Source organism: Lepisosteus platostomus, chromosome 14 (genome assembly GCF_059453375.1).
Source record: "Lepisosteus platostomus isolate fLepPlt1 chromosome 14, fLepPlt1.hap1, whole genome shotgun sequence".
Lineage (NCBI taxonomy): Eukaryota > Metazoa > Chordata > Actinopteri > Semionotiformes > Lepisosteidae > Lepisosteus > Lepisosteus platostomus.
The window spans coordinates 30,289,272-30,533,064 of NC_142624.1; the positions used below are offsets into that span (position 1 = coordinate 30,289,272).

General features: G+C 36.3%; 4 protein-coding genes across 7 annotated transcripts; 2 read left to right on the forward strand and 2 right to left on the reverse strand.

Moving 5' to 3' along the window:
• The first annotated feature begins 3,154 nt into the window (after positions 1-3,154).
• LOC148649199 (CD63 antigen-like) lies at positions 3,155-6,908 on the forward strand. Of its 2 annotated transcripts, XM_088606897.1 has the most exons (8): positions 3,155-3,274; positions 3,997-4,106; positions 4,289-4,477; positions 4,737-4,811; positions 5,012-5,107; positions 5,759-5,896; positions 6,058-6,141; positions 6,780-6,908. In XM_088606897.1, the coding sequence occupies exons 2-8, from the start codon at positions 4,020-4,022 to the stop codon at positions 6,843-6,845; spliced, it is 735 nt and encodes a 244-aa protein (XP_088463023.1). In that variant the 5' UTR covers positions 3,155-3,274; positions 3,997-4,019; the 3' UTR covers positions 6,846-6,908. The 2 variants fall into 2 exon arrangements, with proteins under 2 accessions (XP_088463023.1, XP_088463024.1); XM_088606898.1 differs by lacking the exon at positions 3,155-3,274 and having other exon boundaries at positions 3,823-4,106.
• A 1,735-nt stretch (positions 6,909-8,643) lies between these two features.
• Positions 8,644-16,739, reverse strand: ccdc14 (coiled-coil domain containing 14). The gene is made up of 14 exons (XM_088605575.1): positions 15,878-16,739; positions 15,466-15,521; positions 15,035-15,110; positions 14,867-14,939; positions 14,624-14,774; positions 13,891-14,114; positions 13,684-13,778; positions 12,962-13,517; positions 11,270-11,411; positions 10,866-10,948; positions 10,463-10,681; positions 10,246-10,378; positions 9,670-9,787; positions 8,644-9,585 (listed from the first exon to the last, which is right to left on the reverse strand). Exons 1-14 carry the CDS (start codon positions 15,965-15,967, stop codon positions 8,845-8,847), a joined length of 2,757 nt encoding a protein of 918 aa, XP_088461701.1. The 5' UTR covers positions 15,968-16,739; the 3' UTR covers positions 8,644-8,844.
• Positions 16,740-18,959: 2,220 nt separating this feature from the next.
• Positions 18,960-25,055, reverse strand: LOC148649201 (ropporin-1-like). The gene is made up of 6 exons (XM_088605576.1): positions 24,911-25,055; positions 24,061-24,189; positions 22,210-22,327; positions 20,906-21,067; positions 20,236-20,417; positions 18,960-19,866 (listed from the first exon to the last, which is right to left on the reverse strand). Exons 2-6 carry the CDS (start codon positions 24,174-24,176, stop codon positions 19,800-19,802), a joined length of 645 nt encoding a protein of 214 aa, XP_088461702.1. The 5' UTR covers positions 24,177-24,189; positions 24,911-25,055; the 3' UTR covers positions 18,960-19,799.
• Positions 25,056-27,678: 2,623 nt separating this feature from the next.
• On the forward strand, positions 27,679-243,145 carry kalrna (kalirin RhoGEF kinase a). 3 transcript variants are annotated; one of them, XM_088605585.1, is made up of 60 exons: positions 27,679-28,465; positions 98,122-98,196; positions 100,843-100,957; positions 105,478-105,670; positions 106,404-106,916; positions 110,221-110,343; positions 111,206-111,397; positions 112,390-112,521; positions 114,353-114,583; positions 124,666-124,788; positions 128,324-128,515; positions 135,207-135,376; positions 137,722-137,896; positions 139,278-139,473; positions 141,940-142,106; positions 147,288-147,407; positions 149,076-149,294; positions 150,894-151,043; positions 152,011-152,125; positions 153,084-153,199; positions 153,464-153,586; positions 154,418-154,600; positions 156,793-156,911; positions 157,638-157,704; positions 157,894-158,003; positions 158,891-158,960; positions 159,501-159,590; positions 160,161-160,253; positions 161,003-161,114; positions 161,218-161,408; positions 162,931-163,032; positions 163,697-163,839; positions 165,051-165,153; positions 187,160-187,406; positions 209,972-210,270; positions 212,604-212,762; positions 214,025-214,120; positions 215,451-215,572; positions 216,591-216,657; positions 217,403-217,506; positions 217,755-217,824; positions 218,076-218,162; positions 218,470-218,562; positions 219,127-219,177; positions 219,696-219,773; positions 220,900-221,085; positions 222,038-222,209; positions 224,083-224,324; positions 225,075-225,325; positions 226,999-227,131; positions 228,576-228,635; positions 231,326-231,353; positions 231,656-231,818; positions 234,687-234,808; positions 235,682-235,813; positions 236,639-236,803; positions 237,162-237,240; positions 238,444-238,644; positions 239,015-239,153; positions 239,370-243,145. In XM_088605585.1, the coding sequence occupies exons 1-60, from the start codon at positions 28,399-28,401 to the stop codon at positions 239,913-239,915; spliced, it is 8,982 nt and encodes a 2,993-aa protein (XP_088461711.1). In that variant the 5' UTR covers positions 27,679-28,398; the 3' UTR covers positions 239,916-243,145. The 3 variants fall into 3 exon arrangements, with proteins under 3 accessions (XP_088461711.1, XP_088461709.1, XP_088461710.1); XM_088605583.1 differs by lacking the exons at positions 226,999-227,131; positions 228,576-228,635; positions 231,326-231,353; ... (6 more) ...; positions 239,015-239,153; positions 239,370-243,145 and having other exon boundaries at positions 27,692-28,465; positions 149,103-149,294; positions 225,075-226,449; XM_088605584.1 differs by lacking the exons at positions 27,679-28,465; positions 226,999-227,131; positions 228,576-228,635; ... (7 more) ...; positions 239,015-239,153; positions 239,370-243,145 and adding an exon at positions 86,001-86,052 and having other exon boundaries at positions 225,075-226,449.
• The last annotated feature ends 648 nt before the right edge of the window (positions 243,146-243,793 follow it).

The window sequence follows — 243,793 nt, forward strand, 5'->3', positions numbered from 1 at the left end:
TTTCTATGGAAATGTTGCAATTGAAGATATTGAACTCTAAAGTCATAATTCACAGACTTAGAGAAAGGAATAATAATTATAATGAAACCTTTCTTCCCTTTCATCAGAACTTTGTTTCTTAAACCACAATTTAAACATACAAATTTCGTTCACAATACCAAGATTCAAGCTCTCCTCATGTTTATGTACTGTACATCATGAGCAAAGCCTTCCTATCCTTCATGCTTTCCACAAGGAAGATTACTGAACCTAATATTGATAATTATATCACATAAGACTGCAAGACATAAGTGAAATATAAAAATTAACCATTTCAAGTGAAACAGTGGAATAATATGCACACTGTAAAAAGGCAAGCTCAAAAGAAGATATGGGTGATAGTCTAAGTATTGATAAAGTGTTAATAATACTGCTCCCAATGACAAGCGATGTGGAAGAATGATTGTGTACAAGAGATATGTTTTTCTTCAGAGTTAAAAAAAGAACATATACTGTAAGATCATATATAATAACACATTTGGTCTCCAGCTAGCACCCGCATTTTTGGTGGTGAAATTCTCAGTCTGGTACCGTGCGGTACATCATCGTTGCAGTGCTATAAATTTAAACTCACAGCAACAGCGACCTCTTTTGGTTATAGAAATATCTGTACGGGAAAAAATAAAAGGGTGCAATAATAAATGATTTGATGAGCGAAGGGCTCAATCTGCCGGTCGCATCTATATATTTGATGTTCAGAGGAGACATTTCATTGTAATAGATTTCTACATCTTGTCTTTACGATGTCTTGTGCTGTGGACTCACAGTTTTCAATTCTGAAGTTAGGGAAGGAATACCATAATACTCAGTAGGATGAATGGATAGAAGATGGATGGATGGAAGGAGCTGGACTTTATAATAAACAAATGTACCTTAATTCTTTTATATAATTTCCCCTGCTCCTACTGCTCAAATGTGAGGGGAAGGCACAATATGTAGCTAAAAGTATAAAAGTTGCTAATCTTTTTTCCATTTTTTTCCTCTTTTCTCCAAATAAATACAAATATTTCAAAATAAATAAAATACTCCCCTTAGGGTGTGGTGGGTCCTGGATTTTGCAAGTGGCTGTGTCAAATTCAGGCTGTGCCTGTAGCTGGCTTTGGACAGTTACGAGACTCAGAGCCTAGCTTCTAGAGATTTCTCACCTTGGATGGCACTGTGAACAAACAGCTAAAGGGTGCCAGGCTACAGCACAGTGGAATTATCTAGAACATTCACCATTCAGCAGGACACTCTGTCCGTGGTTTGTCACCTGTGAGTGACTTCCCTCTAGTGAATGTTAAAAGCCCTAATATTCATGTAAAAGAATCTCCAATTGCAAAAAAAGGGCTTCCGAAAGTATGTTTCACAAGACAAATGTGTTTATCTTCAGGGCTGATGCAGGAGTGTAACGGGGAGCTGTGTTTAATGGTATTTAACTATTCCAAAATGGAGGAGTCAAAAGAGTAAAAAACAAATGGTGGTTCTGAATGTCTTAATATTAAAAGTCTGCTTAGTCTGGTCAAATATAAAAGAAATGTAAAAGAGTCTCCTACTGAAAGAAACTGCCAAATGTGTTTCTTGGAAACACTATAAATTATCCCACTTCCACTCCCTAGCCACATTTTTTCAGTTCCTGGCAGAAAAGCTGAACATTTGACAATGTTGTTTTGAGCTTTAGCCCATATTCACGTTCAATTAAGACGCCCTCATTCAAACCACACTAATTTTTTGAATGACCAGGTTGGCCTTAAACAGGCTGCTGCAGGAATCCTTACCCACAAACACTGGGCTTGATTTTCTGACATTGGGAAAAAAAAAAACACTCTCATAAATTTACTGCGGTCCTGGTAATTTGCCATTAAAGGAAATATTTCCAGTGCTTTTTCTCATGGCTTATCTATATTGCTGGTTAAAACGTTTCCATTAAGCCTGCAATGTCATGCATTGTAATCAAACAGATGTCCAGGCAGAAGAGCTCAGCATAGCCTGTGTTTCCTGAGATAGCTGCAGCATGCAGATAGAGGTGGTGCTCAGTGTTAATTTTGTTTCAACAAAAAACCAAATGAAAACATGAAAACACATCAGCAGCTTTTCAGCTTGATTATGTAGCACTACTGATAATTGTATCATATGTGCATACCATGTGTGCAAAACTTTTTTTTTCCAAATCACATTTTTTTTCTAACTTTAGACTTTATTATTATGCTGTCATCCTGCACTCTTCGACGCATAAATTGTACACTTGCATTAATGCTGCAAATCAGAGGTGCAAGAAAGCATCTTTCTGGAGTAAAGCCACAAATTAAGCTCACAATTCATCCACCTCTGGAGTGTAGCACACACTGCAGATGATGCATGGCAGCCATTGTACCAGTAGCCCCAGCAGATTAGGTGCAGCAGTGAGAAATATTTTTACCAGCAGAATTTAGGGATACTTTAGGGAGATCAAAGTGAGCAGGCCCTAAGAGGAACACAAGTAGGAAACCGGAGTAGGTACTGTACATCTACTCTTTCAAAAGTACCATGGAAGCTTTAAGTACTTTAAGGTAATTAGAATTACACTCCTACAGCAGTCACAATACCAGAGAATCCATTTAGACATTGATCCACAGGGAAGAGCGACACCTACTGGGCTACTAACACCTCCTTCAGCAGCAACCTGGATTTTCTTGGATGCCTCCCATCCTAATACTGACCAGGCCCAGCTCTGTGTGATTTGATGAGATCAGGCCATAAGATGGTACAATATGTGTAACAAATAATTAAACATATAAACTTAAAAGACTGATACTGCCATGTGCTTTTTAGGACCTTAAAAGCTGGACAGCTCCTTTATAAAGCAGGTTTATAAAGCAGATATGCTTATAACACATTTAATTTCTTCAGTGAAGTTCTATGATACCACCTAATATAACATGAATAGTAACAGTCCATCATTCCATAGTCCAATCTGGTTGCTTAAGTGCCATCAGGTGCTTGGAATGTGAACTATGTTGTTGAAACAATGTTTTTCACCCCCAAAATAGTTGAACTTTGAATCATTAAACAGATAAGAATGTTTTATGAATTGTTCTTTTTCCCCATTTGCTGTAGATAGAGTTAATTAGCCTTACATGACTGTTATTGTTAACCTCTAGGTCACACCTTCATTGAACTCCCCCCAGGGCCCATCATATCTAAATACCCTGAGTGATAACAAGTTGATTTCTTTACCACAGCTGCAACACCGTGTTCTGCACATTGTAGTTGCCAGGTATAGTTTTAGTACTTGCAAAAACGTTTACAAGCCATAGCGTTTCTTGACGAGGGTAAAAAACAAAGTAGTGATGACACATTTTACAGAACATAGTTTACGAATGTCGCATGTTATTTCTTGGTGCTAATTGTTCCATCTGAAATGTAATCCCTAGAAAAGTCAATTAATAAAACGGACGATGACAGAGAAACATCTTTAAAAATCGTCTTTTCAAATCTTATTTTTCCTGTACCTTGAATGAATCGTGTAAAGTTATAGACCGCGTTTATTTCCTAGTTAGGTAATACAATGTATAGTCTTTCAATGTATTAAAAAATAAAGAGAATCTCGGTTCTAAAGCATGGTCAATCATGGTAGTCAGTATAAGAGACTTAAAAAATAAATCGCGTGGACGCATGAAGATGTTGCTTTTGTATCACTTTTTGTCAAAAAGATTTGCAAACGGCTATTTTGCGCATTAAGATATTTGTTAAAGCCAAAAATACGAACTGGAAATCGCCTTTTGAAACAAGGCCAATTAAAGGAGATTCGTATGTGTTCAGAAAAAATACCAGAAAGTTATTCTTGAAACTATAAATGATTATATGTACTGTATATGCTTTGGCAGTTTCGCTTCAGTTATACTGTACCTGTATATAAAGTAGAAGATCAAATGGGCATGTATTGACCATATACGTAGAATTTTTTTCACAACATAAAATACTTCGTGTTCCCTTTAGGTTAGTTAGCCCCACTGCCCGTCATGTCCGGGATATGTGCAAAAATATATAGGATGTCCAAACTGAAGTGGATAAAAATGTCACTTCTCTTTCTAAACTTCTTTTTCTGGGTAAGTAACATAACATTTTCCAAAAGAAAAGTGTAATACCTTATGCAAAACATACCGTATATAAAATGTTTATCCCCGTTTTGACTAATTCATTTTTGTTTGAGGTAAATAAAGATGTCATTTATTTATAATCACAAATTGCATTGTTAAATTAAATGAACTGAACAATAATTTCCCTGTAGGTTGCAGGCCTTACCTTAATCTGTGCTGGTGCCTCAGTGGAGCTTAACCTCTATGATGTCTCTGTGGTGGTATCAGAAGTCACTTCTAGTGTTGCTGTTGTTCTTATTATCGTTGGGATAATCATTTTTGTTCTGTCCCTTATTGGCTGTGTTTCAGTAATCAGGGAGAACAGTAAATTGATTAAAGTGGTATGTATTTTTTTTTTACTATTATACATCTCTTTAACATACTTAATAGCTTCCTATTAGATATGTTTTTAGCAAGCTGTAATAAATGATAAATCTTGTTTATCTTTTCACATTAAGGGGAAGGTATAATATTTTCAAGGAAAAAACAGTTCCTTTGAACAGCTGGGAAACCAAATAAGTGCAACGTATTACACAGTATAGGGACAAACAGCGTTTTTTTGTTTTAGCAGTTGTAATTGTTATGTTCTTTATCTTACAGTTTTCCATTGTGTTGTTCATCATGTTTATTGTGGAAATAGGAGCTGGAGTGTCAGCGTATCTTTACAGGAAAGGAGTAGGTTGCCTTTTGTTCTTTCAAACCCACTCCCACAAAAAAGTGTTTTTTTTTCTAATTAATAAAGCTATAAAACAACTTGGGATGCTAATCTCAGAACTCTTCATAAATATAAGAAAAGTATTTCTCCATCAGTTAAACATGCCACATGGTTTAAAGTCATTACAAATTAAGCATTTTATTATAACTTTGTTCTGCAGATCCACAAAAGCATATTGGATTTGTACTTGAAGACTCTTCATAGTTACCCTACTGAACCTAATCTCAAGGTACCCGTGGATAGATTGCAGAAACAGGTGAGATTTTTCTGCAGTTTCGTGTATCCATCCATCTACAGTACAAGTAGTTTCTAAACAGTACAGGGTGACAGGGCAAGTCGGAACCTAATCTGGCAAGCAACAGGAAACCATGTTAGAGCATGCTTAGTCTACACACATACTGTAATAACCCAGGAACTGAACTCAGGGTACAGTATCCTGTAGATACGGTTTTTCAGAAATATTGAGTTTGACATTTTAAGATCTTACAATGTATTTTGTTTTTCTAGCCATTTTATATGCAATTATGAATACATTGACTGTGGGACATGCTGACATATTGGTTAGCGTTTAACTGAACTCTATGGTTAGTTGTGTACTGGGGTGCTGTCTGTGTGGAGTTTGCATGTTCCCCTGTGTTTGCATGGGTTTTCTCTGGGTGCTTTGGTATCCTCCCACCTCGCAAAGATATGCTGGTGGGTTGACTAGGTATGATAAAATTACGGGCTAACATGAGGACCTGTCTGGAATAGCTCTGCTTCACTGCTGGTTCCAGTACAGTTGGATAAAGGGTGTGGTGAAGAGAAATAACAAATGAAAATATTGAGTAAAAAATGGATATTTGGCGACTATGAAGCCTCAGTTCAGGAGTATAATTCATATATGTTTTGTTTCTTCCACTTCCCTCAGTTTCACTGCTGCGGTGCTGTGATATATTCGGACTGGTTCAACACCACCCTGAGAAATGCTGTCCCAGACAGCTGCTGTATGAAAGAGACACCACACTGTGGGACCTCCATCAACGAGACAACTAATATTTATACACAGGCAAGCCTTTCTGTATTTAAAATTTTCTTCCTTTTTAAAAATTGCTGTTAACCTCAGTTGTCTGCTCCTGTAAATCTACCGATTCTCTGCTCGTTTAGAAATGAGGGAAGTTCCCAACCCAGGAACCAATTGCCAGGTGTGGTGCTGTTTGTTGTTCACAGGGATGCATTGATAAGATTGGATCATGGATTCATGAGCACAGCATCCTTATTGGAGGGATAGGAGTTGGCTTTGGTGTTGCACAGGTAATGAACATCTAGAAATAGATTCCTGGCTGACTGAATTCAGATGGTGAAATATATAACACCTATTGTTCTATTAAGGTCTACAAGTAGTGCTGTTTTAAAATTGGAATTGCTTCACTCAAATACCTATATTGATCCATCCATCCATTTTCTAATGGCTTCATCCAATTCAGGGTCACAGGGGAGAGCCAGAGCATGCAATGGGCGTAAGACAGGCTACACCCTGGATGGGACGGCAGTCCATCATGGGGTAGACACGCACAGACTCACATCAGGACCAATTTGATGATTAACCTACTGTACCAGCATGTCTTTAGCCTATGGGAGGTAACTGGAGCATCCTGCAGAAAACCCATGCAAGCAAGGGGAGAACATACAGTACAAACTCCACGCAGATAGCACCCCATGGCTCCGCACTCTGAGGCGGCAATGCTAAATACTATGCCCAGTGCCTCCCCCTCAAATATTTATCTACCACTCAAATACACTATCAGTCTACATTGTTCAATCACATTTGATGTAGATAAAATATGATGATAAAATGTGCTCCTCACCTACATGAAAACTTGTCTTTTAAAATGTATTTTGTTCAGTGCTTTCAGTGTTGTAAAACATTTTTCCTTTCTTTTTTATTTTAGGTTGCCGGAGTAGTTTTTTGTTTCCTCTTGGTGAAACATCTTGAAGCAGAATATGAAGTAATGTAATTGTGGATGACCTGTGAGGTATTACAATAAAACTGAATGTTAACATTTCTTTCAAACCTAAAAGGTTAAATGTTTGACATTGTTCATTTTGAAACGCCTAGCAAAGAAATCCTAAAAATGAAATCCATGTGCCTGTCACTTGTAGTTCTTGGATGCATTTCAATTATTCTACATACGGTTACATTCCTGGTTTAGACTTGAATTAATATTAACATTGATAACCCTCATTCATGTAGGAGGATGAATAAAGCATTCTTATTTCAAGGCATACATTTGTGGCCAAAACGGGGAAAAAAGAAATCTGTGGAAGACATGACAGGTTGAGAAGATTTGCAGGAACACCCTGTTGTAATTTGTAGCATTTCTCGACTTCCTGTATACCCTAGACATTTCCCATATTTTTTAACAGTAGCATGCAATTTGGTTTATTTATACACTTCTCTAACACTTTTGTAAGTGTCTTTGGTTAAGGCCCTATTGAAGTTGAACAAGTACATTTTCACATCCAATGGACCAAATACCAGACATCTGGCAACTAGTAGTTCACACCAAATTTGGAAATGTGGAGTTTCAGAAAACAGCAGGAAAACAAAGCTACTGAATTCTTATGTCAGAATTCTTGAAACAGCCAGTGAATTGTTTTGACAAAGAACTGAACCTGGCCATATTCAGTAAAAAATAATAAAAAGGGCAAGCCAGACAAGACCTCTAGAAAAAAATCTGGTGATTTAATTTTGTTCTCAGTCCCACAGTCCTAGACATTTGATTTATCTTTCTAAGGGTTGTATATTAGAATTGTATTTCTTTAGAAACAGATCATAGTTATATTTTCTATAATGGATGCTGTACTGGACTATTTTTTTTCTGAATTTATAATGAAGATGAATCCCCTTACAAAAGTTGTAGGAAGAAGGTGAGAACATTTGCAAGTACTTAGAAATTCCATGGTGCACTTGGTAAAGCACACATCTGGATTAATACAAGTAGTGAAAGTGACAATGTTTAAGACAATTATGGACTTATGCTTTCTAAACAGCATGAAGATTAAGTTTTCAGATTCAGAGGCTGGAAAACACTTTTAATTGTAACCTCCCTTTTGAACCTACCATATGACAGATGATTTCTAAAATAAATGCAGTACTTCTGGATAACATGTTTGATAACCATGTTTGAAACATTTACATGAATGATAGGTGTCTGGTTAACAAAGCTTAAAGTATGCCCTGGCCTGTTGCTTTGCAAACTTGCCTTGTATTAAAGAAGGCATACAGACCAACCATGAAAAACTGAGGCTTGTATCCCAGCCATGTTTTTGGAACTTCACCTTAAAGCATGTTCTATTGTAATAGTAACAGCCCACTGCATATTTTATACAGCTTAATGTGCCTCTGGGTTATGGTTTTGTGATAAATGATCTGAAGAACATTTAAAGCATTAACTTTTATTTCTTGAAGTTAAACAAAAATGAGTTATGTCGCAAGAGAGTTGCAGTAACTCAGGAAAAAATGTTTCTCACTTAATTCCTTTTTTTAAGTGCTGAATTTTAAATGTCACTCTCTACCTTTTAACATTAAGAATAGGACTTCATTATCATTTGATTTTGCTTAATAAGGATTTCTGGCATACCTTGAAAGCTACAGAGTTCAGCACTGTACACTTTAAGTGTTCTTAATTAGTATTAAGTGAACTTCATTCACAGAGTTCCAGTTTGGCATTAGTTGTAATCTGACAATACTGGTGTCTGATTATTTCACCTGAAGCATCCCTTTCCAATTGAGATTACACAAGAAAAAAAATGTTAAAACAAGCTTTCCACTTTATTTTAAATATATTAAATATAAAATCATTTAAATTAATGATTAGAGGACATTGTTCGAATTTGCATCAACATCAAAAAAAGTCATGTCTCATTTTGTGGTTTTAAAAACAGCTTTTTTGTACACATCAGATTTACACAACTACAAATAAAGAAAATGATGGTGATACACTAGTAACAGTTTCATCTCTTCAGGTCAGACTGGATTGTTTTCTGTAGGCTAGCTATACTGGCATCAAGCGCAGCAAGTCCATTCCTGAACTCCTGTTCATCCCGGGTGTTGAATGTGGAAACTGAACTCATACTCCAGTCTGAAGCAACAGATCTAATGTCAAATGATGAAAATGTGGAATTAAAAGCTGACGATCTTCTATTAAATACCTGTCCTCTGTTTTCATCACATGGAACAAAGTGCTGGAAATGATTATTATTACCACCTGAAACAGTGTCTGTTCTACCCAAAGGTCTTAGTAATGCTCCATCAGTGTCACTTGAAGGAGTATTTGAAGATTTTCCTGGACTTTGTAGGGAATCTCCCCTATATGACAATGGACCTTTTGAGATGTGCAGTTTTTCAAAGGCACACTCTAGGTGTTTTGGCTTAACACATTGTACTATGTCATCACTAGGGTTTCTTTTAGAATCGTATGGTTTTTTGTTGCTGCTGCAGTGAGCAGAAGGCATCTTTGGTGCATCACTTGAGTACTGCTGCTTCCTTACGGTCTCCTTGAGCGGAATATATGTGGTCTTGTCCAGCTCTGCTTCCCTGTTTGAACCTAAACTAACACCATTCTCAGTTAAAGGAGTTGTCATACAAGCTTTCACCGGAGAAGAGTTTTCCTCTGGATTGCCAAAGCTGTCTCCAATCCTCCAAGTAGACAGTCCACCATTTTCTTTAGATTCACAAAAAGTAGGCATGCCTTCCTGAAGGAAACAATGTTGATTAGCTTCTAAAGTCTTAAGATACATGTTTATTGCGTTTGAGACAGAATCAGATGCAGAGCTTGCCTTTTGCTGATAATCATAACAATCTAAAAGAGTTTTAGTCAGATGTGTGCTGGTTTTAGGGACATTCTTTTCCAGATTAAGTTCCGATACAAGTCTGGCCATACGTCCTTGAAGACTTCTGTCAAAAGAAAACAACCATGAAACAGATAAGTGCAAATAAAAATAACTAAATGAAAAAAATTAAAGCCACACATTTACACAGCCCTTTTAAATAAACTGCAAATGTCATTAATTTGAACATAAAACTATTATGAATCTCATATTAGAAATCAAAATGAAATAATGCCACCTAGTGACCACATCAATGTCCTGCAAAAAGCAATAAATGTAAAATATCAAACCCGGAAAATTCAAAATGGCTTTGAAAATCACATTTGCAATACATACATGATTCATGCATCATGCAAATCTTTAGAACTCATCATTGCATAATTTATCACTCAGACTGCAAAAACCCACAATCTTCTAAAATTGGATGAAAGTACAAGACAAAAAATACAAATACAGAAAGTACACACCATAAATCAGACTCTTTCAGAGCGTGCAATATCTTTACCATGCTAAAACTGCTCTCACCTGGTTAGTTCACGCAGTCTGCTGATTTCTGCATCTCGCTGCTGAAGACTTACAGCCAAGACATGGTTTTCCTTCTCTGATGCCTCTAGCTTAAATTGAAAACTCTTCATCTGTGACAAGGCTTCATCTACATCTGAAGAAAAAAAACAGTGCCTGTTTTAACAGCTTTAGCAAAAAAAGACCAAAAGAAATAACACGTACTGTAAACGCAAATTACCCATTTTAACTCTGGCTGTGTCCACCTCACATGTTTGCCTCCTTTGTTGTAATTCTTTATCTTTATCCTCGATGGTCTTCAGTAGTAGGCTTTTTTCCTGACGCTGGTCTTCAATTATTTGTACGAGTTCTTCATTTCTTTTCTGTAGTGCTTCAAAACCCTTCTGGGACTCCTGTAGTTTGCTCTGTAGTGCCATATTCATAGACTGCAGAGAGATTACTGCATAGACCAGAAAAGAGAAACCTTGTTAGGTCACCACATCGAAGGAGGAATTCTTCCTTTGGAAAAGATGGACACCTTGATGGGATTAGCATTAAAAATCTAAAGCACCCTGAATATTGTTTTTTTGCAGTGTTAAATCCTATCAGATGGACATTTCGAGATTCAGAAAATTCAGACATACTCTCAAAATTGCAGTCGGAAGATCTTGATTCCTTTTCTGCTCTTTCACGCTCCTTCAGCTGTTGATTCACTATTCTCAGGCGCCTACAAGACGTGGAAAAACTGCATTAGTCTGTGCATCCCTCTGCTGCTTCAAAATGCTCTTCCTGTAACAGTGTTAACATTTAATTTGCATAAGCAAAACTGTACTTGTAGAAAAGATGTGCTACTTTAGTAAATTGTGTAAAAACAATCAAATTCAGATACTGGTACGTGGTTAGTAACATTACTCATTTTTTTATAATTGCCTTTTACAGTTTAAGAAAAGATCATGCATAGCATGGAAGCATTAGTTTCCATGTTGCAACTCTGACTCAAATAAATGCTAGAACTACAAAGATCTGTTTGAATATCTCTTCTTCTGACCTCCGCAGCTGTGCATTCTCACTTCTCAGGGGCTGCAGAGTCAGAGCGATTTCAGCCTGGATGTTTGTACTTCCAACCATGACAGGAAGCAAGGAGATGCTCTCTTCAACTTCACTTATTAGCCGAAGAACCTCCGAGTCATCTGGTAAAAAGGAACAGTAAAATGCCTAAGACACAAATTAGGTTTTGTGTTTTTAATCAATCTTCAACATTGTAAAACACAAAAGGAAAAAGATTCAGGTAGTAATGTTGTTCTTAAAGACTAAGGTGTTCATTATCACCACAAAGATGGAAGATGCAGGAACAGTGGGAACGGTTAGAGAATAGGCCCAGACCAAAATTACAATAATGATATTCTGCTTTAATGTATTCACTACACCAGTTGTATTCTTGTATGGATGCAGTATCTAATGTGTTTAATAATGTTTCTTTATTAGCCCTATACAATTTCTTGCATTAGGAATTCGTCTTTTCGCATACCCCAGCTTTTCTCCATGGAGACACAGACAGGGAGAGAAGCTTGGGGTCAGAGCGCAGGGTCTGCCATTGTACGGCGCCCCTGGAGCAGTTAGGGTTAAGGGCCTTGCTCAGGGGCCCAATGGAGCAGGATTCCTCTGCTGGCCGCGGGATTTGAACCGGCAACCTTCCAGTCACAGGCGCAGATCCTTAGCCACAGAGCCACCGCTCCGCCCTGATCTGCATGTTTTGGTTTAATCTATAGTCATTAGCTTAACTGCACCTATTTACACTTTTGCAAAGATTCTCAGGTCCTGCTAATTTAAAGAACTTGGTGGAATCTGATCCCCCGGGAGTGAAGATGTGCACCTGCGCATGACATTCCTGGAGTACTCAAATCCAGTTACTCTTGAAGGTTACATATTTCTATGTTACACAGCTAAGCAGGTGATCTATTCAATGACAAGAGGACTGAAGGGTACTATGAATTTACTCCTGAATGATCTGTAAATTGCTTTGCAAACCCATTAATTGATCATTAAATTGTTATATGTCTTTTACAAATTGGTAACTGAATGCTAATCTATAAAAACTGTAACAGTTGGAAACTGATGTAAAATTAAAGGATGGTTGTATGATTAGAAATAATTTTAAGTTTTATACGCAGGACCCATTCAAAAGGAACCATACAGTATGAAGTAGTAGTTTAACCACTGTTTAACCATATAGTAGTAATTTAGCACAAGGGTTCCCAATTCTGTGCCTTGAGGTCCAGAATTTATCAGGCTTTGTAGATCAGTCCTCGTCAGGGAGGCCCACATATCTGCTGGATTTTGTTCAGAATTCATAGGGACATAACTGAACCTTTAATTGGTTTCAGAATAGGATTAGTTTGAACGATCAAAGAGATGCAAAAAGGGAAACGTTGATGATTTCTATACTTATTTTTCATATGCAAAATAACAATCCCAAACAATAGGAAAGGTAATAGAAAAAAAAAACTTTTCTAATTAAACAGCTTGTCAGATTAATTAAGGCTTTGGAGAAGGCATAAATTGGTGCAGTTAAATCTTGACAGTTCAATCAGGGAAAGGATACAGACAACTTGATGTATTTCTAAGAGAACCACAGCTGGAAGCCCAAATTTAAAAAACAGAATTTTAGAGAGTAATCACTTAAATTACAATTTTAAAAGGTACTTCTGAAGGAACAATCACCGATTTACTTTTCTTTTACCTTGATCGGCAACAAGGGCCTTTAGTTCTCCTAGAAGATACTTCACAGTCTTCACTTTTTTGGCTGTCTGTTCTGGACTCATCTTTTTTGTTCGACTTGACAGCTTCGGCTTCTCAAAGCTAGTCTGACAGCTGGTGTCCTTCACTGGAGTAATGTCTACACAGTCTAGTCCGTCTTCATCACTTGTGGTTCCTTCGCTGTCTTCTGATGTTTCACTGGACAGAAGATTCTGCCCTTGATGTGGGGCTTGCGATGCTACATGTTGAGTAGTGGGTTCTTGCTGCCGGTGCTCAAGGTGCATGTGGATCTGCCTCAGCAAGGCCTGATCCTTTAGTGACTCGTGTGGTGACCGCCCCACACCAGCTGTTTCACTGTTGCACGGAGGCTGGGGTATACTCTGTGCTACAGTCTCAGCGGGTGCAGTTAATGGCTGCACTAATAGAGGTAGACTGACAGGCTGCACTGTGGAAACTGCAGTGACAGGCCTCATTGGTTGGAGAAAGTGAGCGACCCCTCCTTGTGAAGTTACTTGACAATTCATATCATTGGACAGGTTCTACAAATCAAAAACAAACATTTATCAAGTTACGACTAAATCTTGGAAAGCTGCGAGACAGGGTACTCAGAAAGTTAGATTCCCTCTCTTTATCTGTTAAAACATTAAGAAAGGTTATTGAGTACAGAATAAGCGAGTAAAGTATAACATTTCTTGGAATACTTACAGTTTGAATGTAAAACGGATTACCAGAATGAGGAGGGGACAAAGTAGGAGTGGAGGTAGTCAAGCGACTGTTAAATACTGTTGCAGTCTGTGGTCCTAGAAAACAAAAAAGAGTAGAAAACAATTACACCTTTTAAAACTGCTCAAATGTGGGAAACAGGACAACAGAATAGGAAATAAATCTGGTCAGCTGTGTCTGACTCCACACCTTTGTGCGCCGGTTGAGTGGGGATTGGGTTTCCTGGCACGGGGCAGCTGAGCAGAGACATTTGTGTTTGGACGTCTTCGGACAGACCTAGCTGAGCCTCGAGTGAACCCTGGGCAATTGGGACCAGCACAGGCTGAGCAACAGGTGCTTGCACTGCATTATTACAGATGCTTAGACATCTGTTATCTTCTAATCCGGGGTATAAAGAGGACTTCACCACAGTAGCTGTGGAAAAAGAAAATGTCCAGGTGAGGAATTCTAAAATGAACGCTGTCATGCAACACAATAATGCAAGACAAAAAGGCAAAGAAAAGGCTGCTGCAATAATTCGTAAAACACCTAAATAAAATGACAGGGACACTATACTGTAAAAAGGCACCATGCTTCGGATACGACATACTGTAAAACTGTACTGTAAAAATTCCAGGGTGTTTCTTGAAAAGAGTAGTAATCCATTCTGTTACCCTGGCATTCCCGGTCAAATCTCCCATTGTCCTTTACCAATCATGGCCTCCTAATAATCCCCATTCATGAACTGGCTTCATCACTCTGTTCGCCTCCCCACTGATAGCTGATGTGTGATGAGCATTCTGGCACACTATGGCTGCCATCACATCATCCAGGTGGATGTTGCATACTGGTGGTGGTGGAGAGGAGTCCCCATTACCTGTAAAGTGCTTGGAGTGGAAGTGTAAGCAATTATTATTATTATTTTCATTATCTACCTGCTGCTGCTGCTGCTGCTGCTGCTTTCTGGACTTGAGGGATTGGCACAGTCTTTCTCTGCTGCTTTCTTTTCCCATTCACTCCCTTCCCAAACGTTACTTTTGACTGGGGTTTTGAAGCAGCTGCTTTTCCTGGCTTTGAGTTTGCAGGCTTAACATCTGGAATTTATACAAAAGTATGGGATTACCAAAGCTATATTGAAAAAAATAATAATTACAAAAAAACTTAAAAACCATGAAGACACTCCTACCTGCTTTTTCCTTTTGAAGAATACCTTGTAATAATGCAGCACACCGGTCTAAGCCCTTATGTATGGTCGTAACCTTGAATGGGAGATATTTTAAGATTTTATTTTGCACAAAATTGACACCGTCTTCTCAGATGAAATGGACGCCTGCACTGTTAGAATAAGTATTACCTGATCTTCAGAGTCTGTGGAATAAAGTGAATAACCAGAATCGACAGAAGCTTCTGATTCACGTCTTCCAGGCACTCTGAAAAGCACCACACATGGACATGTATTTAATATTGGCTCTGGGCAGAAGATTTGATGGCCAGTGGCTTTAGGCATTATTTTTGTTGTCGACTATATAAAATTGGTACAGAATACAAAATGTTCTTGAGAGTAAATGTGCATGCATTCTATGGACTATTGCTACTATCTACTTTAAATATATGAACATAAGAATAATCAAGACTGATCAATTATAATGATCTCAGTCCTCTTTTAAGTCAGTGGGAAGCAGAAAGAGTTCCTCTTCAGTCAAAATATTATCAACTTTAAATACTGTTTTCACAGTTTACAATTAACAGTGCGGTTAAAACACCAGTCAAAAAAGATCTGCTTACCTCCTTTTCCCCACTGGCCCCTTCACAGAGCCAGCCAGCCTCCCTGAAGAGATTACCTGGCAGTAAAACAGCAGCAGCCATGAGAGCAAGCTTTTCCCGTTTTAGTGATCAGCCCACCATTTACTAGGTAATACAAAACAACCTTTTCTGTGAGATTTTGCAGAACAAAATCCTTGTTACGGATACGAGTAAACCAAACACGAGAAGGCGCTCATTTACAAACATCGTAAGAATTAACGAACTGGGGCGTCTCTCTAAATTAAAGTTAGAACCGAGATTTACGTATTTCATTTAGGGAAAAGCAATTTTGTACAAGAGCACTTAAAACGTATTTACGGTCAGATAATAGCTTAACGAAGTCAAATTTCACACCTAGGTGAGAAAGGTTTAACGTCACAGGACTGACCCTTACCTTGTGAGGTTTATTAAGCCCTTGTCTTGCCATTTCAGGACACCAGCATCCTCGCCTTAATCGTAATTGAAGACTTCTTCTTGTTCTCATTAAGTGTAAAACTATACGTTAATTATCACTGGAGTTGACTCGACTATTTCTTAATCTTCGTATGTCAAACAATAGAAATTCAAACATCGCCACCACAACACATTAAAAACACCCTTTAGCTTCGCATTTCTGTAACTTGTTGAACCATAGTTCCACATGTAGTAGACTTAACCAGAGACACAGCTTTACACTGAACTATATGTAAAAAACGGGGGCATGGAACCTAAAGTCTTAAGTTAATTGTAGTTCTTTACCCGTAACGTTTTCAAAACGGAAGCGCTGGTGAGTCTTCTAAACCAATTAAAACTAAGCAGTGTCACTCAGTGTCTCACGTCATTGGTTAAAAATACAGAGGCCTGCCTACACTCTCAAGGCCACACTAGCTGTGGGATTGAAGAAACTCTGTATCCGTCAAGACACCATGCCCGCCTCTTTCAACGGATTGGCGCTGGAAGACCGAGTTTTTATGTTTGATTGGTTAGATGATCTCCAGAGGTTATGGCTCTCTGGAAGTAACGTAAGTAAATGGCTGTTATGGTGCCGTGGGTTGTGGCTTGGTGGGGCGTAGCGTGAAGTTTGGGGTGGTTGTGACCCTACTCTAACCCGCAGAATAGGAGGTAACCATGGAGACTGATTGTCGTTACGCTTGTATCTGAAGAGGGTCCCGCTGTTTTGTTTAGAATACCCGCGATTAAAAAGACTGATTTGATTTATTAGGAATACGTATAGAAAATAATGTTTATTTTTAATCTCTAAAATAAAATACACCATAACGTCCATAACGTGAACGACATTCAATTCACAGGATAAATGTGGTGGTGCTGTTTCTTTTGTTGCTGTATAATCACACGTTACTTGTGGCCATTTTACAATAGATTTACTGTATAACATTTACAGATTTTATTTTTTTTTACAAATAAATGTATTACAGGCATGGTGACATGTATGAGTTAGAGGTTTACTTTTTTGAAGAAAAAAATGTATATCGGGAAATAATGTAATGAATACATCGCAGTTTATTAATTAAAAACTGAGTATATTGAATTCGGTTTTAACTCCTGTCGAGAAGGTGACAGGGACCACTCCCTTGTGCTTCTGTGTCATGATTTTGTTTTCTCGTTCCATTAGGTTATTCGTTGTTCAGTCTGTGTCTGCCATTAAACAGGTACAGTTAGTACAGGTATCCTGGCGCTTTCCTGGAAGAGCAGTACACTGTGATTGCATACCATATTATACAGTCCTTAATGCATAATCCCCCCACCCTAAACTCGAACCACAGAGTCAGTATCACGTTACCTTTACCGATGTACTGCTGTCAATGGCTGCTGACAAAACGGCAGTGAAACACGGATGAAAATGTTTCTGTACGAAAGATTTCAATGTAAAACCATGTTTCGAGTGTCTCTGAGCACTGCGACGCCGTCATTAACTAATAATTAAAAACTGGAACTGAATGCTAACCTCCTAATTTGTGCGGCCATTTAATTTCAATGTACTGTGTTCATAATGTAATTAAATGATCTCAAACATGTGATTTGGATTCTTACCACAAATCAAAGTTTTATTTTTCAGGACTTTATATTATTTTAGCTTTAAAACAGCAATAATGGATTTTAATCAATATTTGTATTAATTCAGGTGGGTAGCTGCGTCAGCATGCGTAGGTTGCAAAGGAACAAGTAATAGGTTTAGTCCATGCTGAAAAAAAGAAGAAAGAGAACACAACGTTTCGGCGTGGACCTGAAAAAGGCTCCACGCCGAAACGTTGTGTTCTGTTTCTTCTTTTTTTTCAGCATGGACTTAACCTATTACTTGTTCCAAAATTTGACAATGATAGGAATTAAATTAACCTTGAGAACAATATGAAGGACTACGCAATAAACGTTATGACTAAGGACTATGAAAGCCTTAATACATTGAAATAATATAATCTTACTTAAATTAAGAATTTGTATTTTCATGGCAAGTAAGAAACGAGAGTTTTAGAATGTAATCGCTTTTTATCTTGGATCACAGCCATCAGAATGTTGTACTGTGATGGGTTTTACAGTAGCTCTCTCTGGTGGTCAGACGTCTTACAACACTTAAAAATTAAAGGCTGGACAGAGCAACTTGTATAGGCTAATTTACAATTTTACTAGCAACTGTTTTTACATTTTATTTTATTCAGATATTCTTTTTCCTTTAAGCATTTGATTGATAGATTTAGAGAAGAGCTGCCAGATACATCTGTGGGCATAAAGGGAATGTCCTGCACTGACACTAGAGAAGATTATGTGGGTATCAGATTCAAGCATCGTAGAAGGCATGGACAAAGTAAATCTTATGTATTTGAAATATTTTTTATGTTCTTTACCCTTAGTTTAGCTGACTAATGCATCTCCCAGTTGTTTGCATTTTTATGCATTTAAAGGTATAATTTGATTAAAGAAGATAAAGAAACTTGCAAGGATTTGAACCCACAACTTTTCAATTATGAGTCTAGATATCTCATTACTCCACACTGCTGTCTCAAAACAGTGTTCTAGAATGTATTAAATGGTAAGTGGTGGTCCAACCATTTGTGCAATGTGTTACTACTAACATAAAGATAATAAAATGGTAACAATCCTACAAAAAAGAAACTTTAGTTATGTGATACCGTAGTTTTGATTTATGGACCATAAAGACATCTTCAATTAAATACAATATAAAAAAATTCAGTCTCTGGATTTCAGCTTTCATTTTTATACAACTTTGGACCAGAAAGCATGTTTTGGTTGGTTCTTTGTCTGCCATATTAATCTCCTATAAATTACCACAAATGTCCCATTTTTCAATTTAAAGTACAGTTGGGTCCATTTGTTTTTTTATACAATCATTGAGATTAATGTCCTTAAGAACATAGGATTAAAAGATGAATTAAGTGAACTGACAGTGGAACTTCATAAGTTCTGTATATTGGGTGTGGCACACCTGGGGACAGATATCTTTTATAGATGGTAAACAGACACACAACAACATTGTTTATTTTTACAATGCAAGGAATCAAAATCCTAGCTCTTGTGTGAGATCTAACTTCTTCAATGCCCCTTTGTATAAATTACAGTTGGATAACTAAGTATTTTTTTCAAAATTCTTCTCCAAAACGTAGCAATTCTCCACAGGCCAGCCCACCAGACTGTAGAATGGTGGCTGCTCTGTACCTGTCACCCTCTGCACAGTGCATCTTGGAGGGTGTGCTCTCCTCCTGGACAGGAGAGATGGATGGACAACACCAAACCTCTATTTCTTGGTTTTTAAATGTTATCTGACCAATTGCCTTCCATTAGTTTATTAGGTGACAAAGGACTTTAGGTCATTCCCCATTGCCTTCTAGGGATTAATCTGTTATAGTTCAAAACTAAATACGTATTCACACAGTGTTAGTACTGTGTAATACTAGGTATAGTTTGACAGACATAAACTGTCAGCATATAAAGAATTAACAGTTTAGCAATACTGTAACAGTTTCAATACGGAAAACAAAGCAAAGGTAGATTAATCTTATTTACCAATAAGCACATTACTGTCAAGCATAGCCTTAAAGTGCTGGCATTTTAAGAAATCTTCATTGGTAGACAAGAAGCAACCCAAGTGCTATCAAATAAAAAAAAAACGAGAAATACACTTTCCACATAAAGAACTCCCAGTAGTCTCCCATGCTGATACATTTCTTTTGTACACATTCCTTTTTTTGATGCATTTATTGGAATACAGAGAGCCTGCCTGTGTTTATCAATGCAGTATGGCACGAGACAGAACAGCATCTCCTTTGGATTCATGGAGCTTCCACAGGAGAACAGCAGGGAAGTTATCCTAGACGGAGTTTCCGATTGTTCATGAAATCAGACACTTTGACCACTCCCTCTGAGGACACACTGTGTGAAGCAGAAAACTGATTTGGAGAATATGCTAATACAGTAGAACTAGCACCATAATACAACACACGTTAAAGCATTAAAACATAAACAGAAAAAATATAAAAAACATTGTCTTGTTATCTTTTAAATTGTTTTACAAAAAATAATTGTAACAATTAACAATTGTTAAACAATACCAATTCATTTTAATATATACATATCTAGACATAATATTTTTGTAGTGTTAACCTAGTAACATGTTCTAAAATGCTTTAACATGAACACTTTTCTTCCAAAACTGTAAGGAGGCTGCAGGATGTAACTCTGAGATGTTTAGCTCAATAAAAGATTAGATGTGTGTTTTAATTACAGAATGTGTTTACTTACACTTGAGTCTCCAGATGTTTTAACACTTGATTAACCTGGTCTTGAGAAACCTCTCTATCAACATCTGCTAAGTAGGTATAAAGAAACTTGAACATGTCATAGGGAACACAGGCGTCTGGGGGAGTAGAGTTAGGGTCTGAGTTCAATATGTAACAGGCGTGAATCATTGCATTTTTTATAGTCTGTTGAGAAAGCAAAAAGATAGTTGTCACTAAATGAAGTAATTTTTTTTTCCTAATGGTTTTGTTATAAAACATTGAGAAACAGCTCATTTATATAAAATCTGAGATATTTTAGAGCACTCTATAGAGTAGTTTTTTTCTGCTTATATTCTTGTAGCTGGATTAAGTATACATTTTTTATCAGTGTACATGTATTTCCCATAGAACAATGAAGGCAGGGCACTACATTAGTATTTCATCTAAAATACTGTGCAGCCTGTGACCATACATACTGTAATGGGTACAGGTAAAGGCGGGAACTGAAAGGGGGTCAGAACACGGAGCAGGAACGGGCGATGTGTGGAAAACAAGGAAGGGCTGGAGCATCCTTAAGAGGAGGGGTCTACGAACGTGACAGAAATAGGTTTTCTTTTTAGGTTTTCTATTGGTAGTTTTTGTCAGAGGTTAAATCAATGTCTATTTATTTTTCTTGACAAAACTTTACTTACCCCTCCAAGATAACTGCACCCGAGAGCTAAAAATTTCATCCACTCAAGTTCCTCATCAAAGTGCCCCACGACAATAATATGTTTTAAAAGGTCAACCGGAAGACCAAATTCATTCCATTTGAGCTTGACTTCTTCTTGGTGCACTGTCTCTCTCTCTCCAAACTTCAAAGGTATGGAAAGGGGGAAAAAAACATAATAAAACCATTAATTTTAAAACATATTCTTGTTTATTTCCTATGATAATTTGAAATACAGTATTTATATTGTTAACATAACTGGATATTATTATCTGATATACTGTATAGACATTTTGATCATTTGAGTCCAGTCAGTTATGCTAAAAGTTTCACAGCACGAACTGGAATTGCAATTTCAGTAAAAGTTTTCATTTTGAAATGTAAACTAATTAAACTTAATTTTCCCAGTTATGCAGGGTTTTATTTTAAGTATGGGGATGCACCCAACATACATATTGGTGACATTTGACACCAAACTAGTTTCCTGAACATTATGAAGTGGATGTTTTATACTATATACAGCATGGTGACAAAGTGAAATTAACAAGAAAAGGCTAAGCTACTCAATTAAGGGATATTAATCAGATTGTCAAGGAGAAGTGTTATTTACAGTTATATTGCCATCGTTTATTGAGATAATTATGAAATTTGACAATTTGTTTCAGAGGTGCTGATTTTTATGACGATACAATACTCTTTTTATTCCCCCAGATGAGATTAGTTATTTATGATGCTGGCACTGATAATGGGGTACCCCCTGTACAGCAATACACTCTCATTATGATTGTCCCACTGAGAAAGTTCTGATTAAGGCAGATATTGTAACCAAAGAGGAAAAAACAATGGTATCAATTATTTTAACATTCTAAGTATTGATTAATTATTGCTGGCATGAAGCAAATAAAGGATCTTTTTTATTTCAATTTCATACAGTATTTTAATTTTAATGTATTGCATTGTGAATGTCCATGGAATAATAATAAATGTGTACAATGAAAAATCTGGTGTTGTTTACATCAGCTGTTGTGGGTGTCTGAAACAAGATGGTTCCCTGGGCACTTTCAGCAAAACACTAGATAAAATCTTCAGATTAATAAACTACTAGTAATCAGAACTGAGCAAGCATGGATGCCTCCTTTTCATTGTATCCTTTCTGATATTATCTTCTAATTTATTTGGTATTTATTAATTCAGAAACACCAGCTGGATAATTATAAGGAGCAGTGTGTAGTAGTGGGTCTGTTAGGTAAATCCATTAAACCGAAAACCCCACCCCATCCCCACCACCTCTGTGTGTAGGGCCTTCAGAAGCTCTGGTGTGAGATCCATTTGACTTGCTGCAGCATTCTGATCAGATCTTGCTCTCACAGGAAGGGGCTGACCATTAGCTAAAGCAGTGAAATATCTGCACAGTTAGAAAATAGATGATAAATAAAACAGGACTGGAAAAACAGTTTGATTACAATTGCAGAAAGTGACACAACCACTGTTTTTTAACAGACTAAAACAGATCAATACAACATCAATCAGATCAGGTAAACCTTTTTTAGTCTTGAACAGATTAGGGGGAGACCTCATACAAGTGTTAAAAATCCTCAAGGCCATAGATAAAGTCAATCCACCTGTCATCCTCAGAATTAACATTTAAACATGACCCAGAGGACACATGTAGAAACTACACTGCAACATATTTAAAACTGAGAACAGTAGACACTTATATACGCATTTTGTGGGAGTGTGGAACAAGCTACTCAGCCATGTTGTTGAAGGCCAAACCCTTGGCTTCGTTCATGAAATGGCTGGGTCATTGGATCAATTAGCTACTAACCACCAAACAGGCTAGATAGGCTTAATGGCCAGCTCTAGTTTGTACCTTTTATTATATCCAATAAGGATTTGTTTTAGTACAATTAAAGGATCAACTGTGTTGTACTGTATGTATATAATTTGCTAATAATGATGGATCCACTGCAAGGCTGTTCTTCCATTGAACACATTTTGCACATTTATCTTTTTAACATAAATTTGTTTAAGTGGAACAACTATTTTCAGCCTCCTCTAAGACTTCTCTAAGGGAGGATGTCTATTTTCAGTAATGTGATACTTGCCATAAAGTGGAGCAATTCTGGCAGGAGAAATTCTGGCATACTTGCATGTAGCCTGATAGAAACTAGCCCTAACACTACTACAGTCATGTAGTTATAAGGGGAAGTCAAAATGAACATACTGTATGCTTATAATGTCTGTTAAAAGACATACTGTAAAATCTTTATTTCACTTTTTTGTGGAAATAATATACTGTACAGCTTATGGAAAGTACTAATTTCAGTTCAGCATTTGCCTAAAGCGTAGTACATGGCCTTCAAAATATAAATATTATGTCCTGAGCATGAACCAAATACTGTAATTCCACTACTGAAATTAGAAAATTAACTTTGAAGGAACCACGACTATTTGCTGGGCCAAATCTCAGCACTGCTGCTACCAGGTTTTCTGTTATTAATGTTGCATCTTCTGTCAACTAATCAGTAGTGTCAGTTCCTCTCTTTGTTTTCCTTTTCATTTGATTAAATATCCCCTACATAAAGCAGCACCTGTGTAAATATCATTTTCCTTCTCACACAGCTATTTGATAAACTGATCATAAGAGCACATTCACTGTGCCATTAATAAAATCAGGTTTATCCCAGAAGAGGAGATTTCAGAAACACATAAACATCATTAGTGAAAAATTCTTCTAACAACTATTTAATCTGCCATTTTTAAGATAAGACTGGGTATAATCTCACACAACAGTTAATAAAAGTTATATATTCTTGGTTCCTAAATACTGTGTTTACAATAATAGAATTTAAATGTAAAAGTCTAATAAGCATACTACAAAGGAAAAACACCTCTCTATAAAGCAGATATGCTCCTCTTGGAGTAAGTTAATAAAACCTAATGCTTGTACAGCTATGGAGTATTTTTTGAGAGAAAAATATTGAAGAAACACTTAAGCTATCACTGCTACCTACTGTAAGTTGCAGGCTTTTCATTAGACCTATGAGATCCCCACTTCACAAGAGGAGAATCTATACTGCAATATTTGATTCCAAGCTGTTTTGAGTGCAGTATTTCAATAATGGAAGAACTTACATAGAAGACCACTCTAGCAAATCGTCTGGCTGTGTTCTGATAGCAGCTTTAGTAAACTGCTTCAGAATGTCTGGTAGCTCTGGTGGGATGATGACTTGCTTTCCAGACAGAGGCATTTCAGTGCCCAATCTTAAAAGATCAAGATGCAATGCATATTCATCAGAAGAAAAATAACGTAACAAAAACAGATGCCAAGAGTCTACAATTGCTACAAACAGTGGAAGATGTCAGACCAGCCTTTTCAAGGCAATACAAAGTAGATAATCGCGAAATCAAAACTATCAATCTTTCACCAAGAAACATTTTTTTAAATTAATGAATTGCCATGCATTTTAGAACAAACCAGAAATAGTCAAATTAATATACATGTTCCAATATCTCTTTCTGCATCTCGTTCCTTTCCACTTAATATATAGAAAATGCGCCAATACAAATAATAATGTACTTTATACAGACTACACTGTACATAAAACTATCACAGCGCGATTTCTTAATCAGGTCTATAGACATCTCATCAAGAGTTAAATGAACTGCGTGTCTTGTTCTTTTCAAACCTGTTTTTCTGTCCGTTTTCTAAACAGTAAGTGCAGCACGGACTGGGCTACATTTTCATCATTCCGATTACAGTGTGTTTAGTGCTCTAAAGACATTTTTCAGTTTAAAAAATCAAAACATCGCCTGTTATCGTGAATCCGCACAAGTTTACCGGTATGTACAGGCGACAGAGTCTATCATATGAATAAGTCCTTAAATCGATGTAGACCACCTTCACCATAAAAAAAGTACTTAAATAATGCATTTACAGTATATCAGTCTGTAAAAGTTAAAATAAATACAATCGTCTCCAGACCTCTAGACCTTGACTTTTCTGAACAATGCCCAGTCGCTCTAGTTGATAATTGGTGTCGTCAAAAATTAGAAACTTGAGAAGCAGGCTATCGCCTTGAGTGTTCAGGTGTGCAGCTGTCAGATGATTTGACCTGATGTTTAACAAGGAGATTTTATTCGGTACTGTGTGTATTATGATGTAGCTGTGACGAGATGGGAGATAGGATTTCTTAAGAAAGCTGTGAATACTGTACATACCGTACCGTTTCATCATGGCAAAGTAATTTAAAACATTATTTTACATTGTAACGTTCCTAATTATTCCATTCTTATCTCCGCGTTAATCGGTAGCAACGCACTATTCTCCAGAAAACCGGAAAACCGCTTTTTCTACTGTAAGAGAATTGTAGACTATCTAGGCTTCAAGAGGGTGACGTCACCTTCTGCAATAGGTTCAGTTCTACTGAGCCTTTCTAGGATAACATGAATCTGTTGGCTAACAAGCTCTTTGCTACTCCTTTTCCTTTTGTTACAAACAAAACGGACAGAAGTTCTCTTTGCTCTTACAAATAGTATTCAAAGTATAGCTTTAAAAATAATATGAATTGGTAGAGACCAAACATAATTAACTGTGTACGATATGACCGTTCCAAAAATGTAATATTGTTAATGTCTAAGTCTACAACACCAATGAAAGCCTTTTTTCAAAACCGTTACTATTCTTTTAATAAATTTGGTGTTTCTATGTGTAATGTGTTTGCTTATAAAGAATGTTTCCAAATTTTATATTTTTATCAACTTTTTATGGCAGGGAGCCGTTATATCTTACAACTCATACAGTATGTGGTAATCTTGGAGTAACGAGAAATCTTCTGCAATACTAGTCGTGTATAAAATATACCACTAGGGGGCAAATTATCTCTATTTTTAAAACGACAATGGACTCGATTTTCCTGTAATTTATGGCCCTACAAATTTTGAGACACCACAAAATCTTTATAACCTGCTATTTTCTTCGCTTTATGTTTTTTTCTCCTTGTCCATACTTGTTTCACTTATTCTATTCAGTGGCTTAGCTTTACAGAACTTCTCATGTTTTATCCTTGTATGAGTCACAGCTGTTACCTTGTGCAATTAAAATACGGTTGGAACCACAACTATTGGCATATAGTCTTTATACTAAATATTTCGTATAATAGACGTTTTAAATAGAAGAGGTTCTTTACTGACGTTTGGCGGGGATAATGACAAGCAAGCCAATTTCACCCAGTTGTTCTAAATCATAATCATGATCTGTATCACAAGCAAACACCTCTTTTTCGCATTTTGTCTCAGGCCTCCTCTATCCATTTTTACAACCTACCCCTTGGTAAACTCCAATCCTCATCCTATGGGCAGGGGGCTATCTCAAAACCGAGCAGTTTAATGCCGAAACGTATTATACTACAAAATACTTAATATTCACAAATGAAATCATTATTGGATGTCGTTATTCCTCGTGAATTCTTACCACTTCAACGTTTATTCAAACCCTACATTTTTCAGTGCTAGTTGACACATGTAGGCACATTATTGTAAGATACATGCTGACAATAGTTAAGCCTGCCACTGCTCGGTGAAGCCGCATACATACCTGTGAGATGAGCTCATTTACTATAAATTATAACTATTCCACCACTATTGTTTTTCCCAGATGCCTACCTTTAAAAGAATCCTTCACATTACAATTGAGAGTTTAAATCTGTAGAAAAAAAATGAATGTTGGACACAGTAAGAGCTTGGCACCCTATATCCCAACTGCGTTGTCTGTTAACCAATTGACTTATTTGTTACTACAGTATACAGTATGTGTAACAGTTTAAGGCCTCCACGATTTTAAAAACTTATTTTTAGATTGCAAGTACGTTACTGAAACAAAATTAAAGAATTGTGCATCCGTTAAGGTCAGTGATGCTCAGTAATGTTAGCTTATTCTATGACATTTCATTCTTTCAACGAAGAATGGAGTAAATAACGGGTCTATGGACAATGTTGTACTGTAGGTCTTTTCCCCCCCAAATTTACAATGTTCTTGACAATTTGTTGTCGCTTGGAGGCGGTAGATGACCAGAACTCTGGTTGAAGATAGCAAAATTGCCTTCGTTTCTGATAAAAAAGGAGCTTCGATTTTCAGATACAGCGTGCCTTTCCCATGGCAGATGGTTAGGGCTGTAACTAGTATAACGTCGCTATATCTGGATTCTGGGAATATACAGAATTGCACAGCCTGTAATCATTTTTACCACCCAAGTCAGTTGTCTGTAAACACCCAGACATTTAATGACATTTGGGGGATATGAACTGGCCGCTCATTGATGAATGAATCGGGTGACTCACCCTGCACACACAAAATGAAAAAAATATGTGTGCCAAACATGGTATCTTCTATGACTCATCTGCATGGCTATTAAAATAACTGTACACATACCGTGCATTCCTGAGGGCATGATGAGGTCAAAACAGGAGTGCAACACAAAGAGCCCCGAACCGAAGCTGGCAGGAGCAAGTTCTTTAGGCAAAAATATCGCGTGAAATTCAGGTACTGCAACTCTGGTTGTCGAAGTAATTGGACTTTCTGTGACTATACACTAGATGGTCAAATATTTCTAGTTGCAGTTAAACTGGGAGCTGTATGCTGCTAGACCTGCCTACGAATATATTGGTTATTAATACGGGAAAAAGGAGGAGACGGGGTAGTGAGAAGGAGGGGTGAAAAAGGGTGCGGAAAGTCACTCATTGTCAGAAACGTACACTTTCTCCACAGTCGCTTTCTCCACACACGAACAGACGTACTGCCTTTGAGAACAAATGAGGTTTGTTTAGATAAGGTTGCTTTCGGAATTAGCAAAATGTAGGTACATGTTTATTTACATATATTTGGACACAGGGTGATATGTTATTTCTACCTACTCAGGCTGTGTCTCAGCACCAGAAACAGCATATTGAAAAACAGAAATCCGACGTTGTAACTACTGTATTTCAAGATCAAAACCCCTTGCTCTGCACCAGTCACTTACATTATGCAGATTTGTATGACATCACTACAATATACTGCCAAGGTACAGTTCTAAAGCAACCATACGCTGATTCCTTACTCTGTGCAGCTAATTGTAAGGATATATACAAAATATAATCTCAAAAATGTGCAAACGCATACACTAAACACTGCACATAGCTGCAACATAATTTGCAGAACAATTTATTGCATCCTCGTTATGTGTCACATGTGCAGTGGATTGCTTTTGTGGCGCCGGAGCTGCTAGAAAGAGGAGGGTGAATTCTGAACAATAGAGAGAAATGCAGCGCTGTTCTTTGTAATAACACGGACGGAAACCCACGATTGGAAAGCGAACAGCTGCGACCAGGAACACAAGAATATGGAGGGGATCGTGCACTGATTCTGTGAGACACATCACTGGATATACTTCGAGTTACATTTTCCTTTCTGAAATCCACGGGAGAAAGAAGAAGATGAATTCAGCCGAAGCACCCGATGAAGGACTGAATGATTCGGATGCAGACGCGTTTTTCAAAATAGGTAATGGGTTTTTTTTTCTGTTATCACACATAACTGAAAGGAAATGATTCTGCAGCATCCTGTGAAGGCGAAATGTTAATTATACATTGTGTACGCCTGAGCATGTATTGACCCCGGTATTGACACTGAGTAAAGGAAATCAGAAAACACACGAACGATCATCACTTCGGCCTCAATAGCTCACGTTATGTATTGTACCGGGTTGAAGGAACTGGGTTCCCAACACTCCTGGGAGAGAAAGATTATTTCGTTTTGTGAGAGAGATGGATTAAACAGGAATAGGATCTCGGAATATATAGTTATACTAGCTGGTATAGGTGCGTTTTAACGTATGTTTTCTTTCGTGTCGGTGTGCACAATCTTGGCTGATCTTAGATTTTTATAGCCTATAAACAGGGAGTGACTGAATGAGAAAAACATGCCACATACACGCAAACAAGCATGTTGCTGCCGAATACTTACATGTAGTCTATCCCCGTTCATTCTGTATATTGTGCATGTACGTATGTATGCAGCCATTTCTGTCTTTATTTGCCTTTCTGTACACACGTACACATTGGATCAGTGTACACATACATAAGCAAGTGATGTGTAGGTATAAGTATGGTAATTTAAAAGTTAAACTGTTAAACGGTTCATTCAGGGAGTGATACATTTAAATATAGAGGATTAGTATCAACCCATGCTTTTGCACATTGTAAAACCGTAACGAAACTGTCACCTTAAAATTTATAATCGTGTAGCAGTCCAGTTCTTTATACTTATTAAATATATTATTTAAGTTTATCCATCCTGTTGCGTTTTATTAGTATAATTCAATATGAATACATCGATAATTTATTATTGAGAGTGAGCACATGAATGTAACCATATACAGTATCTATATTTTCCACCCTAATCTTCTCTTGTCTCTTGTTATTGTAGTTCCTAAAATGTTTTGGTAGATATAGTTAAATAATTTAGATTTCCTGTTGACAAAGTGACTGTAGGTCCTGGAGAGAATTAAACAGAAAAAGGGAGTGTCTTCAAATTACCCATCACCCTCATCAAATATGTTTGTATCCTTTCCTAGCATAAACCTTCCTTTTGAGGGTGTTTTTTATTCTGCACATGCAATGGAGATGTTAAAACATTAAAATCTGGATTAATCATTAAATCCATTAGACATCTGCTCTTTGGAGTGACATCTAAACCATGAAGTCAAATAATCTGTCTGAAACCACCAGACAATTGAACACCATTTGCACTTTGGGCTGTTCCTTGGCTGAGAGATTCTGGTTTCACTATGGTGACTGTATACCTTCTAACCCCCCAAGCTGAAACTTAGACACAAGCCACAGGATAGCCTTTATAAACCTTAGCTAACCCTATTTGTATTATGCAGGTAAAAATGGCACTTTTTTAAAACTAAATTAGTACTGTAGCATTTGTGTGCTGTTGTTTTTAATTCAGTTCGGATACATGGTGCTGATGTTGTCAGTCTCTCTGATAGCTAGTGATGTAATACTGGCCAAGTCAGGGTTTTTCAATAAAGAGCTTACGTTTTGCTGTACCATAGAACCTATTGTATACCCGTTTAAGTTCAAAGGTGTGTTTTCATTCTCGTGGCAATTTCTTACAGAGTAACTAAGAACAGAAAAGTAGAGCCAGCTGGAAAAAACAAACAAACAAACAAACAAATTATTTATATGAGAAAACGCCAAACTGACTTTAATCAAATAAATCCTCTAATAACGCTGTTTTTGCAGAAAAGGAGGGCAGTGTTATATCAGTGTGTTACAGCTTTGTCAAAGTAGGCCAAAGTTGGCGCAAAGGTGTGGTTTTCCAACATATAAAAGTTTTAGACCAAGTAAGAAGAAGGTCTCTTTTATTCTTTATTTGGTCCACTTATATGAAACCTACCAATTTCTGTTTAACATGCTCTATCAATGGGAGTATTGTGTTGCTTTTAATTTTAGTTTGAATTCTACTTACTGTACATGACATGACAGAGTGAAGAATTCAGACAGGTTAGTCAAGTTATTGATTCATGACAGCTTTTACACACCAACATATTTTAGTTATGTAGTAAGTAGTTTTTTTTTATGGGTGCAATAGAATTAATACAACTGTATAAATATGGTAGCATGGTAGGATGTCTTGAAAAGTATTGTAATATTTGCTACAATAATCTCTAGTATGATCAGTTGCTTACATTTGTGTAGTGCTTTTTATTCCAGAGAATCCCATAGTTCCATAGGAGGACGCCCACTTAAAGTGAAGTAACCAAACGTATTTTGCACAAGAGGGTTGCTGGCACACAATGGCTCTTGTGCAAAATACATTTGGTTCATGGGGAAGGAGTGAGACATTGGTTTACCAATTGAATTTAGGAGAAAATTACAGAGTCCAGATTACGGAATCCTGAAATTTAGCTGGGCCTTTGGAGTCAATATGCCTGCTCTTTCAAACAATGTCAGGGATCTTTATGACCAAGTACACAGAACCTCAGTTTAATGTTTTATCTTAAAGATGGCATGTCCACAGAATTGTGTCTCTTCTCAACATACTGGTGCATTGGTTTAGGAAATTCTGTTTCAGAAAGAGAGAGGAGTGCCACCTACTGATCTGCCAACATCTCACACAGCAGCAGTCTGATGTTTCTTAGGTTTCTCCCATTCTAGTACTGACCACACTCAACCTTGATCAGCTTCTGAGCTGTGACGAGATCAGGCTGTAAGGTGATAATGCACAAATACCATTCTTATGAAGTATGTACAGTACAGTACCACACGACGGTTTAATCCATCTTTAGCTATGGAGGATAAGGGGAGGGTTGTTGAGCAGGTTGAGACATCTGCTATTAAACTGTCTCTCTGAACACGTATGATTTTATTGTAGGATCAGTTTGTTGGGGAATTACGGTACTTGTACAAATTAATCTTTGTTGTTAAGTGGGGCATATGTCTGTGCCCCAAAAAAGCTTACTCAGTGCTTTCAGAACAGATGTATACCAGAAAGTAAGATCTAAACTAAAAAAATGTGCAGAGAAGAAACATTTTCTTTAGTGTCAAGATATAAAGAAGTACAGGGCTGTGTTCGTTCAGAGACTTTTGAGTTCAGATGAACATGAAATGACTCACAGATGGTGAAGGCTGTAAATGCTGCTTGTGAGAATTTGATTCGGTTATTGCTTTATAGACATAGCATGGACATCTGGTCTCCTTTCAAAGAGAAGCATCATCAATACTTAATATTGATACATTAGGACATTCTATGTCCTGGAGCTACAGGGATAACAAGAAGGCATGTTGTCGACTCTACACTGAACTCAATGTTTGCATTGTAAAGAAAGATATTATAGAGCTGAAAAGACCAGTAAAGTAGATTTATGTTTTGTGTTTAGAGTATTTTTCACTTGGGATCCTAGAGGTGACAGGATATGAGGATATGATTTTAATATACCTGTAAAATGTGCTTTTAATTGTATCATGTAAGAAATATACAGTGAAGAATTTCAAATGTTTGTTAGTTTTATTAACTGATAATTAGATAGATAGATAGATAGATAGATACTTTATTGATCCCGTGAGGGAAATTGCAGTGCAACAGCAGCTTAACACACACAACACAGCCACAGTGTAACGAATTATATACTAATAGTACAATACATACAATACAATACAAGAGTTACTCACAGTCCGGACACACAAGAGGAAACTAGAACAGAACAGTACACAGAAAATCGTATCACACGTATGAATATAAATATAGATGTAACCATAGATATAAATATAAATATAAATGTATTGCACAGGTCCCTGGCATATATTGCACAAAAGTGGTTGTAAACGGGAAAAAGAAAAAGAAAAAGAAAAAGAAAGAGAACAGATGTAGCAGTATATGTGTATATGCGTTTAGTCCAGAAACAGGTCACTGTCGCTGTTGCCTCTGCCAAGACGCAAGGTGGATGCGTTGTACAGTCTTATGGCAGACGGCAAGAATGACCTCCTGTAGCGCTCCCTGTCGCACCGTGGGTGAATCAGTCTATTGCTGAACGTGCTCTTCATTCCTGCAAGCCTGTCATAGAGGGGATGGGAGAAGTTGTCCATGATGGCCTCCAGTTTGGACATCATTCTCCTCTCAGCCACTACCTCCAAGGGGTCCAGGTCAGACCCAATGACAGAGCTCGCTCTCCTGATGAGCTTGTTCAGCCTTTTGGAATCTACTGCTCTAATCCCAGAGCCCCAGCACACCACTGCGTAGAAAATGGCACTCGCTACCACCGACTGATAAAACATGTGTAGCATCTTACTACACACATTGAAGGACCTGAGCCTCCTCAAGAAGTAAAGTCGGCTCTGTCCGTTCTTATAGATGGCCTCGATGTTCTTAGACCATTCCAGTCTATCGTCGATGTGCACTCCCAGGTACTTGTACGAGTCCACCATCTCCACGCCACTCCCATGGATGTAGACAGGAGTAGGTTTGACCTTTTTCCTCCTGAAATCTACCACCAGTTCCTTTGTCTTTGTAACATTCAGTTCCAAGTGGTTCACCCCACACCACTCCACAAAGCTGCTGACCAGTCCTCTGTACTCCTCCTCCTGCTCACCCTTGATACATCCCACAATCGCAGAGTCATCTGAGAACTTTTGCAGGTGGCATGACTTTGAGTTGTACTTAAAGTCCGAAGTATAGAGGGTGAAGAGGAATGGAGAAAGAACTGTCCCTTGAGGTGCCCCTGTGTTACTCACTACCAGTTCAGACACGCAGTTCTGAAGTCTCACAGACTGTGGTCTGCCCGTCAGGTAGTCAGTGATCCACGAGGTCATGGAGGCATCGACTTGCATCTCCTCCAGCTTCCTCCTTAGAAGTAAGGGCTGGATGGTATTGAAGGCACTGGAGAAGTCGAAAAACATGATCCTTACAGTGTTGCCAGCCCTGTCCAGGTGTGAGTAGGCCCTTTGCAGCATGTAGATGATCGCATCCTCCACACCAACACTGGGCTGGTAGGCAAACTGTAGGGTGTCCAGTGATGAACTTAAACTATCAATTAAGTTGATAGTTTGTTGCAAGACACATCAGCTTGTTGCTTTGAATTCCTTTTCTGAATTGTATGCCTCAGCAATCTATTGACTTTCATTAATCGAGCTAATAAGTGCAAAAGATTGGCAGCAGCAAGTTTTGCAGATCAATATTTGGATTACTTGAGTCTAGCTGTCTGCTAGAAATAGTTTATATTAAGTGCAATACTGTGGAGTACAGAAGCTGGCAATACAACTACTTCATTCCGTTGAGTCTGTCAAACAGAGTCTGTAGTAGACTTTTTAGCTTAATTAGTTAATTATATCATTAGGCTCTAGGCTGCAAACACAATGGGAAACTGGAGTAAAGTTTATTTTTGAAGCCCGAGTTTAGGTATTGGTTTGTCAGAATGTGTTAGGCAGACATATTTTAATGGTGGCCTCATTCAGAATTAAGGAAGGGGTCCTATCATACAATCACTGCCGTGGGTGGTGTCTATCTTAATATCACAGATGTGGGTAGTGTCAATGTGAGACGCACAAGCTACACAAATTTATTTGCTCAGCTGTTTTGACCCCGGTGCCCTGAGGAGCTATAATATTTGAGGGTGGTCCTGGTATTCTGTCCAAGTACTGTACACGATCCAGAGTGCTGACTTCATGTGTCAACCAAGTTAATGTCTGCTGTGAGAATACATTTGTTTTATACTGGATTTCTTGGTAACTGGTAGCAGAATCTAGGTGTTAAGAATATTCTAGTTTGTGGCGCTTTTTTAAATTTAAAACCACTTTAGTTTACAATCGTTTATTCTGGCAAAACATCAGGATTTTTCAGCTTTTGCTGCCTCTGTGGCCACATGACCAGTCTCAGCACACAAGGAGGCACTTAAAACACTGAGGGAACACTGAGTGGTTCACTGATGTGTAGAATATTTTTAAAAAAATGCTGGTGCTAAATTCAGCAGAACGAGGGGTTAGGATAAACTCAGGCGTGCCATTTCATGGTTTTCTATGCTTATTTGGTATGATAGCATAATAGGAGTTGCATTGTTCTTGCAGAAAACGAATCCAGAGTTTTATTTGGGATGCTGATGTAAATATTGTTTAATTCATTCATTTTCATTCAGCCTGAGAAGCCTCCTCTAAAATGTGTCTTGGCTTCCTTCCCATCTCATAAGGGACCCCTGATACCCTGCTGGCTAATCACAAATGGTGGCTCTACTCTGTGTATTTTCATGACTCGTGAACAATGAGGTTTGATTCTTGACTGTCAGATGGAACAATAGTCCTGCTGATGGGATGTCTCGGTCTCCACTGATGGGAGTGCGCTCCATTTATAGAGCAATAAAAGCATGGCAGATGGCTAATTGGACAAGATAAACCACTAGGGTAATAGGGAGAGTAAAAGACGATTTGCAGGGATTATTGAGTCATGATCTGACGTGGAAATTGGAGGAAGCTCCCCCAAAGGCTGCAGGTTCTAACTTTTTTTTTTCTGTCTCTGACCATATGCCACTTCCAGTGGAAAAGTGAGCCTGGGCAGATAATGTAGATTGGATCTCATTAGTGAAACAGCTCTTCCATAGCTAACCAAAAAATGTTATTTAGATAATTAATTAGGTCTGCTCCCCCAGGACATGTTCAGGGTTTGAGGGCATCATTCTTGAATAGAACAATTGCTTATTTTGAAAATGGTTTAAGCTCACATTTGAATTTTCCATTTATCAAATGTGAGCATTTGTTCAGAGAACACATTTTACATACAGTTGTTTCTTTTAGTGTAATATTTTAGCTTGTGAGCTAGGGTTACCCAATGGACTTAACCAGCACTTTGTTTTTGTATGCTTTATTTCCTTGTCTGACAACCAGGTTGAAGAAAAAGTCTTGTAAAGGCTGAAATGGGCTCAGTCAAATGGTTTTAAACATAAGATTACTAATGTGTAGTACAGTACATCATGGCACTACACTTTGCTGATCTTGCTAAACAACATTTTACATTTTCATCAATGTTTATGATTTAATTAATATTAGTTCACATACATTATCTGCTGTTACATTTTCCACAAAGTTAATCTTTCATTTGGTCATTAGAAGCATTCAACTGAAACTGAGTAACTGAAAAATATATTTTAAATGCAAAAAACAACCAGAATACCAGGATGACACGGTCATCTGGCAAATTAGACTTAAAAGTCAGTAAATCAAAGCATGCCTGGTGGCGATGTTGGATTTAACTTTCTGTCTTGTTTTTTAATCTCTAAATACAGTTAAAATCAACCAGATTAGCCTGTGTGCTTAGCCTTTTGTATTCCTTGAGTGTTTTAAGTGGATATTAGTCTGCTCCTTAAGGAAATAAATAGGAGCACATCGGTCAGCTTGAACACTGTGGTACAGAAATGTTAAACCCACCAGCTCATACAGGTGGAGAGAGATGAAGTATACACAGAGCTCAAGTACAGAGGTAAACAAGGCTATTGAAGTACAAGAAGTCTTAAAAAGGAGTTACGTTCTTTTGTAAATCTGGTGCTGCTGCTTTACACTTGTAAAAGCAGACTTTGGAGTATTAGCATTTGCTAATCATTAGCCTCTTGGCAGAGCTGTCCTTGATAACAGGAATGTGCTATGAAGTAGGCCAATTTTTGCAATAAATAGAGAATTGAAATCAATTGTGGCTATAGTGTCTTTATGTGCACAGTAGGTATGTACTGTATACATGTACAAAGAGAACATTTTCATTCCTGCTCTAACACAAAACTGGTTGAATTAAGGAAAGCTGTTGATACGGTGGCCCATATGAATGGATATTGTTGGGCTTTATGTGTCTGCCTTTTCATGACATTCTTTGGCCTTACCATATTTTCTATATGAAAATAGGTCACGGACTACAGTCCCTTTTTAAAACTCCGATTACCCCATCTGTGCTTATATGATTACAGGAACATTTAAGCCTTTTTTTGGCTAAAGCCTCTGTTCAGAGTGCAGAATGTGTAGCCTTCTGGGTTTGATATTGTCAGTCTGACTCTGGAACACTACCCCACATTGATCACATTGAGCTAGACTTCTAACATCTAACCAGCATCTGGCAGCGTATCACTCCTACACTTACATCTCTACGTTGGTTGCCACGTATTCAATATACTGTAAGATCTTGTTATTGACTTTAAAGTCTTTAAATAATCTCATTCCATCATACAGCTCCGAACTCCTCCATATTTACACTCTCTCCTGTAGGCCCCGTTCAGTTTGAGGCTAGTCTATTGCTCTCCATATCTAGGACTAAATCTTGGACTACTGGTGATTGTGCTTTTTCTCTTGCCGCTCCATTATTATGGAATGCCCTTCCTCTGACTGACTCTTTGAGATACAAATTCCTGAACTCTCTTCAGATCTAAACTTAAAACTCACCTTTTTACTAAGAACGATGTCTGAGTACCCTACAGTTTATCCTGTATGTTCTTTTCATTGTATTTCTTGTCTTTTACTTTCTTTATGACTATGTAGAGCATCCTTGCGTTTACAAAGTCACTTTATAAATAAAAGGTGTTGTTATTATTATTATTATTATTATTATTATTATTATTATTATTATTATTATTATTATTATTATTATTATAGGCTCTCTGATTCCAGCACTCAGCTAGTCAGTTACCACTAGGGTTGGGTAGGGTTAACCATGTACCAGAAACTGGTTTGGAATTTGCAAGCTTGTGACGTTATCATTCTGAAATGTGGCAGTCTTCTGCTCTGCTGCTCTGCCTTTGGGAATCAAATGGTATGACAGTGTGTCTGTATTGTTCTGTTCTCTCTTCTTTTCTGGTCTGTGCAGTACGGGAGAGCCCGAGTTAATGAGCACTGGCTTTCGAAAATTTGTTGAGCATAACAGTTAGAAGATGATGGATGATTCCATATTCACCACAAATGGTGACACAAATTATTTACGGAAAGACACAAAATGAGAAATTTAAGATGTTGTAGGTTAATAAAAACAACCAGAAAAAATGAAGGCAAGACAACTCCTCCATTGCTTTAGATATTGTGGCTCTGGATGTCTGTTAGTTGACTTGCTTGCTAAAAAAAACATACCGCCTCTGGGCCAGAATTCTGTGGTTATTCATGATGGAGTGACAGCCACAAGATCACTCAGGATAGGACGTCTAGGAATTTTTCATTTCTTTTTCAATGTATGTTTGTTAGTAAGTTCCTACTGTCAAAAGTTTTACACTTTGTTTTGGTCCATTTGAAACCAATTAGCACTGTATTGCGTCAGATGTCAGGTGGTTTTGTTGTGCTGATTTGAATTTGCATGCACTAAAAGGAATTTTTACAGAGAGTTCTGTACTAGAATGGCCAGGAACAGTCATTATAACAGTGTTTGTTAATTTATTTTATGTTACCACTTCCTTTCCTGGATAAATTCCTTTTGCTTTGCAAGGTTTTAAAGACTTATAAATACTATTCTTTTGGAATGTGCATAACTTTCCTTATTTAACTAATTTGGTTGATATTTTAGTCTCATGAGAGTCAACATACTTAAATGTGTTGCTGTGTATTTTGGCTTGACTAGAGAATGTTTTATTGATTAATCCTCAAAAAATGCAGTCTAAAACATTATTAGGATTAAAGCTTAACTGACGTCAGACATTACTAATAGCTTAATTTTAACTAATGAAGCCAGCATTTTATTTAATATAAAATACTATAAAAATACATGTCTGCTGAGGTGTATAATACACGTTTTCCACATTTGACCTGCTATACTGGTTCGTGGGTGATAAAAAGAAAGATAAAATCAGAAAGGTGATCTACCTCATCAATTTAAATGGTTAATATAATATTTTTTGGGGAGTCAGTAGTAAATCTGTTTTGCCAGATGAGTATAACTGTTAAATTTAATTTGTGTAACTAGATTCAAGTGATGTGAAGAAGGTTTATACAAATAAATTGCAGTAACCCAGTAGTTATCTGGTTTCCAGTTATCTGGCTATGCCTAAATAAGCAACTGTAATGAAGCAACTGTAAATGATGATGACCTGTCTTAAAATGTATTGTAAATTAGATGCAAAAACTACTCTAAAATAAAAAATAATCCATCCATATTTTAACTGCTTTATCTGATGGAGGATTCAGAGGGAGCTGGGCCTATCCCAGCAAACAATTGTTACATAGCGGGATACACTCTGTATGGGATGCCACTCTATTGCAAAGCATGTGCAGACACGCATGCACTCACACCAGGGCCAGTTTTCACAGACGCTAAAAAATCTACCAGTATGTCTTTGGACTGTGGGAGGAAACTGGAGTACCCTGTGAAAACAGGCAATCACAGGGAGAACTTATAGAAAACAATTGAACCCAGGGCTCCATCCTTGTGAGGCAGCAGAGCTAACCGGATGCTAACCAGATACAGCGCATATTTTGGTGTAATGTGACTTGTAACTGGATAAGCAATTCCTTAAATAGTGAAGTTAAAAAAAATGGTTAATGGCACAATGATAGTAGACAGAAGAGATACCTTGTGGCTGTAGTACTAAATTACCAGCAAACTGAAAGCGAGTGAAACTCTGTGACCCTTTTCATAACACATCATAATATATACAGTGATTAAAGAAGTAAACAAGCAGAAAAAGCAGTTGGTTTGTCTTCCTTAAATAGGGTTGTTATACCCGATTATTGAAGATACCCAAAATAACAATAACAATAAAAACAATAATAAATAGCATACCATAAATGGAGTTCAAATTATTGTAGATACTGCAAGTGTTTGTTTTCCAGCAACTCACCTTGTAATCTTTTCCTCAAAATCCATTCCTTTTTGATAGAAAATCAGACATGGGAAAAATGAGTCCAGTGTTCAAAACCATACAGGAATCAGGATAAGCATTTAGAGCAGTGGTCAAGCTTTCCTGCTGGATTTTCCGAGCACACGTATCTGTAATATGCAGCCAGAGTAGCTCAGCAGGCACAGAACCCAGGATATAATGATCACATTTTTAAAAAATGTGAAATGTGTGCATTTTATTTACTAGTGGTGGTTTCTCAGCTGTGCTGGTGTAATTCAGAAAAGACGTGTTTAGACTTTTAATCTCTCTGGGTATTGCATGCAGTGGTTAGGCAGCTCCACCGAGCTGGCGTGTATAGCTCAAATGGTTGGAAAACACTACGTTGCCACTATATAGCTTTACATTTTTTCTTTGCCTCTTCATGGATATGTGATGCAAAGAGATACAATTTACTGTACCACAAGATATGCATGCCAACATAGTGATGCCTTAGTGGTATTAGTTTCCCAGTGCTGATTAATTGTTAGAAACCTCATGTGGCCAGTAAGCTTCATGAGAATTTCGCCATGATTACTTCTCTTTTACAAAAAAGGACAAGTTGTTAAAGACAGTTACTGTACACCTAAATCTTGCATTTCTTACAGAGCTGCTGGCACTATTGGTGCTTATGAATCCTTTTGAAGCATGCTTTGCTTAAAAGATTCCTTCTTTAAAAAATTAGAATCTAAATAAAATAAATGTATTTAAAAACAAACGCCAGTTGCAGTTACACTAGTTCTTCTCATTTGGTGGATTTTTAATTTAGCCTTCTTGCATTGTCACTACAGATGCCGGCATGCTTTATGAGAGGAAATGGCTTGAAGCCTGTAACCACGACTGACTAAACAGATTTAGAAAATCACGTCTTTGCAGTCCTTTTTTCAATACAGTATGGCAAGCAGTTCTGTGTCTCTTTACAAGTATATGACATTATTGCTTCTCCAGATCAGGTCTTGTTTTCATTTACCTAGTGATAGGAAGTGCAATTTAAAAAAAAAAAAAGCTTGAGTGAAAGGTTGTTCAGGAGCAGCTGGTCAAAGGAGAAGGAGTGAATGTGATTGACAGCATGTTCTGTGACTGGTAAGTCAAGTGCCTTGGCTCAGTAGCAGGGCTGTTCTATTCCAGTTTATTACAGCATGCTTAATTTTAGAGTATTTGTGTTTCCTAATCAGATTAGGGTGATTGGCAAAGACAATAAGCATAATTGCTGCAGTCAGGGCCTTCCCATCGTTGATTAACAGTTACTAATTCCAAACCACTATGTGGTGAAAGCTGATAAAAATCCCTAGATACCGTAATTACTTAAATGTATGCATAGCTGAAAGTTAAGACCACACTTTCTTACACACTTCGCATTGAATGTAATTTATTAGAAGAATAAGCTTTTAATGCCCAAAACAAAGAAGAGTGATACGATATTTGAATGGCAAAAATATTTAGGGTATTTCCTGCTTAAGGGCACAAATTAATATATTTTGCATAGGATTGGTTCACAGAAATATGCGCTTCCCTTTGCATGTGGTCTAATTCCCAGTGATGTCTTAATAAAACGTAAAGAGGAAGCCTTTACACAGCGGTAACTTTATTGAAAAATGCTTGTGTTATGTTCTTTCCTGCTGGTACATTGGAAGGTTGGTATTTCATGTGGCTATTCTCTACTTTTACTGCTCCCTTGTATTATCTCCTTTGGAGCTGAGCATATTAAAATCAAACGACATTTAATACTCAGCTTATACAACGGATTAGTCAGTTCATAGTGGGACTTAACAGTAGTAGCATAAGGGAGCCCTGCTGTGATTGAAAAGGTTCTTGATTCCCCTTCTGTGGCTAATACCAGGTAGGATTTGGCATTGCAAATCAATTATATCCATTAAGTGCTAATTTAAAATGTCCTTATTTAAGTTTACTTTTTATGCTTTTTCACTACTATTTTTGCAGCTTGCTTTGTTGTGGTCCAGCAACAAGATGTTTTCATTCTAGCACCCTAAAAGCAATCATTCTTAATATAATGTACTGCATACAGTGTAAGCAGTCTATCATATAAGCCAAAACCTCAGTGGCCATAATCTTTTAAGCAACCTGATGTTTTTGCACATTCATGCTTTACCTTTTGAACTATGAATGTATTCAGAATACTAATTTACAATACTGTGTACAATTATGGTCACCACATGCCAAAAATGATATTGCTGCTCTGGAGCCAGTCCAGAGAAGAGCAATCAGATACATTCTGGGGCTGAAAGGAATGTCCTACATTGGTGGACTGAAGAGCTGTTTTTTTTAACAAAGAATACTACTTGTCTGCAAACTCATCAAAGGTACGGACGAAGTAAACTCAGTGGTCTTCTTCAGGATCAGCAGTGAAACACAAAAAAAAGAACTCAAGTGAAAACAACAGGGAAGTCCCTTTAAAACCGCGTACAGGAGCCACTTCTTGACTCAAAAAGCATTGTGGGAGTGTGGGACAAGCTAGCCAGCCATGTTGCTGAAGCGGATACCCTGGTTTTCAAATGTGATGGATGGACCAAATGGCCTCCTCTGGTTTGTAACCTTGCTTATTTACTCAACAGGATATCGCATTTTCAGTAGGCTTTCGGTTGCCTGTCACCATTATTTGAGAAACTGCTGCATGGGTGCAGCGTTCAGAATTAAACATGACAACACGAGGCTCTTGCTCATTAAGCAGAAACCAATGTCTAGCCTACTATTTTACCTCAGCCTAATGATTTTTCCTTTAAGCCTTTAGTGGGTTTGCTCAGTGTAACCACAACTTTGCTAAAAGAAGCTAAAAGCTTCTTATTTTGTGAAAAGAAGAAAGTCAAGACGTCTCTAAATAATAGGGCAACATCTGTGCCAGATGTTTTGGGGTATATTTAGCATGCAGATTTGTTTTAAATTGAATTGTTGTGAGTAAACAATGATGTGGAGTTCTTTCTGCTTTGGTCCTTCTGGTCTTAGGATAATCAGAATGAGAGCAATTTTAAAACAAAACATGTGCTGTTCATCTTCTTATGATACTGCAATCAGATTTCACCAAACATTTTTAAAGCTGGTAATATTTTGGGCTTTGACTCTTAGTACCTTCCGCAATTAGGAGAGCAAATGCAGTGTTCACTGCCAAATAAGTACAGTAACCAAACAGATTTTTTTGTATTTACTGAAGAAACATAAAACAACATTACTCATCTTCACCATCTTGCTTTTGTGCTTAGTTCTTAAGTACCAGCAGTCATTTTTTGCATAACTGGTCTGGTGCAGTATGTACAGCATTAGGTACTGTGCAAGCTGTGTGTCTGAGACCAGAGCTAAACATGAATATATCTTCTGCTGCCTTCTGCCTCACTTTTCTGTAATTTATCTAATTCAACATTAGTCTTATTCTTCAAACTCAACTTCTTCTTCATCAGTGTGCTCGGCTTTTGACTCTTTGTCTCTCTACCAGACGTTGCGTAAGTGGATGAGTGAGTCAGCTCTGAGGAAGCCAAGGTAAAGAAAGCTCTTATACAGTACCTCTGAAGTTCAGTGGTGGGAATGTGGGAGAGATTTAATATCTGTGAATTTAGCTTGGATGTAAACTGTAAAAACAAATTGATAGGTTTTGACCTAGTACTCATCCTCTTTTCTAAGAGCCTAAGAATGTTTTCAAGGCATTTCAGCTCTTCTTGCTTGTTTGATAGCTGGTAACTCTTCAGGTCTTGAAAGATGCAACTGAATGAGCAAAAATGGCCATCTCTCATGTTTAAGTTTTCGTGTGTTATCAACTTGGCCGGACATTCTTTTTAGGAACCCCGTAACTCTTAATGTAAAGAAGTACCTTCAGTCCTCATGGAGCTAATATAATCTAAAAGTTTAAGTATAAGATGTTAATAAGGAAAACAGTTAAAATTGTGTTGATCTGGGATGGTTACTTACAGTAGCTAATGATGTCCACATGATTTCTGATCATGTTGTGCCCTACTGAATAGTTAAGAAACGTAAACAATAATGCACTTATTCTCGTAAGTCCTAGTGTAGGAAGCCAGTTGAATCTAGGATCTCTGGTTTCTTTATAAATGTTTTTGCATCCTTTTAATAAACCTGTGGTCTTTTAGATCTTAAGTTCTTATAGCATATTTTCTTTACAGAGATGAGTTCTTGCTTACAATAAATGCATAAAAGTCAAGGCAGACAGCGAATTTCTGTTTTATCTTTAAAGTGGATATAAATGGTGTGGAAGTGGAAGACTCCTGAATTGTGGACACATTAAGAATGTAATTCAGCTGTTTTGTGTTATTGCATGAAGCCATAAGTTAAATATAATTGTAAAATGTGTTTTTATTTCAGAAAAGCTTGGATGAAATGGCTGTTTTTAAATCGGTTATCCAAATGTGTTATATGTGATTCTTCGCCCTGTGAAAAGAAGTAAGCTGACAGTACATTGTTCCTTAACACTGAAACAGGAACATAATGACTAGTGTATAGATAATGAGATGTCTGCTCTTACTTCAGCTGTTTGTTGTTCTTTTTGATGTTCTTGGAAAGTCTAAATATGCACCTAATTACAAAGCAGTTAAAGTATATTTTTGTTTTAATTGCCTTTTGCTTTTTTATTACATGGTCTGCAAGGTGCAAAGTAGCTGGTACATCCACAGACCTTCAATTTATATGTTTTGCTCTGAACTATTTACACTGAGAGAGTCATTTTCACAATGGAGACTGGTAGCATGAAAATGCTAGAACATATACAGTACCAAAGAGTGTTCAAAACTGTAAAATATAAAAATGGGCACCCCTGATGCCCTGTGATGGATTGGCATTCCTCCCAGGGTGTATCCTGCCTTGCCCCCGTTGTTTGCCAGGATAGGCTCCAGGTACCCCACGACCCTGTATTGGATAAAGCTGTTAGAAAATGAATGGCTGGATGGGCACCCCTGAAAGAAAGATAGCAGAAGTTTTTAAATGTCCAGCTTCTTCAGAGAATTATTCTTTCATCTGCAGTCATGCTACAGGAGTGTAATGGGCCCTCTGTCTCAGAGAGTGTATGACTTTTGACCTTGCTGTCATTTTTAGCAGTGGCAATAAAAATGTGATATTAAGATTTTTGCTGTAGTAGTTATGTCCTTGTTTTTGACCATCTCAATTGGACATGTGTAGGCGTGGATCTAAGACAAAAGGAGAAGGTGAAAATGATACAAGGTTTCTAACTGAAAACGCCTGCCCCATTGTGGAGCGAGGATTGTAGTCTTACATGAAATGACTCTTGACAACAGCTGTGTAATCTCATGGGAGACCTATAATGAAAATTGTTCAGCATCTCAGATTGTGAGTTTGGTGTGGTAGATGGAATTTCCAAACACTCCTTTTGGGAGAGATCTAGCACAGCAGCAGGCTTCTGTATAGAAGCAACATGCCAGACCTAACAGAATGTCTGTTTTGTACTCGAGCCTGCAACTGCTTAAGCCGTTTTTAGAAAGAGGACATCTTTTTTAGTAATACTGCAAGTGGAGACTCCCTGGGGTTGTACTGATGTTTGATGTGGTGGATATTTATGCTTGTCTTATAAACTGTTCCTTTTTTTAAGGCTTCATCCAGAGAAAGAGTCTGAAGTGAACCTTGGCTGGGTGATGTACTTTATTGAATATCACAGCTGATATACCCAGTGTCTCTTAATATGAAACTGGATGTTTAGATTAGTTTTAAAAGCCATGCTTTTAGCCTTTCTGTTGAACCTGCTTGGTGGAGATCTCAAATCCCCAGTGCTGATAGCAGGAGTTTCTTGAGGTCTGGCAGGAGCAGAATACAGTACATGTCTTTTTTGACAGCAGTGCCTATTAAAGGCCTCTTGTCTCTTGCCAATACTCCATGTATTTTTAGTCTTTTGCCCACTTTTGTGCTTCAACATACGTACAGCTCTGCATCCTTTAGAATTATTTAAAAGCAATGTTAGTTACCATGGCTAAGAAGAAGGCATTGAATTCACAGTGAGACTTGTTATTAAAATTAGTCTGTGTGGTACAGAAAAGTGCAGTAATTCCTAAGGCCTTACAACTGGCATTTTATTTTCTCCTTAGAGGCACACTTTGGATTTGCTCTGACTTTGTGAGCCATAATTGCGAATCTGTTCCAGTCTTCACTTTATTTCTGGTAAATTAATATTTGCCAGTTACAGGAGCAGTGATGTGTGCATGGCATTCTCCACAGAACGTGGGTGCATTATGGATTCCAAACCCACATTAAGGTGGAGGTACGTAGATAATGAGGTGTGAAGATTTGATAATTATGTAATCAGTAGGGAGCAAGATCTTATGTGCACACTCTGGCACTGTTAGTCATATAAGCTATCTTTGGTTTGAACATGGCACTTGATGTTTTACTGGGTTGTAAACTTTCTTCCATTCACAAATGTTGATATTGAGTCAAGCATTGCCATTCCATAAGATTTAAATGTGGAATTTTAGGTCTTCTGAGCAAAACCTTCTCAAGTTTTTATTCGACACTACAGCTTGGATAGACACTCATGGACATAAAAAAGTATCAAAATTTGACATATGTGAATACTATGACACAAAAATCGTCTCTCAGTCTGTTTTCATCTCTGGCTTTCCTTCTGATACCCACAACTCCTTATTCGATGGGTTGGCAACTCAAAATCCAATTTACTAATGTCTTGCTAGGGAGCCACAGGCACTGTTGGCACTGTTATGATTGTAACACCCGCCCACTGAACAATTTTATCACGGTGGAGTCTCTTGCGGAAACACACAAGGGACAAAATCTTGTTTCTTTTTGTCAGAACAGCTGTAGACTGTCACCTGCTGATTCAATATCATAATGAAAGTGCAGACCTAGTCTCTTTAGGTAAAAGCCTAAAGAGCACATGTGAGGTTTTCAAAATTGCAATACAGCGCTTTCACTTTTTATCATCGGGAACTGTGGTACTACACGCAGGGGGCGTGTTCAGTGTGGAGGCGGAGCCCTGGAGGAAGGGCGACGACTCACCTTTGGAATCACAGCTGCCGCCCAACTTTGATTAGTGCGTATATATGCATATGAGAATATTTCTTATTTCTTATTTCTTATTATTATACAGGTACTGTATTTGCTACAATAATATTGTGTAAATGAGAATTAGTTAATTGTGCAGATAATGTATGTTTTTATAGAATACATATCCATGTCTTCCAGTACTTGATGCTTACAACATGATGTGATTATTCTGGAGTAGAGGTTCATATCTGTTAAACAAAGGCATTACAAATTCAGGACTTGGCACGGACTTCAGCAACAGGCCAGTGTTAAAAAACTGCAACACAATGGCTTTGTCCTACACAACAGCTGACAAGTGAGAGAACTGTGACGTCAGACTGTTCTTGGCATTTGTTTAGCAAAATCTTAAACGGATCCTTTACAATTGGATATTGAACCTTAATAAATAAATTTGTGCAGTTTGGTTGCACATGATGGCCCACTTCAGTTTTGTTTTTCTTTGAAATGTAGATGTTTTGCCTTCTGCTTGCTATGGAATTGGAAACAAAGGTCATAGTGATGTCAGGAAAAACAAATTGATGGCTTCATTGACTTACTGTATTGTTTGAATAGATGTGATCTTTGGGATTCTTGATGAAAAACAAATGGTGTGCGAAGCCAGCATAATGGCACCAGAGCTGCGTTTATTGTGGCTGATTTACGATTTGAGTATCATACAGTGGCCACCAAAGAGCTGTAAGATCGTTTTTTTAACTCTTTTGAAGTCTTTTGTATATGCAAAATGATGGCCTTTCATTAACATATAATTTCTGTTGATTACAGGGAAACCAATAGTTTCTTTTGAGTACATTTCCTGGTCTTATGGACCTATTAGGATGTAAAATAGTACTACTGGAAGTAATCACACATTATTCAACTTCAAGGAACTGATCTTTGTCTTGATTTTTGAAAAGATGAATAAAAAAGTTATCAGCATAATCTGCTTAATCCAGGATTTGCTCCAACTGCACTAAACATCTTAGGTTTTCATCAGCTATTGCTCAGCTATTGTTTTAATGCAGGCAAACTACATGGTTAAGTATTACGGTCTGCTACTGTAGTAGTGTTTTCTTTAAACGTGTGCTTTTGATCATGGTAGTTTAAGTACAGCAGGGAATTTGTAGCAGTGGCAATATGCAGATTTGATGCCTTTGAAAACCTGATTAAAAACTAAATCGTTACTTTACCATAGCTACTGTAGAATTTTAGGTGGTTGTTCTATTATGTTAACAAAGCAGTTACATTTCATTCCAGGAGGGGAAGTATAAACTCTGTTTGGCCATAATTCAAACACTTTGTGCATAAAGCATGCATATTAACTTCAGTAATAATATGCATTTCCATATTTACTCCAAAAATTAATCGCAATGGATTTTAGATTACCTTATTAAAGAGCTCTGTTTTCAGGCTTTCCCTCTTATTTATCAGTGTTGTCTGCTGGGATTACTGGCAGGTAGCAGATGTTAGGAATTTTGTGCAGTGGAGCAAATAGAACAGTATTTTGTGACTTTGTTTTAAATCCGCTTATTAATGCGATGTTCACTGGAACATGCTGGGTGCCTGGATTTTAAATGGGCCCTGTACAGCTGAATAAGCATGGGTAAAGTATACGGTTTCAGAGGACACATTCAGGCAAAAAAATGATGTTGCTGTCTCAATGTACATTTTGAGATATACAATCAGTATTGGTATTCTGGGTTTATAAATACATATTGAACCCATTGTATGTTAAATGTTGATTTATTCTGGACACAGGTCCAAGGCTGAACATCTTATCTCAGATGGTATAAAAAGGATGAGTTGATATACTGCTAATAAACGTCAGCATTTGAAAAGAGACATGAACAGTCTAGGCCGGGCAACAGGGAACTTTTGCCAGCCTGACAGCGTGTATGGTGTTAAATATAACCCGATAGAAAACTAGATAAGTACTTCGAGCAACATGAGTGTGAATAGGCAAAAACTATTAAAAATGAAAATCATAACTCATAAATATATTTCTGCACACACCTACAAATCTGACAGGCTATGCCAGAGATAGAATCTTGCTTCATGTGCTGTTGTTAAAATGGTTTTAGTACTTCTGTAATGTCTTGTCAGTGGCTATATACTTGGCTGAAGAACCTGAAGTGGATACTCATCAAGTAGACACAAGTCTTTGTTTTCCACAGATCCACAAAGACTAGAAGAGTTAGTGTTGTCATTTTAAACGGAATCTTTACCTATGGTCATTTACAAGAAGAAACATTATCTGCAGGGCTTAATCAGGGTCAAAAGGTTACAGGGGCAGCTGTTGCCAAGAATGTACTTTAGAGACTACTTGTCATACATTGAACACTGAGAATAATGTAATTGCTTTTATCTCTCTTGACACTATGTAAGAAAGGTGCAGGAATATCCCCTTCGTGATTTTGAAAGAGATCCATGAAGGATTAGTGGGCCAACACAAATACTCAGCGTCTATACTAAGCTGAAGCTTTAGTAATTCACTCATTTATTATTTCAGAGACTGGTGTCATCTTTCTCTAAATATAATTCTGGCACAGGTGAGAAGAAAGATAAAGAAGGAACATCCTCTACTATAATCAAGTTTGTATTGCAGCTTTCCAGACACAGAAGAGCCAAGCACATCCCCATAAATGAGATGCAAATCAGAAACTGCTATGCAAATTGAAATAACAAGGAGCGAGTGAAAGCCATTTTGATTTGGGAATTGCTGAATTGTACCAGGTATTCTTAGCTCCATGGTCATTAAACTGTTCTCATTTACCTTTTAGCAAGGATCATTAAGACATAGCCAATACATCATTTAGATATTACTTGTGTGCTGTATACTCTCAGGAAAGCTCATTGGCTTTCACTTGAGCCATACAGTACCTCTCTTCAGAGATTTTAGAAGATGTGTGTAGATAGCATATTTGATTTTTGTACACCATTTTGTACACCATGTCAAATTTGAGAAAATGTCTGAATTAGCATTTTTCAGTTTGTTTTATATGTGTTACGATAAACATTTCACAGGAGGAAGGAAGCCCTTTTCTTGAGCATTCATGGGTGTTCCAGCCAAATGTGGGTAATAGTGACTGACTCCCAGCATTGGAACAGGTCACAGCTCCCTGATCCAAGTGAACGTTCTAAACATACTGTTGCCATTATTTAGAACCTCAGGAAGAATTCCGTCATAATCCTGGAACGCTCTAGAAGAATGCAAGATATGTGATTTCAGTATTATGGTTGAAAGAACCAGGCTAGATATTTAGACCAAAACACGGCGTTATATTATTGTGTGTTTCCTATTTCATTGAATAAAAAATAAAGTGTTTTTATAAGACTTTTATTTTATCATGCTACCTGTATTATTGACAGACAGAAAGTATTTAAAATTAAACATTCATTTACTCTGTTAAAAAAGCTCGCATTTACCTATCAGAAATGTTACTGACGTTGTGAATACATCTGTGGCTAGATACTATATGTGGGGTGTACAATTCAGTAGAAACATGCAGTGGTTCCATTTCGCTCCATGGTATTGGAGTGACAGCTCAGGAGGCAGACAGCCCTGTGTATTGCTCATGTCAGTTTACCTAAGCTTTGGTATCGCATCTTCCCCAGTGTGCGTGGCTTCACAGTGCTGCTCTCCATCAGTGCCCTTGTTCATCATGATTCCTTGGCTCATTACCACCTCATGTGGGAGTTCCAGGCCCTCCTCCTTACAACTGGGCTGTCGTCCCTGAAAATCTGTTTCATTAAATGGGGTCGTCTAAGGTACTGAACTGATATAGGGGATTGGCAGTCATACAGTGCCTTGCGAAAGTATTCGGCCCCCTTGTACTTTTCAACCTTTTGCCACATTTCAGGCTTCAAACATAAAGATATAAATTTTTTATTTTATGTGAAGAATCACCAACAAGTGGGACACAATTGTGAAGTGGAACGAAATCTATTGGATTTTTGAAACTTTTTTAACTAATAAAAAAATGAAAAGTGGGGCGTGCAAAATTATTCGGCCCCCTTGCGTTAATACTTTGTAGAGCCACCTTTTGCTGCGATTACAGCTGCAAGTCGCTTGGGGTATGTCTCTATCAGTTTTGCACATCGAGAGACTGAAATTCTTGCCCATTCTTCCTTGCAAAACAGCTCGAGCTCAGTGAGGTTGGATGGAGAGCGTTTGTGAACAGCAGTTTTCAGCTCTTTCCACAGATTCTCGATTGGATTCAGGTCTGGACTTTGACTTGGCCATTCAAACACCTGGATACGTTTATTTGTGAACCATTCCTTTGTAGATTTTACTGTATGTTTGGGATCATTGTCTTGTTGGAAGATAAATCTCCGTCCCAGTTTCAGGTCTTTTGCAGACTCCAACAGGTTTTCATCCAGAATGGTCCTGTATTTGGCTGCATCCATCTTCCCCTCAATTTTAACCGTCTTCCCTGTCCCTGCTGAAGAAAAGCAGGCCCAAACCATGATGCTGCCACCACCATGTTTGACAGTGGGGATGGTGTGTTGAGGGTGATGAGCTGTGTTGCTTTTACGCCAAACATATCGTTTTGCATTGTGGGCAAAAAGTTCGATTTTGGTTTCATCTGACCAGAGCACCTTCTTCCACATGTTTGGGGTGTCTCCCAGGTGGCTTGTGGCAAACTTTAGACGAGACTTTTTATGGATATCTTTGAGAAATGGCTTTCTTCTTGCCACTCTTCCATAAAGGGCAGATTTGTGCAGTGTAAGACTGATTGTTGTCCTATGGACAGACTCTCCCACCTCAGCTGTAGTTCTCTGCAGTTCATCCAGAGTGATCATGGGCCTCTTGGCTGCATCTCTGATCAGTCTTCTCCTTGTCTGAGCTGAAAGTTTAGAGGGACGGCCAGGTCTTGGTAGATTTGCAGTGGTCTGATACTCCTTCCATTTCAAGATGATCGCTTGCACAGTGCTCCTTGGGATGTTTGAAGCTTGGGAAATCTTTTTGTATCCAAATCCGGCTTTAAACTTCTCCACAACAGTATTACGGACCTGCCTGGTGTGTTCCTTGGTCTTCATGATGCTCTCTGCGCTTTCAACAGAACCTTGAGACTATCACAGAGCAGGTGCATTTATACAGAGACTTGATTACACACAGGTGGATTCTATTTATCACCATCAGTCATTTAGGACAACATTGGATCATTCAGAGATCCTCGCTGAACTTCTGGAGTGAGTTTGCTGCACTGAAAGTAAAGGGGCCGAATAATTTTGCACGCCCCACTTTTCATTTTTTTATTAGTTAAAAAAGTTTCAAAAATCCAATAGATTTCGTTCCACTTCACAATTGTGTCCCACTTGTTGGTGATTCTTCACATAAAATAAAAAATTTATATCTTTATGTTTGAAGCCTGAAATGTGGCAAAAGGTTGAAAAGTTCAAGGGGGCCGAATACTTTCGCAAGGCACTGTATATACACAGTATATGTTCTGGACAACAAAAGCTAGAAGGTACCTATTTGAATGTTATTGGCTTTTCACCTGAGGAGTACCATGTCTTCAGGCCATTGTAGTGTTGTATTGGGTTTGAAATATTTTTTTTCTGAAGTCCTTCCCACTTATTCAGATTATACTTTATGTGGATTTTTTGTTTTTGAATTAAATGAGGCAGTGTGTTTATTAGTGTTACGTCCCAGTTTGTGTTCTGTGTGTGTTTTTTCTATGTTCCACACTGCTGACCCTTGATTGTTCTCCCTTCCCCATTGGCCCCCAATAATGTGTGTGTGTATTTTCGTATAGCTTCGGCTTTGTTGTTTTGTTGGTTTTACGTTAGTTTTGGGTCGTCAGTGCAGGTTAGCTAGGGTGTTGAAGACGCCGAAGACCGTGTGTTTCGGGTTTTCTTCTGTAGTTAGGTTAGCTTTCCCTCACTGTCCTAGCCAGCTCCATTTTGTTTGTTATTTTCTTTTTTTTGGCACCACTCTAGTTCCTTACCCTTATCACGCTTCCTAGTCCCTCACCAAAACCCACCTGCTTCCAAAAGAACTATCCTAAATGTTACACCCCTTTACCCCTAGACACTTGGGGTCGTAACAATTAGATATATACAGATTTGAAACGTAGAGATTTTCATATAGCAATATCTGTCTTTTGTTTTAATGTCTTAATTACAAATAACAACAAATCTATACAAATTGCATGTACTACAGTATATGTATAATCATTAAATAAAATTAAAAAGCATTTGTTATTTTTCATTCATGTTTCAACATGTTTCAACAACTGTGATCATGTGGCATTCTTCTTGACACCATTTTGTATTATTTCTTGGTGAAAATGCATTCGTATTTGTGTTACGCAATTACACTTTCCAGAATTGTAAACAGCAATGGGCAAATGACAGAATTTGACTTTTTGTTCATTGCGCCATGTAAAAGTCCCTTGATTTAAACTAAAAAGACACTAACTGTGAAGCCAACATTTTATCTAGCTCTTAAATAATTAAGGTTGTTGCTCACTCCAGATGACTATGACAGAGAAGGCAAACAAGTTAGCCTCTGAATTTAATTTAATAGTATACATTAAAAATAAACTGTGTATATGTCATCTGATTTTCTGCTTTTATACTCAACATTTTTTTAGCCTCTAATATTTCTGTTAATACCTGAGTAAACTGTTCTTATATCTCAATTTCTGAAATTGCTCATAGAAAATGTAGATGTGTGAGCATCATCAACGTGATTATAGAAGTTATACTCCGAGTCTCCTGCACACAATCAGAGACAGAGAAATGTAAGCAGTTCATGTGTATTTTATAACAGAATACTCTGTAGTGATTTTCAATTCCTGGAACACTCTAGAGTTCTTGTGCAATGAGTGGACATCTTTGCAAGGGAAATCAGAAATACAAATGTGAGTGTATTAAATGAGGTTGGTCTGGAAACCTGAAGCACACTTTTTAAAAGATGTTATTAGAAATACAAGCTTTATTTATGCTTCCTGAGACTAAGATTTCCATAGGTAAAATCTTTCATTTAGGGAAAATGGTGTTAAAGCACACATATACAGTATGTTATTATGTAGCATTGCTTTTTACATTGCAAGGCAAACATTTCAATACAATGATTCTTTTTTGAGCAGCCCTGATACTGTGATTGCAGTTTTTCTATCTGGGAAAAGTGGAGTAATCTGTCTACTCTACCAAAAAGAATACAGGATCTGTACAGTGAGGTCATAACCAGTAAAATTATATGAGTTTGCTACAAGGCTTCTTAAAAACTGTTTTCTTAAAAGGAGATGATTTATGTGCTGTTTGTATATTAGTATTATGTCTAGTTCCTATGCAGTTTATGTTTGAAGTGCATGTTCTTTTTGAAGAGCTCTTTGGTTTTCACTTTGCTGTTCTTCCCTGCAGACAGTGTCCGTGCCAACACATGTGTCATCGATGTATGGCATTTCTATCAAATGAAGACATAAGAAGGTAGCTTGCATTGGTTTTCAAGTGCAGAATTGCACTTACAAACAGAATTTTCTCAGGCAGTGGAAGGGCTCAGCGTAACATCAAAGTCCTCATGATTATTACAGAGCAAATGGTCTGAGTGACAGTTCTCACTCCCTCTTGAAAAATTCAGAATTGGAAGCAAAAGCAATGTCTTAGGCTCGCTAGCACTTTTATTTAAAAACTGAAATTATAAGATGGAAGAAACGGGAATAGATTTAATTTGCCACTTCAACACAGTGCAACTTCTGAGGACAAAATGCAAGAGACAAAATACAGCAAAGTGACTACAATGCAATAATATAACATCTTTGCTGTCACACTAATGAATGAACAGTAAATGTATCCCTAGTTACAAACTAACTAATGAGTTAGTCTGTAACTTATTAAAGTCTAAATCTGTAAAAAGGGGTAATTTTAGTTAATGTAATGGCCTAGAATCGATAAATATTTTTTGTGAGTGAGTTACTCCAAAACATGTAATGCTTTTCTCAGGTTGTAAATCATTGAAGCAGGTTCTCTTTAACAAAGCCACTATTTAATTTTCATGCTGTTCTTTGTGTTAGAAAGCAAACATGAGCCTTGAAGAGATATATATTCTTAGCAGCTTCACCACAGAGAGCAGGAGAATTAGCCTATCTTGGGAATCTGGGAGCAAGTATGCTCAGTGTTTAAATACATCTTCATTTCCATTTTTTTAAAGGTATTCACATTCACAAAGTATGAAATGTCTTTGTTGTTTGTAGTAAAACAAAAGTGCCTTTTACTGAAGCAGTAACTATTGACAACTGCCATTTTTGGGGTTAATAACTTTGAGCCATTTTGAAAATCTATAATAACGTGTCACTGTGATTGTTTGTTGATAAAATACAAGGGCTTACAAAATATTGATTCCTTTTCCTTTATATTTCTTTCCAGAAAAGGATTTGTTTACCTTAACTAATTAAAATATTATTTAAGGATGGATTTTACCATTTTTTTTCTTATGTTGGTATTTTACACTATTTGCTATCGAGCAATAATATAGTTCTGGATTATGCTTTGTACTGATCTCTACAGACTAAATTTACTAATAAATGCTGCTTATTATGAGTATAGACATTTATTTTTGGTACAGTACAAGTATAACATAACAAAACATTCTTGCACCTTACTACACCTGGATATGTGTGTATTGAGTGGAAATTAGACTGATTAGGGATGTTTACATTGTTAGCACTGTGGTACTATTACAGGACTGCTCAGAACCAGAATACTTGTGCTGCTGTTCTCTCACTCTAACAGTATTTGTAATCCTTTCAATCCATAAAAAGCCAAATTCATAAAATGTTACATTATAGTGAAATTGAACATGACTGACAAAAGCTTCTCTCACAATTGAAGCCACGGTATATAAGCAGCTTAGAAATCATGTCATCTTTAAATATTTCCATTATAATGTGAAATTGCAGTGAACTTTGAGACATCATAAAGATTTTTTATACCCTTAGCGTGATATGTCTTGTGAATTTGAAAAGTTCAGAATGTCATTCAGGTCATTTGCTATCAAAATGTTTTAAGGTTGATAAGCCATAATCTCCAAATTCCAGTCAGAAATGCAGCTTGAAATCCTTCTTCAACTTGACAGTAGTTCTAGTGATTTCAAGATGTGGTACAGGGAAAAATATTTTGCTGAAAAAAAGTGTCTTGTGTAGGTGGTGCATTAGCTTTCTTTTGCAAGATGATGTGTCAGTGAATCTCAGTTGCAGCTGAACATCTCTGCCTCAGATACAATTCAAATTAATCATTCCTTCATCAACCATGAATGCACTTTCTGCTTCTTACAGTTCACTGGACAGTAAGTCATTATTTTGCACTCTGCAGATTAAATAAGATGATAACCAGAAAGAATGATTGCCGAGTCTTTTATTTTAAGCAGTAACATTTAAAAAAAAAATGAAACATAATAATTTGTGGAACTAGAATGGTTAAAAGAGACTTTGGTAGTGAGGGAGTTTTACGATGGGTGATGCACAATGCTTGCACAGTTCAAAGAATACATATAACTTTGCTCTTGTTAGGTTTATATTCAGCATTTGCTAGGTGGTGGTTTCTCTCTTTATGTGTGCAATCTAATTAATATCTTTTTTTTTTTTACCCCGAGTGGAACATAACATGCAAGAGCTTGGGCTGTTATAGGTTTCTGTTAGACAAATGTTGAGAAGAGGAAACTTAATTACTTTTAGCAATATTTATACGTTCGTGAAGCACTTATTTTAAAGAACAGTTTGCTATTACCAGTATTGGCAAGGAAAAGAAATGATGCCAACTGTTTAACAGAAGGCCGCATTTAAAATTCAGCGCATGTACAGTATTTGTTGCAGGATCTTGTGTGGGTGGACTGGGTTTAGCTTTTTATTCACTCTGTAAAATCAAGACTTAAAGATGAGATCAAATGCAAAGGTTCTAAGCTGTCTTGCCCATTAAGGAGTTAATTTCTGTTTATCGTGCTTACCTATTTTTCTGCTGTTGCATACGGTATTACTAAATTTAGAAATGAATTATGTAGCTGAGACGAGCAAGGGAAGCATTTTTATTTTCAGAAGCAAACAGAAACAGCAGATACAGCTGCAAATGAAATGTAATTATCGTTAGGAAGAGGTAACTATAACCTCAAATCATAGTGCGGATTTTATTAAAGAGCATGTTACATAAATTAAAAAGCACAAAGCTATTTGACTGTGATGAACCTGTGGGTTATGTTAGAGTGTGTTCAGAAACCCATAGTTAGTTCTAATTTGTTTTGTACCATCCTTTGGAAAACATTCAGCAGCTGATCACTTACATTTGTAGCTGTGCTACAGTGGATGTGTGAAATAAGCAGTCTTAAGTTTATTGAATTCCAAGTATGTAAAACAAATGTAGCCATGTAGGGTGCCTATAGTCATTAGTAATTCCTTCTCAGGATGTTTGAACATGTTTCACTTGAGGTTTGTGTGATACATGTGTAAATAAAATACATTCTGATTTAATATATCTCTTTTTCAGGCCACAAAATATGTGACTTTGGAAAGGGTGTATAGACTCCACTGTTTATGGTGATGTAAAAATAACTCCATGGGTTAAAACATTAAAAATAAAAACATTATTACCTGATTTTTACAATATTATTCTAACATTATCATATAAATCCAAAGAACTACGTGGTGAGTCTTGGTAATAGCACAGACAAAAAAGCAACATGTAGCAGAACCTATTAAACCAGGGAATAAGCATAAGAAATTGTAAACATTACTTTAGTGTGTCAGACCTTGAATATGGCATTAAAGATTTTGTAAAATTGTCACTCTCTAGAACATTGAAGCATTTATTTTGGAAAATGTACTGTATGTAAAAAATGTTTATACGTGTCCATAGATGCCAGTACATGTATGTACTGTATACAGTGAGCAAATGCTGGGCTAGCACTGAAAAGCACCGATAAAGATGCGGAGTGGTTCTTTCCCATTGGCTTTTGGATGCAGGCGGTATTGAAAATCTTACTGATGGTGGGCAAGAGTTAAGGAAGTAAACAAGGAGGCCAGCCTGATTAGTTGTTTACAAGCCTGTTAAACTGCAACATTCAATTAACTGTAGGTGGAGTTTTATTATTCTGGAATACAAATGCATATACCTTCTTTAAGTCTTGCGATTAAAATCGGACTCAGCAGCAATTTGCTTCTTTGGTTTCGTTCTTGGGCGCTGCTCCCCGTGAAATGGACAGAGCTCGCCGCCCGCTGCTTCCTTTTCAGATCCGCAGAATGGAGGAATGTTCTTTAGCACATGTAAGAGCTGTAGTGTAAAAAAGGATATGGAGCATAAGACTGCATTTCTCAAGGAAGCAGTGAAAAAGTATTCAAAGTGTATTTTATTATAAATGAGCTGTTTGAGACCTTTTACACGATCTTGGGAGTTCACATAAACTGATACATCTGTGCTTTCTGCTGTTTTTAGTGTTATGCATAAGGTCACAGAACAGTAGCTCTTTGTAAAACCTTCGATAGTGATTGTTCATTAGGCCTACAGCTGAAGAGGTGAATGCCTAAGAATCTCCTTTCCCCTTCATGAAACCAGATTTTGAAGGAGGTGAAGGATATCCTTTGTGCTGCTAAGGAACACAAATGCTTTGTGTTTCAGTATGTTACTCTTGTAAGATAACAAATGCCAGGAGTTTTGGATCAGACTTGAAGGCAAATTGCATATTAGTTTAATATGTACATGAAGCATTGGGTAATGCACCAGATGTTCAGTAAACAAGGGATGTTTCTTTTAAGCTGACTGATAACAATAATGTGCCAATTTAGACTGTTTTTTATCATGTTTGAGTGATGAGTGCATTACTGCTGCCCCTTCCGGCAACAAAAATAAATATTTGTTATTATTCATTTGTCACTGCCAGTTTAATTTTGCTAATATATTTAGAATCAAACTTTGATTGATGTCTTGAGTTTGTCTCTTTCGTTTTGTTTATTGTATCCGAATGGTGCATGCTCATGCTTTGTCCATGAGAGATCTCATTAGATTATTTACCAGTGAGACAGTGAGAAACATAACATACCAAAAAATGAATTTGAATGGAAGAAAAACCTGTTTCTCTGAGAACTGTGAATGCAATAATGAGTTTGCCATTCCAGCTCATTGTTTATACTGTACTGCCTGGTTTCACAGTGTAAAGAATGAGCAGAATCTGGCACGCAGTGAGTTTCGATAGCTGACAGGAGAGAATTCTCTCCGCTGGCATGGCGAGCTGTGCCGATGGCTGCCGTCTCATTAAAGCGGCACATGAAGTCTTTGTCACTGACGTTTACGTGTACTGTATCCCTGGGGAAGAGCAGTCTTCATTATCACCACACTCGGGCTTTTCGTTTTTCACTGCTGATCGTGCTTTCTCCTGTCTGCTCCTGCCCTTCGCCAAGTTATCCCCAGCTCTCTTTTCCCCCTTTTGGTTTGTTACCATCCATCAATGCCTCGGGACTGTACTGGTTCCAAAACATTTTCTGTCGCTGGCTCTGCCACGGCACCCGTTCTGTTCTCATCTTCCTTAATATGCTGCAATCAAATGTGTTAAATCTGTCTGCTAATACTGAGAGATCTGCAACACCAAACACATGAATAGATTATTTTGTTCCTGGAGAACTCTGTGCTGTTAAATGTGCTGAAGAAAAATGGAAATGATCACCTGTTACTTAGCAACAAATCAGAGCTCCTTCTCTCTGAATTTTCTCAAAGGCAGGGCTTGGGTCTTTCTCTCAACATTGATCATAACATGAAAATTAACCTGTTATGTATCTGCCCATCCATTTTCTAACAGCCTTGTCCAGTACAGGGTTATGGAACGAGGCGGAATGGGACTCCAGTCCATCACAGGGCACTCTCAGACACAGACAAACACACTCACGCCAGGGACAATTTTCCCAGAAGCCAATTAGCCTATTTTACATGTTTCTGGACAGCGGGAAGAAACCATAGCTCCCAGAGGAAAACCTACTCAAACACGGGGAGAACTCTTATTTAAATGATATCTAAATTGAAATGAAATGATATCTACTGTATACGTAAGTGAAACTGCAAGTTTAGGTGCAGATCATTTGTGCAGCTATGTTTTAAAACAATGCAAAATCAACAATCTTTCAGCTTCTGTTCTTCAATAAAATGTATTTTCCTGTTATCTGTTACAATGTAGGTAACTGTGCTCCACTCACATCATATCAAATCATATTTTAATCCAAAATGGAAAGAATGCATGACAAAGGTAGTGTTTGTAAAACAGTGACATTTTAATAATCCTTTTTATTGTAATTTTGGGTCATTTGTTAACAAATTCATCTAAACTAAATTCCTTCACTTTTTGCTTATGGTTTTTGAGTATTGAACTTTTGAGTATTTATAAATATTCAGCTAAATAGTTTAGTTGTTTGCTAGAATAGTTTACAAATAAAGCTTCATTGTATTGTCTGACAGATGTTACTGCAGTAATTCCTTTTGTAATTGTTTTTCTTTTACACAGTGTCACTTTTTAGATCACTTTGATGAAAGTTTCAGTTGGCTTACAGCATGAGAAGAAGTGAGTTCATGTTGTTTCCATGCAGCGTTTGTCCTTGAATTCTCACTTACCCCAGCTTGGGTTACGGCTAAATTCAGAGGTAGTGATCTGAGGGCGGTGGAATGTTAATTAAGGGTGAGTTACTCTATTTTAGCAGAGACTTCTTCATTGTATCCATTTTAAAAACTTGATATCTTATGTTACAGTGCTTTATAAGGGAAGCTTGAGACTTTTTATCCTCATTTAGGATTCAGTATTGTCAAAGTACCTGTAATACAAAGAAGAATGACAGCTGGCACTACACTGGCATCAAGGAAACAGCTATTTATCATGTGCCTTGAATGCCATTGTATATAAAATGATATTAGTGAATATACATTGCTCTGTTTGCAGTGGCTAATACACAGTACTGCAGGTTTAGTACATCGTTTGCACAAGATAAGAACTCAGTTACTAAGTAAAACAGCACATTTTAGTGCACAGCCAAGCAATGACCTAAATCTAATGATGTGTTGTAGTTCATCTGCAAGTACTACATGCTTATTTCCCAACAACATGACAGTAGCTTGTTATCATCATCACAGTACAAAATTTAAATTGCTCTCCTTTGCTTAGACATCGTTTCTTGACATCGTATTATGCTTTATCAAAGCTGATCTGCTACACTCTACTGTTTTGTTATAGTGGAAAGCCATTTTCCACTATTACAAGTTGACAGTTTCTTTTTAATGGAAAGAATAAAAGGAAAACAACGAGACTTTGTTAATATATTATACTTATTCAATGTACTGTAACTACTGCTTTAGGTGATGTGAGCATACAGTGGAAAACACTATCTAACACAAAACTCTAAACTCTAATGATAGCAGAGGTAATGATATTGGAAACTCTCAATTGTCTGTGACACAAGTCCTAGTTTTCTCAGTCCTACTGAGGTACAGGTGGCAGAATGCAGTCATGTGTGAGCCAGTTGCTGTTCCATTTTTCTTATCCTGAAGCCTTGTGGGATAATACCCTAACATTGATTAAAACACCTATAGGAGATAATAAGGTCAGAAATTTCCTAAACAGGAAGTGGGAATTGTTTTGTCCTTTGAGCTCAAGTGGTTTTTAAATAACATCTGTAAAGAAAGTATACTTATTTTTAAAATGACAGTATACTTTGCACTAGCTGTATGCTACTGGTTTATATAGTTTGCATCGGTATACATCACAAGAATATTGTTTTATAGTGCTTATGGGTTATAATATTAATTTAGCAAAATCAGGAGTCATTCCTTTGCTTGTGAATTCTAGGTGTTTGAAAGAGGCTTTTTAATGTATTGATTTATATTTCTATGTAGGCCAGTGAGAATACCAAACTGTATGCAAATGAAAGGTTTCCTTGGCAATCCCTGACAGTGATCTCCAATGTTCTCTAGCAAGTGTTGCAGGGTGGAATAAAATGGCATACAGTGTAGGAGGGTTTATTCATTTAACCTGCAGCTATTCTTTTGTTGTTGATGTATTTTTTCTTTTCAATTACAGGCCTGAAATGGTTTACATTATTTTGTGAAGGTTGCAGTGCAGAGATATAATCTTGAAATCCTTAGGATTACTATTGTGGAAGGTACAGGATAGTACAATGGATTCTAATGTGATTTGTTAAAAAATGTAATTTACCTAAGTAATAATACGTCGTTTTTCTTTAAATGTTTTATGAGCATTTTTGCCTTTTCTGTTACTGTGTATAATAATAGGATTTTCATAGTCTAATAGACATAAATAGATGTATTAGTTAGAAGCGTTCTTGTTATATTAGAAGCAGGATCTTCCTAGTTAAATCTTTAGTGCACAAAGGTTTAAACTGAAGAAGCTGTTTTTGTAAGTTCAGTTTTCTGAGTGTTCACATTTAATGGTGAAGGCCAGAGGAAATTTTTACAGCTGCCTTTCATGTTTTGCTACCTGTACCCTGCTATTGTTCTTCTGTGATGGTAAATGTACACTACTGTTTTAGGTTACTTATCATCAGGGAGAAGCTACAATGGAGAAAGCACACTTCTATGCCTGACTTTGCTTTAAATATGAAATTATTCTATACACTTAATATAGCTCACAGTTATATATTATTTGATACAGCCCTGCTTAATTTTTCTCACTTTTTTCTAATTCCTTAACTACCTTATACTCAGGTTCTTATTATTTGTATAAGAAATACTACTTCTGTGTTGTATTTAGAGGTATGAAACAATTTATTTTTAATACTACATAAAATCTTTGTTTTTTTTTTATTCTTTTCCACAACCTGGTTCAATAGGTATGAGCTGTACATTAAGCATATCAGTTTCCATAGTCATTAATATTTTCACATTGCTAAATAATTAAGTGCATTACAGCTTTACCCTCAGAGCATTCGTTAGTGATGTCAGAACCATGAAAACCCATTTAAACTGTCACATGTACTAAGTAGGTTTTCAGAATTTCATTCAGTTGATTTTTAAAATGTGACTAGCATACAGACAATTTATTCTTTTCTATTTGTGTGGGGCAGTAACAATTGGTTTAGGGCACATTCATTTATTTTTATGGTTCATGAAAACTCATTATGTAGTTCATGTGATTCATCCTGTCATTTCATTCCTGAAAACTGCATTTGTTCCTTTGTTTTATGATGGTAATCCCATATTTTATCACATTCTGACATTATCAAGGATGAAAATGTATCTTTTCTCTTGACAGTAACCATAACCTTCTCCTGGAACCTTAGACTATTAAAGTCAGTGCCAGGGAGTCAATGACTTCCTTGTGGTTATGTCAGTTTTTTTTTCCTTCAGGTACTTGTTGCACTTATCATCACCTTAATGTTTTACTTCTTACAAAGACATGAATTGGTAATACATTTTGACCCTTCCTGTAACCTGTAGGTAATTATCCAGGAAGGTATTCCAGGAAAAAGGAGAAATACTTCTTCACATCTCCTCACTTGCAGGTGCTACTGAAGCATTTATTAATTATTTCTGGAAAGTTTCTACGGTACAGCTGCTTAGCAGCCTGAGGATGTCAATGTTAATGGTTAGTGTGGAATGACCCTGATGTGGCCAAGAATATATTTTTTTTCTGTGCTGAGGACATAGACTATCATTATAGATCTTTTTAGTCTTTTAAAAGAGTAGATTAACATTAACATTGATTTTTCTGCCCTAAAGCGTTAATGGAGTCCGGTTCTTCCTGCTTTCATCAAAGGTCATTTTAATTACAGGGAAAGAGAACTTTGCATATTTAATCCTGCATTCACACCTTAGGTCTCAGTTACATGTGAATACTTATTAAGAAATGAAGGAACTACAGTACACCTGGCAATAGATTTAGAGTGATACAATAGGTGAATGTTTTACATTTGATTTAATTGGGATAATCTATGGATTTTATACTGGTCCATTTTTGTTTGTGGGCATACAAATATCAACAGTAAATGATTGATTGTTGATTGTTGAAAGATTGAATATTTTCAATGTTACAGTATAGGCTTAGAAGGTCTTACTGTTTTTTTTCCCTGCTAATCAGCTTGAATAAGACATGGATTGAATCTTTATCTGGAATTCCAGAAGTTGTATTCTCAGATTTTATCCAAAACAGCATATAGACACAATTTCAAAACCACAACACATTGTCACTTTTGCTAACATTCTGGTAGAGAATCAATCTTCAAGAATCAATCTTGCAATCTTCAACTGCCAAAAAAAAAAGTCCTTGACAAGAGTATTTCTCTCACAGGGCTCTCTTGAGAGAGTCTCACACATTACCTTAATACTAATAAAGAAAAGAACTCTATAGCAAACCAAACACGAAATTCAGAAGGATTTGAATAGCTTTCACTGTGTCTTTTATAGAGTGGACCTTTTTTTCTGTTAAAAGCCAAATGTATTTTGTGGCAAGGAAACAACAAAATTCAGCTGTTTTCACAAAGGTGCATTAAAAACTCTGTTGTCTATTTTTGCCTTTTTTCGTCTTTGACTTGTCCTTGATATATATACTGTATTCTGGCTCCGTACTCTGATAATAGATGCTCCATTTACAGTATTACCCTGTAGTGCTGTGTCTGTGCTTCAGAAATATCATATGGTTTCATGTCTCCACTGAAGTAGGTTCTAAAAAAAAAGTCAATGACAGAAAGTGATGCTGGATTACTCAATAGATGTTCGCCCTTGCCGTAGAGTGTCAGAGTGCTACGATTCCTACTGACTTTTGCTAACTTGTGAAAAAAAAAGTCATTCAAAGTCACAGTAAATGAGTTGGTATGATTTACAGTACCTGTGAGAACTAATTCCCGAGGTACAGTGATGTGCTCAGTCTCTCACTCCAGTGTAGGTGTGAATCCAACAAGCGAACAATTTAGGCTCATTATATTTTCAACGTGAAGTGTTTACTTCCTTTTGTTTTCAGCTGTGACTATATTAATCAGCCAAAAAAAGGAGCAACGGCATTTCTTGTTGTGTTCATGGTTTTCCTAGGAAAAGGAAGGTTCTTTGTTTCATGTACGCATGAAAAATCTACTGTACATCTGAACTGAATGTGTTTACCTACTTTTGGATTAGCGATTTACCAGCTGTTTAGAAGGGGAAGCCTTTACCGATATTATGAGCTTTCTCTTCAGATAAACACAGAAAGGCTTGCAAACCACTGGCTCGCAAAGCTTTAAAAACACAAATTAATTTAACTACTATTGACTTAAAGATGATGATATTGTGAATGGGCTGGACCTTTCATCAATTAAAAATGAAATAAATGAAAATAAATTGTGTTAAGGGAGACAATGTTGGGGTATTTCTAGTACCTTACTTAATGCACCATTAGTTTTAGTTCAACTTTAATTGAAAGTAAAAAGGCAAATTTAAAAATGAAATTAATGTATGCCAAGCAAAGAAAAGTTTTACCGTATTTTCTAATAAAAACAAGGCACAAAACCACATTTAGAAATCATTTTCAAAGTATGCTTTATCATGAGAAACAAGATGACAAATTGATGTAAATTTTGCCCAGTGAGTGATGGAGAAAGACCCACTTAAGTATATGTCTTATACATATACTTATACTGTATATACATTTTTCACCCTCCCCCCTCTTTGTGCAAAACAAAATGATACAGCACCACAGTATTTGTGATGTTTTTAAGCATTATCTCTTATGAGATTGATAATCTTCTGTCCTGCTCTCAGAACTATAAATAAATGACCAGCTGTTTTCAGTGGGATCTTTTTTCTCATAGAAAGGAAATATTCTAAAAATAACGTCCTAATTTTTTATCAATCAGCTCTCAGTTATAAACCATTCCAATAGGATGGAACTATCACCTTAATATGACATTTGCGTTTCCATTTTGTTTTTTTAATTTGAGTATGTACAGTACTTCATATTATGGGTTGCTTTTAATACCCAATTAAATATTTTAGTGCAATCTGATGCACTATTCATATGTCTCTTCCTGGTCTTTGGATGAACTATTTACAATGTTACAATTTTGTTAACATATTTTCAAAGTACTAAGCACAATAGTATGTGAAATATTTCTGTGTGTTTAGAGTAGGTGACAGTCCCAGACTGCTTGTAAAGACTGTGAAAAATGAATCTGATCTGATACAATTTTATTGAAATAGTGAAGAGAATCACGTCTTATCATGTGGGGAGACATTTCACCTGGAATGAATTGTAACAGATTATCTGCAATGAGACTATCCTTATAACCTGATCTGTACCAGAACTGTCATATTATTGGTTGTTATAACCCCTTCTGATATAACAATGCATAAGGAATTGTCAAATTCAACTCACACTGTGTCAAGCTTTTAACTGAGGGTAAGCAGAGGTGTTTCCCTCTCGTGAATGACTTTTTAGCTCACACATTTGTTTTTGTTGTAACTGTTCAATGTAACGTAATTACAGGTAATTGTTTTTATTTTTAAACCCAATGAATATTACTCAGAACACCCCTTTTTTATTCTAACAAAAATGTTTCAAGGAAGTTCTCTTCCTTTATCTAAAACTACTGTCTCTCTCAGTATTCAATTTCATTTTTTTGGCAGACGCTGAAAAGTGTTCTCTGTTGCCGATCTCCCGATATCCCTCAACTTCCCAGGCTAAACCCTGCTCATCTTGCAAGATGAATCTTCTCCTGTCTTGTACTAAAATTAAAAAATATGTTTTCAATATCAGGGAAAAACAGATTACATTTCTGTAGTACAAGCTCTGCAGGAAATTCAGCGCTCGGTAATAATAAAACATGACTTAGCAGCTGCCCATGGAAGTGAGTTCAAAACAAGGACAAAATTGTGATCTATGGCCACATGAATTCTACCTGAGTGATGGAGGAAGTGCAGTTCAGGAGAACCTGGTAAAAAACCTAATCACGGAGAATGTTTTCTTTATGCTGTAGAAGAAACGAAATGACCATCAGCTGTTTGAGGTTTAAAACCCTCAAACTAGTGACAAAAGATTATGACTTGAGATAGCTCTTGTACTTGAAAGAACTGTATTGTGCTAAAGTTGAGTTTTTTCTTGGTAGTTATCAGAATACACTTTATAATTTCTTATAAAACAAACAGCTTAACCAATAATCTTGCAATGAAAGTAGATTTCTAGTGTGGCATTACGCGGGGCCGTGCCCAGCGTGGAGGCGGAGCCCTGGTAGAAGGGCGGAGCCTCGCCTTTGTAGTCCCAGCTGTCCCAGCTTCTAGATGATGAGCCCCAGCTGGGCAGGTCCTATAAAAGCACACTGGACACCCCCTGAGGGGACAAGCAGGGACATCCCCAGAAGGGGGAGTTTTACACCGGCAGTCACGGAAAGGATGGCACTCCATAAGGCGTTCTTTTTCTTTTCTTTTTGCCTGTCACATCACATATTTTCACTGGGGCAGGCACACCTTTTTCACACACTAAATTTTTATTTTGTTTTTGCCTTACGCCCCAGACTGGACCCCGCTAAATAGGGTAAATCCAGCCTGGAGGTCACGAGGGACAGTGGTACACCTTTATTAATCCCTTTTGTTTATTTTTCACCCTTTTTTGTGTCATTTGTGGTCCCTGCTAACCTCACACCAGTGCTTCTGTCCCCGCACCAGGGGCGGTGGCTTTTTACTGGTGCTCGCCACGTTGCCTCCCACTCTGCACTGTCACACTAGTTTCACTATAGTAATGGGCTGTGATTTCTATTTACACTATCCATAGCTATCTTCTGTGCAAACTAGCAGTCATCGTAACATACAGATTTCTTCTGTATTTGTCTTCGTTTTGTTTTGTTTTTTTTAAACTATACTGCAACAAATAACTGGGTTTTGACATTGAAGGTGCAGTGCTGCAGAATATTCTTTGCTCAGTTTTTTGTTTTCCATCTCTCTCTTTTTTAGATGTGTGTTATTTATGCCGCTGCATGAAACAGATGTATTTAATGTTCCTGTAGAGGATATTCCTCTCTGCTGAAATATGAGGTTACATCAGCTACAGCAGCCATATCACCCTGCAACTCACAACTGGCAACCCACTGAAGCTAAGCAGGTGTGAGCCTGGTCAGTACCTGGATGGGAGACCTCCTGGGAAAAACTAAGGTTGCTGCTGGAAGAGGTGTTAGTGGGGCCAGCAGGGGGTGCTCACCCTGTGGTCCATGTGGGTCCTAATGCCCCAGTATAGTGATGGGGACACTATACTGTAAACAGGCGCCGTCCTTCGGATGAGACGTAAAACCGAGGTCCTGACTCTCTGTGGTCATTAAAAATCCCAGGGCGCTTCTCGAAAAGAGTAGGGGTGTAACCCCGGTGTCCTGGCCAAATTTCCAATTGGCCCTTACCAATCATGGCCTCCTAATACTCCCCCTCTATGAATTGGCTACATTACTCTGCTCTCCTCCCCACTGATAGCTGATGTGTGGTGAGCGTTCTGGCGCACTATGGCTGCCGTCGCATCATCCAGGTGGATGCTACACATTGGTGGTGGTGGAGGGGAGTCCCCATTACCTGTAAAGCGCTTTGAGTGGAGTGTCCAGAAAAGCGCTATATAAGTGTAAGCAATTATTATTATTATAATTACTGCTATTCAAGGCTACTAGAATAAATAAAAATGGAGAGGATCCTAACATGCAACATGTGTTGCTTTTGTAATCCTGCTTCTTCTTTATCAGGTGTATACAGAGTGAGCCAGGGGTATAGCTATGAATTTTAGTGCCCCTTTTTTAATACTGTGCCACGCATCAGTAACAGAATGGTATACAGTAGCTCAGTGCTTTGATCACCTAGGGGATAAACGAGAGAGAAAAACCTTTCTTGTAGGCTGTTGGCATTTACCAGGAAGTGGTTCTCATCTTGTCGTTTCAAATTACTTAATAGAAACGTCCAGCTTTGTTTATCGCAATTGTCGTTTGTACGTGGGATGCTGATTTCAGTGCCGAGATCTCCCTTTTTTTGTGCAGTGCCTTCATTTTGTTGTACTTGGGTGGGTGTGTTTTGCATGTTTTATATGTGTAGCATAGCTTGACGCCTACAGAAAAAAGGGTTGTCATTGTACAAGCACAAGGATGAGCTGGAGCGCAGTGCAATCTTTTTTTTAGTCAGAGGTAGAGTAGAGGTTATTCTAAGATTCTTTTAGATGTTTTTTACTTTCCTGCTGCTCAATTGGACCAATGCCTGAGTAGCCTGTTTGATTTGTTGCATTTTACACCAAAAAAAAAAACAGTTCTTCAACAGGTGTACCATTGTGTTTCCGGTAACAAGCAGATGAGATATTCAGTGCTTGGTGACAGTGAATGAATGCAATTTGATTCCTGTACTGTACTCATTTTTAATTTATTCTGCACTATTTCTATTTTAACCCACCTTAGGTAAACTCATATATGATGTTGCTCTTTTTTTAGCTGAGAAAGAAATTGTTCTTTTGAAAGTAAAAAAAAACGTTAATTCCAAGGAAGAATGGACCAGTAAAAAAGCTCTTGCTTTAATTAGTGAGACAGGATGGAAACACTGTTATAACAATAAAGGAAAAACAAATTGTTGTGTTTGTGAAAACACTTAGTAATTGGAACAGTAGTTTCATTATGCTTATACTAGCAAGAAATCCTTACAGTTCAATTACTTTTGATGAGTGTAAGTTATGTTCAGCGCTTTAAAAACTAATGTCTCCCACAGTTCAGCCTTGTGTTTTCTGGAAATTCATATGGTAGAACAAAAATGTAGCACATATTTAATTTCTTGCTGTATGAAGTACAGTACCTCTATATTTAAAACAGTCTTAAGTCGTTTAATTTTTTTTTAGATTGCCAAATTTAATTTGCTTGTTATTTACAGCTCACTGTATATTTTATAGTTATTTGGTACTAAAAGATGCTTTAATAACACTGGAAGATCTCTTGCAACACAATTTTCCTGAAAATTGTATCTCTGGGATGGAAAAAAATGTTTGTTACTACAAAGTGGGCTGACCTTCTTAACTGTCTCAATGTGACACTGTTGACTTTAATTGAAAAATCATGCTTTTGGCCAGGTCTGCAGCCACTTTTGAAATGAAATGTCCCTGCTGAGAACTCTTGGCCACACTTACACATGGCAGAAAGGTGCAAAAAGCTGATGAATTTAATTTTGATGTATTTCATGATCTCCTTGGTGACCGGACAACAAGCTGTTTATTGATGTGATGGCTCCATTGAGGAGGGATGAGCACAATCAGATAAGTTCCCAGTGGGGAGCCATTACAGATACACTACTAATGCCAGTTAGGACTAACTGACCAGTATAATTTCTCCAATGAACCATGTAGCCCAGTTTCTAGAGTCAAAGGACTCAAACTACAATGAGAATGATATTGACAGAGACAAATTTAATATCTGTAGGCTGCTTTTACAAAAGTACCAAAGAAAGTACACTGTATTTCTGTCTAGTTGTTATGTACTATAATATCCTTTTTTGCCTCTGAAGAAGGTGTGCAGAGCGCCCATTAAAATTTGTCCCCAACACTGCAATATTTCTAATGTATTTGACGTGACTTTAGCTAACCAGTATTCAATTACTTTGCAGAAATAATACAATCTGCATGAATCGCTCATATCACTTTTTTGTTGAGGATCTGAAACCTAAGTCTAGGTTTAGAATATCTTGCTATCCTTTTCCCGTAAAACTGAATTGTGGATATTAGATGAACTAGAGTCTTCATGCAGAAGAAATGTGAAACAGGTGGAATCCTTTGCTACAAATTATTTTAACTATAAAAAGGTTTATTGATCTTCAGACAGCAAGATCATATAAACGTGAGATAAAGAGCCAAGGACAGCCCAGGTCGTACATGAGTCTGTAGTCTTGAGGGTTTCAAAATGTGATTTCCTTGGCTTAAAGTAGTGAACTCTCAAGTTCTGAAATACTTTGATGATCAAGGCTTCTTGTGGAAAGGAAATAATTATTTTATTTTGTGAAAACAAATCTGATTCATTATTTCTGCACACTCTTACGATGGCTGAAAAGATGAGCGTGTGATGCTGAAACAATCTTTCTTGTGTAGGTATCTGGTTAACAGCCGTCAATAACATTTGAATGAAAGCGTTAATGGCTATGTTGATTGAAAGACAGAGTCAAAGGCTTAATTTTTAAGGAACAGTTACACAAAGAAGGTAAACAATCACACACTCAAATGCATACCAATACAAGTCATGTGGGGGTTTACTGCTACAATATGTACGTGCATTGCCTTCAAAGCCTATAGAGCACAATGCTACCATCATAGGAAACAACAATAATAAATAAAAGAACATGGGCCATTAAATGTTTATCAGTAACCCAACGCTGCCTTAAAATTTTCTTTGTCCAAACTCACTCAAAGCAATATAGTCTTAGCACTGTAAAGTGTTATGCTTAATTTAGTACTAAGCAGAAGTAATTTTAATGGACTGTAATTTCATAAAGTTGCGTGCTTGTATAGTATGTATACTGTACATAGGGGAATATTTAAGAGTTTTGTTCTTTGTAGGCTCTCAAATCTACCATATAAAAATATATTATATGTCTGACGATAATTACTCAGCCACACTGAGACTCATATATACTTTTATATGATATATACTGTACTGTATATAGCATACTTAAATATTTTCCTGTGCTTTAAGCCTGAAAAATGTCACACATATTTCCAACAAATGAGTACAATAAAACGTGCATCGGAAAACTCATAATTTTTTTACACGAGTTTCTCAGAAATATTTATGGATCTAGCCTTTCCTACAATTTGATGTGTTTACAAGTGTGGAAAAAATTTCAAATTGCTTTTCACTCAGTGACATGCTCTATATTTCAGTCACACTGTTCAGCTGTGGAGAAATGTATGCATTAATGCTTCATCTCATTTATATTCAGATATTCTGATAACTCCGTAGAGAGCCTTCTTTTCTTTCCTGGAGTACACCTTTAACAATGCTAGAAGATGAGCTCTGAAGAGAATGTTATTGAGCAAGCGTTCTTGAGGAAGTAGCCATTTTGTTTTGGCAGTAAATTCCTATTGCATACATGCGTGTTTTTCACCTGGAGAGTGGGAATACAATGTGATGGATTTCCGAATAAGTGTTGCTGAATCGCTTACTTGAATACTGTCATACCCAACAGTGTATTTAAACACCCGGAATGCATGAGATTCTAACCATAAACCAGGGGTTAGAGCTCTTTAAGATAGACAGATAAATGATGGGTTTTCCAGTGTGTGATTTAAAACACTCCTAGGTAATGGATCATCATTATGTTTATAGTTGTAATCAATTTTAAATTGAAAATGGTGGTAACTTTTTTTTTCCAGCCTGGGAAACATCTGCTAATAATTGTCGTGAATGCAAGTAAGGAATGATTTTGTTGAAGGGGCCAGCTTGATTTCCAAGCTCATATGATGAATACATTTGGTAGTACAGAATACACAACCACATCATACAATTAGTCTTTATTCCAATTACAGTTAATGTCAGTGGAAGTTGTTTGATTGGAGGCAGTGCAGATGTTTTTCTTTACATTTTCTTTTACTTATGAACAGCTTTGTTTAAGGCTTTTTGGCTGATTATGCATTTGAGCTCTAATTGTTTTGTTGACATGACAAAAAGTCTTTATTGAGATTTAAAAACAGTTTAGACTCTCAAATTCTGTTGAAGTAGAAAAGTATAGCAAAACTAATGGCTGATGCATGGAATGTAAATCATGTCTTGAATTAAACAAGTTATATATAGACAAGCCGTAGTTTAAACAAATATTTCTGTTTATACAGAATGTTCAGTGGGTTTATCCAGCAACATTGCAAAGGAAAGGGTGTTCAAAAAGTCTATATCATAATCATATACTGTATAGTATTTATGTGACTTCTGTGATGTACTGTATGTTGATGATTATTGGAGAAAAGTATTGCTGTAAAAACTGGCGAGGATATGGAGCTGCTGGAAGATATTCCCTTATATATATATGGAGTGCAGCAAACAACTGTATACTGTATGTGCAAACATAATGTCTCAATTGACATTGTGACTAATATAGGAATTGCTGCTTATGTAAAATATGGAGCAGATGCACATTCTAGTGAAATGTTATAAATAGAAATAGGACTTCATTGTACACTGTACATTATATTTTGGCTTGTTATTAGCTTTTTTAGCTTTTTAAGCTTGCTAGATTTTTCTTAATGATTCTTTATTTTTGCCATCTTACCATTTATGAAAAGCAAAATAGGCTGAATGCAAGTGCAGCTTTCTTATTTATTATCATACATAAAATTGAATACAGTAAAAGTAAAAATGTTTTCTTGACATCATAATAATAATAATAATAATAATAAACTATTTTATATAGCGCCTTTAAAGGTGGCTTCTCAAAGCGCTTTACAGTATGACAATAACAATAAATAAGAAGAATACAACAATAAATAAGGAGAATACACAAGACAGGACACAATTACAATATATAGAAGAGAGCGTGGATGCTGGTACTAAGAAGAGCAGAGGGGTAAAGAATGGAAACAGTTAAGTAAAGGCTTTTCTGAAGAAGTCTGGATTTGAAGGAGTTTAGAGAAGGTGACTCTCTGATATCCTTGGGCAAAGAGTTCCAGAGCTTGGGGGCATAACAGGAGAAGGCCCTATCAATCATACAATGTAGACGGGCTTGGGGGACAGTAAGGAGGGCAGAATTTGAAGAGCAGAGGTTGCGAGGTGGGGAGTAGGGCGATAATAGTTCAGACAGGTACTGGGGTGCCAAGCCATGCAGAGACTTATAGGTGAGCATGAGGATTTTAAAGTCTACATGGAATTTGACCAGAAGCCAGTGCAAGGACACCAGGACAGGAGTAATGTGAACACTTGCACTAGACCTGGTCAGGATTCTGGCTGCTGAATTTTGGACATACTGCAGTTTGTTCAGAGTAGATTTAGATACCCCAGGGAGAAGAGCATTACAGTAGTCAATTCGAGAGAATACAAATTTGTTGATCAGCTTTTCAGCCACAGTTAATGATAGCATAGGGCGTAGTCTAGCGATATTTCTAAGGTGAAAAAAATATGTTTTGAGAGTATGCTGCACATGTGGGTGGAATGTTAAGCCAGAATCGATTATAACCCCAAGGTTTTTCAAATTTGATTTAAGATCAAGTATAGAGCCATCTAAAGATAGGGTTACAGGACTGGCTTTATGAAGTTGATGGGGGGTGCCAATAAGCATGAGTTCAGTCTTGTCGCTGTTAAGATGAAGGAAGTACAAATGTACAAAATTCAGATGTACAGTATATCCTCAAGCTTGACCTGAATTTACACATTTCTAGGAGATACAAGTTTCTGAATTCAAGGGCTTGTATCTGAACTATAAGTGATGAAAGCAGATTTTATTGTAGCAATGTTTCCAATCATTATGGGAAAAAAAGAACCAACATTTCTAAAATATGATTGTTGTAAACTTCTTAAAATAACCCTGTCTTAAATTCATGTTCTTATTGTGTTTAGTGCATCTGTCTGTTGTACTACAAAGCTACTGTACTACAAAACAAACAAGACTGTGCTGTTACTAATTTTACTACCCCTTTCATCTTTAGTGGACAGCTAGTTTACAATGATTACACTACAAAAGGTTGGGGGTAAAATAATCAAAGTAATCATTTACAGTACAAATACTATGTAAATTAACACATTACCTTTTTAAAAAGTAATTTCTCCCAACTTCTTATTCATTTTAAAATGTAATCCCTTGCATGAGTAACTTGTGTAATGTAATAATGGGTTACTTTTTAAAAATAGCTTTTTCTAACACTGTCTTTATTCAAGGGGATCAAAACCAAGAACAAAGACAATCAAATCTGAAATTTAAAGTGATATACTGTATAATCAGGTACAGTATGTGTTTGTAATATTGCTCCAGAAAGTCCTGTGTTTCTTACCTACAGTATTACTTCTAGAGTAACAGTACGTTGATTACTTCTGGCTTCTGCAAGCACCATGAAGGTACATACTGTATTTCCTGGGAGATGCATAGTCATAATATAAAGATAAAGTGATAAAAACAATGAGATTGCTAGAGTCAAACTGCTTGCTCAAGTTGAATTCTATACCAAAATGCTTCCATAAGATCGTGTGGCAGGTTGTTTGTAGACATCATCTGAGTTATTTGTTTCCTTTTATTATAGAATTCATTGCACATGGATTCAATCACAGAGTCAGAAAATTCCCAAACAGCCATTTAAATGGCTTTTTCGCACAGCATTTCATTGTTTTGTTTTTCATCATTTTCAGTCTGCTTTGCATCACTTCCTTATGGCATCTCAACTGAATTAAAAATCTGCCCATTGTGTTTTTACTTCTCTCCATGCAATTGCATGGCATCTCTGAAATACATTTTTATTGTTGGAAAAGCCTAGAATCCCTGCCAGTATTTTTTCAAATTCCAATTGACAAAAGACAACAACTGCAATTTTTAAGTCCTCAAGTTCAAGTCCATTATACATAATACAACCCTGGAAAATGGCACATTTTGAACATGCAATGTCATTTAAAAATGAAAAACTGTTTGGGGAAAAAAGGTGCAACTGTTGGATTTTCATCATGTTTGACCATTTTTTATTCTGTTGGTTTCTCTGAAACACACTGAAGCACAAGCTGTTGTTGGACCAAGCTCTCCTGATGCCCAAAGAACATGTCAGCACTTTTTTTTTTGTTTCTTTGCTTTACTAGGTAGGCCTGCTTAGAATAATTTCTCATTCGCAGTGTGGTACCTTACTCAGTGGTACAACAGCAGTAGCCCTCCAAAGAATTTGAGCCTATAGCCCACATGTACACTAACCTACCAACCACCCACTCCATGCTAATCCCTCTACTGTGTCCCATTTTGGTTCGAAACACTTAACATTGACAAAACAACCTGTTTTCAGGTCCTTAACATTCAAAATCAACATTAAGTTTAAATTACTTTAAGTACTCTTTTCTATCTCTTGGTCGGCCTTCCTTCTGCAAAAAGAGCTTCAAACACTTCATGCATTATTGTTACTGTTTCTTGCTGCTAGACAAAACATAACAACAGGTTATGTGGTTTGACTGGACCTATCACCTTCAAAAAGAATGCAGTTGGGTAGAAAAATAATTGGTTTGTTCATGTGGAAGACTGAGCATGTAGTCAAATCATTGATAATTATCTCATACTTCTGACTTTAACATGCATGTAATCATTTTTTTTGTATAATGTGGAATGGTAACAATAGGGAATTATTATTAATGTTGATTAGAGTAGTGCTCTGGTGCGTTACCATTTTAATATAGTGTGATTCTGATGAAAGATTTTACTCGGGTCTTGTATTGTTTGACTGTTCCTGTTACTGTTACAGCAGAAGCATGAGGTTTTTAAATTATCACAATTTAAGTTACATTATGTAACCCACATCATTAAAATTACAGAAGGCAGTTTTAATACACTGAATACTAGAAGCATGTAAGAAAACACTTAATCTTTCACAGAGCAATTGTGGGAACACAGAAGAAGCAGACTGGAGTCTTAAAAGAAAGGGAGCGTATCCACAGAGGCAAAAAGCATGTGGCATGGGAAAAGGAGAAGAGCTATGAGCTGATTCACTGGGCATGTGTACCAGCCAGTCAAGACACATTTGCATTGTTAATGGTTTTCTCTTACTTTTCAGAGCTGCTTGTCTAAACAGATTGCACTCCAGAGTAGGAAGACTTTTTTGACTGCTTTCCACAACTCTCATAAACTGGCATCGATACTTGCCAGATGGTTAGAAGTTTGATCACTTCAGAGAGGAATTTACTTGCCAAATTCCTCCTTCTTCAGAGAGTGATATTGTATAGGAGAAAGGACATGGTCAGGCTCATAGGTCATTGAGAGAGATAGAAATATCCATCGTGTGAAGAAAGATGGGCTTTATACAGCTGAACACCTCCACATGTCTCAGTAAAATGCATTTTACTTTAAAGAGCAAGAAATGTTTTAAATGGGTTCCATTTTATATTGCCAATTGCCAACAAGTTTATATTGTTGTGTTCACTAAATGTGTAAATAAGAGTGAGCACAAACGTCTAAGGTTTACAATATTCATTGTGTGGTGTGGGGTCCTAACTTTTACTGCGCTAATCGAAGTAGTTTAACACTTTTAGAAGACAGTCACATACAAATTTATGCCTTTAAGTTTAATTACATTATTCTATGAAATATGATATTATAAATATTTTAAAAACTGCTGCCATGGAGCTTTACAAGAACTATTTCCAGGGCTCCATAAAACTTGTCCCTATGATTTGGACCATAAAGCTGCAGGTCCCGTGTGCCTCTCTGTCCTGAAACAGGAGGGCAGTGCTGCCTGCCGCACAGCAGGAGTCCAAAGGGAAGCACTTGACCTGTCCAGGCTTCAGGTGCAGCTGAGGCCAATAGCACAGGTTAACTGTGGAAATCTGCTGTGCCTCTTCACTTTTGAAAGGATGCTATTGGTTTTAAAGTGGATCTTCACATTTGCACTGGAGCAGGTCTATAGGCTTAAATTACTGTGTGTGCGGTTTACGTTTTTCATATATATACATTGTTGTATTTTAAATTATTAAGAATTTTATGTGAGATGTATATGAGATGGAGATCGGTAAATTGGGTTATGGCTACAATAGCTTCAGCTGTTCCTGCATTTTTGGCATTTGCACCTTTGTAGATCAGAAAATGAGAAATTGCACATAATGGAGGGTTGCCTAGTTCTGAGAAACAATTTAATTTACTGGGTTTGTGATGTTCAGAAGGACTAATTTGGTTGTCATGGAAACGTTTTGAAAGAGGGAGAGTAAGAAAGATTGGCATACCAGCATGCTTGAATGCATCAAGGTTAGATCACGACAGAGGCTGATAGACAGCTAAGGTGATAGAAGAGAGCTGTGGAGACGAAAAGCGATTTTAGAATATTTTTAAATTACAAAATTTCTTATTTTATTTTCACCCCTAGTGAGGAAATAGACGTCTGACCCGAGATTAATGTTAAAGCAATCATATCTTTTCTAAAGCAGAAAAATCACAACAGAAAATTTATATTAACTCCTTGTTTTTGCTAGTTAAATTAAATTATTTTTTATTACTTTATATTAGCTTACATAAAATTTCCTCCGTATATCATACTGTGTGTAGCCCAGAAGAATTTTTCTGTACTCGGAATTCACAGACTTCACTTTTTTCAAGCATTTTTCTGTAAGATGTCTGTATGTTTATGACAAAAGCTTGCATCGTGACACTTTGAGTACTGGATTTTTGATATCTCAAGATTAACATTAGCTAGCAACTCAAAGTTTCTTTATTTTTAGGATTGATTGCCCCCTTGAGTATATCCTGTGTAAATATCAATGATATTAAGAGAAAGCTGAATGTGATATCATATTTGCACTATACTGTATCTTTGTTCCTAGCTTCTGTTAGACCTTGCTCTGCGGTTTTAAACTTGAAGGTTTTCACTTGTACAGCATAGATCGTGCCCATTTTGTTGTGTATAAAACTATTGAATTATTGATTGCAATCAAATGTGATTTAGAGTTTCATGTAATCCTTTTCAAGCCACATCGCCAAAGGCTTGCTGAATATAATATTTAACTGGAAACTCAAATAGATGTTGTGAGTCAGATAATGAATGGGATGTATGTAGCATGTAGAACAAGCCAATGGTTGGAAATATTCATTAGTGAATTAGGAAGAGTTTTTTTTTAATTTTCAATTACAAGAATTATTGATTCCTTTCCCAAGCTATTGAAATTCCAAATACAACGAAGTCTGTTGCTATCTGATTGTTGCCACAGTAACAGAATAAGCTACTTATATCATACCTCCACAGATGTTTCGCTCATGGCTTTTTCTACCGAGTGGATGGCGTTCTGTGTAACGGCAGGCCTTGGCAAATCATAATTAAGATGACACGTTTTTTTGGATTGAATGGTCATTAGGGAGCTACTAAAGAGAATAGCAGAGTTCTTGTCTGGACACAGTAGATCACAAGGGGATTACAGGTTTCTTTTCATTACATTTAAATAAGAACCTGTTTGAGGTTTTTCCGATTACAGTAGAGCAGACGTTAACACTATACTCAATACATCCATCCATTATCGGCAGACTGTCAATATCCTGGAAGCTTAGGGTACAAGGCAGGACTGACAGCACACGATTGCTCTAGCCCTGGATGGGACACCAGTCCATTGCAGGACCAAGGAAAAAGGCAAATGTTAGAATAAACCTTTAAACCTTTCCAGTGTGTCTTTTGTAAGTGGGAGGGCATTGGAGCACCCACAGAAAACCCAAATGAACATAGAGATGAATATGCGAGCTCTGCACAGAAGAATCAAAGACCCTAGCACCTACCACTATGCCATCCGATATAAATGTATACAGTATTTATACATAAGAAATTATTTCTTAAGAGTTGTATTTCAGCATTTTTATATTTGCTTTGGAAAATAAAGCTTTATCAATCTACTCTAGGAATTTAGACTTAAGCATGATTAGTAAACTGCATTTTAAATTATAAATTTACTGTTAACTTTGTAAATTTATACAGAAATTAAAGAACACATGTAGTAGTCCCAGTAATCATTTGGATTGCATTTTAAATTAAGAATAGGTGTAATTAGTTTACTGTTTGCTGGTGATCATGCTAATACACTTTCACCACCATTGACCTCTTGGTTAATGGGGGGATTTCTTTGTCCATGTGGTCAGGATTTTGTCCTTTAACTACAGTAAATAGGTTACAGCCAAAACATCAGTAAAGACTCCTTTCACATTTGCCTGGGGTTTGTATTTTCTGAACTGACATTGGTTTAGAAGTGAAATGTTTGTCTTGCAAATACTGCCTTCAATAGATTGTTATGCTATTGTAGGAAAAAACCTTAAGAGGGCTATTAATATGTATTTCTTTATGAAAACCTTAGAATATATTCAATCAAGTTAATAAAATGATATGTAAATATGAAACAAAATGTTTGTTTATAAAAATATGTTTTACAGTGAAGAATGTATTTATAATAAGGTTGAATGGACAGACAATTGTAACCACACATCAGTCTTCTAAACATATCTTCAGGTTTTTATTCAAACCTCCTAACTATAATACACAACTGAGTACTCCTCCTGGTAAAAGTTGATACAATAGTGGTGATGGATTAAGCCTTCTGCAAATGAAATATATTCAGGAAGTGGAAGTGATATATTTACTAATCATCTGCCCTTTTGGGATAATGTAACAGCTTTTCAGAAGAGGCTGCACAGATATGTCTCCCTTTTGATTGATCAAAATTGATGGAAAACTGTAGTTGGTTGAGGATGAGTCTTGAAGATGATGAGTCGAGAAAAAAACCCAGATAATTTTCCACTGAGCACCATTAATATTGCAATTGACAAATGTAGGCAACAAAATAAAAAATCTTAAAAGATCATTTATGTGCACCTACAAAAACTAAAAAAAGGCAAAAGGGCGCAGTCCTAAATCACTGTTAAAACGATATGGTTCACTACTATGTAAAATGACATTTAGCTGTGAAAGTGCTTTTTTGTTTAGGAGTGATCTGTGTTGGTGCATGGTGGTGTGAGATTTAACTACAGTTCTGACATACAGTAATTTGAAAGCCCACGGCTGGTAAAGTTGAGTTTCCCACACCTAATTATAATGCCTCTTTTGAGCTCGATGCTGAGACACGTCTTCACCCTAATTTGATAACAGAACTTGACAGAGAAACAAGCCATGGATATTTGTCTGCAGGAAGAAAAGAAAAAGAAACAAAAACAAAGTCTAGAAAGTTCTTGGCAAACAATTATTTTTCACTGTGGATATACAGTACAAGATGTTTTAATTGGTTTATGACTGTAGAGAGATGAGATGGAAGACATAGCCAGTACTAGGATTTTCATACACGTATGTTGCGCAGTGCAAAAAATATTCTTTATTGTGATTAATTAACCTACATAACATAAAACCTGTGTTTTTTTAACATTTTTGAGAGAGCAGTTAAACTGTTGTGCTATGTAGGTGTGGAAACAGAAAATGTATTTTAATTTGACTGCCTGATATTATTATTACTGTACAGTATATTATTATTATTGCTATGATATAAAAATGTCTACTTGATTAGTTGTACAGTACAAGCTTCTTCATCCCTTAAAAGATAGCCATTATTTAAATATATTTGTCTGCTCAATGGTGTAAAATTACAATATAAGAGTTTCCATTATATCATTGCCTTGTTACTGTGGATCAATGAAGACTACAGTGGCCACTCTTCCCCTAGAATTTAGGACTTTTCTGGCATGATTTGGAAAGATAATATGTTTTAAAGGCAGTAATTCCTTTTAGGATGTCATAGAGGCCTATATGAGCTCCCCATTTTAATGGAGGAGGATGTGGAGGATAAAATGTAATGAATGATGACAGATTTAACTTATTCTTGGCTGTGTTTCTGAAACTAATCTGAGTTCTCCAGGACTTTGATTCTCTTTGGGAGGTTCAGGTTTGTGTAGGTAGTCTGGCATTTCATTAACTCTGAAAACTAAACTAGTCGTGATGTAGATATGCACCTTTTCACTTTATTAAAGGATTCCCCTTTTAAATGTCTTTTGTAGAGATTTAACGTACACATTCAGCATTTTGTAGTGAACAGCATGGGACCAGGGTAGTGTCAGTAGTGTGGATTAATTAGTGGAAGTGAAAAAGGTTGAAAAAAAATTACTGCCTTTCTGGAGCTCCCAGACACAGGGAACATCACAGCTTTTATCTTTATGAGAAATTTTGATATAACATGTTAGCATCTGTGCTATTTTTTTTTCTTTTTTCAGCTTCTTCGTTTCTGAGCCAGTTAAAAGTTACACATACAGTCTATGTGCACACTGACAGCATGAATCTTACAGTCGTGCCTGGATGCCCATGTTAGACGTTAGTCCTTTACAGATTTTGCTCTGAAAACCCAATGGAGGAAAATAAATAGCATATTTATTCACAGTGATCATGTGCGCAATGAGGCCAGGAAGACATTATCTGAAATGAGCATGAAAATCCAAGTTAAATGGCTTGGCAGAATCCACTTAAACCAGCAGAAAAGAGGGAATGGCTAAACAGTGAGTTTTGAGCAGTCACACTGCTGTACCCATTGGCATATTTGTAAAGCAGCAGGGGAAGAAGGCATTGTACACTATCAGCTGAAAACAAAAAATAATCTACTGGAATATAACTGTGTTTTTGTAATACATATTAGGGCACTATGAAACTGCAGAATGCACTATGCACTGCATATAATGATATTAGCATTACATTGGTTAATTCATTTTGTATCATTATAGGTTAGGATAACATACTGAAATATTGTAATGTACTGTGATTTCATAAAACTCCAGGTACTTGGTGTTTACTGAGTCAAATTAAAATTGCCAAAGTGTGTTTAGGCATAAAAGGCATAATGTTAATATAAAAACAGCAAAAGATCACACTATCCCTTCATGCAGTAGTGAAGATTGCTTTGTGGATATAGTGACTGAAGGTGGTAGGTACACTATGTGTGTGAGAGAGGTTGCTCTGAGAATGAGATGTTCTGCTTCAGAACTTAGAGGACTAGTCCAGAGAAACAACTAAACCAGCTCTATGAGTGACAGGTCCTGTAAGAGGGTCACCACACTGGCCCCTGACCATCACATCTGTGTGATCAGCCATTTTCAAATTGCATGAGTTACAACTTCCAGGAAACAATAACCTTTGCATCAGCAGAATGATTACAGCTCACTCTCTGACTGAATATGATCTGCATGCATGGAGTGTATTTCGATTTCCAGAAGGCCTTTGGTGAACGTTCCTTATAAAAGTTTAATACTCATATTCCAGGTTGGTAGGCATTCAGGGAGATGTGAGTGTTTGGATTGTGAATTGATTAATATAAAACAAAGATTGTACTTTAGTTAGGGGGTGAATACTCAAACAGGAGCTCACATTCCAGCCTGCCAATTTTAAAGTGTTGATTTTCCAGGAGGGAAGAGTGGAGAACATCCCATAGCAGTCTGTCCAGAGGCTGAACAAGTTCCATAGGGAATTGAGGAGTTCCTCAAGTTTCTCCTCAGGGAATACCAATAGTAACTTTGTTACATTTTCACAGTGATTTTGGCAGTTTCATGTTCAAAAACTGTCATGGTTCTTTGATCTGAATGAAGTCTAAAATATTTGATCAAATCCATAAATCCATTATACTCGAGTGTTGTGTTTCTTTTCTGTATTAGTATGCAGTACATTATGTTTTACATGTTTTATATGTGTAATGTTATGTATGTACTAAAATTAAAAAGGAAAAAAAGTACAAAAGAAGAGCAGCAGAAGAAGAGCATTGTATCTTGTTGTTGAGATATGTTTTTCTATGAAGGTGTTTTCTATGAAATACAAATAAATGCTTTATCATCTGGTACCCTTGCAAAGGAAACTCAGACAAATCTAATTTTCACACAATTCCCATGATCAATTTTTTGTCTTTCACAAAAACAATTAGAAAGGTTATTTTTGTACCAAGAAATTAATATTGCACTGGGAATATCTTATAATGATATTCCCAGTGCAAAGTAACACATTTCTTTTTGGAGATTGAGTTAGCTTTTTGAGATTGACTTAAAAACCCTACGGTACCATTTTTGTTCTTCATTATCATGTACTGTATATATGAAGTTCATGCTTAATGTCATTTCCTTGACTATTTACTATAATTATACCATGACATAACTATTAAGAATACCACTACTAAAATTTACTAGTTGTAAACAGAAGTGTGATGGGCACATGTGGGTTATGAGGAGAGTTCTCCTCCCATAATTTCTATTCTAACTGCTTGGATAAAAACAAAAACCAGTTGCTTCCCTGAAGTAAGAAGTTTGAAGACTGTTCGCATAGCAGCTCCAATATTGAGGTTCCTAGCTATCTGTAACTGTACATCTAGATCAACAGCCATACAGTATAGTCTAAACAATGTTTTTTACCTTGTATTTCAGGGAAAAAAAGTAAAGTGACAGGAGAGCTATGGATTTGAACGGTATTTCTGAATATAAGCTGCTCTGCTTTGTTCTCTCCTTGCAACACGACGAAGTTTACAAAAGCAAGCTCAGGATAATATATTGATTTTCAAAACAGTCTTATTAAATTCATCCTTATTATTTACGCAGCAGGTAGGCTACAGGGAAAGTCTTTGATTACAAGGGTTTTATGTGGCAGCATACCAGTGTCATTTGTAAATCGTGGTGTGTAGATACTGTGGCATTGTCAAATGTTTCATTGCTAGAATAACACTGATCACATGAATCTGGAGCACATAACAAGTGGCAGAACTAACATGCCTTGCCTTACATCTGGGAATTTATTAAGAAGTAGCAATGAAGAGGAAAGTCCTCTTACACTACACTGTGTTTAGATGAGTAGACAACATGTGGTATCCTTTTGCTGATTTGATTTTAGAGAAGAAAAGCACTGTAACACAAATTACTTACAGACTCTGAAACTGCTCGCAGGCTTTCATGTGGTTTTATTAGGTAATTTTATATAGTTGTTTTTAATGTGCAATTCTGGATTTCTCCTGCCTTTCCTACACAGGGCTGCCCTAGTGTACTGCAAAAACAATACATATAAAAGAGACAACTTTTTTTTTTACTAATCTTGTAGTAAAAGCTGTATTAGTGCTGGCTGCTTTTAATACAGTTATAGCTGTATTAATGTGGGAAAGTTGCATAACAAGAAGATCTGTCTCTATATACAAAGGCAGCTGCCACAGTTATCTAACAAGCCATCCCTCTGTGTGTGCTGATTCTGAGGTACTGATCGCAAACTGTAGAAACCTCAGTTCAATTGTGGCATTGTGTGCTCTACACAAGGAATAGCACAACACATGTTCACTGTGTTTCCCATCCGATAATCTAGTCAGTTCAAATCTATCTAATCTGTGTTCTTCTACTGGGCAGGTGTCCAATCCTAGTCAACAACAGTAACAGATAAAGGCAACAACTGTAATGGATACACAAAGCACATGATGCATTTAGATTTTCAGAAGGTTTTCCTCATAAACTATTAATTCTCAAATTGCAGGTGGTAGGCATTCCGAGAAAAACGAGTGTTTGAATTGAGAAATGGTTAATAAGTACAGATAAGGGATGAATACTCAAATCTGGGTAATTAGTGGGGTAGCACAGTCATCTGCACTGAGATCACTGCTCTTCATAAAATCAATTATCTGGATTCTAATATTGTTAGTAAACCAGTCAAGTTTGTAGATCATCCCGAAATTGGAGGATAAGCAAACAACGCTGAAGCAACAAATTAAATTAAAATAAATTTAGATAAAATTATAAAAACTAGGATCTTATACTGAAAAAGACTGGGCTAACAATGTCATTTAATGTAAACAAGTGTGGGGAAAAACATACTTATGAAAAAGACTTGTTTACGTTTACATAATTTATATCTTGTAGATAATGTGGGGAAACAAAAAGGCAAGCAAAGAATATATAGTTAAAAGCATAGAATTTAAATTAAGATGTTACGATAACATGATCTAATCTTCTAGTAAAGGCTTGTTTAGAATTTTTGTGTAGTTATGGTCACAATTTTTATAGAAAATATATTACTACTCTGGAATCAGTCCAATCAAGAGCAACCAAATAATATTCTGTGGCTCAATGGAATATCCTACAGGACTTTTTTAGTTTTGAATATTGAAGAATATTCAATGGCACTGACAAAGTCCACTCAGGGGATCTCCAGAAGGAACTGTGAAACACAAATGAGAGGACACCAGTGACTACACTGAAGTTCATTTAAAACCGAGATCGAGTAGCAATTCTTTACTCAGCAGGTTATGGGATTATCTACCCATCCAATGTTGCTGATGCTAATATACTGGCTTCTTTCAAAAAATGGTTGGAAGGATTAATTGAATCAATTAGTATAAACTACCAAATAAACTCATTTGTCACCTTTCGAGTATTCTTACACTATTCCTTTTGGGCAGGTGTGTCTGCAGGTTTTCTACGTGTCTTTAAAGATCTTTAGAGTAGCATTTGTAAAGCTGGGAAAAGGTATTACGTTGCTTCAGTAAGTTGAATTTGCTCACTAAGTGACTTGAGTTGGAATGAAAACCTACACCGACCCTCTAGGACCAGGATTAGACATTCCTGTGTTCGGACAGCTAGCTTTGTCTGAATGTACTATATTTCAACGAGTTTACTCCTTAGAGAGATGTCTGCTGTTAAGGGAAGAATTTCAGTCATTATGTTTGGACTACATGTACAGTAAGTGTATGTTTACATATTCTTGTTCCGTTTTATATTATATATTTTTTAATCTATAGATTTCCAAGGCTTTTTCATTGGACTTGAGGAAGGAGGTCTAGAATCCAGTATAGAAAGGATCATCATTAAAGAAATCCTCTCATTTCTTAAGCAGTCTGTATTTTTCCAATTGATATTTGATAGCTGCCGCATATGAGCCAAATGCTGCCTATTGAAGTAACATCCCTGAACTTCAGTTCAACAGTTAATTGGATGTTAAATTGCTGTTTCTCAAACAACCCCATTTTTTGGTGTCTGTATGCGTGAGCCAGTGCAATGAAAATTATCTGCCGCCTGATTGGATGAGGATAATTGCTCATCAGTGCGCTTGGCATACTTGTAGCAGAGTTGTGAAGTGGGAACTCACAATTGAACATCTGTTTATGGAGACATTAAAGTGGCATGCTGGCAAGCTTTATCATCACAGCGAGAAAGACAGGTATTTATTGCATTAAACTGTGTAGATCAAAGTTTCTGTGGTCTTGTGTGCATGTGCGAGCCTGTGTAAAATTTGGGGCCATGTTGACTTTTAAAGACCATAAAACTTTACTATAACGAAAAACACAAAAGCGATTCTCGAAATAAACTTTCATTTTGTTCATTTCAAATTCTTTTTTCCCTGATGTTTTAGCAGAGTGACTGTATTTTCATCATATGTTGTACAGATTAGAATAAATGCTTTTCTACAATCGAAAGTACAGTATTGCTTATAGCATTTTTCTCTGTTCTGATGAGATGCTTCTGATTAAATGTCAAGCATATTAAAATAAAAGAAATTGTAATCATTGTTTAATCTTAACCGCTGAATGAAATATGCCTAGCTTGAAATCTCTTCCATACATTTTGATATGCTTGAAATATTAAGCATTATGGAGAGTCATTGGTTATATCTGGAGTAACTTAATGTGTATCAGTATATTTATACCTGTTCTTGAGTTTAACAGATTGTTAATTGAGATTAAACAAACCATAGTTTTCAATTTCAGTAAAGTGACTCACTGTGTGTTTCCAAAATGTGCACAGAAAAAAAACATTTAAGAAAACATACAGATTTCTGTTTTAACATGAAGTGCTTGACAATATTGTTCTAAAAGATTACATGAATGTAATGTTGTTTATAATGCTTTAAATTACTTTGTTACTACGCAGAAGGGTTGCAAGAATTTATCAATTTAAACATATGGAACATATATTAATGCATGACACAAAATAATTTAAAAAATTAAGGTTATATTGCAGATATTGTTTAATGTGTAGAATTTAGTTGTGTATTAAAATGTATAAAGAACTTTTTGATATAGGAAAGTGAACAAATTATATTTGTGTGATGGAGATTTTAATTTGGAGCTTGAAATAAAAACTGGTATTCCTTTTTTATGTTTTTGGTAAGGCAGTAGGACTTATTTCTCCTATAGTCATTTCTGGGAATGTAAGAGAATCATTTTGATTAATTAAAATCAGATGAAAGAATCAGGTTTATCCGAAGAATTCTTAGGTTTATCCATTATCTAAGACAAATGCTAAAATAGTAATGATGCTGTAGAATGGAGAGGTACTGTGTGCTATGATGGAAAACTTATATAGCCAGATAAGAGTCAATGTTATTAAGATTCTGTTTGCATAGAGATTGTATGCTCTTGCCCAGTAGCATGAAAAATGACGAGAAGTACAGGAATGAAATGGCAGTCCTGTTTCCAGTAGGTCTGCTCTATTGATCAAAACCATATTCATGTCTAATCGGCAGTGGTCTTCTGAGCAGCAGATATACAGTAGTACGGAGGTGGATTTTCACAGGCTTTGTCTCCTGGCTTCTTTGTTACAGCAGTGGGTTTTTAGCTAGTTCAATAAAACAAGTTGTAGAAAAAGATTGTTTTTTTTCCCCTCTCATTATTTTTGAAGAGGGAGGATCTCCAGTCGAACATGAACGCAAAGAGGGAACCGATTTCTTTTCAGAAATGCTGTCTGATGTTTTTCAAATTCTAAATGCAGTTCCACTGCAAGGGTAGTTTTTCATGCTTCAGGTCGCAGTCTATATAGCTAATTTATTCTACCCAGTGAGCCAACCCCACAGTTGCTAGGGTTTCGTCTACTAAGCACGATAAACTCGATGTTGGATGCAGCTTTGCAGTGGTGTTATGCAACTAGAGAGAGAGGCAACTTCCTTTTGCCCCTCATCCGTTGGTAAAATAACATACAATACAGTTTACGACCAGTTTCACTTAAATATTCATAGTAATTCCTAGCAATTTATATATAAAGCTGTTACACACAATGTATGTTAAGCAAGAATATTATAAATTGTTAGGCATTATTTTGGTTATAATAATGTCTGGGCAGATGTTTATTAAAATGCAGTTCTTGTGTTATATTGCATTATATTAAAGGAGGTTTTAAGGGGGCAATATGGTCAGTACTACATTGAATTAGAAAAATAAGATGCAGTCTTAATATAAATGGAATGAAACTATAAAGATGGACTTCCTGTCTAAACAATATTATTTGTTTAGAATATTTCTCTTTTCATCACTCAGTGATAGATTGACACAAAGAGGTAATACAGTAGCTATTAATAGATTTATGCAAGTCAATTAATTTTTAATAATAAAATAATAAAATAAATTGATACATTTAATACATTTAAAAATAAAATTGACACAACCTTTTCAACTTTAAAGAACTGGATACTCGATTGATACTCAGCATTGATAACAACTATTCAATGTTGATCAATATAGTATGTTCATTCTCAATATTTATTTAATCCCTCATTTTTGGTAAGCTTAATAGTTTGACATTCCCTGCAATGTTTTCATGCTTACATATTGCATATTTATTAGCCCTAATTTCCAACAGTATGTTGTACCATTTTCCAAACCAATGAATGCTTTTTCCTGATTTCATATTTTTTTATTTAGTGCAATATACTTCTGCCAAAATATGCTAAAGAAGGGGCACAGATACACATTGCTGTGCGAGAAATCCTTTACATTTCAAGCATTGTACGGTACTTGACAGGAGCTTCACTCTACAACATCTACAACATAGTGTCTAAAAAATATTGAAAATTGTGAATGGAAATTAAGTAGAGGAGGATGTTGCAGATATTCTTCCTTTTCTGGTTTCATTTGTCTAGTCTACAATTGGTCACATTTGTGCAGCAGAAGTGCCACAAAACCCAGTAGCCCTAGGGAACTGATGGCCTTTCTAATGGTGAGAATTGATTGTTGCTTGAGCTTTTTTGGTGGTTGTTTTCGATTGTTGTAAGTCACATGTTGATCCAGGTGACTGGTCATTGATGTTTTCAGATATGGCTCCAGAACTCCAAGACAGCTGTTTGGTACTTTGTAGTGTAATTTGAGTGGATTTGTCTGCATTGAAGGAAAAGAATTGAGAACTGAAAGACAAACAAGGGTTGTCTCCCGGGATATTGCTGTATGACTTCTTGGGAATCTAATCATCCCTTTAATGTGTTTTGACCTTCCATTTGCATGCATTATCATATCGGAGCTGGAGTGTTTTCTGTACCAGATGCTTCTTTTTGTCATTGTTTCAATGCCATCAAGCTGCATTGTTCCATTTCTTACAACAGGAAATATTCTGACAGTTAACAGTATTAACAATTAGCATAGCCTCCTACCTCTGCCTGCATTTGTGCCTTTCTTATTTTTATGGATATGGTCTCGGCATGCAAGAACAATTTTAAGGTCAAATTTGGCAGAATTCGCAAATCTGAAATTGAGAATTCAGATGGACCTGATTTTCAGAGAGTAGTTCTGATTGGGTGCTTTTCACCCTTACATTAAGTGACAGAAACATGTTCCAAATTCACAGGCTTCTGGGTTGTGTTTAGAAAATCCCTGTGAGAATTCTAATTCCGTATTTCACGGAGAATCTTTTACTCCACCAATTACCTGTAGCTGTGGCCTAGCCTGAGAGGAAACCTTCAGAGGCAGTTATTAGGTATGGTGCTAAAATTTATAAGGCTAGTTGAGCATGGAAACTGATGTAAGTGGGTGTTTTTGAGTGCAAAAGGAGTTGTTATTGCTTCTCAAGAACTTCACGTTAATGAGTGCTATTTAAAGTAATTCAAAAGGCTTTGATTTTTAAGTCCATCTTTTTTCCTTTCTGGCTTGGCAGCATTTCAGAGCTTTCCCACTTCCCTGATTCTCAAACAGACCATAAACACAGGCAGTAAGAGCCCAGTATATTCTGAGCTGTAGCCTAGAGCACTTGCAGGCTGAATCAGATTTGGCATTAGTGACATCTATCCCTGTATGTATTGAGAGTGTAAGAGAGCATTTCTCGGATAGAATTCTCAGAAGAGTAGTAGGTAATGGCTTACTGGATCAATGCTGGCTATATTGTGCTAGACTTGAAAATGTCACATAGGCAATGTTTCTGTCACCTTTTCTTTGTACAGGGAAATTTGAGCAAGCGTTGGGATTCTATGGTAGTATCCTTCTGTTTATTGCGGGAAAAGCAAAGTACCAAACTCTTTCACGACTGCATTTGTTTAAAGTATGTTTTGTGGTTTAGATTGTGTGTTAAGTTTGAATGCATGGGACAAAAATCCAAATCCAAAATAAAATGGGACTCCTTTTTGTAACAGACAAAAGTATTTCTTTCCATGACTGAAAACATCATAGTAAAAATTTGTGGAAAGGTTATAATTAAAATGAAACAACATTTGCATCTTTAATCCCTTAGGTTTTGGTAAGATTAATAGTTTAACATTCCCTGCAATTTTTGCATCTGAGCTACGTAGCTAGAAGTATTGAAAGTCTTTGCCAATGGCCAGTAAAAATGATGGGTTCATACCGTATGTTAACCAAGTGGTGAAGTGATTTACCAAGTAAAAATATAGTAAAAGTATTTCCCATAACAAATGGACATTGTAAAATTGAAGGTATCGTCTGTTTAACTATTGTGTTTTTACTTCCAGTAATGTATTGCACACTGAGGAAGAGAGGCTCCAAAAGATATCTTAGTTACACCTTTCAAAAAGAAATAACTTTTACAGAGCACACTCCCTAACATAAGGATCTTCGAATCTTAAATGTAAATCTTAAACATACAGTGTTAGATGTATATGATTAGGTCTGGTTTAAGAAAAAGGGTGGAAATATTGTAGCATCAAGACTCCTCTTTCAGTGATATACTGTACTGAAAAGAAGAGAATTAAAGCACATATGCTAACAGTGACCTCAAGCACATGTTTTTAATGAAGACATATTTAGTAGAATGGAGACATGGACTACACTTTAATAGAGCAAAGGAAGTACTGATATTTAATTCTTTGATTTATGTAGAATCCTTTGGGATGCATTCTGTAATTTCCCAAACTGAGTTCCTGACTTTATGGACAATTGGTAACATGGACTTCTCGGTATTACTGTATATAGCAAGAAATTGGTCCATACTATTTTTTCTTATTATTTATTATTCAGTAGTTCAGCTCGGAGAATATGTGTGTATACAGTAATTGTCTGTACTGTCTTCCTAAAATTATGCTTTTTTTGTGAGCAAAGACAATACAGAATTTTTCAGAAATAAAAACTCACTTGAATATTAGGCTGTTTGTAAGAATAGCAGGTCTGTATAAAGGTGTTGTTGACCTGGTTTTCTGTGTGGGATATTATAAGTTGCCATAGGTAACTCTGTTATGCTGTTGTTGTTTTTTTTCTGGGGGGGGGTCTTGCTGGTTCAGTGCTGAGCTTTTAAAGTCTCACGAGAAGGAGTCACTTCAATTTAAAAATTGTACCAGCAAGTACAGTAGCTTAGAGCAATACTTGAACTGGACATAAGAAGAGTCTTCTTTACAAAGGTATAATTTGTATGTTAATTGACATCAAACAGATAGGCCTGCTTTATTTCTCTTTCCCTGTCTTGAAGAAATAGCATGCTTGAAAAAGCTTGTTAGTGAACAATATTCAGGTGTTTTTACCCATGAAAAATACTGTGCTCTGTCCTTTTGAGATAGTAATTAACTTGTAAAGCTTAGGCAATGTATTTGTGTGTCAACAAAATGTGGCAAAAAATCTTACAAGAATTTCATTAGTACAACTAGTGGCCAACACAATCATTAGTAGAATGTAAGGTACACAAGCGTGTATCTTCTTCAGTCTTGACTGTATCCTGTAATTTGTGAGTGGACATTATTAGTAAGGTTCAGCAAAAGAATGTGGGTTAATGCTATTTTTTAGTGCACCAAATCTCTCTCTCTCACACACACACACACACACACACATACTGTAGGGGATTTCAGAGGTCTTCAGCTGCTTATTGGAGATTCCTCATCTTAAAACTGCCCACATGTCCTTCACTTAAGGAAGAGAATGATGAATGCAAAGTGCTTTTCCCCATATACGTCATGCTGGTCTCTGCCCTGCCTTTTTTATTCTCTGCCCACTCACTTTGGCATCAACAGTTGTTTGCTGTTGTACAACTGTGCCGGGTGAGTGAGGACTCGCAGACGTGCTTCTCTGACATGATCACCTGCTCAGAGCCATTCACCTTTCAATGCATTGCAAGCTCAGCAGTGTCTTATGGGAACATTGGCACAAATTGGAAGAGTGCCACAATATCTTACTGAAGTCACTGCAAGCTCACAGGCTGCCAGTAAATTTGGAGGCGTCACTATTTCACTGGAAACTCAGAGGATGCTGACTAACCAACACTTTACCTCATCATGTAGAGGTTCAAGTGATCAGTGCCATCAGTGTGTGAGCTGCAAGGGAACAAGTAGAGTTAAATTCCATGCTGACAATTAGAAAGGAAGGAAAAACATAGCATTTCAACTGTTATGTTTGAGAAGGCTCAATTTGTTCCATACAGTACTGTATAGTACAAACTGTATATATACAAAAACATGTATACAGTACCACAGCCTTTGATTTTGCTAATCTTTTTCATTTGGTTTTCTAGTAGAGGTTTGCTTTTTTGTGCTTTTTTTTAACTTCCTTCGCTGATGCGAAGTATAGTTTTCTGGGGACCCGTTTTGTTTTTGACTGGCGAATGTAGAATTTCTTTCATCTGTTTTAAAAGAAAGGTAACAAGTGACAGAAAAGAAACGACTGGCAATACTTGTGAATGTTAATGAGTAGTATAAATGGACAATGATATTTTACAAAGAAAAAGTAGGCCTTTCACGTGACAAAGAAAAGAAAAGCTGATGTGAATATCAAAAAATGGTTTGCAAAAAGTATTTTTTATACTTTATAGCGTACCTTTAAGTTTACTAAAATGAACAAAAGCTGTTGTATGTTTCTTTGGGTTTGTGGATATATGATTCACATTTGATTTCAGAGGTGCCATCAGTGTTTTCAGTGTAACCGAGCTGGAGTGCTTTCGCCTGGGTACATTTTCACTTTCCAAATAAATAGAAACTAATACCCATCTGTAGTCTGAGTTGGCTTTGTAGCATACGGAGTAAATATACTTACACATGTCAACAGCACCACCTCAGCTTTGATTGCTTTCCTGGAATGGAGAATGTTATTATTTTTTTATGCCTGGTGGTATCAAAAACAGCGCCTGGCTGAAATCTAACTTTTGGGCAGCATTTCTTAGTCCTCCAGAAAACGTGGTTTCAGCTGTTCTTTTCAGAGATGGAATAGATTATACTGTATGTAAAAAACAAAATATTATTGAGAAATCTAAAATGTCATCAAAATGTAAAAATCTGATTATTTTCTAATATGTAAAACACTATTTGTGAATTTGTAAAATTAATAAACTTTCTTTAAATGTTGAATATGAATGGTACACAGAAAGTATCTTAGAAGAGCCTGTCTAGTCTAGTATGTTTTAGGAATGAAAAACACAGCCTAAATGCAGCTGAAACATTTTTATAATATAGTACTACAGTACTGTAATACAGTTTTTGTTCAACCTATGTACTGTATATATAATCTAATGTATTTATGTAAAGTATGTATTAATAAAGTATAAAGTATGTACAGTATGTATCCTTATAGCTCCTTAAAATAAAGCTGAGGGGCTTCTGAGATGTTTTGAGATCTTCTGAGATGTTCAACCAACAAAGCGGCACAGGTTCAACTCCCTAAGCCAGTCTTTGCTGGTCTGTCATCAGACACTGTGGCTTGGATGCCTTTCCTACATGGTGGTACACAGTCTAGCAATCACCACTGAGCTCAGGTAGGCCTGAAATGGCCATGGTAACCTTGGGTTGCCATGCAGCAGTGACCCCTATGACATACTGTACAGTACCAGGCTCCGGTACTTGCATTGCTGTTTGAGCTGCAGCACTTCTCCAGTCAATTCTACCTCTGCTCTGGGCCCTTTGGAAGGCTCTGTCACTATAAGCACTGTACTGTACCTTCAGTGCATGATTTAGGCTCATAATGGAAAAGCCAATTTGATTATGTACTTTTCAGAGAGGAGAACTATAAAAGGAAACATAATAATGTGCAATGGCATTTACTTAGATAAAGAAACACAAATAAAAAACAGCCTTTTTTTACTGATTGAGCCACCATTTTCTTTCAGGTACATGTAAAGGCATTTCTCCAGAAATTAAATTCAAAGAATTTGGTTAAAATATTGAGGAACAGTAAATACTTCAGTCTGTCTGCATTAGGGCCAAAATGATATTGAATGCTTTTAAAATGTATTAAAAGCATATTTAGAGAATTAAGGTTTCCTTTTGAACTGAGCTTTCGGATTCTGTGACTCACTTGCTGAGATACAGTACAGCTCATTACAGACATATTAACAGGGCTCATATGATGTAGGAGTAAACTCTCACTTTTTAATACCATCAGCTGATGAGCATGCTAGTCTTTCAGTCTTTACATCCCAGCTGTTAAACGAGGGATTGTAAAAGTAACAGATTGTGCCACTAATGAATAACTGCCATCATAATTGGGCCAAATGGCAAAAGTTTTGATCTTTGGAAGAGTGTAATCTACATTATTTGTTTGGATGATTCCTTTCAGGGGTTTACACAGTGGACACATTTCTACCTTTGACAGTATTCTGCACTTTACTGCTGACATTTTTCACCAAACTCAACATTTGTTTCTTAATTTCCTCCTTCAGATTTCATTTCTGAACAATATGTGATGGCATAATAGGGCATCAGAGTTTTTAAATATGGAAATCTGAGCTATCCCCTGTGCATTCATATTCCATTTTCCCAGAAGCTGAAACACAAAGCTTGTGAGTTTGTTTTGTACTGGAGACATAATTGCAATTCTGTCAAAGCAGACTGTGCAGTGTCTTGCAAAATGTTAAAACAGCCACATAGCATGTGTATATGCAGTTTGCTTGTATCTGTTAGTCACGAAAATAAGACATTTTAATACTTTGAGGAACATACAGTATTTCTTCGATAAACAACAAGCAGCATAATTCTTGGCTGTTTAATACGGTATATACATTTCACAATTCAGAAAATCAAATTTGACAATCCAGAACATCTGTATTTGGTACATTCAGTCATAGTGGCTGTAAATGTCCCAGCAAATTCCTGTCTGCCATCTAAATGGAGTTTGACAGTGATGTGAAAGGGTGTCTTTAAAAATATATCCTGATGCTTTCATTAGTTGTTACACTGTAGATACATATAATATATAATATCTTTAGAAATGCTTTCATTGACTTCAAAGAGTTTCTGGGCATGAATAAAAAAATACGTGTTTTCTTTAGCATTATACATTTAGATCTCAGGGGAAAGAAAAAAAACTGATATGACATCAAGAGCTTGAGAATTTGTTTTATGTGTGGATTTCATGAAACAAATATTTATACAGCTCTGTGTGATATTTGGGCCTACAGGTTTTATAATTTGTGGCTAGACAGCAAACTACAGACTCATGTTCTGTGTACTCCATACAGTTTGACAGCAAATGACGTGGAAACCTCTTTGTCAGGTTAAAAAAATGGAAACAGTTACAGTAAGTATCTTCACTTGTAATATCCATTAGAAGTAATATGAGGTATTCTGGATGCAATGTAAAGCATTCTTGATGCCAGACATCTTGGTACGGAAAAGCACAGGCCTATGCAGTTGCTTATGCAAGAAATACACTTGGACAGAAAAACACGTGTACTGGGTTATCTATCTACTGCACTGACAGTTTTGTTGTCACTTAAACAGTAGTTGTAGTAATGTAAATACATTGTTGACTTACAGATAGGTGTGTGCATGTAATAAAAATTATTGTGTTTTAAGTAACAGAATGAATGTACTCATCAAAGTTGATCTTTTGTTCCATGCACAGTAGGCCATTCATTTCTAAAATAAAGAATAAAATAGTGACATGAGACTGCAGAACATCAAGTATAATGTAATTATTGGGTTGACACTGGGAATCCCAAAACACACATACTCTGATTTCATTATTTAACTTGAGGCAGTAAACCAAAACTCTTTAACCTCTCTCTCATACAAATAAAAGAAAACACACAAACTTCCACAACATAACAATGTTCTCTTTTTTTGTTGATCTTTATATGTAGTATCATTTAAGATATTATCCAGAGATGTTGCTGTGTACCTGCTGTGTTGATGTACCATTGTGTGCTATTATTTACAACATCTTCTGGAAACAACACTTCTTTAGTTACAGTATGTGGAGATTTACACATTTTCTCTGTGCAAGAAAATGTCTTGAAAGAATTCTGTCCTGCTTGATATTAATAGTAACAGTGGTTTGTGTCCTTTGCAGTTTCGTCTATGGTATTGAAATGCTTGAAATGCATACTTTGTTCGGAAAAAAAAAAACACTGAATGCTTCTTCATTTTAAAACATAAAGTGGTTTAGCTAGACCTGCCAAAACGGATACTGCAGTTTCAGTTCATTCGATATGTTTAAACAAGCCAATTGTTAGGCAGTGCAGCTGCAGTTGAGATTGCCAAAGCAGACTGCTCAGAGGAAGAGCTTTTACCCTGCCTAGATGTTTGATGTCCAGATACAAGCTGATTACATGTTCTGAAGAGTCAAATACTCCATTACGTTGGGCGCCCACATTCTCTTCTTTCCAGGAATAGTGGAGAAATTATGGATTTCATCGTTCGTGGATTAATGTGGAATGAAAACAAATACCATTTATGATTCTGTGTGAAATGAAGATGAAATGTAAAAGAGCAGCACAATTTTGCTTTTGCGTTCCATGCAAAACAGTGAAGTACAGTATAAAGGAGCTTTTTTGTTGTCTTTGGAGGCAGATAATGAAAGTATAATTTAAAGCCTATAGAATGGTTAACAATCCTTGTACTGTACACATGCCATATTGATATCTACACTTATGATCTAGAAGTCTGTTAATGCATGTTTATACATCTGAAATTATATAGTTATTCTATATTTCATGAATATCTATTTTTTTGCAGAAATCAATTAACAGATGTTTCATTCTAAGGATGCATTAAGGAGTCCAGAAAGTCCATAGTATGCACACTGACCAGTTTTATAGCTGAGTGAAAGTATGGTTTAGTATCCTAAAAGAGATTATGTGCTTATTGTATTCTATTCTTCTATTCATGTATTTTGGAATGAAGCAGCAAGAGCTTGACCTATTCATTCACATCATATAAAAATTAATAAAAAATTGCATAATTCATAGCATGCTCTTAAAGGAACACCATAATCCTGAAAGGTGCCCATTGTAAAACACACAAATTATATTGTTTGGATTTAAGTCTATGGGGAATGGCTATATCAATATTAAAAAAACAACTGTTGAGTATTGTGTTAAAAGGAGATGAAAGGGCAAAGTGGAAAATAAATGGGGCTAAATCAACAATTGTCCTTCAACAAAACTATGAAGTTTAAACTACTATACTTAATTTTCAGTCCGTTCATGTATACTGTTTTCTACAGTGCTTTGTACTTTTACAAAGGAGAAATTACATATTCTTTTTTCTTAAGTGGTGTGTGACCCCTTTATTCTGTTCTGGATGAGCAATGTTGTACAGTAATCATTTTTTATCTTAATGACTTGCTTATAGTAATGCCAGTTATCTAACCTAAACCAATTACTACATGCAGGTAAAGTTTTTTGATTATTTAAGTATATATTATGTAAATAGGCAGACATATTTACAGTATTGAAAGAAGTTGAAAACAACTCTCAGATGTGTAGGTAATTACTTTAATTGATTAATTAATTATTAAAATTACTTTTTTTCAAACATTTAATTACTCTTCTGCATCATGAAAATAAATCCTCTTAGAAGCTTTCCAAAGCTAATTATTCTACTTATTTTTAATATGCAAGTGGTACATAGTGTCTGTTTTAGACAGGTATGATTGTAAGGCAATTTGTGAAGGTGGAGGGTGCATTATTTTAACAATTTTGCAAACCTCTTGTGGTTTGTGTATTTATAAATACAATTACAAATGTAAAAATGAGTTTACTGAGTGCAGTTATTTATTTCTGTTTTTTTTCCATTGAAATTTGCGTGTGTGTCCAGGAATTTTAATCTTGTTATGAGATTAAATGTTAAATCAGATTATTAAATACTTTCTGTATTTTTTTTCAGGGTCTTTCAGAAATGATGGAATTAAAGCATCTGATGTCTTGCCTGTACTAAAAGAAAAAGTGGCCTTTGTATCAGGTGAGTTAATTGTGCAAACTCAACTTAAATTTAAATATGATAAATGGTAATAGTGTTACTGAATGCTTTGTGCTCGGAACATTCAAACCATAGATTTTTTTTTTAGAAAGACAAAAAGTGGCAACATACTAAACAAATGGGTTACAAGGGCTGTTGAAGGGTGGAGGCATCTGACAGCACAGTACAGGATGAGTTGAGCAGGATTGTTGTGAGAATCATCAGCTGCAGATTTCTACACATTTGAAAGAAAGTAACAGATACTGTACATACAACAGATTTATTTTTTGTTTTTGCTTTGAATGCCATGTCTTTCTATATTGGTGAAAACTTATTTATAAGGGACGTGCAACTGTCAAATGAAATGGTGATCGATCTGAAGTTTAAGAGCAAAGGACTAGCCCTGTTCCACACCAGATACAATGTAATGTATATACAGTATATACAGTATATGGGTTCCTGGCTTCCATTCTTCCACCTCAAGTGATCTGGGATGGAGGTGAGGTTCCAATTGCCTTATCCTTACAGCTCCTCTGTAATTCTTTCACTCAAGACAGTTACAGACAAATCTACATTTCAGATTGCCCCTGTACTGAACTGCTCAATGCCGGTCCAAAGCTACTGAATTTAAAATGAATATCTTACTTAGCTGCATGCTTCTTTTTGCTTGAAGTTCTCTTTGCATTCTTTTTGTAAATAAGGGACACTGATATGTGAGTTTAGATGTAAAATACTCATTGTCTGATTCTCATGGGGTGTTTATGTTTTGCTCGTTAATGTGTACTTAAAACAGAGGGATTAACTTTACTGCAGATAAAACATAACTTCTGTGTAAACAATTGTTGATCCACACTAGGGCAAGATTACCCTAAAAAAACTTAAAAAGAGAGAACTTTTTTGTCCTGAGAAGGTAAAAGACCGCATGTGTTCTTAATTAAAATGATGCCTTGGTATTGTTTAGCCAATAGGGGATGGACGTCTTTTTGTAGCTTAAATGTAGGAGGACAATCAGAAACCTACTGTAGATGTGAATACTTTTTTTGGATGTTTTTATTCTCACTCCATCCCCACCACAGAGGCCTGTTCTTTGTTTTATTTTTCCTGTTCTCTGTGTCTGGTAATCATTACCTCCACCTCCCAAATGGGAATGGGACTGAGGTGAACTACAGATCCAGATACTCAAGTCTAAGGCTGGGTTTAAATCAGAGCCCATCCTCCAAATGCTCTTTATAACTCCTCCACTTAGAACTGGCCCTTTGTTTTTCCCGGATTTGCTTGTTGTTTTCACAGAGTCTTGTTTCTTTTACCCTGTAGAAACCCACCATACAGGTTTACGTTTGGACTTGAACTTGACGTTTTGATTCAGTCCAGTTTCTAGTTTTGATGCTGATTAGCTGAATAATTCAAAAAGTCAGTGATCTGGGGAAAAACACTTTCCTTTCATTTGAGTAATTTAGTTATTAGGGAACTCTTCCCGGGTATTTGCACACAGCAATTTCCACATGTGAGACACAGTATAAGGCCTTGGTCATTGAAGGAAAAAAAAACATATCTTCCCTGTATCAAAGGAAGGTGGAAGTCGCTATGATAAAAGCCACCGAAAGCCCCTGGAAATCCCTGAATTCTGGGAAACCAGCCTGCTTTGAACTACTTTTGTATAATGGAAGGCAGATAAACTAGAAAAAAAAATAATTGCATTTTTTTTCTTTATATAAAAATATACTGAGATAAATTTTTAAAAGCCACAAGTGTTACTGGTTCTAATGCTCATTTGTTGCATTTTAATGCCTCTCAGTATATTAAGACTTTTACTGTGTGTCATCAATGGCAAACTATACCCCTTAGTGAAGGAACAGAATTGGCTTGGATTTAATGAAGAGTTAGCCCAAATAGAATCTCATGCTTTTTCATCCATTTTTTCTTTATCTTTTGATACTGGGCAATGTGTAGCACTGGTTTGGCAATTGTATAAATAAAAAAAACACAACCTGTAGATGTTGATTAATGTTGGATAGCAGAAAAGAGCTGCCGAGTTCATTTAAGTAGAATATGGACCTATTCTAAAGATAAAGTGTTCCCAAAAAGTGTCAGCATGAATCTGTCACTGTGATCATACAGAGATTATTTTAATTCTTTCCTTCCTTGTCTCATGACTTCTGGTGTGTGCGCTGAGGGACTTCTAAGTATCAGAACGGACAAATATGTACTGCACTTCCTCCACAATCAGATGAGCTTTCCCTCTTCACATGTGAATAATGGTGAAAAGCCTCTGTTTTAAATGAACTTTGAGAGCTGCATAACTCTCGTGCTTCTCGCGGTCAAATACCGCAGGTCAAAAAGTGGTAACATTTCTATGTTTCTTGAATACAAAAAACAGCCTATTCACCATTTTTATCTCCATCAGATCAGCTTTTCCTATTTTATATTACCATCCTAAGGCCATATTCTCTGGAGTGAACAGTGGCCTAATATGTCTCATTGTATCATTTTAATGTGCTGATGTCTTATTGTTTTATAATGCTTATAAGGTTTACACTAATGAGGGCAATCCCTTGAGTGATTTTGAGATTTTGCTAGAACACCTGGCAGGTATGGTATAATTGAATGTTGGCCACCACAGACTTTCACAGTGCAGTGTATCGTCTACAGGAGGCCGTGACAAAAGAGGTGGCCCAATCTTGACCTTCCCAGCAAGAAGTAACCATGACAGAATAAAGCAGGAAGACCTCCGAAGACTGGTACAATATTTGTCTACTGTACCAAGGTAAACACAAACACGCTAGCCCATGCAGTGAATAAGGTAGCTTTCAACCTTCTGTTGATTGCTGATTGGTTCTACTAAATTGGTCTTATTAATTTATTTATATATGTGCATAAATCCGTGCAGTATGTATTCTTTTTTTTTCTTGAGATATTCTATATAATATACAGATGAGATGGAGAGAAATATAATAAATGAAAAAATCCTTCTTCAGATTGAGATTAGATTATTTGTATTACATTGATTTCTGATGACAAAAAAAAAAAAATTGGCATGGATTTTTTTCTCAAATATCAGCTTTGGAAAGGATTCTTTTTTTCCGGAGTGTATTTTTATTTTTGTTGGAATACCAGAAGGCGTGGTTCTGTCATATACTATAGTAACTGCTGGCAGCAGTTTCTGTGGCTTGATTACTCTGCTTCAAGCACACTTTTTCCTGGTGTTGGTATTGAGTTGTTTGCAAGGTTCCTGTCACAGCTTTAATTCTATAAGTCAAAATTCCACTAATGAAGAATCTGATACACCAGTCAACTACATGCCACCGATCTTACCTCATTATAGAACCCAAAACAGTTTCTCAAGCTAAAAACGTTCACCTAACCTTTTATGTATCTGATTATTCATCTAATGTACAGTACATGTGAGGCTTTTATTGTAGGGGACTCCGTAATTTGTATCTTAAACATTACACTGGGTGCACATAATACACACTGTGGGTGCCTCTAACTTGGCTTAGACAAAAGTAAAAATGTAATAACATGAAATTAAATGGAATTTGTCTATAAATAATTTCAGTTTTGATAATACACCATGTAAAGTATCAGTTAAATAAATAACCCATGAGGGACCTGATTGTTATGTATTGTCCATACAACAAAGTCCATTCACTCTTCATTGTTAGAAAGTGCTTCATCATTCTGTCAGAAGTGAAGTAATTGGGACTATTCTTCCTAGCAGGATCTATAAAATGTGATATATAGGTTTAGCACTGGTGCATTACTGTCAAATAAGTACTTCTGAGTTTAGAAAGTTGTGCAGAGAAGATGGCAGGGTGATTCATGAAGGAGAAGCTCATAAAACATACAGGTAGGAATAAAGAGATGTGTTGAGTAATAGACGAATGACTTAGGTTGTGTAGTTATATTTATATACAATATGGTGAAAGCACTGGTGTCATGTTTTTTGGAGTTACTTTACAGGTGCTGTCTTTTTCCAACATCATTTTTGGAGGCGTCACATTCATAATCAGAAATTATAATTTATTTGCGAATTATGTAATATTTACAATATTGTTTAATATGTACTGTAGCTGCTTATTTTCAAGAAGCACAACAGCTTGACTATTTTAAATTAAATAGATAAATATTGTATAAACATACAGTATTTATTTATGTGAACAAAGAAAGCATAAATTGGTTTTTGAGATATCAGTCTCTGTCAGACTGTAATATCAGGTAACATGACAGTAGTAATAGTTTAATAGTTACAGTACATTTACTACATACTGTAATTCAGTATTTAACCTATTATTCAAACAGATGTTTGTTACAATGCTTTAAATTAAATGTATGCTTTTATTATTTCAACTTTTTAAATTAAGATCCTTTGGCTTACTAAAACGAAACAAATTTAATTATTTTTTAAAATGTACTTCACACCTTCTTGATGTATCGTGTAAATCTAGGCACAGCATCCTGTCTGTTTCTAAGTCAACCTCCTAGAAAGACTTAATATTATTCTTAAATAAGAGCTTAAACTAGACAAATATATTTTTTATTCCTTAATAATTGTGTGAAACTTCCCACAGCTGTTTTCTTTGCCTGTTTTATTTTTATATTAGAACTACAGAGGGAGTTCTGGTCTGTTATAGATACAGAACTGTAGGTAGCTTTAATGACAACTTTATCTTTCCAGAAGGGCACCAAATTAAATTCTGTCTGTTAAGGAGATGATTCAAGTTGCTTCACTTAGAAGAAATATGAGTTTATGTTTAATGTTTAATTTGTGGAAGCAATATATTATTTTCCTGCCCATGCAATCTGTATCCTAACCTTTTGCTTTCCGCTAATTGATTATTCATCATGTGTTTTACCTGTTGGGATTGATGTTGAATCCAATTGACAGTCATGTGTATTTTGAATTTAGCAAATGAATGAACTGGTTTACCTTCTAAGGTATTTTTGAATCCTTTGTGAGGTACTGATATACAGTACAGTAGATATGCAGTCTAGCCCTGGTGCATTTTAAAAATGTAGGAAATCTCTGCACGCTGGTGCTTAATCCGTTCAGGAACAATGTCAGGACAGTACTGCTCTGTCACGCATTGATCAGTCTTGGCACAGTGCCTATGAAGTAAACTTCAAAGCTCTCTGTAATATAGGACAAAGGCTTGTTAATTAGACTTTAAACAGCCTGATACCTTAGGGGAAAGTAGTATAAATAGAAGATACTTTTTTCACCTAACCTTACTTTATTAATACACTCTGAGCACTGAAAATAAGAAACCTCCTTCCATGTTGTGATGATTTGCCTCTTTCATTCTAGTAACCTTCTTGAACTGAAAGCTTGTGTATTCATGAAAACTGTTATTTGACTGTTCTTATCTATATTTCACTTAACCATAGTGTTTGCATCATTTTTAAATTCAAGGCTTCCTCTCCTGTTTTTAAAACATAAGAAAACATTTAAATTATTTAGCAACATGTAACGAGGAGCAGTTGCTGTACTTTAAGTACTGTAGGTTTAGAACTGAGTATTGCACGTTACTATCCAAATTTTGTACAATAAGGTTATACTGTAAGAGACAGTTTTTCCTATCTCTAACATTTGTTCTAAATTAGTCAGAATATATTTTATATTGTAAATATACAATATTTTGTAATTGCCAAAATGTAGTGTTTTAACATAAACATTAAAATAAAAGCTTTTTTTGTTTTAGGACACATCTCTGCTCTATTACCGTATATCAAATGGTTGATGGAAGTAAAGAAGAGGGAAACAGGGAAATAGAATTATTGATCTACTTTTTTTCAAACTACTACTTGTTTTATAGATAATGTATACATTCGGGCTGCACATTTTAAAGGTGTATACAGACATTGAAATATATGAAAATAGAGGTAACAGTTTTACTTCAGTTTTACTTCATCAGTAGTTTTCTTTTCTTAATCTAACAAGAGGGAATCAAATGCACTGTAATATTGTACTGTTTTCCATGAGTTTGTTTTTAACTAAGATAGTACAACACTACAAGGCATTTTTAATTTCCAGCTCCTGTAATATTTTCTTAATTTTTTTTTAAAGAAGACTGCCATTAGGACAGTACATATTGCAACATAATGTCTGTCTGGAATGTTTCCAGTTTCAGTTTCTTTCAGTGTTTTTAGTGTTACCCTGCTCACTATGTTTGCTTGTACTTATTATTTTCAAAAGATAAGAGGTAAAAATTGTGGATACTTATTTTTTAAAACTTTCACCTTTCATAAAGTCATTTTCAGGTTTGTCCTTTTAACATGTATTTCCTAACTTAACGGTACACTATTTTTATATTTAATGCATGAGTAAATATATTGTTGCATTTAATAAGCCAATTGTTGTAAGTGGTATGGTTTCATAGTAACTGTGGCTTGATTCTTGGCGAGAGTAATTTTCCCTGTGGATCCAGTATTACTTAAAAACAGCTTCTGTCCTGGAGCATCTTAGATGTTCTTTTCTTGTCTTTTCACTGCTGTGATTTGTTTTGTGCTCAAACGCATCCTTTTTGCTACTGCTGTCAAGTGACCCATTTATAATTGAATATAGAGGAAATTAAATGGATAATAACGCTGCTTTTATTGTTAGAATAACTACACACTTGTGTGGAAATAACAAACATTGTGTTCAGTGGATTTGTAGCCTTAAAGCAAAAAAGAGATTAGTATCACATTAATTCCAGCCGTTTTAAAAGGTTCAGAAGGGCAGGAAAAGGAGTAGAGCAATTATTACTTGTTTTATCTAAGCATCATCATTAATATGTGTTTTCAAAATAAAGGTGCACAGGATTTTAATAGCAGTGTAAGCCATGAGAAAATAATATATATTTTCATTTTCATTAAAGGTTTTAATTAAAATGACCTAATCTCCTAACTAAAACTGTAAAATGTTTCAGAGGACATTGCTAAACAATTGGATATTGGATATGGTTTATTTACCCATTTGTAGAGAAAAGAATTGCTGCATGGGTAAAAAAGACTTTCAGACCCATAATATTAAAACTTTGCTGGATTTGCCATTCAGAAATGCAACTGGTATATGATTGTAATCCACTTAATTTCACTTAATCAGAGCAGTGAACAGTTTGTGATATTTTTAAGGTTCCTTTTGGGAAGCAAAGCCTGACTCAGTATAAATGGACTTGAAAGATGTTCACTTTCAGATCATCTGCAGAGTCTCTTTTGACCCAATTGCATGTTTAAAGTGTGTGACTGATGTTGTAGAATGCCATGTTGGCTGTGCTCTAATAGCAATGTTTTTCCACTTCACAGCGATGATGTCTGTAAGCGGGGTTTCACTGTAATTATTGACATGCGAGGCTCTAAGTGGGACTTGATCAAACCTCTTCTGAAAACCCTGCAAGAAGCTTTTCCTGCTGAGATCTGTGTTGCACTTATTATCAAACCGGACAATTTTTGGCAGAAGCAGAAAACTAATTTTGGCAGCTCAAAGTTTACATTCGAGGTGAGGATTTGGTATACATATGAAAAAAGAACTTCTTATTTTTGAATCCCATGCATGTGCATTTTATCTTCAAAAATAATTAACAGTGGTTTGTGTGCCTGTGCTACATGAACAGGTATTATAAAGTTAGTTATGAGATAATAATCGCTTCAGAGACAATGCATGGGGCATTTCATGGTGTAAAGAGATTTATAATGGTATTTAAAAGATAATAAACAGTATGACCATTTGAATAAATCATATCTGAATGTCAAAATCAAAATATTTAGTCCATGGGAATTATTCTTTTGAATACTTTTTTTTCCACAGCTTAATTTTGTTGGAAGTACATGTAAATGATATAAATCATAAAAATCATATTGTACGTTTGGTGTTTTTTCAAAGTTGGGATGCAGTGTTAAGGATTTAATGTTTGCTGCCTGAAAAACCATGTTTAATACTTAAGTAATATCAACAGTGCACGTCCATCTCTCCCAGACATGTTACTGAATTGATTTTTGACTTTATTTGACCTTTTGGCTCATTAGCTCTTTATTTACGGGTTTAAAAGAAAACGTACTTGGCCCTGACTTCACAAAACAAGCATTTAAATCACTTTTTGGGATTATGGCACAGTGCTCTTAAATAAAAAATAATCTGCATATTCTCTGTGGTTTACTAATATTCTCTGATAAGTTACATTATGTACAAATACATGCATAAATGATATAATGATTCCTCTATTTTTTTCCAGACCAGTATGGTGTCAGTGGAAGGCCTTTCAAAGCTAGTTGACCCATCCCAGCTGACTGATGACTTTGAAGGCTCTTTGGAGTACAACCATGATGAGTGGATTGAACTCCGTGTGTCTTTGGAAGAGTTCATTGGCAGTGCTGTGCACTTGTTATCCCGTCTAGAAGAACTACAAGAGATACTGGCCAAAAAGGAGTTTCCTGTGGATGTGGAGGGGTCCAGGAGATTGATAGATGAGCATACTCAGCTGAAGAAGAAGGTGCTTAAGGCTCCAGTGGAGGAGCTAGACCGTGAAGGCCAGAGGTTGCTGCAGTGTATTCGCTGTAGTGATGGCTTTTCAGGGAGAAACTGCATCCCTGGCAGTGCAGACTTCCAGAGTGTTGTGCCAAAGATCGCCAGTCTTCTTGACAAACTGCATTCCACCAGACAGCACTTGCACCAGATGTGGCACATGAGAAAACTGAAGTTAGATCAGTGTTTTCAGCTTCGACTCTTTGAGCAGGATGCAGAGAAGGTAAAGTTGATTCCCAATAGGACTTAGCCTGACTCTTTGAGTCACAAATTCCCAGTGACTAAGAAATTTTATTTGTAAAGTTCAGGGTCTGTTTCTAGTTTGAAATTGCTTTGTCTTATTGCTTAGTTTTACGTAGAGTTACTATAAATCTGAACACTGTATTTCCCTACAAAATACATTGTATTTAGTACCAAGTCTTTTGGAAAAACAGGATTTTGACCTGCTAGTATCTACATCACTGATTGTCACTTATGGCATGTGTCTATCTGTGCAGGGGAATTCAAATAGCAATTAGAAATGACCAAATTCAATGTTTGTGAGATGTTAACAGGGTATTTGCAGGTTACATGCAGTACAATAGCACCAATCAGAATTGTTTGCATTCCTGGTGTATGTATACTGGGAGGTGTTATAATGTTTCATATTTTAAAAGATTATTATTGTCTTTTAGAGGCTTTGTATCGCACGGATATCTTCAAATACAGTACATGTTACAAATGTAATATACTGTATTAATATTGTGCTCGAGAATAAGAATTCTGTAAAGGTTTTATAAATTTGTGACTCAGAAACATGACATCAAGAAACCTAAACAATTCTTCATCTGGAACCAGTTTAAAAACTGGATATGGAGGATAAAAGCAAAACACAGCAACTTATGATATGTAACTTTCCATAAAGCAACAAGCATTTGTAAATTTAAGTAGTTGCAAGCAATGTATAGTACAGTCTTTCATCTTCATAAATATTTTTAAAGCACTTCGTGTGCTTTCCAGATGTAAAAGTGTTCATATGGTATAGAGGCAATTTAAGCCTTCTCTGTCTGCAAACACTTTCCAAGCAATTTGAAAATAGTGTAGGAAAAATAAAACCACATACCTTCAGATGTAATGGGAAAGCCCAAGCTACAGTAGGATATTGTACATATGTCAACCCACAGAAGTTTGAAATATCAGATGATTTATTTTAGCAGTTCAGGGCTGCAAGTTGTAGGGTGAAAGCTGTTTTGAAAGTTGAGGATATGTTGGTCTTTGGAAGTTTCAAAGCAAAGGTTAACACTTAAAGAAAAGGCTGCTGCCTGGACAAAAGAACGTTCAAATCTATTTTCCAGCTTCTAAGTAAATCACTTCTTTTTCTTACCCTGTGCAATTTACTTAACCTTAGTCTGCTCTGTTCTTTCTATATTTATACTATACTGTCATATAGTATAAAAAAATACAGGAAAGGGTCCCGTTTTCAATTACCCTAGTTTACTCTGTATGTAACAGTACTCCATCCTTTTGTCTTTCTTAAGTTACTCTGGATAAATTAATTTTGCAAGTGACATAAATTTTTATCAAGATAGTGTAGTAATAATTGTATCCCATAATCATTACTCCCACATTTCATGTGCTATACGTATAAAAGAGGATGCAATTCATCCACAAATGAAGTGCAGCTACTTAATTGACCTAGTGAATCCAAATATTTATCTAGCACTTATAATCCCTCAGACTAGCAAAATTATTTTGATCAAAAGTCGGTTCAGCAACAATGTGACTGCGCTGAATATTGATATTTTTCCTTCAGTCTCCTGGGTTTGAGAGACCCCTGTACTGCTTGGCCATATGTGTGAGGAAGGCGGAACCCCCCTGATCATGCAGGAGGTTATTACTCTGGGGGTGGAGCTGGGGATGGCAGTGGGGTGTTAGTGCAACATATGCTAGTTTAGAGTCCCATATTTATACCCTGGGGCCAGTGATCAATAGAAACTTGTCCTCCTCCTGAACCCCTTCTTCTCTTTCTGTTAGGAACTCCATTTAAATTCAAGTTAAAAAAAAAACATTGGTCGCAGCATAAACAGAAATAAAATAGGTTACATGTGAAATTAATGAGTTACAATGCATACTGTACCTGTGCTTCTATTATAGAATAATAGAACTACCATTATATAACTCACCATGAGCCTGTTCTTTTTTGCCTTTATAGTGTATGTCCCAGAATGACAGCCTAGTAGGACAATAGCTCCCAAATTATATGTTCAAGACCTAATTAGGATAAGTGCAGATACTTCCCTAATTAGTGTCTGCCCCCATGGTGCCTGTTCTTAGAATGGGCAAAGTTAGCTTTTAATTTCCCTTGTGAGGCAGTGCTGATTTAGGACAGAGCCATGTTTGTTTCTGATCTTACAAGTTGTTAATTCTTATGGTGCCATATGCCGTCTTTATGTTTTTAAACATCAATGGAAGGCCATTGTTTTTGCTATCAAAGTGCATGATTGATTTTCAGCTTTTTCTTTACTGCTCCTTTACAATTTACATTTTTATAGCATACTTCTCAAAATGTTGTGAAAAAAGTTATTTTTTAAAGCCCTGTGATACTGTATCTGGGAAATAGTGGGTTCACTGATTAATTTCTTTAAGGGCATAACTTGGACGTTATGTCCTGCTTACTCCTGATTTTTACTAACTCGTTCTGAAGTAGAAGCAGTAATTTGTGAACAGCAAAGCTTGTTACGCATATAAGGAAATCATAAGACATGCATTTTACAGTTTACAGTACTTTTCTGCAAAGACACACACAAACCCATTAAGCAGTCAGAAGCACCAAAAATGCATGATTTTTAAAAATTAATAGAAATTGGAAAAAGGAGGCATACCAGAGAGAAATACAGTAGCAGAAAGATTGATTTTTGTGTTTTTTTTCCCATGGCAATTTTTGTTAAGGAACTGACATTGGTAGAAGCATGCTTCTTATTTATTACTTCTTAATGGAATGAACTTAATTAAATTAATTAAATCACTTTAAATGAAAGCCACTTTTAGGCAATTTCATTGGTATATATTACAGTTTGTAATGTTTGTGAAAATTGTAATTGTAATTTACAATTAAACATTATTGACTCTCCACTTCTATACTGTATGTACTTTAATTTGACAGTCACTGATCACTTTGTTTTATGTGAAATGTTGAAGTTCTGTCTTGTCCTGACTAATTTTTTTTTTCTTTAAACCATTAATGGTTTATTTTCCCACTTTTTAAAGTGTAGTTTTTTTTTTGTTGCAACTGGGTAGATGGATGACTACATGTTTTGTCATGTTGAGTTTGAATTTGCTAGAGTTCACCACATTTTTTCCTTATGAATGTGCTTACATTTTGGTAAATACAATTAAAATCAAGTTGAAAAACTCATGACAAACCATTTCTGGTATAAATATTTGTAACTTGAAAGCCAGTGAAATGGCACAGCGACTTGAGTCATTTGACGGTTTTCAGGCACTGTGAAATTAAGATTTCTTTTGTACTTATGAATTTCTTAATTTAGATGTTTGACTGGATCAGTCACAACAAGGAGCTGTTTCTACAGAGCCACACAGAGATTGGGGTCAGTTATCAACATGCAGTGGATTTACAGACACAGCACAATCACTTTGCTATGAACTCAATGGTAAGAAGTTTTTTTTCCCTTAGAAAATATTTTGCTGGAAACAAATTTGGGGTTTTAAAGACATTGTCTCTTCATCTGCTGGTGAATTATTGATTGTGTGAACAATTCAGTGTTACTCCAAAACTCCCATATAGACATGAATACTTTGGAAACTATGAAAACAACAAGGTAATTGATAAAGACTGATGTTGTTCATTCCTTGTCAAACCTCTTATTACATCAATGACAAAGATCTGTTAGATTATTTTTGAAGTATTATTATATTTATTGATTCTTCATTCATTGGTTTCTTTTTAAGTAAAATTCTTTCATGCTTAAAAATATTTTTTCAAACTTTTTTTTAAATGTTCTTTTTCAACAACACATCACTGTCCCTAAAGTGACTGAAAGTCAGTGTTTTAAAATAAACCAGTTAAACCAGTTTGTTAACAAGAACAGATTGGTGCATTCTTGTTCCTACAATACAAATATATAATGTTCAATTTACACAATCTGTATGGATAAACTAAACTATCTGATGTAAATAATATAATCATTGTGACACATACAGTATACTGTACCAGACATACACTCATAACCTTTTAAGAGAGGTATTATTTTAAAGAGTTTCATAAACTGAACAGATAGAAATATACAGATAAAAGCCAGATGGCAGTACAGCACATGATAATGTTTTTAGTGAGGGTATCAACAAAGATGCACATACTGTATGTTTGATGATTTCTACCCAAATTCAGCTAATACAATGTTCGGTTTTTAATATGTTCAGCAGACTTATTTCCCCGTGCTTCATTCCTATTCCTCTTGTCAGCTTGCAAGTAGATGTTTTATCACAGATATGTTCCCTGTCCTCCCTCATCAGAATGCATACGTCAACATCAATCGGATAATGTCTGTGGCATCCAGACTGTCAGAAGCTGGCCACTACGCCTCCCAGCAAATCAAACAGATCTCGGCCCAGCTGGATCAAGAGTGGAAAAGCTTCGCTGCTGCCCTGGATGAGCGTAGCACCATCCTGGCAATGTCTGCAGTGTTTCATCAGAAGTCTGAACAGGTCAGAGCTGGTATCATCAGTAAGAACAGTACGAATATGTCTATGACTGTAGAATAAGTGCGCTATATTTATCATGATGTTTAATTTGAATTGATTCTGTAGAAAATAGTTCAAGTGCACAAAAAAGGGAACGGTATCAGTGTCTGCTGACAGCTTTTGCCAAGATTTTCAGCTGAGCACTGTGCTGTTCACAGTTTTCTGAACATCAGTTGGAGGTAAATGCTGGCAAAAATATTTTCTATGTTAGTGTTGTTGTTTGGAGTTTTAGGATTTTTATCATAATGTTTTTCATTTTAATGAGAATCCTGCACCTTTTATGAGGTTTGGCCTTCAGGTAACATACAAACCAAAAGACTTGATTACCCCTGCATGTTTTGAGTTGATGAATATTCACAAATTTGAGTCCACTATGAATGTTTGAGAGAGGGACAAGCTCCTGATTGTACCCATGGCCGGCTCCTTTCTTTATATAATATAGAGACATTTGACTTTCCTTTACCCCTTTTCTCATCCCACATAGGTGTGCTAGACCACTTTGTCCATCTGACCATCCTCACCCCTCTAGCCAAGCAGGATAGGCCAAAGAAAAACTTCAAGCATCCTGAATCAATTTCTCCATAGTCCCTGTGTACAGTGTGCTTAAATGTTTTAAGATGTGTATTACAGTCCAAAATTACCATTTTGAGCTATACTTAATGTTATGTACACTATATACCTGTATTGCACTAAAGTGTTCGTAGAGAAAAACCTTTTTAAACTGGTATTTGATGTCTGATGTTCTTAAAGCAAAGCATAAATATGGTGAATCTTGTAGGTTTTAAACAAAAAATACTGCTCACTGTCAGCAGGCACTTAGCTGCTGATTCCTGTTTACTTCACCAGTCATTAAGTAGAACAGCACTGTGCAACGAATGTACATCTGACCTTGCCATTGTACCCCATTCTCCTTTGTGATATGTCTTTGTCGAAATGTGTTTCTGGACTGATTCCAGTTTCTGTCGGGCGTTGATGCTTGGTGTAAAATGTGCAGTGAGGGCGGCCTGCCATCGGAAATGCAAGACCTGGAGCTTGCCATCCACCATCACCAGTCACTGTACGAGCAAGTTACCCAGGCCTATGCGGAGGTAAAGGATTCTGTTTCTTATGAAATGAAGAGTCTTGCTTGATCATTTAATTGGATTTAAAAGAAAAGCATATTTTTCAGCATCAGATCTAAATCTCTGGAGCACTTTTACCACCTCACGTCTGGATGAAGGATTAGCTAACCATACAGTAGGTAGCATCAAGCTCATGAAGTGAAGAACTGAGTGAACTTGCATTGAGTGTTGTAGAGCTCTTGCATCAATTGAGTTGATGATCTTGGGAACGGCTTTTTTTACTGAGAAAAGTCAGTAACCTTACTTACAAGTGCCTGTTGGTGGAAAACAGAGAGTGGGGAGCAATTCAGGATTAAATTTCTTGTAGAAATCACTTCACCTCTTGTTTGCTTTTAAAGAGCCAAAATAATGAAAAATTATACATCCTTTGCTGTTGAATCCTTGAAGTCTTTTTAGACAAAAATAGTAATATCTGCTAATATGTAAGGCCATATCGGTCATGCTCACTGATTCACTGAACTGCAGTGGAGAACATTCACAATATAATAAGTCGTGGTGTATTTGCTAAGACATCCTTTTCCCTTCTGCCTGCTGTTCAAGCTCCAAATGGCATGTTCTTGATAGTTATCATCTTTGTTTTTGAAGTCTTTGAAGTTTTAAACTTAAACTTTTAATGTGTTGACAGCAACTGTCATTGTCTCCTTAATAACTTTGCCATGGATGAATGATTTCTTTTTTTCACCACCAGATGGTTAATATGAAAAGACACCTCTGTGTCAGGCTTGTCTTTAGCCAAAGCTTAGGCAGGTTTTGAGCTTTCAAAATGCCCTTTAAATCCTTAAAGTTCTCACATGTAAAATCGTGAAGGCTTCGCTGTGGTGGAAAACTAGGCAAATGCTCGGGTCTTTAAAATTGGTGAAAAAAAATCCACTGTCCCATTGCTGCCCTCTTCTATGACAGCCTTGACTTTGCATTTGCCATCTTTGCTTTTCTAAATGAATCCTTGAAAAATAAAAAAATCTAAATCCCACTAAAACTAAACTAAAATCCCACTTTATTTCATGTCTCTGCGTTTTGACGGCAGCAGTGATCTTAAGAATCAAAACATCTGAGGCAGTACAGTGGCTGTTTTATACTCTACACATGTACTGTATAAGCTAAAAATAATAAACATAATACATAATCAAAATCGTAGGAGTTCTGTTTTCTGTAGCATTCTGATTGGACAAAGACCTTATTAATATGCATGCCCACTATACATTCTCAGATTCCCACAGTAAACTGTAAGGGTGTGCATTCTAATATACTGTATAACCTACTGTATGTTGTGCAGATTTAAAGTTTGATCTTTAATATCCTGTGTGGTATTTAAGTAATGACTGTTTTATTACAGTTATTGTTTCTATTTTGTTTTATTTTGCATAAGTAACTTTTTCTAATTTCTGAATTACTAAGTGCTGTTTTTTCCATTTCGTTTTTCAGTAAATACAATCTTTGCTCCAGGCCATTTATAAAGCAAACAGAGATGAGATGGACAGCAGTGTTTGTGTTAGTTATGTCACTTATAAAAAAGCAAAAAACAAAGTATCTATTTGCTACATTAATATTGACTTTGTAGGCTGAATTCGTCATAAACCTGGATAAGAATGTATAGTTTACTCAAATAATCAATGTGAAGCAGACGTTTCATTTTGGATCAATCAAAGATATTAGACTATGGATCCATACATTATTAGCTCACTACCTGCAGGATAGTTTTTATATTAAAAATGTCAATTGAGACCTTACTGTTTGAGTATGAAATGAAACAATGTGCAGGCTACTGAATATGCTGTTGTGTTTCTGCACCTGACTGTAGGTGAGCCAGGATGGGAAAGCACTGTTGGATGTTCTGCAGCGGCCTTTAAGTCCTGGAAATTCAGAGTCACTCACTGCAACAGCCAATTACTCCAAAGCTGTACATTGTGTCTTAGATGTGGTACACGAGGTACTGCACCATCAGCGAAGGCTGGAGAGCATCTGGCAGCATCGTAAGGTTCGCCTGCATCAGCGACTGCAGCTCTGTGTTTTCCAACAGGATGTCCAACAGGTAAAAACCACAGTATGGCAGTGAAGATAAAGTCAGTTTGCTTTCTGCACCACTTATTATTGTTACAGGGATTTAGTAAAAGGAGAGGTCTGTGTTTTTGACACAGAGAGTAAAAACAGAGAGGTCTGTGTAATATTCTGAGCAGCAGTTGTCTTTGATAATATTTCCTCTTGAGTCTTTTTGTTCTGTTTAGAGGGACAAGTTAATAAGTAAAGAAGGTGAAAACTCTGATTCAAGTGTTTCGCCAAAAATAATTGCTAGTAACAGCATTGATTTTGACCCGAAGTGTGCACTTCCAGTGTGGTTCAGCACACTCCTTATTATAATGCTTCTGTGTTGTCTATGCACTTATTGACTTGCAAGTCCTTAAGTCGTTGGTCTGTCTTGAAGGAATCACTAGGAGTTCTGTGTTAAAAATGTCACCAGTTAGCCAAGGCACCCTGCCTTCTAATTGATGTAGGCAATATCTTTGTCACGGATGTCGGAAAAGGACAAACCGCGGAATGGCAGGAGAGCGAAAAGACCCTATGCGTAGCGGCGAGACGGGGGTTAGCCCGGGCTCAGCATTGACGTTCGGCTGTCCTGAGACCCGCCTAGCACCAGGTCACCCCACGTCTGCTACCTGAGGGCATAGGTTTCTATACGGCATTTCCTGAACAGCTGAGCCCGGGCTAACCCCTGTCTCGCCGCTACGCATAGGGTCTCTTACGCTCTCCTGCCATTCCACGGTGCGTCCTTCTGACATCTGTGACAATCTTATTGCCTACATTATATTACCATATGGCTATTATATGGGATATAAGGCGCTATATTGATATATATAAACTACATTATTGAAGAAACACTGTTCTAGACAGCACACATTACATCAGCTTGTTTAGTGTGAAGTAAAGGACAATATATTTAGTATGGTACCTGTTTACTGAGAAATAAATTTTGCTTGTAAATACTGTTTGATATTTTATGACCAAACTGCCAGTTATTATTGGTTGTTGATTTATTGATAATCAATCATATATACACACAGAATCAAACATATAAACTATTTAATAAGTACCTTTTATTAAAACTCTTGAAGAATGCAAAATAACAATGCATCTAGGATTCTCTCATTCCTTCTTTGACATTTTGCCAAGAATAGGGATAATAACCCTTGCATGAACCCTACAGTTAAATATAAGCCGGATCTCACTCAAAAGTCAAGTGGTTTTATCAGCAACATGCTCCGACACTTAGGTCAGGTTTAATTCCACTTAAAGGTTTGCCAGTTGTGTATGCCAAGTTTCAATTTATTAAAGGAGTAAAAAAAGCAACAGCTGGTCATTACTAAATGTGATCAAGTTCACTGTTAATTTGTATTTCGCCTCAGGTGATTAATTATTAATTTAATAAATAAATTGGAAACATATATTTACAACACACACACTGCCCTATTATAAGTGTATTTTCCAAATGACCTCTCAGAAAGCAACAGCATACCTGTCTGATGTGTCATTTCAGGAGTGTCTCAAGAGAAAAAAACACCATCATAAAGTGCAATTCAGTTTGCAGGAAGCTACTGAATTGCTACCTAAAGTACATCTCATACTGTAATGTTTGTGGTAGAAGGTGTTTATACAGTATGCATGTTCTCTTTTAGAAAATACAAAATTCTAAAACTCTATGAGCAATTTTAGGAGCTTGGTAGTGAAATTACTGTATACAGTATCTTCATGGCAAGGATGGAGATGGAAGTTTTTTTTAGTTATTTACTCTGAGTTATTTACTCAGAAAAAGTGATATGGTGTTACTGTGGTTAGCATTGGTGCCTCATAGCACTGGTGCATTGGGTTCAATTCCAGACCTGGGGTGCTGTTTGGGTGAAGTTTTTTTTTCTCACTGTGTTCGGGTGGGTTTCCTCCCACAGTCCAAAAAACATACTGGTGGGTTAATTGGCTTCTGGGAAATTTGGCACTGGTGTGAGTTTGTACATGTCTGGGTTTATGTCTGCCTGCCCTGCGATGGCCTGGTGTCCTGTCCAGGGGCTACCCTGCCTTGTGCCCGTTGCTTCCCGGGATAGGTGCCACCTCCCCCGGGACCCGGAATTGGAAGAAGTGGTTAGCAAATGGATAGATGGATAAGTCAGAAAAGGTCATCTTGACAGACAATTGCAACACACAAATCCTCATGAACCTTTTTCTGTAGCATATTTAATGTACTTTTTGATATCCTAGTGGTCTGGGCTAGGGGTTTTTGAATCATGGAAGCTATTTCTCATACTGTAGATAACACCTTTCTCCCTTTCCTTCAGTAATATCCCATTCAAGCCATTCCCTCCTCCTTAATTCTGACCAGTAGATAAACTTACTGACATATAATAATAATAATAATAATAATAATAATAATAATAATAATAATAATAATAATAATAATTGCTTACACTTATATAGCGCTTTTCTGGACACTCCACTCAAAGCGCTTTACAGGTAATGGGGACTCCCCTCCACCACCACCAATGTGCAGCATCCACCTGAGTCATCCACCTGATATTAGAGTCAAACCTTCCCATTCATTATTATTATGCAGTTACAGAGAAACACACAATTCCCTTGCGTTTAATAAAATTCTGAACGTGAATTAAAAGGATACTCCCAGCTGAGGAACCCTGGCTGGCATGCATCTCTATCTGAGCTGTAGCTTGTGTTGTACAACTAGAAACAGGTGTCCAAAACCCTTTTTCATCTGAAAGCTCACCCTTAATATATTACTCATTTTGCTTTGGGGATAAATTTAGCCCAATCTGTGCTCACCTCACTTTTCAGTTACATATACCACATATATCATTTAATGGTAGCTTTGTGATCTCCAGAATCTTTTTTTGTATTTATCCAATGGATAGCCACTGTAAAATAGTGGGTTTGCATTAGCAGTTGTCAGGAAGGTTGATGATTTTATTTAATCTTGGTAGTAGTCTAATAAATGTAGCGACTATGTTATACAACCAGTTCAGAAGTGAAGATACATTTTCAGTTGCTAGGGTTTTCACAATCCCTATAACTTCTTATATTGTACTTTCCACAATTAAATCTGTCCAGAAACAGATTGCATTTCTTTATTAGCGAGTCTAGGTAATAAACCTTTGAACATTTCTGGATTGTTTTGACCTTTGCTATTTTCATCGTGGATAGCACTGTCGTTTTATATACGGTTTACAAGATTTTCTTTCCCCAGGTTTTCTTTATTGTTAAAGGAAAGACAAATACTTTGTAGGCTAATGGTAAAAACAGGACTGCAATCCATCAGAGTTTTTGCAACCTATCAGAACTACCAAATCACATCGTTACCCAAACTTTAATGTGACATTTAGCCTCACAGCACACATAATCGTACTTAAAGGTGTGAAAAGTAATATGGAATTGTGGTCTCAGGAAGATGTTCTGTCTGTATATTTTCATATGCTTTGCAAAGAGCAAAAGTAACATTGTCCTGTTCCTAAAACTGTTTTACTGATTTACTTTACAAAAATCATGAGGAAGAAATGCAAGAAACCCCCATGCGGAATAGTTGGATGATACAAAATTATGTTGTTTTGGCAAACAAAGGCTCACACAACTCCTCGGATAAAAATGTGAATGAGCATTTTGTGATCAGGACTATCATCTCTATTAAGAAACTACTTGGACAGCAGTAGTGGGACCATATAAGTCATTTAGTCTTACAGAGCCGTCTTTGTCTCGGACAGTACTTTTTAGTCTCTCAGCTTCTTGGGACCTAACATAATTATTTGTTTTTCTGTTTAATAAGGTGTCATTACTCATTGTATCTTTACTCAATGAAATGCAGTTAAGGAGTGGAGAATGCATAATGACAGAAAGAATTGGACTGTTTCCCGGTGTATTAAGAAAGTCGAGTCTGTGGTTTGAATGTATACCTCCTTTCTTATAAAAATTGAGCTATAGTTAGAAATGAAGACTGTTTTAGCAATTTACCATAATAATGTGTCTGTTTTCATCATAAGCCTTGATTGAATGTTCACTGCTAAAAGCCAAAGTGTGCAAACACTCAACAGTAATGAAGGCTGTGCCAGGGATTCTTGTACCTGTCTCTGATTTCAGTGGCTCTAATGCCAGTGCAGAAAGAACTGATAAAAGAGGATATTTCATTTAGGGGACACAGATTACATGTTGTTGAAAAAGATAAGGGGGATTAATAGCTTCACTGTTTCTCTTCTGGGGGCTAATTACCATCTTTCAAAGGTTACTTTCTATTCATTCTGTTTGTTGAACATCGGGTTTTTGTTTAACAACAAAAAAAGTAAAATTTTGTTAAGAACCAATAAGCTGCGCAAATGTTTAATGCGTTTCTAGTAAATCAGACGAACAACATCAGCAGCTCTGTATGAACTTTCATCCTGTTCCAGCCACATTTTTAACGAGGCAGCATCACTACATCAGCAACCTGCTTGCATTTCTTTATTTTTTTTAATAATACATTGACCTCAATCAAGAGCACAGTTTTTTTTTCGGATCTGTTAATGAGTAATTCGGTTTCAAACTGTTATATTTTCAATTTTCAACAAAGAAACTGAAGCATTCGGCATAGGAAGCAGAATTAAATCATATGAAAAATGTGTGATTGATGTAATTCACTGAGGCAGCTGTAGTAAACTCTGCAACATCAATTCTGTTGCTCGGAATAAATCTAATGAGAGAAAAGAAACAATTCCATAAACGTCTCCTTCAGCAAGCGGTGCATCATTCTGTCTGGGCAAATAGCTGTTTTAAGAGGCTATACATATTTATAATTTTTATATAGGAGGTAGGAGCTTTCTGATGCCTGTGGTTAAAGACGTAATATGATCGTATGGAGATGGCATTTGTGAGGTAACCACAAAACACTTTTTCAGTTTTATCTAATGATGCAGGGATGGGAGCCAGCTTTCAAGATTAGCAAACGTTAGCCTTTGTTGTAGGCTCATTGGCAAGGCGCTGCTGATGCGTGATTGAAGCCCTTCCATTTCATTACTGCGGTTATCAGTGCAGTGCACAAGTGACAGTTCCAAAGCAAATAATGTGGAGTGCAAATTTCTTTCATTTCAAATCTTTGAGCCATAAAGTGGCTTCCAAAGAAAATGGAATCTTCCTGAGCCATGTGTGGGACGTTATTTTACACCCTCTATCAAAGGACATCTATACAAAAATGTGTTAAAAGTAAGAGAACATTAAAAACAAGAGAACAGGAAAAAAGAGGGGAAGCTGGAGCTACAGCATTGGTACACTGCAGCAGTCATTGCTTCCAGGAAAATCACTACCGGAACATTCCTTTCATTTCTCACGTTAGAGTTTAAAGGAATCTTTATAGCTGTGATTTAAGAATGTTTAAAAAAGTCTTAAAAACATAGTAAGTCTTAGAAATGTTACTGTATTTACCATCACTAAAATAAAGGATTTCTACAATTTGAGGTAATATACAGTATGAACAATTAAATGTTACAGAAATTACAGTAAGTGATGGTTGGATTGCAGTGTGACCTAAAGGTCAGTAAATACTGATTTATAACGCCACTCTATTTTATAATGTAAAATGACTAATCTAGCAATACAACAATTTACAGTGCTCATAATGCCAGAAAGAATTAGACTGTGTACCCTATCACCCTATGTGTACATATTTTTAAGAAAAACTTTTGTTTATTGCATATCCTGGAGCTAATATATACAAGTATAAATAATTATTTTCTTTGCTTTTTATAATATGCATAAAAGTGAGTTATACTTTATACTCAGGTTGATCATTATAATGTTTATACTTTATTAGAGCTCATAGATCCATTTAGTGGCAGATTCCCAATTACATTTAGCAGGTCTGGAACTACCTAAAACAATGGATTATGACTTAAAATGAGGCTTGACTTCAAGCCAATGACTCTGAACAGTGCCTTCAGTGCTGCTGCTATTGATATTACACTTTTCCATTAACAGATTTACAAAGGCATTCTTAAAGTCTCCGACTGTATTTATGGACATACTGTACTTACTATCCCCTGTATTTTTTAACCTCAAGCAAACAGTGCTCATACAGTACATTAAAAAAATATACTAAATTAATACATTAATTAGCCGAAAGTAACTGAAAAATAAAAATGAAGATGGGAGAAAAGTATCACTCTTCCTAAAGTTAACTTGGGTCCCCAAATCTCGCCATGAGGTTAAAAAATGTCTAAGTGCTGTGAAAATCCTAACCCTAACCCTACAGTAGCTGGGGTTTAAACTGAGCTTGTGTGCAATCTGTCTCTGAAGCCCTATATTCGTCAAATTTGAAAATGTTACTCAAATAAAAAAATATGAGCTTAAAACAGTCAAATCCATGCGTAAAAGCTCATGCACATTCATGTTCTTCAATGATGTACCTTCTCGAAGCAACTTTTCATTGAGCTGAAAAATCCTGCTACAGTGGTTTTTAAATGAGCATGCCTTTGAGGCCAGACTAGGGTTAGGGTTACAAGACTTATCCAATTTTGACTTCATTTATACTTCTCTTTCCACTTGAAATGATCAAATTGAGATAGTTTAAGCAGTAGAATGCATTTTCTTAACACTTTTATTTGTGTATTTTATTGGAACATTTTTGGAATTCCTGTGCTACGGAATACAATATACTGTACAATATGAGAGTATTAGTAATGTCATAGATATGTAACCTAGCTTTATCCACTTATTTGCTGTCACAGATATGTAACTAAGCCTTAAACATTTATATTCACTGTACTTTATATTCAGAATGAAAGTAACTTCAAATTAAAAATTATTTAAATCACAATTTTTTCACGTTCTGTCAAAAACAGGGGGTTATTGCGATGTACACTCTGCGAAATAAATCCAGCTATCTCAAAGACTGTGCAAATTAGGAAAATTAAAGTAAAAAACGCCTGTTTTAGAATTGTCTTTTCATAGAAACACTAATTAAGATGAGAAAACATGTTTCATTCACACAGAACATCAGCTTTTGCACAGTCTCTTTCAAGTTTTCCTGACTCAGAGTCTATACAGAGATGGAATCTGCACTTGGGGCAACACAGGAAAATGAGATAATTGATGTTTCCATGGCTCAAACTAAAACAAATTAATTATAATCTTTTTACACTGTGATGTTTGGAAGCAGCATTATACAAGAATGCAGTAGTTTCATGCTGCTTGTAAGATGGATCAAAGAAATCCACAGGGCAGTTTTGAATTTCATTTGACCCTGATTGTTTATCCTTAAGCAAACACAAAAGCTAAACCAATGATTTCATTTCAGCAATAATCCTGATTCACTGATTACCATTTAAATGCACTGTATTTACATATTCTGGTGATGGATGCTAGTTAGTAATTTGTATTTATTTCAGTCTGAATGTATGAGAAATTAAATTTGAACTCAGTCCACTTGATCTACATTAAGTCTGCTTGCATTATAGTTACCTTTTTCTTCAGTGTTCTAGCCTTTGGTAGTATTGATTTCAAACTTGATGTATTTAGCGTTCCTTTAATCATTATTTAATTTTCTGAAATGTATACTTTGGTATCTTATTTATCATCTGTGTACAGTGCTTTCTAAATGTATTGGGACAGCAAAGTCAAAACTGTTATTTCTGATTTACAGTCAAACATGTTGTGTTTGTGATTAGTATGAATAAGTACAATATAATATACATTATATTATATTTTTTGGAAATTGCATGCATATGGGGCTCTTCAAAATCAATTTTGTATGGTACCCTTTGCAACTGTCTGTATTGTCTGTATTGATGATGTGGCTAAATTTATCTGCTTATGTAGAAGAACATTCTTACATACTTATTGGACAGCACTTCATTCTGCAGCATGTCAGTGACTCAAAGCACACATCCAGTGCAACCAAAGAGTTCATCAAAAAATAAAAGGAAAATCTTAGACCAGCCGAGTCAATCTCCAGATTTAAATTAAACTGAGCATAGATTTCAGAAAACTGAAGAAAATAAATTAAAATACCTTAAAAACCCAAAGTGGCAGTTTCAAAACAACCAAAATATTTACAGTGTTTGGTGAGTTCATGCAGTTATTGCCTCAAAGGTATATGCAATCAATTACTGACTTTTATGCTCTGAAATGTGCCTGAAGTACTGTATATGAGTCCCAGTACTTCCGGTTACTTGAAATAAATGGGTTGAACACAAAGTATGTTTTTGTGTGATTAAATGAATGCATGGAATAACATAAAAAATAAATTAATATTATGTGTATTATTTATGCTAATCTCATGATCACAAATGCAGATTGCTTGACCATAAAGCAAAAACAGCCAGCAGCTACAGTAACTCACAACTGGCAGCCCACTGAAGTTAACCAGGTTTGAGCCTGGACGATACGTGGATGGGTGAGCTCCTGGGAAAGCTACTGGAAGCTACTGGGAAAGCTACTGTTAGTGGGACCAGTAGGGTGTGCTCATCCTGCGGTCAGTGTGGGTCCTAATACACCAGTGTAGTGATGGGGACCCAATACTGTAAAAATGCCGTCCTTCAGATGAGACATAGAACGGAGGTCATGACTCTCCATGGTCATTGAAAATCCCAGGGTGTTTCTTGAAAAGAGTAAGGGTGTTACCCCTGTGTCCTGGTGTTTAAGTCCACCTAATAATCCCAGTTCATGAATTGGCTTCAGCACTCTGTTCTCCTCTCCACTGATACCTGATGTGTGAGGAGTATACTGGTGCACTTCGACTACTGTCACATCATCCAGGTGGGGGTGCACATTGGTGGTGGAGGGGAGTCCCCATTACCTCTAAAATGCTTTGAGTGAAGTGTCCAGAAAAGCGCTACATAAATGTAAGGAATAATTAATTATTATTAAAAATAACAGTTTTAAGTTTTCTCTCTCAATACTGTCGGAGGGCACTGTACATGTGTATCATCTGCCTTCAGTTAAAACCCGAGAAGCTTTAATTACACTCCAGTCATTGCTTTGCTGCAATCCTATTTCATTATCTAAAACATATGTCATTTAATTTCTCTGTGGTCTTCTCTAATTCTTTGAAAAAATTATGACCTTGGATAAGACAAGCACTATCCATATACAATCCCCTGCCATGTGCACATTCACATCATTATACGAACAGACTGCACACTTTTTGCAATCATTTGAAGCGTAATGTTTGCCACACAAAATAGATGGTGTCATTTTTCTGTTATTGGGCAGTACAGTAAAAGTACAGTTAATGTTGCTGTCTTATAGGTCTTATAGGGGTACTTTGTGGAGTTTGTTATAATATGCAGCATTTTCATGATGGATGGATCACTTTCCTCAGTTTAGAAAATGGTTAAAGCATTCAAAGTATGATACCAGTGAATTGGGCAACTGCTACTGTATATGAGTGCCAATTTCCAGACTCTTGGCAAGTATGGTTGAAAGAATGCACTATCCTATCACATGAATGTTCCTGACAAGACAAGAAATACAAGCCTTGACAAGGAACACAAAGGGCTCTGCCCCACAAATTAGTTGCATATATTTGATCTCTCTTTGTCTATAGAGCACAGGTTGACAGATAGAGCTAATTCATAAAGCAGTTTTTTGGGGGGGATATCATCCAACATTCCACACCATCAGCCATTAAAATATGTCATGTCATGAAACCGTCCTATGGTTGGAGAACATGAGACCATTAAAGTGTTTGAAACTGAATGAGAGAGATTTTTTGGTAGATAACTGATCCAGGGATCTCATTTAACTGATTCTTGAAATAAGCCAGGATATCAGCTTCAACAACATGGCTGGGTAGTTGTTTTTTCTGTCCCATATCCCTTTTCATTAAGAAGTGCCTCTTTTTTAAACAACTTCCTCTTAGTTTCTATCTGTGTCCTCTGTTTCATGTTTCACTGTGGATTCAAAGGGCTTTGATTTTGTCAGTGCCTTTGATTTTAATATTTGAATCAGTTCGTCTTGTAGTCTTCTCTGTGACTAAAGATATTTAGTTCTTCTGTCTTGTCTTTATAGGAAATGATGTGTTGAACTCAGCAATTCCATAATCTGTGCTGTTGTTCTGATATTTAATAACGTCTCATGGTGTGTATAATCTGGCTGTAGGTAATGGACTGGATTGAGAATCATGGAGAAGCCTTTCTCAGCAAACACACAGGAGTTGGGAAATCTCTTCACAGAGCACGGGCACTGCAGAAGAGACATGATGATTTTGAAGAAGTTGCTCAGGTAAGAAAAACAATAGAATAAGGTAATGGCTTCCAGTTCATACAGCACTTTAAAAGTCAAACAGAAAAGTGTAACTGCAGATTGAGTAATCTGCATGATTTTAAACTGTTGAATAAAAATGTGTCAAAAGTAGAAAAAGTTAGTAGCATAACATTCAGGAAACAAATAAAGAAACAGGTGCTTCTCATTCAAGGGGTAGCTGTAAAATCTTCAATGGTTCTGTTACTTAGCATTTCTGTAATAGATTGATAGCAGTAATACTATTACTAGCACAGCTTCTCTGCATAAGGTAAACATAATGAATGCTTTGCGGTGTTAAATGGCTGTAAAGTATTTGATGCAACATTTCATGCAAAACAGTCACCACTTTGCTGGCAGTTCATTTGAGCCTCTATAACAGGAATTTCTGTCTGAAATAGTTTATGTGCTGTTACCAATTGAAAGCATCTGGAATCCAGACGTTCAATTTATTTCAGATGCAAATGCTTCCATTTTGTATGTGTCATTGTCTTTTTATGTTATTATAAACTTAACTTTTGGTTGTGTTTTATTTGATGCATATACCAAAAATACAATTAAGCAGATATGCAGATTATTTTAAAGTCACTTTGTGGTCAGTATTTAAAATTATATGAGTGCAGTGAAAGCACCACGACTTTTAATAAAGCTGTGCTCTTTGGTGATCACATTTTTAAACAACTAAAAACCTTCTGCGAACCTTAAAAGCAGCTCATTTTAAAACTATTGCATGTGACTGCATTGTAGTGATAAAATGTTGTATAATTCTTGTATTAACATCAAATAAGATCTATTTCAGGACTTATTATGGACTTGTTTGATTTAGATCACAGGGGCTACCGTTTTGTGTTCTATTTTGTGTTGACTGGAAGAAACACTGTAAATCCACCTGGTTTTCTATATCTGGAAAAGATCTGTATCTAATCCATTAGGAATGTTTGAAGCACACAAGGCACCAAAATTAGAATTTAGCTAAGTGCAAAAGCACGTGTCTTCAGGTACAATGTAATGATACATTTAAAAAGACAACACCAAGTACATGAACTACTTGTCCTATCTTGAGAAAAAAAAGATGGTTTTCTTTTTTATAACTTCAAATAAGAAGGTCTTCTGAATACGACAAAAATAAAAGTTTTGATTTTTACACTATCTGTATAAGGCAAACATACAAAATCTGAAGAATCATATGCAGAATTAATGACAACTGAAATGTGTTGTATTGTCTAGAAAATTAATATAAGCAGAGATATGCCTTACAGAGGAGTTCCAGTTATCCATTTATTTCATTATTCAATTATCTGCTTGACTTGGCTGTCTAACATCTTTAAAGAAGCAGCTGGATCAATTTTCAGTTCAGAAAACTCCAAATGACCTCTTATTATTTCTAACCTTAGAATATAAAAGATGGCTAGTAACTAATAGCTCCAAGGATCTCAGCTACTCGTTTTGCGGAAGAAGTCGGGGTGTCATCTTAATTTCAATCAATCAATCAATCCATCGATCGATCAATCAAGTAATGAGTCAAATCCTTACATGTGTTTGATTGTATACACTTACTTGAGTAGATATATTTAGTGCTATTCCTGAAGTTTGCCTGTTATGTAAAAAAGCACTATGTTCTTACTAAGCGTTACCTTGGCTATATAATACTTGGGACATTTTCCTAGGAAAGTGTCTACCAGAAACAGGCTCTTCCATATTATGTAGTTTTCTAATAATTAGATAACTAATTTTACTATTTACTTATAATGTACCAATATATAAGTTTGTATATGACTATTGAAGAACTGTAAAATTTGTAAAAGAATATAAAATCAACGCAAGCGATTGATGACCATCATATAATTTTGAGTTCTTACTGTAAAAGGATTATCAGTGCTGTCCAGTAACCTACTAATAAATGTCCCATTTCCCTTCTTTTTTTTTTTTGTTTAAAGCCCTGCATGCAGGGCACTCTGAATACAGTACACATTACCAAAAGAAAAAGTAAAAATGTTTCCAGCACAGAATGGGAAAAAATGGAGCAACAAGACAAATGTAGGTCTAAATGAACTAATGTTGGAGTAAGCTTCACAGAGCCATTGATTATTGTACTCCAGGGACTTTGGAGAGGGAAATTTACAGCAAAGGAAAAAGCTTTCTCCTGAAATTGCACTCACAAGAGGTGGTCTGGTGGTATTTTGATAGGGATTGTCTGTTTGCTCTGGAAGGAAGGACAAGAGTCAGCCAGAAAAGATTGCATCTTCGACCACGTCTTGGACAAGCACTTTCAATTACAGTATAATGCAATCTGTAGTAATGCATATTAAACAGATTCTATAGTAATGCCATTTTATAATGCATAAGAGATGTCCAACTTTGTTTCTAATGAAGAGAGAGAATAGATTTCTCTGCAAACTGGGGAATAGTGGTTTCTTTTTGTAAGATGAAAGCTTATCTTTGTAGATGGTATCTGAATTTTGCTGTTTTTCAAAAGTATCGGGAAGTGCTTTTTAAAATCTCTTATTTTTTCTGATTTTGTCTCTTGGGCCCTGTAGTTTATAACCATATTTGTATGCTATAATACATTGGTCCTGTCTTTTTACCATGCATAAATATGATTTAGGTTGAAAATGCAAAAAAGCCTAATGCTGTTTTATTAAGTGAAATTATTTCCCTTGTTTTCTTCAGATTTAGGGACAGAGATGCTACAAATAAAGATTTTCAGTTGAATGAAATTGAAGAATTTAATTGATTAAATGTGAGATTCCCACCTGAATGTGTATATCCTATGTACTATTGGACTGAAATATAGTAAATACAATAATTGTATGTAAGCCTACATTACACTGACCTCCATTTTTAAAAGATCTGGATTAAGGTGTTTAAAATTGAGAATTCAGAGATTTAAAAAAACATTTTAACTGTGGATAATCAAGAGATTTATGAAGATTAGACCTCTAGTAGAAGCCAAATGAGTCCTTCATGCTGGCATAAAATTCTGCTATCAATATAACTTGGCAATTTTAATTGTATGCACTTTCAAGATGTCACCTGAGTTTGGGTCATTGTCTTTTATTGTATGTGTTCTCTTTCTGCTTTTTTTGTAACGCAAATAGTGTTCCTTGTTTATTATAAACAATTAACATTGATATTTGGTCCCTGTGAAGTCGCATGGAATCTCATCTTTACTGCAGCTCAGGGAAATTCCTGGGATTTTCTAGATAAGCACGTGCATTCTGGTTATTAATCCAGCCTGATGCCTGGATCTCTACTGACTTGCAGCATGCAGATAAAAGAAAAAAAAGTCTCATGCCAAGGACTGGATTACTGGGCTTGGATTTACACTGCAGTCCAGCACAGATGGTGATGCTGCTTAGATTTAATGTAATTGTTTTTTGGTGCTTAGCGAAGCGTTTGTGTGAGCTTGTGTCCTGGAGAGCAGGGGCTGTCGATTTTGATTTGTTGAAACTTGGTTTTTGCAGTAGACGGGCCTGTGTCTCCTAACGTGGTCTCTGTGCTCCTCTTTGACTCCTAGAATACATACACCAACGCTGACAAGCTCTTAGAGGCCGCTGAGCAGTTGGCCCAGACCGGCGAATGTGACCCAGAGGAGATTTACAAAGCGGCTCGGCATCTGGAGGTGCGCATTCAGGATTTCGTGAGAAGGGTCGAGCAGAGGAAGCTTCTCCTGGACATGTCTGTGTCCTTCCACACTCACACCAAAGAGGTATGTCTGGTGCTGCCTACTGTAGGTGGTGGCTTTTCCCACTTCCTGCAGTGAGACATGTGAAAAGATCAGGGAGAGCAAGAGCTGGAGCTGTGGATGAAGTAGATTTGAAGGTTTTAGCTTTCTGTCAACAGAATTGGTGCTAATGACTTATAGACCTATGTAATTCAAAAGGGACCAACTTAAGACTAAAAGGGTATGCTGTCACTCTGACCGCAGCTATAATTTTTTTATTCATGCCAGATAAGAGATAACACAACTGACCAAAAGGCAGTTTTGGTAAAGTCGTTTAGATACCTAATTTTAAATATCTCTTAAACTCAGTCAAAAATAGTAGCAGTAGACGTTGCTCATGCTTTTCTATGACTTGACTTGAAGCAAGAGAGCATTTCTCTCTCCATCGATCAACCTCATTGCTGACAGATATTTGACTGTATGGGTTTTGCTTTACGACAAGTCAGCAGAGCCTGTGTACAGCGCTATAAGACAAGTGTCTATAAGACCACAAGTTACTCAAGTTTACCACATTTCCAAGTGCTCCATAATTCTTCGTGATAATAATAATGTTTATTTTCTTTTCTACAGTATGTCCGTTTTTTACTTATTCCAGCGTATACCTGGTTTTCATATTTCCACAGCATTCTATTAACAAGACTATTATTGCTGTCTAGTCAGTAGTTTACTTGAAAATAATTATTTCACAAAAATAAACTATTAAAGTACAAGTTAAATTAAATAACAATTCAACTCCAGTAGTTGGATACATTTTATATAGTACAGTCTATTATACTTTTAAAAGCAACAGAATCACTGTGAATTTCTTTGACACACCTCACTAACTGAAATATACTTTTGGCACTCAAATTGAAAATATCTGCAGGCAATGTAAAGCAGATTCTTTGCCTGAACTGCCCCTAAGAGTATAATAAAATATAATATTGCTTTTGCTCTGCTGACAAATGGAAGGTTAGCAGCCAGAGATTAGTTTGTTTTTAATATTGAGAATGAGCTGCAGCACAGGTCAAGAGATTATAGTAATAATAGGGGTGTAGAATCACCAGCTTAAGCCCTTCTCTTGTATTTATAGGCTATTTGAGGAATAAGGCTTCTTAATATATGTATTCATTATTCATCTGTGATACAGAAAAAAACTTGTCGCTTGATCGATAATACAATTTCATAATATTTTATTTTATACCCTGAACTTTAGACTTCTTGAATGCTGATCATGAGCTTTTTTTTCCTTTTGATGATTGAAATGTTAGTGAAATCCATTTAATGAGAACAGTTTTGATTCATATATTTAATTAATTTTTAGAGGCTTGGTTCGCTATTTGGCAGCCGTCCTAGTCCTTTTAATTCCTTATAAAAATTAGCAAGACCATAAGCTAAAAAGGTAATGTGGAGGTAGAGACAATTTATATTAATATGGCATCAATTCAATTAAATTGGAAATTGATGCTTCTGTTTGAGACTTGCTCCTACTGATAAAACTGAAGTTGAATGTCCAAAGAAAGCTATAGAAGCATGCCTGTCAATGTAAAATGTAAACCATTTAATGTTTTTCACATGAAAAACTATTTTTCCTTTTTAGTATTTGTGCTCTTCTCACAAAAGGAAAAAAAAATCCAGAAATCAAACTGGATCTTAGTCTTTGAATTGCCTAATGCTGGAAAGGTAAAATCCAAGAGCTAGTAGTGATTTAGTTTAGTTTAAGAAGCAGTTAAGTAAAGGCTCTTCTAAAGAAGAAGGTTTTGAGTCTGAATTTGAAGGAGTTTAGAGAAGGTGACTCTCTGATATCCTTGGGCAGAGAGATCCAGAGCTTGGGGGCATAACAGGAGAAGGCCCTGTCACCAATACAATGTAGACGGGATTGGGGGACAGTTAGGAGACCAGAATTAAGAGAGCGAAGGTTGCGAGGTGGGGAGTAGGGCGATAATAGTTCAGACAGGTACTGAGGTGTCAAGCCATGCAGAGCCTTATACAGTAGGTGAACATGAGGATTTTAAAGTCCACACGGAATTTGACAGGAAGCCAGTGCAAGGACTCCAGGATAGGAGTAATGTGAACACTTGCATGAGACCTGGTCAGGATTCTGGCTGCTGAATTTTGGACATACTGTAGTTTGTTCAAAGTAGCTTTAGATACCCCAGCGAGTAGAGTATTACAGTAGTCAATTCGAGAGAACACAAATGTGTTGATCAGCTTTTCAGCCACAGTTAGTGATAGCATAGGGCGTAGTCTAGCGATATTTCTGAGGTGAAAAAAAGATGTTTTGACAATATGCTGCACATGTGGGTCGAATATTAAGCCAGAATCAAATATCACCCCAAGGTTTTTCAATTTAGACTGAAGCTCAAGTACAGAACCATCTACAGATAGGGTTACAGGATTGGCTTTACGAAGTTGATGGGGGGTGCCAATAAGCATGACTTCAGTCTTGTCGCAGTTAAGATGAAGGAAATTTTGAGTCATCCAAGTTTTTATTTTTTTCAGTTTTGGACACACAAAATAAATTAGTAACCATGAGTGTATATTCTTAGGAATCATTTATAAAATTGTAATGTGATTTTTATAGTCACTTTGTCATCATCTTCCACGAATACTGACATTTGTTTTTGTTATGTCAAGCAAGAACAACATGCAGTGTGGTAAATTGCCTGTTTTTCCTTGCACTGTTGGCTTTATCATTACATTGGCTGGCATTTAATACACAGCATTCTGAAAGTGCATGAAGCAGCAATTAGCTTAAGAGGCCCACAAAGTGCTGAGCATGCAGGAAGAGGGAAAATACAGTATGCTATTCATTTTCAGGATCCTTGTTTCAGTCAAGATTTGCCTTTTAATCCAGTGGTTGAACAACTTGTGGATTGGAAGTGCAGTGTTCTCATTATATCTTTACTTTTGAAACTTCTGTAAGCGGCAAATCTTTAAGTGTAGAAGCTAATATGAGAGTGTTGACGTCTGCAGGAATGGTCAGATTTAGAATAGCAAGCTACAGGCAGACAAACCTAGGGTACAGGTAGGTAGTGTGTGCAAGTTTTTCAAGCTATTATAGTGAAACAAAAGCAAAAATATAATTGCTACTAAATTCTGGGGCTTCATACTACAAAGAATGAAATCGAAACAAGAGCACTATACTGTACATTTTTGTAACATTTTTAAAATTAATTAGCACTTTATTCTTACTGAAACAGGTTGCTTAGGTTATTTAAAAAGCAAGTACATGATATGATTTAGGTAAGGTATTATAGTGATAAATGATAGACAATCAAATACTTAAGGAGTATTTTGGTGAAATTTAAAATTTAAAATATATATAACAATAATTACTTATTCAGTTTTTTTATTAGTTTATATTAGTATTAGTAAATGTTGGTTCCTGAATCCTCATCTACCTTCTCTGATTGCCAGAATTCATTAATCTAAATGTGTTTTTCTAATAAGTAAATTAACTTTTTAACATTTTATAAAACTAAAGTTTTGTCAAACTGGCTTTAAAAAATCGCCGTTAATTTGTTCTCAGTTGTTCTGTGTAAAACTCACGTTTCACAGACTCATGGGACAAGATGGTGTCCCTCTACTGTAAAAAGTCTGATGCAAAGCCGACAAAAATGTTTAGTGTAATACAGCACACATTACTCTTATTCCTCTCTTAAATTAGATTTCAATTATATGAAATCATATTTATATTGAATTATATTTTCATTAAAAGATTCCTAGATGGGCTTGTTGCTTAGGCTTGGGTTGAAGTAATATTTTTTATTTGCATAGATATTTTTGTAGTATCTGTGTCTAGCTTGCTGTAATGACACTTGGTCTTCACCTACTGTAGTGTGCAGTTGCTGGCTGCTTTGCATAAAAAAAAACTTTTCATGAAATGCTTTTAGAAAACAAGTATTTAAGAAAGCAGACGTAGTAAACATGATATGAATAAAAACAAATCAGCTGTAGTAACAGTACATACTGTAGACACGTTAACTATATACTGTACAGTAGGCTCAAGATTCAAGTAGAGATCAGTCCTATGCTGAAATGTGCTCAGGCTTGAGCACTAAAGACTCATCAGACAAAATAGTTTTTTTTTCTTTCTTTCTACTTTTGAATGTGGAATTGACCTCTACTTGTTCCTTTGCAGCCAGCACACTGGTGTATCTAGTTATATAGATTCTCTGTCCCCTCTTTCATGTGGAATAGTTTTTCCTGATCTGCCTTATCACTGAACCTTGTTGTGACAGACTAAGCACTATGCTGCCTCAGAAAGCTGCCTCCTGCATCAGAATTGTGCTAAGGATTAAACGGTGAAGACGTCCATAACCTCAGAGAGAAGGAAAGTGTTTTAACTCCTGATGCTAGAGGAGAAATCTTGGCACATATCAATCACATAGCAGCTCCTCTGCAGGACTCGTTCTCACCAGGAGTTCAAGTCCCCGCGTGTCTCAAATGATCGACTCTCTTGGTGTTAATAGTATCACACTATTATGGAATGTGGTTGGTTATTAGTTAGTTCAGCTGTGACAGCTGAATGATTTTCTCATTGGAGTGTAGCCTGCTGTTTTACTAGATGTTACCCTGTTGTTAACCTCAACAAAATGCCATAGTATGTCTGGGTAAAACTCACTGAGAAAGCCCATTAATGTGATTTGTGACTGATATTACCTGACTGTTTGCACATATTTGAATTTAAATCAGCTTGTAAATGTTTGTTTAAGTATAAATAAATCCTCTGGTTAGCACTTCCATAGATTATTTGGGTGTTTCTTCCTAATCGCATATGCCTTAATTCAGATTTATTTTTCAGTCTCTGTGTAATTCTTCCTAACCTGTTTCGACTTAAAAGATGTAAAAACCCTTCAGTGGCTGAAATTACAAAACTATTAGTGAGCAACATTTGTAATCCTTAGCATGCCCAGACCAGACTTGGTGAACAGTTTCTATGGCAACTGCTGAAATGGAAAAGCCACTCTACGTGTTAACCCTTAAAATAGAAGTGAAATAAGACTCAAAATAGAATCTTTGTACAGTACTGTTGTGAAATATGAGCAAAAGTTTCTGATATTTCACAGGAAATTGGAAATGCCACCATGTGTCCAACAGTGACTTTGGAACAGATTTCCTGCAGATGTTAAGGGCTGAGATGAGAGAAAATTTCCACAATTCAGCAACATCCCAGTCACTCCAAAAAGGTGCCTTACTGTACATGGCGAAGTGGCAAACTTGTCTCAAATTCTTAAAGGAGTTCGCAACAAAGCTTTTAAGCGTTACTACAAACTTGGGACAAACTGGAACTCTTTAGGCTAAATGCAAAAAATGCAAATGACATCTAGTGAAAAATGTCAAACATGGCATGGCTGCATTATATTCACGTAACGCCTAACTTGTCAAAGTAAACGTGCAACTGAGTTCATTTTTGGCTTGTGAGAACGAAAGTGGCTAATGCTTATGCAATCAAGATATATTAGGTTTGGATTCTTCTTTGCAGTTTTTGCTGATGTAAAACTTTCGTTCACCCATGAACACTATCACTTTTCGCGTTCGGATTTGGATTCAAATTGGTCACTTTAAAAAATGTACACTTCGTTTGTTATTCAACGAAAGGGGCCATCAAGGGAAGGGGGTGAATATCTTTGCAAGGAGCTGTATTTATAAATACCAAATTAGCCCTGCAACTGCTGTAAATTAGATCCATAGTGGAATGATTTGAGATCAAAATGATCCAGAGTGGAGAAGCCCCCTGCTCTCTGAAAGCAGGAAAATATCAGGTTCTCTTGTTAGAATTGTGGTTCTTCACATGGTGGTTATTTGTCTGTAAATGTTGAACAGCCTAATTACAGCTCAGCTGATTAAGCTCCTGTTAGAGCCCTCAGTCAATCAGTCATCATTTTCTTGTTCTTACAGTGTTTAAAATCATTAATCAGTGAGTAAATACAGAAGCTTTTGGCCTTTCCATCTGCTCTCTTTGTACAGCATGTATACATACTGTATGCCATGTTACAATAGTTGTGCGAATGCTTTTTTGATCCCTGTATTCTCTGAAACTGACAGTTATTCTGGTCAGCAATCAGCTGTCTGTGGGCTTTTAAACGCCTCTGGATGTACCTGTGTTATGTCTCATCTGAAAGATGGTGCCTTTTTACAGTATAGTGTTCACTATATACAGACCACAGGGTGATCGCCCCCTACTGGCCCACTTACACCACTTCGAGTAGCAAACTTAGTTTTTCCCAGGAGATCTCCCATCCAGGTATTGGCCAGGTATTGGTATTGCTTAGCTTCAGTGGGTTGTCAGTTGTGAGTTGCAGGGTGATGGTAGGGTACTGTATGATGGCTAGAAAAGAATGTGAATTCAAACAAAAGGGCATAGTGTGAAATGTCCAATATTAGTTGTGACCTATTTTGAAACCAGTCTGCTGTTTAGAAAAAAAAACATGAAATGTCTATATTTCTGTGAGAAAAGTATTTTGGTCAGTGCAGTGGCTTATTCAGATCTATATTTTGTCTGTCACTGTTTAAGGGATGCAAATAGCCCACAACTGAGTGGTTTCGCATTAAAGCCACAATCTGAAATAAAAAGCAAGTTATGAAAGTAAAAGGTAACAATCTCAATGTATGTGATGACACGTACAATGTACATGAGACATGTAAAGACTAAATAAATCAACTGAGTTTTCATCTCTCTTGTCATTGATAGTTGTGGACATGGATGGAGGACTTGCAGAAAGAGCTTTTGGAAGATGTCTGCTCTGACTCTGTGGAATCTGTGCAAGAGTTGATCAAGCAGTTCCAGCAGCAGCAGACAGCTACCCTGGAGGCCACCTTAAATGTCATCAAGGAAGGGGAGGACCTTATTCAGCAGCTAAGGTAAGGCATGCCCTTTGTGTTAAGAGCTGGATTTTAAAGCAAGCTGTGGCAGGGAAAATTTCACCCCTGCTGTATACTCGCGTGTAGATTAAGCAATGGCTGGTTTTGATATTAAGTCATTCTGATGTAGTGCTCATTGGGATTTCTCTGAAATCAGCATTGGCAATACACAGACTAACACACACACATATACAGTATATGCAAATATATGAAGAGATAAACATTAATATTATAATATTAATCTTGTTACGAATGGGAAATTTGACCAAGCAGTTTAGTCAATAAGATAATTATTCAGAACCCCCAACTTGCAAGTGATTTCTCCAGAATATACCCGAGCGGCTGGTATACTTAGAGGCACGTGAATTCTTTGTTCTCTGGCACAACTTTGGTGAAAACAGTAACAATCCAGGCATACGTGGTTAAACAAATGTTTAACAAGGACAAGACACAAACTACACTACACAAAACAAAAAATTACAACACACAATTACTTTATGTACAGTATTTACAGACAAGCCATTTCAGAGGCCTAACATTCTAATCACCCAGAAAAAAACCCAAACTTCTACTAAGCATGAAACTCTTAATTAATGCCCACAGAGGCCAAATAAGAGATACTGTAAGTTGCCTTCTAAAATACAATACAACTTGCACTTAAGTCTCTCTCTCTGAACCCAGGATGCCACAAAATAAATGGGAGCCTTTCTCCCTATTCAAAAAATGCACCCTAAACAGGAAAGACGTTTTTCTTTACCCAGGAAACCCAGGTTCCCTAAAAACACAGAATAGCAAGCTCTCTCTATCAAGCCTCAAATACGTAACTCCAGTCGGGTTTTGTTTGGATGATCACGAATTAGGATCTCTCACCTGGCGCAAGCTTCAGTTTCCACCTCCTCTGGACTCTTGTCTCTCCTCTCCTCTTTCTTCTTCCCTGCTCCTTGTTCTTGTTTTTTGTTGTGATCTTATATTGTGTGCTTCTGTACTGCTCATTAACAATTTTTAACCCACAACGTACCTACTGTAGGTATACCAAGGTAAACTTTTCAAAGGTTGCTGATCAAGGGACCCCCACATCTCAACAAACATCCTCTGTGCTTCGAAGCTAGAAGTGTTTACTCTGCCAAGTGTCACACACTTCATCTAAAATCTAAGAGACACTTCTCAGTCAAAAGAAAGCTGTAACAATATATTACAATATAATAGGATTAAACAGTGCTTCCCAAACTCAGTGGTGTGTCCTGGAAGGGTCTCAAGTGTGCTATGGAATCAAAAGAGGTGTCCACTTTCAAATACTTCTTTCCAGCTTTGAATCAAATATCAAACAGCTATGTTCAGTTAGACAAGTTTACAGTATGCATGACTACTGTCTGTCATGTCACTGGCCAACAATGATGGGGATTTGGTTCACCACTGGCAGAGCCAGAGCACCAGACACTTGGGATAATGCCAATAGTGATTCCTGTAACTTGCAGCGATGTCAGTGACAGAGATGCTGCTCCCGCAGTTTGTGTTAACTCTCTAGTCAGGAGCTGTGGAAGTTGCAACTTGTCAGAAGAGTAGCAGATTGGAGGATTATATCCATGTGTGTCATCTGCTCTTTGCTGGCTATTGGAGTGATCGCTGACATGATTGTCTTGAAAAAAATGGTCAACAGAATTTCTGTACTCTTGTTTGATTTTTTTATTGTAAGGCTGCTTGTATACGCAACAGAGTGGTTCCTTTTTCCACAGAGGTCATCTCTGACCAGTTGACTAGGCTAAACTAAATCAATGTTTTTACCCAGAATAGCTTTTATGACTTCACTATTCACTGTTTTGAGAATTCTTAAGGGATGCACATTTGATATTATTTGAAATTCACAAATAGCAATTGATTGATAAATGAGAATGAAATTTCTTTAAAAGTTGTAATTTTGTAAGGAAATTGACATGGTAGCTTATCACTTTTAAATTGATAGGAAATGGTTTTGTTTTACTTAAGTTGCATTGGAAGCATTGCTCAGAATGCTATCTGATACCAAACAAAGTGTTTTTTACTGCAGCTTCAGCTGCAGTCAAAGTAGATTTATGTACTGTGAGCCCTTGTTAGCGTGAGAGGGTCAAATGTCAGTGTAGGAAATGGGCACACTCTTTCTGCTGGATTCTTCTGGGTCACTAAAAGCCAAGCTTGAAGCTAGGAGAAGGGAGTACTCATTGAGAGCATCTTCGTTTGTCTGTTTCAAGTTATACACTTCCACTCCTGTGCACTAATTCAAAAGCTTTCTTGTCGGATTTGCTTGCTTGCCGGTTGTTTTTAATGGTTCATACACATGTTGTTCCCCTCTTTTCTATGTGTTGCCGCAGGGATTCAGCCATGTCCAGCAATAAGATGCCACACAATAGCTCCATCAGCCACATTGAGAGCGTGCTGCAACAGCTAGACGAGGCCCAGGGACAGATGGAAGAGTTATTCCATGAGAGGAAAATCAAGCTAGATATTTTCCTGCAGCTTCGGATTTTTGAGCAGTACACCATTGAGGTAAGAGCTGGCATGCAATGCTACAGCAATGGGCTCAAGCAAACAGATGGGGACATTCTCCCTGGAGATTAGTCAGTTCTTCTTTGACACTCTAGGATGCATGGGCTCAGCTGGCAACAGGGGGAACCGAGAAGGAGGTGATTCACTTTTTGATGGTACATCTGGTAGCTGCTGTGGCTTATTAAATAATGTATTATTTTGTTACAGGAGTGGCTGGTTCTAGTTGACTTTGATTAATAAGTCCTCTTCCTTGCGTGATTCCTTTCTTAAACTATAATGTACACTTTTTTAAAGCTACATGGGAGAGATGAATGTGTTTATTCTTATTGATTTTATTTAAGACTGGTTCTCAAGTTGTAAATAACACAGAACAGAAAAAGATTTAATTAATTGTCGACAAGGGGTACTATGCAAAATGTTTGCAGACATTGAATGAGAAATGCCATTTGATGCATTAGAAAAAGAGAATGCAACAACATTGCTCGTATAATTGATCATTCTATCTTAAAGAAGTTTTTAAGGTGATGTTTTCTGATGGAAATTAAAATCTTATGTCCCTGGAAATTCATATAAGTACATATTGCAGAAAAATGTCTTTACATAGTTAAAAAGGTTTCATCAATTGTTTCTTGTTCAATCTATATACATGATTTACACTAGAGTTATCATACTGATCTTGTTAGGTTTCCTTGTAGCCATATTGTGGTGTGAAAGAGGGCATCATAGTTAAGACTAACTGTGGTGATTAACCACGCAGTGTGAATGGTGTCAAAGTCACTGGAGCAAAGCTAGGGGGTAAAATGGATTGCAAAAAGAGATCCCTATTATACAGAATTAATTGACCAGAAAGTGGAAATGAAGTGAGCTGCTCAGATAAGGATTAATTAACTCTTTCACACCTGAATTTAGTTTAAATGCATTTCTGATCATTTTTATCATAGAATGTGACTTTTTTTGCATCATTATTTATTTTGTTACTATTGTTCTTGGTAGTAGCAGTACTGTGGTAATGGCCTTTGGATTCATTTAATCAAACCTTAGTACTTTCTTTTCTTTTGGCTTTGTTAAAGGAGCACAGTAGTTTATGACCCACCATGTGAAACACTGAGTGGTCTTTGCTGGGAAAAAAAAGGTTTAAATTGTTGTTGTGAATTATAACAGTTAAAAATGAAATCATTATAATTTTTGGGACTAATTCAAAAATCCAAATTCAAAATGAAAATTATGCTTGAAATTCAAAGCAATCTATTTGAAAGTCTTCCCAGACTAACATTAATATTTTCAATGATTGTTTTCATAATATATTGCATTAAGGCATAAAGCTTGTGTAGTAAGTGTTCGCCCAGACCATACAAAATATGAAGTGTGTGCCTTGCTTTAGGTGACAGCTGAGCTGGATGCCTGGAATGAAGATCTTCTGAGGCAGGCAAATGACTTTAACACCGAGGACCTCACCCTTGCTGAGCAGCGTCTTCAGCGACACACTGAGCGCAAACTGGCCATGAACAACATGACCTTTGAGGTCATTCAGCAAGGCCAAGACTTACACCAGTATATCATGGAAGTACAGGCGTCAGGTAGAAGAAGGTTTTTTGTTTATTTTGTACTGTTTGTGTGTTTTTCTGGATGTGTTTTTTCAGCCAAAATGTGTCATTAAAATACTGCACAGTACTGCTTCGCTTTGCAGAGCATGAGCACGTGCATGAGTGTGGAACGTAGGGGAGGCTGTGTATTAATCCGGCCGGCAGCTGGAATTCAGCAGCTGGAGCAAATTCAGGAATTAGGTTAAAATGCAGAGCTTTTTTCCACAATCCTCTTATGAGTGCTGTGCCTTAATGTGACATACTGGGATATATTTTAACTATCACAGCAGAGGTTAAACCTCTGAATCCCCACTTAACATGTAGTGGTGGGATCCAGTTTGAATCAACACTGCTCTGCTAGGGAATGATTTGAGACTTTAACTTTTGTGTGCAGATGAATCCTAGCATCCGGATGAAAGTTCACTCTAAATATGATTTCTTGTAGTGGTGATGTAAAGCAAGACGAATTTTAAGTGGATTTTCTATAAGACACAAAAGTGTGACTAATTGCAAAGGTCAGATTAAAGTTATTTTGTCCCATGCTTAAAATTATTGATGCGTGTTTTTCAAAATGTCAAAAATATAGAGCAGAATCAGTGCTTTCAACCGTCATTAGTTCAAATTGAATGTTAAATTGTTAAAAACAATTCTTCTCTTGTGTGGATTTCTGTTCATTTCAGTGGAAGGCATATTGTGTGGTTAAACACCTAAACTTTAACCTGCAAAGGAACAAGTAAAGGTTTATTCCATGCTGAAAAGAGAAGAAAAGAAACACAATGTTTTCTTCGGACCCCAAGAAGGCTCCACAGCTGTGTTTCTTTTCTTCTCTTTTCCGCATAGAATAAACCTTTACTTGTTCCTTTGCAGCCTACGCATGCTGACTCAGCTCCCTAATTAAACTTTAACCTGATCTGAAAGGCATTCAAACACATCTTAATTTAGGCCTAATAAAAAAGTACAATTTCATTGTTAGTCTGAAATGATATTTAATGACATGAGGTGTTTTTTCCCTCACATTTCAGAATGATTCTTATAATTCTAGAATCATTCTCAATTTCTATACATATTCTGCTGAAATGGTGTCTTTGCACCTCACTGAAAATGGTGGTATTTTTAACCTCATAAAAATGCCTGTGCGTGCACACTTTGTTATTTCATTTTACTTCATTCTCGTCACCGTGGAGTGGGACATCACTGCTTCCTTATTTTTTCTCACACTTGGCATAAAGTTACAGAATTTTGGGACAGCAGCAGTGGGAGGATATGCCCTGTGCAACTCATCCTCTGCCGAAATTCAGTTTCTGTCTCTCAAGTGCCTTTCTACCCTAAGCCCCACAGCACTTCCTCATACAGCAGTAAAGTGTGCAAGGCCAGCTTCCTGTCAGGGGAGAATGCAAGGCTATCGTGTCTTCCTGTGGTATTATGTCATAGTTACAGGATCAAGAATCAAATGAACCCCTTAAACCCAGTGTTTTCATGTTATTTTTATATTTTCAGAAGCACATTCACACTACTACATTCTTCCAAAATGCTCTCAGTGGAGTTTGCATAAGAACAAAATAGTGGAATGCATTTTTTCCCAAATATTTATACTAGTCCAAATGCACTGAACAAATAAGTAACAGCACACCAATCATACAAAGAAAAAATAAAATTCACGTACCAGAGAAACACAATTTTTAAACTAATCTGTGCAACCAGGTGAGATCAGCATGTTTTTACTTGAAAATCTCTAAATTATCTTCAGCCAGATTTTACTCTTTCCTGCGTAATGCAAACCTTAATCTTCAGCAAGTGTTTTTTTTTGTCATTTCTATCATTCTGCAGAATGGCACCTGATAAAACCTGAAAATTTCCATCTTGTCTCTGAAGTTGATAACCATTGTTATGGCTACAAAAAAACACTGCTTTGAACCTGTTGTTTGTAGATAGTATATGGTATAGTTCCACCTACTGGAGAAACAGTGTAATCTCTGTTTTTAAATTAAGAAAACATTTGGGTGTTTCTTGTTGTTTAAGAATGGAATCAGTCATAGAATGTCTGAGAACAGTATGGGAGAGTAAGCACATACTGTAGTATGGGGAAGATTTAACACCAAACTAAACATCAGGAACACTAACCCCTGAAATAAGTATGACTTATTTGATATCGATAAAAGTGAAATAAAGGTTGTCAAAAATCCAACAACTGTCATTTGGCCCTGTTTATCTTGGATATCCTGGTGCTGCTGCATGTCTGAGTATGCTGTTTTATTTTTATATTTAATCTAACTACAGTTCTTGTAAAAAACTACAGAAATTCTTATATAATTCAGCAAACTGATTTATTCCAGTAACTCTTCAGCGGGTCGTATTTTATTTTCTATGGGTAGCTATAGAGTTTAATAAATTTCATACCATTAATTGTCCCAAGCAACATTTTTTCAGACATAATTCCTTCTTTTTTGTTCTGTCTGTCAGGGATTGAGCTGACGTGTGAGAAGGAGGTGGATCTCGCTACCCAAGTGCAGGAGCTCCTGGAGTTTCTTCACGAGAAGCAGCACGAGCTGGACTTGAGTGCTGATCAGACGCAGAAGCGACTTGAACAGTGCCTGCAGCTCCGGCACCTGCAGGCTGAGGTCAAACAGGTAAACGGAAAAGGAAGAGCAGGTGCTGCTGTCTGTAGTGTGGCAGAACATTGGACAAGGAAACTGATATTGTCAACTGTGCTTCCTGCTGTTAATGAAAACCTGATAGCTTTGATTCCTACTAACGAAAATTCAGCGGACCGTTCTGTGACTTCCTTAGTGTATCAGTTCAATATTTTATCGATATTTGGCTCTTTGTGTCTATTAAATGTCTCTTTCAGTATTTGAGTAACTGCACATCAGTTCAATTCTGACAGTGTGATCAGTTTAAATAACATCAAACCTATTATGATCATTAACAGCTAATAGGCTGAAATGGCATTGAAGTTTTAAGCTATGTGGTGAAAGGTTAGTTGTCATGAGTACATACCCTCAAAGCCATGCACTAGAATACGGTCTGATTTTGATCCTACTATATTGTCATCTAATTGAAGGAAGTGGAAGGTTTAGTATTCCAAGAGGGTGTGCAATTTCATTTAGGAGACCTAACTTTTTCTTCTTTTTTTAATGTACTAAGAAAATACATTTTAGCCAATGGGAAGTATTAAGAGAGCCATCCTTTATAAATGTTAGCATAGGTTACAGGCAATTATTTTAAGTAAAAACAATACCATAACTGAGATTGCACATTACATTTCTTTTATCTAAATTGGGAAGACGTATTGGTCTGCAGTTTATGTGTGATTATAATGTAATGACTTTCTAGTGTAATGTCAGTAATGTAATGTAGTAATGTCATGAAAGACAGATTAGTAGAAGCTATTTAAGAGTTTATTTAAGATATTTACGACGTTGATCTTTCAAGTTTCTTATATGGTAATCTTGTTGTGGTTGAGTATAATGGGACAAAGATAAAAGAAAGACAATTCTCCAACAGACAAAAGTCTCCTATTGCTGACTTTGTATTTTATTTTTATTTTTGCATTTTATAATGTATTTTCATTTATTATTTATAATAATTATTTATTATTTATTTATAATTTTATCTGTATATGACCTGCTGGCATATTAGTTTTTTTTCCTTTATAATGAAGTTACTTTAAGATAGATATATAACTTTACTCATTTTTATGCTTTATTATTCATAATTATTCAAAAGTTCATTGTTATAGAACTTAACCAGCTGTGTGATTGGCTGAGGTTTCCAAACCAGGGGTAGGATACTTGATATCCATTTATCAAGAACATCTAATCTGAAAATAAAATAAAAAAGAACATTGATTGAGGATATTCAGGGGCCCTTGGGCATTTTGTTTATACAACAAATTTAAATTCTACAGTGAAACTGAAGTTGTATAGAACGAATTGAATTTTAGATGGCAAGATTGCTGTTTCGTTTCCTGTGTGCATAAGGGCTTATAAAATATAAAACATTTTTGTGAGAGGAATCTTTAGAATCATCTCCTTCCTGGTATGGAAAATTGTAATTAAAGTTAAATTTATAATTCAGACTCATGATACTAGCCATTCATACACTGAACATTTTTGAGACTAGAGAATGACTTAAGTCTAGTACTGGATGTCAATGAATAATTGATGTCCTGTGTTCATCTGCTGTGGGGGCTGAGCTGAAGTTTAATTTCAGATACTTTGCCTGTTGCCATATTTGCTTAAGTGTTTTCAGGCAAGATCCTTGTCTGAGTCAATAGAGTTACAACAAAGCATGGCATTCTTGATTTTATTTATTAATTTACATTTCTTTGCTCACAACGTTTCTCCTCAGGCAATGCAAATACCACATTCAAAATATATAAAAAAACTTTGCATAACGTACCTTAGATTAATCTTAGTGTATAATTTGTATATTCAGGTGGGTAGCTACGTCAGCATGCGTAGGCTGCAAAGAAACAAGTAATAGGTTTATTCCATGCTGAAAAGAGAAGAAAGAAAACAAAACGTTTCGGCTGTGGAGCGTTCTTCAGGTGTGGGGCTCCACAGCAGAAACATTGTGTTTTATTTCTTCTCTTTTCAGCATGGAATAAATCTATTACTTGTTAATTTGTATATTTTCTTTCTTATCTCAAATCCGCCTTCACTGGTTTAATATAAAATGTTAAACTGTTCTTGTCAATTTAACATAGTTGCTCAGTATATCTTTGGGGCTGTTGGAAGGAAATAGGGATTGCTACAAAAGGCTTTCAAAATACTCAGTAGAGACAGACAGAAACATTTTAGGATGAAGCTCAGGGAATTCTAGTGAAGTGGAACTTAAAAGCATATTTGTCGTATACAGTATGTGCTTTTAAATTTCATTCCACTGGCCACAAGGCCATTTAACCTACATACTTCAGTTTTATCTGTAAGAAACAGGGCCAGACCACAAGAGCTTCTCAACCGTCATAACTAAATTGGTAGGAGGTCTCACATTCCATTAAACATACACTGCACCTCTTTCACTGTGATGGCTGGGACTACTTTGGTAAAGTGTACTGCATTAAATTGAGGAATCGAAGTATATGGTCTCTAGTTTGTTGGATTCCTCAAGGAGTTTTCAAAGAAAAAAAGTTGAGGATAAAGAGCGGAACCCAAATTTGTCCAGTCTATGACATCCTTGGTTTAATTGAAATTTACTTTGCTCTTGGTATGGATAGATACACTATGTAATTAAGGATTTTCCTAACAAACATTTAGGAAAGACAGGAGAGGTATGGAAGCAATGTCTTATCAGACACATATGTGTAACAACTATATGGTAAGTACTGTATATACAGTACTATAATAACAAAAGTGAGCACTACTTATATAGATAAAGGGATGTATTTATAAGCCTATGTACTGTACTATATATAGGTATGTGCAATTAAAATCATCAGCATATTATCATCATAGCTACATGTTTATAAGTAACGTGCAAGTAGCCTAAACACAGGTCACATGAGAATATATTCCTTTTCAGAAGGTGTACATGAAGATAATGAGTGCCTGTAATTGGTCAGTGTACTACGACTGACAGAAGCTGATTAATCCAACTATTCTTGTGGGGGAAAATCACAAAATCTCTTAATTTAGCTCTGTTTAGATTACTTGCTTTTTAGAATGAGACACTAACACAAATTATTGATAGTCTATCTTCTTCTAAAACCTGTCTTGTTTCTTTGCTCATTCATCCCCCTGTGTGCAAGCATGCTGTTTTCTATGAAGGTGGTAGGGCAATGCCTTGAGCAATTGTGGATGATGATGGTGCTGAGTGTTCATTTAAAGCCATATGAACAGCTGTCCTACAGTAATGCTTTGAGGCAGCAAGATCCAGATTCTAGTCTTATTGAGAAGAATCACAGTAATCCTGAAGACCTTTCTTTCCAACAAAATGATAAAACCAGTTAATAAGTCTGCTTTACCACCCTCTGCTGAACAGTGTATTCATGCATTTTTAATAACAGCATACATACTGTAATATTGATAGACAGCTGTTCACCAACCCTTCTGCTGTTTGTCAGCTACACCCATTCCTGCTCTCAAAAATATGAGTTTGTTTAATTTTACTACTGTGGATGCTACTTACTGTATGTGACAAGAGTAGAAAGATACAATAAAGTGAGACCTACGGCTTGTGCTTTGTAGCGTTTTCCTACTCTCAACTCAAATCTAGCTCCTCTGTTAGATTATGCCTATCTGACCATTTGGCAGATAGTTGCATATTGATGCAAGAATCTCATCCACTTGTTTCTTGAAGGAAGCCAGGGTATCAGCTTCAACCACATACAGTAGCTGAGTAGCTCGTTCCTGTCTCATCAATAAGTCCCTGAAATCGGGTCTTGTGCCAGTAAGATTGCTTGTGGACTTTAGTCCATGTAATATTGTTCTTCTGAACTTAAAATGCAGCTTCTTATACTGTCAATCATGACATTTAAAAGGATTAGATAGCAAACCAGGAATTACTGATTAAGTACTTATCTTCATTGGTTTGCCTTTATTTGGCTAAAAAGAGACCATTTGTAAGTTTTAGCTTTAAGACCTAGCCTCTGTTGTGTTTGGTTGCAGACATATAACAAAATAGTTAAGGGGTTGAAAATTCCAGGTGGAAGTTGGCTCTGGAGGCAGGACAATAAGAGGTTAAATCTGAAATCTCAGTTACCCAGGGTGTTCCACAAGGTACTATGCTGGGACCTGTACTATTTAAATGCTACTATTTGATGTCATCAAATCTCAGAAGCTAAGAAAGGCTAGGCCTCGCCAGTACTCTTATGTGAGACCTTTAGGAAATAATATCAGATTTTTTCTGGTGGTGTTAGTGGTTTTGGAAGCACTCTGGACCAGAATTTCCAAGTCCACACCCCAGTATGGTGACAAGGAATAGAGTGTTGTAGTATTAGTGGTGACCTTCTATTATAATTCCAAGTTAATTTTAGAAACATTTTTTTAAAAAGGTATCTGTGTTATATTGCCATGTTGAAAATTAATATTTACCTTTATATCATTATGACCAGATTACTGTAACATCTTCCTAGGATATTTATTAAGATACTACAACAGGCTTAGATACTCTAAATCCAGATTCTGTGGCTCTTACACTAGTCAATATTACTCTGCCTCAACATGTAAACCCTGTTCTGTGTAAATTGCATTGGCTCCCAGCAATGCATTCATCTTCAGGTTACGTTAATACTTTATTGCATGTTCTTACAGTCCAACACTGAGGTCTGCTCATTTGCCTCTTTTTATTCTAAGATAAAGCTCAACATATTATGTAGTAGAGTCTTCTCGTGTGCAGCTCTGCAAATTGTGGAGCTCCTTGTATAAATCCTTTAGAGACCCTGTGATTCTCAACATCTTAAAAACTCACTAACAGGTATTTTTCCAGTGCTGTATTTTTACTGTTGGTTTTATATAGTCAGTTTATTGTGTGGTGCTTCAAATATTTTGAAAAACAAAAAAGTTCACTTATTTACAAAGACATTATTATTTTTGACAGCATATATTTAGACTCGTGTCTTCCTTTTATTTTGTTCTTTTTTTCAAATTTTCCCATCCGTTTTAATCAATATCGATGGCAACTGTTTATTACTATTGATCAAGCTTCCTGAACATTGTGCGCTGAAGCAAAGGAAGGGAATTTGCATCTTCAGTCTCCTACAGTATCTACCCCTCCGAATGTAATAATTTAATTGTGTGAACGTCTGTGAACAGTAAGACAATGGACTTTCCTTCTGACGTGTGCCTTGTCTTGTGCCTTGTGTCCAGGTGTTAGGCTGGATTCGGAATGGGGAATCCATGCTCAGTGCCAGTCTCGTCAATGCTAGCTCCCTGTCAGAGGCGGAGCAGCTCCAGAGAGAACATGAACAGTTCCAGCTGGCCATCGAGGTAATTACCGTAATAAGGCTAATTGTTTCAATACGCATTGCCATAACAAGCCTCTATATAAACATGGAACAATGCATTAATTGTTTTTTTGTGCTATTTTAATTTAATTTCTAAACCTGCTTTTTTAGATAAATAAGCATGTAAGCATGGGCGGGGGGAGGAATGTTTTGGAAAAAGAGAGACATGCCTGCAATCTCATGGATGCTGAGAGGGCTATTAAGTATAAATGTGTCTTCTCAAAGTCCTGAGCCCTGGGCAAATTCATAAAGCCAAACACTTCAAGTTAATCTCTGGAAAATGGACAGACAGTGTTTTTTTTGTGTGGGATTCATCATTTCTTTGGATTCAGTCTGAGTAATTAAAGAAGAGGCCTTCAGCTGACAAAGTTCCTGACCCTTTTGAGCTTCATAAAAACATGTTTTGAGAATGTAGAACCATATAATACAGTAACCTCTACTTCTCAAATATATAGTATTATAGTATATAATAATGCTTTTATCTAAAGCAAAAGAATACATTTTCACTTTTTCACAATTGTACTTAGATCTTCAATATAAATATTTAATATAAATCTCTATATCTTTAAATGTAATTAAGATCTTAAAGTCTCAGCTTGCTCTGATTTGATTTTAACTTGTATTGTTCAACACACATTTCCAGTAGATGTACACTGGAAGCAATTACAGTAATACAATGGAAGACATTAAATGAAAAGTATTAATCATTATCCCAAAATATTGTATGTAGTACATGTGTGTGCTGTCCTTAGCTTTAAATAGAAGGTTAGTGAGATATTTTTATAAGATTAGGGTAGTATAATTAAACTCATAGGAAGGCCAAAATTCTCTTTTTATTACATATTGGCAGTCTGTTTATTATCATTCTATACAGTATGTCTGACTAAACAGAGGAACTAAGGAGGGGAAATACTTACATATTTTGATATACCACTACCAAATTAGATAAACAGTGTTAAAGCGCTGGTGTTTTGCAAACAAATATACAATATGCATTAGACCACCAGAAAAAAAAGTAAATAGAAGTTGAATCCTGTACTGAGCGATATTTTTGGTTTAATGTTTTCAAAGAAGCACAGTACAGTTATGACTATTGTGACTGTTCTCATGTGAATTAATCAAGTGGTATCATAAGTTTTGCTACATAGTTTTGCTTAAAACCCCCATATTCCTGATTGTCAGTTTCCAATGTGTTTAATTTTAGCTGAATACTGGAAATAGTTTGAGCACAACTTGGCAGAGAATATACACTACAGTAGTTCCACTGACAGATCTGCATTATTAGAGGCTGAATAAACTTGTTAAAAGTATTCAGTGCCTCTTAAAAATAGATTTATTACCTCCTCTGCTCCACTGCTCAGTTCAACTACCAAACAAGCATGCAGCATTTTGACACTGAAAAATATGGATGTTGTCCAAGAAAAAATGATTTAGGTCTGGGAGACTATATTTAAAAAAAATCATGCTCAGTTTCAAAATTCTATATATATTTTTCTAATTTTAAATTATTTAATTTTTTTCACATGCTACATGACCTACAACAGGATTTAAATTTTGTTTAATTTCTCACATTTCCCATGCTCACACCTCACCTTCGTACCATGTGCCTGGCATTTCTGCACAACCGTCATGCCTCCACCCCCACACACAGTCCCTCTTTCACGCCACTTCTCTGCAGAAAACCCACCAGAGTGCCCTCCAGGTGCAGCAGAAAGCAGAGGTCATGCTTCAGGCTGGACATTATGACCCTGACGCGATCAGGGCTTGTGCAGAGAAGGTGGCACTGCACTGGCAACAGCTCATGCTCAAGATGGAGGACAGGCTCAAGCTGGTCAATGCCTCTGTTGCTTTCTACAAAACCTCAGAGCAGGTGAGTGGCACCGAGAGGGGGATATTTAGTTTATGATCTGGCAAAACTATTGTCTGAATGACAACTACTGTATATGGTATATCGGCTCTGAATATGAGACTAAAGGGATACTAGTTGACCCATCCAAATCTTTTGAGAGTTGGTACTGTAGTTTATTAACTGTGGATCTCATGCAGCTTTTTTAAAGGATTCCAGGGATCTCTGTATAACAAAGTCCTTCTTATTCCCAATCCAAACCATACTTTTAGAATGTCTGTTCTTACACTATGTGCACTTACATTTGGTCCACTTTTCTTTGCTTATGGACAATTAAGCTTTTGATTTAGGAATTCAGATTTTTAACAAAAAGAATCAAAATAATTTCAAATAAAATGTGAATTTGTGTAATGCTCATGCTGCACACTTTGGATTTGTTGCAGTAAGACTGTTGACGGGCTATTTAAGTTTCTTTCACTAAAAAATAGGTGCAGTAACTGCCTATCTGGATGTTTCTGAGAAGCATTCCAAGAAATAAAAGCTTTCTAAATGAGAAGCTTTTTTTAAGTCAAATTAGTGATTTATATAATACAAAACATGAAAGAAGTAAAAAAGCAAGACATTTCAAAACTAGAACATACTGTATGTTATGGCAATTAGTCAGTTTATTGTGTGGTGCTTCAAATATTTTGAAAAAAAAAAGTTCACCTATTTACAAAGACATTATTATTTTTGACAGCATATATTTAGACTCGAGTCTTCCTTTTATTTTGTTCTTTTTTCAAATTTTCCCATCCGTTTTAATCAATATCGATGGCAGCTGTTTATTACTATTGATCAAGCTTCCTGAACATTGTGCGCTGAAGCTAAGGAAGGGAATTTGCATCTTCAGTCTCCTACAGTATCTACCCCTTCGAAAGTAATAATTTAATTGTGTGAACGTCTGTGAACAGTAAGACAATGGACTTTCCTTCTGACGTGTGCCTTGTCTTGTGCCTTGTGTCCAGGTGTTAGGCTGGATTCGGAATGGGGAATCCATGCTCAGTGCCAGTCTCGTCAATGCTAGCTCCCTGTCAGAGGCGGAGCAGCTCCAGAGAAATAAAAGCTTTCTAAATCAGAAGCTTTTTTTAAGTCAAATTAGTGATTTATATAATACAAAACATGAAAAAAGTAAAAAGACATCTCAAAACTAGAACATATGTTATGGCAATTAAGTACTGTAGGCATACTGTGCCTTATTCATACAGTACCTAGAGTTCAAAGATTCAGCCACTAGGGGGTGTCACTTATGCACTTATGCTGTATGATCTCAACTGGGACATTTTTAGTCTTTGGATAACTAAAAAAGCTGTCAGATCTGTTGGTGTGCCTATGAATATTTTTATTCCGGACTGCATAGCATTTCCGAAGGTTTTTTTGAGCATCATTTTTTGAATGATGGGGTGCCCCCTAGTGTCTTAGTCTGGAAACACTGAAAAACACATGACATGAGTTTGGAGTACCTGGAAAAATACTTTATTCCGTTTTATAGGTACATTATAGGTACCTGCTACATGCTTCAAATGTAAATAAATGACATATTTTTGTCAGACTGTGTATTAAGTGTGTCCCTGATCCTGACAGGTGTGCAGTGTGCTGGAGAGTTTGGAGCAGGAATACCGGAGAGATGAAGACTGGTGTGGTGGCCATGACAAACTGGGAGCCAGTGCTGAGACAGACCATGTCATTCCTCTTATAAGCAAGCACTTGGAACAGAAAGAAGCTTTCTTAAAGGTGCTTCATGGATTAATTGATGAAGGGAAATGGATGTATGGTAGATTTTATCCATAATGTGTTTAATCACACTCAAGAGTTTTTTTTATATGTAAGAAACATAAGTATCTGTCTTTGGTTGAAAGGACAATCAAAATTTTGCATTGAACATGGGTTCTGTGCTACTGTACAATTGGTATAGAATAAGATACTCCCTCTGATCAAAGTCAGAAAAAATGCATAATGCACTGGAAAACATTTTTTATAGACACTTAAGAGAGACAGTTTGTTCTCTAATCACTGCAGGCAAGAAGGTAATGCAGCATAGATGCAATGTGTTCTCATTACAGTGTTTTATTTTAAGCACCCCTTCACAGCTATGTGGGCCATGGGAAAGTCCCTGATGGTTGCTGAATCCAGTGTTTGTGCTGCACAGTATAACCTTGCTGTTTGGCCACTAAACTACTGCCCCTCACTTCCATATTTATCATTGAAGCAGTAACATTGAGATACTGCAGTCTGTTGTGATCAAATACCCAAATTGTAAGACTGCAGCATACAAGCATGTGGCTATCATTATTGTGTGCGAATTGTTTACAAATATGTTGTTACAACAGTATTTATTTAGGAAAAATTGATATCAGTGTGTCACGTTCTGATTCTGATGTGTAATTAAAATCTCATAGTGATTTTACTTGTTACATTTCAAAAGCTTTTTGAAAGTTGTGAAAAATACTACAGTAGTTAGTTATTGTGACAAGTATATCTAAACAGTGTAAAAGGAATGTGGCCAATAGATATGTGTGCTGCCCAAGCTGGAAACCTAACTTGTGTTGTACTGGAATGTATTTAATTCACATAAAATGATTGTTCATGTGTTTATTTAAAGCCAGGAAGGATTAGGCACTCTTTAGGCCTGGTGTATCCATTACATTTGTAATGTATTCTCCTGGTGTGTATTAATAGATTGTAAAATTTTCTCTGGCAGGCATGTACATTAGCAAGAAGGAATGCAGAGGTATTTCTGAAGTATATCCACAGAAATAATGTCAGCATGCCCGGAGCAGCAAGTCATACCCGTGGGCCTGAGCAGCAAGTGAAAGGTAAGTATATGAGTATGACAATAAAAATGTTTCCCTTGCTTCTCTGTTATTGAATGTCAAGAACTCAGTTGCTGCACAGTCCTTTGATTATCTCCTGTGTTTACCAAGCATTGTTCATTACCTGCAACAGTTGAAACCTAGACTTATGTGAAATGATGATGCTCCATTTTTCATTTCTGTGTTTAGTGCTGTGACTCTACAGTTCACATTGTAGAGCGGAGTGGTGGCTCTGTGGCTAAGGATCTGTGCCTGTGGCTGGAATGTTACCGGTTCAAATCCCACAACCGGCAGAGCAATCCTACTCCATTGGGCCCCTGAGCAAGGCCCTTTAATCCCCAACTGCTCCAGGGGCGCTGTACCCTGCGCTCTGACCTCAAGCTTCTCTCCGTGTCTGTGTCTCATGGAGAGCAAGCTGGGGTATGCGAAAAGATGAATTCCTAATGCAAGAAATTGTATAGGGCTTATAAAGTGATGTTGTTATGCTGTTGTTATTACCTGCTATTTAAAGAGTCCAGGGAACCACAGCCATACAGTGGTCAGACCCCTGCTGAGTATGTGTGAGCTATACTTTCCTGATCCCAGCAGGAGCCCATGTCTTCTATAGTCACAATCATAAAGATGCTTTGCCAGGAATAAACTCCAGTTCTGTAGACCAGGGTTACTGACTTTATCCTCCCAAAGTACTGTATAGGAGTGTTGATGTCAACAAACAGGCAAAGGACTCAACCACAAATCATTGACTCCAAGCACATCTTCTTTGTGCTCATCCCAAAGTGTCTGTTTATCTGCATCTAGTCTCTGGCTCCATGTCTTTATTCTTTATGGTTGTCAGAGCTTCTTATTTAATCAAATCCTTTTTTTCTGTGAATGCATTTCATGCCTTTTTGGTCATTTTCAGCCTTGTGTATTTTTTGGGGTAAATGAAAGTATAGACTTAATTTTCATTCTGGCTTTCCAGCTATTCTGAATGAGCTGCTACAGAGAGAAAACAGGGTATTGCACTTCTGGACGATGAAGAAACGAAGACTAGACCAGTGCCAGCAGTATGTCGTTTTTGAACGGAGTGCCAAACAGGTATTGCCGCTGGTGTCAAGCTAATTAGGGATTGCATCCTTATGAAAATTTAATATGGAATGTGATCGCCATAGATTACTACATGTACCGAGGGAGTTTTTTTATGATGAAATGCAAAATTTCCATATATAAAAGGCTCCAACTTCTATCCCTGTATTATGTATTATTGAGCAGTAAAATAATTAGGCCCCCTGAGCACATAGTCATGAAGGGAACCTGTATCGATGTGAGACTCTGGACATTTTGTTTTGACTTTTGCAACAGGCCTTAGACTGGATTCAGGAAACCGGCGAATATTACCTCTCCACTCATACTTCCCCTGGGGAAACTTGTGAAAAAACTCAGGAACTCTTAAAAGAATATGGAGAATTTAGAATATCTGCCAAGGTAAGAAATCTAAAATAGTATTATTTGGGTTCTTCCACACTGTTGGATTTACTGTCTTCAAAATGCCTATAGGTTTTCAAGTACATTTTAATTTTAAATTATTCACTGACATTATTGGGATTTAAATATGCACATACAATTGATTTCTATTTAGATCAATGTAGTATTGTTCAAAAACAGAAAAAAAACTGTTCCTAGAATGAAAAAGAGAGAAGGTAGATCTGAAATAACAGTGGTAAACCCTAATAAAATACCTACTTTTTCTGAATTCCCTTATTATTGAAACATGAAACGTACAGTAGTTCCTGCATATGTGTGACTTGGGAAGAGTTTGAGAAGTAGAAATGTTTGCCATGCAGGTTATTTCTGAAATTATATATACATCACCTTAGTGGTATTCTTTCAGCATCAACTGATGTTAGTGGTGATTCAGTGCATATTGGTGTCAGCACATGCTTATGATATTAGGACAGAGATTCAAGGTACTGTTTAAGTACCCTACTGTACTTTGCGTTTTCCCTGAAATCATATGGTTTGTATTAGAAATAGATTAAAAGAGATTCTGAACCTTATCCTAGAGGTGTATTATTTAATACTGCGGTATAATGAAAGTATGAAGTCCTCTTTGATGGTGCAGGTAAAACACAATTATTTTTTGCTGGAAACAGTTTTTACATGCCTGTCATTGTTTGAGCAGCTTCACTTTTATTATTTAGTAGATCACTCATTTTCAAGTAACATATATCATAGGTCTGCCTTGATTTTTCCTTTCAAATTTCAAGGTTTGCGATAGAGAGGTTTAATGTGAGTACTGTATGTTTGGTGCTTTAGCAAATCCAGGAGAAGGTGAAGCTGCTCATTCAGCTGGCCGACAGCTTTGTAGAGAAAGGTCACGTTCATGTTAACGAACTGAAGAAGTGGGTTACCACTGTTGACAAGCGCTACCGTGACTTTTCACTACGAATGGGGAAATATCGGTCCTCCCTGGAAAAAGCGCTTGGCATCAGTTCAGAGGTAAGTGTATTCTGTCTTCAGCCACTCTTTCAGTTCAGAATCTTTTTTTTCCCCTTACATTCAATTTGGCTGGAATCAACTGGATTGAGGTCTGAATCCAGAATGTGCCAGTAGTCATGCAATATAGATGCCTTCTGCATATGAGAGCTGTTCTGTTTTAGTTCCTCTTACATAACAGCTTGAAAACAGGTACCTCTTACTGCTGAACAGCCAACAGGATATACAGTAAAAATAACTGTCCGAGAATATGGAGCCATATCAATTTAATTTGTCTAAGATGTTTTGCAATTGAAGTTTGACTCCTAATTTACTGTGGAATATTTCTCAGTGTGATCAGGATAAAATCTGTATATTCTGTGGTGCATGAACCTCACTTTTCTTACTTGACAACTGCAAAATATACAGTACCAGAAGAAAATAAGGCAAGTTTCACAACACGTAAACCGTAAAGCAAGAACCATTACTATTAGGTGATGTGGGAGCATCACCTAATAACAATGATTTTCTTGTTAAGCATTATCTTTAAAGCACTCAAAAGGCATGCATTTCTTACTTAAACATCTAAATCACATGTGGGCAAGAGCTGCACTAATAATAAAGCTAACGAGCCATGTGCTTTATCAAAGCCTTGGGTAAAACTGTATGCTAACCCTATTAAAAGATAACATGGCAGGCTAATGTAAAAGTCGAATAACTTACAGTGAATCAAGGAGATGTCAATATAAAAGCAATGTAAATTACTGCGGCCTCATAGGAAACCACAGGAAGTGGAGTAAATCAGTGATGTAAGCATGGAGAAACTGGAAAAACAGCTAAATCAGCATGGGAAGCTTTCATTTGGAAAGACAAGCGTTCTTCATTCTAAAGGTGTAACCTGTCATGAAAATGGTTCTCAAAATTAATAGGAGTGGTGTTGTGTGTTTTATTAATACGAGGCTCAGTTAGTCTGAGCACACTGCAGACTACATCAGGGTCTAGGGTTGAGTCCCTGTTCAGGCCTAAGAGGGGAACTGGGAACGCTATCTCATTAGCTACTCAGGTGTAGAGTGGGACTAATACTTATTTTCTCAGTTACCAGTAATGTTTATGGGACTAGACATTGACTGATATGTCAGTGTTTTATAAGGATTCCTGGTTCTAATTTAGTTATTGAAATTTGGTGCTGAACAATCAGACAGCATTCATTTTCTGCCTGGGGATCATTAATCTGCAAGACTGCTTTTGAACAGAATTTCTTATTTACAGGATTGGAAGGGATGAGACCACTGACAGAACTGACAGAACAGGAACTGATAATTGCTCGCCCCATTTGAACTGAGCTTTTCTGTGGTGTTCTGATTCATTCCTGCCTCCCTCTTACAATTGGGGACAGTTGTAGAGGTCATTCCAAACAACAACTTGTTAAACAAACATGGATTCTTGATTCAATATGTAGGAACCTTTCTGTTCAAATTTGAGGTTATTATTTATACAGCTAATTTACAACACCAAAGGAGAGAAAAACATCAAGAACATTAAAATATAATCTATTTCAAAGATGAGGTATACAGTAGATAAGATTTATCCTAGATATGGAACTCAATTTATACAGTATGCGTAACGCAAGCAGATGAATTGGGATGAAGATATTTTGATCCTCTTAATTTCCCAACTAAAATAACAAAGATAAAAAGATACTTTGACTTTCCCCTTGAAAAACTCCTTTACAATGTGGCCTACATTGACTTTGGTTGAGATTGGTAAGGACAGGAATAGACGCAACCTTCCCTGTAGCAAATGTGTCAATATACACAGTCAGCAGGGAGAGTTTGGCTTTTTTTTCCTTCTATTCAAAGGCTAACAGTGACCTCATTAAAGAGCAGAACGACTCCCTGTCATGGTTCAAGACACTAAATTGTTGCCCTGCTTTGGGCTAAGCAGAGACTGAAGCCCACATAAGAGAGCTGAGTCGAACAAAAGAAAAAGTAATAAAAATTGGAGGGGAGGTCAGTACTGAATTGTGCAATGAAAACTGTATCTTTTCTCTTAAAATTTATTTCACCCATATTTAATATGGGGATTCTTCTATTGCTTCAAAGAGAAGAAAAAAAATCTTATTTGATTTCATTTTCCTCAGTTATTATCTATGACCCTGGTGTCTTGGGGATATTATTCTGGGGGAACTGAAGAGGCTCTATCTGTTTTATTGTTAGGATAATAAAGACTTAGAGCTGGATATCATCCCAGCCAGTCTCACTGACCCTGAGGTTAAACTTCGGGATGCAAACCATGAGGTCAATGAGGAGAAGAGAAAATCAGCCAGAAAGAAAGAGTAAGTAGGGTAATTTCTTACACAAAAACCTAAAGACACAGTATGGGTGTACAGAATGAATATATTTTGCCATGTGTTTCCCATTGCCAGTCCTAGTGGACCACTGATCAGCCCAGATTTTTATTACAACTGAATGTTTATAGAAAAATCAGAATGCTTTCTATTGTACACTGGGAAGTCGTGTCCTCATTTACTTTACAGCTAGGACATCTTGAAGGGTTTTGAATGTAGCATAAACCAGCAGAAATCTTTCTATAAATGATTAGGTTACATAGTAACAGTTAGTTGTTTACCAGGACTGCAGTTGGTAGCATTGATCTAGTATTATCTGGTGCTGTCACATCAGAGACGCAAGAACAAAAGACTCTCAGACTAAGTATGGCCAGAATCTGTTTTGTGCCTTCATTTAAACAGAACTTAGCGTTATGTCAGTATTGTTTCTGCTTTTGTAATACTTGTTTTTCACTTTGTTGTATTTAGCTTGAACATGTAGCCTGATTTATTATGTACTGTATTAAATATACCTTTCTTCCACAAATACTTTCTGAGTATATTCTGTTTATGGCTTTCTGTGTGGTCTACTGTGATCATGATTTTTAGGAGTAGAACATCAGGAGTTGAACTTCAGCTATTGTACAAGTGTAGTTTTCCAATGAAGAATATCTGAAGTGAACCCCTTTTCGGAGAATACATAAATTAAAACCTTTCTTTTTTCTCCCCAAATAGATTTATAATGGCTGAACTCCTACAGACCGAAAAAGCATATGTCAGGGATTTGCATGAATGTTTAGAGGTAAGTAAATTCTTAAATCTTGAATTCTTGTTTGGAAATTTAAGTGCTAGCACCGACGACAACATAAAAAACTTGTTGAAGTAAATTAAGTGAATGATGTAAATAATTCATAAATAAAGAGGTATATAATAAAATGTACATTGAGCTCTGAGGATGTTTTAAATTCCATACCTTTTTTTCTTTGCCTAGACCTACCTTTGGGAAATGACAAGTGGGGTGGAAGAAATCCCTCCAGGAATAATTAATAAGGAACATGTCATCTTCGGCAATATTCAGGAGATATATGATTTCCATAACAAGTATGTGAAATCTATACTGCAAAAGTTACTTATATTTAGTAATAGAAAATTCCTTGCATTTACAGGTATATAGTGCTTCTCAGCCATAGGATTTACACATAGACTCAATACCTTATAGATCAGGTGGAGAACAGAGAAATTACTTCATTCATTGAAATTAAGACAGCCCTGATTGTGTGAAGCCAAAGTGGAAATAAGTCAGGACACTAGGTTGACACTATGAACAGTGCTAAGAGATACTTAATTACTAAGCAGTCAGGACCTTGGTTTTACTGTACGTCTCATCCAAAAAATGACATTTCCTGTAGCACAATATCTCTAGTCTCCACACTGGTCATTGATTTGGAAATTCTAGAAGAGTTTCTCCTACATCACTTATAGCATACACCTGATTTTCCTTTGAGATCTCCTGCCCCAGCACTAAATACGGCCCAGTGTTGCTTAATTTCTGAGATCTGCCAGATTAGGTTACAGGGTAGCTTTGCTGCTTGAGCATCTTTCTTGGTACATTAATTAGTTTGGTTCAGACTATTTTTTTTCCTCTAGAAAGATCAAATTCACGTTTTCAAACAAAGCTTTAGAATTTGCAAGAAATATGGGGTGAATTATTTTGTTTATCTCAAACAAATGTCACCTTGATATGTATTAATTTATTTGCTTAGATAAATTAAAATTAGGTCCACAGTGATCCTCAAGATCCACATTGATCTAAATGAAGGGAAGATGGCTCTGTGTGCAAGAAAGATGCTACCTGTGCTTGCTATTTTAGGTAATTAATATTTCTGCACAAAGTAAGTCCCGACATTCAACATACAACAAGGTTTGTATATTTGTATCCATATTATTTAGGTGATTGTAAGACTGTTTATTGATCTATTTTATTACAGCATTTTTCTTAAAGAACTGGAGAAATATGAGCAGTTACCTGAAGATGTAGGCCATTGCTTTGTCACATGGGTAAATATACATTTTCTGTATTGTCTGCAACATTTGAAAGTTACTTCATATTCAAAAGCTAGTGGCAATATTTCATGCATTGGCAAAATCAGAATGCTGAGTGGTTTGTGACTGCAGTCTCTTAACTTATTCCACAATGCATCTTTATCCTGTCAAACGTCTTTCCTCATAAGGCTCCCTGCTTAATCCGATGCATGTCTGCAGCACTTTATATAATTGCTAACAGCCAAGTGCTGCCCTCTAAATAAGGCTCTTGCAAGAGGTGTGGACAGCAGTTGCAGCATAGAGAATTCTTCTGGAGGCTATGTGAAGCTTCAAAGGAGTTTATTCATAAGGGAAGGGAAAACAGAATGGATGAAATAAAGATAACATAAAAAACTGGCTGGAATAATTCAATGGAATATCTGTTAAATGTGGAATTTTCTTTGTAATAATAATAATAATAATAATAATAATAATAATAATAATAATAATAATTGCTGTACTTCTGTTTTTCTTTAATTATCCGGTCAACAAATCAAACATGTTTTTTTCTTCCAGGCTGACAAATTCCATATGTATGTCACATACTGCAAAAATAAGCCAGATTCTAGTCAGCTCATTTTGGAACATGCTTGCAGCTTTTTTGATGTGAGTAATTTTTCATTTCAATTTGCTGTATTTTAACTTTTAAAAAAGAAAGAAAGCAAAAAAATAGAGCAGAGAAAGGACAGTACCGGAAGTAGAGGTTCCCCGTTTGAGTACATTATTCTCCTATATTGTTTAGAGGGAAATATTATTTATAGGTGTATATAATGTTTTAAAAACAGATTAAAATAAATCAAATGAAATGCATCAGAACAGAGAGAAATATCAGTTCTTTCAAATATCCTGCAGATGGCACATTAGAGCCGTCGTTGTCCAATTCAATGGCACCAGTAAATGACCAGATACAGTGTAAGTATAAATGGTGGCAACATTTTGGTGACTGTACTCAAATAAAATTGCATCAGATAGAAAAACTGTGATTCTTCCATAATAGTTTTAATAGTGGTGTGATTTGGTTCTTCTGTCTATCCTACAACTATTTGTAGTTGTTTGTTTCTTGAACTAATGAACACTTGAGTATAAAATGCTGTTTCAATCACAATGGAATCTGGAATGCATAAAGAATTAATAAAATATGTGAATAAACTACTTTTTCTTTTCCATTTTTAACAGGAAATCCAGCAAAGACATGGCCTGGCAAATTCCATTTCATCTTACCTAATCAAACCAGTACAGAGAATCACAAAATACCAGCTTCTTTTGAAGGTACAGTAAAATACTGTAGCTTAGAATATTCTCCATTCGTAAAGAACACTAATTAGTCAAACTCCCCCTGGAATCTCTAAAACATCAAAGTACACGACTCCCTCTCATTCTCTGTTTCCTGTGTATTGGTATGTTTATAAAGATGGTTTAATTTTAGAATGTCAACTTGCAACACTCGCTAATAAGTCCCCATTAGCACTTCATTTTGCTCAAAGGACAGGCCCTGTTGTAGGCATGCTGCACAATTAGTGTTTTGATCTCGTGCTTTTTTTCTTAATTGAAATGTGAACATCATAGCGCTTTAAAATGCAAATCTCTAGATTCCTACAGTTTGTTTTTAAAATGGAATTCAAATTTCAATGAAAGGGTTTAGATTTATTGTTCCCTGTATGTTTAAATAAAAAAATGAACATAATGTAATGTGGAACAATGCAGAAAAAATTCAACAAATCATGTTTTATGATAATGATAGTAGCATAGAAATCATAAGGGGAGAATGTACTCTTGACTGATTTGTGTGTCCATGGAAGTGTGAACTATTTGCATTTTGATGCTTTTTTGAGACACCAGGGAAATACTGTACACATTTTCATTGAGTGATATTTTTTTAAATTAAGGAAATTAATTCAGATGCCTTCTTGAGAACTGCCTACAATTAGTTGAAGCGGCGTGGAAGTGGTAAATGCTTAATAAAAAGTGAAAACCAGTTTACTCCTCCACTAATCAAGAAAGCTGCTTTATTGGAACAGGAACTTCTGACTTGTTGTGAAGAGGGGAAAGGCGAAATTAAAGATGGCCTGGAAGTCATGCTGAGCGTCCCTAAGAGAGCCAATGATGCCATGCACGTCAGCATGTTAGAAGGTATGTCCCAAGGATGTATTGTGAAGAAATAAAGTCAAAAAGAAACACAGGCACTGTGGCACGGGTGGACCAGGCTTTTGAAAGGATCTGTTTAATCTCCCAGGCTTTGATGAAAATCTTGACGTCCAGGGTGAGCTCATCCTCCAGGACTCCTTCCAGGTGTGGGACCCCAAGTCTCTCATTCGGAAGGGAAGGGACCGCCACTTGTTCCTCTTTGAAATATCTCTGGTGTTCAGCAAAGAAATAAAAGACTCCTCAGGACGCACTAAATATGTCTTTAAGAATAAGTTGCTGGTAAGTATGATATTTTCTGTCCTTTTTTTTCAAAACAGCTTCCATTTTTTGAAGATACCACCTTAAAAAAAGAATTAAAGGAAGGGAAATACTCTAATTCTAGAGTTAAAAATTCTTCACAGCACTTATCTCGAGCATCACAACGCTTTAAAATTTGTTGCACACCTTTACAAGACCAGTGGGATCTGTGACTTTTTTTAAGGCAAGAGTTTGTTTAATTATTCCAGAATCAAACCTCTGTTGTTTTTCTAAAAAGAATCTGTTGACAACAAGCATTATTTACATTTTCATGCTTTTCTGAGACACCAGGGAAGTACTGGTAAATAAGTAATCAGCATCAAGTCAATATCTTAGATCACTTTCAGTACTGGATTTAATAACCAGAGTGTTGTGAACTTGGGAGAAAATGTGCAAACAGCATGGTGGCATGGCTGTTCTTGGGTTCTGGGTTTGATTCTGGAGTTGGGAATCCTGTGTGTGGAGTTTACATGTTCCCTGAGTATTCACATGGTTTTTTGCATGTTTCATTTTTCATAGACATGTCGGTTAAGTTAATTGGTGTTTCTACTGTAAACTGCCCCTGTGTGTGCCGTGCAAAGGACTGGTGTCCTGTCTAGGGTGTTGATCTGGCTTGCACCTTGTGCTTCAGGGATAGTCTTGGGATTATCAGTACCCTCACAAGAGGTGGCTTATTAATGCTTGCCAGTTAAGACTGATTATGGCACCTTCTGGTGGGATTATGAAGGATACACAGCAGTAAACATGATGAGTGATTACTATGCAAAGTCTCTGTTCCTTTATTGCTTTGAGCATTCTTGCTACAGATGCTCACAAACCCCAACTTTTACCCGTCTCCAACAGTTGTGTGGTAAAATTATAAAACGATAGTACAGGCCTAGCTTATTTGTTCTATAGAATGAGATGTGACTCTAGGGAATTAGAGATAGATGAAACTGCTCAATGCAGGAGACACAGCATAGTGTAAGCAATATACCACAAAGGGTATACTAATTTAATAATAAATGTCTAGAGCTGTTCTTAGGTCAGAAATTATAATATTAACTAGAATCTAGCAAACACAGCGGCAACACAGGCAAACAGGTGGTGAATATTTAACGCCTGAACAGATGGAGGAGTTTCAGCCCCTAATCAGAACTCCCATTCATAATGTATTGGTGACGAAGGTATACATACTTTCATGTGTGAAGCCAGCTGTTGCATTGACAGTGCTTCAGTGATTAAAATGTTGGTGAATAAAAGATGCAAAATAAAATGTGAAATTAAACACAATAGTTTTGTGCTGCATTGTGGTGATTTGCAAGACCGAGATGAAAGAACAGCCTAATATAAACACTGTAATGCCATCCAGACATGCAGCTGATTTCTTTTTAGCTGTCTGTTTGTAATTGGATTGCAGATGAAGGAATCTGCCTTTAAATGTGTAGGTTCTGCGCAGATTAAGGGTTGCAAATTTTGCCCAGTTTTCCAGTAAGTCAATAAAAGTGTTTCTCTGCACCGTTAGACATCCGAGTTGGGAGTGACGGAGCACATTGAAGGGGACCCCTGTAAATTTGCTCTGTGGGCCGGAAGGACCCCTTCATCTGACAACAAGACAGTACTCAAGGTATGTTCCTGGGATGCACCACAAAGTACAGTATCAGTTTTGTAGTACGAACTACAAAAGGCTGATTTGCTTACCATAACATGAGCCTCATGTGTGAATTTTCTTTAGTTTTTAAGATTGTATTTGGTACAAAGGCCTTTCTCCTTCATCCCAATGAAAGTCACATTAGTGTCTGTAGGAAAACTGTGTACTGTATACTGCAGTGTAAATTCTTCTTAGCTCACATATATCACAGCTGTACATCTTCTCAGTCGGTCTTTAAGACCAGAATCCAGAACTGGAATAGGAAAGAAAACTAAAAACCTCTCTTATTTTACCACATGGGTTATATCTAGAATGAGAATGTTTCATTGCAAGAATTGTTGTAATTCACACATCTGCCATGCCTAATGTCTACAATAAATATTACATGGTGTTAGACTATTGCACTATTTTGTAATAATGTAGGATCTTTTGAGACTCATAGTTTCATGCTGTGTCTAAGTATCTACTGTATATCCATCTACATGTTCATTGTATTTTTAAGTGGAAGACCAGGCAGTGCCATTGTCCCTGATTTTTCATTGAGCATTGTTAATCCAATAATTAGAGCATTTTAGTCATAGTGGACTGTTTTGCACTGTTGGTTATTTATCTAGTTGTTTGTGTGTGTGCTAAACTTCAGGCTTCAAGTATTGAAGTAAAACAGGAATGGATCAAAAACATCCGGGAAGTAATTCAGGAGAGAATCATCCACCTCAAGGGTGCTCTGAAGGAGCCCATTCACATGCCTAAGACACCTGCCAAACAGCGTAACAACAGTAAAAGGTGAGCCTCTCATTCTGCATTTGTTTCGTTATGCAAGCGAAAACATTACTATGTTGCTTCACTGTCAGAAATAACATAATATAAAACTGGAAATAAAATAATGAAACATTGCCATGCACCCAACATCCAGTTATGTCGAGGTCTGATTTGGTGCTGTTTTGGCTGCTTTATATGGACTGAAGAAGGACCTCTGTTCCTGCTCATCAGTTGACCCAATCAACCTGTTTTTGGCAAATTATGAATCTGAGAACCCGGAGATAACCCACATGACTATGACAGGAACATGTACACTCCTCACAGAAGGCAGCCTTGGCTAGGGTTCTTACCAGACACTAGAGCTATGAGGCAGCCGTGCTTAATGCCACCTCATCATTCCTTCTGGCATATTTACAATGTATCTTGAATTTTATATACCAGATTTCCTGTATATTACAATCATATGAAAGAATATCTGCATTTTGCTTAGTGTTTAAAAACAGTGCAGATGCTGGAAAATCAATCATAAATAAAAGTCCAGATATGCTACATATTATATTTAAAGAAAAGCAGCACCCCACCATAATGATTGCTGTATATCAAAGATGCAGAGCATGAGCAAAAAAGCTGGTTGCTCACTGAAGGGTAATTGAAAGCAGCAGACAGTTTGGCAGACTGAACCTGATGTACAGTGTGCTTAAGTGTTTATTTAACCCATTTTGACATTCATATCATTATTCACCATTGAGGTAAATTGTTGTGCTCAGTGTTATAAATAACTGAGTGAAAATAAACACAAAACCAAGAAGCAATATGCAAATCAGTCCCAGTAGCAGAGGCTACCGATGATACTGAGAAAACTGACATTTTAAGTGCCCATCTGTCCAAAATCCGTATTATAAGAAAATCAGGAAATGCAAATTTATAAGAGCACTGTTTAAAGATACAGTATATAAGAATTATTTCCCTTATTGAGAACATAAGCAAGATTACAAATGAAGGGAGTCCATTCAATCTAACTAGCTGGTTTGGTTCTCCCTAACCATGTTGTAAAGTTTTGGCTGCCCTCCTGATGAGCCGTCCTTACAGCATAAAAAACATGTTTAATTGAATGTTACTACAAACCGCTTTGCCACTTTATGATTAGTACGTATTTTAAAATCATGTTTTGAATGATCTGCACGTGGGTGGTATTTTTTTGTCCTCCTTTCTAACCCAGTGTTTTATCTTTGCAGGGACACTGGAGAGGATGCTGACAGCCAGGGAGATGGGAGTAGTCAGCCTGACACCATTTCTATAGCATCAAGAACATCCCAGAACACTGTGGACAGTGACAAGGTAGGGCATGGGTTTAATTAAAACCTTATCTGCGTGTCAGACAGGGACTGGAAAATCTTATCTTAGTCAGTCACCTGTAGCATCTTCTGGATGACATTTGCTATGTTCTATTTTAGCCTTTTCTGATTGAGTTGTTACTTAAGTAATGCTGTTTGTTGCTGGAGGTTTTTAAGTTACAACCTGCTGTCCTTCACATTTTACTTTAAAAAAAAATCTTCAAAAACTTAGTCAAAAGACAAAATTTAATAAGCTTTTAAGATATGTTTGTTGACTTACCTAATTTGATTTTTCATTACTGTTATGCTGGACGGTAAAGGATGATCATGCTTATTTTGTTTGAATGTGATGCTGTAAAATCAATGGTATTGACAGTATAACAAAAATCTGAGTTTTACCTTCATTCTTATTCAATAACTTTAATCTATTCATTAAAATTCCAGCCTGACCTAATTCACATGACTTTTTTCCTTCTGTAGTCTGTGGTGCTATTTATACCTAGGTTTTGAGAGCCCCGCCTCTATTTTGTCACATGACCTCTGAGTGACAAGTAAAATTCACTAGGGGTTTCCTATGCCTACCCTTTGTTTAAAGCAGGGACTAACTTTGATGCAGGTAAGGTGAGCATGTGGGTTTTATCAGGTCGGCTTCATATTGTCATAGTTATAATTTATACTTAAAGAAAAGGAGGCTCTTCTACTGTAATTTTGAAATAGATTAATCAAGGGTCTTTTTTAATCAGTAAACTTCATTTAACAGAAGTAAACAGCTCTGATTGACATACTAGGTGTTGATGAACTCTACATTTTGTACATCTAGTGTTTAGTGTTTAGAGAAAACTCCCTGGATTTCTTGTTTTTCTGTCTGCTTCTGTCCTCTACCCAATCTCTGCAATGATTTATTCTCCACAAGAGACTCCTAGTTAGACAGGCGGCCTGGTCCAGCTGCATCTTGTGGTTGCCAAGTGTACTTTTGGCCTGGCATCTAGTCAGACAACTACAGCACGGCTTGAAGTCCACATTTATTCTCTGTCCTGAATGTAGGTTCCAGTTGTACAGATGGCTGTAGCATGGTGACGTGGATTTGCCTTTCAGGCATGTCAGTGCAGACACTCAGATACTGTTCTGTCCTGGAAATTGTTTTTCTGTTTAGACAGCATATTAAAACACATGCTTAGAGAACGTGACAGGACTGAGTTAAACATACTGTATGATAAATGTGCTTGTTTCGGGAGAGCTAGAAAGTTCACAGAAGTGTAACACTTGCAAGGAAGACTTGGCAGAACTTTCATTGTTTGCTTATTTTTTCTGTTTTACTCAAGAACAGATAAAACAAGTTCATATAACTTTGGACTCCCAGCTGTTCTTCATCTCAGGAGTTTATAGCTTACTAGAACATTAGCGTATCAAACTTTTTATACAGCCAAGAGTATTGTTGTTTCAAACTAAATAGGGCAGAATAGTTACAGTTATATTTTTATTTTCCCCATGTCAAAGATTTTAGTCAGCAATTCCCAATGGGTCTCAATTATGCCATCTTAAAGGACTGTTTATAGTTAAACAGACAAAGTTAGTCTTAACAAAATTAGTCTTAATCAGTTCAATCAGTTTTTTATCATGTTTTTTGAGTTTTTACTCTTACTGAACCCAGTACTGGACAGATGCTTATCCATTAAATGGAGGCCATTGTTGTCAGAAATCCCATTACACATGTGTTTTCTCTAGAGTATTTTCTCTAAATTTGACAGCATTCTATTAGTTCTTTTAAAAGCATTATTCAAATGGAAGTTGACATTTTAAAGCTTGAAGTTACTTTGAATATGTTTCCATATCAATATTCTAATTATTTGTGCATATGGGTTAGTCTATAGCTTCCCCAACACCTCTTTAATCTTTTGTTAATTCAGAGCAAAAAGAAAGCTCAGAGGCAAGTGATAAAAAGTGATAAACTAGATAAAAAAGCAAAATGTGCAAATGTTTAATCTGTGACTTAGCAGCTTCACCTTGATTTTTTTCATATACGGTAGCTGTTGATTGTATTCAATCAAATAAATACAAATGAAACTATATTGCCGTGTATTGTCATTAGTCATTACCATTATTTTTGTATCTCAGCAGGCAAGGCAAATTGTATAAAGCACACACTGAAATACCAGATTTTAAAAAACACTTTGGACTCCAGTCATTCAAATTGAGGGTCAATAGTACAGTATTTCCTTATGCTTCTGTATTGTGAAACAGGTGAAATTGATAGTAGGTAATGTGTAATGTGCTACAGTATGTTTACCACTGTTACACAGCTGAGCTCTAAAGCACCATTCTACAACATTGTGCAAGCACTAGCAGTACATAACCTATTGGAAGAAAAGGAAATACTGCTGCCCCTTCCTGACTGTGCAAAGATTAAATACAACCGTGGTGACTGGCAAAACCTACTAGCTTCGCTAATGCCCGGGTTCTAAGGAACTTCTATCATAACCAGAAATAAAGATCTAAATAAATATTAAATAAATAGTAGCCTGCCCAATGCAAGCAGGTCCAAAATTGTTTGTCGGTGATCGAGCAATCACTGAGTGAGTGTGGGTGTTACTTCTACTTCCTCACTATAGCTGAGCGAAACATTTCACGAGCACAAGCGGTTACTGCTGTGGATCCAGAAAGTGAATCATCATTTGTTCCAGAAAGCCTTCCCAATTGTCTTCATTAATATCCTATTTACCCACCAGACACTGAGTTGGCTGTTCCACACCAGCATAGGCTGACTCAGTCACTCAGCCACTCCTCCCTTTTTTTTGGAGATGGGGACATTCTTTTTTTCCTCCTCCAGTTAGCCACTACTTATTACCCACCCAGACGCACACAGCTTTGCTTTCCAACTTCCCCCTCCTTTGTCTCCGCAATTTAGTGGAAACTGCAGATGTTTTCTTATTCTTATTTTTATTCTTCTTTTATTTCAGAACATATTTGAATGTTCTTGCCACAATTGCAGTTGCTTCAAATCTTGGCCCCACAGTTGAAAATGTACTACAGATAACTAACTCCAAGGAGAAAGGAGTTCAAGAAATCTCGATTTACATGACACCACCTATTGAGTGGAAGATTTAGGTTTCCACTGTAGTCTGATCTCACCTCCCACCTGTGAAGTCGCTGGCCTATAATAAACATTACGTGTGTTACTGTACGTGTGTGTATTCTACATTTTCGAAGTCTGCTCAGAAAGCTTAGAGTTAGAAACACTGAAAACATTAAATTATGACCATTTGACAAAATAAGCCTTAGTTTAATTTATTCACATGACATAGTGTATTGCACCAAACAACCTGTACAGTATCAAAAGTAGAAGTATGCAACGTGCTTAACATACAGGCATATAGAAGACTCAGAGTGTATGGATTATATGTGCCCGTTTATATACTGTATAATAAAATGCACATAGACCCAGATAGGTGTAATCCTGCTCTGAAGAGAAATTGTAGAGTTCAACCTACTGGTATTTTTAACAGGTGTTAGTCATTCTTTGGGGGGGGGTTTCAAAAACAAAATGTTTCTGTCTAAAAGAAGTTGCAGTTACAGTTCCTGTATTTGTAGATGTGCAGTATAGTACGCTAAAATAAAAACAGTATATTGACAGACTGATAAATAACCAGAATGCAAATATTGGGAACAAAATATGAAAGTTCTTAAGGCAGTTTAGGAACAGAGGCTCATGGCTTCAGCGTAATGTAGATCATAAGGCTCTGCATTTCTAGGGTCTTATGAGCTTGAGTACTTATAAAGAGTTAGGTTTTTTTTCCCCTGTAGACAAAGTTAACATTGACATATGCATGCTAGACCACCCAACTTATGGGATCTCATGCTAGTTTTGAGTTCAATAAACCAGGTTTTGTTCCATTTGCAAAATGATCTGATGATCTGGTTCATAAAAGGAATTAAATCAAATTTATTACAGCCTACTCTCGAGAGCTTGTCATTAAGCCCGTGTGCCTCCAGCCAAAGTTGTATTCTGCTCTTGTAACAAACCAATACTATAGGCAACACTGTTTCATCTGTAGGTCACAAGATCACCCTTGTGCTTGTAATCACGCCCCAGGCAGTGACTGTGTTAATGTTGGATATCTTTGACAACTCTCACAGTAAAGAAACTGTAGGCAGAAGTGCTGGTGCTGCAGGATATGTTTTTTTTATCCCTCTACGATTGCTTGAGGAGAGCCACTAGATCAGGAGTTGATAGTGATTAGGTATTTAGAGTACAGCAGTGTTTTTTAGCTTCAAATATTGGAGGATAAAACAGTATCATGTCCAAGTGGATGAACTTTAAGCCGTCAAAGGAGATTAGCCCTGTAAGTAATATTATAAGATTATTTGTACAAGGTATCCAATCACACATAAACTAAGTAAATGTTTGAATAATAACAATATGACTACATATAAAATGTAAAATGTAATGTTTTTAAGGCAATAGTGTTGAAATGATGTGACCTGTTCTGAAATTTATTTTTAGTTTGACTTGAGGCAGAAAGGATATTGTTTTGGACAACATTTTTGTCAGTATAGCAGTGATATTTGATATTTGAGATTTTGGATTATTCATTTTAAAAGCACCACTTTGTGAAAGCAGAAGGCTTTTATTGGTCTTCTCTGTGTTGCAGTGAAGTGGTTAAGTTTTTCTACTCATACTAAAGGCAGGAAGCAGACTAATAAAGGCAGTGGAACTAGTCTGCCTAGCAATTACAGAGGCAACGATTCAAAAGGAAGAGTCTAATTTTAATGGCTGCCTTGGTGTTGTGCTCTACAACAACAAAATAGTCAAAATTTTGTTTTATAGTAATACAGTACGATCTTGACAGCATTCATTCTTCACTTTTATATTAAGTGGGGGGAAAAAGTAAAGGCATAACAAGCATTTTTATTGTCTTGGGAAAAGAAATCCAAAGAAGATCATAAAGTCTCTCCTAGAGAAAAATTGAAGCATTTCTGGTGATGTTGTACAGTTAAAGTTTTTGTATAACCTTTTTCACATCCCATGAACATAATCCTGATCCTGAATATGTGCATAGCTGCAGAAGGTTATCCTTGTTAATGTTGTTTGAACAACTGTAGTTTCTCCCACTACTACTGTGTAATCATTCTGGTTTGTGTGGTATCTAGTATGTTAAAAGACCTGATTATCTGCAAGCGATTTTAAATATATACAGTACTGTTGTGACTTGCAGCACAGGCTTCATACCAAGCCAGGTGAATAGGCTATACTGTAGGTGGTTTCCTAAGTTATTTTTCTGTCCTTTTAAGGTTCAGTTGATAACATTGGAACCTGCTGTTATTTTGACCATTAAATAAAATATAAAGGGCTATGGGGATGATTAATGAGGATTACAGGTTTACATAGCTGAATTATATGCCTGGACAGTTTCACCTTATGGGTTCTCCCTCAAATACAGAATCTATTTCCACTTATAATACAGAATCACTGCAGAAATGCTTTGTTTTATTTTATTTTTGTTTCTTCACAGCTGCAAAAGAAAACCTCTTTTTTACCGTAATGAAAATCAAACTGCTGTCTTGAAATATAATATCCATAACAAAGGCCTTTCCCATTAAATTCAAATCTGAGCACCTTTCAGTATGGTTATCTTTTGTGAGATATTGTACTATCTCTTCATCCCCAGAAGTTGCCTGGCAACCAGCCTTCCATTTTCTCTTCTCAGGTTGATGTGATACTATACAGATGGTAGTTGAGGTAAACATGTTGGGGCTCCTTTGCCTATCCACATAAACCTAAAGCCATAACAGGGACAAAACAATATGTAGTGAAAAATATGATCTATCTCTAGTCCATGAGTGTAGCAGATACATTGTTTTGCATTTCTAAGTTGAGTTTCAAGGAAAGATGAGTGTTGCACAAATACACCCATCATCTCAGCTGGAGTGAGAACTTTTATAAGGTAAGAAGGAGGAGCGTAGAAGTACCCAGGTTAAATATCACTTTAGTAGTAGTGTGAATCATGTTTTGCATATAAGACATTTTTTTTGCCGTGATTGTAATCATGAACTGCAATTTTAACCTGACTTTTGTGAGTATGTAGAGTAGATGTAAATGATTTGCATGTATTTTTTAGTTGTATTACCAGGACTGAATGGCATCAATAATCTGGAAGTCACTCAGTCATAGTAAAAACCGAAGAAACCTGCAACCTCAGAGCATAGTGTGTGCAAAGTGGGACTGCAGGCTGCACAGGGTACTCCAGTTCAGGGCACATGCATATGGATAATGAAGAAACACCACTTTATCAGAATGGCTCTGGAAGATGGGAATCAGAGGCATTCTGTGCTGTGCTGTGTGGTAGCAGTGTCAAACCATTGTGCTATTGAAGCGTGGGAGATGCCAAGTTTTAATAATACTAAAGATAGCATCTTTCACAGTCAGACTTTCTCAATTAATGGATTGACAGTAGAGTTTGGACACAATTATCGCCTCTCAACTGCTTGGCCTCTGCAAATCAGATTCTGTTTTCTTCAACCCTTGATGCCTGACTAAAAAAAACTTTGCCTATTATGGGTGTGATAACAGCATAGTTGTAAAGTAATTTGCAATATCAGCAATATTGCACCAAAAACTGCAGCTGCAGAAGCTAGAAGAAATGCATTGTAGTTCAAGAATGCCATTAACTTGGCTTTCCAATGTTTTCACTGTTAACAGTAAACTATACAAATTATTTCGGAATGTATGGAAGCGAAGAACAAAGGCTGGAAATGGACAGGGATCTGAAAGAATAAGAAGTACATACTGAACATGAAAATGCGACATTGGAATATATTGCATTGTGTTTGGGCAGTGACAGAGGTTTCAGATAATTTACACTCTTCCAGTGTGGAAACTTGCAGACTTATGCAGAACGGCTTAATCAACAACCATATGAAAAACAGGCACCTTTGTCTCTTGTAAGTTATGTGCTGATTTTACAATTTTGTGATAACATGCACTGGTTATATTTGAATTACCTCCTATTGACTTGACACAACTCATAGGCATGGCATGCACACAGTAGATGCAGTAACTGTGGTATTTTTTTTTTCTTTGCTTACTTGTTTAAACATATACGTTCTCTATCATAAGTTGAACAAACTGAGGGTAACGCCTTGAGAAATTATTTCTCCACCCCTTCCTGGGATGCAGTGTGTTTTGAGGCCTCAGAATATACCTTGGAGTAAAAAACAAAATCCTGGCTACCCCATTTTGCAAGAGGTTGCACCTCTAATATCCAAACCACCAGGTATTCCCATCAACTGTTTGGATGGAATGTGCTCCCACGTACAGCAGTGTCTGCTGTGGGGACAGTTCACCTCCTAATGCTTTACACAGCCACAGTGGCATTTTCCTTCCCTTGGAGGTCCTGCCACTTTTTCAGTACCTGTGTCACAGTCCTCGTGGTAACTCTGATAGCATTATCAATTCAATTCAAGGTGCTTTATTAGCATGACAGATGGGTACAATCAGTGTTGCCAAAGCAAATAAAAATAATAAAATTAACATGGAACAAAACAAAAAATAGAAGTAAAATAAAATCTACAGACATATTACAGACATTTACAACAAAGACATATTATAAAATATTGACATATACTGTAGGTGGCTGGAGCATTATTGGGAGACAGACTCACTGTTCCTCAGGCTGTGACAGGAGATCACATACTGGGCTGCCAGATCAACTGAGTTCCCTCCTCCCTCTCCCAGTAGGATTGGGACCCGTTGTGACTCTGGCAGGTGTGGGAACTATGGGATTAGATTTCTGAATTTCGGGAAGAATGTTTCTCTAATCCCACAGTATCTTATTTTAGTATTATTATCTCTTACCACTACAGAGAATGATGTATCCTTTGTTCTCTTATCTTTTGTTGGCAGAAGCAAATCTCGGTCAAATTCTGAGTTACTTTTGCCACCCTCTCAGCCAACAAACTCTGAATGACTTTGTTTCCCTGCATCTGTTATTTACTGTATAGATTGTTTAATCTTTGCACTGATGTTTGCACTGATGAAAGTATGTACTCTAACTTCACCTCACTAAACTATGAAAATGTCTGCTAGGAAGCCAGGTGATCATGGTGACCCTCGAGGAGTAGCAGTGTTCAGCGCTGTGTCTGCAGTGAGCCCACGAGTGACTGTAATCCAGTTCCAGCAGGAATTAATAAATGTGGTAGTGAAATCAGGGTGTATGTGATTTTCAAAAAAAGTTTTCTTGTACAATTTAGATTCTCCTATTATGTATCTCCTTTTTTATTAGAAAAAGATAGCAGCAGGTGAACTGTTGGTCAATCTAAGCAGCATTATATTTTAAAATTTTTATACTGAAACAATTCATAGAGTATCTGCCATATACAGTTTCACCTGTTTATTAATTGGGTGGCGCTAATCTTGTTAGGAGATGAAACATGGTCATACGCCTGTCGAAAATATACACGTCCTTTGTTTGACCTCCTTGTTACCTCCTGAGTATGAAACAACAAAAAGGGTCACAGCATATGGGTGGTAAGAAAAATGTACGGTACGTGTGAGTTTACATATGCAAAGATGATATTTGTATACATAAAATGCACATCAGTTCACTGTTTTGAGTCCGTAACAATACTACAGTTCAGTGGAAATGCCGCAGCTCAGTGAAAAATTGACCGTGACGTTTCTAGGGCAATCGGGGATGCTTCCATCCACCATTCATTTCAACAGCCTTACCAGCAGACAGAAAGCACCTATAATTGGCCTGGTATGATTAATTATGTTTAATTATGTGGAACAAACGTGGTGAGGAATCACTTCTGCACTGCAACGACTATAGTTTTATGAGAGTGGGGTCATGGAAGACTCATACACCTTATAATAGTAATTAGTCAAGTAAGAGTTCATATGCAAATACCTCCACAGTGGTAACTGATTGACTCATTGTCACCATCTGCAGATTGTAAGTAAAAGTGCATAATAACGACCTGGATGTTGGCAAAAGATGGTGCTTTCTGTCTGAGCTGTAGTGCTGTATTTATTTGGCTATGGCTGAACATTATTACACAGAAAAAAACATGAAGTTGCTGAGCTTTCTGTAAGGAAACATTAAAAATTAGGTAGAAATGGGTAGTTGTGTGTACTGTATGTAGAAAGAAGGATATTCATGACAAGCTCAGTGCTGTGGTTGATGGGAATATCTCCGTTGTGCAGCAGTACGTTGACATTGAGACCTGTGCCCATAGCTGTAGCATCACCAATGTCAACACAGTCCATTAATCTTTCAGAATGATGATGTTTGTTCCCACACGGCGAAAGCTAATGTGAATTTCCTGGGATCATTGTAAGGCACTGGCCTACCAAGTACCTATTGTATGAGCATCTCGGTGTCAAATACTGATAGATATTGTCACTGATATGGCAGTCACACTAGATATAGACTGGAGGAACACATCCGTTGTCATTGTAGACATAAAGCACGGTAATAGGTATAGTTCACTTGCTTTATGTAGGAGCACCTACCCATTGACAGGTGACTATTGGACCTTCTTGATGATGTAGTCATCCTCTTCAAACTTTATCCTACTCATAATCTAAAAAGTGGTATGTCTAAATTATTTTGGTATATTTAAAGGCATTTTAATCAGTTAATACTTGGAGACCTTAGCACCACTGTGCAGCATCCACCTGGATGATAATTATAATAATAATAATAATAATTGCTTACACTTATATAGCGCTTTTCTGGACACTCCACTCAAAGCGCTTTACAGGTAATGGGGACTCCCCTCCACCACCACCAATGTGCAGCATCCACCTGGATGATGCGACGGCAGCCATAGTGCGCCAGAACGCTCACCACACATCAGCTATCAGTGGGGAGGAGAGCAGAGTAATGTAGCCAATTCATAGAGGGGGATTATTAGGAGGCCATGATTAGTAAGGGCCAATTGGAAATTTGGCCAGGACACCGGGGTTACACCCCTACTCTTTTCGAGAAGCACCCTGGGATTTTTAATGACCACAGAGAGTCAGGACCTCGGTTTTACGTCTCATCCGAAGGACGGCGCCTGTTTACAGTATAGTGTCCCCGTCACTATACTGGGGCATTAGGACCCACATGGACTGCAGGGTGAGCGCCCCCTGCTGGCCCCACTAACACCTCTTCCAGCAGCAACCTTAGTTTTTCCCAGGAGGTCTCCCATCCAGGTACTGACCAGGCTCACACCTGCTTAGCTTCAGTGGGTTGCCAGTTGTGAGTTGCAGGGTGATATGGCTGCTGGCCATGATGCGACGGCAGCCATAGTACACCAGTACGCTCACCACACATCAGCTATCAGTGAGGAGGAGATTAATGAAGACAATTCATAGATGGAGATGATTATGAGGCCATGATTAGTAATGCCAAGGGGGAAATTTTACCAGCACCAGCATAACACATCAGCTCTTTACGAGAAATGCCCTGGGATTTTTGATGATCATGGGGATTACATCTCGTCCAAAGGTCAGAACCTTTTTTACAGTGTAGTGTAATTAAGGGCATTAGGACCCGCACAGACCACAGGGTGAGCGCCCCCTACTGGTGCAGCTAACACCTCTTCTAACAGCAGCCTTAGCTTTTCCAGGAAGTCTCTCATCCAGGTACTGGCCAGGCTCACATCTGGTTAGCTTCAGCAGGTTGCCATTTGTTAGTTTCAGGGTGATATAACTTCTGGCTGGTTTATCTTTTAGTGGAATTGGCATTTGATTCTGAGCTGTATTGGCACAGCATGGATGTCTCAAAGCTCTGTGAAATATGAGGCTTATTCTCATATAAGATAAAGGTAATCTTTTCATGATAACAGGCAGTGAAAAATATTCTTGACTAAATGACTTCATTGGATATAGTCTGAAATGTTATATGAATTATAAATGGAGATTTTCCTTTTAAATCTACACACTAGTTATTATGTACTGTTTCTAATTATTGTAGTTAAGTACCTCGGTATTATCAAGTCCTTAAAAACGCTCATACTCTGTAAAATTATGCCATAGGATATGGAGGGCCTACAGTCAAAATGTTCTTATTTACTTTATGAGATGTTATTATGTTATAGAACATATTAAAATCTAAAATTAACATTTTACTTTTAGTTTTTAATAGTACTTAAAATTTAATTGTGGTGTTGGATTGTCTTTGGGTTGTTACTGAGGAGCAATAAATGCAGCGATGTTTACTTCACGTTTTTTGCCAGTTAAAAACAACTCTTTGTGACTGAAATAGAAATAGCTATTTAATAATGTATCCATGACAAAACAGACTGCTTGGTCATAATTCACCATAGCACCAAAAACTACATACTATTTTGGAACCTACAATTTCAAAGTTTTGGATTTTGTCAGTTAGCATTTCTAAATATTTACAAAGACTGCTATTGAAATCCAATGGAATTTCTATCATATACAGTTCATTTGATAAAATATTTCCTGAAGCATGAGAGTGAAGTAAACGGGAAAGTAGATTTTCAGATTTTAAGTGAGATTTAAATAACTGAAATCTTAGGAAACTCCAAAACAAACCAGAAGCAGTTTATTTGTTTTGTGAGATATGTAATTGCCCTGAGCAGACAGCAGCTCGCATGTTTCCATTGGCTGGTTTGTCAGATGCAGCGTTGGCCCCAGTAGGAGTTGGAGATCAAAGCAACCCATCTTGGCTGCAAACAAGGTTTGTGTGTGTGCGTGCGTGCGTGTGTGTGCAGCAAGCGAATCTGACAAGGGCTTGTGCGAGAGTTAGCACTGGAGGATTCAGGCAACAGGTTAGCAGGCATGAAGGACTGTTGCTTTGGTCCAAAGCTGATATATAAGATTTCAGGGGCTGTGACAGATACTCTTTCATCGTTGGAACTTGCACATTACAGGGTAAGATGCTCTGTATTATACCGGATGTGGAGTCCAATGAAATTCTGAAAAGAGTGATTGAATAAGTGTCAGTATACATGTTTAAATGCATGTATGTGTTGTTTTAAAAGCTTAATTAGGCACCGTTATTCATTTAATATTCAGGCACATCTAGGAAAACGTTTGAAACCACAACTGCATATACAGTAGTAAATACAGAATTCACTTCCACTTTCTTAAGAGCAGGACATATCACTTTGATTTCATATTCCTTTTAAAAAGATATTGAACTTCTCCACACTTGCAAGAAAGTATTCACTCACAGTTTATTTTAATTTTGTTTACCTTAGATTGAGATGAGGTGGTAACATTAACACTGTAGAAACATTTATAAATTAAAATAGCTGACTAGTTTAGAATAGAATTGTTTTTACTAAGATATTCAGTTTAATTATAGGGAATAACAGATGTGTACAGTATATATAGTTATCATAATGACTGTTGAATAGTATTTTGTTGAAATGGAAATATCTTTTGTTTGACTTTGCCTGACCCATCTGTTGTCTAATATCTTATATCTTAGATTCACGTGGCAAAAAATGTTTCTGGTCTAGTACTGCAGGACTATAATATTAAAGAGCTGTTGAGCATGGCGTAGATCCATATGGTGATACACACTTCTTACTATCAAAAAATAACTTCAATTGTCATTAGTACTTTCTTTATATTTGTTTTAGGTATTAGGCATAATTAGGCAATAAATCTTTGGATTAGGCTTCATTGCTCTCAGTGGTGTGATGGACATCTCTTGTATGTTACTGCATTGTGTATTACTATATTCTCTAAAGAATGTCTTTAGTGTCTGATCTGTCTTTTACAGTTCTTCACCTACTTCTTACATAAAATCCATACTTATTTATGTACTAGACACCAGTCATTTCCTTCTCCAGCTGCTATCAATTTTCTGTTCATCTTGGCTTTCCTTTATTTGTTGGAGATGTCCCTTTTATATGTGATCATCCTTAGAGCTAGGCTTTGCAGAAAACAGTGGATTATTGAGTATCGTTCACTCTAGTTTTTTCGCTCTTCCTCTTGGGAGAGGTGTCTTGAAAAATATGCCGAAGTCCTTGCCTCTAGCAATTATTCATTGACAGCCACAGTTTTGCCTGTCTTCATCTGGTATGAGCAAAACGCATCTGCCATTCCAGGCAATAATGAGTGCTGTTGCTGAATTTCAAGAGATTCATTTTTGAAATATTGAATTTGTATTCCTGGGTTTGAAAATGTGCCACGTTTAGTGCATGAAGTTGCTTAAAACTAAAACCCATGTAAACATTACGTGTAACAGCGGGTATTTGAATCCATTAACTGAAAAGGGTATGTATAAAAAGTAAGACTTATTTTCTTCTTGTGGACTGATCTCAATAACACATTTTCAGTATGTGTTAACTCCAGCATTTTAGCTAATATTCACTTTTTTAATATTGCAAATTCTAGCCTATCTAAAATTCTCCTTTGATTCAGTAAGTGAAGCAATTTTTAACCTGTGTGCCTGATCTGCTGACACACAATGGTTTCCTCTATGTGTCCGCCACCCTAGTATGTAAAGTACGTTAGAACGAAAAATGCAATGAATAGGATAAATACAAGGAATAAATTAGTTACATGTAGATCATTTGCACCACTTTTATATTTAATAATTTACATTTCACTTCACTTTGACAAACTGGTTTTAATCTAAAGATAATATTAAGAACGAATTCAATTCCTTGCTTTACTTTAAAAGTGTGGTTAAAAATACAGATTTTCTATACTGCTTTCTATATATCCTTTCATTATAGTGCTTATAAGGACTGCACCATTTTCCCTGCCAATAAATTAAAACAATTAAATATGGATCAATTTGAGTGTCTTGCCAAGAACTGAATAGATGGGCTAAACAAGTTCTAATTAGAATCTTAATATTATGCAGTCCAGAAAGTAGGATCAGTCTAAAACAATTAAATATTTTATTGGCCAACAGAAGATCCAGATTTAGTATGTTTAAAGCAAAAAAGCCATAGCCCTGCTTGGGCATAAAAGAGTGTTAACCTTTCAACAATCATGTTAATGTGCTTAAGGAAGTAAGCTCATTAGAGTAACCTCTGCACATAACTGATAGTTTTACATATCAATTTGAATTTGAGTTAAGGAGATTTTTGGATTGAATAAGAGTGATTTACATATTCCGTTTTACTTTCTTCAGAATTGCATGTAACCCTAACTTAGCTGCAACATTATTGGTGCTTTTTACTTTAGTGCACTAACTGAAACACTCAGGTACAATTCAAATTTTACATAATGAAAAATGTGCTGTGCTTGACTGTAGTTTCAGTAACTTAATTATTTTTTTAAATGTATTTTTTTCCAGAATATAATGTGTATTTCAGTTAACATACATTTCTTGGTAATTGGCTACGTGTTTTATTATTCAAATTCTAACTGCCAATACTGAATATGTATTGTAGTTTGTAGGGGTGAAATGTTATTACAGTATATCATGAATGTTCATGTTATTGTGGAGTTTTCCTGATAAACTAATAGAACTTAATAGAAACTAATTTTAGTTTCCTGTTTATGCCACTATGTGTATGAGCTTTTCCAGTAAGGGGTGGTACTTTAATTAAAGTTGCACGAAAGACAAAATCTGAGCAAATATTTCTTCTTTACTACTACCAGCGTGTGGATATAGAAAACTATTAGAAACTGTCATAAGTAGAAACAGTACCAGGACTTGATGTGTTCAAGTGAAAAACAAATGCACTGAACTGATTAAGACTGCCACATGCTTGGAATGTACAAGGGATATCTATTCCAGTACTTTGCTGTTTTATATGAAACAGCTGAACTCTGGTTTTAGCATTATATGGAAAACAGAATTAAGAACAACACATTTTGATCAGCAATTGTAACTCATTGCAAGATTTACTGAAATGCAGGAAAAATCCAAATAAAACTTTCAGTATCTGTTACACAATGTACTTTAAGGTTGAATACTGTCATTTAATTTTTGTATTTAATCTGAATAGCACCCGTTTTGTCACAAAACCTTCCCTTTTCTTCTTTTGAAATGAGAAGGATTGATCCTGAGCAATCCCGAGAGCTCCAAACTTCTCATTTAACCATTATTTGCTGTTGAAAAGTAGATTCCAAAGTTGATGTTTTTATATCCTGCTTCGAATTCTAGGAAATGTATCTGTTTCGAGCTACAGAGACAGAAAAAGCCTTGCTGACTTGCACAGTTAACAGGCATGACATCAGCACAGTGTAGTAAGTGAAAGCAGGTGGACAGGAAAAGGGAGAGGCACCATGGCTGTGAAGTTTGCCAGGAGAAGTGATGGATTCTACAGGCTGGGTTTCTTTGTGCAGCTTCACCAACCAAGTGTGGGCTTTATAGTTTCTGACTGACCTATAGCATTTATTAATCTGATTTGTGTCTGTGAGACTTTTTCTAATAGCTGTTGGATATAAACAAAAAGAGTTTGACCCAGAAATAATCCAAAAGAAAAAAATAGGTTTTGAATTAAAAAAAGCATATGCTAACAAACTTGGGCATTATTGCGATTACAGATATATGGAGGATTACTGCTTATTTTTATTGGGTGAAGACATTACTTTTCCGATGTACAGTACGTCTTTTCAGAGTTTGAAAATAAAATGTTCTTTTCTCTATAGTAACTGTGAGGGATTTGCAAATGAGTATGTTAGACAAAGAAAAAAAGCTGACTAATGCCACTGATAAAACTGGTTCTTTTGCAAAGTTCAGCAGAATGTGTCCAGAATTGATGGCAATGAGGTGTGCATTGTTGCCCTGGCAACACTGCACAGGTACCCTTCCATGCAATTCTTACATTCTTACCTTATACTTCACATACAATATTTATAAAGAGTGAATGTTTACTTGATGTTCTGAGAATTTCAAAATGTGTGTAAGTTAAGAAAAATAATAATTTAGTAGCTATGTAAGTAGAGGAAATGTTTCAAATACGCCAAAGTTTATTTTTGTATGCTTTTAACCTTTATCCCTTTAAAATGTTTAGTAAAATATTCTTTTAATATTCTTTTTTTTCTCCTATGTGTAAAAATACCTCCTCTTTCCAGCTTTAACTGCACGTTCCATAGTTTTCACTTGTGACCTCTTGTTCACATTTCACTTTCATTTTGAAGAAGTTCATTGAGTTGCCCTAATGCCTTTTGGGATTTTGATTACTTGAATTAGATTCACTTGGAGTCTTCCCTATTCAAGACTAAAAAGATTGCATTCTCTTTAAAATTCTCTTTTTATATTGATTCCTACTAGAGAAGCAAGCTTTTATGGCTGAATGGAAATTGTAAATGATATTCTAAACAATGTCTAAGAAACATTTTGCACAGTTTTGCACAACCATAAAATCACTTGATTGATATTCAACATTTTCTAGCAAAATATTAAAAAATTCAGTCTAATTTGTTGTAATTGTACATTCTGTCTGCTGTAGGCAGAAGTAGTTCTCTGTGTAGCCAGTGAGATACTGACCATTTGTTTTTATTTTTGATAATGTGAATCCATTTATTTTGTTCAATTTAACACACCCAAGCTTTCAGATTTTATGAACCTGTAAACACTGAGCTCTTTAATGAAAGAATAAGAACATCATGCTCTAGAGTGCAGTACTGGCACGAGATAGCAGTTAATGGGAAATGGATGTTGTTTGCTAATGAACATCACAGGGAAGACAATTTCTCAGGGAGAAGTGCAGGTGTGGGAGCAGGTTATTGCACTGCTGTAAAATTGCTGGCCAAATTCATTAAAAAGGAGTGACACCATGTAGCCTATGTAAGCCTAAAAGATTTAAGCCAAAATGTTATATCCACATTTTGTAGTTTAGCATGTCATCTTTAGTTCTTTCATCAGCTTAATTTTTTCTCTTTTGAAAGCTCTTATTTTTATTGTTATGTTTTAGTCACCATATCTGAAAGCTATTATACACCCAGCCAACCAGCATACCAACATGAGAAATGGGGGAAAACAATGTGGTTTGCAACATTTAATGGAGCAGTAGGGTTCTAAAATGAATGCACATGTTATAACTCCATTAAATGAACTTTTCAATTAAAAAACACAAAGTGCTGAAATCTGTTGTATCCCTATCTTTCTTTGTTTTATCTGTGATGGTTAGTGTGCCCAAATCATTAAAAATGTAATTTTCTAGTATTCTTTCCTTTGCATTTTCTCGGAAGCAGCGAGAAAGAATGTATCCCTTGTATATGTACAGAACACAAACGTGCTGGCTGAGTGTGACTCGATGGCTAATTGCTCAGCTAATGAAACAAAACCAACTGTACGCATATGAAAAGCAAAACTGGAAACAAGCACAACCTAAAAAACCTTTAACATGCTGAGCTGCTGAGCAGTGTAGCCACTGGTGGTCTCTTTTAATCTCTTCTACAGCAGATATGGAGTTTCTTCGAAGAGAGTAACCCGGTCAATATTTATGCTCCTTTTATTTAGAGCAACAGATGGGAGCTGACTCTTGCATCTCATCAGATTTAATCTTAAGAATGTTGTGTCCAATTGGGAATATGAGCTTTCAAGACCATAAAACACGTCCCGTTTTTCACATACTTAGTTACTTCGAGCACAGAATGAAATTAGAATGATCAAGGGCTCATCCTCAGGACCAGTGTGAGAGTTATTAAAGCTCAAGTGGAATAATCCTTATACTATATGATGGCCAGGCTCAGACAACAAGACGTTTTTTTTTGTTACAGGTTTTGCACAGATGTTATATTTAGCTTTTAAATTAACAGGCTCTAAGAAAATGTTTTATGCATTTTATTTGAGTTCAGAAATAGACAGTATCCTCATATATACTGTATCTAGAAGATACTGTATACCGTAAGAGGCAACAAAAAAGAAAGGAAACACACTGTTTCACCTATGGAGCCTTCTTCAGGTGTGAAGAAGGTATACTGTATACGGTATGTATATAGTGCTTTGCAAAAAATTTCAGACCGTTGCAGTTTTCACATTTTTGGGGTTTAAAACTTGCTGTCATTTGAAGCAGACTCAATATAGCACATCTCCCAGTCAAAACCATTCCTACCATCAAGTATGGTGGCAGCACCATGTTGTGGAGATGCTTCTCCTTATTAAGGACTGGAAAGTTTGTTAGGACAAAAAAATGTAAAGACTGGAAAAAATGTTCAGGAAAAGCTGTTTCTGTCTGCTGCAGTCTTTTAACAAAGGCAAAAATTCACCGTTCAGCAGCACGATGGTCCAGAGCTCAAGGCCAAAGCTACACTGGAGTGGTTTGAGACTAAGAACATGAATGTTCTTGAGTAGCCCAGTCAAAGTTACTATAGATTTTTTTTACCCTTAGACATCACCAATTTGAGCATTTTTTAATAAAATTTGAAGTTAAAAAAATGTGTATACATCATTTTGTAATTTCACAAAAGGGACATTATAAGAAGGATGTGAGGTTTTTTGCAGGACTTTGTATTTAGTTTCAGTTACTGTAAGTGTCTTGTGGAAATATGTTTTTTTTTCCAGAATGGAAAAGAACTGGAGCTCTGTATCCATGAATAATCATTAGAAGAAAAATATCATAGGAACTCATCCCTTGAGATATAACTACCTCCTTATAGTTCACATCGTGTTGTAATTTTTGCTATTTTTGTCTTTTGGAGTGGCAACGTCTTGCCACAGCCAGCTGTGTTTACTTAGAATATTACACTAGCATTTCAGCAGCTTCTGTGTATTGTTCTTGTGTTGTGTTGATGTTTATGATGTTATGTCAAGTGCCAACAAGTAGTGCTACTGTACATCCTCACATCTTGTAATTAATTTATTTGTAGTTTAGAACTAAAAAAACCAACACCATCAACTCTTTACACTCTTTGCTCTTTGAAATCAATACTCAGGAGTAGGGTATCTTTCATAATTGGTCTTTTCCTGCTATCAAGAAATTCAGTTCTGGAAAGAAAACCTACTTTATCAGATTAAAACTTTTTTTTAATGTTGCTAAAGGGCTGTGAAGTCTGCTCCGAAGCTTCCTTCTTGTCATGAAATGTCTGCAAGTCATTGCGTTTTTTATCTTCCCTGTTACTGTTTCATGTCTTTGACAAATCATATTTTTTTTAAGTGAGAGACCAAAATTTAAATGAGATCTCCTGGACAGTAAAGAATACACTATGAAAAAATGCCTGTGGCAGTCCACCTATAGTTGCTGATTCAGATATCAAGTGTTTTATGTTAGGTCTGATCTTTAGATTTAATTGCTTCCTGCTCTAATGTAATAGAAGCACAGAGGCGGGCAGTATTCACACAGCAGGAAATACCAAAGGTTAGAAGGTACTTTTACATTGTACAATGTGAATATGAATTATTATTAAAAAATTTAATGCTAGCATTTTTTAAACAACTTAATTGCTTAACTGGAGCTGCGTATATTATCTTTAGAGATGTCATAGTAAAATAGACTGATTAATAGTTTAAAAATACAGCATTTGCAAACCTCATAGCCTCACATGCTGCCACCATGAATGTAATCATGTAATCAATTTCTAATTATAGAATTCTCCTGATTCCTTTCTAATGATCTGCCGTTACTCATGTACACATTTTCTGTTGAATGATATTTGTAAATGTATAGTTTTGAACCTCTCTGTAAGCAGAGCAATAGAGACCTAACAGCAAAATAGATTAAGACATTCATGTAAACCAGTGGCCTAAAGTACCTTTTAGCACGAGATACAGTATGTACAGTAACAGTTTAAATGTACTGTATTTCATTTTCAGATTCTAGTTATTTTTCTGTTCCTGACTGTTGTATTAACTGCAGAACCACATCATGTTTATAAATTAGGTGTGTGACTATAAAAAGATTTAAGATTAACAATACTTCATCACTAAATAGAGACTAAAATGGAAACTTGCCAGTGGAATTCTGTTTTACTTTACTAAGCTGCTCTGTTCTTAGTCGAACATCCAGCTCTTGCTTAGATGGACTAAAAAAAACAGCTCTTCTAACTGGACACGGTGCCAAGAGTATATCTTCTTCACAGAGATGCTGTGCCATCAAAAAGCTGCCTCAGACTGTTTATTCCTTGATATAAAAGGCTGTGACAAGTTGTGCAAAAACAACATTCAGTATAAAAATAGGCACACAAAGGATATTAAACTGTTTATGATTTTAAAAGGAATATCTACTGTATATTCATGGTACAGTTTATCTGAACAGTGTTTAGCCCGGCATAACTGTTAATCTCACCTAGCCACCATAAGTAAGAAATAATATAGACAAATTTTAATATTTTTATTTCAGCTCTTAGAACATGAGCTTTAGTTTTATAAATTTGTAATGTCTTTACATTAAACGAAAGCCTTCAGACTGCTAAAGGTATCTCAGTTACCATAAACTGGTAATAATCCAAAACAGGGAACTAAGTACAGTTCACTGAGTGAACAATAGAACAATGTATTTATTCTATTTTAAAATATAAGTTATGTAGACTTTGGCGTTAGGAGTAAATTCCAAGGCGCTGGACTGTAAATACACAGCTTTTTATTTTCATTGCTTGGCCTTTCTAGTTTACCTTTGATCCTCAATTTTACATACTGTAGATATCAGCCAATTATTTTGATTATTTTGTGTACAGACCCATCTAATCATTCACAGAACAGTAATTTTATCAAAGTGTTTTGTGAAAACAAAAGTTATTTGAACAAACTATTCTTTATTTATAAACATGTTTGTGAATCATTGTGAAGTGGTGACTTCCGTTTGTGAAAATCCTGTATTTGCAGAATTCATTCCTGTCATGCTAAATGAATTCTGTTTGATTCACATGATGGAAGCTATCCATAAACAGTACACATGTGAAATAACAAGACTACCACAATGTTAGTCTTTATTCTTTTTTATTCTCTAATGTGTCAGCAATGCCTAATGTTTAATTATCAAGGTATCATTTCACTGAAAAGGTCTATAATTACACAATGAAGACGGTAAAAAACATTGCCACACATTTGGCGATGTGCATTACTGATACATGACTCGAATAATTAAGTTGTCTAAATACACCCGTAACAGCACAGGTTAAATACAGTGATTTAAATAATTGCCCTCTGAGTCATTCAATGAAATATGAAGACAGGTAGGGAAAGCTTTGCTAAAAAAAACTGTCATGACCCAAAACTACTAGGGCTAGGACTGACTAAAGAAAATCAGTGCTTACATAATAAAGTAACACAGCATACTAATAGGCCTATACATTCCCTTATAGCTATTATTGTCCATTTCTTAGAAACCTCACTATGGATTTGTGAAGGCGTTAAATTCTATGTTTTCCTTGGCTACACCTTGCTTTCATTGTTAGTTACAACTGTTTAATTCATACATTCGTGTGTTTAAAATTCTCTCATTTGTGTACGAAATACACTGGTTTAGTTGAAGATAAAATTTGATTAAAAATACATAAGTATAGTAATGCACAAAACAAGTGTGTCAGTGGATGTATCTTTAGAGCTACTGTAATTATGCCTTTCTGTGTGTGTCTGCTGTGAAAGTAGAGTCTGCTAACTAGGTTATCATCAGTAATGATAAGAGTTACATCATAAAAGATAACTGTTTCACATGGTTATGCTGAAATCACATGGTTTACAGTTTATACCGTTAATCAAATTTTTACTTGTTTTACTTTGCTGTAGTACAGAAAAGAAGCGGTGCTTAACTTGCTTAAAATACTCTGCCCTTTGCGTGCCTCGCTCCTGGCATGGATTTTATTTTTGCCAAATGTTCCTAACTAGACCAAGAATACACTGGGGAAAAATGAAACGCCCCAAGCACCTGCCATAAAGTTACTCATCCACACCTTAAAGAACCATAGTACAAATTTTCAGATCTGCTGAGAGGTATGGGGCATTGTAATTGTCATAGGTTTTTCCCTCGTCATTTCCTATTCTGTTGTAGTGCTGTTCAGCCTGGATAGTCTTTGAGTAATTACCCTATACTGCACGTCATTCGGTCCACTGGGGTGAGGGATCATTTAAAACAACTGAACCGCACCTTGTTCGAAGGACTCACGCCCTTTCTTATGTTTTCTTCCCCCCCCTCATCAGCTATCTGGAGGCTGCGAACTGACAGTGGTTCTCCAGGACTTCACAGCTGGCTGCAGCAGTGAGCTGAGTATCCAGGTGGGGCAGACAGTGGAGTTACTGGAGCGTCCGAGCGACAGGCCTGGCTGGTGTCTCGTGAGGACCACCGACCGCACCCCTCCCCAGGAAGGCCTGGTTCCCAGCAGCACTCTTTGCATATCCCACTCACGCAGCAGTGTGGAGATGGAATGCTTCTTCCCATCCGGAAAAGGTAGGTTTTGAAGGTGAAAAGGACATTTTGAAGAGCTTTAATGGCAGGCTATGAGAACGGTTGAATAAGACATGGAGACCTGTTAGAAAGAGTTCAAGAGTGACTTATCATTTCTAAATAAATGAGCAGTAAACTTTACAGTAGGCTGCGTTCTTTCTTTCCTCATCAGCCTCATTGATTAGTACAGCTTATCATAACATCTGGGAGGCATTCTTTTTTATAAGTGATGATGGCTGACTGCTATCATCAATAGCTATGATTGCTATTTTCTACTATTAATATTTTCATGAACTTGCCCAATAAGACAGTTTTCCTTTTGCTTACCATTGTATTGTATAGTCAGGATGTATTGCAACAAGCTGTTGCTTTGAAATGTATGGTTTGAAGCTTCTGTTAACAATGTGTTTTAAGAATTGTGAACTTGAACACAACACTAGACTTCCTAGAATTAATTCTTTAATGGACTGGTATTCATTATGTGTGTGTAAATATATAGTGGTGAATACTGTATCTATTTCCATTTACCCTCTATTTAAAGTTAGTTAAAAAAACCTTATATTTGCTAGAATGACATTTTTCAGTAATGCACTTCATTTGAACTTTTTCTCAGAGTAACTTGAAGTGTTACTTTTGGGAACAGGATGTTCAGAACATTTTAAAACTTTTAGAAAATGACGGGTAGGGGGAGTTGACTTCTTTCCCTTGTGTTTGTCAATACTGTACATTTTTATAGATGAGGCTGTGGATATATTGCTTTTTAGACCTTTTCAATTGCAGTGGAGTAATTACAATTTTAGTTATTACACTCTTTTTTTTAAATAGCTGTGTAGGGTTGTAAGTTAATCGCTACATTCCTAGAGTTATTTTAGTCTGTGTGGCCTGGAACATGTTTAGAAAATTACAGTATGAATAAACTTAAAGTACAACAATGTTCTGTCACGGTTTTCAAATATGAAAGAACTATAATCTAAGAACTAGATAATTTATGGGTTATTTTTTTAATTTATACTTTTATAGATTCTGCACTACATGTTACATTTATTTTTAACTGTAATATTATGTCCTTATTGGAGGAGTTGTAAATATATTTTTATTTATACTTCTAAGATTACTGTGGATGATTTAACAGTGACATAGGGTTGCTTTTTGGACTATTGCACATCAAAATATTTTTTATTATCCTTATACTTTTTATTCTGTTTACTTTATACTGTGAAGTTCAGACCATTTTATTTATTGCCTGTAGAGGGCACTATTGATGTTCTCTTTGCAGAGAAGAAAGACTATTATTCCTTTTCGTAAATCCCTTTCTTATTGTCCAAATTTAGTTTACATGAAAGTTACTGATTTTATTGTCATAATTCAAGGGGGAGAAGGTGGATTTTGTCCTGCTGGATTGTTGTCAAACGTTTTGGATTGGTGTACACTTTTCAGCACACATCCTTAGGGGGCTGTGCATTTTGTTACAGAAGCTTGGCTGTTCAATGAAAACTTCTGATCACGTAATATATTTGTGGTAAATTGCTGAATGTGAAGCTTCAAGTTCTGTGCACATTCTCCCAATACAATTTCTCTTTTAACCCCACCGTTAAGTGACAGAAGATACTGTAGGTTAGCAAGAGTAAGGAAAGGGAGACCTCCAATGAAATCCAGGTTTTTGCTCTAAGAAGGTAGACTTTCCACTTAACCAAAATATATTTAAAAAAACTGCAGTAGTGTTTCTAAGTCTTATAATAGTTACAAAAGGGATCCTAAGTTACTGAGTAATGCACAGGACGAAAATTACTACAGTATTTGTTGTCAACTAGTATTTTTGGGAAGCAGATATACTGTACTGTATCTGACATATTTTAATTTCAGGCCAAAAGCTTTTTTTCAAACCTTTATCTTACAATATTAAAGTTTTGACATCCTTGTAAACTGATATTGTTATGTTCCAGTTCCAAATTAACAAGAAATATGCAATGCAAATGGTGCTTTGCCCAAATAGAGCTTGCGGGGACCGAGCAAACAAAATGACTATACTATTGGCAGTTACATCTTTTTCCATCCATCCATTTTCTAACTGCTTTGTCCAGCACAGGGTTGCAGGGGGGCCAGAGCCTAACCTGGCAAGCAGCCGTCGCAAGGCGGTGCACACCCTGGATGGGACCCTTGCAAGGAACACACAGGCACAAACATGCACACACACCAAGGCCAATTTTCCTGGAAGCCAAATATTTTACTAGTACTGTTTTTGGATTGTGGGAGGAAACCGGAGCATCTGGAGGCAGCCCACGTGAACACGAGGAGAACATCCAGACTCCTTGCCGATGGCATCCAAGGTCTAAAATTGAACCAGGGCCCCAGTGCTGCAAGGCAGCAGTGCTGATCACTGCGCCACCATGCTGCCCAGTTACATATTTTAAAAATGAAAATATGCGTGCTGTTGCTGGCCTACTCTCAGCTGGATTGAATGATCAGGAGCTTTTTACTGTTAAAGTACCCAGGCATGCTTGGAAAGGAAGAGCAAAGTGCATTACAGTATATTGCACTGTGGAACAACAACCTTGATAAACCTGATTAAATCTACTTCCAATGCATTTCACTGAGGCCAACAGTCTTTATTTTTTGGGAACAGGGTTACGAAATGCGAATGAGGTAATCTGAAGTATTATACTTCAATATAGATTAAACAACAGATTTAACATTTGCACAAAATTCAAAAATGCTTCTCGAGTTGTTTTCTAAATAAGTATTTAATGGCAGCATAGCACTTCAGAATGCTAAAAAAAACATTTTATTATTTGCTTGCTCTGTAGGACACAGATAAAACTCCGGTATTGTACATGGGAATTGCTTTTGCCTCCCGGACACTACAGTATTTCCCTTGTTTTGAGGATAAGAATATAAAACATCCTTCCCAGTTTAATTCAGTGATGTCTGAGCCTATTCCTGTGTGCCTTCAGTGCTGCAAATATTTAGAGTTACTGTACGTTGACAATTAAACTGAGGAAACGGAGTGCTTTCATGTGTACCTGTCCCTATTTAGCAGGTCTGCAGGGACTGAGAGGAATGCCGTACATTTCAATTTAAAAATAAAACTTGAAAATTGCGGGTCACATCTTGGTCAAATGCTAATTGTATGGATTACCTTGCTAAAGCTGTGCTCAGCTTGAGAAGTCTCATCACAGCCTTTTCCACCTGTTCTTATTTTTTTCCAATAGCTTCATTTTTTGCAGATGTCTTTTCCAGTTTCCTGTCCTTCTGCTGGGCAGGTGAAGTGCTGTAGAAACTTGTCAGCTTTTTGTTGACTTCTCCTTTTGTCACAATGATTCTAGTACAGTTCGTTCTGATGTCAATTAATCCCTGTTAAGGATCCTGAGTTCATTACACTGTCCCAATGTACACACCATAACGTGTTTATCTAGAAACAGTAGCTATTATTATGTTGCCACATCTTACTCAATGTCATTAGACTTCCTCTTTTTCACAGTTCCCTCTTTTATAAATAACCTGCAAGTCCTCCTCTCAATGTCTCTTTGTTATGGAATGGAACTAATTTGTTTATGGAAGGTGCTACTGTGCATTTGAAACATTGTATTTTCAATGTGGAAATGACCAGAAAGATTTAGAACAGCTTTTCTTATTTAGAACTTGCATCCACACTGAATAAGAACTCCAATTACATGTGTAGCGTTTTCATTACTTCTGCTCACATAACTACAGTATATGTCATGATGCTAGAGGCCATGCATTTTATGCGTGAAAGTCTCCTTTACCATTTTTGTAAGTTAAATCATAGGGTATGGCTTCTTAGTAGTGTTTAAGGCTGTATGTTCTTAGTATATAGTTCGTTTTGTCTATACACTACCCGTCGTTTTTTGTTTACTATGTAAACCTTCTCTGTTGATAACACATCACTCAAAAGGATGTCTTTAAACTGAGTTAACTTAAACACAATTGTTCCCCTCTCACCATACCCCTCACAAATTGCACTTTCTTATTCCCTTGGATCACTGTTTATCCCTAGTAATTGAAAATATGTTTTGGGCATCATGTGGATCTTGCTGCTTTAGCCTCTGTCAAGGTGCTGTACTTCTGTCTTAGCTAGAGGCTGTTAGGCTGTGTGTTTTTTTTTATTTAAATTTACAGATTACAAATTCCAGAAAAAAAGACTGTGTTTTATTAAGAATCATAATAGTTATTTCTGCAATAATGTGTCTTTCCAAAATGCAAATCGGCTGTAACATTATTGACTTATTAGGGAACACTTTTCCATAATGCGAGTGCATTTTGGCTATAATACAATTCCAGTGTACTGGAGCTAGTTACATACGTAGAGTAAAACAGTTGTGCATGCTGGTATATTCTCTCACGCACTGCTGTCAGTCTTTGTTCAACCTGCATGGGCTTCAAAGTTGTGTATCTGTGCTAAGCTACTATATTTTCATTCTTTGGAAACATTTATATAAATATTGCTGTTACAATGAGGGGCAAGGGTATAGTCTTCTTTTAGTGTGTGTGTTGCAAGTGAAAAGAAAAGTGATTTACTCTAGAACAAAAGCTTGATGTTGTAAAGAGATGTGAGAGAAAGGAAAGAACGTGATCTCGTCTGCACTACTGGGTTTATAATAATAGTGGGTATTAAATGTTTCTTACAAAATAATTTCTCACCCTCCTCCACCTCAGAATTTCCCATTTCAAAGCAATGTTAATACTGATGCGCATTATTCCTTATTTTATCAATTTCTTCACTCTGTTCTGTTTAGAAGTATCACAAGAACACATTGTGTAGAAGTAATACATTGTGAATCCGAACTCTAGCCCTCAATTCCCAATGACCCAATGGTTTCTATAACTTGCTTTTCTATAAGGTGGTGTTTTCTGGGAACAAACCTATTCATTGTAGCAGAAATACCTGTATGTAAACTGAGAGGTCGGTGGAGAACAGAATCTCAATTACATTGATGACCTGATCAAGAGTCGATGATCTTCGCAATATAGAATACAAAGAAAGAAATCCCTGCTCCTGCTTTCCATCCAGTGGCTCAAGCCAATAAATTTCACTCATGGAAGAAAAAAGGAGAAAGACATGCACAGCAATGTAAACCGTTCAGGTTTACTGTGGCTTTTTCATATGGTATGATTGCTATCAGAAGCCAAGGGAACCATATGGCCCCTGCTTGATAATACAGAAAACACCTTCAGAAAGCCTACTTCCTTCTCTAGTAGATGTTATCTTGTGTACTTCGCACATTTAAGTAGGTTGAGTACATAGGCCTTTTGAGTAGGGAGTGTTTTTTTTCTTGGCATTGTGGAACTTTTTTTCTTCCCCTCCATAGATTGTAATGCCCTACTTTTGTAGCAGAAGGTTATGTAAATGCAACACAGCAAGAGACCATGGACATTTCTGAATATGTTTCACTGCTGTATGCTTAAAGCCAGACACATGCATGTGTGTGTTTGTGTTAACATAAAGATTTTTAAAGCCGAGTACATGTGGGTTTGAATTCATTTTATGGTATGGAATGAAAAAGGCAGCCAAAACCTCACTGTGAGACTAGGTGGCATTTGTGAACAGTTCCCTGCCGACCGATATCAGCAATTTGGATTTTTAAATACGTTTGGAAGTTGATTGGACCCTATTTGAAGATTTATGTTGAGTAAAATGATTGCAGTTTGAAGCTCCAGACTTGGATTTTCTCACTTTAACACAGTATAATTGATCATTACTTGACTGTGTTTTATTACAGCAGCACTTGTATAAAGGTCAGTCCCAGCATAGCTAACCAGCAATCTAACCACTATTAAATGCAATTTAATAAAGTGTAGCCAGCTTCTGAGCTCCCTTTTAACTATGCCTATGACAGTGCACAGTACTGATAGACGTACAAGTCAATTTACTGCTCTGATAAATCTAAAATAAGCATAATCTGTACTTACAACTACTGCATACAATGAGCAGACATTAGTGCAGTATCACCACCCACCCTGCTGATCAGTTATGACTCCCAATATATCCTTTATGTTCTAATAAAACTATTGAATATTTGGAAAGAATTCCCAATGTTTTTTTCACAAAACAGACATTTGAGCCAATTTCATTTATTCAGCACAGCATCACAATATTGGAACAGAAAAGCACCTTCGTATAATGAAATGTCCAGGATCGGGGTGGAGCACTGCATTCTTGGAACGTACATTTGTGATTTTTTTTACACATCTGATTTGGCTTAAACCAGCTTTCCTGTGGGACTGAATGGAGGAAAGCCTGGCTGGGGGGATAAGGCCATCCGGACTGCCCCTACTGTAGGTGAAAATAGTGAAGAAGCGCAGACTGGTGGAGGGATACAAGTTGAAGAATGCTAGGAAGAATCTTAAAGTCAGGAGTTTGTTACCTATATTTATATTTCACTGGCTGTGGCATAATGTTAACCCTTATCTTGACCTTTGTTATAAACTCAAATTTTGGATTTATTTCAGCCATACTTTTGGACAGTGTGTGCTTAAATCTATCAGTAAGACAAGAAGCAGAGGCACCACCAGTGGAGAAATAGCAGCACTATTATAAACTTAGGAAGAAAACCAGAGAAGGCCTTTGGGCCTATTTTGCTTATTTAGGAGTTTAACAGCTCAGTGAATCTTAAATTTTATCCAGCTACTTCTTGAAGGAGCTCAGGGTTTGGAATTCAACCACCTGGCACAGAAACCTTTTCCAGACACCTGCTACAGTTTTTGCAAAATTGTTTTCTCTTCTCTAACAGGAATTGAATTTTCTTTTACCTTCCAATTGTGACTCTGTGTCCTTGTTCTGTACAGAATCTGGATACATGTATAGTAAACTTTTACTTGTGATCTAAGCAAAATAAAAATTACTTAATTTCTGCTGTAATACTGTACATAACTCAAAGCAAAAGCAAAGAAAATTGACATTTTTTCGGTTTCATTGTATTTAACGAGAATTGTTCTAAGGTTGTAAAGGTTCTACAGCAAGTTATGAATTTATCTGTAAAAGTTACAACAGAAGTGATATCAATTTATTTTTTACTTCTTAGATTGGTACCATATTTAAACCACTGTCAGCTAAAAATGTTATACTCAAGTGCCGACCACGTTTACTAAATTCTTAATGCAAAGAAATTGAATAAACCTCTTTGTACAACAATATTTGAATAAAAACACCATTAACTTTTTCAGGTCTGGTTTAGAGATTTAGAACATTGACTTAAAACCATACAATGAATTGTAAACTATGTAGGATGTGCAATAAAATATTAAATGTGTTTATGTTTAACGTATCACATCTAGCTGTCTAGCATTCTCACAAAACCTAGTAGATGTCCCAGTTTTTGGACTGCATAAAATTATTAATTTTTGTGCCCAAATTTAAAATTGTGTTGGGCCTGTGCAGTGCAAGAAAAGACTATTGTGCAGTTTGCCTCTCATACATGCTGCAATGGGTATCTGTGAAATGCATGATGCTTCTCTACTGTAGATGCGAAAACTGGGACACCTGCAGCAGAGGGAATTTGGGAATTCTTTTTTAGACAATCTGCTCCAGTTTTCTAGTGTCTTGCATTCTCTGTGCAGTGTGTCTGCAGTAATAACTCATTTTACCCCTGAGCCAATTAACAACCTCTAGATGGCCAGAATTCAAGGGTGTTTCAAGATGACCGTGATCATGCAACCAAAAATGACACTGAACTATTCAACTAATTAACTGTAAAATCCGGTATCATTTGAAAAACCACAGGATCCATGGTGAATGTTTAATGTTTTAATGTTTGATTTCCTTTTGCCAAATTCAAAGCCAAGGAAATTATTTATTGTTCGATTACTACTTTTAATTATATCATACCATGCAGCTTTCCTACACATACTGTAGCTGATTAGTTAAAAGGCTCAAGCCATTATTCTGTAGTAATTTGGTTACTGAACAGTTCCAAATAATTTCCTTAAACCCTTTTTTATATGGATTCTTAGTGCTTCGACATGTAATCCAAATAGTAAAAACTGAAAGTTCTCAGTTGCAAATGCGTGTAACATATCGAAAATGAGCTTTGAAAAATAATATATTTAATATTACATGTATCCACTGTATGTACTGTAATTCTTATCATCTAAATGGATGAACTCCAAGGCAAACCAGGTGTATTCTTTACATGGTTTTGATGGACCAGTAGGCGACACTCCTCCCATTGAACTAAGATTTTCCAAACAAACACCTCAGTATGGTGACCAAGGACACTATGAGAAGCCGTACTTCTGATAAGACCAGGGGTCCCGACCACGAGCTCATTAAAAATCCCATGTTACTGTTCATAAGAGTATTGATGTTGTCGCTGGTGTCCTGGATAAGTTCCACTCTGAGCTTGAACAATCTGGCTCTTAATTCAATTAGCTAAGCAGTTTCTCACTTCTCCACCTGATCTGCTGTGAAGTGGGGCTGCTGGCACAGAGTGGCTGCCACATGTCACCCAGGTGGGTGTTGCAATCAAGTGGTGAATAAAGTGGCTCCCCTTCTTGTGTAAAGCATTAATTGGTGCTTTATCTTCAAGAAATTATGATAATAAACAATCATACAACCTCTAATCATTTGGAAGGCAAAATCTCTAGCTATAAATACACATTAATCAGTGACGTACACAAGTGTTATTTAAGAATCTTTAGAATACTTAAGGGGGATTTTTTCTTTTATTACTAGCTTCATTTATCTGGTCACTTATAGTTTTTTACCAGGTATGTCCCTCGTAGTTAATTTTAGATTATGTATGACCGTGAGTTTTCCCATACATTGCTTAGAAATAATTTCCATCTAGCCCCAATCTAACTGTGTGATATAGAAAAACATTACCTAGACATGATTCACAAAGGATAATATTTGCCCAACTCAGTCTCACTATTCACAAATTGAACAATTTTAGAAAAAGTCCATTGTTAGATATTAAAAATACCCAGATCATTATGCTGTCTTTATGCTATCAAAGTGAGGTAAAGTTTTTTGCAAATTTATTTTAATCTGAGTTATACCATATCCTAAGTATGTGGAGTAAATGGTATGAAAATTTTATTACGCTCTTACTAAACACAGATAAGCTCTAGAAGGATTTTGGTTCTGTATGTTTTTTTTTACGTCATGTCTTTTTAACAGCTTTAATGATACCTGGTGCGTTATGTATCTACTGACAAGATTACTGTTAAATCTTCAATGCGTTCTTAATGAAAAGAAATAAATTACTAGCTAATACACTGTAATAATAGCAAGCATTCAACGTTGTTTCTTTTAGTATTTACAAAAATGAGAGCAGTCCCTTGGTGAAAAGACCTCGCAGCTAGCAATAGATAATCATGGCTTTATTTTGATGTTTTATTTTTTTTGTTTTTTGCCCGAATGTGTTAAACGTTCTCTCAGCAGGTTAGGTTTTGAATAGCTGGCTCGAGTCAGTGGAGCCTTTGTTTAAGGACGTGTAACATGATCTGCACTTCTGCATGATCCCGGTTTTTTTTCTTCTCTAGGAGCAGCCAGGGAGTTAGACCCACCCCCTCTTCCCTACAGATCCTCCCCTGACTAGAAGGTAGTACTTGCATAGTAAACTAGGGAAACTTAGATCAGTGGCTTCATGCAGAAGCAGCAGCTAACCTCGCTTGCGGATCTTATCTTTTCTGCGGCTTTCACCCTGCCATGACTAGGACCAGGGCAGAATGAAAAGTGGGCGGAAATGCTGTTCCTCCCAGTCTTGCTTTGGTTGGATTCTAGCAAAGTGCTGCTGCTGCTGCTATAATGGAAGAGGTCAGTAACACGGACTTTATCCATTCCAGCCGTAAATATCCTGAACTGGGTGGGCGTTTATGCCATACAGGAGCTAGAGGTTTTCTGAAAGTGGCACATTGATGTTTTTAAAATCACAGCCCATTTTCTTTTTATCTTGTAAGGGGGGGGTTTACAGGGTTTAAAATTAAAATAGGCGATGACATGAAAAAAAAAGTTGTCAGTAGGCTCTTAGTAAAGGTGGTCAGCAAAATAAAGTAGCAGACATTTAAAGCCTGGACAGTGCTTACAGATGCGGTCTTGTAGAAATTAAGTTTTATATTGAGAGCTGTTAGAATGTTTTTCCATTGAATATATATTTATTGGCAAAGTTGAACCAGTTATTTTAACTGTACTTCACCTCATGCAAGAGAACTGAATGGTACTTAATATGTTTCACAAACACCATGGTATGAAGGATAATTATTTACGCATAGTTTTTGAAACATTATAGTAATGTGTAAAAGCTTATAGTGTCTTTGCTTTTTTGTAGCCCTTTTCAGATTTATTAGATCTAATATGTTGAAATGGATCCACTTTAACATCACATGTTATTATGATTATACAGTACCTTAACCTACACACTATGGTCAATCTTGAATCTTCTAGTATTTTAGAGTAAAATATATTAGTAAATGGTTTAATTGTGCGATTTGCAATTTAAATCATTATTTGTCTAGTTCACTCTAAGAGCTCTGTAACTCTCACTTTTTTTCTCAATTGGGGAAACATCAGAGGCAAAGTGCCTTTTGGCTCTATGCTAATTTATCCCCAAAGTGCACTTCCATTATTCATTAACAGAAGAAGCCTTTCCAAGCAATGATTTATAGCATAGAATGCAAAAGTCATGACAGCTAACACTGAAAGGGGCACACAGCTGGAGCAAATTGAACTAAAATGAACTTCTGTCATGTGAGGAAATTAGAAAATTCAGTCACGAATATGACTGCAAAAATATCGTTGTACATGGATAAATGCCATTTCTAATGCTTGCAATATGGTGTAGGAGTAAAAAAGAAAAAAAAAATAGCCCTAACAAGGGCTGTGTTCTAAAACAAATTTTAACTTGATTCTTGTTTGACAACTGTTTACTAAGAGTCAAGAAAGAAAATATCTTGTAAATTTTAATGATGTGTTCAGTAACATCAGCAACAAAAATGGATATTTTATAACCCCACTCCCCACAGGGTACTGTATGTTTCACAGGCATGTGACCTCAGTTGTTTTTATGAAAGTGTTACTGTCTTTTAACAGACAACACTCAGATCCAGAGCTAACAGAGACAAGTTTGGGATGAGCTGATTTTATTGGCCGCGAGCCTGAAAGAGAATAGTGGAGGGCATGATGATGTTACCATGGCCCAAAGAAAGGAGATAAAATATGCTGATCACAAATTAAAAAGGGCATTCTGTGAGGGAAAAGGCAAGTCCAGTGCTACATCATGGTGTATAGACCGTAATCAGTAGGTACATACAAACAGAGACCAAACAGAAGTGGCCAAGACTAACCATCAAGAAAAACAGCTACTGTAGAAGAGAAGACGGTATAATTGCTGCATTCTGTAATCTGAGGCTCATCGTTTTTTTAACCAGCTTTCTGCTTGTTTCCATAGGAAACTGTAAATGGACTTCTTCAAAAAAGCAGGTAGCATGGGGGAGAGTTGCAGCTCAAAAACCTTTTCAATAGTGAAATTCTTAGAACATCCCAGAGTGACCATCAAACCATAAAGACCGATACAGAAGACGGTTTTGGTCAAATGAAACTGTGTGAACTGTTTGGTGATGGGTGAAAGCTGTATATGGGAAGAAAACCAGCCAGGAGACCACCAAAATGTTACGTCATGCTGACAGCATAGCATGAAGGTGACATTGCTGTGGTTTGGACATATATGTAAGAACAGAAGGTAACATTACATGTAATGTAATATTCACAGGAAGGTGACTTGTCAGTAAAGGATTGGTTTTACAACTTAATAATTACACTAAAAACATAGACCTAAGCCAAAATGACTTGAATTAGAAAAAGGAACAACTGGTTTTGAAAGTGATGTGCTTGGCCCCATGGTCACCTGACCTTGATTCCATTCAAATCTGTGGCCTGACTTTGCCGGGAAAGTGGGGGGGGGGAATTAAATTAGTGTACAGTATACTGTGATAGACGATTTGAATAGAACGTGTAAAAATAGACGTATTGCTTACATCTTGCTTACTTCCTGTTTTTGACAGAACCCTTAGGTATGTGCTATTGATGGGCTATTTGATTAGATTAAATTCCAGTAAAATGTTCTCTGTTCCATTTTTTTCCAGATAGTTAATATTTATATATAGACGTAGTAAAGCCTTACCATCACCTTGAAGCAAGAACTGTTGTTTTTCACTAGCCTAATTTCCAGATCAGGAAGGCAAGTCTGTTGCATTACTGCACTTGAGTCTTTGAAATCCAAATTAGTCTTAGATTCCCTTTCATCTGATATGTTTTAAAGCAGATGTTTTCTTTGAAGGTTTATCACGAGTGGGGACATCGCAAGCAACTTAGACAATTGACAGTATGAGTTTATTTTTTAAAATTCTAGTTAAGAAAGATAAATAACTAGCATCTTTAATTCTCTATAAACATTTACATTTTTTACCTAAAGGAATAATGTTTGAAACCTGCAATTCGATGATACCAGAAAACATCTCCAAACAGCTACAAATCCCTTCAATATTTTGGCGTGCAAAAAGAAAAAGGTTTCTCTTTAAAGTGTATGTGCTAGAGAAGAAATTGACCAGGCAGTTTTTCTGGATTTTTGTGTTGCCAAGACAACTTTTAAAAGTATGAGGAAATGAAGCTGACAATGAAACTGTGAGGACACTTGTATTTCATGTTGTCAGTGAAGGCACGCAGCTTAGGGTTTACAGCACAGCAAGTAAAAAACATTTGTCAGCTTTTGTCTTAAATAAGTTCAGTCACTTCCACTTTAGATAAAAGTGAATTATTTTTATTATGTGGAGGCGACACAGCTTACAGGAATGGACAGATCAAGGTAAGAAATGTTAAATTTGATTGGTTCACACGAGCTGAAGTTGCCTCAGATGTGTTGGTGCGTATTGTTGTAGTTGTCTAAAAATATTGCTCATTGCAATAGTTTCACAATACAATAGTTTCACAAATACCCAGACTAGGACTGGTTTTGCGCTACCTAACAAGACAGAACTTGTTTGCCTACAGATAGGTGTGATTGAGATCTGTGAACCAAGTTATTGGTTGAATAAAGGTTTCATCCAAAAGAAAAACTGCAATATCTTATTCAATTATTGTGAAATACCTGTATTGTACTAGTAGTAGAAAGGCTGGGTGAACATACAATTCCAAACATTCTTTGAGAAGTTTCACTTTTCAGTACAATGGATGCCGCCATTTGAATTTGTATCACCATATTTTTCTGTTTCTCTATAAATGTTGTTTCAACAGTCGTTCAATACTTTGAAATCACTTTTCACTCTTTTCACATATTAAATGACTCTTTAATATTTATTTAATAGTATATTTTTTCTTAAGGTGATTGAAATCCTTCAGAAATGTATTTATGTATTCCACAATATTAGGATCCGATTGATCAGATTTGTTTTTTATTTTTGTTTGTAAACATATGAACCATTTGTCTCCTCTCCCTATCCCCAACTTGATCTTTTGATGTCAATGAGTTCTTAAGAATTAAATGTCATTTGAAGTTTTGCGTGTCGTTATTTGCTTCACAGTGAACCGGTTCATAATTCAGAAATCTTGGTTGAAAGAGGACATACATAATTTAATTGAAAACGGTAAACAGCCAAAATATTTTTTGCTTCAGCAGGTTAACTGTTTTGAATTAAAGTGATCTTTCCCTATATTTCTTAGTTTTTTTTGCACTTTTAGGTGTTATCTACAGTATGTACATTTAACAAAAACTCTCAATTTCAGTCCAAGAAAAAGTAACTGACCCATAAAAACTGGATTTTGCACATACTGTATCAAAAACTTCTTGCAAAGTGATTACTTTGAAAGAATGTACAGCACAACTAAAAAATGAAGGACATTAAATGTCTCACAGCCAAAAATTTGTTTTAAAATGGAATTCTCCTTACTGTGGACTAAAATGAAGTAACTTTCTGGACCGTGTTAGTTATTGTAAATCTGCTTACTATAGTAGATTGTCACTACTTCCCTAAACTCTTAATTAAGAGTATTAATTAGAATCATTATGGAATAACTCTTCTGGAATTCTTTTCCACAGCTCTACAGCTATCACATCATTCTAGGATGGTTTTGTGAGGATCCCAAATTTTGTAAACTATCCCAGACATGTAAAATGGGATTATAATGTGATGTCCTTGAATGCCAGTCCATCTAGTCTTCTTACAGGAACTGTGAAACTCTGTTTCTCAACAAGCTTTCTAAATCACAGTTTTTGCTGACAGTGTGTGCTGAAATGCCAGTGCCACAGAATTTCCTGCTTGTGATACTGATTGATATACATTGTAGTTTTTAATGATTTTTGCTCGCTGTCAGGTTATTGCCAAATGTTGTGTTCAGGTTGGATTGTTCTTGTGAAGCATACATCAGCTTCTCAAAGGGGTAATTTCTTGTATTCATTAATTCACAGCCAATTTTGTGGTGCAAATTGAGTGCATCTGGCACAAATTGAATGTTTGAATTTTATGATGTAATTTGAGCTACTGCTGCTTATATTGGGATTCGTACTCATATACCCCCATTTCTGTTATTTTTCTATGTACAGAAGTAATCCAGGTTAAAAAACAAAAGGTGGTGAAACACTTCTAAAATTGTTTGTGCTTTTTGTGCTTTCCCCGTGTATTTTTTTTTCACAACTTCACAGTTTGTTGTTAAAAATATTGCATGTGAAAGTAGGTCTCTCAGTGCTCACACCTATCCATTTGCCTTTGGATAGACTTTAAAATAATGCGTCTTTTAAGATTTCTGCTAATGAGTGAGGAAGGGGCTCTATTAAAGAGTTACATCAGCATGCTGGCTGCAAAGGAACAAGTGAAGATTAATTCCATACTGAAATGTAGAAAGAAAATGAATTAATATCTACTTGTTCCTTTAGAACAGGTGACGCTACTCTGCTACCAAAAACCTGTAATTTCACTTAAGTCAGAATAAATCTTGCTATTTTAGATTTGGAACCATGAACCTTTTTATGAATAAGGCTTAACAGAAGTTGAAAATGTGTGGAAATGAATGATGACTGTACTTTATGAGGAAACTTTAATTTCACTTCTCCCAGAATAGTTTCAGCTAGTTGGCTAGTTTCAGTCAGTTGGAGTGAGCTTTTTAGCATGTACTGAATTTAACATGTATAAATCTAATAAAATAAATAGTGTTTTCCCAGAGTGTTTGTAGAGAATTACTTTTTCTTTGATCCTTTGAAAGCCTTTAATTACTCAACCTAAAATTGTTTTTTAAATAGATCATTTACTTTTCCCCATGAGCTCTGAGATTACTTGGTGATAAAAAGCCCCGATATAGCGTCACCGTAAAGAATTTGAAAATTGTCCCATCATTAGTTTCATTCTGCCTTTTCCTGAAAAGCTGGTTATATGGAATGCTGGTGCCATCAGGGATAGTACATACAGTACTGTACAAATAAAGAGTAATGACTAATGGTAGCCTTTGGCTCAAAAGTGCTAGTGTATATGGAATTGAGTGCTGTTATCAGCGAGACTTGTTCTCTTGGTCCTTCAAAGGCTCTTTAATAAGTACTCATAATGTCTTAAATTCCACGCTGCATACTACAGTATATAGAAACAAAGGGAGGGAAGGCAAGCCTGGTTTCACTTCTTAACAGTATGACTAAGTAATCATTGCATATTGAGAGTGTACATTAAATGCAGCATAATTGTTCAAAAGAAAATGTGTTTGACAAATATTTAGTTTAAATCTGTGAATGGGCCACTCACTGTATTTACAGAAAAGTTTGTCGGAGTATGTACTGTAACATGCTATCCAGCCACGATACTAAAGCCAGGCTTATTTCAAGAAGTGGCCAGAAGAGATCTTTAGATCATTTAGCTACTAACTACCTAATGGGCTAGATGAATCCAGTGACCTTGTTCGTAACCTTTCTTATGTTTTTATTTTCTAAAAACGGTGGAGTTAAAAAATGTACTATGAAATAAAATCACTGTGTCCTCTCGAGGAACAGTGCTTTAGTTACCTGATCTAACTAAAGATCAGTTCTGATCGAACTGTCTGATCGATTCCTAGTACATAAACCTGTGGGAAAGGCTGCTAATGCCTACAATAACATTGTGTCAAGTGGACATTAAATCCATTGTTTGAACATTGGTTGATTACAAGTCAAGAAATAAGACATACAGTACTGTTGCTGTGTTCCTTTAAATGCTAAGTTTAAAGATTTATAATATTATCAGGACCCATAGTAAAAGATTTTTGTGGTTTTGATAAGGTTATTCCACATTATCTAACTAATGCATGTGATTATACAAGGTCATTTCCTTATTTTTACCTAATCGTTTTGGAATATTGCGTGTCTTATACACAAAGATAAAAATGCAAGTATTGGGTGCTAAGAGTTCAGCAGATAGAGAATACATCTCATTTGCAGCAAAAATAAAGTGTGTTGGTTTTGGGTATTAAATGTTTTGGGCATCTTTTTAACTAATTGATTATTATTACTATGACCAAAATCTTCCATTTATACAATGATTTTCATAAGCATTCATGCCATGCTTGATACTCTCGAGTGAGTTTGTTGAATAAGCACTATACCACTTAATCAGTGGTGAGAGTTGATTGGGCATAGGTAATGAGGTGATGTAACCTGTTAAATTTCAACCTGATGAGAATCAAAAAGGACCAACACTGCAAGTAATCAACATGCCCCACTTCTCCAAAGCACATCTTCGTGCCAATCTTGAGGTCCATTAAACCTACAGTACAGTATATGGAATCAGCTAGGTTGTCCTGCTAGGTGTCACAGGCTTGTCCAGGCTCTCTGAGAGGAATGCAACAAAAAAAGACAAAGTGTGCACCCTACTACAAAGCACGCATTGCAGATTTACAGCTTGTAACATTTCCAATATTGGCCATCCCTGTTAGTGACAAATATTATCAGCTCAAGAATTTACTAATGCCATATCCGATAAAATCAGTGTACCTTCTACACAAAAGCCACTTTCCTGATAGCCATTTTGTGGATTTGTGCAGTAGTAAGTGATATGTAATTATATGTAATATGACATTGTGCAGTCTTAATGTGCAGTATGTCAGTAAATATTATATCAATTTATTATACTGTATACTGTATTCAGACACTAACAGTGTTCACCTTCTCGCAATGATGTCCTATTTGGTTTCAAATTTGAAATGATATATATCAATTTTTAAGTATTTTTAATAAAACTTTAATGCTGAAACTGAACCCTTTTTGGGTGAAAGTTGTTTAATGTCAGTAAAAGCTGCAAAGAAAAATCCTTCTATTCCTCCAGTTCCTAACTGCTTTTTCCCGTACACATGGAAAGCCAAAGCAATGGGCACAAGATAGGATACATCCTAGATGGGACTCCAGCCCATCACTGGGAAAGAAAAATCCCAAATTAAAAAGTTGATTGCAAAAGTATCCTCCTCACACCAAACCCTAAGTCAGTATTTGCTAGAAGAACCTTTAACAGCAGTTACAGCAGTTTTGGACAAGTCTCTACCAACCTGCTGAAAGCTGAATTTTGGTTCCAGCAAGTAAAGCAGGTTTCTCACTCGGATATCCTCGTTCTTTGCTCCATCATTTTTCTTCTCAGTCTGTAGAAGTTTCCCAGTCTTTGCTGATGAGTAGCTGCTCAATAGCGTAGTGCTGCCACCTCAGTGCTTTGAGAGTAAGGATGGTGTTGACTGGGAAAATATGCAGTGCTGTGTTTGTGACAGATGCTTCATATATATGCTCAAAAAGGCAGAATGAGAAGTTGTATAACAAAGTTCATCCATATTCATACCCGTAATAATATTTACATGAAACATCAGAATCTTTGGCCTTAAGGACAAGCATGTACTGTATAACCTGTGTTGTGGCTTAGGCTTTTTGAATTTCAAATTAATGGCTATCTGGTATCATAGGGCAATGTGGGAGTAAACATTGAAAGATATTTTATTCTTCCTCTTAATTGCCTCAGACTCTATTCCACATAAACTTTAAACTTCCTTTATTTCAGTAATTTCATGGTTCATTTTCAGTGTTTTTAATCAAGTCATGTTGAAATTAACCACCACCTGAAACCCTAATTAAAAGCACTATTTGACACTAATGGCATACTGTCATTTGTTGCTTTTTCCTTTTTTCTACAAAAAAATAGATTTAAATTAACATGGAGTGATTTCAGGAAATTATGTAAGACCAGCTTATCAACCCTTCCCCATCGTCCTACTGGATAATACTGAACTCAATTAGTTCATCAAGTCCAAGTCATGATGAGAAGACTGGGATCATTAATATGGCGTGTTTATTGTTGTTGTTACTGTTATATAAAAATATAATTTTTCTTCTTTATTATTAACATTTAAAATTAACATTTTCTTGTACTTTTGCAACTTTTAAATAATATGAAGTTTGTGGAGAATTGATAATGTCATAATAATTATAATTAATCAACAGTGAACATCCAAGATAGGTTGGAAGAGCTTGGTTTACTTGTTAATTCATTTCTCATGCTGTCAGTGTGTCCTGTAGTTTACATGGCTCCCTTGGCAGTTTTATCACTGATAAAACTGGTGTTGTGATTTTTAATTTGCAAGAATCCTCAGTCACAATTTCTTGATGTTATGGGCATGGAATTATATCAATCCATCCATCACAAGGCGAATGGTGCAACTGAAGCAAGGAATCCAGTTAACTTCATCAGCATGTCTTTAGAAGATGGCATGGACTTTGCACATTTACAGTACATACGAATATGAACAGTGTGTGTTCCTGGTCCTAAATTGTAGGAGAGAGGAAATTATTTTGGGAGACTGTTATAATTATTAATGCTTACCGTTATTGCTATTTATGAAGGTTTTTCTGTTTTTCTGAAATAAAATTGATTAATAAAATAACTTGGAGTTATAAAAAATCATTAGCAGTCTTGCTTGTAATGAAGCCTCTTAGTACCAGTTGTGCAGTACTGTTTTTTTCCCAAGCATGAGACTGCAGGAAGTCGGCAAACATACAAAGGATCATCTTTGGATGAGATGGTTGTGTTGTTCTTAATGTGTATTATTTCAGTTTGCCATAATGGAATACTGCTCTGAAAATGGTGACTAAACCTATAGGAACTGAGTTTTTATAACTACCATAGGTCCTGATTTTGTTTGTATAACTAACCATAGTACAGCTTTACACCTACAGTATCAGTAAACTGGTTTTCTTTTCATCTTTGCCAGGCTTTAGGTCACAGACAAGTGTAATCTGTTCTAAGGATTTCATTGCATGACACTGTTTCATAAGGCTCTGGAGATCACTGGCATGAACTGGAGCTTTAATTTTGCTGTCTCACCAGCAAGACAACAAACTAAGGGAGAAAAGGGGAGGAGTTCTTTACACAGGGAGTGAGGGCATTGTGCTCCTACATTTGTTTTTCACAATAGTACTGACCTTGACTGCATTCCATTCTCAGCCTTGGTGAAACTGACTTACTGCACCTTAATAGGTCTTTTAGCAACACAGCATTTTTCTTGTTCTCTTGAGTTTCACAATTTCATGTTTGGCTGCGCAGATTAAGATGGTGGCTTACATCTTAAAAATAAACAGGCCCTTCTAAAATCAATGCTTTATCCACAAGATTACTCTAAATCCACTATGAGGTTTTCTGTGTTACAGTTTGTTCCTGCATAGAAAGCCTGTTTTAGTTAGAAAAGTGGGCATGTCTGGCTCTGTGTTATAATCACAAAGCATTAGTGTTTCTTCATGACTGGGCAGTGAGTGCAGTGACTCTCTGTCCTGTCTGAGGATGCCTGTATTTGAGTGAAACAAAGAAGTAATAAGAATTATTTTAGAATTCATCTTTATTCTGAATGAACTAAACTCGGTAGATTAAGGCAACTGATTTTACCAATACCCTGAACAGTAATGCAAGTACAATATTATGCGCCATTACAGAAAAACCATCACGCAATGAATACCTTAAAACAATTCCAGCATATCTTCAGTATTTGTTTTCTTTTTTGTCTTTAAATGGGGCCTTCTTTGATTTCTTATGGTGTGATATTAGTTAGTTCCTACCTGTTATTTTCCTTTAACAATGGCATTATGATACTATTTTCTACACAGGTTTTAAGTCTCATGTACAGTATATTTTTCATGTTGGCTTTTTTGTAAAGTGTTATAATTGCATGTTTTGTAACTAATGTTTGAGGGTGACAACTGAATAGAAACAAGTTTCACAGATGCGAATATCCTGGCAACACCTGCTGTTGTATTTACTGATCTGTAATCACAACTATTGTGAATCCTAAATCCTATTTAATGATAGTTTGTGGTTTTCTCTTCCCAAATAAGGGTGGGTTATGTTTCATGGGCCTTTTATTATAATGGGTTTTGGATTTTTTGGCATGTTTTATTTAGAAACATAGAAGTGTTGTTATGGGAGGCATGACCACTCCAGAATTTAATCAGTCTCTGCTCAGAAATGTGCTGTAGGAAGAAGGAGTGTAATCAGATAGATCTTCTGACTCATGTGAAGGAAAAGAATCGGGAACATTTAGAATTATTTCATCTTAATTGTTTTTTTTGTTTATTCTGCAAATCCTTTTTGTTTTGAAATCATTTAAGTGAGCTTACTTTGTTGGGACTAATATTCAGTACCTGCTAATGGTAATCAACAACACATAGCAGTGCAGTGTTTTACAGTAAGTATTCACCAAGAAAGTGACTTTTGGATTCAAAGCTTCATATAATTCATATAATTTTTCTTCAAGTCCCCAATTAGGTTCCAGCAGATCTGTTCTGCATGGCATCATTTTACACACAGAGACTTGTCTGACGTGTTCACTACAGTACATGTGAAAATCTGTCTGCTTCCATAAACAATGTTTGTGCTTGTGTTATTTACAATTAAAATAATTAAAGCATGTTTAGAAAACTTAAAAATAGGGCATTTGTAGTCTGCGTTTGGTCATTTGTTGAGTTTGGGCATTTTTTGTTTTAGTTCTGTGCTTGTAACTTATTAAGTAGCAATGTGCAAGTCATAGGAGTTACATAGGAGGCACATTTGGTTTTTCGTTTTTTGAGGGAGCAGGGTGCTGGGATAAACCTGTTATTTTCCCTTGTTCTTCCCCTTTGAGGTGCATTAACAAGAATAAACCATATACAGGTGTGTGGAGAGAAGTGTGGCATCACAGAAGGACAGATTTTCAGAGAGAAAAAGACATAAAGTATAGTCAGAATAAAATGTCGACTGTATGACATGACTGTATGAACAGTATGAGCCTTCCTAAATGTGAAGACTTTGAGGTTCTGACAATATATGCAGGGAAATTTATTGTGTGTGCGGCATATGATATATACCATCTGCCCTTAACTTGTGCCTTATCTGTGGAAGGCTTTACTTGTATATGACAGAATTTTTCTCTTCAGGAAGTTTTTAACTGTGTTTTCATAGATAGCATGGCCTATCTTTATATTTGTTTTAATAAGAAATGTATTCTGGATTGCAAAGTAGGTCTGTGTTGAGTTAAAGATAGTATGTCATAGAAGCTAAAAGACACTTGTTTATATACAAGTATGTTACATTAAATAATACAACTATAACATCAATGTAGGAAATATTTCTTTGATTTAAGGCTCGCACTAAGGTTCCTGTGACTAAGCTTCTAATGCTGTAGCTGCGTGGTTTCCTCTGTGAAATTAAGCAGGCGTCTACAGGGATGGCAGGGGAAGAAAAGAGTGTTTCACAACTGAGTGGTCAGTAATTGGATAAAATAGCAAATAAAGTTCCAGCTTAGAGATACTGTATCTCTGAGCCCAAAAAAAATAAATAGATACTGAAGCACCATAAATTGTTTTTGAAGTACATGCACACCTATCATGTGACAGTTTATGAAAAGAGGAGTGGACAGATATATCATTCATGATTCATACTTTGCCTTAAGATGAAACACGTGTTTTGTGAGAAACCTTTAGATAGCTCCTTTTATTAAAAAAAACAATAAATAAGAAACTGGTGTGGTCATGTGTTTTGTTTTAAAGCTTCAGTTTAAGAGGTTTCATTCAAGACACAAATAAATCACTCTGCCTAGTGTTTTTGCCCTAGTGTGATTAAATTTACTGTACTCATTCACTTGACGTTTTCAAGTTTCAAGTGAGACTAATATGTATATAGCAGAAGTTAGTTTTCTAATTCTTAATTTCCTTAATAGAGGTATGGAACACATTAATCACAGTTTAGTTAAAACTGTTGTAGTTAATTTAATTAAAATCTGAAATGTAACTAGATTGGTTTGTTATAGAAAAACACATTGCGCAATTTACATAAATGTATTGACTTTATTCTAACCAATATCATAAATTGAGTTATTCGTTTAAAGATTATATTTGAAAAACAACAATAGAAAATAAAAAGTTATGCTGAACTGTACTTATTTAGTACTCATAAACCTCAGAATGGTATACTATCTGGTCAGCACTGTTTTCTTAAAATACCTTTCAGAACAACATATTTGTTGTCCTTTCTTTAGTACGGGCAGCAATAAAAAAGACACTATTTCCAGAATCAGCTCTGACCGTTTTTTTTATTTCTTTTTGCAGATAATTATTCTGTCTCTGCTGCAGAAAATGGGGGCAAATCTGAGTCCGTGGCCAATCTGCAGCCACAGACTTCAATGAGTTCCATCCAGACAAGCTCCCCAGGCCCCAAACGTTCAGGGAACACGCTGAAAAAATGGCTGACCAGCCCAGTGCGGAGGCTGAGCAGCGGAAAAGCCGACAGCAATGTCAAGAAGATACCCAGTAAGCCTAAAAAGAGGGACAGCCGGAAGAGCTTAGACCTGGGCTCCCCCAAACCGGGAGACAACGAGACCACTCCACAGGATGACAGCGCCGACGAGGTAATGTTTCACTTCCTCTCATGGTTGTGACTTGAAGATGTGAAAGTGAAAATGGTTTTTAAAACATTTTTGCACAGATTCGTCTTTCAAATAACAAGGAGCCCGTTTTCTGAATAATTACCTACACAAAATGGCTACACCTTTTATGTTTAACTGCAGCGACACATAGATTTCAATTGACCGCTTTTGATATTTACTCTCAGAAGCCAGACTTTTAAGAGATAAAATAGGAATGAAGTTATTTTCTGTGGTCATTAACTGTTAAGGAACTCAAAATGTTTAAAGAAGACGTATTGTCAAAAGAACAGCAAAACCTGCTCCTTTTGTCTGCTGTATTCCTTTCTATTTTAGTTATGCAGTCAGTGTTCATGATGGGTGGGTTCCCAGGGAGGCGGCAATTCAATACTGATTCTGCAGCTATGCAAACTCAAGATGTGTGTTTGTGTGGTAACATGGCCTAAACTCTAATGGAAGCCAGATGCAGACAACAAGTTTCATTCCTTGTTAGAATTCACCTATAGTATATCTAATATCCATTTTACCACAGGAGCAAAGCTTTTAACATCACTTACATGACTGAGTTTTTCTGTTTCGCATGTATAAGAAAATGTTGTTCTTCACGCTATTTGTAAACCGCCAAATTCATGGTGGGACCTACAGCAACTAGTTCAGTTCTGTACAAGATGTCTCCTTTCTACTGACCTTTTTTTCCTTGTAAGTTGGTGCTTCACAACACATCCAAAACACACTTTCACAAGTTTCACAATGAATTAATCCATTCACTCCTACTTAAAAAAATAAATTAATCAATTTTCCACGTAGGAAACCATGACGTACAGGGTATATCATGGGACTGATAATTGCTTATTCTTTCTACGTATTCTATTGAATTCAAAAGCTTCCATATGTAGCTTATGCTAAAATGTGACTCACATGGTTGACTCCAGTAAAAGAATCTCATGAAAAAAAACAGTTTTTCTTTCTGTACACCACTGCCACCACACATTCTTTGTGTTGGCAAATGCACTGATGTAGCAGTAAAATAAGTGAGACTAAAATTATTTTTTTAAAATAAACTTGCGTTGCCAGTGTTTTTCAGTCTCTAAAAGAACTCTATAACTAGGAATAGCCTATTGTTATTCAACACCATTAAATGCAAAAATCACCCTGTCTAAAAATTAAATAAATTTAACTTAACATGCCACCTCTTTCTTTTTTTAGTACAACATATATGATCTAAAAACTCTAGGCCTCATCTCAACTAATAATTATTACACAGTATTATAATTTGTATTTATTATTAATTAAATATCATTTAAAAAATAACACTGAAATGTTTTTACACGTTTTTAATTAATCATTATGAGCTTTGCATTTTCCAGTGTTTTGTAAATTCCTAAGTATCATAAGGGTGTCATGTTTGTCATCATTATTTTTGGTTGAGTTTCTCCAGCTTCTGCTTTACCCAGTACATGCAGTTACTTTCATTTGGCTGGTTTCCCATTTCTAATTAGCATTTATGCCTCCAAAAAGAAAAAAAGTGGCTTTTTATGATAATTGTCTTATTTGAAAGCTAGTGCTAACTTATTGTCATAATGTGAATCTCATTGAATTTTCCCCTCATTTAATTTAAATGAATTTCCGTGAATGGAAGAAAAAAATCATTTTCTTCTCATTATTTCACTATTCTTCGAAGCTGAAGAATGTCAAAGAAAATAGATTTCTATCAGATGTTTTTTGTATTATTGTTAATAAACATACATGTACTTGAATTTTTTACTGACTTCAGTGTGCACTTTTGAATACTCTAGCCACAAAACCAAATGTCTTATGTACTTAAGATTTATAGCACTTTAATTATGTTTTAAAGCATAAACAAACATGTAAAACCTTTTCCTTTTTGACAGAATTTGTAGCAGATTAGAGTACATGCCAAAAACCTTGGTTTCACTCACTACCGGACTTTCATAAGTTAGAATGCAAGTTCTCTACTGCGTGTAATGCTCTGATGTTTGTGTGTACAATCTGTTCTCATAAAGTAAAAACTAGCCTCTTTGTCCTAACCATTTTCTGCAATTTATCTGTGTTTTCAATCTTTATATTGTAAGATATCATGAATGGGCAAGCTACAAAAGCACTTAAGTCATTCTTAGGCTTTTGGATGTCATTAATGAGCACAGTTTGAATTTCCTGTGGCAATTAACATTGTCACATAGAGTCTAATCCTCAACAAAGAGCTACTGTGGCGCAGGGCATAGCTATGAACTTTGTAGTAGGGCTGATGAGATCATTACAATGGATTTCATTAATTCTTTTTATGCCGCTTTCTTCAGGGAAGGAAGGGAATCAAAGATGGCATCATCAGCGGCTCTCTATCCAAGCCGTCTTCTGGAATGCAGAGTGGAGGAGAAGAGGAACCCGATGAAGAATCGCACACCCCACTCCCACCCCCCATGGAAATCATAAAGGATGGCACTTCGCAGGAGGAGAAGGTATGGTGGTGCACACAAGGAAAAAAAAAACAGAAGAAGAGTGGAAAAGCCTGACCTCCATGTTCATAAAGACGGCACAGTGTTCTCTGTGCAAACAGCGAGACAACTGCACTGTACGAGTGCCCCCAACTGCTAATGAAGAGATTACGGATTCACAGGGAGCAACTGTTTAGTTTCGGTACACCTTAGTCTCACTCCATCTGCGGTGTCACTCAGCACAAGTTCATAACGAGTCTCCACCTGTCACTTTTGTTCCCCCTCAATGTGTAAATCATGCTCCTAACAAATGGGTTTGCTGCTTAGCTTTGTCTCTGCTGTCAGTCTTTAGCTGTCTGCACCATCTGCACCTATTAATCCTGTGTTTTCTTAGCATTTTAATAATCCTGGCTTGGTCTCAAAAAGACGTGCTGCCATCAGAACTCTTAATAATGCCTTTTGATATTCATTCTTTTAATAGTGCCAGCTCGAGCTCAGTTTTGACAGTGAGTACTTCCTACTGGCTTTTGAAGCTGCCCTTTCTTTTGCTGATTTGCCCAAAGCCTTTAGAATAACATGTAGCTAACAAGGCTCGCTTTGTGCGAGCAGAGTATTTACAGGTTCAGAGTATGGCGTTACGTGTTTCTTAAAAATGTATTTATTTGAAATATGTTTTTCTACAGTTGACCATTATGTGTTTATGTACACAGATAAGCATTAAACAGTCCATTATAACTGACTGTATTATTAATGGATTCTAATGCTTTATATACAGTACCAGATTTTTAGGATTTTGCGCCCAGTGTTTGACCCAGTGCAAATGTAATGGCCAGTAGCTAATTCACAACACCTCTAAGGCATTTCCAAAGACCTTGTCTTAGTCTCAGCAAAGAGAAGAAACCTACAGATGATCTCCCTTTTTTGAGCTTTGTGTTGTGAAAAGACATTGGAGCTAATGAAGATCTGTAGAGGACTGAAAAGAAAAAAAAACAAGGGATTATTTGTATTGTGTTGCAGCAGCCATATGCATTTTATTTCTGCCACTGCTATTTGCACCAAGCCAATGGCGATTTTCTTCTGTTTTCGTTTATAAGCCTAAGTGTCAAAGAAGCGGAGATGATGCAGCCTCCTGCCTTGCAGTTTCACATGATTTTCCTTCCAAGCTTTCCACTTATTCTAACCCACTTCCCTGAACGCTTGTCTAATAACTACCTGTGTTTCTTTTTCCCTGTCCCTTCTCTCCATCTTGCTAATTTGCCGTTCCTTTTATCAAACTGTGCCTGCAGTCCTCCTCATTGCTTACTGCCCGTCACTGCTCAGCTGAAGTCCCCAGTGCAGCGGATCTTGTCAGTGCAATAGAAAAATTGGTCAAAAGTAAGCTGGTAAGTGTGGTACGTCAGCAGTTGAGACAGAACAGCAGTTCAGCAGCCCTGCCTTTAATTAGTAGAGCAGTGGAGTTCCTCAGAGTAAATCCATAACTGCCCACCAGTGAAATGAGGGGGACAAAACTTGGGGTAACCTTTTCCCAGCTGCCGTTTGTGTCGTTGTACAGTAGGAGTGAGAAGAAAACCTTTCAGTTTGGAAAGTTTCAGTCCTAAACGTGGTCATTGGCAAAGATGTATTTTTTGGCGTAATGACATTTCCATCTTTCCTATAGCATAAGCATGTGTGAATGCATTGATTCACAGATTTTCACACATTAGAGCCTTGTATGTAATATACTTGGATACTATATATTAGACATAACTTGGCATTGCGTGCAGGATGGAAGGGAGGTTTTAGTTATGCTTCCTTGTGAGATGTACAGTATGCCCAGTTACAATATATTTCAAGGCATTTTCTACACTGTGGTAGTCTGCTTCACATTTGTTCACATTGCTTTTATGACATCAGTGCATTTTAAGTGTTTTTCTGCATAATGTGTGTGTTTTAGATATTTGTGAAACTGTTTATTCAAGAGCTGGATAATGCAGTGCAATGTAATCTTCATAACGTCTTCAGCCATCCTTTTGAAATGTACCAACTGACTTGTACTTAAAAGGCGTGATCTGAATCATAATGATTTTTTTTCTACTTCAAAAGCCCTTATGAGTAATATTGCCATCGCTTTACATGAATATGTTAACTTGACTGTTTTTTCTAGCTAATGCTTCGTTACATGCAAATGGTGTACTGTATATGTGAGGAAAATAAATGCTAACAGGAACAGATAAACGGAAAGTAGGACAGAGGAGCAAAAGAGAAAAAAAATGTTTCAAACAAAAACAAATGTTGTTTATCTTTCTACTATGCTGGAGGTCAAAACCAGGACAACTGAATAAACTATCATTCAATTTATGTTGTTATACGATATCTTTGAAGTGACAAGAAAATCCCCAACAAATGGCTGGTTATTACTGGAGATGTTAATTTCCTGTGGAAAGGGGTGGATGTTTAAGAGCATAAAAGTAACCGCCATTTGTTGCATCTTCTGTCAGGCAGTAAAGAATACAAATGGCTCTTGTCTTTACTTTTGGACTAATGAATTGTGATTGGTTGTGTTTTAAATATTTAATGAATATTGCATTTATTGTCTCTTAAATTTCTACCTGGGAAATAAGCATTAAAAACAGGAATGACGGTAACATCTCTTTAGCACCCCGATGCAGCTATGTTTTGCATCAACCCTGAGACGGCAGTGAGTTTCAAATTGTTTTTCTTGCTCATCCACAGACTTTGGAGTCGGGTTCATATCCGAGTTTTAGCTCCATGAATCCACCTGAATCACGGCAGACCACGGTGCAGCCTAGAAATCCTGAGGAGGAACAGAAAGCCAAAGCATTACGAGGAAGAATGTAAGCTCTTGGAAGAGAAGATTGCAGAGCTTGAGCCAAGCATTTCATGTATTTTAGTTGTATCCACAACACAATAGCTTACCTCTAATTTGAGAATTAAGGTTTTATTGGATTAAAGCTATTACTTTATAGTTATTGTGAAGTAAATCTACAGACTTTGCAGACATTCTTCTCCAACTTCAGAACTCAGTTTCGGTACATGGTGCATATCTGAAAGGCATATGCCTACAGTAAATCAAAGATGTACACATTCTTGCTATAAACTCTGTCCATGTGATTCCCTTTAAGGTCAGGAGGCAGTATGTTAGGGGATGAAGTATCAGAATTCATACATCTTATACATTTTTTGTGGCTGTTTCCTTAAACTTTATTTAAAACTGTATTCTTGTAAAGTTATCTGAGATTTAGTTTGTTTTTATAAATGAGTGGGCAACACATTCCATTGTTTCCATGCACATTCCAGTGCTTTTATCAGACCTATAATAGCATTTTATGTTTTCCTAGTTTAATATTGTGTTATGACATGACCTTGAATGAATCTTAGAAGTCTTTGAATACAGAACAGTCCTTCAGAGGCATCTGCCTCTTTCTCTGTTCAATGGAAAACAAAACATTTTTATATGGATACTGTATGTATCTTTTTTCCAATTCAAACCATGCTGTTAAACAAAGATATTGTTTTTACTACTTTAGTACATAAAAAAATAAAATCCTCCATTATTCAGTGCATTATTTCTACAGCTAATGTAGTTCACATGTTTGTTACGGCAACCTTTTCTCTTCAGATGAAGTTTTCAAAGGGCGACTAGTATATTCACACTTCAATGACTTGACATTACTGTTCCAAGAATAATAGGTCTGTTTCATAACTAAGAGGCTCTCCCAGCTACATGTCTCCCTTAGGTAACACAAAAAATAATTGATTTTATTTAGTTTAGAAACATTGCTGTAGATATTGAGATAGTGTTAGCTGGAAACACTTCTAATGCTTTGTTTTCCTTTTCTGTCTCTGATTTAGGTTTGTACTTAATGAGTTAGTACAGACAGAAAAAGACTATGTGAAGGATTTGGGTATTGTTGTAGAGGTAAGTGAAATATGGCTTAGGCAGACTTGGTTTGGTTTTGAAACTGAAAAGAACATCTTAGGTTTCTTGTAAACCACCTTGTGTCACTTAGATCAAAAAGAACTTTCACAAACAGAAAACAAGTTGAGCTTTATGTGTCATTAACACTTGAGACACCTCAGGTCTGGCTATTTTAGATTCTGTGGTAGACATTACATGTTCACCCTATAGACTGCTATGTTGTGTTTTTTTTTTAATCCATTAAAAGCTCTGATCCAATATGTCCATTATCTGTAATTTTTCCTATATATGCCTTGTTACAACCCAGGTCCTAACGTCTTTGAATTATTCTGTTTGAATTACATATCCACTGTTGTGTGTATTATTTCTAACATCTGAAAATTCACTATATTTTCCTTATTCCTTCTCTGCTTTTCTTTATTTAAATAACACACCAGTTATACCCCTGATTATATGTGTACACTGTACGTGTGTTTGTACGTCTTCACAAAAGGGAGCAGGTAATATTAACAGCACATGAAAGGATAAATGTATTGTATAATTTCTCAGTTTGAACAGCAACCATTTTTGTGTCCAGATATGGTTGAGGTTCTTTTTCTCACCTAAAGGAAATGATGTCTACGAATTGAATGATATATTTTCCTGATTAATTTGTATTATGATATCAGTGACTGTGCAGTATTGGAAATAGGTCAAATAGGTTAAAAGGGTTAATTTTTGTCTTGTTTATTTATCATCATATTAGGGTTTTATGAAGAGAATAGAAGATAAAGGAGTCCCTGAAGACATGAAAGGAAAAGACAAGATTGTGTTTGGGAATATTCATCAAATATATGACTGGCACAAAGAGTAGGTTTTAAATTATATTTTTTTATATATGCAAATTTCGTAATTCAAAAGATTTGTAGCAGTGACTATTTTAGAGTAAAATGTATTTATATGAGCCAATATGTTTTTAAACTAGTGCTTCTATAAATAGGAAAAAAACAATTTTGTTACACACATGGTCTATGTGTAGACAAGTACTATGAGTTGTTTTTTCTGTTGTGAATGTGAGTCCTACAGTATATCCCTTTAAAATAAAACATTCCCTATAGTTTTTTCCTGGGTGAACTGGAGAAATGTCTTCAGGACCATGATCGACTCGCAGAGCTTTTCATCAAACATGTAAGTGTGAGATTTACCTGCCACTATCAAACTGCCTGACAGCAAAATAACTTATAACATTTAAGACTTGAATTACTTAAATATTTTGCTGTTAATCTGTTAAAATCTTATTTTTGTTATTAATACAGTATTTAAAGCTCTTTTAAATTGTAGTCAAGCACTTTCTGTTTATGAAGTATTATAAATCATTGTTCATAAGTATATTGTTTGGAAAATTGATTTCATTCAAATGTAAACTTGTTCCTTTGTAGGAGAGACGATTGCATATGTATGTGGTTTACTGCCAAAACAAGCCTAGATCTGAGTATGTGGTAGCTGAGTATGATGCATACTTTGAGGTAAGTGTTGTGCTGATGCCTATTTTGTCTTCAAGAAAGTGCTAGTGGATTTTTTTTGTCTGAATTGCTAAGTCTTAGTGTTAATGTTATTAATGGTAATGTGTAAAATAAAAACATTTTAAATGACATTATAATGTATCTATTTTCTATTCAAATGAATACCAAAGAAAATTTTGAAATATGATGGGAAAATCAACAACTTTATCCAACCCTGCAAAATTATCTAAATATTGTTTTAGGGCACCAGTAATTTGTATTGTTATGATACAATGGTAAGTATACCTTTTTCCTTTGCTTTGTCCCTTAGGAAGTGCAGCAGGAAATAAGCCAGAGACTGACTATTAGTGACTTTCTCATAAAGCCAATCCAAAGAATAACCAAGTATCAGCTGCTTCTTAAGGTAAGATGCGGAAATTCTTGGAAAGCATTTCCTTTTTTGTCACATCAAAAGCTTCAGGGTCTTATCTCACAGCTTTCAGTACCAATTCCGAATCCCTGACAGACCCCCACAATTACAATTCCTTTTAGAAAACAAAATGAAGAAAGCTTCATACTCTACGTAGTGCTGCTGTTTTCTGCTGGATGTAAAATTATTTCCTGTATCGTAATGTTGCCATCTAATGTACCAGAAGACATTTGTGCATTTCCATCGTTAAAAATGGTCCACTGTCGTCTATTTAAAATGTATCTCCTGAAACAAGTTGTCCTTTAATTTTTCTTTAAGGTTTTATACACACGCCCTTTTCTTAAAATATGACACATCCCTTGAACAAGAACTGGAAAGGTTTAGTTTGCGCTCAGCTCACCTTTTTTTCTTTAATGTTGCAGAAATACATTCCTTTCATAAACACAATTACTGAGTCATAATATTGTCTGTTTTCTGCAGTCAATCTTTAAGTCACCGGAGTTCGTCAATTCACTAAAACAGGGATTCGCTACATAATCATTCTGTGTTCTTGTTTAGGACTTTCTGAAGTACAGTGAGAAAGCTGGAATGGACTGCCAGGATATAGAGGTAAGCTGGTACATGGTGTCATTGGTACGACTGAGAACGTACAGTATGAATGTAATACATTTTCCTCACTCAAACCAGGAGTACCTGGTTTTTACCTAGTAGTCCAGTTTTTACCATTGGTAGTTATGCATTCCATATTGCTCTGGTGTTCACTCTGTGTAGCAACTCATTATTCAGTTGGCCTGTTGCTCCGTAGAAAGGTGGATATGTGTTGTCTGTTTTTGGACATTAAAAATGAAGTGACCTGATCCCTAAATGAAATGTTATTCAGATCAATCTATGCTTTTAACTGCTCCCTAATAACACTACTGTAATATGAGAGACAATGACATTTTTATGTCCCCTCTTTGTATATCAAGGCCATATTATATTAATCTGTATACATCAGAAAAGCATTTAAAAATACAAATACATTTCTGTTCAGACATACATTACATTACTATTGATTTCTTTCAGCCTAGCAAATTATGTTAATTTTGCTAAGTAGCCTTACAATTGTTTCTGTTGTGTTTTTGCAGAAAGCAGTTGAATTAATGTTCCTTGTACCTAAACGTTGCAATGACATGATGAACCTTGGACGTCTGCAGGGTTTTGAGGTAGGCAGCCGAAAGCTCTGTAGTTGTATAAAATCAAAGTACTAAAAAGTAAAAAGTACACTCCCATGTTATTTGGCACTATATACACTGTATAGATGTGAGTACCTTGAGCAGTTGTTTACAGGCTTGTTTTTTAGGGGAATGTACTTATCACAGAGGGAATAAAAACAGGGATGTGAGTTAGTTTAGGATAGCCTTGTTCAGCTGCAAAAGAGTCCCTTTTTCTGTGAAATTGAAAAAAAAAAACTGTTTTTTTGTGGAATGAAGAAAATATGCTTGCTCTATACAAATCCCTGAACGCCTTTCTAAATTGAATCTTTTATTCAACTATAACTTAAAAATAGTTAAAAAGATGGACCTGGTTAGCTGGCCTAAAAGCTTTTGGATTGCCTTTTATAGCAATATGATTTGAGGAGGATGTCTTCACACAGGGTTCCAGCTATATAATTTATACAATTTGGTTCCTAGAGTACTATTTCTTATTTCTTTAGGGCTACTTCCCATACAGATTTCTCATTAGGATTGTTTTGCAGGGCATGATTTTTTCTATCACATAAGAGAATTAACAGTATATTTGTAAAATTAATTGTACAGCAGTACTAACATGTTGCAGAACTGCAGGGGAACATGAGGAGGTTCCAAGCTGATGAGTAGAAACAAAAACAGTTTCAGCTGTTAAGACCTCTTCAAGTATAACATGTTGTTAATGGCTGTTAAGCTTTGGATGTTAAGAATTCTTCAGGAATTCTTAAGAAATTCCACTCTGGAAAGTGGAAAGAAAAGAAAACAATGTTTTGACTGTTAGGCCCTCTTCAGGTGTGACGTCTATAGTAGGCTTAATAGCCAAATGCAGCTTATTAAAGTATTCAGCGTGGAATTAACCTTTTCTTGTTCTGTTAAGCCTTCCGTGAAGCTTAAAAAGAAAGGAGTTTTTAATAAATCTGGGGCAAAAAAGACAAAAGTCATTGGTCTCTAGAATGGAAGCAATTTTTCATACCACATGTTTGAAGATTGCACATGAAGATTAATCAATATGTAAAAAGTCTGACCTTTCCTACAGGCAGATTTCTTGCAGCTCTGTTTCTCTTACTGGAATGACTCAATTTTGCAACTCATATTTTCACAGGGAAAGCTAACAGCTCAAGGAAAGCTGCTGCAACAAGACACCTTCTTTGTCACAGAACAGGACACTGGAGTCTTGTCCCGTAGCAAAGAACGGAGGGTCTTCCTCTTCGAACAGATTGTCATCTTCAGTGAGCTCCTCAGAAAGGGATCTGCAACACCCGGTTACCAGTTTAAGAAAAGTATCAAGGCAAGTTCAAGCTCACACGCTCCAAATAAAATGGTCAGACAGTTATTGCTAGCAGAAAGTTTTTAAGACTACATTGATACCCTCATTTCACAGCTAAAGTAACTGCCGCAAATAGCATTTATGAGGGAATTGTAAGACAAGGCAGTATTTTGAAATCTAGCAAATTAAGAGGTTTTCATTCCGGATGAGCCCTGAAGACTTTATCAAACCAATTTTTCAGTTACCACTTAAATTGCCTTAACTTACTATTACTCGTAGCCATAAGGATTTTAAATCCTGCCTGTGAATCATGTAGGAATGTGGCCCTGCATAACCAAACAGGATCTGCCAGTACTGCACAATGAACAAGGCAGGTAACAATGTCATTATTTAATGTAGTAGTTCAGGTGGGTAACTGCGTCAGCCTGCGTAGGTTGCAAAGGAAGAAGAAAGAAAACACAATGTTTCGGCCGTGGGGCCTTCTTCAGGTGTGAGGTTAATTAATGTGACTGAGTAAAGTGCCTTGGTATTTCATTAATACTATAATAAATATTATTATTTGATTAAACCTTGACAACAGTTTGTATGTATAAAGGTAATATCAACTGACATGTAAAGGGGAACAAATGTAGCTTTTTAGTTTTCCAAGTGAAAGTTGATAGATACTGTAGCCTTTTATATTCAGTCTATTACTGTGATTTACCCAGAACTAAACATACAGTATAAGCGATCCTAGAAAGTTACAATGACCGATTCTTTCAAGATTCCATATTTTCAGTGACGAAGGAAGTGTCTTCCTTTTCTTTTTTTCCGCAATGTTCTTCAGCCTTGGCAATGGCAAAGAGCCCTTAGAAATTACAGACATGTTGGCATTTTTAAATATTGGCTGATGCTGCTTTCAAGCAGTCAAAAAGTTTGGTCCCTGACCTTTTATGGACTTTTCTGAATGTTTCTGTTTTTTTCTGCCTTGTAGATGAGTTACTTGACCTTGGATGAAAATGTTGATAATGATCCATGCAAGTTCGTCCTGTACTGTCGGGGATCATCTGAAAGGTTCACACTCCAGGCTGCCAATCCAGACATTAAGCAGGCATGGGTTCAGGACATCAGCCAAGTTCTGGACACTCAGAGGGATTTCTTGAATGGTAGGAAAAGTGGTGTCATGGGGCTACTAAATGCATAATAATCAAGATGTCTATACCTAATTATATGTTTATAAACCATAAAGTACATATGAGAACAATCAGCCTTTAGCTAGACCAGTTCAATTACTACTTTTAATGATATTTTAGAAATACTATTATATTCATATTTATTTAATGGACAAAGCAACAGTTGTTTTCCCTAGCCAAAGCTTTTAGAAATAGCACTTAGATAATACCTATAATGTAAAAATTTAAATCCGAAGACATACTACCATTCATTTTTGTGATAAAGCTTGTAGGTAATTTGGTTCAGGAAGAATTAAAACATAATAAACTAATACTAGTTTAATAAATAATTAATAAACTAATACTAATCACACCGATTTATTAATACATTTTTCCATGTATATGTCTGCACAAATAGATATTATCTTTCTTCTATTTTTATATATATATATATCTGCATCTATTTTATACAAAGTAATATCTGTTCACTTTTGCTGCCCTTTAGTCTAATATCAGAAAGAAATGGTGCATATCTTGGCAGAACATTTGAATGCTTTATATTACTTAGATATTTGCAGAGACACTTTTCTCTGAGACACATATTCTTGTTATTTAAAAAAAAAACAGTTTTATGAAAGCCAAACAGTATATCACAAATGACACAATAAATTGTTACACATTAATCTTGTCAGTTTCTGCCTGCTTGATTGCCTGCATGGTTACTAAATTATTAAAAAAATAAAAAGATTGAAATGCTCATGTGAGTCACACTGAGGTGAGTCAAGGCAAGACAATGTTTTGACTTCAACCTTTTATGATCAACCTCAGCATTGCTCCTAGTATAAAAAACAGGTCCATTCACAGTAGCTGAGACTAGCTAGCTGATTGAAGTGAAAGGATTCATATCTCTTCAATGTTAAGCAAATGCCAAAATCAGCTGCCTGATATCCCCTTCTGTATTGCATGACTTAAACTGATCTGTAATGAACACTTTAATTTGAGACCGATATAGAAATGTTGTTTAGAATCAGTCACTTTTTGGGGAATGTTGAATAACCCGTTGCATTAGCAGACTGAAACAGAATAAACTTTAGAAATGAGAAAATGTGTTGTTGCCATAGTCATAGGCTAACTAGAAATATCGTTGAGGGAAGTGATGATGAACGCTGTCTCCGTAAAGGAAAGGTTTAATCCTCAAGGTATGGTATTCACAAGTTTATATCCGAATACTGTCATTAAACATGAAACCACACCAGCAATAAGGCACATTTTGAAATCCTGCCCGCAGAAAGTCTTAAATATTGACTATTCTCGTGTAGAAAAAATGTTTGCTCTTGCTAGTAGGAAGATCTGTCTACCTGGTTAAGGGCATGGGCAAAGCGAATAATAATAGCTAGTATATTTTTAAGATCCTTCATGGACCATCATCTTGAAAATGAATGCACAGAAGTATTTTCTGAAGTGTACAGCAAACATGGTGAAAGCTGTCTATGGCATTGCAGCAGAGTCAGAAACTGGGTATAACCTGCGGGGGGGGGTTACCCCACCTGGGCACCTGTAGTCTTCACATTCTCGCGAGGAAATCACTGAATTGGCTGCACCTGGAATCCTGGAATGCACCAGTTATTGAAAAAGGCAAACAGTCTTTTCAAACAGGATCCTCAGGATTATTGGGAAACGCCTACCTGATCAACCGGAATTGCCCAAGTGGGGTAATTGCTGCTGCTACAACTAGACTTGCAAGCTCCTACCATGCTATCCAAAAAGAGATCTTTCACAGGCCTGCTGGTGCATCCAGCTATGGAATGTCAAAAGCCAACTGAGTTGCGCCATTATGTGTGGTTCTCCTTGTTTTTTTCATTCGCAGCATTGCAGTCTCCAATCGAGTACCAGAAAAAGGAAACCGGGACTCATTCTTTAACCAGGAATCAGTCTGGCATTAGGATTCCACAGTCGAACAGCCGTCCTCATTCCTCAGCTTCGGTGGGGCCGGAGAAGCCACCGATGTCTGGCAGAAACCCGACAGCACTACCCTTGAAGTTATCTACCTCTAATGGCAGTCCATGCTATGATCAACACAGACATGCAGAGAGATATGATCCAAGCAAGGTTAGTCAGAGGAAAATGTCTTAAAAAAAACATTCTTTACAGTTCTTCTTTAATAAGAAGACAATCCTTTAAGAATCCTTTAGAATCTTTAAGAGACAAAAATTGGATAGGACACAATCCTTAGCAGCCATAGTTTATCTGTAAATGTATGTGAGTTCAAAGATAGTTGTGGTTGTAGTATGTCAATAAAGTGGTACCACATTTTAAAGCGATTTGCAAGCTGTTTTAGTGTTGGCCTATTTTTGCTGCATGCCAACATGAAACTTAACGCATTTCTTTTTTTGTGCTAGTGTCATAGACTTAAATTAATGATCCAGTCATCTCTGTAAAGTCCAGCCTAGTGTATTATCATAAATCAAATTGTCGTATTGGGTGTAGCTCTATAAGGGTTTAATAGCCTAGTTTCTGACTTATTTTTAACTGTCTTAAAGATTCGTGTTTTGGACTTGCTTTTCTTCTCAGTGGAGGTACAATTTATGTGTGAACGTTGCAGTGTAGGTAGCATTTAAGTTTGATAATGGTGTTGGTGTTTTGCAGGGGGAAAGGTGAGGCCAGATCATTTCCTTGCCTCTAGTTTAACTACAGTGCATATGGTTCCTGTAGATTTCCATATTAAAACACAACAACTCACTTCATTGAACAATATTTGCCTCTTTGAAGCAAAAAAATCAGACGTGTCTAGAGATACTGTATATTCGAGTAACTGTTTCTTGCTTGTTTGTTTTTGTATGTGTTTTCTTGTTTTACCAGAATGATGTTGCTGGATGTAATGGGATGTCATCCACTATGATGGTGACCCAAGATTACAGTGCACTGAAAGAGAATGAGATATGTGTGATTCAGGGAGAGATGGTACAAGTCCTGGCAACTAACCAGCAAAACATGTACCTGGTCTATCGACCTGCGAACAATCACTCCCCAGCTGCTGAAGGCTGGGTTCCAGGAAATATACTGGGCCCTGTGAATAAAGCCTTCATAGAAAGTGCTGAAGGAAGTATCAAGTAAGTGCCACTTGGAGTTGGAGCACTGTATGGATTGTAGAGGAAATGAGAGAGATGAAGGGCTCCCCTGCTGGTTCTACCCAGATACCCATTGGAACAAACTCTTTAAGTGCTGGATCTTAAGCAGGGGAAGTCTCAGCTGACATCTCTTTTTTGTTGTTAATATATGTAAAATAAATATAAAGGACTTCAGGACAGTCGTGGCCTGTTTCATGTTTAAAAAAAGATATCAACGTGGAACTGACTGGACTGGACATTAATTTCTGTTTAATTTCTAACCCTTTTTTTTTTGTTTCTTTAAACATTTGGCAAAAAAGGCCTCATGTTGGACTGAGGCCTGCTTCTCCGAAAGGAGAGATTTTATGTTATTGTCTATGGCAATTTGTTTGTACAGCTTGTATTTTTCTTTGTTTTATTTTTTTTTCTTTGTCGTTTTCAAATATGTTGACGGTTTACTGTAAAAATGTTTTGTTTGTTTGCCAGTACTCTTTCCAGTACATTCTTGTATAAAGTCTTTTGCACTATTTAAGAAAACCATATTAATGAAGTCAGGTTGTGCAATATAATGATAGTCACAATGTTCATCATTGTACTTGTAATGTAACTAATAATTTTAAATGTATTATTTTAAATATGTAAAATAAATTTTCAACATGAGCATGATTTAATATGGCAAAATAAGTTGAACTTGTTTTGCTTGTAAAAAAAAGAACATCTAACATGATGTTTAACAGTGGTGAGTAATATTTCACCTAGACAGTTTCCAAACCACCTGCTGGATCTTTTAACAGTAGAAACTTAGCAAAAATATTTAAAGAAACAGGATCACTCATTATTTCTATTTGAATATGTAATACTGTCATCAAAACAGTTCCAGCCATTCTCGAGTAATGTTGATTTTAATTTGTAAATCTATAGATGTTTAAAAATAATACAATTTCTTATTTGTATCTGCAATAGTTTGCTTTTTAGAATTATTGTTGCAGATTAAGTATTTTCCCCTTGAATTAAGTTAAAAATATATATTGCATCATTATTGTGGCTGACCGTTAATATTCTTCTTTAATGATGAACCATTTTCTGAATTGTGGACTACATTAAAGTTGATCATTTTTCTCATTGAACAGTGATGGTGTATGTTACTTTTCATATACATACATAATAATGGTGAATAAAAACAGATTTTTTTAGATTTGTTTCAGTTCTGCTCTGTACCAATTTTATTATCTTTTTTTTCCTTTTTTGGTATCACATTATACAGTATATGTTGCGAAATGGATAGCATTTTATTGCTCTTATTTTGCAATAAATCAAACTTCCCAAGACAACATATTTGTATAATAAGCAATCTCGACAACAGGAATGATGCTAAACGAGCTGACAAATATATCCACATTTTGGGCTTCCTGTCTGGATTTTGAGGTGCAATTGATGGATTTGAAAACTTTATTTTTATTTACAAGTGTTTTTAAGTGTCACAGCATCTCTCCCTCTGCAATTTTTGATCCTTGTATCAATTCTTCATTTTTTGTTTATTTTCCATGGGATTTTTCCTTTCCAGAAGATGTAACTTTTTTTTTTCTCCAAATAAAATGGATGGCCCTCCCATTTTTGTCCCCTCTCCCCTCTCGCTGTTTCTCCTCATTTGACTGGTGCATTTTTTGGTACAACAGGAAGTCTCTTTCTTGGCACACCCTGCGCATGAGAAAGCGAGCAGAAAAGGAGAGCAGTGGCAAAGGTGAAGCAAAGGTTGAGAATGGACTTCGTAAGCCCAAGGAAATTCTGAGCAACAAGGTCACTGTTAAAGTGAGTAAGCAGGCACTGAGGACCTGTCTGCCACCTGCCTCCCCACTTGTCTTAAAACAAAACAATGAACACCTTGACCAAGTTTTTGTGTTTGCTTTTTTGCATGCTACTGACAATTTCTATAATTTATCTTATGGCTGCAGGCTTGACATAATATAGTGGCAGAAAAAACAATATTGTGGCTTTTTTTTTGTTTGCAAAAGCTCTGCAAACAAGATTTTGGGCTTCAAAATCAAATGGGTTTCAATGTTATCAAATTCTTAGAGGTAAATTTTTTTAGGTAAGAAAAAAGTCTGACTGATTTTTCTGGAATAACAGAGATGCACCTTGTTTTTTTTACGTTTGCATATCACGGGCTTGTTTTTATGTTCAGCCGCATGTTTTCGAATTCACTTTGGTTTGTTCAAACTGTGGATGCCATTCAAAAGACTGACATGGTTATGACCTGGAGTGACTCTTAACAGTTTTAGCCCTGGTTCCTGAACCATTAACCTTCTAAGCAAGCAAATCCACCTGTTAATGTCATTGCAAGTAAACACTACACAACAAAATACTAATTTCCATAAACTTTCTACAAAATAGTTATGAATTTTTATTTTCTGGTTTAAAAACAGGATTATTTTGTTCTTTGTCTGCTTTATTTCATTATTTAAGTTGGTATTTGCAAATAATTTCACCATGGTCATATAAGGTAATTCCAATTCTATTGTCTAGGTTTTATTGTAACTTATAAAAGGAGTTTATGGAGTGGATTATCTCTGCAGAATACTGTAGGTACAGTATGTCTTGAAAGGTGCTACTGTATATCCACTAAGTGATGTGACATTGTAATGTGGCTACTACGGTTACCACAATAACCGCAAAGCTAACAATAACATTCCCCCTTAATGGAAACAAAGGATATCACTCCTTAGAAAATGTTTAGGGACTTAATGGATTCCCCTGTATTTTCATCTGCAGCTCTGTTGTCATGCACTCATTTTAATTTGTGTGCTCAGTCCTCACAGTTTTCAATGAACCTCAGTTAAGGACTTCCCTTTCAGAAACACATTTTCAAAAACACCACACTTACCCCTCATAAAAAAAATAGAGCAAGCTAAAAAAAAGTACAGAAGTATATTCTAAACTGTTGTTGGAATGCTTCAAAAGTAAGAGGCATTAAAAACGAAAGAAGTCCCATTATTGATCTGTTGCAATTTTAATGCCTATTATAAAGTGAAACAATTGTATTTCTTTATAAAAAGTGGACGACAGCACCAAAACATCTAAAGTTAAAGTTGATCCTCGTTAGCTATTGTGCTTCTTGTGGTTTCAAGCAGGAATTTTGGGTCTGTATGTAACAACCCACTGTGTTAAGGATCCCTGTCTGAGGTCTCACAGTTTGAAAACCACTGGACTGCTGTAACCTGTGTCTAATTTTGCTTTCTCTCATTCCGCACTGCAGGAGTCTAACAGTTCTGAAGAGTCAGATTGTGATGAGCTAGATCCCCAAACTAGCATGGAGGTAGTAATATATATCATCTCATAATGCATGCAGCCCCCCACAAAAACTCTTATATATTCCTCTGTAGATTACAAAGAGCCCCACTGTGAAGACACCCTGTCTGCAAACCACCTCTAGCCCTTAGGTCTGTGTTGATGTTTCTTTCCTTGTTCTGCATTTGTCTGGAAAAGACACAAGCAGAAAACCTATGGTTTGAGTGTCTGCAGGTGGCTGCTCAAACGCCAGCTGACAAGAAGTTCCTCAGGTCATTGTTCCATTGAAAATTAGTGGTGCTGCTTATGCATGCGATCCAACTGTGCAATGGCACAGAGTGTCCTTTCCGAGACCTCACTTTCCTTATAAATCTTTACTTGTGTTTCTTTCAAATTATTTTTAAAGATGCTCACCAGGTCTGATTTTTTTTTTTTATAAGATCTGGGCTTCTCACCAAACTAACAAATGTAATCTGTACTAAAGAGCTGTTTGTATTGCTTCCTGATGAGTGATGATGGTACAGTATGTGTGATCAAGGTTTGAAAAATATCATCTATCTGTCATTACATCACTAGAATTGAATTGGTATGAGTCGGTCCTCATTTATTGAATAGGATTTTCTGAAAGATGTTTTAAATGTTAACTGGAATGTTTAAATCCTTTGAGATTTTTTTTTTACTTGCTTACAAATTGTCTTTCACTTTGAATACATGAATCTGGGTTTGCGCTATGAGCATAAAAGCCATAGGCAAAATAAATCAAGCAGAAATCAGGTCCTTTCGGGACTTCCTATTCTAGTTTTATGTGAGCACACATAAACCTTAAATAACGTGTAAGTTACACTATTTCTCACGTATTATCTGGAAATTTCACTTTTCACTGGAATCAAAAGAAAATATCTACTTTATGTTGCACTGGAATCTGCCTTTTTTCTGTTCAAGCCCACCTTTTCATTTAAACAAAAAGAAATAAATACAATCGAGTGGGAAATATGATACACAGTATTTCAATCACCGAACCTTGTATAAAATCCTCTTTTTTCTGAACACAGAGCATAGACTAGAGGTCACCTTTGATGACATTGTGGTGTTCATCCTAATTCACACTGTGCTTATTATATCAGGATGCTAATTAGATTACACAGAGCCAAGTATTCTCTATCTGTGTTTATTCACTGTTTGAAATCCAGATTTGCAAACAGCATGGTGGTGGGAATATTAAAAGTGGCCTGAAGGATATCACCCATGCTGTTACGTTTTAGTTATGAACAAACACTACAGATCCAGCCCTTGTTCTATCCTGCTGTTACCGATATTTTTTTATTATTAATTTGTCAAATGGAAGTTCTCATCCAGTGCAGTCCTACACTACACCTTTAGTTGTTTTTAATGACTCAAGGCTCATTTTGCTGATTGATTTAAATAACTTTTCAGAAGATTATTTAAAGCTGAAGTTTGTGGAGAATTGATAACCTGCTCCAGTTTTTTTCAACTTAACTGTATCACTTTAACCTTGCTCTTAAGTGAAGACCCGTTAGTACCTAATCTTTTTTCCAAGCCCTAAGTACTAAAACTGGGAACCTCTGGTTTAGTAAATGCATAATTATAGACGGAGGTCTTGAGCGAGCGTATACCCTGCTGAGGCCATTTGTTTAGCTCAATAAACAATGACTTTGGTAAAAAAAAAAAAAAAAAGAAATCCGGTACACCAGGATAACAATTCTGCATATATTTTGCTATATTTCTGCTGGATATATTTATATCAACAGTTAAGAACTGTATTGTGTACATTAACTGTAACAATAATTAAATGAAAAATTGGTTTTTCACCCATTCTTGTAGTGCAAATAGATAGAAGAACAATAATCAAGGTCGGATTGTGCAATGCAGCGTCTTTTTTTTCCACAGTACAGGGTCTTCATTTGTTCCAGTGCAAAGTGCAAACACACTTCTAAAGGTTAATGTTTTATAGTATGTGACCTCAACCTTCACTGTACTTCAAATACATTATAGTGGAGCTTTATGTTGAATATGGAACATTGCTGCTACCTAGTGTTCACATGTGCAGAGGTACTGTACATAGCACATACACTTAAAATGCAGTCTTATTTAAAAGTCTTTTACAGAAGGTAAGAAAATTATTTCATAAACTAGTATAAATGAAACAAAGTTTAAAGGAATAACCCTGCAGTGTTTTTCTCATTTTATAGAACTTAAATAGAATGCCTTCAAAAATCATTTTATTTTTATTTTGTATATTCTCTTTACTTGTCTATTAATATCTGCATTACCTTTGTTAATCTGCAAGTATCTAAACCATTTCTTATTGAGAGCAAAAGATTTTTGAAAACTATAAATAAGGACTGTTTATGAAATTTAAATGTACAGTATATACATACAGTACTAACTGGGTACGAAAGGCTCAATTCTTTTCACTGTCCATTAAAAAGGCTTAATGTCCTTTATTCTGACAATGCTCAATTTCATGTGCTGGATTCCCTTAAGCAGAGTCTCGGGAATTAAACTGAAGATGGTTTTATATGAATATGGCTGGAGCTATATTTGAGGTATATACTGTATACTCAAATCGAATATATTAATATTTTAATATTCACATGGCATCTTTTATCCACAAATTTAATATACCAGGAAAATATGCTGTTTGAATGCAGAATTGTTCTAAACTGATCAGTTAACTATCATTAATTTGTTTTTCAGTTACTGAATCCCAATTTCATTCAGGAAGGTAAGATAAATGCAAACTGTGGTATTTATTGCAGGAAAGACAATATACCTTTTACTGAGACTAATATATCATCTATGTAATAATGGAGATGATATTTTTAATGGTAAATGTTTCCGTTACATGTCAATTATTTGACATGATTTGTGAATTACTGGTATACCTAAAATCGTCTATAAAACAGAAACTATCTGCCACATATGTAATCAAGTAGTCATGTAATTCAATTGTGATAATTTACCTATCTGGGATCTCTGTTCAAAGACCTTTGTGACCTAATTGTATTAAAACAATTTCATTCACAGTTGCACCAGAATTCCTTATCCCTCTTGCTGATGTGACTTGTGCGTTTGGGGAAACTGTAGTCTTGTGTTGTAAAGTCTGTGGACGTCCAAAACCAAATATCACTTTGAAAGGACCGGATCAAAATTTGGTTGTCAACAACAGTCGCTTCACAATTGACATCAGGTATACTCTCTGAGTAATTAAAAAATCCTCACACTGTGAATGTAGCTGGATTCTAAAGCATACAATTGTTTTGTGTTATAAACTGTATATTACGCACCCCTTTTCCACTTAAACTGAAAGTTGTTTAAGTGTTGTAATTAAGCTTACAATATGTGTACTTGGGGCCTTATTCAGCCTTGAGCAAACCTACCTATTAGCATTCATACAAGATGTGTATATCCATCCATGTTATGTATCGGTGTCATTAAGATTAAGAGCCTATTTACTTTCTTTAAGCTTACTTTACCTGGCCGCTGTTCAAAGTGGAAATCCTAGTTTTGATGTAACCTAGTCTTTGGATGTTAAATAATGAAGGAGGAAGAAAAAGTCATATAAAGCTTTCTTTTAAAAACCAATAATTTATAGTGTGCCAATGTAGTGTTCTTATTTCTGTCAAGCTCAGATTGTTTGCAAGAAAGACTATAATGATGAAACTATTCACAGGGGCACATAATTGGCTGAAAGAAAAAAATTGGGTTATAAATAGTTTTGAAATAGTTTATAATTCCTGATTGGACCCTGAGCTTGTTATCGGCCCTGAACAAGCCAGCCCAATTTTTGCAACACTTCACTGAACTTTGTTGCGTCTAGGACAGAGGTCCTACATGAAGTGGTCTCTGATACCCAATAAAATTATATTCTGGAATAAAGGGGCTGTCTGAGGTACAGTCATCTATTTCCACAGAAAAGTAAATTTAAGGAAATGCTTAAACACAAAGATGGAAAAGCAATTAAGTATATGAAGCACGTTCAGCAGTGCACATCTGGAGATAAATGTGATTAAGATAAAATCTCAGTATATTTTTAATGTGCCTAAGTGTTATCAGTATTCTCCCAGGAAACTCATTATCATTATTAATCTGTGTAAATGCTTTAAAAAATCACAGTCATAATGCTCCCCAACTGTCTTCTCTGATTTTTTGTTCTTTGGGTAAATAACCCTAATTGTTCCATCTGAAATCTGGTATTTAAAGACTTGGTAAATCCAAGACATACTGTATGAAATGGTCAAAACCTCATTATTCCAAATGCATGTAGATGTGAAATATCACACATTGCACAATGTGTAGGACATGCAGTACATACATAAAGTGAAGAGGCTGCACTAAAAACAGTGGCTTAAATATCTTAAATATATATCTATGTTCTCTTTTGATAAAAACAATTAATTGCTTACTAATATTGGCATAAATCATGCCTCCATTAGGGGCTGCTACTATATATTGGCAGTGTTAAGAAGTTTAGTTTTAAGGGCCAATGAGAGAATGCAATGACTGTTCAATTACCAATTGTTTTTTTTAAAACTTATGCACAGTGTATTTGATATTTTAGAAAATTTATTTTTTGAGTGGTTAATTTAGCGTGCATGTCAGAATGGGTTCTTTTAGCATAAGGTGGTCAAGAACAGTGACACCAAACATGACCGTAAGTACAAGTATACACAGCTGTAAAATAATGTGATCTTTATTTTACAATAAGGGAAAAATCAACAGCCACAACAAAAACCCAAACAAAATGTAAGCTCCACGTGAGCTACTGACTAACCTTCTTCACAATGTCCTGATCTATCATAGCCTGGCAGATAAGATGCCTACTGGTTTCAAAAGCACTAAGTCCAGACTCGTCACAAAGTTTGGTTCCAGTCTCACCCTGAGACTTCACAATATTCTTCCAGACTAGTGTAATTCCCTCTCTCTGAGGCGTTTCACAAAATAAACACTTCCAAACTTCTCAGAAACTTCCTTCCTTTCCCTTGGTCAGTCACTTCTTTCTCCCATCCACTGATGAGTATGCACTGCAGAGGTCCTATGGTTCCATATAGCAGACTGCCCAACACAGAAAGCCTTGGCTTCCTGCTTTTTAATTTGTCCCTTGACCAATTGTCTTAAAGCAAATGGTCAGGTGACTGGGACAAGCCTCTCATTCCCCTACAGGTTTCTGGGTAATGTTATCCAGACAAGGCTGGTCTCTCACACATGCTAAAAGAACAGAATCGTTTTAATCCTAAACAGAGAAGACTATGAAGGAAGCTTGATTACAGTATTCAGAATTCTCAAGAGAATTAACAAGTTTCAGTTCTGGAATTCTTTAGTAGGTTCTTTCACAGCCTGTTCAATAAACATTTTCAAGAAAACCAGCTTCAAAAACCCACATGAATCCTAATAAGCTCTGGTGTTGCCAATTTGCATAGGAATAAACAAAGAATAGTTTGATATTTAAGAGAAGGTGCCAGAAACCTTTCAGAAATTTAACAGAGAAAATGGGTGGTTTGAAAAGGTGGACATCAAGTCACCTGTGGATTTGGAAATGTAGTCCCTTGTGAAACCGGCTTTTAACGCATGAATGCTCACACCATCAAAGAAATGATACATTCTCAAAACCCCACAGGCTTCTGAAATAGTCAGGAATCCTAAGAAGATTCTTTCAAATATACAGCAACATCTGGGGATCATACCTCTTGAATCCAACTGCCACAAGAGCTGCCTTTGAAGCTATTCATTACTGTGAAATAACAGTACCACTGCACAGAACAGAAACCTGATTCTCCCCTTAAGCTTCTGAACCAAGAGTGCACAGCACACAGTTTCACAACCACTGTAGTAAATGGATATATAAAAGGTGTATATGTATAGCTAGTATATGCACATACTGTACACATTTAAGTGGTGTATCAACCAGCATTGTATTATGTCATCCACATATGTCATGAAAGGTCAGATATTTAGATTTTACACCTTTTAAATAAATGTTGATGTTGTTTTTGTTGAGCAACTTGATAAGGAACTAGAATTGCTCTTTACTTTTTACTTTTTTCTTTCCTCCGCCCAGAGAGACTGGGGATATACTCTTGAAGATTTGTAACCTCATGCCACAGGACACGGGCATTTACACCTGTGTGGCAGTGAATGACCATGGAACGTCGTCCTCTTCTGCTTCAATCAAAGTTCAAGGTTGGGATGGGAATATTGGGGATATCTGGGGATTGCTTATTGTGTGTTGTGTGACATTTTTAGAACTTTTAACTGCTTTGATAAATACATAGTTCTTTCACTTAAGTAGCACTTTTCTGAACACTCCACTCAAAGTGCTTTACAGGTAATGGGGACTCTCCACTAATGTGTAGTCCCACTTTGATGATGCAATAGCAGTCAAAGTGTGCCAGTACACTCACTACACATCAGCTATCAGCGGGAAGGAGAACAGAGAAGTCAATTCATAGATGGGGATTATTAGGAGGCCATGATTGGTAAAGGCCAGGGTTAAATGTTGCTAAATGACTGCGGATGAGTACCCCTACTAGCCCCACTAACACCACTTCCAGCAGCAACCCCAACCACCTTAACTTTCCCAGGAGGTCTCCCATCTAGGTACTGGCCAGTCTCCCACCTGCTTAGCTTCAATGGGTTGCCAGTTCTGAGTTGTGAGTTGCAGGGTGATATGGTTGCTCACTTATAAATTATTCAAGAATTAATACTGTTTATAAATGGATGAGCAAAATAAATCTTATCAAGGATACGGTGTTTTGTCACCTTTGCCTGCAAAAGCTGATTACAACTACTACAATAAAATATTGTGTACCACTTTAAAAAGATATGTCCAATGCATTCTTTTTAAACCCACATTCATAATTTGAAAATTATCTGAATTGATATATATTCAATAAAATGGCACATTTATGATTTTTCCAATACAGTGTTTGGTGTTATTGAACGCAGCGGCTCATTAAAGTGCCCTTGCTTCACTTAACAGCTTGCAGGTTGTCTTATAAATCGAAGTTTGATTCCAGTTTGGTTTGTTTAACCTAACCCTCTCCATGACTGTAGGTATTGCAGCTGCCCCCAGCCGACCAGTAGCCCAGGAAGCCAGCAATACTGCTGTAATCCTGCATTGGCTGCCTCCAGCTAGCTCAGGGAACTGTGCTATTTCCAGCTACGCAGTGGAATACAGACAGGAAGGTAACAGCAACTGTTTCACCAGGTCACTCATTAGTGACTTTAAGAGATCGTGGGGGAAGAGTAATTTGAAATTATCTGAGCAGTAGGATGGGAATGAACATGCATAATGAGCAAGCAAGTGCGTGAAGTGCTAAAATTATTCCTGAGGTTAAAAAAAAAAAAAATCAAAACTCTTTATATCTAATTTTAGTAATTTCTGAAGACTGTTGGATTCACAATAAAAAAATTTAATTTGTTTTTTAAGCCTTTTGGTCAGAGTTATCTACATCCAGATAAAGTAGGAGATTCAGCCTTTAAAAAAAGCTGCACCTTACTGTGCTACACTATAGCGACCGATAATGTCACATTATGTAAGGCATTGAAATACCATTTCCTGCAGAATCTGAATCATTTTACAAATAATTGTAATCCTCTCTTTAAGAAATGAACTTAGAAGGTTTCTAATACAACATACTATTCAGGACCTGTGACATAACTTGAAAATTGACTTACTGTAGATTTCTCTTATTTCCATATTGTTCCAGTAAGAAAGGAAATGCAAACAAAGCATAGAAAACACGTCATAGGGAAAATACTTAAGCCTTATAGAACAGATACATTTTCTGTTTTCAAAACCTAGTAGCTCTTTTATTAACTGTAGTAGGAACATTAAAAAATGTAAGCTTTTGTCTTCTGTGTCAGTGTACTTCTAAACTTTTAATTAATCTTTAAATGTATAAAGTGTTATAACTTTTAGAAGAGAAACAGGGGGTCTTAGAGATAATCATTTTCATGATTCTAGGAGGATATCATATGATATGTTTCTGTTCATAATCTTTCATCTAGATTCACTTATTTGGCAACAGTCTGTTGCGTCAGCTGTGGACACCTGCATTGAGATAGAAGACCTCATCCCAGGTGGCCACTATCAATTCAGAGTCAGTGCCATTAATCCATGGGGAGTCAGTCCTCCTAGTGAACCATCAAATATGGTGACACTGCCCTGTGCAGGTTAGTATGACTGTGCAGTTGTAAATATCATCTCCATGTTTTATAGATGTGAAACAAACAGGCAGCTTTTCTGGACATTCAAATCTAAATTATTGTACTTCTGAAATATAATTTTCTAGCATCTCTGACATAAATTTAATAGAAATCAGTGTTTCCCAGCATAGGGGGAATGCTCGCTTGAAAGAGCTATCTCTTGCAGGTGTTTTACAGCATTGGTGAAAAGTAAAAAAAGCAGCAGCACCTGATACCTAAAAATAAAATCCCTGACTGTGCAAGTTCCTACACTGTTACCGCTAATGAAGACGTTTTTCAACAAAAAATATAATTTAATTCTCTCATTTTTTATTATCCTTGCAAGATTCATCATATGATGGGACAGACATCCACTGGAAAGATAACTTTGAATCAGCATATACTGAACTGAGTGAAATTGGAAGGTAATGTGCTATTGTCCGTTTGATGATATTAGTAATTACTGGCATTATTTCGTGATGAATGCTTTAACGTTGGGACTATAAATGCAGAAACATAAGCTATAAATGTGATATGTAAAATCCTGTAACTAACCTGAGCTTGAAGAAGGCATTTGTGAAAAATAACCAGGGGTTCATGCTGGCACATAATTTTTCATCTTCTTTACAAACTGGGAATGTATTAAAACCGAATGCTAGTTTAAAAGAATAACATAGAGAGACCACATATATTCCTGAGACTTGAAGGAGTGTTTGACTTTAAATGCCTCTTTTAAGTCTTGAACTGGCACTAAGAAAGGACCTTTGATTAAAGTATTCAGAATCCTCAAAGGCATTGACAACCAGTTTCTTTAGAACCAACAGTAAAACACGAACCAATGGTCACACATGGAAACTACTGTACAATGGAGAGCACTAACCAAGACCCTGTTGTTAACTCTGACACCTTAACTTCATTCAGGAAACAGCTGAGCGAGATCTTCAACTCACTTAGCAGCTAACAAACGAACTAAATGGCCCAAAAGGCCTCCTCTCATTTATAATCTTTTTATTTGCTTATGTGTACGTTAACTGATTAATTAATTGTGCTGTCTACTCTGTGCAGGCCAGACTGAAATAATTCAAGACATTAAAAAAATAAACTTACCATAGTTTTGGTTCCATGTCCTCTGATACTACGCTGCTTTCCAGAAAAGTTTACTTTCCATGCTTGAAAACACAGCTTGTATTTGATTACTGCATGGAACCCCATTACAGTGTCTTTAATGATTTTCTTTCATTTATTTTTTATTAAAATAACATATATATAACATTAATTATAATATTGTAATGGGTGATAACAAGAAATGATCCTAATGTATTAAGTATTAATCAATCAGCCAAAACCAAGTCTTCTAAAGGTATTCATTGAAATGACCAATAAAGGCTCATGATTCGGGTCTCCAAGAATGAAATGACTTGTGGGAAAATGTTGTTTTCTACAAATATGGCATAATACAAATGTCTAAAAATATGAAATTATCAAATAAAACTTTCTAGTCCCCTTGCACTATGAGTTATAGTGTCTCACGTTCTGACATGGAATATATAGTACGTTGACTTGTACAGCCCTCCTCGTGCATTAATAAACGTCTTCTGTTTTTCTTTTACGTGTCCATGTGATTTCAGGGGCCGGTTCTCAGTCGTGAAGAAGTGTGTGCACAAAGCTACTAAAAGGGAAGTAGCTGTTAAATTTGTCAGCAAGAAAATGAAGAAGAAGGACCAAGTGGCGCATGAGGCAGATATTTTGAGGCATCTACAGCACCCACAGCTCCTTACCTTGTGCGACACCTATGAATCCGCTGGCAGTTTCATGTTGGTGTTACAGCTGTACGTGTCAGATCCCATGCCTTTCCCTATTCCCTATCCTTTCCCTATTCATGGCAGTAAGGCTTTATCATTTGCAAAACAAAACTGTTTTGCAAAACTGTTTTTTAAAGCTAAACTGTTTTTGTTTTATTACTTTAAATTTGACCAAATAGCTTTAGTAATTTGCTTTTCTGCAGTACAGGATTCAATTCATGTTATCTGTGGCACAGGATTTGTGCAAATCCTAAATTGAAAAAAACAGCATTATCAAAAGCAGTCATCTATAATAACTTATGGAGTTTGTATGCTACATGTATAACTGTGTTTCACTGAGAAAAGGCATATTTGTGGTCTGTTGACCTAGTCTGACTTTTCTTCTTTTTTTTTTCAGCTTGGCTGATGGGAGACTTTTGGACTATCTTGTTTCCCATGATGAACTAATGGAAGAAAAAGTGGCTTTTTATGTCAGAGATACTTTGGAAGCTGTGCAATATCTCCATAGTTGCAGAATTGCACACTTAGATTTAAAGGTAAGTTCAGGGAGAAATATTTGCTAAAATTGCATCCAATATAATGTACCAATGTTAATACTTAATCATAATTCCTTCTCCTGATAAGTGAACTACTAATTCCCACAAAAGCATTAACAACAAAGCTAATAAAACCTAAAAGTTTTATAAACAGTCCATCCATTTAAAAGCACATTAAATCAATTCAATAATTTATGTATTGCTTTCTGTCAACAGCCGGAAAACCTTTTAGTTGATCTCCACATTCCAGTTCCTCGTGTCAACATCATAGATTTTGGTGAAGCCATTCAGATAACAAACCACTGTTATGTCCACCAGCTTCTGGGAAACCCTGAGTTTGCAGCTCCAGAACTGATCCAGGGGACTCCTGTAGCTCTTAGCACAGATATCTGGAATATTGGAGTTCTGTCGTATGTTATGCTAAGTGGCGTCTCCCCGTTTTTGGATGAGAGCTTGGAGGAGACTTGCATGAATATCTGCAGACTTGATTTCAGCTTTCCTGATGAGTTTTTCTGCGGAGTCAGTCAGGCTGCTCGGGACTTCATTACATCGCTCCTTCAGGGAGACCACAGGAAAAGACCCACTGCTGCCACCTGTCTGCAGCATCCCTGGTTACACTCCCACAGCAGTGAATACTCCAAAACCCCACTGGACACTTCACGCCTGGCCTCCTTCGTTGAGAGACGCAAGCAGCAGAATGACGTTCGGCCTCTCACTAATGTCAAGAGCCTCGTGTCAAGCAGCATGGGTCGCACCTTATAAAAATGGTCAAATGGTGTATAGCGGTATGTATTATAGCCTGAAAGGACATTTGTAAAATTAATATTTGATACTTCATAAATGAAGTAAAAAAAAAAACATGCCTTCTTTCTGTAAAGATAAACAGTTGTAATCTAAAATGGTTTAAATTTCTAATTTTGTTTCTTAACTTAAAGGTGCATTAAGGACCTTTACAACCTAACTAGTAAAATAACCAAGGAACAGTAATTGGAACACTCAGATCTATGTCAGACATTATCACAAATTCACAATGTTTGATATTACATTTTTTAGAGGTTTATTATACTATAATTTAAGTGTTTTTATATGGTAATCTATTCTTTTATCTATACATATTGTATTATAAGTTCACATTAGTGTTCTAAAATCTTCACGAGAGGTGAGAAAGAACATTTCGAGACATTTTAAAAAGTCCTTGAAAGTAAAATTACTTAAGAATGTAAATTAAAATAGAATGTGCTCAAGTAGGGCTAAGGTCTGCAAGATGGGTTTTAGGTAAAACAGAGCCGCTCTTACAGAAATTGTATTAGTATAAATTAAAGCTGTATGGTAAGTGTTTGCAATATGTGTTTTTTATCCTGTAATCTAGCGATCCTTTGGAACCGTAGAGTTTTCAAGAGGATCTGCAAAAAAGTCATAGGGAGGATTTCAGCAGATGAGTAAAATCAACAGCTCTGAAACGCCACTGAAAGATTGTCGAGAAATGCCTTTTTTTCCATGTCACATTTTTTCTGTGATAGGGCTCTTTGATGCCTTTAAACAGTTTCACCATTCAGGAAATTAAAAAAGAAAACAGGGTTAATAAAAAAGCCACATTTGCATACCCTAAAAATCCCATAAAGCATTGCTCGACATATAATCGTGGTCACAATGTGATAAAAGGGTAATAAAACTAAAAACTCCAAACAATAGAAACCTCCAAACAAAAGAAACAACATGTTTTTAAAAGGTCCCTTCACCTTGAAATATACACTCAGAACCATTTAATACCTCACTTTATGTGGAAACATGGTGAGCAATGAGCCTTAACACAATATTTATTTTAAATAAAAGCAACATATTATCATAAAAGTTCTGAGTTCTAATTCTAATTTTTACTTTTCGTTTCGTTGTAAATTAATTGCATATTATTTGTTTTTTAAAACAGTCTTATGTATTCTGTGAGGAAATTTTTTATTAACCTACATATTGTTTTGGTTTTGAACACTTACTGTAAGTAGTTTCTCTTTTCTTGAGCTTTTGTATTATAGAAAACGATGTGAAGAGTCATAATATAATGGTGCGTCATACAAAGGTCATTATTCTGTGAGACAAAGAAATCAAAGCTTTAATAGTGATTTAAAATGGATTTAATATTGCCTTCACTATGAGGGGGTGGGGGGGGGGGGGAGGGGCAAAAGGTGATGGTTTGCACTGCTGCTTTACAGTTCCGAGGTCCTGGGTTCGATTTCAGCTTTTGGCTTAGAGCGCTGTCTGTGTGGAGTTTGTGATCGGCTACTCTGAATTGTCACTAGAAATACAACCACATGAGTCCAGTGGATGAATGGCCACAATAAGACGAGGCCCTTCTGTGTATGACATTACAACCTTGGAAAGTTCCCTCATGCTAGCCATTGTTTTAGCATATAACTTTTTATTAATCGAGGGAGCATTCTACATTCTTAATATTTCTTAATCATATCATTAACAATGATGGGTGGGTGATCAGTCGCGTATACAAAATATTCAGGATTGACATTTTATTCCAGGAAAAAATGTTCTTAAGATAAATATGCATTGTATAAGGTGTATATCTTTCAGGCAAATGTAGGAAATTGGCTATTTTTAATCTTAATTAAGGATATTCTTTCCAAACCTTTAAAATTTAGAAATCAAACGCCAGTGTATTCAGTTCAACTGCAGGTATTCATCATAGCAATTAGTTACTTAATTACTAATAGTAATTAGTATTAAAGAGAAGTTCTTTGCAATTCTTTAGTCACTAGAGGTGACTAATGTCAGAACAATATGCTACCAAAGTGTGTGATGCTATATTATGTTTTTTTCCTTTGGTTTTTAAATATTAAATCTGCAATTTCTGTAATTCTGCTCGGACCCCGGTCTTGGTTAGAGCTATGTCCTATTCAGTGAGTTTCCCTGCTGACTTGTATATGTAGTGTTGTATGAAATACCATGCACTCTTGTGCAACAACCTAAAAGTAGATAGTGAAATTCAGAAAAAACTGCACGACAACAAGAGGATGAGCTATGTGTTTTTAATGTTTCACTTCAAGCTGTTGATTTTTGTTTAATTCTAAAAACAATTCTTCAGTGTAGTTTTAGCATGCCTCTTATTTTTTACTTTTTTCAATGCCAATCATTCCATCAAATTAATCATTAACTCTCTGAATTAAAAATGGAGATTCCTATGTGTCTTACGAGGTTGTGATTGGGATTTAAGATTAAATCCGTAAACATGCACAACAAGGGATTGCTAGGCCAAACCAAACTTAAGGCCTTTCTTTTAAGTTGAAAATATTTGACCAGAGGTCTGAAATTTGTGAAACTACTCCTTGTCTGCACAAGGAATAGTAGATGTTGGGACGAATCAAACTGACTAAAACGTGTTACCAGGCCAAATCACTGTGTTATTTGCCAAGAACACCAAAGTGAAGCTTGTATACAGTTCATCATGCCCACTAGAATTAGAATAACTTTGTACTGTAAATGACCAATGCCATTAGAAGACAAGACAGCTTTTCAGGTTTCTGTAGCTCTGTGCTAATTAAAATTGGACCAAGCAGCAATGCACGTTGCAATGGTATGATGATGCTTAATCAGAGTGTATATACTGTCCACCACTGCAGCATTTGTATCTCTGATGTTGAACTGACCACAAAACTGGTATCAGCTGGTGATTGATGGGACACTGGTTAAAACGGCTGCACTGACTAATTGTTGTAAAGTCTCATTTTCCGCTTAACAGTCATTCACAAGGATGAAACTATTATCATTAGCATCTATTTATTAACTACAGATGTTCTGTATTGCATTTGCTTGGTTCTCTGCAATAGCATGCAACATTCAAATTACATTCAAACACGCAGTCTGCAGTATTTTGTACATAATTCTGTCTAGAAGCTTCAAGACAAAACATCTAGAAACAATATCTTTCTTGGACCACACAAGCTGTGTTTGTTATTGTATGTTTAATAAAGAGCTTGTTTCTAAAATGCTTGTATTTTTTGTATTCTTCTTACACTATATACTGTAGATAAATTACTACTGAATGAATCAGAAACGAATTCCTAGTTACCTTTATTCAATTTTCATGGTACTTGGTAAATATTTCATAAAGAGAGATATTGTCCATTTAGGTGATACTGTACATCTATATTATTTCAGGTGGGTAGCTGCGTCAGCATGCGTAGGCTGCAAAGGAACAAGTAATAGGTTTATTCCATGCTGAAAAAAAGAAATGAGAGAAAACAACGTTTCGGCCATGGAGCCTTCTTCAGCTTCACACCTTTACATCTATATTATATTTTATTATATTATATTTTCTTACTAACTTTAAAAAACAGTCTCAACAGTGCATGACATGAAATGTATTAAATATCAACAGCTAACTGTGGTTATGAGTAACTGTGGTCATAGAGTTTGAATATAACTTTTTTATGTATATACTTTACAACCAGATGATTGTACATTTTTATACAACCAGATGATTTTGTTTTATTGAGATACTGTGCCTAGAGATCTTTTATGGAGAACAACATTAGATACTGTACAAGCAGGTAAATGCAAAAAGGGAGCTGTATCAGGGGACCAACTTTAATTTGTCAGCAAGTTACAATAAGAATCTGCTTTGCAGTTACCCA

Bases quoted from the DNA above. Each gene is read 5' to 3' on its own strand.
- LOC148649199 (XM_088606897.1), top strand. From the start codon at position 4,020: ATGTCCGGGATATGTGCAAAAATATATAGGATGTCCAAACTGAAGTGG. The intron at 4,107-4,288 runs GTAAGTAACATA...ATTTCCCTGTAG, and splicing joins TTCTAAACTTCTTTTTCTGG to GTTGCAGGCCTTACCTTAAT. The intron at 4,812-5,011 runs GTAGGTTGCCTT...TTTGTTCTGCAG, and splicing joins CGTATCTTTACAGGAAAGGA to ATCCACAAAAGCATATTGGA.
- ccdc14 (XM_088605575.1), bottom strand. From the start codon at position 15,967: ATGAGAACAAGAAGAAGTCTTCAATTACGATTAAGGCGAGGATGCTGG. The intron at 14,115-14,623 runs AGCAGCAGGTAG...TTTTTCCACAGC, and splicing joins AAAGCAGCAGCAGCAGCAGC to TACTGTGGTGAAGTCCTCTT. The intron at 9,788-10,245 runs GTGAGAGCAGTT...TTCTTTTGACAG, and splicing joins AGACTGCGTGAACTAACCAG to AAGTCTTCAAGGACGTATGG.
- LOC148649201 (XM_088605576.1), bottom strand. From the start codon at position 24,176: ATGCCTCTGTCTGGAAAGCAAGTCATCATCCCACCAGAGCTACCAGAC. The intron at 21,068-22,209 runs GTGGTGGGGATG...ATACCTTTGAAG, and splicing joins TGAAGGCCCTACACACAGAG to TTTGGAGAGAGAGAGACAGT. The intron at 19,867-20,235 runs GTAAGTAAACAC...TGCTTCACACAG, and splicing joins AAACATCTGGAGACTCAAGT to TGTGTCCTCAGAGGGAGTGG.
- kalrna (XM_088605585.1), top strand. From the start codon at position 28,399: ATGAATTCAGCCGAAGCACCCGATGAAGGACTGAATGATTCGGATGCA. The intron at 219,178-219,695 runs GTAAGCTGGTAC...GTGTTTTTGCAG, and splicing joins TGGACTGCCAGGATATAGAG to AAAGCAGTTGAATTAATGTT. The intron at 219,774-220,899 runs GTAGGCAGCCGA...ATATTTTCACAG, and splicing joins GACGTCTGCAGGGTTTTGAG to GGAAAGCTAACAGCTCAAGG.